Here is a 288,358-nt window from a genome sequence, read left to right as displayed (position 1 = left end):
TCTCAATGGAAGAAAAGCACGAACCACCCAACCATGTGGAACCAAAGGAACCACCCCCCATGCTAGGAGGTGACACAAGATCCCAAACACACTCTAGATATAAGTTGATAACTATCGACCAAAGAGGAAACAACTCTAACACAAACCAAGGGAAACATACCAAACAACCAAGAAACCTCCAGAGGTGACTCAACAACAAGACATAAGGAACTAGGACCAACATGTAGAGAAGGAGTGTCATCACATGCTATTAGAGGGACATCCTAGAACCCAGCCCGGAATCCATGATAAACATGTGGAACCATCTCAACCTTTGAGGAAATCAAGGGAGTTAGGTTTATCCGGTTACTAGATCTTCTACCTCACTTTGGTTACTGAGCCATGAGATAGACGTTACAAAACACATTTCTTATCTTGCTTATATGAGTTACTAATACCCAACCCACCTAGGATTAATTATTATGTTATTACTTATTAATTTACAAGAAAACCTCCAATGAGCTATCCAAACGGTCTAGACCCCGACTCTATTAATTGAGAATCCTAGCAGTTTATTCCTCGTGATCTCGGCAGACTAATGGAAGCCCACTCTCCCTAATCATTCACGTAGGCCAGAACAAACACATGAAATCAAACAAGGAAGGTCTCAAAACACTAACTGGCTAACCAAGATAGAATACCATAAATGCACATGAACCAATAACATATACCACATAGGTCACATAGACCATGTGCTATGCTCAAATTCATCATTGTTGAGTAGGAAATAAGGACAATCATGAATTCCTTAACTATCTAAGCAATTCAAACATAAAACCAATGAAATAATGCAATTAAGAAATAGGAATGTAAAATATATTAATCAAAACTCCCTATTCCATGATCGCATATGGATTTCGTTGCTCTTCTCTTCTCTGTTGTATGATGGCTCTCAGATATTGCGCTAGCAACCTGCAATTGAAACAAAGATTCAAAGTTTGTGATTCCGAGGAATTGTGAGGATTGAATGCTCAATTTATAGATTTTTGGATGAGATTGATTGAAAGGTGGGACAGAATGATCAAGAGGTGGAACTCAAGTGAGCTCACATGATGATTGATAGTTGAACTGCTGACTCAGAGGTGAAAAAGAATAGATTGAATAGATTAATTGAGTCAACTGATTGAGAAAAAGCTAACTGAAGAAAGAAAAAGAATTATTGGAGGAAATTAAGAAGATGACAAAGAGAACTAAAAGATGGAAATAGAGACTGGAGAGATAAATGATTTAATTAATTAATTGATTGAATTAATTAATTTAGCATGTGCTTGCACTTTAACTTAGATTTTCAATTTAATCTTTGCATGAAATTTATTCAAATAATTGAATTTATTTTAATTCACTTTAGCATTTGAATATATTTAGAACTTGAGTTTGATTTTCAATTTGGTTTTTGAAATCATGCACATGTATTTGAATTTGGAAGAATTTAGAAGATATATGAATTAACTAAAATTAGAAGAATTAATGAAATAAACAAAATTAGATAATTAATGAAATTAGAATTTGGGGATTTGGAAATGGAATTAGAAGAATTAATTATCTAATTAAATAATTTAAAGAAACTATTTAATTATTTTAGAAATGGAATTTAATTAAATTAATAAAGATTATTTAAATTAAAGGATTAAACCACAATTAATTAAATAATTAATATTTAGAAAAGGGTTAATGATTAGATGATTAGAGATAGAAATTGAAAATAGAAGTAATTTATTTAAATAATAAAGATTATTTAAATTATGGAATTAATCAGAATTAATTAAATAATTAATATTTAGAAAATGGTTAAAATGATTAAATGATGATAGAAATAGAAAATTGAGTAATTAGTAAGATGATGAGGAAATATGAATTAGAAGAATATGATTAATTAACTTAATTAACTTAATTAAATAATTAAAGAATTATTTAATCAGTTAGAGGAATAATTAGTACTTGATCAATGAGACATTTTTAGGTGTCTACATTTGCCCCTCTTTGAGACAATGTCGGAATGATATTGTTTCAAAGAAAATGAAAATTATGCCCCAGTCTGCCTTGGTACCACTGTATAGTGTAAATATGCCCCCTCGAAAAAGGTGGTCGAAAAATTCAAAAATTGAGACCATGTTTTTGATATCAGTATAATAAGCAATTGTGTGAAGTTTCGTGCGATTTCAAGATCATTTGAGTAGGCTACAAGTTGTTTGAAGCTGGCGAGGACCACGGGCGGCAAGGTGTCAAAAAACTCTAATTTTGAGCTATAAATAGAGATTTTAGGTTTTCATTTGCTCATTTGGTATTTAATAAGTTATTTGTTTTCTCTGCAAATCTTGTGCTTTCTTGCGAGTATTTGATCTCCATGGCTGGTTATAGAGCTCAATTGCACCTGTCTGACCGAGTACGTTCATATTAGAGACCTCCTGGGACTAGCGGCATGGTATTTTTCTAATTTTTTCCTTATTTTTTACTTGTTTTTTGCTATTTTTCAAAAAAATTCCAGTGTTCAATTTTTCCTTTGCATCACTCAATAGCCTGTCAATGTTTACGCATTCGTGCTTAATGTTACGCATTAGTTATAATCATACCGCATTCATTAATTTATTTATGCAATAGTGTTTAATGTTACGCATGCGCTCATTTCATTACGCATTTGCTATAAATGTCACGCATAAGCCATAATTGTATCGCATTAGTAGTAAATGTCACGCATTCATTGTATGTGAATTTTTTTTGGTCATGCGTCTGATAATTTTTTGTTTTTTATGTTCTTGTAATCCGATATCTGATATTTTGAACTTTTTCTCTTTGCAAGAGAACATTGGAGTGCTATACTGTTGACAGAGAAGACCCAGTGGACTTGATCTTCATCCTGATTTACTTGATGGGGAGATTGAGCATATCCGACAGCTTGGTTTGTACTATGTGTTACACTTGCCAGAGGTTACGACCAACATGGCCATGATTACGACATTGATAGAGCGGTGGCATTCTGAGACATGTTCTTTCCATCTTCCGACTAGGGAGGCATCCATTACCTTAAAGGATGTATGGCGTATACTGCGTATTCTGATTCATGGTGAGAGAGTTGTGTATGACCATGACGATGGCATTGCTGGATTGTGTGTACTTTTTGAGTGTGAGATATAGGACTTGCAGATCAGTGGTCAATATGACATCCCTTGGGCCCGTTTAGATTATGATGACATGACTATTGTACTTGTTCGTATTTTGGTTATGTTGATATGGTAAGCATAATACTGACAATGTTTACTATGTAGAAGGTTTAAAGCATAATGATTTAGAGAGAAGATGGGAAATCAACAGACTATCAAGAAACACATCAGATGAGAATGAAACTAAAAGAATCATGAACCTGTGTCACATATTTTATTGTGCAACATATATTCATCATTGAGCCTTAAAATTGAACAATGAAGCTTAGCACATTAGTATAAGGAACCAAGATGTAAAGATATCTCATTGTAGAAACAAAAATGTAGTAGACAAGGAGTAAACCCTCCATCCTGGGAAATACACTAGGGGTCGAGGTATGTGTGGCATTCAATAGCTGAATGATCCTATCACAGACACCCACTAGAGCAATTTCCCTAGAACTTCATCAGTTCACACCACAAACAGCAAACAAATAAAAATATAATTCCCATCATGGCTCCTCTAGTCACTTGTGGACATCCTTGAGTATCATAGGAAGATAATTTATCGCCAAATGATAAAAGATAAAGACTGACCCGAACAAAATTCAGCAGCTATACTAACTGTGTTTTTTCGTTCTCAGTTGCTTGATGTGATGGTTGATAACGTTTGATCTCAGAAAGTTGTGGACCCCATTTAAGACTGACCTGTCTGATTTTGAGTGTATCCTCTTTTATTTAAGACAAGATAATGATCACTTTGATATGGATATGATACAATTAATAAGACAGTTTGATCAGTTGATTGTAGATGTTTGATTGGATAGTCGTATCCTTTGTTAACTTCGTGCAAAGTGTTTGTTGGATATCTGCTAGGGTATTTGTTTCTCACAAGATATTTTATTGCAAGTTTTTTTTTTTTGATTGATTGATTTTTCAATTTTTAGTTCTTTTCCAAGAGCTTTTTTGATGTTTTTGGATTATGTGGATTGATATTTGAATGTTTTTGGCTGATTTTTTTAGGACTTTATATGATTTTTTAGGATTTTTTTAGGATCGTATATGATTTTTAGGATTTTTATAGAACTTTATCTAATTTTTAGGATTTTTTAAGGACTTTATCTGATTTTTAAGATTTTTGCAGTTACGCCCCCAGTGTGTAGACCTATATGACATGATGATCTACATAATGCATGTGGAGACAATGAATTTTTGACATGACCTATGTTAATGCAATATGCATGATGAAGATGCATTTCCTATTCAAACAAGGTTGACTATGTTTGTTTATCCCTTTTGTAATACACCAATTGAAATGGAGGTGCAAAACATTTCATAGATAAGCGGTCAATCGATCCCTAAGGTTCTTTGGAACATCCAAATTAACACACTTAGTGACTAGGATTTACAAATTGAGATGCGAAAAACTTCCCCATTGATTCTTGAACCTTTGATCTTCTTTTGCCCATGTGTTTGCAGATGAGTTAATTCCTACTCTTGTGTTCACTAAAGATCCTTAGCATCCTACATGACTAGCTACATGGATTATCCTAACTTCAAAAGCATCCCGAATAGAGCCTCGCTGCCAGCAAGCTTTTAGAGCTTCGACAAGGTTATAGACTATAATTTCTCAAATATTGCTCCATTGCCAGTAGGCGTTCATAGCCCTGATGGAGTTACTTGCATGTTCCCATAGTCAATCTTTTTGTCACACTTTCATGTGTGATATTTCAGTTATATACCATTGCTCTTTTGCCTTGAGATGAATATTTGGCATATCTCTTTTTATTTTTATTTTCTTTCCTTGACTAGGTTTTCCACATCAAAAATCTTGATGTTATGTGTGTTATTGATGTGGTGTTGATTTATGCTTTTAATATTTATTATCAGATCTGAATTTAAGTTTAAGTTGATTAGAGTTTGAGAGAAAACTTATTCACCCCCCCACCACTCTAATTTTTTTGCATTGTTGCCAACAATTGGTATCAAAGCTAGACCCTCTGGAAGAAGCTTGATCGCTTGAGGAGGTCTAGGATGGCAACCTTTGCTTTTAAGAAGGATAGTCTAAGATTTGATGGTACGAATTACACTCTTTGGGAGAACCAAATGGAATGTCATTTGAGATGCATTGGTGAAGACTATTGGAAGATTACTAAGAATGTATATAATGCCCCTCAAAATGTTCCTACCACTCCGGATGAGATAAAGGACGTTGAATTCAATACTAGAGCTAAGGAAGCATTGGTGAGTGCCTTGTCTGATTTTGAGATGACTAATGTGATGGATTTGTAGACTGCTCATGAGATTTGGAAGAATATGGAGACTTTGTATGAAGGTGACAGTCATGTGAAAGTTGATAAGTTGCAAAGCTTGAAAGGAAAGTATGAGATGTTGAAGATGGGGGAAGATGAGAACATTACCTCATTTATCATGTAGAAAGTCAATGAGCTTGTATTGAATATCAAAAGTGTCGGTGGAGTACAGGAAGAATTTGATATTGTAGATAAGGTGTTGAGATCCTTGCCTCCTACTTACAAGCACAAGGTTGTTGCTATTGAAGAGATTTGGACTATGATAGATGTGACTAGAGATATGTTGAGTGGTAATCTTGTTGCTTTTGAGTTGAGCGAATTTGGTGAAGCCCCTCCTAAGTCTGAATTTGCATTCAAAGCTACTATGTTTGGGAAGCAAAAAATATGATCTGGGAGAAATTTCTACAAGGGTATCCAGATATGAGAAGGAGATGAGAGAGCTTGAAGCCCTAATTGCTAGAAGATTGCCTAAAGGTGCTGGTAAGTATGAAGGAAAGTTACCTCTTAAATGTTTTTCATGCAATAAGATAGGACACTTTGTCTCAATGTGTCCCAAAAGAGTTTCTAAGAAGTCATTGAAGCCATATAAGCCTAAATATTAGAAGAAGTATTACTTTGCTTCTGATGAAGGTGTGATAGATCATGATTATGAGAAAGGAAATTCAGGAGATGGGTGGGTGTTCATTACTATCAAAGAAGATGATCTGGTGACTACTAATTCTATTAGCTGCATTATTGAAGAGAAATCCTTGGCTTCTAAGATTGAAGAGAAAGATGAATGGGTTATTGATAGCAGTTGCTCTCATCATATGACAAGTGATAAGAGTAAGTTTGTGATTATGGAGAAGTATGATGGTGGTGTATTAAGATTTGGTGATGACAAAGCTGGTATAACCCGTGGTAGAGGTTCTATATCTCTTGATGGTAAACATAACATTGATGATATCTTGTATGTTGAAGGTCTAAAGCATAACCTTTTGAGTCTTGGACAGATGGTTGATAAGGGATATGACTTGCAATTCAAGAATGGAAAATGTAAGATTTTGAGTAGCTCCAGGATAGAGATTGCATCAAGTACAAAGACTAAAGGTAATATCTTTCACTTGAATGCTGGTGGTAGAAGTTGTTTGATTGGTCAGATTAATGAAAGATAGTTGTGGCATAGAAGGATGTGTCATGTGAATTTTGAATGCATGGTTAAGATAAGTTCCACTCAAGTAGTAAGAGATTTGCCTAAGATTGTAAATCCTTCTAATTGAGTATGTAAAGAATGTCAGTTAGGGAAGCAAACAAGAGTTTCTTTCAAAAGAAAACAATATACTTCTAATGGAATATTGGATCTTGTGCATACTAATTTGTGTGGTCCTTCTGGAGTGAGAATCTTGCAGGGTGATGGGTATTTCATGTTGTTGATTGATGACTATTCAAGGATGATGTGCATTACTTTCTTAAGGGAGAAGTTTCAAGCCTTGCAAAAGTTCAAGATTTTCAAAGCTATGCTTGAGACAGAGACTACTTTGAAGATGAAGAGTCTAAGATCTGATAGAGATGGTGAATTTACTTCTAGTGAGTTCAATTCTTTTTGTGAAGAGCATGGGGTGAAGAGACAGTTATCTTGTTGCCATAGATTTCAGCGTGGCCAAAATCATGAGGCAGCCTTACGAAACTAGTTCATTTCGTACCTCACGTCCTCCGGGAGAGGCTAACCTACTTTGTTGGTTAGTCAGAATTTTTCTTTTGTCTTTTATTTTTATCATTTTTAAGTTAGTAGTTTTTTGCACTTTTACCTGCAAGGTGGACTTTAAAGTCCGACCTACGGGGTGTTTTTGGTGTTAAGTCAGTTGCATGAATGAAGATCTTCCTAAAGTTTTGTTTGTCAACACCACTGATGAGAGGTATTTTGATTTAGTGTACTTCCTTACATATGGTGAATTCCCTTCACATTTCTCACGTAATGAAAAATGTACCTTGAAGATGAAAGCAGTGAACTTTGTCCTTTGGGATAATGGTTTGTATAAAAAGGGTTTGGATGGGAATTTATTGTGTTGCGTTGACAAGCAACAACAAGTAAGGTCACTTCAATATTTTCATGATCTTGCTTGTGGAGGACAATTTTCCGCTTGTATCACTGCACACAAAATTTTGCATGCAAGATAGTATTGGCCTACCTTGTTTAAGGATGCATACAATTGGGTTCGCAAATGCAAACAATGTCAGCAATTTGTTGGTAAGCCTAAGTTGGTTGTACTTCCTCTCAAGCCAGTGGTAATTGAAGAGCCATTTCAATAGTGGAGATTGGATTTTGTAGGGCCTATCAATCCATCATCTAGTGCGGGTCACATGTACATTCTCACTGTGATAGATTACTTCACCAAGTGGGTGGAGGCAATTCTAGCAAGGCAAGCTACTTCTGCAATGGTTTGTCAATTTTTGAAAGAGAACATCATTTCAAGGTTTGGTGTTCCTCATAAGATAGTAATTGATCATGCCACTTGTTTTTCATCTTATGAGATCATTGACTTCTGTTTCGATTATGGTATTACCCTTTCACACTTGTTTGACTATTATCCACAAGGAAATGGTCAGGTTGAATCAAGCAACAAGAACCCAGTTACAATTATCAGGAAGCTTGTTGATGAGAGACAAGGGACTTGGCACAAGTCTCTTTATGATGTGCTATGGGTAGATTGTATAACTCCTAAGAGAGCAATTAGTATGTCACCATTTCAACTTATGTATGGAATAAATATCAAGATTCCCATTACTTTGGAACTTCCATCATTAAATCTTGCCAAGGCCATTGAAGATGAGTCCTACCCAAATTCTCTTGATAAGTGGATGATGTTTCTTTCACAGTTGGAGGAAACCAGGATAGAGGTGGTAGATAGAATTGTTGCACACCAAAGCCAAGTGAAGGTGTTGTTTGACAAGAAGGCAACTTCTCGTGAGTTCTCAATTGGTGATCAAGTCTTGTTATGGGACAAGAGGAGAGAACCAAAGGGAATGCACGAGAAATTTGATTCCCTATGGAGAGGCCCCTTCACTATTCATGAAGTATGTGGCAAGCATAGTTACTTGCTCACGTATGGTGATGGTGGCCCATTTTCATTGCCTCGTAGTGGAGAACATTTGAATCTCTTTACCCAATAAGAAGCAATGCAAAAATAATGTTGTACATATTGTTAATATTTGTTTGGTGTTTTATTTATGTCATTTTGTCGCCTCACTCTATTGCCTAATGGAAAGAAGCATTCAGAGTTCTAGATTCTACAATATTCAAGTGGTGAATCTTGTTCCCCAGTCAAAGCCAGTTGTTCTCATCCATTTTAGCATGGCCAAAATCATGAGGCAGCCCTACGAAACTAGTCTGTTTCGTACCTCACATCCTAAGGGAGAGGCTAACCTACTCTATTGGTTAGTTGAAATTTTGCTTTTGTCATTTTTAAGTTAGTAGTTTTTTGAAATTTTACCTACAAGTCATACTTTAAAGTCTGACTTGCAGGGTGTTTTCAGTGTTAAGTCACTTGCACATCGAACTTTAAATTCTGATGTGCATGTTTGCCTGTTTTAAGTAAACTTGCACGTTAGACTTTAAAGTTTGACCTGCAGGGGTTTCTATGTGCAAATCAGACTTTAAAGTTTGACCTGCATGGTGTGGATTGCATTTATTGCAGTCATTAACTTTATGATTAGGTTATTAATTGAGTTTTGGGTCATTTTAATTTATTTTGTTTTCTCTTTCGATTTGGTTCCTCCTATTTTCACTCTGCTCCTTTTTTCCTATGCAAGCTCACCGATTTGTGGATTGTGCTCATGTTTTTCGTTCTCGGTCGCTATTTGAGGTATGTTTTGCTTCTTTTTTTGTATTTTTCTGGTGTTTATGTATAGGTGTTGGTAGGTTAGGGTTTGGTGTCTTTGTTTTTTGTTTTTTTTTGTTTGTTTAAGTTTTGATTCTAGGGTATGTCGGATTTTAAAATCTGAATAACCTAGAATTTGGAGTTTTACTAGATCAACGCCTCCTATATGTCAAATTTTTTAATCCAACATGCGAAAGTTGTTTTGTCCACTTTTGCACATCGAACTTTAAAGTCCAATGTGAGGAAGTTAAGTTTTACCCAATCGACATGTCAAACTTTAAAGTCTAACTTGTCAATCCTTTGCTCTTCCCTTAATTGACAAGTCGGACTTTAAAGTCCGACATGTCAGGTAGACTTGCTTTTCCTAGGTTACACATTGGACATTAAATTTTGATGTGCAGTTCATGTGTTTTCGGTTATGTGCAGGTTGGACTTTGCACATAACCGAAAAAACCTGCAAATTTGAGTTCTTCCCTATTTGCAGATCAAACTTTAAAGTCTGACCTGCAGCTGCCTTGTCTAGATATTCCCTTGCAGATCGGACTTTAAAGTCTGATCTGCATATGATGTTTGTTTTACCTGTAGATTGGACTTTAAAGTCCGACCTGCAATTTTTTGTCCAAATTTTTCCTAAGTCATTTTTGACTAAGGAAACTTGTTCTGCTCGACAAAATTGCTCATCTAATGGTGATGATTTTCAAAACACTAATCCTTAGTGTTGAATGAAGAGCTTCATAAATCTCTAAGCCTTATCAAGGCAAGTCAAAGCCTTCTTCAAGTCATCTAGAGCCTTCACCAAGAAGTCGCATGTGAATAAAATGAAGTACAAGTATGATAAATACTTGAATATATTCCCAGAAAGCTCAACTGAATCAAATGTCAAGGAAATCAGGGACACTGAGATTAGCCACATAGACATGCAAGAATTTCTTGATTGAGTTAAAAAAGCTCCATCTCATATGATGCGCTTGATCAATTCAGAGTTGCATAAGTATGCTTCCTTCTTGGTAGCAACTCATGTTGTGGACTTTGTACCTACAGTGGTGGATCATTTTGATCCTAATACAAGACAGGTGAAAGACGCAAATAAAAATGTTGTTATGATACTAGATAGTGTTTTTTTTAACAGCATATTTAAGGGTTCTCTAGTAGAAGAGGTAGCATACATAACCAAAGATAGTGCTCAAGAGTATTATGAGAAGAATGAAGAAAAATGTAAGAAGATGATTAATACAAATTTTTTTATCTTGAGCCAGGGTTTCCACTACTTCAAGATGGCCTAAATACTTTCACAGAAGTGATTTTAATGAAGATTACAATGATATGGTCACTATTCTTTTGTGAGTAAAAGGTCTGAAAGATTCTCATTACTTACAAAATTAGATGTGTTATTATATGAGCATAATTAGAAAAGGGACTACCAAAATTGATTGGGGAGAGAAAGTTAGTGATGCACTATGTGCACAACTGAAAGAGGCCAAAACAACACTAAAATTCTATATGACCTCATACCTTGTGTATGCAGCCGCCTCCATGAGGCAATATCCAGGTTTGTCTACCAAGGGTGATAGGAGACTAGTGCCAGTATGGGATTACTATTATCAACTTACAATTAATAATCAGAGAAGTCACTTCAGAAGGGTTATCGATGCCTTATTTGTTGTTTAGAAATGTATGTTTAATAAAGGCTTAGAGAAGAAAAGACTTCCAGAAGTGGCATACAACAGAGTTTCTTTCTTTGGTTGTGTATTCCTTCAATTTCCTACTTTCACATATATCTGCATAGGATGTTTTACAAGTGACCCATTCATGTTGCAAAGGTATCCTTCAGATAAAATTGTCCTCATGGAATTATGTCAACAATTGATTCATGTGCATGAGAGGCAGTCACGGGCTCATAAAACTAGCCTCAAATTTCCAGAATCTATTGGCCGATATTCAGTGTTGACCAACCCAAAGGCCAAAAATATGGAAGATGAAATGTGATGGGTGACTATGAGGAGGTTCAAAGCCCGTGATAATTTTGACTTTCATGGGATGAAAAACAAAATCAAAAGGAGCTATACACATGTATATGGGCTTGAAGATGCCTGGGCAGATTGTGAAGATGAGGAAGATGTGAGGAGGATGGATTTCAATCGTCTCACTTTAGAACAGATTGAGAACTTGAATTTGGCCAAGATCCCAAAAACAATGGAAGATACTAATGACATATTGGATCCAGTCTACTTTGAACGAAAGGTTGTCGATTCTCTCTTGCCACTCATCCAATGGTCTAGGAAGGAAAGTAAGTCTATTACACAAAGAATTGCTCCTATTTTGGCTAATACTAATGCATAGTTGTTAAAAAAGGGGATTAGAATGAAGTAGCTTTCTTCCAGTTCTAGTGATGATGGTGATAGTGATGGTCTAGTTGGAAAAACATCTGAATTAAGGACCAAGAACAAAGAAAAAGTGCAAGTCCTATTGTTCACCTTTATTTTCCCCGATGTAAGTTCTTGGCGGGCCTGGTTGTGATTGTTGTTTTTTTTCTTTAGCCAGCAGGGATGAGCGTGTGTGACACTTGGTGGCCTGGCGTTGCTCCTTTGGTTCTTCTTTGGTGTCCCATTTTTGAAGCAGCGCGAGGGTGACAAATGGTAATGCTCATTTACTATTCTTCTGGGTAGGCCCACTCATTTGCGCAGTTTCCAAGCGGTTTCCTCGCAGCGGTCCCCTTTTCTGCAGTCATTTCTCTTCTGACAGGATCAATTCAGTTCTGGGTAACCTCCTGGCTGTTAAAGGAAAAGTTTGAGTTGCAGGGTTTGTTTTGCTAGGTGCGGCCTCTGTTGTGACACGCCATGTTTTTCTGTTCCAAGGAGGTTGTGCCAGTTTTGGATTTTTAGGAGAGCTATTTTTAGAAGAAGTGGCGTATTTAAGGGGGGATTTCTCTATCGCAAAAGAGAGGATTTTTTTAGAGAAGGAGAAGAATGGTCTAATTTGCTAAGTAGGAGTTTTCTTTCATTTTCAGCCTTTAAAAACTATTTGAGATTTTCTATAAGAAGATTATCCAGATTGTGCCTATGGCCTTTATGATGTCTTTCTTGGCTTACTGTTTATAGTGTTTTCTGTGCTATTGTTGTTGAAAATTCCGACAAACTTTGGGAATATTTTGTCTAAGACTTCACTGATTAAACTAAGTTTTTCCATACTTGTTATCTAGTGAATGCGTGATGAATGTGTCCCTTATGTTTTTAAGAAAATTTGGTTGTAGTTTTGATTACGTCTTTGGCTCAGATGCTTACAGAAGTTGCAAATATTCTTTGATTTTTGTTGGTTCATTTCCTATTAATGATATGGTGCATCGCCTAAGTATTTAGCATCTCATTTTCTTAAAAAGTATTTGTTTCCTCTCCATTTCTTCAAAACTCAAGGAAAAGTCAGCTTCTCAACTCCGGAGGTCATTCAGTGTTTCTTTGCGCGAGTCGGTCCCCCAACACTGAATTTCCCATAAGGTTGTTTGTCCCCAAAGCAAAATTTAGAGTCAACAGTTCTTTTTCTACAACGCCCGGTGGGACCATTACCTTTAAAAAAAAAAAAAAAACACATCCCAGCTAGTTTATGAGTCATAGGCCCGTCACCAGGAGTCAAACGGCCCTAAATCCCCATCTTCTTTTCCCTCCATTGGTGACCATCCATTCCTCCTTTGTTTCACTTCCACAGGGTTCCCCCACCATCATATACCCTACAATGGCCCAAATTCCCCCCTGAAATTTTGTGACCTGGGACAATGGTAGCCCTCTCATCCCTCCAGTTCCACCCATAGTTTGGGGAGCCATTCTAGCAGCTGCGCTGAAAGTTGTTCCCAAATTCATGGGAGAATGTCACAAAACCCCTGGAGAACATCTACAAGACGTAGCTACTATTTGTACCGTACACTGCATCACCGAGCAAAACGTGGCTTTGCAGTTGCTCATAGCTTCTTTCAAAGGAAAAGCTCTGGACTAGTTTAGATCTCTAGGCCCTAGTACCATAGGGGACTGGGATCAGTTGGGAGATCGCTTCTTTTAGAGATTCTCAGACAAAGCTGACAGATCATCCCTCATGCACCAACTCATTACGATCAAAAGAGCTCCCACGAAGGCCTTAACTGATTTCAACTTGAGATTCCAACGAACCTAGCAAAGGATACCATTGTCTGCCCACCCCCCGACAAATATGGCCTTTGTATTTTATCTAAAAGCTTTCAATTCTGATATATCAGTAATGATCCAATCCTCAGGGGGTAACACTCTTCTGCAAGCTTTTGAGTTAGCGGTTCAAGCTGAAAATAACCTTATCGACGTTGGAAAGCTCGCACCTCGCCCTACAATGCTAGTATTCCTCGAAATGTCTACCCATGTAATGGAGGAAGCCACCCAGAGCACTTATGATCCACAGTCTATGTATTTCTTCCCCACTCCTCAAAATACCATCCATTCCACCTCTCTGGCAGCTGAGGTCAATGATATGAAAAATCTCTTAAGATCTTTCTCTAATGAAATCGTCAACTTAAAAAGGGCTCAGGTCTCTCCTACCAAACCTCCTTTTCAGCAAAATTTCCAAGGAAACAGACCCCCCTATCAACATCCTAATTATCGGGCTGAGAAAAATACCCCGCCGAATGGCCAAATAGTCCTCGTCCCTAATCCATTACAGGCCATCCACCCGAACGGCGATAGAGAATTGACTGTGGGTCAGAATAATTTGGTGGACGATGCCAATTCTTGGTGTTTTCCATGCAACAATGCTCACACCCTGAAGAATTGCCCAAGGGGTAATCTGCAACAAAAGGTCGTGGAACAAAGGAACTCAGGTGTAATACCAGATGAATCCGTATATACATCCTTGGGCATGGATAATGTGGCTTTTGTTGCTCAGATGCAAAGAATGTCATTACAACAAGAAGCAGAAATTGCCCCTGATCATGCACTTTTTTCATGGATGGAGGATGACGATACAGTACTAACTATTGAGGAAATAACTTCAAAAAATGGGACCCCTATGGTGCATTCAGACTACAACCTTCACTTTAAAAGGCATTTGACTAGGGAGGATACTAGTAATATAAGGTCAATACCCCTAAACAAACCTCCAGAACCACCAGTTATCGTTTCCGCCTATCCCAGGAAGGAATTCATCCCTTACAAACCGAAAGAGCCTAGAGTTTCCACGCCCCCAGCGTTGGATGTAGTAGATCAGTTGAAAAAAGCTCTAGCCCATGTCTCTCTCTAGGACCTCCTGAGTATACCAAAGCAGAAAAGCTGGCTAAGGAAGGCATTGTCCCATGATCAAAAGGATACAGTCACGGTAGCTTCGCCACCCTCTCAGACGAATGGAATGGATTGCCACTCAGCAGTTAACAAGGCATGCTCCTCTGCTGCTTTGACAAATGAAGGCTCACCCTCCACTGCACAAGGAGAAGGTAAACCTATGCCAAATCCTTTTTACCTCACCCTGATAGTTGGAAACAAACTTTTGCATAACTCCATGATAGACTCCGGTGCTAGCACCACGGTCATGCCTAAGCAGATTGCTGAAGTCTTAAACATTAAGTATGACCCTTTAAGTAAAGGGGTAATGCAGCTCGACGGGAACAAAGTCCAGATGATAGGTCTCATCAAAAGCCTCCCTTTGACCTTATTTGCATGTCCAAGTATAACAGTATCCCAAGAAGTAGTGGTCATCGACATCCCTCCCGTCTTTGGACTCTGTTTGTCCTAAGACTTCACCATTAAAATAGGAGGGTATATGTCCCTGGATTGGTCCCACCTGATTCTTCGTACCCGACATGGTGCTAAGATGAAGATCCTTTCAAAACCTCTTCACGCCAAGCATATAGCTAACCAAGCCTTGATTAGTTTCGAGCCTACTCACACCTCTATAACCCATGATGAGCGAAAGGTGGTAGAACTGTTAGAAGATGAAGAAGTGATCGGGGAAATCCCACCCGAACAAGAAGTCTTCCTAAATGAGTTCATAAACTCTGATCCCTTCTCTAATTACCATGCCACTGGCCTAGGAACTTATCACATTTTTGAAGAGGATCAGCCAATCCCAAAACTCACCAAAGATCCTTTCTCCAAAGATCAGTTGTCTTTGACACTATGGACCCTACACTTTGACGGCGCCAAATGCAAAATGGGCTCCGGGGCCAGAGTTTGTCTCACCCCTCCAATGGGTGATCTGATCTGAAGGTCTTTCTGATTATAGTTCATATGTTCGAATAATGAGGAGAGTATGAAGGGCTAATTCAAGGCCTGAACATGGCAGAAAAAATGGGCATCAAAAAGCTTAAAGTTTTTGGTGATTCCGAATTAGTAGTACATCAAGTCCAAGGGATATCCAGCACCAAGCACGTCCGTATGAGATCCTACCACTCCAGAGTCTGGGATTTAATAGAAATTTTTGATGCTTTCAATATCACCAGCATTTCCCGGACACTAAATACCGAAGTTGATCACATGGCAACCATAGGGGCTCATTTTGATCCAGCTGTAGACCTCTTGGCCGGCAATTCAGCAGTCAATATGGTGGTCCGCCCGGCTATTCCTGTAAATAATGCATATTGGCAGGTATTTGAAAGCAATGAGAAGATTGATCTGTTTATTCAAAGCTCGGGAGAATTTGTCGATCACCTGCAACCTAGGATTAAAGAGGCTTACGAAGACCAAATTATCCAGCTAAAATCCAACAAGCTCCCCAATGGTCTAATCACCTTGGAGAATTTGTTTGATCATGAGGATGTTAACAAGGATAAGTGGAAGCTCATAGCGGAAAAAGGAGATTACACTGAAATTTCAGTGGGACGCGGAAGAATCCTCAAAGTGGGAAAAGGTGTTTCCGCTAAAGACAGGGTGAAATTGGCTCGATACTGTGATGAATATGAAGGCATCATGGCTTGGTCTTATGATGATCTAAAAGGTTACGATCCCAGCATCATTCAACACACCATTGAACTCACAAATGAAGCTAAGCCAGTTCGACAAAAATAGAGGCATGTTAATCCTAAGATCGAATCCCTCATGGCTCTGGAGTTGAAGAAACTGATCGAGTCAAGGATTATTTATCCTATAAAACATAGTACATGGGTATCCAATCTGGTCCCAGTGAGGAAAAAGAATGGGGACATTCGGCTCTGTGTGGACTTTCAAGACCTGAATCGCGCATCGCTCAAGGATCATTATCCCCTGCCGTCAATGGAGCAATTATTAAGCACTGTAGTTGGATCAGAAATGTTTTCTATGCTCGATGGTTTCTCAGGATACAATTAGGTAAGTGTCAAAATGGAGGATCAACACAAGAACACTTTTACCACCAAGTGGGGGATGTTTTCATATCAAAAGATGCCCTTTGGCTTGTCAAACGTTGGGGCCACTTTCCAAAGGGCCATGGATCTAGCTTTCAAAGAGCTAATAAATAAGATTATCTTAATATATTTAGATGACCTAACCGTGTTTTCTAAACACCAGGAGGTCATTTCGATCATCTCGAGTTCCTAAAAAAATGTCTGGAATTTGGGATCTCCTTGAACCCAAAAAAGTGTATTTTCGAGGTTCCCCAAGGGAAGTTGCTGGGACATATAGTTTCTAAAGAAGGCATCTCTATCGACCCTAACCAGGTCAAGGCTATCAAAGAGCTCCCCCTTTCGGTCAACAAAAAGGGAGTGTAGTCATTTTTGGGAAAAGTTAATTTTGTCAATCGTTTTATTTCCAACTTTGCTGGGATAATAAGACCTATCACCCTCATGCTTAAGAAGGATGTACATTTCAAAAGGACCGCTGAAGCCAAAAACGTCTTCGACCAAATAAAGCATGCCATCTGTTCAGCCCTAGTATTATCTAATCTGAACATGTCGAAAGATTTCATAATGTATGTCTATTCCGGTCAGCATAGTATTGCCATAGTCCTAACTCAAAAAGACACCCAAAAAGGAGGAGAGCACCCTATCACCTTGTAGCGTCCTAAAATTGTGACACTTGCAATTTTGACTACATTTGGGTCTTCACGATGGCGGCGCAACGTTGAACCTGAATGGAGACCCTGAAACCTATTTACGACATCAAAAACTGCATCTTTCTGCACCTTGGCCTGATCCTTCCTTGCACCCTGTTGTCCCGAGAGGTGGGACCATGGTGCCCAGCGCCCTGGTCCCTGGCCCTATTTTGGGCCCGGTCTCTTGTTGGGCATCGGGTCTTTAAGTTTGCAATTCGGAAAACAATGCTTCTAGGTCGGCCTAAGGTCAGAAAAATCAGCCTCCTAACCCTAATTGACAAGTATATAAACTACTTTTTCTCTCCTAGAAAAGAGAGGAGGAAGAAAATAAGCAAGAGCAAGACGCGAAAGCGATATTCAAACATTCAAACATTCAAGCATTCAAATATTCCTTTAAGCAATTGAGTATTCCAAGTCTCCATTCAAGGATAGGTGTTGCATTCAAGACAAGGATTCAACCATTGAAGAGGAGATCACCTACAACATACAACATACAACATCATTACACCTTCGCATGTAAGAATACAAACATTCTTACAACAAGGTATCAGTACTTGTTTACATTACAAACATTTACATTTGCAGCATTCTCATTTCTTGGTTAATTCCAAAACCGGGGTTTGACCTAAAGGCAAACCCCTAATCCCTAACCCCCCAATTGTCCTCTCTTTTTTGTGTGTAGGTTGCAGGTACACGGCTGTAATTGAAGATCTGGAATCCTTGTGCAGAGACGAATAGATCCCCCTTCGTTTCGCGGATTTTTCAGAGGACCGTGTGCACTCCGGGCGCCATCATCCCGTCAACTTTCACTCAAATTTGCAGAACAGCATTGTCTCAACATTTTACTACTAATTTCAGGTCCGCAGCTTCATCCCGTATCCCTATCTCTGTTTATAAGCAAATCTTTCCTACTTTACATGCATTCCTAGTTCAATCATTCTATCTACATTCTTTACAAAAGAGGGTATCCTTGATGTCTTAACCCTTGAAACTCATTTAGAATCTAGTCTTACATTGTGTGAGATTGGATCTTGTGGGTTTCAACCCCTCTTTTGAATGTAAAGTCTCTCCTAAGTGAAAACCGTCAACCCTAGTGACCCTCCTTTCTCTCTCCTTGGAGTAGAGGGGGGAAACACCTAGGGTTCGATCGATTTTCTGCTTTAAACACCTTCCATTTAAAAACTCTCAAAGATTATGAGCTCCGCTATAACTTTGTGGAAAAACAAGCCTTAGCTGCCGTAAAAGGACTGAAAAAATTCTGGCATTTCATTACCTGCAACAAGACCATAGTGTATGTAGCTCACCCCGCAATAAGAGAATACATTATGGAGGGTGACATCATAGAAAAAAGAGCAAATTGGATCACTAAGATCCTAGAATATGATGTTGACATCAGGCCCACAAAGCTAGTTCATGGGAGAGGTTTATTTGAGTATATAGTGAAGGATGTTTGCCCTCTCGGGTAAACGGTTAAATGCAGAAAGTAAATGCACAGAACATAATGGAAATATATTAAATAACCAGCCTCTACATTAATTCCACAGTCAATGTACAATAAGTGCTTATAACATTACATCTGACATGACTAACCTAATCCTACTTCGAAGAAAAGGTACACAATATATAATACCCGAAGGGGCGCGACACAACCGTCGCAACTCCAACTACCTACCCGTCGGCTAACTAACTGACCGCCATAACTCATTATTACTGATGACAACATAACATAATGATTATTCCCGACAACATCATCCCCCCCAAGAAAAGAAGTCGACTCCGACGACTTAATACAAAATAGAGATGAACGGCAGGAACTACTGACGCCAGTCGAGCCTGAATCTTATACACTTGCTGCGTCCTCGCCTGAAAACCCTTTTCTGCTACCATTCGATGCTCAAGTGCGGATTTCACCAATATTGCTTCCTTTGCCATCATAGTCCTCCTGTGCCTAACCCAAACTTGTCTGCAAAACACGTTTTTCAATCTCAGCTTCCACCAATTGCTACTCAAATGATACTATCTCCCTAGCCAATTTGTCCTCGATAGCCACCCGTGCTGCTCTCCCGGCATCCAACTCCTGGCTATGCTAAACTAAGTCTCACATGACTATTGTCTCCAACCTTGTGGTCAGCTCCTCCCCAACCCTCTGTGCATCCACCAAGGCAACCTCACATCCAGCCGAGACATACTCCGAGATCCTCAAAGCATACCTATCCTGCCTAGAGGTGGCCACAACCCTCTGGCACAAAGGCTAGGAGACACCTCAAATCCTCCATCACACTCCCCAAAGGCTAAAAACTGAACTGAATAACTCCCTGGTGTCATACAATTGCGTGGACCTGCAATGCCTTCCCTCAAACTCTGTTTGTTCCCAACCTCCAAATCCGTCTCCCTCTACGACTTATGGCTTCCCCGCCAATACTTAGCTATAGGCCTCTTTCTCATAGTACGGACAACCACAGGGCGGGGTCGAGGGGTAGCACCCCCACCGCCAACACCAATTTACAACCCTCAGAACCATACTAAAGTCCATGGCACACAGCATTTCTGTGATATTTTAAGATGCCAAAAACCCTTCTTTTCCACTCTGAATTTCCAGTGTCCTGGCTTGAAACTCCAGCGAATCATTTTAAATCTAGTCGTCGTCGTTTTTTGTTTTTTTTTCTTTTTTGGCACTGTAATGTCCCCGATAGCACCCCGGCCATACAACCTCCCTGTACGGTCACTAATAGCATTGGCACCTCCGATCATGCGGCCACCTTCCCGTGCGGCCTACACCCCTCCACCGTACGGCAGACCATGACGACGAAGTGGTCATGCGGCTTTGTGCAGCTTTGTGTGCGGCTGTGCGGGGATATATGTTGGGTGTGTGGTTGACCACCGCACGATGGCATCCACCTTTAGTGTCATCCACTCATCCACCATCAATGTCCACCATACGGTGTTACCATCGCACGGTGGTCGCCGTCGGTGTTGCCCACCTCACGGTGGTCACCGCCATACGGTGGTCCGTTCCTTTTTTATAATTTTTTTTTTTTTAAATAATTTTTTGACCGTACGATTGTTGTCATACGACCGTACGATTTTTTTCTTTTTTTATAATTTTTGACCATACGATCGCCTGTCATACGACCGTATGTTTTTTGTTTGTTTTTTTCATCTCCTAATTTAGTTGTCTTAGAGAGTCGTCTGCTCGGGTTCCCTGTCTCTGGGATTGGCCTTCATCCTTCTCGGTTTTCCTTGCCCGAGAGTCACCTGTTGTGGTCTTGTGCATCTTGAGTCACCTGCCTGGCCTCTCAAGTCCCCTTCCATCCTCTCGGGTGTCCATCCGGGCTCTCGGGTGTCCGTCCGGCCTCTCAGGTTCCCTGCGCCCTTCGCACGGTAGGGTTTCAATTTGGACCTATTGGTGGCAAGTTTATTTTCCATGGCCATCTGAAGACCTGGAACCACAAATTCTATAGGGACCACGGTCTCCTTCCCGTACATAAGAAGAAGAAAAATAATAAAGATTTTGAAGACTGCAGTCTTCCACACAGGGTTCCAATCGTTGCCGACACTCTTCGGATTATTTACGTCGCCAGGGTTTGGGGTGTCTCCCTTCCAATATTCTGTGTATTCCGGCAGGTACACCTCTGTTGGTTGCTCTGGTTCCTCTGCTTCGAGCCTGTAACTTTGGAACATTTCATAATCCTCCATTTGCCAGTGGAAGAGCTCATTAAGTGAGCATACCTCATCTTCAGAACATCTCTCCAATTCTAGCACCCCTTCACTGTTCGTCTCCATCGCGTTCTTGCCCTTGCTTTCATCGGGACCCCCTTCCCCTTTATTAGAGTCCTCTGAGTCTGAGTCTGAAGAGGCGAGCTCTTCGCTGACATCTTGGGTGTGTAGGTCAATGGTATATTTCCGCCCTCCCTTCTCCATGGAAAGTGTATTTTTCTTCCAGTTGTGGTTTACCCTCGCGTTGATCAACCACGCTCTCCCCAGGATGGCATCATAGCCTTTCTTCTTCGAGGGAATAACCACAAAATCTAACAAGAATGGTTGCGTACCAATTGTCACTTGCTGGGCCATCAACAGGCCGAGTGGCTTAATGTCGTGTTGGTCCACTCCCACCAGGTTGAATGTGGGTGGCCATAGGGTGGGCTTCCCCAGTCGCTTCCATGTTTCTTCTGGTAGTACATTCACCCCAGATCCCCCATCCACAATGGTGTCCTTCAGAATGGTCCCACGGATACCCATTTCTACCACAGCTAGGTGTCTACCACTGCTCAAGGCTAGTAACATTGGGTCAGTCAAAGGGATAACGGAAACCTCCACCTGTGGTGTACTCTTTGAAGTGGTGGCAGGGACCCCTACCTGTGGTGCACTCGACGATGTGGTGGTGGGAACCCCTACCTATGGTGCACTCGACAATGTGGTGCTTTGCACATTGGTGAGGATGGCAGTCCTCAATTGTGGCATAGAGTCTAGAAGGTCTTTTACCTTTATCGGCACCTCTATCTGCAAGATTTGCCCAATGATGTTATTTTCTGCTTCCGTACGGAATGATGTACTTGCCACCTCGTTGTCCTGTCGTTCAGTCGTCGTCTCACATTCAATATTAGCCTTTGCCTCCCATAATCTCTCCTTCTCCGTATGGGGGTCGGGATAAGTGGCTTTTTTCATCTGGGTGCGGGTGATCGCCAGTACTTCTTTCTCACCAGTCTTCTCAACCTTCTTAATGTTGAGGAGATTAACCCCTGGCTGTAGGCAATTTGTGTCCTCATGGTCACCTGGCCCACACCAACGGTAGAGGTGCTGAGGGGTGGCTTCCTTGTGCAATCACGGGCGAAGTGCCCCCACTGATTACAGGCCCTACATTGGATAATTGGTCGGCCCTTGGCGTCATACTGGATACGGCTTCCATTATTGGTATTGTTGTTATTCCTTCTGCCACCGCGTGTGTTGTCCCGGTATCCTCCAGATGATGTCATTGTGTTAGTATGTTGACCGGTACCCGCTGGTGCGGATGTTGTGGCCTGCTCCATGAACAGCACCTGGTTCATTTGCGTATTTCGGGTTTTCATGTTGTATGGGCACTCCTTGGTGGAGTGTCCCATCACTTGGCAAATCTCGCAGAATGCCTTCTTTTGGCAAGTACCCTTTGTGTGCCCTTCCTCTTTGCACTCAGTGCACCATATGTCCCCTTTGTTCCGACCAGTGCTTCTCATTATTTTGAATTTCTTTCTCATTCGCTCCATGTCTTTCTGGAGTGCTTGCACCCGTTTGCCAGCCTCATCATCGTTGTTGCTTTCCTGTGAAGAGTCATCGTCCTCGGATGAGGATTTATTACTTTTCTTCTTCTTTGATGTTTTTTCGCTCTCCAGGTCCATCACCCTATTATAAGCATCGTCATATGACGTCGGGGGTACAATTTTCATCTTCCTCCGTAGGGAGGATTTCAACCCTTCAACGAACCATCATTTCTTCAATCTATCTGCGGGTTGGCTTTCCATTTTACCCAAGAGTTCTTTCAGCCTCTGACTATATGCCCGTACTGTCTCCCTGGTACCTTGTTTGGTACTGTATATCTCCGTTACAATTTCATTGTCATCACGGAACAACCAAAACTCCCCCGTGAATTCCTTCTGTAGATTGGCCCACGTGGCCACTTTTTGCTTGTCCACATCGAAGTACCAATCTATGGCAACTCCTTGTAACGTGGCTGGGAACTATTGTACCCAGTCATCCTGGTCTGTTACTCCATTGGTGGACCAAATGGTTTCACATGTACGGCAGTGTCGTAAGGGGTCTTCCTTGCCCTCCCCTATGAACTTTGGCAAAAAAATTTACTCGCCATCCCACCGCTGGGTCTCGCTCCTCTAATTCCTTGTGTGCTTATACCTGGTGATCCTCCGCCTCCTACAACTGAACCTCCACTCGTGGGTCCTCTGGAAAAAGTTTCTGACACCGAACCAAACAAATTGCCTCCCGTACGATACCCTTGTGCTCCCTCGGCACCTTCGGTCGTACCGTCACCTTCCGTTGTCTCCCTTCAGTTGGTTGTCTCCCTCCAGTTGTCCTCTGAAATGGACAAATTCTTTAGCAAGTCTCTGGTAGTGTCGATCAGGTTTAGACTTCGCCTTGTTTGTTCCACCAACTCTTCGTGCTTTCTTACCCTACGGTGGTATTCTGGCGAACTGTAGAGTTCTTCTTCGGCACCCTCTATGACTCCTTCTGGCAGCCCTACAACAATGTAGACAGTGTAGTTCTCTCCGTCTATCTCTGCCTCCGCAACCTCCGTGACACCTCCTGGGTTCCCTTTGGGCAACCCCTCGGCCATTCATCCCTCGGCAAGCTACCTTAGCCTACGCCTTCCTTCTATCTGTTGTCTGAGATTCAATGCGGTTTGTGCCACTTCCCATTCATCACTCTGTATCTTTTTATTTTTGTCCTTATTTAGTCTATTGGGCATAAGTCACTTCCATACACAGTAACCACATGCCATGTACACAAAAAAACTTTTATTATTTTTATTTTTATTTTACCTTTCGGCCACAATTTATATCAGCAGTGTGTCGGGATTATTACAAGGTTCAATTTTCTCCTAGCCTGGCACCATCTCGTTTCATTTCCCGTCGGCTATTCTCTTCATAGCGTTGCAGAATGTGTTGTCGCCGCTCTTCCTGGGCAATCTCCTCCAGACAGGCCTGTTGTGTCAGCGATGCCTATGCAAGCAACCGGGGGAGGTGGTTCATCAACTGGTTTACTGTCGGGCTAACCTCCAGCGCTATCCACACATCACTTGGTGGGATTTCTGCCTCCGCCGCTTCTCGTCGAACGTATGTCTGAATGGCTACCTGGAGCAAAATTGAAAATTATCGCATTGTCGTGTCTTCTCCTATGTAAAGTTTTGTCCGCGTGTCGTCGGCCTCTGGGTTTACTTCACCAACGGGTAGGCCCATTGTGTCTGTGCGCTATCTGTGTCTTCCGTTCCTGAGTATGTCTAGGTAGTGGCGCCAAATGTTTACCCTCTCGGGTAAACAGTTAAATGCAGAAAGTAAATGCATAGAACATAATGGAAATATATTAAATAACCAACCTCTATATTAATTCCACAGTCCATGTACAATAAGTGCTTATAACATTACATCTGACATGACTAACCTGATCCTACTTCGAAGAAAAGGTACACAATATATAATACCCGAAGGGGCACGACACAACCGTCGCAACTCCAACAACCTACCCGTCAGCTAACTAACTGACTGTCGTAACTCATTATTACCAACGACAACATAAACATAATATAACAACATAACATAATGACAACAAAGGATGGTAATATAATGATTATTCCCGGCAACAAAGGATGGTGAATCCTATGAAACCATCCCAGAAGAGACGGTTATGTTTATGCCCAACACCCCCAATGGAAATTGGATTGACAAAAAGAAAAATTTCATGAAGACAGGGACCTTTCCCGAAAATCTCCCTTCAGCCAAGAGGAGATTCTACTGACTCCAAAACAACGGTTTTCGCCTCATAAATGAAATTCTTTTCAAAAGGAATTTCGATGGAGTCCTACTCCAATGTGTAGATCAAGGCCAAGCTGATAAAATTCTCCAAGAATTTCACTACGGCCCCTTGGGAGGTCATTTCTCTGCCCCAACAACTGCGATCAAAATTACTCAAGCTGGATACTTTTGGCCATCCATGTTCAAAGATGTACACACTCTAGTAAGAGGATGTAAAGAATGCCAATATTACATGGGGAGGGGTAAGAAAGCGGCCATGTCGTTCAGGCCTGTGTTAGTTGAAGAACCTTTTGCTCAATGGGGACTCAATTTTGTCGGAATGATCAATCCCCCAAGCTCAACTGGACATAAATGGATCCTGACCGCCACAGACTATTTCACCAGATGGTCTGAAGTTGTTCCCCTGCGGAATTCATCTAAAAATGAGGTGCTATCTTTCCTGGAAGAATTGACTTGTCGATACGGTCCCCCAAAAACTGTTATATCTGATAATGCTCGTGCATTCACTGGCTCATGGATCACACAGTTCACTCTTAGCAGAGGTATTTATCTCAAAACCTCCTCTAACTATTACCCCCAAGGGAACAGTCTGGTGGGATCTACTAACAAGAACCTGATCTGACTTATCAAGAGGATAGGCATGGAATATAAGAGGGAGTGGCACCATCACCTGAGGAGTGCATTATGGGTCGACCGCATAACACCCAAGCAGATTCTCAAGAGTTCCCCGTACAAGCTGGTATACAAGAAAGATGCGTTTTTTCCTCTGTCACTGGAAATCTCGGTGTTACAGTTGCTAAAATCTATGGATATCACCGAAAATGGCCCGATGGCTGTAAGGCTAGCAGAGATTATGGAGTTAAAGGAAGTGAGGGAAGCCACCTTCACAGCTCTCTAGGATAGGCAAAAGGTCATAAAAAGATGGTTTGATAGTAAAAAGAGCTCTGATGTTATATTCACCCTCAGAGACCTTGTTCTAAAGTACAATGAGAGAATGGCAAAGCCAGGTCAACACACCAAGTTTGACTGCCTATGGGAGGGTCCTTTTCGCATCATAAGATGTAAAAGTTTCAACGCCTTTGAGTTAGAGGACATGAATGGAGACTCCCTCTCCATCCCAATTAACGGTTTTCATCTTAAGCCTTATTATTAAGGGTCCTTTCCCTTCATGCAAATAGTGTATATTATGTGCATATGTGTGGTGTGTATTTATTTTAATTATTTTCAACTTAGCAACCAAAAAGAAAGAGAGACTAGATAAAGAAAAAGAAAATCATTATATTAAGTTTTTCTCATACTATTACAAAATGTGTGGGCCCTCGGCTTCTATCTTGTTTACATCTATCAGTTTCAGCACAAGTCACGCTTTGCTAAGGACTCAGAGGCTAGTCTCAGTATCCTCCTCCTTAGTATCGGAGTCCCCTTCTTCTCCTAGCCATTCCAAACCAGAAGAACTCTAGGCTCCCCATGCATGAATATAACCACCAGGTTAGGAGGCTGATCAGGAAATAGGACTCTTGGGAAGATATAGTCCCTGAAACTAGTATACCATTCCATGCCTTCTGGAATAGGGACCATCATATGCACTCGCAGAAGAAACTCAGCAAATAGCTCAGCACGGTACCTGTGGGAGGACAGTGACATGGTTTTCAAGTCATTAATAAGTGGACGCCACCTCACTTCTTCATTCTAAAAGATGAAGCGCTCTAAGTCAGATGCCACAGGGAGTCTGAGAAAAGGTACATGATACACAACTACATCTTCAAGGCCCCCCAGATAGTCTAAAGGAAAGAGGGCTTACGTCAACTGCATTGTCAGTAGCCCAGATTGGCCGCAATCCAGCAGAGAAGCCACAAAGCGCGAGCAGATATCTGTATTCACCCGGTATCAGTCTGGATTGCCAATGAAATCTTCCCCAAGTACCCATTTGATGGTAGCAATTATTAATGGATTTTTCCTTCTCGTCATCCCTTGCAATCTCCGGTCTGATATATTCCCTTGGAAAGAGACTTGCGCCCTTCTGCTGATGAGCCGAATTGGAGTATCCATTTCTTCAGAAACTCTGTCGTTATAGCTCGCATTGTGATGAAAAAATATCTGAAAAGACATATTTATAGCAAAAATCTTGGCAAATAAGCAATCGGCAACTTGAGCTCACCCTTGCCCCATTTTAATGTCTCTGTCACACCTCTATTAATCCGCGTCATGCAAATGGGATTATTTCCAACATATTGACGTCTAGTCAGTCACTTCAAAAAAGAATGGATGGAAACAAAGAGCCATATGTACTTTCAGGTACGCCCCCCCCTTAAATGAGCCAGCTTTGCCAGCCTATTTTGGCTCACGCGGCCATTATCCCTAGCTGATCTCCTCGATTAAAGAAAGATTTGGCCCAAGGTACTTTTTCTAAGGAATGCCATCACAATCAAGTAGTTTTTGGGAAAGTGGGAATGATGGCTCACCTCATTCATGGAAGCTGATCAAAACGGCATTTTAGTTGGCGCGCGTGTCCGCCGAGCCTTAGCTTTCATGAAAAACAAGGCATGTCATGCATTTAAAAGCTCAAAGTTTCTCCCAGTCATCAATCTGTTCATTTTGTTTCCATGGAGTTAGGCCAGAAGACGACGCGTAGGTTTCCATTCTCAATCTCCAATCTGATAGCAGTCCAGAAAAGGTCGATTGTCGCCTTGATGGATTCAGAGGCTTCATCCATGAAAGCCGCTCCTAGGGGTTTCTGGGTTGATATTTTCGAGGAACTATCTTACTCTTCTCATGCCATCCCACCAAAGAAGGATTATCCAAAGACAAAGGCCAAAAAGAAAGTAATGACCCGGAACCCATTGGTTGTTCTGGATTCCTTAGAAAACATCTACGAGCCTGAGATCCGAAAGCAGCCCAAAAACCTCAGAGAGGTCACCTGTTCAAGGATGTTGCATCACAGAAATGATCATCATTCCATCGTGGTGCATTTCTGGAAGAGTGGAGCTCCCCAATCTTTGGTCCCTACAGTTCCCTACTATCATAAACTTGTAGTTGCCTGTGCAGAGGCTTTTGATCCTACCTCATTTTCTGTCAGCGGCTCACACTTGAAACTGATCATATCTCTAGAGGCCATTAGGGAAATGCTCTGCTCCCCAATCTTGAAGAATAGTGAGGTTTTCTCAGAGAGATCCATGGAGGAATTCTGGAGCACTAGGAGAGACGCATTAACTTTCTGTCAAAATACCCTCAACCGGAGTTTATCAGCAGGGCCTCCAAAATTCCCTTTGTCATATAGCGATCTGAAACAAGAGGACCTTAGAGATATTTTATCTACCCTGGCTTGGTTGTGTGGTCATGATAGCAACAGGAATATCACAACTTCCATGATGGGCTTTCTTTTCAAATGCAGGAAGCAAAGGGAACCTTTTCACTTCGACTTCTCCGCGACTATTGCTAAGGCCATGGTCAAGCAGTTATCCGAATTCTAACAGCTGTGACGTTTCAAGTTCTCTTTAGTATTGGTGCACATGCTTCTACATCAGAATGAAGCCTTTTCCGCATAGTTCATGCGCTTGTCCACTTTCGATGAGACGAGAAGTGTATTGTCGGTATCTTGTTGGATGCCTCTGTTGTTGGCCTCTTATGACTCCTATCAGTTTTTTGACTTGTTCTTGGCTCCTGTACTCAAGGATTTTGGAGTGATTCTGAATGAGCCTCTCGCCCATTTCTCACAGGTCCAAATGAACTGGATGCAGAATGAACGCTCTCCTTGCGACTCGTTTGTGGGCCTAGATTTCTCTTTCATCCACGTGCATGGTTTCTCTAAAGAGCCTTTCCGCCTACCTACTCATGTGACTGACAGAACCCTAGTTCTGAAAATGGCAAAGCAGCTAGTAAGGGTCGAGCAAGTAATTGGAGCTGGGAAGCATGATACTTCCATCATAGAGGATAATAAGGTCATTGGCCCAATTACTTTAGTAAGAAGAAAGGTAGCTGAGGAAACCTTGACTTCAAAGCTGGTGTAGCTAGATTTCGTAGTAATTAATGACCTATGGAGTTACGACCCTGATGGCTGCTTGAGCAAAAGGAAAAACACTATGAAGCATGAGCCTCGAAACTCATGGGTGGAACGTACCAACCCTTGGGTTGATGACCCGAGAAAATATGTGGGTCTCGATGATTTTCCTATTTTGGATCACCCCTCATGGTTAAAATTTTATTCCCCAGTGCAAAGAGTCAACCCCACGAAGCCAATTCCTTGGGCATTGCTAGAAAGCATGAAAGCTTTATCCTAGCCCAAAAAGAAAAGGGAAAATTTTTGGGTCTATCGTCAGGAAGTGAATCAGCTTAAAACTAGCCTTGGAAATGCACACCTGGACAAGCGTTTCGAGCAGGAATGGAGTAAAGTAAATAAATCTGACAATGAGACAGGTGACAGTTCCTAGTGCGGGGACTCATCTCTCGAGATGACTGCTCAGCAGGAAGTTGGGATTATAAGTACCGAAGGGCAGGAGCCAGAGCCAGAAATCCCTCCTTCTCTAGACAGTGCAACTCACAGACCTCGTTCGTAGTCTAGTAAGAGGCAGTCTAAGAAGCAGTCCTCTGAGGGCCCCCCAAAGAAGAAGTCATATCTCATTGGGTCAGAAGAGATTACACCTAATACATCAATGGCAGCATCAATAGATCTTCAGTCGTTGTAGCCTTTGGTCAATCAGGTACGTCCCTTTTTCCCTACTTCCCATTCTTCGGATGTTCTTGCAGCTGCTCTCATGCCTATCATGCAAACCTCAGTCCCTACTGCCCTTACATTGGCCCCTGCGGGCATGACAATTAATCCCCAAGATGTGCTCGCACAAACTTCCGCTCCTCTCCTGATCAGAATCCCCATACCTACAACTTTTCAGTCGCCCACATTAGAAGCAGTCCTTGTGTCGCGCAAGCTAGGTTTCGAAGAGTTTTCCCCCCAGAGTATGGCTACGGTGTCCGTCGGTTCCTTCCCATTAGTGAGTTCCCCTTTTGTCCCATTATTTTCCCCACTGGCGGTGACTCATCCAGTCCAATCCTCCTTCGCTGCCCCTTTTTCGCATTTCCCTTTCGTTGTCCCTCTTGATGCAGTTTTCGCAGGTCAAGCCATCAATCACCCGGATAGTTTCCAGCAGCAGGTTGTTTATGATTGAACCATTGGTTTGAATAAGGCAAATAAGAGGAAGGAGAAGGAAGGTGCTCATCACACTCGTCCTCACCTGCAGACCCATTTCAGCGAGCAAAAAGATTGCCTTTAATTTGCAAATCTAGTTCCCAAGGTTGACAAGCCAGAATTCCAGATGAGGCCCAATGATTATGAGTTACAAGCAATGGGCGTTAGTCTCCAAAGCGCCACGGCATCTGACAAGGTTGGGATGATGGAAGAAACTTATAAAGTAGTGTCCATGGACTTTATTAAGAAAAGTCATCGTTTAGAAAAGCTCCAAGCGGAAAATGCTAGTCTTCGCGATTCTCTTTCCCAGCAAAGGAAGGAAGATAAAGCTCGGGTATCAGAGATCAATCATCTACAAAGCCTGCTAGCTCAAGCAAACACAGAAAAAGGAAAGTTGCAGTCAGCCCTCAACAGTGTTGGTTCCCAGCTAAAAGGTCAGGAAGTGACAAGAAATGTAGCCCTGAAGGAAGCACAAGATAAAGATTCTGAGATACAACGACTAAAGGCCGCTTCCAGGGATGTCACCTAGGTTCAGATGCAATTGCGTGAAGAAATCCTTCTCAAAGAAGGTTATGCCCATCAACTGAGTGAAGCCCAGGTGTCACAAACAGATGAGAGGATGACTTTCGAAGCCGAACTGAAAGCAAAAGAAGCAAGTCTCGAGCAATCCAGTAAACATGTTTCAAAATTGGAAACTCTTCTGCAGCAGGAGCAGAATCATACATTGCAGTTGCAACAGACCGTCAGGACCGGAGAAGCAAAAATCTTAGCTTTGGAAAATCAGGTGGCTATTAAGCAAAACAAAATCCAGCAGCTCCAACAGGAAACAGTTGGGAAAGATAATGAGATATCTCAATTGATGAGCATCCCACCCCCTTAGCCGATTGCCCCAGACTTTTCCACCATGCTGATGGAGTTGTATGTTTCTCATTGGGAAAAGGTAAAGCAGTTCTGCCCATCTTTGCAGCTGGTGTTAAGATTTCTCAGTGATGCACAATCCCTCTATGCTGAGGTTGGGCACCTTATAAATAATTCTATGCTTATCATCGGTATGAAATTCTCAATAGCCCAGACTCTTATTCAATTGCTTTATTCCGCTCTAGAGGAGGAGCTTAGGGAGAAAGGGATTGCAGATCGCCGACAATTGATCAAAAGGACTAATGTCTTCATTCGCCACAGGATAATTATGCAAGTGTCAGCTACTCTGGTGCCTTTGCAATTTTCAATACTAGACATTAAGCAGTGTGTCAAGAAATTTGTTTCTCTAGGCTTACCTTCTCCTTTCTCTGCAAATGGTTCTGTGCTACGGATTGAGCAAGTATTGCAGCAGATCAAGATTTTATAACAGGATAGAGTTTTTTTGCAATGGTTGGGAAGCCCTATTTCAGTGAATGAAGTGGAAGGTCTTTTGCATCCTCTAGCCTAGCTCTCCGCTCTCTTGAACGAGGTCCAAGATGAACCTGTACCTCTACCCCTGGATGAAGTAATTTGTCTGGAGCAATATTTCCAAGAGTTGGAAGCGCAAGTTACGCTCTCAGAGGATGAATGGCTGCCCTTGAAGAAGGTTTTTGATCTTTTTCACTCCGTTCTAGGTTGAAGTTTTGTCTTCGAACCAGTAATTTTGGGTTCTTCTATTCCGCAGGTAGAAACACCCCTGATAGTCGCCAGGAAATGTTCACCTTTATTTTCCCCGATGTAAGTTCTTGGCGGGCCCAGTTGTGATTGTTGTTTTTTTTCTTTAGCCAGCAAGGATGAGCGTGCATGACACTTGGTGGCCCAGCGTTGTTCCCTCGGTTCTTCTTTGGTGTCCTATTTTTGAAGCAGCGCAGGGGTGACAAATGGCAATGCTCATTTACTGTTATTTTGGGCGGGCCCACTCGTTTACGCAGTTTGCAAGTGGTTTCCTCACAGCGGTCCCCTTTTCCGCAGTCCTTTCTCTTCTGACAAAATCAATTCAGTTCTTGGTAACCTCCCGACCGTTAAAGGAAAAGTTTGAGTTGTAGGGTTTGTTTTGCTAGGTGCGGCCTCTATTGTGACACGCCATGTTTTTCTATTCCAAGGAGGTTGTGCCAGTTTTGGATTTTTAGGAGAGCTATTTTTAGAAGCAATGGCGTATTTAAGGGGGGATTTCTCTGTCACAAAAGAGAGGATTTTTTTAGAGAAGGAGAAGAATGGTGTAATTTTCTAAGTAGGAATTTTCTTTCATTTCCAGCCTTTAAAAACTATTTGGGATTTGCTATAAGAAGATTATTCAGATTATGCCTGTGGCATTTATGATGTCTTTCTTGGCTTACTGTTTATAGTGTTTTCTGTGCTATTGTTGTTGAAAATTCTGACAAACTTTGGGAATATTTGTCTAAGACTTCACTGATTAAACTATGTTTTTCCATACTTGTTATCTAGTGAATGCGTGATGAATGTGTCCCTTATGTTTTCAGGCAAATTTGGTTGTAGTTTTGATTACGTCTTTGGTTCAGATGCTTACAGAAGTTGCAAATATTCTCTTATTTTTGTTGGTTCATTTCCTATTAATGATATGGCACATCGCCTAAGTATTTAGCATCTCATTTTCTTAAAAAGTATTTGTTTCCTCTCCCTTTCCTCAAAACTCAAGGAAGAGCGGGCTTCTCAACTCTAGAGGTCATTCAGTGTTTCTTTGCATGAGTCGGTCCCCCAACACTGAATTTCCCATAAGGTTGTTCGTCCCCAAAGCAAAATTTAGAGTCAACACCTATCGCCAATCCCTTCACTAAAATCTAAGGGAAAAGGACCGAAGTTCAAATTCACGGTCAAAGGTTCAAAGAAAGGTGAATCATCATCAACTCCACAAGCAACATCTAAGGATTTTGAACAGCCAGTTGCAAATGAACCAGAAAAAGAACAAGAAGAAGGAGAGATTCCTCATGAAGAGGAAATGCAAGAAGTAGAAGAATCAACTCAACAAGGAGAAATTACTACCCCCACTACTTCATAGGTATCAACTCCTACACAAGTTGTCATTCATTCTATTGAATCAGATTGTCATTCATTCTATTGAATCAGATTCAGATCAAGAGATAGAAGAATATGATGATGAGGGGTTGAATATAGAATTACCACAAGGGGAGGGTGATTAGGAATATGTTACATTGTCTAGTCTCCCGAGTTTTGATGATGTTCCTGCATCCATTATTGAATCTTCAATTCTGGATTTCACTAAATCTTTGGAACAAATAGTTGTAGAGAAGCAGTCAGTGGCCCTACCTTGTATAACTATCATGGTTGAAGCTCCACCAATTGTAAGTACCATTGTCACTACCAAAACACCATCAATAGTTGTAACCATAGTTGTTTTAGGGGAGGCACCAATAATGATTGTTGTTGCTTCATCAATAGAACCACCATCTCTGACCACAACCATAGTGTAAGTAATTCTATCTTCTGTTGTTGTGTCATCAAGTCAGAATGTGTCTCAAATTCTGATGACTACTCAAACTGATACCACAACTCCAACAAAAAAAGTAGCTCTTCCTCTATGGTTGGACATTGTGGCGCCCAAAAGAAAGAAGCGGGTAATCTCACCAAATGATTTTGATTTTGGTCAACTAGAGCCCATCAAGCAAAAAGTCACCAAGAAGCCTAAGACTGTGTCTAGAATCTTGGTTGACCCAGTAAGTAAAAGTAAATATGTTGAGGTCATGGTTCCATCCTCAGATAAAGACAATGACAATATTCAAACTGCAAATTATACTATACAGATTGTAGAGCTTGGTGTAGAAACACATGAGAGTGTCAAGAAAGACTCTCAAACTGCTTTCAATTCTCTCATGCGTAGGTTTGATCAAGAAAGGGATGAAAAGATTAAGTGGAACAAAAGTGTGATCACCTAACCAGTGTGCTTCTCAAACTCACACAATCTTCCCAGGAAGTTGAGCCGATTGTTTCATCAATTGATATTGAAGATCTCAAAAAGGTGGAACAAGTGGGCGTCAAGGGTCGAGTAGTGGACGAATGGATTGAGTCTTTGAAATTAGAGGGATCTCTTCTTCTGGATTCAATGGTTAAGTTATTGATGGATTTTGAAATTGTTCAAAGTCAAATGCAAGGTATTAAAATTGCTTTGACAAAAGAAATGGAAGACATTGAAAAGAGTATGACTCTTTGGGGAAAAATGGAAGATTTCAGGATTAATGTTCTTGTAGAAAATAAGGTAATAACAACACAAGAGAAATACATCCAAATTTTGTCGTTATTATCTCATAACGGTAAAATAATAAGGTCAATAATCATAGAAATAGATCAAGGAAAAAAAGAATGTGATAATGAGAATGACCAGATCTCGACAAGGATAGCTAAGATTCCTTGTTGCTTGTATGATGAAGGTCAGAAACTAATATCCAGTGAGAACATCATACAAGAATTTATTTCCCTAATTACTCACTAGGCATAACAAGACTTCTCATTGAATGCATTTGATAAACTGCTTGAGATACGGGTTACTTTTGAAGTTCTTGCATCAATGTTGAAGGATGGAAGAAAGAAGTACGTGAAAGTTGGAGATGCAGTTTCCAGGGTTCACGCTATCACTAGCTCTACCATAATGTCAGAAAAATTCAAGATGGAATATGTTTTGGCTCAGTTCAAAGAATTCAATAAAATCAACAAGGAGGAGCAAGAAGAATAAAGTGTCCCCATTGACAGTCTTTTCATGTAGTTGCATTCCTAGTTACTGCAAATTTTCTTGCAGTTGCATTTTTATTTTATGCAGTATTTGTAGTCAAGTGGGACTATGTAGTTAAATCAGTCAATTGTGCCCGCGTTTTTTCTCAACTTATTTTCCTATATAAGGAGGACCTCTTTTTGTAATATCTATCTTTTATTATGCTAAGCAAGACTCTGCCAAAATTTTGCCTCAACAAAGACTTTGAGATTTTTGATGTACAGTTTGATTCAAGGAAATAAAGATAGCAATCCACTAGTTTCCAAACATTGCGTTGGACTAAAGATTGTGTTTATGAATAAATTGTTCTTATGTTCAATTCTCATAATCATTTATTAAATAATCGAATCTTATTGGTGATATTGTTTATGTGAATAAGAGAAATTTCCAATTGTGATAAGTAGACTTTGTGCTATTTGCATATTTCAGAAATCTTTTGATAGTTAAGTGATTATATAGTAAGCTTTGTATTGATATTAGTAACTTAGTTTCTCTTAGTTTTTTAGGAAAACTAATCACATCTTGGAGAATTTGAGCTATGAGTTGTGAGCATAGTTATAATTGTGGTGATTAAAGTTACACTCATGTAAGACTTTGAGCTTACATGATTGTTGAGATATTAAAAATCATTGTAAAGAAGCTCTATTAGTTGTTAGTTTTGTTAGTTGTAAGAAATATCATCAAGTGAAGGGAGATACATTAATTCTGAAAAAAGAGAATTACATGCCCTAAGCTTAACCTCGGATTTTATTTTAAAAGTTGTTGAAATACCCAAATTCCATTAGGGAATCTCCCCTTGATGAGAGGAAAAAATTTGTCTTAACATAGTTGTGTGTGAAATACATATTTTTTCATTGGTACGTTGGTGATAAAACATTCACCCAACATATATGCTCCACAAACCCCTCAACAGAATGGTGTTGTAAAGAGGAAGAACGAGACAATTCAGGAAGCTGCTAGAACCATGATAATTGAAGAAAATTTTCCACATCTATTGGAGAGAAGCTATGAGTACTTTAGTGTATACATTTAGCCAGGTGCATATCAAAGGTGATATCAGTAAGACTCCTTATGAGTTATGATTTAGTCATGCTCCTACAGTTAGATGTTTTAGAATTTTTGGTAGTAAATGCTATATCAGAAGAGATGAAGATCTAGGAATATTTGATGCTAGAAGTGATGAAAGAATCTTTCTTGATTATTCTACTAAGAGAAAGGCCTACCGGTGTTATAACAAAAGATTAAGGAAGATAGTTGAAAGTGATAATGTGAAGGTTGATGAAGGGAATGAGAAGAAAATCATATCTTATGGATATGATTTAGATGATCAGGATATCAATGTAGATAAAGGAAATCAAGTGCGGACTCAAAATCCAGTGCAGATTGCTCTGCAAAAGCCTGAGAATGAAGAAGGTGCAAGTGCTAGTCTAGAAGAAAGAGGTCAAGCATCTGAGAATCATGAAAACCCTAACACTCCCAGGTATGTAAGGTTAAATCATTCAGAGAATCAGATCATAAGTGATAAGAATAAAGGTGTGATGACTAGGAGAACAATTGTTGAAGAGTATTGCTTGATCTCTAAGATTTAACCTAAGGATGTTAGTAAAGCTTATAACGATGAAAATTGGGTTAAAGCAATAGAAGAATTGAATCATATTGAAAAGAATAATACATGGATTCTTGTTCCCAGACCTAAGGATAAGAATGTAATTGGAACTAAATGGGTACTTCAAAATAACTAAATGAACAAGGTGAAGTTGTTAATAATAAAGAAAGACTTGTTTGTAAGGGTTATTCTCAAATAGAAGGTATTGATTTTGAGGAGACTTTTGCTCCAATAGCTAGAATTGAAGTTGTTAGATTATTTTTTGCTTATGTTGATTACAAAGATTTCAAATTTTATCATATGGATGTCACATCAGCCTTTCTTAATGGTGAGCTGGAAGAAGAAGTTTGCATTGAGCAACTAGATGGATTTCAGTTGACATATCAAAAAGATATGGCTTGCAGATTGAAAAAGGCACTATATAGATTGAAGCAAGCTCTGTAATGCCCTACCAGGAAACCCCTAAGGGTTTAAGTTAAAAACACTCAAATAGAGTGTAAATATTTTTTTTTTAATAATATTTAAGAGTATTACTGATTAGTTACAACATTAAGATAATTTTGGAGTTATCTAAAACTAGATAGCACAGTGAAAGGCTAAACGAACCTAAGGAGTTTCCCAACGTGATTACGTAACCTTACTCCCAACTCAACTCGCGTCAATTGATCCAATAAGCCGGATATCTTAATATATGAAGATAATTTATATTCATAAACCATACACTCCTATACTTTAGTTTTCATTTCTAAAATTCCCGGATGATCATAATCATTCAAATCGAAAGACAATACTTATTCCTAAAAAGAAAACTTCTTATTAAAATATATTATCTAATGTTAACAAAAGTGTTTTATTTCAAAGATAATCAAATAAAAACATTATTTAACCTCATTTCCAAAAATTACTTTCCTTTTAGAACTGGGTTCCAAATTTAAATGTTCATTAATATAAGTTTACTAATCCAAGATCAATAACTTCTATTTAATCTACAAAATGAAAAGAAATATGCAATCTTCATTATATATATATATATATATATATATATATATATTTTTTTTTATTTATTTTTTTTTATTTTTTTTTTATTTATATTTTTAACAACTAAAATCTAAATTTATATAAAATAGATTTCCTACAACTTTATTACAACTTCTTTTATTCATATCCCATTGCATTTATTGTTTTCTTTCATTGTATAAATGTTAATATTATATTTTTTTTTCTCTAAAAATAATATATAAAAAAAAAATTAAAAACAAATTTATTTTTTTTTCTTTATGGGAACCCTGGCCTATGGCGCAGGTCCCTGCGGCCCACAGTGTGGACGCAGGCCCTGCGAAACCACATTGTGGTCGCAGGTTTCCTGCGGCCCACAGTGTGAATGTAGGCCCTGCAAGCCGGGTCTCCCTGCAGCCGACATTGTGGACGCGGGTCTCCCTGCAGCCCACATTGTGGACGTAGGTCCCTGCGGACCACAATGTGGTCGCAGAAGATCTGCGAGCCCGCGGGGAGAAGAAGATAGGGCGGGGGGGAGAAAAAAAAAAGGCGGCGCGAGTTGAGCCTCGGCTCCTCCGCCTGCCAAACCCTAACGCCCCTTTTGATAATATTTTTTTTTTAAAAAAAAAAGAGAACAACATGGTCAAAGTAGCCATGAAAACAATAGTTTTGATACACATTTTTTTTTGTATTTACAGTCAAACAAAAGGGGTTTTTAATAGCTTCTCCCTTCTTTTTTTGAATGTTTTAAGCAAAGAATGGGGAAGATTTTCTCCTTTCAAAATGTCCAAGAAGCCATGACAAATCTTGAATCCAAGAACAACCAAGCTTTCAAATTTGAAACTAAATCTTAAAGACATTCATGGGCATTATCATTACTTTTTCCAGCATTTCATGGAGAACATTTGAACACCAATTTTTTTGATCCAACAAATAAATAAAAGGGTAAGTTGGAACCCTACCTCACAACGCATTCCGGGCAAGACTTGAAGGAGAGCTCCACCTGCAACTCAAAGCAAAACTCCATTTTCTCCAAAATTACCCCATCTCCATTTTTTTTCCAAAACCTCCAATCTCCCTTCCAAAACCATTTTTTTTTTCCAAAAAAAAATGACCAAAGGAAAGAACCCCCAAAAATATTTCAAAAACTAGGTTAAATGAGGAACCCCCTTTTTTGACCTAATTTTCAATTTCGAATTTAGGCATTTATTTTTAAAATAAAAGAAAATAAGAATGGAAATCATTCCTTTCCACTATTCAATACATCTTATTCGATTTTCTAATTAATATTAAAATGCCTCTATTTCTTATTTAATTCTAATTTTAATTTCTCCATATTACTTTAGCCAACATTTTATATTTTGAACTATTAACAAGGGTTAGGTATTTAAATTAATTTAAATTTCCAAAAATCAATCCTTTGTACTATATCAACTTTACAAGTAAAAAGAATAATTTCCTTTAAATAATAAAATTTACCCTTTCTCTTCCAAAATGCGAAAATGATTAATTTATTTCTATTTCTCAAATGACTTTAAATCTTTCCTTTCTAAAACGCATAACTTATTAAATTCGTTATTATTAAAATTAACTATTAAATTGACTCGCTATAACCTAATAAAGCGACCTTTTTAATAAATGACTAATCTCATGAAAGAAACCTATTTATCCTAATTTTCTCAACTACAAATGCATAAATGAGCACATTAACCCAAGTTAAATACTTTAAGCTTGCTACAATTCTAATTAAAGCGATCTCTTTAAATTAATCGATTATTCATATAAAAGAAACTACCTATTTTAAATTTTTAAATTACTATTGCGTACATCTACTCATTAAATTGAATTAAATACTTAGGATAACAAACTCCACTTACCCCGCGCAAGGCATGCAAATCGAGGAAGTCCACCAAATCACACGACATGCAACCCAACAAAAAGAAAGCCCCACGAACCACACACGATGCTCACCTAACCATGGCTAAGGCAAGACGAGAGTTTTATGACCCCCAAATCCGAATTCTGAGGATGGAGGAGGTTTAGTCAAACCTGCGAATCCCGAAGGAGATGAACCTCGCCCTAGGCGGTGTTGTACCTGCAATCTCCTATACCCATGAATCATGCAAGCATACATATACATATACATATTCAATGAAGGCGTTAGCTCGAGATTTATCACAAGAGTTAGGAAACAATTACATTTACACAAGAATCGATGCAAAAGCACAATAATAGGTATGCACGATTATTTATATTATCTAAACTACACATTGCATCACGGTTAACCTACCATTCAAAAATGCCACATAGGAAGTCAACCAAGGTCAAATGGGTTTTACAAGTCCGACCAGGGTAGGGGCATTACAAGCTCCAAGAGCTTGGTAAGCTATATTAGATAAGTATTTGATGAAGCTTGAATTCAATAAAGGTATTGTTCATAGTAATATGTACTTCAAGATAGATAATGATAACATCTTGATTGTTGAATTTTTTTTTTATGACCATATTTTTTGTGGAAATGATGGTTTGTGCAAGAAGTTTGTTGATGATATGTAGAATGAGTTTGAGATGTCTATGATTGGTGAAATGAAATTATTTTTGGTATTGCAAATTACTCAGTTAGATAAAGGTATTTTTATATCTCAATCTAAGTATGTGGAGGAATTGTTGAAGAAGTTTGGTTTAGATGATGCAAAGCCTGTTGGTACACCTATGGTGACCAAATGTGAGTTGACAAAGGATGATGATTCTTCGAAAGCTAATCGTACTAGATACAAATCTATGATTGGTGGTTTGTTGTATTTGACTCAAAATGGATCAGATATTATGAATTTTGTTTGTCTTGTTGCTAGATTTCAACTTGGTCCTAATGAATCTCATGTTGTTGTTGTGGAAATAATTTTTAGATATTTGAAAGGGACTATTGATTTTGGTTTGTGGTATCCCAAAGATGATGATTTCACTTTGAGTGCTTTTACTGATGTCGATTGGGAAGGTGATGTTGATGACAGGAAGAGTACTAGTGGTGGTGCATTTTTCTTGGGTAAGAGATTCATTTCATGGATGAGTAAGAAGCAGAATGCTATATCTTTGTCTACTGCAGGAGTTGAATATATTGTTGTTGCTAGTATTTGTACTCATGTGATTTGGATGAAGTAGATGCTGAAGGATATTAGTTATTTTTTATGAGCCTACTACTATGTATTGTGATAATTCAAGTACTATAAATATTTCTAAGAATCTCATGTTGCATTCAAAGACTAAGCATATATCAATAAATTTCCATTTCTTGAGACAGAAGGTGAATGAGAAGGAAGTTAGATTGGAGTATGTATCTACAAAGGAACGGATTGCAGATATCTTCACAAAGCCCTTGCCTAAAGATACACTCGAGTATCTTAGAGAGAAGCTAGGGGTGTTTGCCCCTCCTAATGAGAACTAAGATGCATGGACTTGCATCAATCTGGTGGACTTCACAAAGATATCTTGTGATTCGGATTGATGAGTGAGGCTGCTACTCAAGGGGAGTAGTTAGTATGTGGTTCAAATGTTCAGATTTGTGTGTTTATCTAAGGGGGGGAGAATCAAGATTTGTGATGTCTATGCCTTTTGCATTGATGTCAAAGGGGGAGAGAAGCATGTGAAAAAATCTATGTGGGAGAGAGTCTGTATTGATCTATGTGCATAATCTCAGGGGGAGATTGTTGAGAGTTATGGGAGATTGTTGGTTGTTGATTTCTTTCTTTGCATTGATTGTTTTTCACATTCATATATTGCCATCACTGCCAAAGGGGAAGATTGTTGGATATTTCTAAGAAGTTTACTAGAATGATGTGTTTTCATTTATGTCAACATATTCTTTCATGTTCTAGTGTTGCAGTCAGATTGGATGAGTTGGTTTGGTTAGTGTGTTGAAGTTGAGCTATTGCAGTTTAATGGGTTTAGGATACTTATCAATAGTTGATTCAATAGAAGTTTCAGAGGTTTGCATGCTTATTTGATCAAGTTGTGAGATCTGGTATTGAGGTTGGTTATTCAGTTGTTTGTGTTATTTGATATTTTGTATTTTACTCTGGAATTGCAATATCTTGGTTTGCAGATTTGGCAGAGTGTTTAGGACATTCATATGTGTCCTCAAATTCATATGGTTCATGATTTGGAGGTCCGCAAGTGAATCTTTCAGTTTCTCAGTCAGTTAAGTGTATGTTCCTGAGGTTCGATATAATGATGATGTTGTGGTTGTTGTTGTGGTGATTCACATTGCTTGTGGATGTTTTAAGATCATTTTCTATCTATTTTGATGGTTCTCATTTATCATTGTGTGCATTGTTGTTCATTTTCTTGATCTAGTGGTGTTCTTCATGTTATGCGATATTCATGATGAATGTAGCATGTTATGGATGATCGAGGTATAATAATTGGAGTTGTTGTGTATTTGTGATATTGGATTAGGTCCAGACTATGTCTTAGCCGACATTGTTTTGGTCCACATGTATTGTTGTATCATGCGAGGTTATTGTTTTGTAATTTTTGTTGAGGGTTTAGATGACCTTAAAATATATAGGTTGATGATTCATATAAATATATGTAATAATTATGTTGTGGATGTATCTGCTCAGAATCTGCATATGCAAACATCGATTTGATCTTTTAGTAGCAGAGGAGAAGTGTGAAAGAGTAGAGTTTGAGTATATGTGTTTAACTGGAACTGTAACCAGGCATGAGAAGATTTTATTTTATCAGTTCATGATCCTCCGGATGTAATCCGATCCCTTTTGTAAGGTAGTGAGCCTTCCCTAGGGTTGTAGCCCTTCTTGTCTTGCCATTTGAGCAGTGATCTCTAGGCGGTTTACTTGAATGCATGTGCATTCCTATTGTAATATTTCACTTACTCCTAACAAGGTATTATCTCCTTGTGGGTAGGTTCCCATCGTGGTTTTTCCCTTAACCGGGTTTTCCACGTTAAAAAACTTGGTGTTATGTGTGCTATTGATGTGGTGTTGATTTATGCATTTACTGATTATTATCAAATCTGAATTTAAGTTTGAGTTGAGTAAAGTTTGAGAGAAAACTGATTCACCCCCCCCCTCTCAGTTTGTTGCATTGTTGCAAACAAAAAACACAATTGAATGATTTGCACCATGAATAAAGAGATACAAGAAAGTAGATAACAAGATCCATGCAATGCCCCACAAATGGTTAGGCCTTCCCACTCCCATCCTTAGTTTGTAAAAGAACTTTAGACCATGGGAGAGGAATATCAATTCTCTTTTTAATGTGTGTTTCCCCCTCGGGTCATTTATTTATTTATCACTTGATTAAGAAACTCACAATGGGTTATCCTAGCTAGCCACTTTAGGGCCCCAACCGCCATTAAGAGCCACTCTCCCTAAATAGCACTTAGAAAAATCTAACCTAGGGCTCAATTCCATTGAATGATAATCATAAATAGCATACATATCTCAAATGAATCAATCATGAATCCATAATCAAGAATCAGAATCATGAATCATACATAGGGCTTCTTTGGGCCTTATCCATCAAGATACATCAATGAATCCAATACCAAATATAATAACCGATGGATTTATTTACATCCAAGCATAGAGAAAGATATAAAAACATTAATCAACTCAAATAAGGTCTTACAACCCTCCAAACATAAAAGAAATTGAGTACAAATTCACCCCAAGGCTCTGGAACTCATCTGGGAACCCCACGGTCTAAAACCAGGCCAAACAAGGGCCAATCCCAAAATTAACACAATTGACACCTAAAGATGCACATTTGACACAATTTTCTACATATTTGACATAATTTATTGCACATTTGACACAATTTTATGTGCATTTGACACCTGAACTTGTGTAGTTGAAAAGGGGCTACTTGGAGCTCAAAATTGGGCATCAATTAGGCTCTTGAAGAAAAATTAGGTGAAGACCCATTTGAGAGGTGATTTTTTGCCTCCTAAGAAACCCTTACTTTTGATCCCAAGACTCAAAAATTGAAAGCAAGACTCAAAACTCTAAAAATAACCCCTTGAAAACTCAATTTGGAGAGGGCATGCCAACTCGAAACAACATAAGCATTACTAAAAATCAAAATCTCATTTAGAAATCATTAAAAAATATCAAATACATCATTTTCCATTTCCAAAATGAAAGAAGCAAATTCCATTCAAAAGAGAATCATAAACCCTATGGATATCCCATTTGAAAACATAGAGAAAGAGAGAGAATTCAATGCTAATGTTTAAACTTACATGACCAGATTTTAAAACACTTTTAGATGTCAATAAAGACACTTAATGCATCATTTTTACATTTTCAAATCATATAAAATCAAATTTTATTCAAAGAGGGATTCAAACCCTACCTTGTGTCCTACGAAGATAAAGAGAATGAAGAAGAAAGAAAGAAGAATGAAGCACAAATCCACTCCAGCGAACAGCCAAGAGTTTCCAAATAGAAAGAAAGCGAAAACCAGCAACAAATCCTCCAATCAATCATCAAATCAACAATGTAACTAATGCTCTACAAAAAGGATGGTTAGGATGACAAACACAAACAAACAAGCAAGAAATCAATTGTTAGTGTTAGAAATCACAAATCAAGCACTATCCTAAGCAAGCATATCAAGAGAGACACTACACACAAAACATAAAGCTTAATGAAACTAAGAAATGCAACAAGACATCTCCAAATTCCCTCCACCATGCTTGTAGCTTCTCCTCCCTTGTTCCTCTCCTCTCCAAGTTCCCAAATGAGTGTAGCTCTCAGTAGCTTTTTGCACTATTCTGGATGTCTTATGGAGGTTCAAGATTGTAAAATGGATGATTATGAGAATGCAAATGTGAACAAGCTAAAATGATATATTATCTAATTATCTAATATTAATTTTAGCCCAAAATGACAAATATAGATGAGTATGCTAAATTCTCTCTAAAATTCACTATAAGTTAGAAGCATTCAAGATTTCAGGATTATAGATGTGGATTATGAAGAAATGAGCTCTATTCATAGGTAAAATGGAGCAATGGAGGGCTAAGATTGAGTATTCTCATCAAGGGTCAGGATTGATGGGTTTATGATCTCTATGAGGGCTTTCAATCCAATCCCAAGATGACAAATATCAACAAGAGATGGGTTGAGAGGAGAGGGAATAAGCATTAAATGCTTGACATGACTTGAGGGTTAACTTGGGAGGTAAGGTTAATGTTGAGTTGAAAGAATAAAGCCATTATCCAATAAATAATGTCTTTATCTAATGGATAAACTCTTGTGCATGAGTTAGTGAGGATAACCATGGTCAAAGCAATAAATGCTTGAAGAGACCCATGGGTTAAATGAGGGTTGAGTTAGAGGGAAAGTCTCTAACCATGGGGGCAAGTGGATTTAACCATAAATGGCTATGTAAGAGTCATTAATGGTCATGTAAGAGCCATTAGTGATTTGGAAGACTTTAGAGGTTAGCTTGTTGAACACATAAAGCATTAAATGTTTTTCAAAGACTTTGAAGGCTTTGAGAAGTGACTCCAAGTTGCTTAGGAATGTGAAAATATTTAGGGGATGGATTAGGCTAATTAGGAATGGTTTGGAAGAGGTTAGAAGGGTCTAGAAGGGGATTTAGGATTGCAAGTGGATTTGGTGGGTGAGGGAAAATAGGATTTAAATTAAAATAAAATTAATTTATTTCAATTGTGGTTGGAACTTGCATTTGTAGGAGAATCCAAGTGGGGGGAGTTTAATGATTTAAATAAATGTTTTAATTATTTATTTAAAAGGGGAAAGGGGTTGAAATTAAATAAATATGATTTATTCATTTAATTGATTGTGAATTTGGTTTAATGAATTAATTGAAATAAATTAAATAATTTATTTAATGAATAGGAGAATGGTTGAAGAGGAATTAATTAAATGTTAATTTAATTAAATGTTCGCTAATGGGTTTATTAATCAAATAAATAGGAAATATTCATTTAATTAAATGGATAGATTTATGTGACTACAGTAACAAACTCCAATAAACTCCTCTCCAAAATTATCACAACAATTCAATGAAAATCCCTTCCAAACCCTCTCAAATCACAATGCAGTCAATCTCTCTAAAAACTCCAGCAATCACTAGCCCCTTCTCCCCTCAAAATCCAATAATAAAATAATAAATTTTCTCACACAAACATGAATGAGAATTCACAACCGACCCTCAAAACAAAACTAAACAAATCAATATAAAAAACCAATTAATTTAACTTACAAATATGCAACCAGTTCCCACCAATCAAAATTAATAAACATAATGACCAATACTTAAAATTCACCCCCACTCCAAAAATAATTACTCAAGTGCAAAATATGAATCAATTATTAATACACCATAACATATTCATTACACATATAATATACATATAAAACACAAAACAAACCAAATATTATAATATTGACATATACAATTTATGTCGCACCATTTAATATTTATAACATTAATAATCATTATTATAATTATGAGATAATTTTATACCACCAAAATATTATTAACACGTAATATTATAAATGCCACAAATCATAAATGCACAAACATAACCAAGATCAAGCAACATCCACCACACAACCACGCTAACTGACTTAAGCATGAGGATATTGCCTCCATGAAAATTTGAACAGGTGAACTTGAGACCAAAGGTATTGCCCTAATTCAGGACAAAGGTTAAGGCTAGGTCAATTTGGGCCTTAATGCTTTCTCCATTACCACCATCGAGTATTGTTAGGCACACTTAGACCTATGAAGCCAAGTGGAATTGATGTATGGCACCTACATCAAAACAAAACACAAAACACCTACACAACACATATATCCATATATACATCTGAAAAATAACATCAGTAATCATAATCAATCATCCAAAAAAATCACCTGAAACATATGTTAGTACTGCATACTCCATCTTAATAATAATATTTCATCTCTTATATCAACATCAATAAATCATGAGCACTAAACTCGAATATCATCATTATACTCTCATCATATCAAAATCACTAGGAAATCATAATTGTAACCATAAACCCTAATGTTGCCAACAGGTCCCTAAAAATATATTTCATCATAACATATTCATGTCCTAAAACATAGATCCATTATACATAAGTAACCTTCAATAAATTTAACTAAGTATGTCTACTTCTAACCGACAACAAGTCACTAAAGCCAGCATAAACCAAAAGAAACATAATCAAGATATGAGCACATTACCCTAGATCATAATTCAATTCCCAAATGTGACTATATAATAAACATGGTTAGAAAAATCTACTTGTTAATAACACTTTCCATCAATAACAGAGTAACATTAAATAACCACCTCCTAATTAGCATAATTAGGACATTTTTACATTATATCTAGGCATCCCTATAAGCATACATAAACAACCTAAATATTAAATTCATTGGAAACATAACCAAGTCATTTTTACTAGTTAACCATATTACATGAACATTATCATCATAATGACCACTAGAACTATCTACATCTCTATCTACACTAATTATTACTAAATTATCTGCATTAAAGTGTAGGTTCAGGATCATAATACATGTCCTTCCATGTGAGGTTTAGAGGGGTATTGTAGTTCTCTATCCAACCATTCACCATATCATCAATGGCAACAACAATCAAGGCATATATTTTTAGACATTAGGTTGACATCAATGACAACTCATATTTCCAATATAATATACTCCATAAGTTTCACTTAAGATGGGGTGTTTGTGTAAATAATATTTTGTACCTAGTAAAGTCTCATACCTAGCTAGTTCCTAGTAGGGAGCTTATTCACATGGCTTAAGTTTACTTAGATCCTATAATTCATTCTAGAAGTCTTAGTTGTCTAGATAAGATCTTATCACATCTTATTTGTATGTGTAGACACCCAATTCTATTCAATTGATTAAATAAATATTCAATATTTGTTTTATTATTTTACCATCATTCAACTATTAATTAAGCTATTATTTACTTAATTCATTCTACTAATGTTCCTCTATTAATTAAATTAATTATTCAATTTATCTAATTATTCATAAACCACGATCTAACTATTAATTAAATGAATAAACATCATTTATTTAATTAATTCGCATTATCCCTCTTCTTCCTCACAATTAAATAAATGTATGGTATTTATTTAATTAACATTTTATCTACTTCTTGCATATGTAATTAATTAAATAGTCTTTTTTATTTAATTAATTTCTCTCCATCTGTTATGTACCATTTTTATCAATATTTTAATTGCAAATACTAAATTAGGAAAATGATTTATATCTTATGATGATATGGATGAAATGGAAAAAGGAAATGAAATGAAATTGAAATGAAATTGGAATTGGAAATGGAAATTTAAATACAAATGAATGATTTAAATTGTTTTATTGTGAATGCAAGAATAGGTGAACATGGATGAAGGTGAGAACTTGGTTCAGGTAGAGTTGTTTTAGCTTTTTGAATTCGGTAATGGAGATGGAATCTCACACACCACAGTAGTTGCATCGAATGCATCTTGCATAAATGAATGATTATTTGATACGAAGGATGTAATTTTAAATGAAGAGTTAAATTTGATGTCATTGTTTTAAAAATAGATTGATTTAATGCTTTTAAATGATTAAGCAGTATTTTGATGTTTGTTTCTATATACATTATTTATGCAGATGGAGTAATTGTCTTCAAAATGAAATAGATGAAGCACAATGTTTATATTCACCATTTGAAATACATGTGTGTGTGTGTGTGTGTGTGTGTGTGTGTGTCTGTGTCTGTGTGTGTGTGTGTGTGTGTGTGTGTGTGTGTGTGTGTGTGTCTGTGTGTGTGTGTGTCTCTCTCTCTCTCTCTCTCTCTCTCTCTCTCTCTCTCTCTCTCTCTCTCTCTCTCTCTCTCTGTGTGTGTGTGTGTGTGTGTGTGTGTGTGTGTGTGTGTGTGTGTGTGTGTGTGTGTGTGTGTGTGTGTGTGTGTGTGTGTGTGTGTTTATACTGTACATATCTAGGTATATATAACAGAAAATCAAATCTTGGTTATGAATTCTATTCAATTTTATTTTAACGTAATATATATATATGGACTTTCCTAATGCATGAATCATATTCCATGCTTTGAAAACATCGAATTTTGTTATTGCTTAATGAGTCGATATGGAAATTGACATTGCATGATTTTGTGCATTGAATACACCGAAATTGTGGAAGCAAAACAAAATCAGAAGGGATTGTTAAAAATGAACTGGCAGTTGGATTTAAACATGGCAAATTAGATAGTTAAGACTCATGGTTTTTTATTTAATTTGGGAGACTTTATTGTTGGCATTATTGTCATTGATATCAACAAGTTGCAGAAAAACCAAAGTTGCAGGTTGCAGAGTGATCAGGGTTGTACAGTGATCAAGGTTGTGAAGATATCAAAAGTTAGATAAAATGCATCTCTAACATATGGGTCATGACCAAAAATTGAAAATCCATTCATTGTTATTTACCATCTATTTGGGTCTTTGTTCTTTGTCATTTCCCTCATATATAGGGCTTAGGGTTTATGCGTTTTAAAAAAGAGTATGTCAAAAACACTTGTCTCTTAAACCTTTTATGTTTCTGTGTTACCTTTTTTCCACTTAACTCCAAGGTTAATCACTCTTCGTGCAGGGCCATGTTCCCCTTGTCTTTTTTCTCCTAGGTGTTAATATTTTTGTCGGGTCTATGTTATTTTCCTAAAGTCCAACGCTTCAATTTATTTCCCACCACAGACTATAGTTTGGTTGTTAATTTTTATTAAGTCTCAAGTCCTAAGGCAATGAAAATTGGTTATAGTTCGAACTACTAAAGGTACACAATTCTGCACATGGGTTAATCGGTCAACTATGTCTTAATCGCATCCAAAAGCCACTCAGTGGTTATGTTGTTAAGGTTGATGGTCATTGCAGCAGAGAAGATAAAGTTCGAGAAGGTTTGACAGCTCTCGTTATCCCGTGATGGAACATGCATGGAAATTAACCTTCACGGCATCACGGGATGTTGTCACGTGTCCCTGTCAGACAGTCAAGCGGTCAAGATTAGAAGGTGGGACCGTCGTGTTGAGATGTAAAGGCATGATCGACGTGGAATCTTCCTATTGGTTGAGAGTTGAGTCACTTGCCACCATGGAGGTCAATGTCAAATTGACCATTGCAGATTGTCCAATTTTCCAGCATGGAGGAAAGTCTACAGCTGAGTTTTAAAGTTCTTTTAAAATTGTTTCGCACCATTTCTTTGCAGCAACTCAGAAACAGAAATGGTTGATAGGCACAATAGTTACAGAGACCTATGTGGAAGATGACTGATGTTTGACTAGGTGATTTGGATGCAGAATATGATGACATGTGGTAACCAAGTGGACAACTAGGAGATCCGATGTGCAGGTCAGTTCTTAGAAAGATGAAGGACGATTTAATAAGGTAGTTGTCGATCCTTGGAGGGTAGGTCAAGAGAGAATGAAGAACACATTAATGGAGGATATTTTGCAGGTGTTTGATGGGTTCGAGAAGATCTATGATGATTGGATCAGATTCACTGGGCAGATCAATTTTACTAAAGACAACAACCTAATGCAGAAGGTAAATTTTACAAAGACCAAAAAGAAGAAAACACAAAAAGTCATTTAATGCATGTGCTCGATCCAAGAAGGAAAATAAAATTTGATTCATGCTAGGACAAGAATGAATTACTCCAAGTGGAATAAAAAACATTCCTTGATGCAGAGTTGTTAATACAGGATAGTTAATGTGATTCGACTGAGGTAATTGAACTTGTTGAGATAGAGTGGGAAACAAAAAAGGGGGGGAACAACTACACTGGTTGGTTGTTGTTGTTGTGTGAAGTGAGCGAGGTGTTGTAGTCGAGTGTTGAAGGAAGAAAAAGATCTAAACAGAGACATAGATAGAGGAGCAGCAAAGTTCAATTATTAGAGTGCAGAAAGCCAAGACAACAAGAAGAAGCAAGGTGTTGAGTCTAGGTAGAAAGGTAGAGGAGGGAACTGATCAAAGTAGAAGACAGATAGAGAACCTAGATCATAAAGAGATAGAGAGGAAAGAGTAGAGAGATTTACTAGCAGAAATAGAAAGCACAGTTGAAGAAAAGCATAGCAGAATGAAGTGCAGAGAGCAGAGAGAGAAAGGAAAGATAGAAGAAAACCAGTAAGGTGCTACAAAACTTCATTTGTAGTGAGGTATCAAATTTGTATTTAAATCTATTCTACATTGTAAATCTTTGAGTGGGTGCTTAGAGCAAGGGTAGGTGTTCCTTTGAGTTGTCGCTCATAAAAATAGGGGTTGGTGCTCCTTGAGTTGGTGCTCAGAATACTAGGGGTTGGTGCTCCTTGAGTTGGTGCTCAGAATATTAGGGGTTGGTGCTCCTTGGGTTGGTACCCTAAAACTCATTGTAACTATTATTCATTATGAGGCTAGATTAGAGCAGTAGACTCCAATAGCTATTCTCATCGAGGTTTTTCCCACATTGGGTTGTCCTTATACATCTGGTGTTATGTGATGTGCTCTTGTGTGTATGTTTCTCAATTAGCTTAAAGTCACAGTATCAACACATTTTAAAGTTTTTAAAACACACTGATTCACCCCCCCTCTCAGTGTCCATTTGTGTTCAACATTTATAACAGAAAAATGCACACACTTGGCAAAATCAAAACACCACCACTACTGTTGGAAACAATAAAACTTCAGTTTGCAGTTAATGAACATAGAGTTTTAAGCCATGATTGTAGGGAAGAATGCAACGCCCTTAGCATATAGGTAAATACATATTCATTTTTCAAAAGACAATAGATGAAAAAAAGGAATAAGCACAGAGAATACTCTCAAACATTTAGCCAATTTGGGAAAAGAGAAGAAAAAAGAGAAGAGAGGGAAATCGATAACATCTTTCAGGTTTTTGATCATTCCAATACAGGAGAATCGATTTTCTCAGGTAGGCCATTGTTTCAGTTAGTTTAAAATATGAATGGTAGAAAAAAAAATTCTTTTGAATGAAATCACTATCTTAATCATATTTTTGAAGTATATATGTCTTTCTCTATCAATTTAGAACTCCAATTTGGTAGAATTGCAAATCTGTTTGTTGTAGAATTCATCTTTGTTTGGTTGAAGATCAAATCAACACAATATAGCTTTTATATTTATATATATGTACAAATATATACCCATATATTTTCACATGTGTATATAAATATACACATACATGTGAACAAATTTAAGAAACCAATACTTCCTCTAGCTTAACGAATTTTCACTTTCAGAATTTACAAAATAGAAGAAGATAATCTCTTTAAAATAATCTTATTTTGTTATCTCCATTACATAAAAGATCTTTGTTATATATATATATATATATATATATATATATATATATATATATATATATATATATATATATATATATATATATATATATATATATATATATATATATATATATATATATATATATATATATATAAAAAAGATGGGTTTTCATTATATGTTGGTAAATGTATTCCCAGATTTCAACTTGAGAAGAGAAAACATGTTGATTTGTACCAAACTAGTCTATAAATATGTCAGTAACCAAGATTAGTCAGATAACATGAAAGTGAAGATACATTCATGTAAACTTGAATTCTGGAATGTAAACTTGAATTCTGGAATTTTAGTGAAGATACATTCATGTAAACTTGAATTCTGTAAATTATGTGAAGATACATTGATTGAATTCTAGAATCGATTTTCTCAGGTAGGCCATTGTTTCAGTTAGTTTAAAATATGAATGGTAGAAAAAAAAATTCTTTTGAATGAAATCACTATCTTAATCATATTTCTGAAGTATATATGTCTTTCTCTGTCAATTTAGAACTCCAATTTGGTAGAATTGCAAATCTGTTTGTTGTAGAATTCATCTTTGTTTGGTTGAAGATCAAATCAACACAATATAGCTTTAAGAAACATATATAGTTGGAAATTTGAAACATAGATGTTAACTAATAGAAACAATGAGATTGTACATACAAAAAATAAACTCAGAACCATATAGGAACATCGAATTTAAGAATGTGTGCTCATATCTTCATTTGTGTATTCTTTTATATGCAAATATGTGCATACATGTGTTACACCTTCTTTTCTTCATTTTATTGTTTACTTTATGCTGAAAACAAAAATATTGTTTTGGAGAAAGGAATTATGTTTTATTATTTGCATAAGAATGATAGAGCATGTCATATAATTTGAAGATATTGTATGAAAGGAATAGTGGTGCAGGAGCACCTAGTTGGCCATATGCTTCTTTTTGGCCATCATGAGTTATTTTCAAGTTTTATGCTATTTCAAGTTGTATTAAGGTCGTATGGACCATTTTATGTCATCTCATATCATTTGTAATCATCTCATATTAAATTGTAAGGCCTTGGTGCCATGGGAGTCATATAGTTATATTGGGTCATGATAGGGTCAAAGTTGGTCAACCTCAATCAAATGTATCCACATGAGTAGAAATGGTGTAATCAATGTTCTAGGGTCTATTTTGATGTGTCTTCAAGGTATTTGTGAAGTTTAGAATCCATATGTTGAGTGGATTTTTAAAATAAAAAAAAATTGTCAAAAGATAAAAAGTTGCTTAGCAACTTTTACATCTTTTTAAAGAAAAGTTGTTTCCAACAGTTACCCCTTTCAAAAATTAGTTGGGGGAAGTTGGTTTGGGTCCAGAAAAGTATAAATAACCCCATTTTGGTTGAGTTTGGGTTTTTGGCATTGTATATGGTAATTGAAGGAAGAAATCAATAAAATTTGAAGGTTTTCTCTGCAATTTTCCAAAAAATTTGTTGCTATTTTGGTCATAACTTCTTTGTATAGATCCGAATGTAAGGATGGACTTTTTGTAAACGTATGTAAACTAACTTTCATTAAATACTTATTTTGTGAGATTTGGTTGAGTTTTGTGCATTTGCTGAATGTTTTTCTAAAATTTATTCTGAAACCCTACTTCCAAGGGTTTGATCAAAGAAATGTAAAAATCTCTCCATTCCACTGAGGGATATTAATGAACTTGGTGGAATGGTAAGGATAGGTCTTGTACAAATGGGTTTTTCTTCATTTTTTTAGGGACCAAGGTTGGATGCATCTTTGGAGCAATGAGTTCCTAACATCTTCATGTGTTAGGTCAAGTAAGCATGGAAGTGAGGGTTGAAGTAGGTATGAGACAAATTTGAATGTTTGGGAAATTAAAGTTGGTGGAATTTATGGTTTGGAGACATAATACAAGTGTTGGATCCATTGGTTTTTTGTTTTCATAAGTTTTTGAGGTACCTCCTTTGTAAAAGTGACCTAATTAGGCTTATTTGGGAATAGGACCAGTCTATTTTTGAGACATACCTTTGAAAGAAACCCTATCCCCTTTTGATATATGTTTTATAAAGTATAAATGGGTATCTAAATAAACTTTAATTTTTGGGAGATCGATTCTTATTTGAAATTTATGGCCAAAATACATGTGTTGTAGCTCTAATTATGCCTCTGGACAAAATTACCAGTCAATAATTGAGACCTATGTTCCAAAACAACCTATAGGGGTTTTGACATATTTTGTGTAGCTCTGAAAATGGTATATGAAAAGGTTTATGTTTTTTGTATGTGATCAATGGAATGTAGGTTATTTCCAAAATACCCTTAGTGTAGGGCTAGTAGAGTATAGGAGCCATTACAAGGCAACCCTCATAAGGAAGTGTTTTGGGACTGAACCCTTGCACATGGAGAGTGTATTTGATGTAAAACAAAGTTTTATAAGTCTTCCCCAAGGTTCCTTGGTTTTTTTTTAAAGTTATGCTAAGTTTTGTGCAAATAAAGTTGAGGGAGTATTGCCTAGTGAATGGATGAATGGGTGTATTTTGCCTTGAGCCTTTGAAACTTGCCTTGATATTTGGTTTATGATTTGTTGATCCACCTGGGTCCTTTGCATTAAATTGGTATCAGAGCAAGGAATTAGATCCTTGAAGGAGATAATTGGGATTCGAGAGAAGAGTGAGTAAGAGATTGAAAACAAGATGCCTCCTAAGAATGTTGGTATTCCCAGAGAATTGCAGGAGTTGAGAGAGAAGAATACCAAGTTACAAGAGTCCTACAATGCTGTATTGGCAAGGCTTGAAGCCTTGAAGTCAAATCAAAGAAGAAATGTTGATTTTGGAGATGTGAGTGAAGCGGAAGTAGAAGAGGAAGAGCAGATAGATCCTAAAGAGCAGAGGACAATCAAATTGTTGAAGGCGGTGAACGGTTATTAGTATAAGGTAAGAGTTGATTTACCTATGTATGGTGGGAACCTGAATGAGGAAGAACTACTAGATTGCATTTCAGCCATGGACACTTATTTTGAAAGTGAAGATGTACCTGATGATCAGAAGGTCAAGGTGGAAAAGACCAAATTGAAAGGACATGCACTTCTATGGTGGGACTATGAGCAAGAAGAAAGGATAAAGAAAGGCAAAGCCAAGATAATATCTTGGGACATGATGATTGGAAAAATGAAAGGTAAATTTCTCACTAGAGATTATGAAGTTCAATTATTTAAAAGGTTGCAAAGGGACTTAGATATGAAGACATACATTGATGAGTTTTATAAGTTGAGCATAAGGGTAGGTAGAGATGAAGATGAAGTTGAGAAAGTGGCTAGATATCTAGGTGGCCTGAGATTTAATATACAAGATGAATTGGTTGTTGCTAACCCAAGAACTGTGGAAGAATGTTTTCAATTTTCTATTAGGGTGGACGAGAAGATAAAGAGAAGGAAAGATAAGTCTGCTAAAGGAAGGGGAAGCAATAAAAGAGGAAGATGATTATTTTCTACAAGCAAGCAGTCTTATGAGGACCAAGAAGAAGCAACCAAGGGTAAGGAACCAAGTGTTGATGCAAGAGGCAGCTTTAGGGGATCAAGAGGAAGATTTGGAGGAGGAAGAAACTCAAATGTCTTTACAGGTATATGTTATAATTGCCAAGAGGTTGGACACCCACCATTCAATTATCTAGAAAGGCAAGGATCCACATCAAGTGGTGGTGAAAGAAGGAGTGAAAAGAGAATCCATTATGTGCAAGAAGAGGAGGGTGGGAGTGTCAACTCTCCAATTAGATATGTTGATCCTGAAGTAGGGGAACCATTGATGGTGAGAATAACTTTGTTGAAGACACCTAAGGAAGAAGACATCAATCAAAGGAGGAGTTTATTCAGGACTACATGCAAGTGTAGAGGTAAGGTATGCAAAGTTGTCATTAATTCAGGTTCACAAGATAATATGGTATCTAGGGAGATGGTAGAAAAGTTGAATCTAGATAGAATAACTCATGAAGCACCTTATCAAGTCCCTTGCATAAATAATAATCAGTCATTATTGGTGAGTGAGAAATAATCTGTTGAATTTCAGATTGGTGAGTACAAGGATAAGGTTTTATGTGATGTCTTGCCCATGGATTGTTGTCATTTGTTATTGGTAAGACCCTGGTAATTTGATACAGAATCAATGTATGATGGTAGAGAGAACACCTACCTAATCAAGAAGGATGGAAAATAATTTAGACTAACTTCTTTGCAAGAAGATGATAATATGAAAGTTAAAACCAAGATTGTGATTTTTGGCAAGAAGGAACTTGTAAGGTGTGATGAAGTTGAAGCCATTTCAAGGCTTGATAACACTAAGACAATCGGGTCGCTTGACGAAGTATTGATTGGGACAGTCATGTGTCCATTTGTGAAGGAAAAAATCAGTCAAAAAACATAGATTCCAGGTACAACAAGTCTGGTTCAGAGGGGAAGGACTGAAGATGCAATGGAAGGAGTGCAATTGCAAGCACCAAATGACACCTCTAGGTGTCAACCAAGGATGAAAATGGTTTTTAATCCCATAATATATTATATGTATCTTTATTATGGTTTATATCCTTTTTTTTTCAGGTGTCCAAGAATTTCAACAGTAGCATGGAGTTGGATGGCACTCATGGGACATGAGTTTTCCCTTAGGGGGTGTATGGTGCAGGAGCACCTAGTTGGCCATATGCTTCTTTTTGGCCATTATGAGTTATTTTCAAGTTTTATGTTATTTCAAGTTGTAATAAGATCCTATGGACCATTTTATGTCATCTCATATCATTTTTAATCATCTCATATTAAATTGTAAGGCCTTGGTGCCATGGGAGTCATATAGTTGTATTGGGTCCTGATAGGGTCAAAGTTGGTCAAACTCAATCAAATGTATCCTTATGAGTGGAAATCATGCAATTGGGGTTCTAGGGTTTATTTAGATGTGTCTTGAAGGTATTTGTGAAGCTTAGAGTCCATATGTTGAGTATATAAAAAAAAAAAGGTCAAAAGATGAAAAGTTGCTTAGCAACTTTTACATCTTTTTAATGAAAAGTTGTTTCCAATGGTTACCCCTTTCAAAAATTAGTTGGTGGAAATTTTTTTGGGTCTAAAAAAGTATAAATAATCCCATTTTTTTTTAGTTTGGGTTGTTGTCATTGTATGCGGTGATTGAAGGTTTTCTCTACAATTTTCCAGAAAATTCGTTACTATTTTGGTCATAACTTCTCTATTCGTGTAGATCAGAATGTAAGGTTGGAATTTTTGGAAATATATGTGAACTAACTTTCATTCAAGACTGATTTTATGATATTTGGTTGATTTTTGTGCATTTGGTGAACGTTTTTTTCTAAAATTTGTCCTGAAACCCTACTTCCAAGGGTTTGATCAAAGAAATGTAAAAATCTCTCCATTCCAATGAGGTATACTAATAAATCTTGGTTTAACGGTAGGGATAGGTCTTTTATAGATGGGTTTTCTTCATTTTTTCAGGGACCAAGTTTGGATGCATCTTTGGAGCAATGAGTGCCTAACATCTTCATGTGTTAGGCCAAGTAAGCATGGAAGTGAGGGTTGAAGTAGGTATGAGAAAAATTTGAATGTTTGGGAAATTAAAGTTTGTGTAATTTATGGTTTTGAGACATAATACAAGTTTTTGATCCATTGGTTTATTATTTTCATAAGTTTTTGAGGTACCTCCTTTGTAAAAGTGACCTAATTAGGCCTATTTGGGACTAGGACCAGTCCATTTTTGAGACATACCTTCCAAAGAAACCTTATACCTTTTTAATATATGTTTTATAAATTCCAAATAGGTATCTAAATAAATTTTCATTTTTTGTATATCGCTTTTTATTTGAAATTTATGGCCAAAATACATGTGTTGCTGCTCTAATTAGGCCTTAGGATAGAATTACCAATCAATAATTGATCCCTATGTTCCAAAAAAACCTATAGATTTTTTGACATATGTTGTGTAAATATAAAAAGGGTATCTGAAAATTTTAAGTTTTTGTGTTTGTGATCAAGGGATTCTAAGTTATTACCAAAATATCCTTAGTGTAGGGTTAGTAGAGTAGGGATGGCTTAAACAGCACACACTAAGCATTGACTGCGTTTAGGTGGCTGGTGGACCCTCTTCAACCATCCCATTTGCCATTCACAAGCTCCGTTTTCGTTGCCTTTCAAGCCCGCGTAAATTTTATATTTTTTTGAATGGTTTTATCTTGCCGCCCATATTATGTTCATACGCGACAAACAACTTTCCAAACCGAACTGTTTTATGTGTACTCCCGGCCTGTGCCAAAAATGGCAGCTTTGGAATAGGGTATGGGCAATCCTCAGGATACGCTCTGGTAGACATGTATGCAAAATGTGGAAGAAAAGACAACGCATCTGAACTGTTTGTGGGATATGCACGGAACCCTGGTCTCTTTGAATGCTACGATTGTAGGGTATACACAGAATGCATTTGTTGAAAAAGCTTTAGAAACCTTCAAGAGGATCTAATCGGCTGCAATCTTTGCCAGCATCCTTCCTGCCTATGTCAAAATGGGAGCTTTGAAACAGGGTTTGGTCATCCACCACAAGTGAAAGGTAAGGAATTTTATGGGATATTGTAGTTGCAATGGTTTTATTATACATGTATGCAAAATGCCTAAAACAATGCGGTCTCATGAAATGTCATGCTTGCAGGATATACGTAAAGGGGATTTTTTCAAAAGGCTTCAGAAACTTTCAACCAAATGCTATCATCTGATTTAGAGCCAGACTGTGCAACCTTAATGGACAAAGGGTTTTTTTCATATGTATAAAGCTTAATGGAAGGCGGATTGTTGTCAGATATTATCATTCCAGAAATGCTCTAATAGACAGATATGGAAAATGTGGAGGCATAAACGAGGCACGTAAACTATTTCACAAAATGCAAAAAAAAATGTGGTCTCAAAGAATGCAATGTTTGTCGGATATGCACAAAATGAATTTTTCAAGGATGCTCTCTAAATGTATTTGAAAGAACATATTCTGAAACTAAACTTCGTGTTAAGTGTGCATGCAGCCAGGCAGGTTTAGAGAATGTGGGTTTTACATATTTGAATCATATGGGTAACCTTTACTACGTTACATTTTCAATTGATCATTATGTATGTTCTTGAACTACTTTCTTGTATTGTCTACCTTGAGGACAGCTTTAACTTTATCAAAAATATGTCAATTAAGCCTGAGGTGGATGTGTGGATCTGTTAAGCTTGAGGTGGATGTGTGGATCTGTTTTCTCTTGCCGTCTGCAAATCACATATGAATATAGGCTTAGGAGTATTTCAGCAATGATTTTAAGAAATATTTGACAAATGTTCTTTATACTTTGAAACATAACCTCTAATTTTAGATAAAATCAAGGAACCCTTTGTTGATGTTGGTCCTTTTGAGCCTTTACTTTGCATAACATTATTATTGAAAGGACTCCAATGTGCTTCTCATTTTATTTAGTTTGATTTCATTTCCTATGAAGCCTCTTATTGACATTTGATAAAAAAAATTATGTTTTTGTCGTTATATTTATGTGATATTTGACTTACCCCTTTCTAGGTGATGTTGGGTTCTATATTAGGAAATGCAAATTTATCAAAGGCAAGCGCTTCCTTTCTTAATAGAACCATGTTTTTGCTACTATCTACAACCAATCTAAGAAATCCTTCAATAGACCTCCTTATCAAAAAATGTTCTTGTTGTAGCATTTTGCCTTTCATAATACTTGTCACATGTCTAAATATCTTAACCTATAGAAATTTATAAGTGTTAGAGGTGATTGTGTCAATTGCAGCATTTATTGGGCTCAAAGGTTTCCTCTTGCCAATATTCTCCCTCCATTCCTTGAAACCAAACATTTACATTTTGTTTAAGACCTTTGATTATTTTAGTCATTCAGACTCCTCATTACCTATGTACTTTATCATCAATTTTCCTATTATTTTGCTCACTACTTTACCTTTGGCACTAGGATTTATGTCTCCATGTATTTATGTACCTATTAAGTTAAAAGACTAATCCATGAGCCTCAATTATTCTCCATTTACAATTTCCATTATTTCTCTCCTTTATCATTGAGTATTCACCATCCTTAATTCCTAATTTAAGGATTCGCTTATCTTTTAAGTCTAAAAAACTTGGGTTTGTTTATTTCCCTACTCATTTTTCTCAACCCACTTCCCATCTCACTTCCTTTTCGTGGAACCCATACTTGTAGGATTACTCATACCACCATACCTAAAAGGTATAAAGTATGTGGTAAAACCAATCTTTAAACCTTGAAAGTCTTCCACCTTATTTCCCTTTCTATTTTTTCTTCTAGTAGTAGATACACCACATTAATAATCCCTAACCTATTTCCATTCACCTAATGTATGAACAAATAAATAAATAAAATATGGAAGATGACAAACTAAGGAGGAATCAATAGAATATCATGAACAATGATTCAAAAGTATGGTTAGAAAGATACGCGATACCTTGACATAAAAGAAATGAATTGATTGTTTTATTTCAAGGTTAATCTCTCACATTATAGTAGAAATAGATGAGAAGGTTTTCTCTCAATACAAGGATGTAGTAAAATTGCTTACCATAATAAAATCATAGTCAAATATAAGGGAGAATGATTTAGTATGAAAGGATTAAATTGATCATTTTAATAAGGGTTCAAAAATGTAATATTGAAGTGATAAATTATAATGAAAGGTGAGAAAGTTGAGACTTCTCCCCCACCTAGAGGAAGTCCAAGTTTTGGTTTAAAAATTACATTAGGGAAGAATATCTAAGGAATGAATGTTTGATAATCAAAGGCATGAAGAGGGCTACCACACTATGAGAACTTGAGAAATTATCTAGAAAGATAGCAATTATATATTGTAAAGTATAAAGTGGGACAAAGATGTCACAAATAGGTGTCCAATGTTACTTCATTAAGAAGAAGAATATGAACCAATTGTTCATGGATTGACTAGGGAAGAATTTTTTGTATGTGCATGGAGAGAACATAGGGTTTAACTATAAGAGCATCCAATGTTTGTTTTCCCTATGGCTATGGGAACCTTAATTAAGAGAAATTATAAGACCACTTAACAATATATAGTATATGGTACTACAAATCAAGATATATGACCCTCCATGAGTTACCACAATAACTATTGAGGAGACGGTAGGGGAGGCTACCACAATAATAATAGAGGTACCACACAAAGGACCAGAAGGCCAAGATATTATAACTATGGTAAACTAGGACATTATGCTAATAAGTGCAAACTTAAAAAAAGGAGGAAAATATGTATATATAATTTTGTGGTGATAAATCATATGATATTTATAATTCTTACAAATTTAATAGCTCTATAATAACGTGTTGGCACCACTAATTAGAAAGTGAATAATTGTCTAGTCCAAATGTAACATATGATGCTAAAGAAGATATGAATAACTAAAATAAAGGAGAAACCAAATCAAATATAGAAAGTGAAAGTATAATAGGAGAGTCCTCGTTGAAAAAAAGGAAATAAAAAGTAATACAAAGGAGGAAAAAAAGAAAAACTTGAGAAAAATGTGTCATGTAGAAACTTAAGAAAAAAGAGAAAAAGAACTTCAATAGTTACTAGGGTTGGATTAATAGAAACATATCCTAGGAGAATATTATAAAAGTGAAGATGAAAAGATAATATTTAGTTAAAGGGCGACATGATTCGGTGATAAGGAATTCCAAAGAGATAATTAAGAAAAATAGGTCTATATACTAAAAAGAATTGGTGAAACTGGTAGAATGAGAAGAGGTTGGTGTTCAATGGTTGAATAGGATGAAGCTGGATAAGGTAATTCAAATAAACTCATGAAAGATGGAACTGGGGTTTTTTATGACAAAGAGGAGTAATGAAAATTCAATTAGTTTAGTCAATTCTAGGATTGGATTAAGGATAAAACTATAAGCTATTAATGTTCTTTGTATAATTATGGGTTTCTTAAGAAGAGGACATTGTCAAAAAATAGAGGTATCAAGGTCAAAGAGATGACCTTAAAGTGGTCTATCACCTATAATACAAGGTGCTATAAAAGTTGGATATTTATGCAAGATATTTTGATTGCAAAAAATTGGAAAATATTCTTAATAAATACCCTCTTGATACTACAATTAAAAAGAAGATAGGAGATCTATGAAAAGGGACATTAATAATAGAAGATAAAATCCATAACATCCTCATTTATGCCTTTATTATAGTGTATTATTGATGAAATTGACCTACAATCCTATATTGACTTGAATGTGTTCCATGAAAAAGATAAGTGAGATAAAGAAAGAAACCCATAGAATAGGTAGCTAAAGAGTAGAAACATTTTAAGGTGTTTTCATTAATGAAGTGAGAAAACAATTAGCTATAAATTGAACATTAAAGTAATGCTTAATGCACATTGATCTATAAAGGATTGAATGTGTATGTTAGGATCACTTATGTAATTAAATACATACATATATGTCAATGTTTCAAATGATGAAATACAACACTTGTGGATGATTTATTATAGACAAATATATTATTTTGTGGAGGAGGTTTAAGGTTCCAACCCCCAAGGTATATGATAGTGAGGTAATAGATAATTAGCATTTCTTAAAGATGATAAATGATAGATACAAGGGCTAGGTTGGGAATATAAGGGTAAGAGGTGTTAATTTTTTTGTTATATGACAAAAGTATGCCAAGCGTTGTGAGGTTTAGGGTAGGATAGGATAGAGGGTGACGATAGTGGTAAGAGAGGATGAAGCAAGAAAAGTGAAGGGTAAGTATTGAGAGGATGACACATAGGGGTAGGAGATAAAGTAGTTTCCTAAAAGAACATGATCATAGTTAAATATATGGAGAGAGAGAGAGAGTGGGCTAGATGACCAGATTGTAACCATGCCTTTCTTACATGCATTGTTCGTTAAGGAGTGTAAAAGTAGACTAGTTTTGATATAAGGACGTTGGTACAACTGTAAATTGCAACCATGCCTTTATTACATACATTATTTTATAAAAAGGTCGAATTGATTACAATAATCAAAGAATGCTAAATTTAAAAAAAAAAAAAAAAAGAATAGAATAAGAATGAATAATTCTTTGTAAATGAGTAAGAAATGTGGTCTCAAAATAATTCACACCCCTTGTCTATGCTTCCAAATTTTGTATACATGTGTCTATTAGAGTAATTCTAACCACAACATCTAATAAATTGATCTATCCTTTATGATTTGAAGGATGTCCATACCATTTCCCAAAGCTCCAATTTTTGTACAAGCTATGAAGATGTGAGAAAAGATTGCAAAGTTTGGCTTTACACCTACCAATTACATGATTTTCTTGAAAGTTCCTAAAGACTATGTTAAATATTTGATTTTGTGAATAATCTGCAATGGGTGCATTCCATGAGTGCACTTTTCTTCAAGACATTCTATCAAATATTTCACATAATTATGCATGTCATGTGATCATGGCATTCCATGAGACCACATTTCTTTGAGGTATTTTATCAAATAGTTTATGTTCCTTGCTTATGCTTCCCAATTCTTCATATATGTCTCTTAGAGAATTTCAAACGATAATATTTGACAAATATCCTACTTTATTTAAGCTTTTATGGATGTCCATACATATGATAATATCTCTCCAACTTTTCTCTTTTGATTGATTGCATGCCTTGTTCCAAGGCTCCATTTTGGCATGGTAAGGAGGATTTTGGAAAAGGTTGCGGATTGTGCTTTTACACCTACAAATCGCATTTTATTGAAAAAAATTTAAGCCTATTCAACAAATCCCTTTTGTGTATATCATACAACCATGTCATTCCATGAGATCAAATTTCTTTGAGGCATCCTATAGAATATTTTGTGTGCCTATATATGTATCCACATTTTACATAAATGTCTACCAAGGAATTTCCAAATGTTATTTAAATAATCATATCATGCTTTGATGGATGCCCATACCTTATTACAAATCTCCTATTTACGCATAGACTAGGATTGCACTAGAAAATACAAATTGATCAAGGGTTGAGATGAAACATTAGAATGGAGAGAAAACGAAGTTAATAATGTCAAAAATAATTAGAATGTATAAAAAAAGAAATTAAATGGTTTTAAAATATGAAGAATAAGAAATTGACCCAAAAAGTATTGAAGTATTGAGAAAGAGGAGTTCAATAATATTGTATAAACAATTCTTAACATATATATATATATATATATATATATATATATATATATTCACCTTGTTAAAAAAAAACATAAATTTATTATTTTCCAATATAATAAGAAAACTCTTATTTTACCCTTATACATATCTATATATTGATAAACATGAGTAGCATCTACCATCTCTAAGATTCGAGGAGATTTAAAGAATGACAAAATTATATGAAACCTAAATAAGAAGAAAAACCATCAATACAAATCAATTTGAAGGAGTTTGAGAAGACGAAGTGTCAAAGAATATGCCAATGATGGTTAGCTATGATAGAAAGAACGCTAGAAGGTGAGATAGAGATTGAAGTGTCAAAGAATAGAAGTCATCAACCCTCAAGAAATAATCATTCCCTTATTAATACATCGTTTATGGGCACCAACCCAAAGGAAACTACAATTCCCTAATTTGAGCTCCAACTCAACACAAAAGAGGCACCAACCTTTTACAAATCAAGAGGCACCTACCTTAGAGCTAATTACAATAGATAATAGAAATCCCCTATCTGAGATAGGATTAGAATGATATCAAATAGGACCTTTGTGATTCTACTTTGTCATTTTGACACTCTCTAGTCCACTTGCTACTTTGCACTACACATACCACCTCTGTACTGAAAGATAGATCAAGACTCGCATGGATAGAACCACAGAGAAATTTAATTTGTCATGGATAACCTTAGTTAGTCCTACATATTCACTCATACAAAAACAAAGAAAATTGATCTTCTTTAAATACATTTCTTTTCAATTCTAGATATGATCCTTATATTGGCTTAGATGCAATAAAATTATCACAAACAACATTTGTCTTCTATGCACTACAATAATCGTATTCGATCAGAGGCTAGACCATTTTTTATTTGATCAAACACTTTATTACAGTAGCTCAAGAACATTGATGAGTTTGAATTTGAGCATGAGTATCCTTATGCGCAGGAACTGCTTGATAACCAGTCACTCTAATGGAAATTGTTTAGGAGAAGTGACTCTATATTCTAGGTTGTAGATGCAAAGGGGAAGTCCATACCATTAAGTATTTGTGATTGCAATTTTTTTTTAATTCTTTTGGTCTTGATATTTATTCTTACCAAACCCTAGGAACATATTAGTCTCCAAGTCAAGTAATAGGTGAGTGAACAATGACTTATGAAAAATAAAACTTTGGCCAAAGTGTTATATTTGTCACTCTTTAAAGTATGGTTGTGGGATCTTTAATAACCATGGACCCATGAGCTAGTATTTCTTTCAGTCATTGCTTTGTTACATTAGCATTATATTTCATCTCATCAATTTTTAAGGCATGCTCATGAGAGATAATAGTGGGTATAGAAATTTCAACATTTGAGACTATTGAAGAGGTATGACTCTAGGTGTTTAATATAAGAGGTCAATTGAAGTACTTGTTCTTTTAGCTTATGATAGGTCTAGTTGCTTATTCATTTTAGAAATGATGGAAGTAATGATAGAGAGATTATTCTCAATTTATAATTGTCTTATCTATACTCCAAAATTAACCTTCAAAACTTGATAATCAGATGGTTGGAGGTATCTTTGTCTTTATCCATAACTAGAGTGTACCAATATTTTTATCATTGACTATGGTGTATTAGTATAACTTAACAATAACTATATTTTTCTTTTCTTGAGGTGGTTTGTATAACATTGTTGAAATTGTTTACAAATCTATTACTAAAGGTTTGGAAACCCTCTTCATTTTCTTGGTACTGATATTGTGCCATGTTAAAAATTCAACAAGAGATGAATCAACTTATTTTGACTCTTTCCCCTACTCCTGGCATCTTGAACATTTTGCACATAAGTTTGTAGGGGAGGAGAAGAAATAGGTAGGAATTATATGCAAACATTAGAAATTAGATGAACCAATTTCCTAATTTTGAAATTGTAGTTGTATCCTCTAGAAGTGGGCATTTCTTTATATTTTCTCTATCAAATTGATCAAATAGAACATAATAGTTTTATCCTTTTTGAAAATGTTTTTGTCTTGCCTAATTAAGGATAGGATTCTTAAACCTTTTTTTTTTCGGGGCAATAATTCCAACTTTAACTAATTCAAGGTAAGGAGCTTTCCTTGCTATAAACTAAATTGAATATGAAGTCATAAAGAAAATTTGGCATCTTGAACTTGTAAAAATTTCTTATGTAAGGTGTCACTGATCAGGTTTTCCTAATCATTTATTTTTTTATTTTCAAGGATGATAGTCGCAAATTTGAACATCCAAGATTAAAAATTTCTAACATTTTGATTTTCTACTAGTATATTTAAAATGGATTGAAAATTATTAATTTATGTTTGGAAAGCACTCTTAATTGGCATCTTAGGCACCCTTAAATCATTCTAGGTGCCTTCGACAATAGTTAGTGCATTATACTTTTGCATGATGAGAAATTTGATGTCTCAATCCACTCTTGCATGATATCTAGGAACACTTACAGACCATCTTTAAGGTTTTCAAATATTTGGTGTGTTTTTGCAGTCCATCTTTGGATATTTTGGCAACCATGAAGACACCCCAAATTTCATATTGTTAATAGCCTGCAATCAAGGGCGTTCAGATGAGAACACATTTCTTTGAGGCATTCTGTCAATCACTTCGCGTGCCTTGTCTAAGCTTACACATTTTGCATACGTCTACCATGGTAGTGCAGCTACATCATCTCTATGATGGATGTCCATACCCTGTTCCAAAGCTCTCATTTTCCCACAGGCTGGCAAAGGTCGCATAGTCTGGCTTTATACCACCCAATCAATTTGGTTGCAAGTTTTAAATCCTTTTCATCAAATACGTTTTGTGCATATCCTGCAACCATGGCATTCCATGAGACCACGTTTCTTTGAGGCATCCATACTTCCACATTTTGCAAACATATCAAACAGAGCATTTCCAATTGTAGCATCTGATAATAATTGCCCTTGCGTCCTTCTTTAATGGATGTCCTTACGTTCTGCTTTAATGGATGCCCATACCCTGTTTCAAAGCTCCCATTTTGGCACAGGCAGAGAGTAGTTGGCAAATAATACAGATCAGAATGGAAGCTTGTTTGCTGCATTGACTGTGTTGTGAGGATCCCCATGTTTTATGTCCGCTGCATAAAGCAAAAATGGTCGTGAAAATATCTCAGGGATGAGGTATTCAATGACAGTTGCGAGGTAGACGAGAGTGCCCTCTCCCATTCAGTTTATTCTATGCAAAGAAACATGCGAGAAGAGTGTTCAAATTCAAAATATTAATGGTGATTGTTTTCTTAATGGAAACGGATGGGAAGGAATGGGCCACAGCCACCTAAGCAGTCAAAGCTTAGTGTGTGTTGTTTAAGGGTGGCCAGTAGAGTATAGGAGCCATTACAAGGAAACCCTCATAAGAAGTGTTTTGGGAATGAACCCTTGCACATGGGGAGTTTATTTGGTGTCTAAAAATGTTTTATAATCCTTCCCCATGGTTCCTTGGTTGTTTTATTAAGTTATGCTAAGTTTGGTGCAAATCGAGTTGAGGAAGTATTGCCTAGTGAATGGATGAATGGGTGTATTTTGCCTTGAGCTTTTGAAACTTGCCTTGATATTTGGTTTGTGATTTTTTTATCCACCTGGGTCCTCTGCATCAAATAGGAATGCTAGATGAATTAATTTTCTAGACATGTGTTTTATGGGAAATTATACCTTCTGAGATGGGTGCTGAATATGGGGTTTAGAGAGTATAGTTTGCTTTTTCCAAACTATCTTATTGCTATGCATGGCATTATACTCGTCCGAGTAACTTATTGACCATTGAAATAGATGGATTTATTTATGACTCTATACCATATCCTTGTATTGATCTTGCTTGTTTCTTAAATGAATTAGAATAAATGAAAATGCATGTATCATACGAGGCACGCACCAAGATTCCATCTTGCATATAAAATTATTCCTGCTAAGCAATTCATGCAGGGTTGGGTATTCTAGATTGATTTAGAATTTTGGGGAAGCATATGATTCAAGGTTTGGTGGGAAAAGCACCTGAATCTTGTTCTCGTCTTCATTCGAAGGATTGCATTGAAGATAGCTAAAGGATTTGAGATCAAAGGACGCATCTCATCCCTTATTGTGTTATTTGTCATTTATATATATATTGAAGCTTGAGGAAATTGAATTTCTAAGTTATGTAATGAAATTATGAATGATGTATAGTACGATTGAAATATTTTGAAAAGAGTACCCTATGTTGTAAGAATACTATATTATATCTCTTTAATGAATATAGACTTGTGAATTTCTATTTTTGAACTTGCATATGGAATGACATTATGTGATTATGAAATGATTAGATAGATAAACAAATGAATTTGATAAATGAATTATATAATTTTTTGAAGAATAAAGAGTATTCATTCTTTTATTGAAGTTATAAAGTCTATGTATTTATACACCATCCACTTGTCTTCTCTAGCTTTTCCCACTTGCCCCCTAACCTTTATTTTAATCATTCCTAATCCACCTCTAATCAGATGCACATTCCTAATCCAAGGGATTAATGAAGGGTCACTTCCTTTGCCATTAATGACTTCCTACTTGTCTTACAAAGCCTTAAAAGCCTTCTCCTTTTCGCAAGAAATTTCACATGGGCTTTCTTACAAAGGGTCACTTCAAGGAATTATTTAATTCTTTTATTCTTGTCTTCCATCCTCTTTGGAGTGTGAGGACAAAGAAATCCTTTATGGCTTGATCTTCCTTACACTCAATCTTCCTGTCAAGCTTTCCCATGTTAACACTTGTCAACACCTCATGGGTTGAGAAGCCTTTGATCCACCCAAGCCTATGGGAGTCAATCCTAGTCCTTCTTAAGACATTCAATCTTGACCATCCATTAGCCCATTCTTCCTATAAAAGGAAGCTCCCATTTCCATTGTGAGGGAGGTTTTGGTTAGCATGTATAGAGTTAGAGCAAGTATATTGTGAAGAATTTTAATATGTTAAGGAATTTGTATTCAATTGTCATAGCAGTACCACTATCTTTGGTGTTACCATGGACATTCAACAAACCATTGCATAATAAACCACTTCAAATCACTCATTTGTCATCTTGTGCTTGTGCCAATACTGAGAGCACACTTCAAATAACAACAAGATCTTGAGGAGGAGAAGAACAAGGGAGATCAAAGGCATTGGAGCACACGAGGAAGTTCATTTGGTTGTTTGTTTTCCTCGCTTCTTTGTTAATATTTCTTGATTGATATTTAGAAATGTATGATGAATTCTTGTCTCATTCACTAGTAGAAAAACAAAAATAAATGACTAAAAAAACTACTAAAAACTGCCTATAAATGACCAAGCTTGGTCACATTACCAGTGGTAGTTTATTGCCAGTCATTTATAACGCGACCAAATTTATGACTAAACAATTTTGGTCATTTATTGGTTGTTTTGATAAATCAATTTGGTTGTTTATTTTGTCACTGATTTAATCATTAATTGGGTCATTGATTTAGCCATTAATTTGGTCATTGATTTAGTCGTTAATTTAGTCGTTGATTGTTGTTAACTGGTCATTTATTTAGTCATGGTAGTCATTTATTTAGTCACTCTAATAATTAATTGTCGTCAATTGGTAGTATATTTAGTCATTTTTATTCACTGATTTATGTCCATTGGTAGTATATTTAGTCATTTTTATCAAAATAGCTAGAAGATAGTGACTTTTATTTGTTGGAACATAATCATAAATGGAGTTTGATAACAATAATGAAATGGAGATTCAAATTCTACATTAAGTTGATTGCATATGGATGTTTATACTATCAAACTCATATATATATATATATATATATATATATATATATATATATATAGTTGTTATTGTTTTAAAAAAAAATTAAAAAAGAATGGTCTTGCGGCTCGAGAGTTGCGACACTCAGGGTGGGGGCTACGACCCTCATGGGTGCCACAACAGCCACATTGTGGGGGCTACAACTCCCATGGGAGCTGCAACACCCACACTATGGGGAATGTGACCCCATGGGCATTGCAACACCCACACTATGGGGGTTGTAACCTCCCATCTAGTGAGCAACCACCATGATAGGGCCAAGGGGAGGGGGTTCCTCCTCTCCACAATCATATATATATTATATGCATATGTATATATGTGTATATATATGTATATATATACATATGTGTATATATATACATATGTATATATATATTATATACATATTTATATATGTGTATATATATGTATATATATATTATATACATATTTATATATGTGTATATATATGTATATATATACATATGTGTATATATATGTATATGTATATATATACACATATATTTGATCTGACATTTAAATGCTTTACTTCTAGAAGAATAACCAAGAAATGTTTCTTCTTCACTTTTTTGATCAAACTTGCCATTTCTATCATCCTTGTGTACATAGCATCTACTTCCAAAGATTTTGAAGTAACTTACATTAGGTTTCTTGTCATACCAAATCTCATATGGTGTCTTCAAAATTCCTTTTTTTCAGTTGTACTCAGTTCAGGGTGTAAAATGTTGTGCTTATTGCTTCTCTCCAAAATGTTTGTCACACTTTCTTTTCAATCATTAGGGTTCTGGCACAATCCACAATAGATCTGTTTCTCCTCTCAGCTATCCCATTTTGTTGTGGAGTTCTCGGTGCAGAGACTTGTCTTTTAATACCATGATCATTGCAGAATAAGTTTAACTCATCAGATGTGAACTCTCCTCCTATATCTGATCTAAGACATTTCAGTTGTCTTCCTGTTTCATTTTCAACTCTTGCCTTGTACCATTTAAACATTTGAAAAGCTTCTGATTTTTCTTTTAAAAACATAACTGACATCATCCTTGAGTAATCATCCGCAAATAATATGAAATATTTATCACCATAATAACTATGAACTTTCATAGCACCACAAAAATCAGTGTGCACGACATCTAAAATTACCTTAGAAGTGTAGGACTTACTTGTAAAGCTTGATCTTGTCATTTTACCCATCTCGCATCCTCAGCACATAGCATTCTCAGGTTTTTCCAAACTCGGTAGACCTCTTACTCGGTGCTTCTTGCTTATTTTGATCAGATTATCAAAATTTACATGACAAAACCTTTTATGCCATAACCAGGTATCATCTATCTTTGCATATAGACACTTATTCCAAGTTGATTCAAGGTGAAATGTGTTACCTTTTGTTTGTGTCCTGGTAGCAGCTAACTTTCCATGCTTGTCATGAACTTTGACAATTCCTTTCTGAAATTCTATTCGGTAACCTGTGTTGTTTAGCTGTGCTACACTCAACAAATTGTATTTCAAACCTTCAACCCAATAAACATCATTACATTTAGCATTGTCAAGAAGTGTTATAGATCCTTTACCTTTTACCGGACATGGTGCATCATTACCAAATCTTACATAGTCTCCATCATAATCTTTTAACATAACAAACTTGTGTTTATCACCTGTCATGTGATGTGAGCATTCACTATCTATGATCCAAGAATCATTAGTATTTATGTGAGATATTAGGGCTTTTTCTTCATACCTTTCTTCATCGGATCCATCTTTGATAGCCACATAAACTACTTCCTCTGTATCAGTTTCATCTGATTTATCATTATTGGATTCCTCATTGGCTATTAAGCATGACTTTCTATCTCTTCTTCTGAATTCTCGATGTCCTCTGTAATGATTATCTTTCTATCTGTCATCTCGGTAATCTCTCTTTTCAGTAGAATCTTTGTCAGGACAGTTAGAAGCCATATGTCCTATCTTATCACAATTGAAACATTTCAAAGGTAGTTTTCCTTTATACTTACCTTTGCCTCTCGATAACCTTCTGGCTAATAGTTCTTCAAACTCTTCTTGCTTCCTGATTTCCTCATACAGTTTGTGTACTTCTTCCATGTTCTTGCGAAATCTTTCACTTCCTCCACTGTGATCTCCTTCAGAGTACTTACTCATTCTATCATTGTAATCATCAGATTCACCAATATAAAAAGAACTAAATGCAGATTCAACTTTATTTACCGATGACCCACTGTTATCAAAGTTACTTAACTCAAATGCATGTAGCTTACCAATAGTAGCATCTAAAGAAATTGGCATATTGGGTACAAACCTCAATTCATTGATTGTAGAGACTCGGATTGCATAAGCTAGTAGAAGGGTTCTTAACAACTTACTTGTTATATCCTTTTCTTCAATAGTTCCACCTGCTCCTTTGATTTGACTGACAACCTCCTTTAGTCTTGTACTGTACTGGGTTATGTTCTCACCTTCATTCATCCTCACAGATTCAAGTTGTCCTCTTAGACTGTCCACTTTTTCTCTTTGAACATGTTCATCGCCGCCATACACAGATATGAGCGTGTCCCACATTGCCTTTGCATCATTGCAGCCTTCTAGATCATTAAACTTTGAGTCGGTCAATGCAAATGTTATTCTTCTATAAACAAAGCATTTAAATGTCTGATCAAATCATCTAACAAAATAGTAGAAAGTGCAAATGTGAAAATTGATGAATTTGCAGAAAGAAATGATGAAGGAAATTCCAAAGAACTAGAAGACTATGATGAATTTGTCTATGTGCAAGTGAGAAGTTCTACCGAGATAACTGTTGAAGAAAATGAAGAAAATATCCAGTTACCGAGTGATGAAGAAGATCATACAGAGCCTACCGAGCCTGTATTAGCCAAGTATGTCAGAAGACACCATGCACCAAGTTAGATTATAGGAGATAAGGATGATCCAGTGATGACAAGGAACAAACTGAGACAAAACACATGTTTGATATCTGAATTTGAACCGAGAATAGTAAAAGAGGCATTTAACAATGAAGATTGGATAAATGCTATGACAAAAGAGATTGATCAAATCAAGAAGAATGACACATGGACACTGGTCCCAAGACCGAAGGACAAAAATGTAATCGGTACAAAGTGGATCTTCAAAAACAAGCTAAATGAAAAAGGTGAGGTCATTCAAAACAAAGCAAGACTAGTTTGCAAAGGTTATGCCCAAGAAGAAGGAATTGATTATGGTGAGACTTTTGCACCTGTTGCTAGACTTGAAGGAGTAAGAACATTGTTGGCATATGTTTCTTTCAAGAACTTCAAGGTATATCAAATGGATGTCAAATCTGCATTTCTGAATGGAATATTAGAAGAAGTTTTCATTGAACAACCTGGAGGATTTGTTGAAGACAATAATAAAGATCAGGTATGCAAATTGAACAAAGCTTTATATGGTCTGAAACAAGCACCAAGAGCATGCTATGAAAGATTGCACTCTTATTTGATTAAGATGGTTTTATAAGGACAAGTGAGAACAGCAACATGTACATGAAGAATGATGAAAATGGAATACTAATCTCAGCCATATTTGTTGATGATATTATATTTTGTGGAAATGACTCTTTATGCAAGAAATTTGGAAATGAAATGAGCAAAGAATTTGAGATGTCATTAATCGGTGAGATAAAGTATTTTATAGGTTTACAGATACTGCAAATGAAAAATGAGATTTTCATTACCCAATCCAAGTACATAAAGGAAATCTTGAAGAAATTTGGAATGGAGGATTCAAAACCAGTAAGTACTCCTATGACTACCAACTATAAACTATCAAAGAATGATGAATCTGCATCTGTTGATGAGACACTCTACCAATCCATGATTGGAAAGTTGCAATATGTTGTTCACAGCAGGCCAGATATAGCACATGCAGTAGGTATTGTTGCAAGATTCTCTGCAGATCCTAAGGAAATACACATGATAGCAATCAAAAGAATTTTCAGATACTTAAAAGGCACTAAAGAGTATGGCTTAGTATATCAGAAAGGAAATGATTTTGATTTAAAAGTTTATACTGATGCTGATTGGGCAGGCAACATTGATGACAGGAAAAGTACAAGTGGAGGAGCTTTCTTCTTAGGAGAAAGACTAGTGAGTTGGCTTAGCAAGAAACAAGGATGTGTTTCTCAGTCAACAGCAGAAGTTGAATACGTTGTTGCAGCACTGAATTGTACCAACATTGCATGGATCAAACAACTGTTGGAAGGTATAAATGAGAAAGTTACCGAGCCAGTAACTATATTCTGTGATAATACTAGTGCCATTAATATTTCAAAGAATCCTGTTATGCACTCTAAGACAAAGCATATATCTATCAAATATCATTATCTTAGAGAAGAAGCTCAAGAGAAGAAAGTGGTGTTGGAATATGTTAACACAAAGGAGAAAATAGTAGATATCTTCACCAAGCCACTACCAAAGGACACTTTTGAATATCTCAGAAGTAAGTTAGGGGTCCTACCCCTATCTTCTACTCATTGACCAAGTTCGGTGAAAGCATCAATTCGATGACTCTCTTGAATATCTTTTGGAGAGTTGATGCTGGAGTGATACACTTTAGAATGTTTTTCTAAAAATGTACTGGAATTAATACTGGAATAATACAGAGAATGATACAGGGAACAGGAATTGAAGACAAATACTCTGATCGAGACTCAATTGATACACAACAGCAGGAAATAACTTCTTACAGAAAGAAATTATGTTTTAGTTCTATTCTTTTTGGCACTGTTGTCAAAGGGGGAGAAGACTATTATGGTGGAGAAGATCTACCAAAGGGGTAGAAGACTTGAGAAGACTGAGAGAAGACTACAGATTGAAATAAAGACTGAAAACAGAGGAGAAGTCTAATGTATGGGGGAGAGCATTTCAGCATTTCAAAATCACAGCAATCCAAATCTTTTAAAGGTCAAATCAATTGGTTTTGCCATCAATGTCAAAGGGGGAGATTGTTGGCAATATTGCATTATAACAGACAATGAAAGATTGTTGACATTTCAATAAGGATATTGAGAAGGTTGTTGATGATTATGGACATAACTGATTAAAGATGTTTTACTATCTTGATATTATTATTTTTTCATTGATGTCAAGAAATTGATTTTCTAATTCAGTATGATGTTGCCATATCTTGAGAAGTATGATATGAAGATTATAAAGAAGTCGGTAAAGACACAGGAAAGAATATGATGAATAAGGGGATAAGTTATTCAATGGGCAACTCTACCGAGTCAGACAATGATGAGATCTTGATGTTTTAGATTGTTTTAACATCATACATATGTTGTAAAATGTAAAGGTTAATACTATACTATGTTATCAAGTAAGGAACCTAGTCGGTAAACCCTAAGGAACCTAGTTGGTAAACCCTAAGGTTATCGCTATCGGTTAATGAAGGCAGAATGTCTACTGAGTGAAGTTTAGTATTCACCGAGTTGTAACCGAGCTATAACAGAATGCATTAAATATTTACATGTGATATTTAATGAATGATGATGATGAGCTGGAGCGGATCAATGATTGGTAAGCCATGGAAGTAAGTTTGTTAATGAATCTAAGGCAATGGAAAGTCGGCAAGAAGATCTATAGCTCAGATTAAACCGCATTACCCTAACACAAGTTCCAAGGTGATTATGCAAGTTCCAAGGCAGGGTAAAACATTTTTAGATCGAAAGATACATTGAACCTGGACAAGATTGAAGATCTAATGGCTATGATTGATCATGGGAAATGTGATCAATGAGATTAAGCGGTTAGAAGATTGTTTATAAATAGGAAACTGTTGATAAACAATGGATGCGGGCAAGTGTATGCACAGGGATGCTACATAGTGATTACCGAGCACAAAAGCTTGAAGACCTGTTAGAATAACAGAGTATTGATGCCCAGCAGATAGACAAGATTAGTTCTATGTCTAGATTGTATTGAACAAATAGGAATCTGCTTTAGCATTTTAGATGTGAAGTTGCAGATAGAATTTTATTACTGTTATTTTGTGAAAGTGACAGAAAATCTCTTAACCGAGTGGACTTAACAGTCTTATATGTAAATCCTCTAGCAAGGTGACATTCTGATTGAGTGTTTGAAATCCTTTGACAAGGTCACTTCTAACAAAGTGAAGATCCTAACAGATTTGAGGAAAATCCCTTAACCGAGTCACATCTAGCAATGTGTTTGTAATCTTTAACAGGATTTGCTTTTAACTGAGCATACTCTAGAAGAGTATATTTCTTAGTGGGTCTGAAATCCCACAGTGGTTTTTCACTATTTGGGTTTCCACGTTAAATATGGTGTTATGAGGTTTATATTGTTCATATGCTTTTGAGTTTGCATGTTTGATAGTTTTTGGTTATATGACTGATATATGTGTTACCAAGGTTGAATCTGATGTTTTTATGGATGATTAAGTTTGTATGATTCACCCCCCCCCCCCCCTCTCATCTTGTTGGCTATTAGATCTGTATTTATATTAAGTATCAGAACTATCAATATGTTCTTGCTTTGCCTTTATCTCTTCCATTGTCAATGGATAGGTGCTCGGTGTAATGAAATCATTCTCCAGATAATATACAACATATTCTCCAACTCCTAATAGGTGCAACTTCATCCTTTTCTACCATGAAGAGAAACTTGACTTGTTCAGCTTCGGTGCATCCCTCTTATACATCTTTGGATCTTTTCCTCTTCCATAAAAACAACAGATTCAACCTCGGTAACATATACTTCAGTAATTTAACCAAAACTGCTAAACATACAAACTCAAAAGCATATAAACATCATAACACTCATAACACCAGATTTAACGTGGAAACCCAAATAGGGAAAAACCACTGTGGGATTTCAGACCCACTAAGAAATATACTCTTCTAGAATATGCTTGGTTAAAAGCAAATCCTGTTAAAGATTACAAACACATTGCTAGATGTGACCCTGTTAAGGGATTTCCCTCAGATCTGTTAGGATCTTCACCTTGTTAGAAGTGACCTTGTTAAAGGATTTCAAACACTCAATCTGAATGTCACCTTGCTAGAGGGTTTTACAAATAAGACTGTTAAGTCCACTCGGTTAAAAAATTTTCTATCACTTCACAAAATAACAGTAATAAAAATCTATCTGCAACTTCACATCTAAAATGCTAAAGCAGATTCTTATTTGCTCAATACAATAGGACTTATCTTGTCCATCTGCTGGGCTCTATACTCTGTTATTCAAACAGGTCTTCAAGCTTCTGTGCTCGGTAATCACTATGTAGCATCCCTGTGCATACACTTGCCCGCATACATTGTTTATCAACAGTTCCTTATTTATAAACAATTTGCCAACCACGTAATCTCCTTGATCACATATCCCATGATCAATCACAGCCATCAGATCTTCAAACTTGACCAGGTTCAATGTATCCTTCGATCTGAAAATGTTTTACCCCGCCTTGGATCTTGCATACATTTATTAGAATTTGTGCTAGGGTATTGCGGTTCAATCTGCGTTGTAGATCTTCCTGCTGATTTTCCTTTGCGATAGATTCTTTAACAAACTTCATGCACAGCATACCAATCATTTAATCAATTCCAGCTCATCAGCTTCCTTCATTAAATAATGCTTTTATTCATTCAATGCATTCTATTACTACTTGGTTGCAACTCGGTAAATACTAAACTTCACTCGGTAGACATTCTGCCTTCATTAACCGATAGCGATAACCTTAGGGTTTACCGACTAGGTTCCTTGCTCGGTAACATAGTATAGTATTAACCTTACAATAAATAACATATGTAGGATATCAAAAATATCTAAACATCATGATCTCATCATTGTCTAACTCTATAATAGTTGCCCATTGAATAACTTATTCCTCCCCTTATTCATCATATTCTTTCTGTGTCTTTTACCGACATCTTTATACTCAACAAATCATACTTCTTAAGATATGGCAACATCATACTGAATTAGAAAATCAATTTCTTGACATCAATGACAAAATAATAATATTAAGATAGTAAACATCTTTAATCGGTTATATCCTTAATCATCAACAACTTTCTCAATATCCTTATAGAAATGCCAACAATCTCCCTTTATCTGTTATAATGCCAACAATCTCCCCCTTTGGCATTGATTGCAAAACCAATTGATTTGACCTAATTGATTCGGATTACTGTGAGATTCTGAAATGCTGAAATGCTCTCCCCCTGTTATCAGTCTTCTCCCCCATATATTAGTCTTCTCCCCTTTTCTTCAGTCTTCTCCCCCTTTGACAACAATGCCAAAAAGTAAAGAACTAAAACATAATTTCTTCCTGTATGAAGTGATTTTCTGCTGTTGCATGTCAACTTAGTCTTGGTCAGAGCATTTTGTCTTCAATTCTTGTTCCCTGTATTTGTTTCCTGCACACCTTTAGAAAACATCCTAAAGTGTGTAAATAAGCATCAATCCACACATAATATTCTGTAGATTCATCAAATTGATGCTTTCACTGAACTCGGTCAGTGAATAGAAGATAGGGGTAGGACCCCTAACTTACTTCTGAGATACTCAAAAGTGTCCCTTGGTAGTGGATTGGTGAAGATATCTGCTATTTGTTCCTTTGTGCTAACATACTCCAACACCACTTTCTTCTCTTGAGCTTCTTCTCTAAGATAATGATATTTGATAGAGATGTGCTTTGTCTTAGAGTGCATAACAGGATTCTTTGAAATGTTAATGGCACTAGTATTATCACATAATATAGTTACTGGTTCGGTAACTTTCTCATTTATACCTTCCAATAGTTGTTTGATCCATGTTATGTTGGTACAAATCAATGCTGCAACAACGTATTCAGCTTCTGTTGTTGACTGTGAAACACATCCTTGTTTCTTGCTAAGCCAACTCACTAGTCTTTCTCCTAAAAAGAAATATCCTCCACTTGTGCTTTTTCTGTCATCAATGTTGCCTGCCCAATCAGCATCAGTATAAACTTTTAAATCAAAGTCATTTCCTTTCTGATATACTAAGCCATAATCTTCAGTGCCTTTCAAGTATCTGAAAATTCTCTTGATTGTTGTCATGTGTGTTTCCTTGGGATCTACAGAGAATCTCGCAACTATACCTACTGCATGTGCTATATTTGGCCTGATGTGAACAACATATTGTAGCTTTCCAATCATGGATCGGTAAAGTGTCATCAATAGATGTAGATTCATCATTCTTTGTTAATTTGTAGTTGGTAGTCATAGGAGTACTTACTGGTTTTGAATCCTCCATTCCAAATTTCTTCAAGATTTCCTTTATGTACTTGGATTGAGTAATGAAAATCTTATTTTTCATTTGCAGTATTTGTAAACCTATAAAATACTTTATCTCACTGATTAATGACATCTCAAATTCTTTGCTCATTTCATTTCCAAAGTTCTTGCATAGAGAGTCATTTCCACAAAATCATCAACAAATATCGCTAAGATCAGTATTCCATTTTCATCATTCTTCATGTACATGTTACTGTTTTCACTTGTTCTTATAAAACCAATCTTGATTAAATAAGAGTGCAGTCTTTCATACCATGCTCTAGGTGCTTGTTTCAGACCATATAAAGCTTTGTTCAATTTACATACCTGATCTTTATTGTTGTCTTCAACAAATCCTTCAGGTTGTTCAATAAAAACTTCTTCTTCTAATATACCATTCAAAAATGCAGATTTGACATCCATTTGATATACCTTGAAATTCTTGTAAGCAGGATATGCCAACAATGTTCTTACTCCTTCAAGTCTTGCCACAGGTGCAAAAGTCTCACCATAATCAATTCCTTCTTCTTGGGCATAACCTTTGCAAACTAATCTTGCTTTATTTCGAATGACCTCACCTTTTTCATTCAGCTTGTTTCTGAAAATCCACTTTGTACCGATTACATTTTTGTCCTTCGGTCTTGGGACCAGTGTCCATGTGTCATTCTTCTTGATTTGATCAATTTCTTTTGTCATAGCATTTATCCAATCTTCATTGTTAAATGCCTCTTTCACTATCATCGGTTCAAATTCAGATATCAGACATGTGTTCTATCTCAGTTTGTTCCTTGTCATCACTGGATCATCCTTATCTCCTATAATCTGACTTGATGCATGATGTCTTCTGACATACTTGGCTAATACAGGCTCGGTAGGCTCTGTATGATCTTCATCACTCGGTAACTAAATATTCTCTTCATTTTCTTCTACAATTTTCTCGGTAGGACTTGTCGATTGAACATAGACAAATTCATCATAATCTTCTGGTTCTTTGGAGTTTCCTTCATCATTTCTTTCTGCAAATTCATCAATTTTCACATTTGCACTTTCTACTATTTTGTTAGATGATTTGATCAGACATTTAAATGCTTTACTTCTAAAAGAATAACCAAGAAATGTTCCTTCTTCACTTTTAAGATCAAACTTGTCATTTCTATCATCCTTGTGTACATAGCATCTACTTCCACAGATTTTGAAGTAACTTACATTAGGTTTCTTGTCATACCAAATCTCATATGGTGTCTTCAAATTTTCTTTTTTCAGTTGTACTCGGTTCAGGGTGTAAACTATTGTGCTTATTGTTTCTCTCCAAAATGTTTGTGACACTTTCTTTTCTATCATCAGGGTTCTAGCACAATCCACAATACATCTATTTCTCCTCTCAGCTATCCCATTTTGTTGTGGAGTTCTCGGTGCAGAGACTTGTCTTTTAATACCATGATCATTGTAGAATAAGTTGAACTCATAAGATGTGAACTCTCCTCCTCTATCTGATCTAAGACATTTTAGTTGTCTTCCTGGTTCATTTTCAACTCTTGCCTTGTACCATTTAAACATTTGAAAAGCTTCTGATTTTTCTTTTAAAAACATAACTGACATCATCCTTGAGTAATCATCCGCAAATAATATGAAATATTTATCACCATAATAACTATGAACTTTCATAGCACCACAAAAATTAGTGTGCATGAGATCTAAAATTCCCTTAGAAGTGTAGGACTTACTTGTAAAGCTTGATCTTGTCATTTTACCCATCTTGCATCCTCAGCACATAGCATTCTCAGGTTTTTCCAAACTCGGTAGACCTCTTACTCGGTGCTTCTTGCTTATTTTGATCAGATTATCAAAATTTACATGACAAAACCTTTTATGCCATAACCAGGTATCATCTATATTTGCATATAGACACTTATTCCAAGTTGAGTCAAGGTGAAATGTGTTACCTTTTGTTTGTGTCCCGGTAGCAGCTAACTTTCCATGCTTGTCATGAACTTTGACAATTCCTTTCTGAAATTCTATTAAGTAACATGTGTTGTTTAGTTGTGCTACACTCAACAAATTGTATTTCAAACCTTCAACCCAATAAACATCATTACATTTAGCATTGTCAAGAAGTGTTATAGATCCTTTACCTTTTACCGGACATGGTGCATCATTACCAAATCTTACATAGCCTCCATCATAATCTTTTAACATAACAAACTTGTGTTTATCACCTGTAATGTGATGTGAGCATCCACTATCTATGATCCAAGAATCATTAATATTTATGTGAGATATTAGGGCTTTTTCTTCATACTTTTCTTCATCTGATCCATCTTTGATAGCCACATAAACTACTTCCTCTGTATCAGTTTCATCTGATTTATCATCATTGGATTCCTCATCGGCTATTAAGCATGACTTTCTATCTCTTCTTCTGAAGTCTCGGTGTCCTCTGTAATGATTATCTTTTTCTCTATCATCTCGGTAATCTCTCTTTTCAGTAGAATCTTTGTTAGGACAGTTAGAAGCCATATGTCCTATCTTATCACAATTGAAACATTTCAAAGGTAGTTTTCCTTTATACTTACCTTTGCCTCTCGGTAACCTTTTGGCTAATAGTGATTCAAACTCTTCTTCCTTCCTGATTTCCTCATATAGTTTGTGTACTTCTTCCATGTTCTTGCGAAATCTTTCACTTGCTCCACTGTGATCTCCTTTAGAGTACTTACTCATTCTATCATTGTAATCATCAGATTCACCAATATGAAAAAAACTAAATGCAGATTCAACTTTATTTACCAATGACCCACTGTTATCAAACTTACTTAACTCAAATGCATGTAGCTTACCAATAGTAACATCTAAAGAAACTGGCATATTGGGTACAGACCTCAATTCATTGATTGCAGAGACTCGGATTGCATAAGCTTGTAGAAGGGTTCTTAACAACTTACTTGTTATATCTTTTTCTTCAATAGTTCCACCTGCTCCTTTGATTTGATTGACAATCTCCTTTAGTCTTGTATTGTACTGGGTTATGTTCTCACCTTCATTCATCCTCATAGATTCAAGTTGTCCTCTTAGACTGTCCACTTTTGCTCTTTGAACATGCTCAACACTACCATACACAGATATGAGCTTGTCCCACATTGCCTTTGCATCATTGCAGCCTTCTAGATCATTAAACTCTGAGTCAGTCAATGCAGATGTTATTTCAATCATTGCTTGGATATGTTCTTGCTTTGCCTTTATCTCTTCCATTGTCAATGGATAGGTGCTCGGTGTAATGAAATCATTCTCCAGATAATATACATCATATTCTCCAACTCCTGATAGGTGTAGCTTCATCCTTTTCTGCCATGTAGAGAAACTTGACTTGTTTAGCTTCGGTGCATCCCTCTTATACATCTTTGGATCTTTTCCTCTTCCATAAAAACAACAGATTCAACCTCGGTAACATATACTTCAGTAATTTAACCAAAACTGCTAAACATGCAAATTCAAAAGCATATAAACATTATAACACTCATAACACCAGATTTAACGTGGAAACCCAAATAGGGAAAAACCACTGTGGGATTTCAAACCCACTAAGAAATATACTCTTCTAGAGTATGCTTGGTTAAAAGCAAATCCTGTTATAGATTACAAACACATTGCTAGATGTGACCCGGTTAAGGGATTTCCCTCAAATTTGTTAGGATCTTCACCTTGTTAGAAGTGACCTTGTTAAAGGATTTCAAACACTCAATCAGAATGTCACCTTGCTAGAGGGTTTTACAAATAAGACTGTTAAGTCCACTCGATTAAGAGATTTTCTGTCACTTCACAAAATAACAGTAATAAAAATCTATCTGCAACCTCACATCTAAAATGCTAAAGTAGATTCTTATTTGCTCAATACAATAGGACTTATCTTGTCCATCTGTTGGGCTCTATACTCTGTTATTCAAACAGGTCTTCAAGCTTCTGTGCTCGGTAATCACTATGTAGCATCCTTGTGCATACACTTGCCCGCATACATTGTTTATCAACAGTTCCTTATTTATAAACAATTTGCCAATCGCTTAATCTCCTTGATCACATATCCCATGATCAATCACAGCCATCAGATCTTCAAACTTGACCAGGTTCAATGTATCCTTCGATCTGAAAATGTTTTACCCCACCTTGGATCTTGCATACATTTCTTGGAACTTGTGCTAGGGTATTGCGGTTCAATCTATGTTGTAGATCTTCCTGCCGATTTTGCTTTGCCATAGATTCTTTAACAAACTTCATGCACGGCATACCAATCATTTAATCAATTCTAGCTCATCAGCTTCCTTCATTAAATAATGATTTTATTCATTGAATGCATTCTGTTACTACTCGGTTGCAATTCGGTAAATACTAAACTTCACTCAGTAGACATTTTGCCTTCATTAACCGATAGCGATAACCTTAGGGTTTACCGACTAGGTTCCTTGCTCGGTAACATAGTATAGTATTAACCTTACAATAAATAACATATGTAGGATATCAAAACAATCTAAACATCATGATCTCATCATTGTCTAACTCAGTAATAGTTGCCCATTGAATAACTTATTCCTCCCCTTATTCATCATATTCTTTCTGTGTCTTTTACCAACATCTTTATACTCAACAAATCATACATCTTAAGATATGGCAACATCATACTGAATTAGAAAATCAATTTCTTGACATCAATGACAAAATAATAATATTAAGACAGTAAACATCCTTAATTAGTTATATCCATAATCATCAAAAACTTTCTCAATATCCTTATAGAAATGCCAACAATCTCCCTTTGTCTGTTATAATGCCAACAATATATACATATACATATATATGTACACACACACACACACACACACACACACACACACATATATATATATACACATATATACATATGTATGTGTGTGTGTGTGTGTGTGTGTATTTTGTGATTGCGGATATATAAGACTGGTGTGGGAGATATTTTTGAGGTGTATCATTGTATGTGAGCGAGTGGTGATTGAGACTCTGTTTTGGCGTAGTTCCATGTGTGCATTCTTGATCTAGTAGCTGACTAAGACAGAAAATAGAGTAGAACAATAGAGGTGTTACAATCACTATATTTGGCACTTAACTGGAACTCATCCAAGCATTGTAGATTCTATTTTGGAGTTCATTTATTGTAATATATCACTGTAATTGATTTGTAAGGCAGTGAGTCTTCTGGGGTTGTAGCCCAAATTGTACTTGAGTAGTGAGCTCTAGGCAGTGTGCCTGAATGCATGTGCATTCCCCATATTGTAATATTGTTTTTGGTCATAGTGGAATAATATTGTGGGTTCAAATACCACCATGGTTTTTCCCATTTGGGTTTCCACGTAAAAATTATGGGGTTATGATTTTGTGGTTGGTTGTTTTATGTTCCTACATTTCAGTTTCATGTTTATGCTTCCAGTGGTTTGAAGTCAAATCAGAAAATATGCTAACTGGATACACCCCCCCTCTTAGTGATCCCTGATTCCAACAAAAATGACTTTTAAATTAAATAAATATTTAATATTTATTTAATTCAATAACAATTTTTCTATTAATTAAATTAATATTTAATTAATTCACACCTTCCTCAATTAATTAAATAAATTATTCAATTTACTTAAATTAATTCATCTAGCCGTATTCTGACTTTAAATTAAATAAATCATATTTATTTGATGAAATACCCCTTCATATTTAATTAAATACTCTCAACACATTTAAATAAATCAATATTCATTTAAATCTATCAAATCTAAGTTGCAACCAATAATTGAAATAAATAAATTTTATTTTAATTAAATCAAAAAAATCCTCCCACTTGCATTTTCCTACAAATCCACTTGCATGCTTAAACCCCTTCTAGATTCTTCTAATCCTTTCCAATTTAACCTAAACCCCCTCATAAACATTTGCACCTTCCTTAAGAAAAAGGTCACTTCTCAAAAACCTCCAAAGTCTTCAATTACCATTAAAGGCTTTATGTCTTCAAATGGTTAAACCTCTAAAGTCTTCCAAACCATTAAAAGCTCTTACATGACCATTAATGGTTAACTCAAACTCAACCCTGGGTTATAGACTTTCTCTCTAACTTAGCCATCCTTTTAACCCAAGGGTCTCTTCAAGTATTCATTGTTTTGACCATGGTTATCATTTAACCCTTGCACATTCTTTTATCCTTTGGATAAAAGGATTATCCGTTAACTCAACCCCAACCATACCCTCAAGGGTAACCACCATGTCTTCTCAAGTATTTAATGCCTCTTCTCTCTCCTCTCAAACCATCTCATGTTTACAATTGTCACCATTTCATTGGTGAAAATTGTAAACATGGATTAGGGATCATTCAATCCTAGCCCTTGTTAAGATTATTCAATCTTAACCATCTAGTTGCCCATTTCTTCTATAAATAGGCCTCATTTCTCTCATTATCCATCATCCAAGTTTCATGCATCCATATTTAGTCTATTTCATAAGTCTTAAGCTTTGTCTCTCTTTATTTAATCATAATCTTTAAACATTTAGAAGCATTTCATATCATTAGCATCGCATATTCATGTTAGTATAGCTTAAATATCCATTTCATAGCATAGTTAGTTTCATTATCATATCAAAATCCCCATCATAAGTAGCTTTCATTATCATATCATAGATCTTACTTGCATATTGCATATAGATTATTTTTATCCATTATCACTCGTTCTTGGAGTTGTCAATCCAAAGGTCAGTTGCTCAATGATCTAAGAGCAACCATTGACTTGAGGAATCCTATGAGATAAAAAACAATGAGACGTCTTTTGAAGGATTTGCTTGTTTAACTAGTTTACCAAGTTAGTCTTTATGTCTAAAGTTTCATTGGTATTTTAGTTTCTTGTCTTTCTGATTAATCGACTGACACCACTATTCTGACACACACACACACACACACACACACACAAATTTCCTATTGAACCTACGTGCGCAATACAACCGGCCACACACCAATTCCAAATATATTTTTTAATTACCCACTTTACTTGCGGTCATGTTAATATCATATTACATAGGGGAGTAATCATTTATTATCATTTTTTTGTTTGTGTGACTAATTATTTAGTTGTGATTTTACCCCACGATTAAATTGGTCATTTATTTAGTCATTTATAGCTGTGTTGCAAAAAATGACTAGAATTTGGTCATTTTTACTTGTTGTGACTACAAGTTTTAGCCACTTGGTCATTTATTTTGTTGGCTTGATGATGACTGTAATATATTGATCATATGTTGTCATTGATGAAACACATGCACACACATATGTTTATATTGTCTACCAGTGTAACTTCAAGTTGTTTATACTGCACCCAGTATGCTAGAGGTTATACTAAGAGGTTTATCTCTAACTGGTACTTTGTGACAACCGGTATATACATAAAGACAACCAGTGGATACACATTAGTCGGCATCAACATGAAGATCAAGCAGAGATTATATCAGAAGATTCAAGGATAACAGTTCATATATTTAACTCTAACCGGTATTGATTGTTCCAACCGGTATTTGTTGATTTTGTGATGAGTTATCCCACCGACAAATTTTGGCGGTATTTTTGTGATGAGTTATGATCACTTGACTAGATACACTGCACCTAGGAAATTGTGTTATGATTTCTTTGGGCCGACATGAAATCTTAATGTCTATATATTGACATTACAATGAATTATTTCATATGAGTGAAAGTGATATGTTGTGTGCGAAAGTCAAAAGAGTTAAGTTGCAGAGTATATAGAAGAGCAGTGTCGAATATGTTTAGAAGGATCTGATCAAGCAAGTATTGTGCTACTCAAATAAATCAAACCAATCCTGTTGTTTTCTAACAATCACAAAAGAATTCAAATCCCCTAATCGGGTAAGTTCTAACAAGCTTCTTTGTACAAATCCTCTAACAGGGCGATCCATTAGTTTGGATTCAGAAATCCTCCACTAAGGTTACTCCTAACAGGGTACTACCTTTCACATGGTATAAGCTTCTAATCAAGCTTTGGGATCTCTAACAAGATTCTCTCGTAGCAGAGCACTTTGTAGACCCTAACCGGTCAGTTATCTATTACGACAGATAGTTAACTTGTGAGTTCCATCTCACCATGGTTTTTACCTATTTGGATTTTCCACGTACAAACACTTGTGTTATGGTGGATGTTTTACTTATTGTGGATGTTGTTATATGATTTTGGATTACATGCATTGTGTTTAAAAGTTTTGTTAATTTCATCTACCGGTTAGTGTTTGAAGTAGTTTTATTTTTGGTGTCACTGATTCACCCCCCCCCCACCCCTCTCAGTGCATTTCAAGTCCATCAATTGGTATCAGAGCCTAACTTCTTTGAAGCCTAATCTCTTAGAAGGGAACCTTGAAACCACCATGGGGGACATGAGCTACCTTGAGATGGCTAGAGAGCTAGAAGCTAGCAGAAATGAGCTTGAAACCCTTAGGGTCAAACTGAAATCTTCACAAGTCAAAAGGAGAGAGCTAATTGAACAACTATTAGAGATATCTGATAACAGTTTTTCAGATGAGGCCAATATTGATTCTTTAGCTGAGGAAGTTGAAAATTTAAACGGTGAAAAGCTAAACCTGAGGAGAGAGCTGGAAGGTCTTACTATCTGCATGAGTCAGGAACTGGAGGCCAGAAGAGCTATTGAAGATCTTATCAAGGAAAGAGATCAAGAGATTGTCAAGATCAAGCGAGAAAATGCTACCTTGCATGAGCATTTTAATGCTGAAAGAGAAGAGAAGGAGAACTTACAGCTAGATCTTGAATTAGCATCATCTCTGAGAGAGAACTTGTCAAAGCATAATGAAGATCTCACCAAACAGCTTACCGAAGCTAATGGGAAACTGGAAAAGTTCAACAAGAGCTCTACTTTGCTTGAATAACAAATTCAATCACAAAGGATGAAAGGTGATACCTCTAGACTTGGTTTTCATACAACTGAAAAAGGTGAATCCTCTGGTACTAAGAGCAACACTCTTAAGAACAAATTTGCTCCTAAGATCAAGAAGTCTACCAGTAAGAAGGTCTTTAAACATGTTTGTTTTGTCTGCCATAAACTTGGTCACACTGCAAATGTTTGTAAAGACAAACTTAACAGAAATGCAAGCTACAATACTAATGCTAGGTATGTGTCCAAGAAATTTGAAGGTCATTGCTTCACATGCAAAATGTATGGACATAGATCTATTGAGTGCAAATATGGAGCAAACAATCCTGTACCGCATATGCATCCAAGACCAAATGGCAACTGGATGAGGAATTTTGACAACCGGGTCAACATGAACTGGCAAAGACCCTACGGCAACCAGTTTAGTCCATTTGAGATGGAAAAGATAACAAATGTCATTTGCACCATCTGTAATAACTTTGGTCATGTGGCCATGAACTGCAGAAGAAGAACTGGGAGAAGAAATGTAGGACCTTGGAAATCATCTGCTATGGCCTGCTATCACTATAACAAACTGAGGCACTTAGCAAAATTTTGTAGATCCAGAAATAGCAAACCATTCAATTCTTCTAAGGATCAGAAAGGAAAGCATAAATTTAATGTTGAAGAAATCAGAGAGGAAATGAATTGGATATGGAAAAAGAAAAGTCATGACTCACCTGGAGAAGAAACTATTCCTTCGCCCAGTGAAGAGAACACTGCACCAGTGAATTAACCTTTTAAATATGGCTAAGGGGAGTGTAACGGTAAATCCACCTCCAAACCCCTTGAGATGAATGAGCGATAAGAGAATTTTCGAAGCATGAAATTTTGATAACTTTTTGTCAATATGTTATTAACCGGTTTTCTCCTTGAGCAGTGAAATTAGGGTTTGTAACCCTAACTAGCGAGAATTTAATGTTGTAGGTAAAAAGGATAAAAGCAAGTTTTTACTTTGTTATTTTTACCCTAACACATTCGAGAAAGAAATTTGGAGTGCTTGTTGAGCTAAAAGAGTTTTTTGGCTGATAATTGTCAAAGTTACATTGTGATTGGCAATCAAGTTGATTTGAAGGTTGTAGAAGATCGAACTGGTGTGCACTTGGGCATTCAACTGGTAAATGAGGCAGCGTGCGTGAAATAAGGTATTTCTTTGAAAATCCTGCTTCAAATCTTGTTCATCTGCAATGGCATCATCTTCAAAGATTGTAGAAAGGTTAATGATTACATCTGAGTCAATGGAAGTTGTAGAGGCAAAACAAATTGTGTCGTATAATATTATCACAAGTTTCGAGTGGAGTTTTAGTAAAAGGAGATTTGTCAAGTTATATTGATTGTAAGATAGAGGATCTAGGATCACTATACATTTACACTCAGCTAAAATCCTTCTGTGATGAGAATGGAAAGATTCAAACACAGTATGTTAGGGTTTTTGAGAGGTTTTCACAATGCCTCTTATTTTCCAGAAGATTTTGAGGAAGAGCATATCAGAATTATTTTGAGTCGGGTTCATGGTGAGAACATGTACTTAGATAGAGCTCACACAATTACCAAGGAAGCCATTCGGGCTGTAACTGGTTATTTCTCAACCAGTGAAGTACCTGAGCTGAGATGAATTTCAAAAGATACGGTATTCTCACTAACTGGTTCAACATCTGATAAGCATGCTTTTTCTATTAACAATATCAGAGACCCAGTTGTGAAACTGGCAGCAATGGTTATATGCTACCGGGTATTTTACTCCAGTAGACTAAATAGTGTTCCATCTGCAGCAATTCATATAGCTTACAAGATGATAGTTGAAAATGTAGATTATGATTTCTGTGAGGCTATTAGGAGACAATTGTTTCTAAATCTGCAATCTATCAAGAAGGACAACAGTCTAAAGTTCAAGTATGGATAGCTATTGGTCGGGTTATTCTTTTATTTTCAAAATTTTCTACCAGGAATAAGTGATATTGAATGGTCAAAGGACCTACCAGTATCTGCACAAATCAAGAACAGCGTCAAGGCTGTAAAGAATACTTTTCCTGTTGCTATGAATAAGTATTTCAATGAGTTTCAGAAGAAGATGAGCATGAGAATGAGATTGCCTAAAGATGTGGTAAGTCATTTTGCAAAAGACATTGTTTTCACAGTTACCACTGATTTTTGTTTGATGCAAGCAATTGAGCCAAGAAAAGAAGAAATGGAAGATATGAGTTATGAGGTAAACCATGACTTACTGGTTGGTTATGCTAATAACCTATTAACATCTCCTAAAGATAAGTAGAAGGCAAAACTGGATATTGTGGTATTCCAAGATGCACAAGCCAAAACCAGTATTGCTCCTGCCACAAGTGGGAAAGGAAAGAAAAAGAAAATTGATGAAGCACCTCCAACAATGAAGAATACAAGGGTGACTCGGAGTATCCAAACCAAAAAGGAACCGGCACCTAAAGTCTATACAAAGAAGGAGAATGTACCAAAGAAGAGAAAACAGAAACTTATTCTCCAAGCAAAATCTGAGGGTACTAACACTGAAGAAGAACCTAAGAAGATGAAAGCTACCGGTACAGTAGAAAAGTTAGTAAAGGAAGTGCCAAAGGCAACTGTGCCTATTGATATATCAACTTTCAAGCCTGGTACCCATTTTGAAAGAACAGTGAAGACATTAGGGAGGAACGGATTTGACAATGTCAAAGAACATTTTGATTCCTTCACTGAAGATGAGAAGAAGAAAGTCATTGAATAGGTAATCACTCATTTGTGTCATTACAGTAGATATCCACATGATCTTAAAAAGGATATCTCAAATTATTTGTACCCTATTTTGTTAGATAAATGGGAGGAAGCTATAGAATTGGAAAAAGAAATTATTGATAAGATATTTGTACAATATTTTCCCAATTTGTCTACGGAAGAAATAAGTGCTTTAGTTGATCAGTACAATGCACAATTTGCTTTCAAAGCAAGAAGATTGAAGCTACTTAGTGGAAAAAGGGCAATTATTCAAATTGAGACGCATCAGATAGCCTATGAAATCAAAAAGATGGAAGAGCTCATCCATTCCTCTAAGAATGAGGAAGATGTTGTTAATCGACCAGAAATGGATGAAGAAGAGATTGTACAAGTTGATGAGGTCTATCTTGTCAAGAAGAAGGATGACACCATCATTCATGTTGTTGATGATGTTCAAGATATAGTTGATCTATCTGGAGACAACACTGCACCATATATGGAACCTCCTAAAATCACTGATATACAGATTACTTTAGTTGAGCAACCGGAAACTCAGCCGAAAGTGGGCAATCCACCAGAAACTGAACAACCGAAAAAACCCCAATCCCCACCGGTCTTACAAGATACTCAGAAGGAGTCTCTGGAAAATGTTGTCACATAGACTTCTAAACAAGAAGCAAAGAAAAATATAGAGAAAGCAATCATTAAGGTTACATCCTCTGAACCAGCAAAGCCATTAGTCACTCCGCAGACTGATGAGGATGATGATGATTCATTAGGCATTTCAGGGCCTATCAATGTTGACAACATGAGCGCATCTGAAATGATGAAGATTGCAAGTGTTATGCAATCTTGAGCGCATAAGAAGAGACTTAAAGAGCAAAGGGTTGAAGCTGAAACAATTCAAAATGTAGTAGATATTCTATCCAGTCTACTGTCGGAAACTTCTACAGCACATCTGACATCCCCTATTAGAAAACTTGGTCAGTTGGTTACTGATGCATCTGATCAAATCAAGTCACTTGAAGAAGCAACACTAACCTATGCTGAGAAAAGTCACAAGAAGAAGTATGGGGAGAAACCTGTAAAGGACATTGATACTGGCAAAAAGGCTCTGTCACATAATAAAGATTTGTTGAGAAAAGTTGTTGAAATAGGAGGAAAGTATTTTGCTTCTACCTCTAATGTTTCATTATGTTATTCTAATATCACAAAAAGACAAACAGAAATAGAGAAAGAGCTAGAAAGGATATGCAATGCATATATCCCACTTCAAGACTTTATATTTTCTTTTAGCAAATTTGTAGATAATTTGCACAACAGGGTGGAGACTTATGATCATGAAAAGGCAAAGAGACTCTGATCTCTCAAGGAACTCAAGAGTCTACTCACATCACAAGCGGACATACTACAGAGAGCCTACTCAAATGCGGAAGCTATCTTAGCAACTCCAGAAACCTGTACACTGGATTCGATGGAAGAATTCCATACATAGCTTATGTCTACAAAAGAGTACACTGAGAACATGCTAGCGACATGGACAAATGCCATATCACAGTTGAAGCAGAACTTAAATGTTATTTTTCTGAGACTAGCTAATGCATGAACTTTTTTTTAGTTGTTGTTGTATATGCTGAACACTTTGATACAAATTTTCTATATATATATATATATTACTTTTTCAATTTGTCATTGTTGTCAAAGGGGGAGTAGAAATATGTATGTGTATTTTTGAAAATTTTGTATAATGTATGCATTAAGGGGGAGCATGTGTATATGTGTAAATTTTGTTGTGTATGCACACTTAGCGGAATTGCTGTAAAATTTTCTAAGTGTTTCCATCAATGCGAAAGGGGGAGATTGTTGGCTTGATGATGATTGTAATATATTCATCATATGTTGTCATTGATGAAACACATACACACGCATAAGTTTATATTGTCTATCGGTGTAACTTCAAGTTGTTTATACTACAACCGGTATGCTAGAGGTTATACTAAGAGGTTTATCTCTAACCGGTACTTTGTGACAACCAGTATATACATAGAAGACAACCAGTGGATACACATTAGTCGACGTCAACATGAAGATCAAGTGGAGATTATATCATAAGATTCAAGGATAACAATTCATATATTTAACTCTAACCGGTATTGATTGTTCCAACTGGTATTTGTTGATTTTGTGATGATTTACCACAAATCGTGATGAGTTATCCCACCGATAAATTTTGGCGGTATTTTTGTGATGAGTTATGATCACTTGACCAAATACACTGCACATGAAATCATAATGTCTATATATTGACATTACAATGAATTATTTCATATGAGTGAAAGTGATATGTTGTCTGTGAAAGTCAAAAGAGTTAGGTTGTAGAGTATGCAGAAGAGCAGTGTTGAATATGTTTAGAAGGGTCTGATCAAGCAAGTATTGTGCTACTCAGACAGATCAAACCAATCCTGTTGTTTTCTAACAATCAAAGTAGAATTCAAATCCCCTAACCAGGTAAGCTCTAACAAGCTTCTTTGTACAAATCCTCTAACAGGATGATCCATTAGTTTGGATTCAGAAATCCTCCACCGAGGTTACTCCTAACAGGGTACTACCTTTCACAGGGTATAAGCTTCTAATCAAGCTTTGGGATCTATAACAAGATTTGCTCCTAGCAGAGCACTTTGTAGACCCTAACCAGTCAGTTATCTATTACTACAAATAGTTAACTTGTGAGTTCCATCTCACCGTGGTTTTTACCTGTTTGGGTCTTCCACGTACAAACACTTGTGTTATGGTGGATGTTTTACTTATTGTGGATGTTGTTATATCATTTTGGATTACATGCATTGTGTTTAAAGTTTTATTAAGTTCATCTTATGGGTTAGTGTTTGAAGTAGTTTTATTTTTGGTGTCACTGATTCACCCCCCGCCCCCCTCTTAGTGCATGTCAAGTCCATCATATTTGCCATATTTCTACTAGTGATTGCTTATGGTTGGGCTCTAATATGAGAGAATTCTATTTACTATTAACATGTCCACTTTTGGTATCATCAGTTTGATTTTTATTAAATTTTAGTTACCTACATCAGTTAATGATTTGTTTGAGAAAGTTGTATCATAATGTAGGATTAAGACACATGTCATAATCTTGTCTAATCTTATCCCTCAACCTTGTCTTTTTAACCAATGCATCTCATTGTAATTTTCATTATCAACCAATATTGAATCAATCAACCAATCTTGCATTGTTGAAGCAAACTATTCTTATCATTTTCTCTATTGTTGAATATATTTCGGTATAGCAACTGATCCTAGGGGTGTTAAGGAGTCACTATTAACTCCTACATTTTCCACAACATGCAAACACCTGCATTGCTATCAATTCAAATCCAAATAAAAATAAACTAATTAATGAATTATCTCACACTCGAATATAGTGTGATAGAGATTTACAAACACATTCACCCAAATTGGCATCTCCTACATTACCACCTTTGGGGAAATGACATAGGCCTTCCAATGCAAGTCGAAAAATAACTAAGCTTGTGTTTGTGATGATTACCCTTATGGTTGCACATAAAAATTCCTTTGTAGAGTTATTTTAATGTAAATAGTAGTGATTTAAATACTTGTTTTGAATGCTTGAAATGTTCATTTTGTACCATAATTATGGCACATTTTCCTAAAATTTAGGAAATTGATTTCTTTTATTGCAAAAGTGTGTTGTTGTGCATATTTGAAACCAAAGGGTACACTTATTTTTTGAAATTTTGAATTTTAAAATTTTGAGCATTCACTGATGAAGGTTTTAGAAAACATGTGGATATTTACATTCAAAATATTTTATTAAAAAAATTCAAATCCCTATTTTAATTTAATTGTTCAATCTAAGAAATGGTCTCCAAAATGATTTTGCATTCCACATCTTTTGAATTCATTGCATGTTGAAAATAAAATGGTACAAGTTTTATCAATTTCTTTAATGGTGGATTAAAGGTTTTCTTGGTTTTCTTTGGAAAAATATATTTAATTTATTTAGAATGGGAATGATTTTGATTGATTTGAATTTGGAGAAAACGAATCTCATCGTTATTTTTTGATGGATGTCAGATGTGTATTTCCCCATCTTGTGACAAGTATTGGTTCTTGAGTCCGCAAAGTTATACTTTTGTGTTATTATTAAAAATGCTCCTTGCCTACCTTTAGGACCCTCATCCTTGTTGTCGTTGGATATGGTATCAAATGAGGGATTCGTCTCTAGACTTGTGTATGTGGTCGGATGACAATTTTATTACACATATTTTTACTTGTGCCATATATTAAGTGTTTGCATGTAGATAATATGGTGATGTGGAATAACTCTTATGCTTATTATGATGGTGCTCTCCCCCTCAAGCATGTTTTCTCCTTGAATGGTTGATTATTCTTATTGCCATGTATGCAATACTATATTATCATTCTTGTTGTTTAATGGATGTTGTGACAAATGTGTGATTAGCTGGTGTGTGCGTTTTTATGTAAGTCCTATTCTCTTATTTCACATACATTTTTATTTTAAGTTATATAATGTATAATTTAGGGCATTTTAATCATATATATATATATGAACCTTTTTATTGGATTGATTATGAATTAATCACATAAGGGTTATAAATGCAATTATTGTTTTTATCGTGCTTTAATGTTAGTGTCAAATATGCATGCCATTTTAAATTGTTTTAATCATTATTTCTATATGGGTTAAAATAAACCTAGAACATATTCGGGTTTCAATTTAAAATGAACATAACATGATACAAAAATAATTAATTATAATATATTTGAATGGGTGTTTTGAGAACTACCTTAGTGAGGTGTCTTCTTGTCTTGCATTTATTGTGAGAACTACCTTGGTGAGGTTTCATTTTAAGGTTCTACTTGTGGCTAAAGGGTAAGTGGGTTGTGTTGGGAATAGTCCTCTTTATCCCTAATATCCTTGGACTTGTTTTGGAGTCCCTTATTGATCTTCTAATCCTTGGGAATCATCTCCCTTGTGTTTGGGGGTTGTTTGGATTGTTTTTGGGTGGACTGGAGGTAGTTCTCATCCTCCTCCTACTCGTTGTTTGAGAAATCAATGGTCACTCTAACTAGTTGATGTATGGCACTTCTTAATTATCCCACTACTTGTGTAGGTCTCCAATAGTGTTGTGGATGTCATCTAATGTGTGAAGGTGTGCATTTGAGGTGGATGGTTCTTTCATCCGACAATGTCTATGTAGCCATCAAACTACACATTTAATTATATTAATTAATAAAAAATAACAATTTTTTTATTTTTAGTTAATTAATAAATATGGTCAAATGTGTAGACTGATGGCTACATAGACAAGAATCCTTCACCCTACCCTAGTGTTTTGTTTATACAAGAGAACATGATCATAGGTTTAGTAATCAATCATCATTATAGTATTGTTCCACTCTCTCATAGTCTTGTCATGGTGGCTTTGTCACACAATGTTTAGTCTTCCATTGGTGTCGCCTCACTTGGAGCAATGATGATGGTTTATTGTGTGTGTTATTGTGTTGAAACAAAAATTGATGTGCACATTGGTGCATAGTGTGACATGTTGTATCATGAACAACAAATGTGTTCATGTGTGTTTAAAAAGATTAGTTCGTTCACATAGTTAATGCCCTAGGTGTGTGGCTTAGGAATTACACTAAAGTAATATTTTTCTGCAAAAAATGATAGTCTCACATGTTCTACATGCATATATAAGCAATCATCAATACAACTATAAAAGATACATACCCACAAATTATTAAAAGTAAACAAGCATATATAATTTAGGCTAATGTAGATTAACAAGTTTGATTTAACTAATCATCAATATTTAAATCAAACTTGTTGATCCACCTAAGCCTAAAACATAAGCAATCATCTATACAACTACAAAAAGTACATACCCAAATTCCTACAAATATCCTATAAAATTATTGTTATGAATGTATAAAGAATGCATACACTAGAGCTTAAAATCCCTTTACCCCTAAATTTGTTAAATTCTTGTAAACTATGTTTTTATTATCGTAAAAGAATTCATTATTTTTTATATATTTTTATCTTTTGACATGACACATAATTTGCATAGAAAACATACATGTTAGAATGAATGTTTTGAAAGTATATTTTGTGATAAAGTATATTTTGTGTGTAATGCATGAAACACCAATATGGTATATGAGAGCGATGTAACTTTCTTTATTGAAGTGTCTCCCACAACCTATAGTATATTCTTAGGAGTATAAATATTTTTTAGAAGTTCATTTTGTTATGGCCATTTTGAGGCTATAGTTGGGGGCTTGTTGGTGCTTTTACTTTGTTTGTGATAGACATTTTCAGAGAGTTTTTGGAGATAAGAGATAGAAACAATGTTATAGATAAAAACTTTGTTGGCTACTCTAATATTTTCTAACATGTTCATACATTTGGGAATCTTTTTATTCTAAAAAATAGAAATGGATTTAAGTATATTGTAATCTTCTTTTGTTGTTACAATTTCTTTTTTATATGTTGTCATAATTTTGTATCTTGTGTTGAATATTTTGGAGATTGATAAAAGAAGGTTTTGAGAGGGCTTGGATCCTTGTACAATGAAGCAACTAACAAGAAAATGAAATGAGTATCATGAAACATGGGACAAACCAAGCAATCCATCAAAACAAATCAAAGGCAAGACTATATCCCTATTACCAAGCACAACAACAACTAAAAAGAAAGAGACAAGGAGCCTAAGGGTCCAAAGTAGATAATACTAGACCCAAATTTGTTCAATCTCACACCCTTGAATTTTGGAAGACCTTTCTTTCATTTATGTACAACTATATAAGAAATATCATGAAGTCCTCTAAAATAGGAGAAGTAGGGGGGGAGAGGGGATTCCTCCATTCAAGGTCCATCTATATGTGTAGTAGGAGTAGAAGAATGTTGAGCTACAATAACTAAATGTCAAATAAGCACCTCAAGAGTAGTCTGAAGCAAATTTCAAGATGATGACATAGCAAGTTGAGTAATTGTATCAATGAATGGTTGGGACTCACCAATATAAGCCAATGGAGTAGCAAGAGTGGACTCGCAAGAGTTGCACCATTCACTTGAAATCCAACATCTTGAGAGGGACCATCAATCAAAGAGTCAAGAGAGTCAAAAGCATAATAGTCAAGTGATCTGCATAGGCATTCTTCCACCATGTTAGCATGCCCTTGCATTGAGAGAGTGGACAAGTAGCTACCAAGTGGTCAATGGTAAAGCATCATTTACATCTTGTGTTGAATATTGAATTATAGGAATAAGGCATAATTTAGAAAAGAAACTTGCAAGTCTAGAGAAAAAAATCTGCATTAACTTTTGGTATGACAACATCCAAAGATGCTACAAGTACAAAGTTCATGGTAAAAATTTAACTATTATTAAGACAAAATTCTAAATAACTCAAAGGAGAGTTGTGGTTATGGTCACGGATGCAAAAGTACCAATCAATCATAGAGGTATGTTATTTGTTGATTTCTATTTTAACCAAGTGTATTTAGCCTATGTAAACATTGGTTGCTTCAGCTTGCATCTATCTAGTTAGTGATGGGCCAAAGGAGAGTCTACATGAACTAGGGAAGAAGTGATGGAAGATTGTTAGCCCTCAAAGAAATGTTGGTTAATGGCTTAGGAGTTCATTAGAAACCACTTAGACCAAACTACATACAGATGAGTCTAAAGAAGAACAAGAGAACTTGAGAAATGTTATGCTAATAGATCTATGGAGATGCTCATTGAAGTCATAACTAGACAAGGCTCTGATGTAAAGTTGATATTTCAAACTTTAAAAGTGAACTCAACCTAGATTTATTCCTAAAGAAGGTTTAAGAGTTAGAGAAATATTTCGAGATGGAAGATATTGACAAGGATGATCTTGAAAGAGTGAAAATTGTAGCAAACAAATTGAAAATCTTTTGTTGCTCTATAGTCAAAGAACCTATAGAGTTCTAGAAGAAAACAAAAAGATGAAATCATACTATACCTAAAATATTGAAACATCTACGAGCTTGATTATTGTCTTCTAACTACTAATAAAAATTATTTAAAGAATTTCAAATCTTAAAACAAAGATATCAGTCAGTGCAAACTTATATTGAGCAATTTATAAGGCTTTAAATTTGAACAAATATACAAGAGAATGAAGGGCGAGTAATTGTCAAGCATGCTAATGGCCTTCAATTGCAACTTCAAGATGATTTTGCCTAGTGAAAGTTGCTACTATGAACAAAACATATGAATATACCTTAAAGGAAGAGAAGAAACTAAAATGGAAAAGAAAAATAGTGAGTAAAGATAGCAACTTGAATAGAGGAAAAGAGGCTTCCTTGGGACTTTCCATGAGTGAAGAGCTAGAAGAAGGAAAGAATGAGAAAGCTAACTTCTGAGGAATGGGAGGCTTTGGAAGTAGCAGGCATGGATGACAATCTTCTAGAATTGGAAGCCTTTGAGGTGTTTCATATGTAGTAGAGCCCATGCGGCCATAGAATAATTATAAAATCCCAAAAGAGCAATGGTAGCACAAAAAGAAGAACTTCTTATAGAGGAATTTAAAACAAAGATGAGAGAATTTGATACTGTGAAGAACCTTAACACATAGGAACAAAGAGACGCCATAAGTTGATTAGAAGAGAAATAACATCTCTTGAACAAAATGCAAGTATAAGAACAATGTATGAAAGTGGCCATAGATAATGGATGTACTGACAATTTGGTGAGTATAGAAATAGTTAACAAATTGTAGCTTGCTTGCATTCCAAAATATAACCTTGAAAGATTTATTTGTTGAAGAAGGATCACGGTGTACTTGGGGATAAATTGTCTTGGTGCTTTCAAAATTGGCCCTTACATGAATGAAGTGCTATATGATTGTAGTGCTAATAGATGTGTGTAGATGTGTGTCATTTTCTATTAGGAAGACCCTAGCAATATGGTTTTAAAGTAATCCATCATGGTTGGGAGAACGCTTAAAAAATACAACATGAAGGAAGAAGACATCTCCTAAAATTGTGGAAAGAGGAAGAAGCACTCAAAATAGCAGCTTTCTCTTTTATGTAGAAGCCAAATTTGAGCCTAAAGAGAAAAACAAATTTCTAGATAACACAAGTGAGCTAGAGTCATGTTTGGGAGCCAAAAGTGCAACTAATTTGAAGAATGTGGTATTACCAAAAAATAATGAAAAAGAAGAGCTGCAACAAGACTCAACTAACAAGGTTAAATTTTCCATTTGACTATCTTCATTCAAATGAAATGTTGGAAGATCCTATAAGTAGTTCTCACTAGATTGAGAGGAATAGTGAATTGTGGGATTATAAGCACAACCATAGAAAATCTTCCAAGAATGTTATCAAAGGTTTGGTCAAAGGTGATAACCTAACCAAGTCTAAAAGTAGTAATATGAAGCATGATTAGGATAAGGAAAAGACTTTTAGGTCAGTTGATGGTAACAGCAACATTTTTTTTTTCTTTTATGGAGGTCCAGACCTATGAGCACAGCCCAGCAAGGGCACGAAGTCCGCAAGCCACCAGCTCAACGAAGGCCTTCACGAAGTACTTTTTGCCACCCAATACGGGGGCACGAGCCTATAGGCTGAAATCTCTTTGGCTAAGAGCCAAGGATCGAGGGGTATCCATTCTACCAAATTCGCCTGGGGCACGATCCCGACCTCATCCCTTATCATTCGAAATCTTTGCACTCAGTAAGACTTGATCCCTGGTGGGCTCATTTGGAACCATTCAACTTCACTGGTAGACCAAGAACCCATTGACACAACAATTATTTTGTATATTCTAAATTAACACATTTGTTTATTTTGTGTACCCAATCGGATGGTGGAAACAACACTGGTTTCCTGACCCTAGAACAGCACGGATTGAGAGAACAAATGATGGTTTAGATCAGGCCAAAGGGTACCGAGAGAATGGTTTGAACACAAAACTACTTTAAGGCCCACACCCCAGCTAGTAGTGATGAAATTCAAGATGAGCCTTACCAGATCAAGTTATTCTAAACCAGGAGGTTCAGAATTGATTAGAAGATAGGGAGATGATGTAACTTCCTTTATTGATGTATCTCCACTACCTATCTATTCTGGAAGCTTAGCTTTTTAGTTAAAAAAGTTGTTTTGTAACAGCCATTTTGAGGCTGCAGTTTTGGGTTTTTGGGTGCTTTTCTTCTTTGTTTGTGGTATACTTTTTAAAGTAGAGTTTTAGGGGGAGTTTTTAGGATAGGAGATAGAAATGACGCTATAGCAATTTTTTGTTGGCTGCTGTAATAAATTTTGAGATGCTTTATTCATTTTCAAAGTTATTGATCCAGTTAACTATGTCGTCTGTCTTCTTTTCCTGCTACGATTTCCTCCCTATCTGTTGCCATATTGTTGTATATAGTGCTGAGTGTTATTGTAGAGAGGATTGTTTTTCCATTTGTCTTATATATTGTTAAGAAGTTGCACGCCCTTAACCCCTCCCAAGTTGAACCTTTGCTTTAAAAGATTTAACACACCTTTACCATCAAGCCCACTCAGGTTGTACGATTCAACATAAAAGGCACGATAATAAAGTAATTTTTCCCCAAAAACAAATTTTAAAAAAAGACAAAATTAAAAATTAAAAATTAAAAATTAAGATTACTGTTCATTCAGTTTTATGCTAACGCTCGGTTCCACTACTGGGGGTCTCTGGGCCAAGAGCGAATATTCGGTCTCTTAATTTGCATGGAAACATTGTCAAGGATTTAATTTTATAGGTGGTAAACCTGCTAGACATCTATAGGTGGTAAACCTGATACTCGTACAGCTTCGTTATAACCAGCAATGATATCTATAGTGTTGTTAAATACTATCAATGTATCTACATTTCATGACTTAAGAATACAGTATATTTTCAGATCGTCATGAATACACCCGAGGCTCAAATCATTGTCCAGTTTGTAACACATTTGTGTTAAAAATCCAATTTGATGAGATTACATACTTTCAGCACATCAATATTCGTCTCTGAGGCCAAATATAGACCAGTTTTCTAATATTGCATTTTGTGTTGAATATGCTAGTCCCTCTATACTGGTGCAGCAAAGAGTCACAGTGCACAAAAGAATTGTTTGGTCTGCAATTGTGGTAAGTTTTCTCCAATTATTCGTCAATAATCTCCCAATGAACATTGCTTATCTTTGAATACTGGAAACTGTTGGCATTACTCTCAATAATTATTCTACGGCAACCTTGCAATGAATTTGATGGCAGAATGGCAATCACTACGCACCCAAGGTTCCTGACAACTCGAACAGGTGTTTCAGCAAATGTGTTGACAAGGGCAAATATGATTCCCAACTTCTCACTGCAATGACTGAGAATGAATTCCTTTTGTTCTGAGTTAATATCATGCAAGGCTAATCTCATGTCAGGCAAAGTACCCTGTCTCCTTGATCTGTTCAAGCAAACCTCCCAACTTTGCATTAGATATAGACAGTAAATTCAATTGTAAGTGTTTCATCCAACAATGGGATATAGTGTCTTGCTGTGAATTTACATCTGCAAGTAAATTGATCCGTGTTCATTTGCAGGTATGCTCTACAAAAGAAAACACCTTGTTATTAACCTCAATCCAGCTGCATCCTGGTTTTTTTTCTAGCATCCTTTCTTTCATCATTGTTCGTACCCTTTCAGTGCCATCCCACCGGCCAGATAATGAATAGATGTTCGATAATGTTACATAATGTGCAGGATTCTCAGGGTCCAACTCAAAAAGGTATTTTGCCACATATTCACCTAACTCCAAATTGGCATGGATTCTACAGGCACCAAGCAAAGATCCCCAAACAGCAGCATCGGGTTTGACTGGCATTCTCTTTATAAAATCAACTGCTTCATTCAGGCATGCTGCTCGACCAAGAAGATCAACCATGCAGCAATAATGATCCAGTGTTGGCTTGATGTGATAGTAGTGAACCATACAATTGAAATATAGCCATCCATCATCCACTAGGCCTGCATGGCTGCAAGCTGACAGAACACCAGTGAAGGTGACATGATCTGGCCTCATACCAGACTGTTGCATTACTTCAAAGAGAAGCAGAGCCTCCTTAGCACAACCATTCATTGCATAACCTATAATCATCACAGTCCATGATACTACATCTCTTTTAGGAATTTTATCAAACACTTTGTGAGCATCCGGTATACAACCACATTTAGAGTACATGTCAATAAGAGCACTTTCTACAAAGCTGTCAAACTGTAGCCCACTTCGAATTACATGTTCATGGACCATCTTGCCATGCTGCAGAGCCGCTAGGATAGAACATGCCGGTAAAACAGAAGAAAAGGTTTCCAAGTCTGGTTTCAAACCTGTCACTTGCATTTCCTCAAACAGTTCCAGGGCTTTATCGGAACGCCCATTTTGTACACACCCTGCAATCATTGAATTCCATGAAACTATATTCCGTTCGGGCATCTTCTGAAAGAGTTCAAGAGCTTCATCAATGAATCCATTACGTTCAAATCCCGAAATGATCACATTCCACGAGATTACATCTCGTTCTGGCATTTCATGGAAAAGCTTCAGTGCTTCCTCGACTTGTCCATTCTTTGCAAATCCTGCAATTATAGCATTCCATGTGACCACATTTCGTTGAGGCATCTTGTTAAACACATGGTGTGCATCTTCTATACTCCCACATTTTGAATACATATCTATTAGTGCACTCCCCACAAAAACGTCAGAGTGAAATCCACGTCTTATTATATCCCTATGGACCTGCTTCCCCTGACACAGAGCTCTCAACTCTGCGTATGCCGGAAGAATGCTAGCGAAAGTAAACTCGTCTGGCTGGATGTGTGTTTTCTTCATTTGGCAGAATAATCCCAAGGCGTGTTCTGCATAACCCCGTCGTATATAAGCTGCAATCATGGTAGTCCACGAGGCTACATTTCGTTCAGGTATTTCGTCAAACACTTTACGCACTTCTACCAGACTGCCAAGTTGGACATACATCGTAACGATTTTATTCCACACAAAGTTGCATGGTATTTGAAATCCAGTCTGAATAATGTGGGCTTGCACCAGTTTTCCTTGTGGTAGAATTCTCTTCTTGATACAGATCTGCAAGAGATGAACATAAAGTGCCGATGAATATGAACACATATTATGTTGGTCCATGAAATGCAAAATGTGGAGGGCTTCTTTCAGTCGGCCCTGTTTACACAATCTGATAACATCCACACATTTCTCGTTGCCCATGGATCGGTTGCCTTGAATTGCCATAGTTTTAATAGCACTTTTAGTAACAGTAGTGGTGAATGACATGAGATATGAATGATGGAACAGAGGCCAAACAATCAAGAGTAGCTTCTCCTTCTTCTTCTCATTTTTGTAAGTTGCTAAAAGGCCCCGCCATGACATGGCTTGAAAGACTCAGAACCACCCCATATTAGTAATGGGGACAATCCCACAAGCAGAGCCTTATCACAGGATGAGAAAAAAAATAAAAAATCTGAGTCATTTGGAATCCCTCAAAAGAAAACAACATCATTGCATCATTTTGATAGCATAAATTTGGAATTTTGGGTTGTTGAGCTTCGAAATAAGTGCTTCGTACATTGTCCTCCTTGTACTCAGTCTTAGTGCAATATCCTTGGATAAAACTAGAAATTTTTAAGAATAGGTAAAAGAATATAAATAAAATTTGTAACATAAATCTAGGTTAATTAAAAATATGTATATAGTTAAATATAATCAATTAAGATTTAATTGAGCAGTTTGAAATTGGTAAATTGAAAAATATTTGTAAAATTAAATGAGGAAGAAATGTATTATTAGCCTTCAAATGTGGATATGAAGGTATGCATAATTGATTAACCACACTACATAAAATTGATCCCTTAGTTATTCTTATTGTCTTGAATTTTATACAAACTTAAAATTCTTTGTGAATCAATCCAATCTCAAGTGGCTTGTGTATACACCTAAAAATGGTCTAAAGATAAATTATTTAATTAATCCCTCTTCCCAATTTAATTGAATTCACTAAGTAATTTGATTAAATTCCCCTTTCATCTACTTATTAATAAATGTAAGGATTTATTTAATAGGTTCATTTCATAATCCCCTTTAATTAATTAATTCAAATTAATTAATTCCCCCCATCAAATTCATTTCTTCTAAAACCCCTAATTAATTAAAACAAATCAATTTATGAGTTGTTGAGATTAATTAGCCTTTTCCTATTATTTGAATTTTTAAATTCAAATTCTCCTAACTTATAACCACCTAACCTAACCCCTTCTAAACCTAACTCATTCCATCTAACCCTGGGTTTGCCTAAACCCATCCTAGCTTGCACATCTTAACCACCATGTCCCCTTTCCTTGGACACTTTGCCCTCTCATGAGCAAAGCTTTGTGACACTTGTCACTAAGTGTTCCCTTTCATCCAACCTCCTCTAGAAGCCTCTTGACACTTGTCACCATAGAGAAGACAGATGTTCCCTTTAATCCAACCCATTTTTCTACCAACCTCCAATTTAACCATTGATATCTTCAGACTTAATCTTGACCGTTGATTCCTGCCACCTCACCCCTAGCCTTGGAAATCATATAAATAGACCCCATTTTGGAGTTCAAAGGATCCCATCCTGAATCCCATCTCATTTGCATTCAAGTATTGTTACTATAGTCATATAGCTCTTAGGTTATCATTTTAGCATTGTTATCATGATCAATTTTAGCTTAAATCTAGCTTATTTTTAGCTTAATTGCATCTTCATTCTAGCTTATTTTCTAGAATAATCATGAAATCATGTAGCTTAATCATGCTACCATTGCTAGATCATGCATCTTCATCATTTAAATCCTCCATTTAAGTGTAGTAAAGTCACTGGAATTCGCATAACCAGACTTAAGAGCAAAATTCATACTCGCATTTACTAGGAGGCAATAGATCGATTAGCTATGGTTTTATCTTTCGTTGATTAATTTTATAACCATTGCTTGTAATGATTTATTGAGTGTTTTGTGTTGTAGTTGCAGGTATAGAAAGTACACACTTCACAGGGACGACATTTTGGCGCCCACCGTAGGACCGAAATTATCACTTTTGGCCTCTCAAGCTTCAACAAGACTTCATCTCTGTCAGGTCTGATTCAGAGTGTCGTACGAGTTCATTATTTGTCTCGTATGAACTACCTTTTAGGCTGGGATGAAACCTAATCCTATTTTGTACGAGTATCTTTATTATGTCGCACAAGATCTAAATGCATGTCGTACGAATTTCTGGTTGGTAAATTCCTGACTCATATTAGCTCAATCCTGTGTCGTACGAGTCTATTTTGGCTTCTGTCTGAAATCTAAATCTTTGTCGTTTCAGAGGTTAAATCATGTCGTACGAGTCTCTGTATCTATGACTTTTAACAGACTGCATTTTCAAGGTTTAAGGTTTTAATCCAAGCTTTATTAATGCTAATCCTGACCTGTTTATGAGATTTTTGGCAGCCTAACAAGTTTTGCAGGATGTTGTCAAAGATACGCTTGTCAAAAACTAAATTCAAAAAAAAAAATCAATCAATGACTACAAACGGATTTATTTTGCAGATTGCCTATGAATTCGACTAAACTTTGTGTATTCATTTAAGTTTTCTAGGCACACTTCATTTTGCTAAAGGAAATGAACCATCATGTCTTATGTGATTGTGATGATAGGCGAGTATGCTCTCACCTTTCTTAGGTGATCAGAAAGCTAGACGCATCTTCTATTTTTATTAGTGCATATCTTTAGCAGGCATGCCCTCCTGAGGAGCTAAAAACTCTTAAAGCCATTACGGTCGGTGTGAGGGGAACGACCCAAGTGGGAACGGCTAACGCCAAGTAATCCAACCCACTATAAAATAAACATGATTTGATGTAAATCAAGTCAACAACAATGCTCGGGAATAGCTCTCCTCGTACCTTCGGGTATATCAAACCTTGGTTTTCAAGGCTGGGAGACCTCTTATTTGAGTTTATACCCCGACACGTCGAATGGATCCCTTACTAGTTCTGGTTAAAATAGAAGCTACCCAATTCACCTCCGAAAGGGTGATAATCTTTGTGCAAGAGAGATAGTAACTCTCCCAAGACACTTGCCATATCGTGCCCCCATTAGCGTTTGGAGTCAGATAATACGGCGTTGAGAATCCATTGCGTGATGCTCAGCGACCGTATTCTGATTAGCTATTGGGTGTGTACCTAAGTCAACAAGCAAAGGTTTTCATTCTCAGCCAATTTCCTTAGGGTTTAGCATGCTTGGAGTCACTTATCATATCGTGTGTTTGCTGTGTATTCATCCCTAAATTAAAAAATCAGACATCTAAAACTAGAAAACATAAGGATAACACCAAAATTCACTAATCAAATTCAGCAAAAACAAACATATTTTTCATTGTCTTGTTCTATGTCGTACGAGTCGGGTGATCTGTCGTACGAGATATCTGTTTTGTCATATGGTTCATAAAGTTTTGTCGTACGAGTCTCTGCTCTTTCAAAGGAAATTTTTGATTTGTCATCTAGTCTTGTATCTTTTGTCATATGGTTCATGAAATATTATCGTACGAGTCTCTGTTTTTATTAGTCTAAGTTGTTACTTTGCATGAATTTTTTAGGTTTGTCATTTTGCTTGATCAATTTGCAGTATTCATAAACATCTGTTATCTGTCATTCGGTGCTTAAATTGTCTTCTTGATTTGCTAGGTCAAGTTATCATCTGTCAAAATCAGACTCTAGAGGATAAATACCTTAAGATTTTCAAAGTACTCACCCTTAACAAGTTCAAGATCTAAACATCTCAAAGTGCATTATCGCCCTCTTTGGTAAACTGATCACTCAAACATAGTTTCTCATCAGGATCAATCATCCTTTATCACGAAACTGAAACATTTGGTCAGGACAATCTTGTCCCACATCGTAGGATATATCGTTCCTATTGGGCTTGGTTTTTATCAAATCGCCATCATTGCACTCCTAAATCGAAGATCGAAAAACTTGCAAATTCTTAAACACTTGAATCGTCTTTTGTGTCATATCATTCTAGCGTATCTACCTTGACAATTGATCACTTACCCAAAACAACTTTTGGACAATCGAATTTAAGCACAATATCTAACACACATGTATTCTCGTTCTAACTAGAGCTCAGAGACGAAGAATCACAGAGACTGAAATCGAAACATTGGAAACAAATATAATCATGGAACATGAAGATGAAATACAAGTTGAAGGAGAAATAACAGAACAAAATATCAGAGACATCAAAAAGGATCCTCTATTTGATAAATTTATGCAAAAATTGTTGGAGGAAGAAAAAGAAACATATTTCCTAATGTTAGCCAAATCTGGTGCTACACTTCCCCAAGATTTTGAAGTAAACAAATTGACACAAAAGAAAAGTGATCCTCCTCCTAATAACAAACAATATGAGGATATCTTTGGTCTCAAAATGAATGACATGTCAATCCCTAGTAACACTAGAACCAATGAAGAAACTTACATACCCAAAAGAGATGAAGTAGAAATTTTGAATAACATTCAATCTAAAGAGGATACAATAAGGGGTAGAGATGAAACAAGAAGAGATCCAGATCCTCCTAGAATACAAAATCATGGTTATGCAAGAACAAATCATGTTGATAATCCTATCACAACTCTCACACAGCAACTACAAGCAATGCAAACACAAATTCAAGATATGCAAAGAGGAAATGTTAGACGATACTCAATACAAGAATCTGTCCTTATCCATTCGACAAAAATTTTAACATGATACCATTTCCTACAGGTTTTGAAACTCCTAGATACGAAAAGTATGATAGAAGCACTAACCCTCAAGATCATATATGAGAATTTTGCACAATGAGTATGGAGTTTGCACATGAGGATACCTACTTAATGAGACTATTTCTGAAAGCTTAACTGGACTAGCTATGGAATGGTTCTCCAAACTTCCATCCGAAATCAGATCATTTTTAGAATCGGTTGATAAGTTTGTTTCACAATACTCTTACAACATGAAGTAACAATGCTAGACCTATGTAATGCCAAACAAAAGAGTGGAGAACCTTTCATGACATTTTTACAATGATGGAGATGGTTAGCTTCACGGTTTCCTCGTATAGTGCTAGAATATGAAAAAATGGACATATTCATTGATAACTTAAATGGTCAAATGAGTTATTACTTAAAAATGCAAGGAAATCAAAATTTTGGAAAAATGGTCGATGATGGAATCAAAATGGAGGAAGCCATGATAAAGAAAGGTGAGTTGAAAATATACAAAAAAGGAGTCCATCCACCTAACAACAACAATCACAATGATAAACCAAAGTTTTGGAATAGAAATCGAAATATCGTCAACGATGGAATAGTGGATAACAACAATGTGAAACCAAAACAAACGATTTTTAATTTATCCACTCACTCAGCAACGGCTCAGCAAAACAACAATCACCAAAGGGCAACTATCAAAACTTTCTTTCAAAGACAATTTACAAACATTGGTGACCCCCTTGGGTCAGCACTAAAAACACTTCTCGCAAACAAATTGATCACTTTACCAGAAGAAAGGAACTACGAACCTCAAATTAAACCACCTTGGTCGAATGATAACCATTATTGCGATTTCCATCGAAACAAGGGACATCACACAGATAGTTGTCAGAAGTTGAAACATATCATACAAGATATGATTGATAATGGACTAATAACAGTGGATGGACATACAACAAACGAATCTCACACAGCTTTTAAAACTCTGCTTCCAAACTATGAGAAAGGTGAATCATCAACAACAAATATTGGCAAGGGTAAAGTGAAGGTAAACTACGCTCATACATATGATAATGTGGTAAACATGATTGTAGTTAAAGAAAAAAAAAATCAAGAACATGCTCATGCTCATGCTATCACACGAAGTAAAGCCAAAGTTGTTTTGTCGGGTCCTACAACAAACACATCATCCACTACCAAACAATACAACCTAGTGGAGCAATTGCAGAAAACACCCGCACAAATATCCATCTTAGAATTGTTAAAGCTTTCACCTGCACACAAAGAAATTCTAGAAAAATCATTAATCGATACAACAGTATCCAAAGATCTTAATATCAATCAATTCCAAACCATGGTGGGACACCTCACAACCCCTCACTGCTTATCATTCACTGAAGAAGATGACATGTCCTTACAACATCCCCACAACGCTCCTTTGTATATTGAAGTCCTCATTCACAAAACGTGTGTTAAACATGTTCTAATAGACGGTGGAGCTGGCCTAAACATTTGTTCATTGAGTCTTGTTCGTGCCTTAGGATATTTAGAAGATGCAGATGTATGGAAAAGGGTCACCATAAAATCCTATGATGAAGAATAACGTTCCTCCAAGGGAATTGTGATACTACCCATCAAAGTGGGACCTTTGCAAAAGGACACAGCATGCCAAGTTCTCGACTTGGACTTATCATATAATGTACTCTTGGGAAGACCCTGGATACATGACTTTCAAGTTATCCCATCAACATATCACTAGTGTGTAAAATTTCCCTACAATGGGCAAGAAATCATAATATCTGCAGATTCAAATCCATTTTAATACTACAACAATCTAAAAATGACCCAAGAAGTCATTGTTCCACATAACAGGGAGGTATCATCTTCGAACACACAATCCAAAGAACAATCATTTGCTTCAATTCTATCAAGTATGGAAAAACAAATGCAGCTAAGAGATAGAGGGAACAGAGAATATTCAATATCACAATTACTACTTTCTCCTAAATCCTTTGGAAAACCATCAAACTCTAAACAACAACCAATTGTGAAACATCTTCCGATATTTAATGGAACATTTGTCAGTGCTAGAACCTTATCAGAGGAAATAGAAGACAAAGATGTGCTGCGGTGGCTATACAAGGATGAAGAATGTCAACAAAAGATTAAAAATGCCAGAATACTTACAGAAAAGTATGGAAAAGGATTTAACATTCTTAGAAGAATGGGACATACCGGAATAGGTCCTATAGGAAAAAGAAAAGAAGGTATCCCAGAACATATTCAACCTTACACTTAGCAGACCACTGACAAAATAGGCTTAGGGTATGGACAAGTCACTCTACCAGAAGGTACATCTCTTAGTCAACAACAAGAAGAATATGAAAACAGAAAGAACAACTGGCAATTGAAAGATAAGAAACATCAGCTAAGCAACAAACACAAGCAAACATGAAATGGGAAAAGAAGTAAGCTTCCAATCAACAAGAGAAACAAACTAAAAGCATCTCTCAAGCAGCATTAAAACTCAATCAAAACAAGAAAGAAGCTAATATAAATCCAAGAGAACTCGTAGCAAAATTGACAGAACTCAATCTCAGTCCCAAGGAAGCTGAATATGAAAGAAGAAAAGATATAGCCAGAAAAGTAGAAGAAATGCTATATGATCAAATCTATAGACTGCAGGCTACAAGTGATACAGATTCTAATGAATGGGAATGGGATTCATATCACTCTAAAGAGTCAGCTGAAGAAAAATACTTTGAAGGAGATGTAGGAGTCGATGTAGTTCACACGTATGCAGGACAAACGTCAGGAACTAGTTCACTTGAATTAGAATCACATTTGGTTGACTTGGACTTAACCGAGGATGATCAGGAATTTCTTATGCAAGGTCATTCTGATGAGAGTACCGTTCTAGACATCGACATACATATTGAAAACTTTTATACATCTATCATGACCCTTGAAACCCTCGAAACATCCCAACCTGAAGATCCCCTACCTCTAATCCACCCTGAGCTTATTGATTAGGAAAATGAAGGAAATACCGCCATTGATACCTTTCCAAATGACCATGCCATATATGTATATCTTAATGCAACTGAACTTATAACAACTCTCACCAGGAATGTCAACAATGCATCTTCCAATCAAGTGGGTGCCAAATCTCCTAGTCGCAAAAGCGAAAATAAAGAAAAGAATATCAAGTCTAATGTTGAAAAACATTTATTGGCAACATTAGATCCATAAAAAGTAAAAAGAAAGGATGCATCTAACGGTGAAAACCTCCTCGAGGCGCCGAAAGATGGGAGATTTGACACTTTACCTGAGCACTATCAAGAAAGGTCATCCATTTTGATCGAACCAATAGAGGCAGTTAACATTGGCACAACAGAGCAACCAAAGATTCTTCATCCAACGACTTCTCTGTCCAAAGAAGAAATGCAATAATAGTAAAATTATTCAAACGATGACAAATCAATTTTATCTGGTCATATGTAGACATGCCAGGGTTAGATCCAGAGCTTATTATGCATCACTTAAATGTTAGTCTAGGAGCCAAACCAATTAAATAGAAGTTAAGAAAAATGCATCCTCATATCGCTCTTCTAGTCAAAGCAGAACTAAAAAAATTACTGGATGTAGGATTCATCAGACCTATAGCATATCCTCAATGGGTATCCAACATCGTTCCTGTTTCAAAACCAAATAAAAGCATCAGAATGTGCACAGACTTCAGAGATCTTAATAACGCATGTCCAAAGGATGATTTTCCTTTGCCTAACATAGATATCATTATAGATTTAATTGTTGGACACTCCATGTTCTCTTTAATGGATGGTTTCTCCGGATACAATCAGATCAAAATAACACCCGAAGATCAAGAAAAGACACCTTTCACATGCCCATGGGGTACTTTCTGCTGTAACGTCATGCCTTTTGGACTAAAGAACGCCGGTGCTACATATCAAAGAGCTATGACAACTATATTTCATGACATGATGCATACATTCATGGAAGACTATGTGGATGGCATATTGGCTAAATTATACAACAGAGAAGAACATATAGAAATACTGGAAAAGATCTTTGACAAGTTATAACAATACAAGCTAAGGCTAAACCCTAAGAAATGTGCCTTCGGTGTAGCTTCAGGAAAGCTATTGGGATACATTGTTTCAGCTAGAGGTATCGAAGTGGATCCAGCTAAGGTTAAAGCAATCATGGAAATGGCATCTCCCAAGAATATCAGTCAAATAAGATCACTCCAAGGAAGACTCCAGTCAATCAAAAAATTTGTTGCTCAACTAGCAGATAAATGTCAACCATTTACTCATCTATTGCAGAAAAATGTTCATTTCAAGTGGGACCATCAATGTGAAGACGCATTCAACAAGATCAAGGCTTATCTCATACAACCACTTGTCCTAATGTCACCAATTCCAAGAAAGTTGGTGTTACTCTATGTATCAACCACCAAAGCATCATTAGGAGTTTTGCTTGCACAATAGGATAATGAAGGAAAAAAATGAGCTATCTACGACATCAGCAAAACACTAATAGGATATGAGATCAACTATTCACCAATAGAAAAAGCATGCTTGGCAGTAGTTTTTGCTTCTCAAAAATTACGACACTATCTACTATCTCACTCCATCAAGTTAATAGCTAAAATTGATCTTCTGAAATATTTACTCAGCAAAGCAACGTTAACAGGATGACTAGCAAAATGGATCATGATTCTAAGCGAATTTGATATTGAGTACGTTGACAGAAAAGCTATCAAAGGACAAGTCATTGCAGACCAACTACCAGAGACACCACTTCAAGATGATCATCCTTTACAGATTGAGTTTCTTGATGCTGATATCCTAACAGTCACCACAAAAACATGGCAATTATACTTTGATGGTTCATACACACAGCACAGATTAGGAGCAGGCATTATATTTATCACACCACAAGGTCATACAATCCCAAAAGCATACAAATTAAGCCTTCCATGCACCAATAACACAGTAGAGTATGAAGCTTTGGTTACATGTATCAAAATGGCTATATAATGGAACATTACACAACTTCAAGTCTTTGGAGACTCTCAGCTCGTCATTAATCAAATCAGTGATGATTATCAAACAAAGGATGAAAAATTAATGCCTTATAAAAAGATGGTTGATGATATCGATAAATACTTTGTAGAAATAACTTTTGAACATATTCCAAGAAATGACAACAAAACAGCAGATGCCATGGCTACACTTACTTCTCTCCTTCAGACGTAGGAAAATCAACAGCTTTATGAATTCCTGGTGGAAGAGTTGTTTTACCCTGCCTATAATTGTCCTGATTCCCAAACCATTTGGCAACTTATTGGACATGATTCCTCCCACTATGGCCAAACTTACACACACCTGAAAGATAGCACCTTACCTCCCAATTTATCGAAGAACCAAAAGAGAAACTTTATTCGCCAATCCTCCCATTTTTCTCTCATCACAGATACCCTGTTTAAATGAGGTCTAGACGGTACTCTTTTAAGGTGTCTTGAACAAGAAGAATCTGAGAAGGCCTTACATGAAGTCCATAATGACATTTGTGGCACTCATTCAAGTGGTCTTACCTTTTCGAAAAACTCATACGCTTGGGCTATTATTGGCCGACCATGGAACGAGATTCTTTTCAGATATCTAGAACATGCAAACAATGTTAGATCCATGGGAATTTCATTCATGCACCAGCACAAGAACTTCATGCTTTGGCAACATCTTGGCCTTTTGTCAATGGGGTCTTGATCTCGTCGGAAAGATAAATCCTTCTCCATCTAATGGTCACAAATTCATCCTTGTAGCTACATAATATTTCACAAAATGGATTGAGGTTGTACCTCTCATAAATATCACAGGAAAACAAATTGTTGCATTTATCTTGAACTACATCATCTGTGGCTACGGAATACCAATGACCATTATCACTGATAATGGGTGACCATTCAAGAATCAAGATGTACAAGAGCTATGTGAGAAGTTCAAGATCTAGCACATATTCTCCACACCCTACTATCCACAGGGAAATGGGCAAGCAGAAGCATCAAACAAAACTATTCTGAAAATCCTCAAAAAGACAGTGAATGATGCTGGAAAAGATTGGCATATTCAACTAAACCCTACTCTATGGGCCTACGTACCAATATTCACACACCAACAGGTGCCACACCTTTCTCTCTTATCTATGGATCAAAAGTCACACTACCAATAGAAGTAGAGATACCTTCTCTATGAGTATCATTAAAAGGTCTCATCCTAGATGAAGAACAACGAGTATCTGGATTACAAGAGTTAGAATTGATCCATGAATGAAGACAAAATGTCTTTGATCATTTAAAGGTATATCAGCAAAGAATGTGTCAGAGCTATAATCACAAGGTCAAACCGCGAATCTTTCAAGTAGGGGAACTATTACTAAAAGAAAATCCACGCAATCAGGCAGATTGAGAAAAGAAAGGAAAATTTGAACCAAATTGGTTAGGTCCATTTGTGATCACAACAGTATTTGGATCAGGAGCATATTAGCTATCAACACAGGATGGAGATCAACTTGAAGAACCCATCAATAACATGCACTTGAAGAAATTCTATATTTGAAAAAGTAGAAAAATCAAAAAACAGTGAAAAAAAAGAAAAAGAAAAAGAAAATCAAATATGAGAAAAAGTGCAATAAAAATAGATGGTGAAAACCTGGCAAATAGGCGCTATCTATCATCTAGCTCTTCCATCTATTAGTTCATGTATCTTCCTGCTTGCATTCATCTTCCATCAGCGTTATCCATATCCATCATAAGCATCTGTACATACGCAGGTATCACAGCTGCTCTCTCACCATGGTTTGGATCATTGGGTATATCATAACGAATTTGTTTCTAGGCTTGGGGCAAAATTTTGCACCTAGCTGGGGGCAAACCTCTTGATCAATTTTGAGCTTAATCAAATAGGTAGAACAAACAGTTAGACAACTCTTATCAAACGAAAATTGTGACATATCCAACATTGAAGATGAGATCAACATATCAACCATCAAACTATCACAAAGACAGTCTAAACGCATGGAAGATATCTTTTGGATTATGATTTTAACATGATTGTTCAACTTTTCTATAATTTATTTTTGCTATCATGATTTATGAGTGAATCCAGGATGTCTTTTACTAGAGGAACAAGGAAGAAAACATGATATTTTTCTTGTCTGCTGTCTGAAAATTAATCATTAATATGTGCAAATTTGTCTCAGGACATGATAACTGGAGTATCATTGAAGACATTTCTGATTTGCGTATTGAAATGGTTAATACTGCCTGTTTTACGCAAGCAACACTCAGGTCATCTCGATTCAATTATACCTCGATGCTTGTGCTAACTTTCCATATCAAAATCCAGGAAAACAATGCTCAGGTCATCATGGTTTAATTATACCATCAATGTTTGCACTCAGTTTCCACATTTAAAAAGCTCAATGATGACAAAAACACAATAATCCAGTGACTGGTTTGTTTGTAGCTTTGCATTTAGCTTGCATTTCATTCTTGCATGGGATCCTGCATGCTCCTTTTCTCCAAGGTTAAATCTATCACAGGAATCATCAAGGTATCATCAAAAGTGTATACACAATCAGACTAATGACTCATATCTCTTCAGATATTGTCGACCCAGTGAAAATCTTATGTTATCTCTCTCAACAGAATCAACATCAGTATATCTGAATCTTTCTACAACTTGATATCAACAAACTACCAGTTCTTTATCTAATCAACCTTATCAAATCAAATCAATCAACCAAACCTAATCGATTTTGAATCATGTCTTATACAAAATGTATCCTTCCTGAAACCAAATGTTCTGATCATGTCTTATACAGGATGTATCCTTCCTGAAACCAGATGCTTTGATCATCTTTGTCTTATACAGGAAGTGTCATTCCTGAAACCAGACTGAATCTCGATCTTATCAATCTAATCAATCAAAATTTATCAATCTTATCAATCTAAGCAATCAAGCTAATTGAAGAACTCACATTTTCATCAATCAACATTGCAGAAATCAAATCAATTCTAATTGGGACATTAATCTCGCAAATCTCAATTCATCTCCTAAGGGGGCATCATCATATCGCAATTTATCAATCAAGAGCTAGGGCATCCTATCGAACCAATATCATCATCAAAATGAGATTATTATTTGAATCAACGCATCATCACACCTCGCTTCAAAGAGGGGCAAAATGTATGCACCTAAAAATGGTCTGAAGATAAATTAATTAAATAAGCAATTATTTAATTAATCCCCCTTCCCAATTTAATTGAATTCACTAAGCAATTTGATTAAATTCCCCTTTCATCTACTTATTAATAAATATAAGGATTTATTTAATAGGTTCATTTCATAATCCCCTTTAATTAATTAATTCCCCCCATCAAATTCATCATCAAATTCATTTCTTCTAAATCCCCTAATTAATTAAAACAAATCAATTTTTGAGTTGTTGAGATTAATTAGCCTTTTCTTATTATTTGAATTTTTAAATTCAAATTCTCCTAACTTCTAACCACCTAACCTAACCCCTTCTAAACCTAACTCATTCCATCTAACCCTGGGTTTGCCTAAACCCGTCCTAGCTTGCACATCCTAACCACCATGTCCCCTTTCCTTGGACACTTTGCCCTCTCATGAGAAAAGCTTTGTGACACTTGTCACTAAGTGTTCCCTTTCATCCAACCTCTTCTAGAAGCCTCTTGACACTTGTCACCATAGAGATGACATATGTTCCCTTTAATCCAACCCATTTTTCTACCAACCTCCAATTTAACCATTGATATCTTCAGACTTAATCTTGACTGTTGATTCCTGCCACCTCACCCCTAGCCTTGGAAATCCTATAAATAGACCCCATTTTGGAGTTAAAAGGATCCCATCTCATTTGCATTCAAGCATTGTTACTATAGTCATATAGCTCTTAGGTTATCATTTTAGCATTGTTATCATGATCAATTTTAGCTTAAATCTAGCTTATTTTTAGCTTAATTGCATCTTCATTCTAGCTTATTTTCTAGAATAATCATGAAATCATGTAGCTAAATCATGCTATCATTGATAGATCATGCATCTTAATCATTTAAATCCTCCATTTAAGTGTAGTCAAGTCACTGGAATTTGCATAACCAGACCTGAGAGCAAAATTCATACTCGCATTTACTAGGAGGCAATAGATCGATTAGCTATGGTTTTATCTTTCGTTGATTAATTTTATAACCATTGCTTGTAATGATTTATTGAGTGTTTTGTGTTGCAGCTGCAAGTATAACAGGTACACACTTCACAGGCACGACAGCTTGGTCTCAATCCCAAGTAATGTAAAAACAATCTATTATGTTTGGATATGATTTGGCAAGTAGTAAACTTTTACAGCTTTGTTCGCTATAATCTCTAATATTTAATGGTGTGTACGAAATGATACTCTCTAAATATATCTAAGGAAATTGTTGGATCACAAGGACCTTGTTCTCCCAAGTCAACTCTCTTGTTGAGTCAGCTAGGGATAACTTTAAGAAACCACCCCCCAGATAGAAGTGTAAAATCCTAGTGAATCAAACATTATTTTCAAGGGGGAATTTTCATATTGATGGCAAAATGTTTTTCAAATTTGGAAAAAAACTTAATTTGTGTTGGTGATTCTTTTTTTAGGATATGAAAATTCCATAAAATCCTTTCGAATAAGTCATTATTGTGTGGGGAAAATATATAATGTCGGAGGCGAATGTTTTTCGTTTAAAGGAAAAAATATATAAGTGTATGGGCGAAAAGTTATACTCGAAAGAAAAAAAAATTTAAGAGTATTGGTGATTTTTATCTACCATTTGAAAATTATTTAATTTTATTGGCTAATATTTCATTATTTATGGAAAAATAAATATTTGATTAGCCATTTCATAAATTCATTGTCATTTTCCTTATCTATTAATAGTCATTTTGTCATCTAATTAATGCAACATCGCGTCGAGTCTAGACTTTGCACGATGTATTGATAAGAGCGACCTCATCAACACGTCACACATACCTAAAATCCATCAATGATTTAAAATCATTTGTTGATCGTAGATCAATGGCTGAAGTTTTATTTCGGCCCAAATTTCTGAAGAGAACGTAGTTCTCCAGAAAGTCCCCAGAATGGAATTGGAGACGGTAGACACGTATCAAATCTAATCTAGTATTGTCATTTATTAATGTCTTGTCACTGACATTCTCTAACTGCGATCCACTCAGCACGCACGACTTCCAATCTGGTAATTGGTAGTGGTTTATGGTTCTTTCCAATTTCGCACACTCATGTATTTATGAGAAAGATTTACTGAGAGATACAAAATATTTATAAAAAATTAAAGGACAAAGGAATTAATACGGTTGGTAAAGGAATTGTTAGTATCAAGAGCTATTTATAGACGATCTCCGCTTCTTTCTTCTTCAATTAGCCTCTGGTAGATAAATTGTCGAAGCTGACGGTAGTTGAAATTTTGCCTCTAGTTTAGGTCTTTAGGCTGTATAATTTGGTACTCAGATTTTTGAAGATGGACACTTCTATCCAGTTGAGAAGCACATCTGAGGGGGACCAGAGGGCCTTTTTGGGCTACGTCAAAAACTCAACCCTCCAATCAATTTGTAAGGAGGTCAGGATGTTCACTAACGAGGTTGTGAGGATGGTGTTAAGCCGAGAGTTTTTGAAAAATGATAATAGATACCGTGTTAACACGGACATTACGTCCCGGTTCTTGGCGTCTCTTCTGGGCCTCGGAGGAGAAAAGGTGGATATGTTGATGCTATTAAGGAGAGTGTTCAAAGAAGAATTCCTTAGGGATGATGTTATTGTTGTCATCTTTGCAAAAGTAGGGGTGGGGATCCCTTGGGTGAGTGGTTTACCCAAGCTTATCCTCCCTGGCCAAAATGTGGCCAAGCAACTTTTTCTTTTGAACCTGAATGCTGAGCAGTTGACACGACATAGGAAATGGATGCGGATTGGTAGGGATTTACTCCAAAAATGATTTCTCCTGGATGAATTTCAAGACTACAGATGGCTCGAAGAATTCTGAGAGCTTCTCATCTTTGAAGAATTCTACTTACACGAAGGGCATGATCCTTAGGGTTACCCATGAAGGGTTTTAGTTTTTTGTCTTTTTTTTAGATACCACTGGTCCACCGTCCAATGCTAGTGCCCTAGCTCCTAGTGTATATTGTGAAAATGGATAACAATAATAACGATATTGAAAGGCTAAATGAATTCAACCACAAAACCCTAGCCTAACAACAACAAATATCCACCATAACATATGAAGATTACCTAAGACAATGCAAATCAAACGAAATCACAAAGATTATACCATCACATGTCCAATAGGGTTTGGATCTCCATTCTTCCTATCTCCATTGATCTTGTTTGATGTATTTGCTCTCAAATTTTATGTGCATAAGAGCTCAACAAAGAACAAAATGTGGTTGCAAGTAGGATCGCATATGCCAAGTAGTCAATTGATCAAGTAGTTAGGGTTTGATAATGAAGGAAGCATCTCCTTATATAGAAGACACTATATGAAATGGAGGGATGAGATTGAGAGGTGTAAAAGGAGGTCGACTATGATTAGAGGGTAAGTAAAAGAAATAATAAAATAATGAAAGGGGTAGGTAGTGTATGAATTAAGAGATGAATGACATGTGTCATGGGTAGAAAAGGTTAATGAATTAATTAAATAAATAAAGATTTATTTAATTAATAGAAGAAGTGGGATCAATTAAATAAATAAGATATTTATTTAATTTAGGAAAAAGATAATTTAAATAAATAAATGTATTTATTTAAATGAGAAATAAGGCTGGAAGAGGATAAATGAATTAATTAAATAAATAAAGATTTATTTAATTAATAGAAGAATTAAGCTTAGATAATTAAATAAATAAAATATTTATTTAATTAGACTGGACAATTTTGGGTGTCTACATTTTGCCCCTCTTTGAGACAATGCAGCTTGTCGTGTTGTTTCAAAGAAGATAAGATGAACTGATACAGAGTTGCCCCAAGATGGGAATGATATGCCCCCTCGAGAGATTGGATGAAAATGTCTGAAAAGATTGCAGACAATCTCTTGATAAGAAAGAGAGGCTAGAATGGACTGACCGGATAAAGTGACAGAGTCACGGGATAATGAAGACTGACTTGGGAAACGAGGGCTAGGGCAGTCTATAAGATAGACCATGAGGGAAATACATCCTCATTGTCATCTACACCTCCAAGAGATTAGCGTGCAAAGAGAGAAAAGAGCAGCAGTAGTCAGCAGCGATGGCTTTGGTGCATAGATTTGATCGCATTCCTCGATATCAGAGGCCAATAGATGCAGGAGAGCCAGTAAGTACCACAAAACCTCCTTATACTTTGATGCATTTATTTTTGTCATTAATGCATACTAGGTAATGTAATAAATGCGCGTTTATGTCAGGAAAGTGTGTTTGTGTCCAAAAATGTGAATTTGTGTCTTCTAGGTCAAATCGGCAGTTCTGTGATGAACATACGCTGTCGATTGGATAAGCTACTGAGAGGATATACTCAAGCAGGTCCTCTAGGGAAAACTAGGATAGCAAATAGGGCTAGGATTGACAATTTTGTGATAGAACATACGTTGCCAATTAGGAAACTACTCAAGAGGATTCACTCAATCATAGGCCCTAGGATAAGATAGATCAAAGCACTTTGTGATGAACAGTGAGTACCAAGATATAGTACTTTGTGATGAACAGGGACCACTAAAATATGAGCAGCACTTTGTGATGAACAATGAGTACAAATGTGAGCAGCACTTTGTGATGAACAGGGAGTGTCAAACACGTAGTACTTAGTGATGAACAGAGAGTACCACTAGGATAGATAGCAACACTTTGTGATGAACAATGAGTGTCACTAGGATAGAATACCATATGCACTTAGATAAAAAGTAGTATTTTGTGATGAACAGTGAATGCCACTATGACTGACATGATTGATTTGTGTGACTGCAGGAGTATTTGCCTATGCTGGAGTCACGGGAGAGATTCCCATTGACTTAGAGGTTGAGACCTAAGTTGACAGTCGAGGACCAAGCTGCGATTGAGGCTATGGGATTGAGACATATTCTGTATGTGCCTGAGTTTCGGGCGAACATGGGATTGCTGACTACACTGGCGGAGAGGTGGCACTCTGAGACTTGCACTTTTCATTTGCCGATGGGGGAGATGACAGTCACCCTGGAGGATGTATACAGGACTTGAGGATACCGATCGATGGGGAGTTAGTACCCTACGATCGAGACGGAGACAGGGATGCACTGAGATGAGTGTTCTAGGATCTGGTACTGGAGATGAGGTTGGGACATGTGGCATGGGATACCATGACATGGATAGGATTAACACTACCAACAGTGTTGGTAGGAGTTATCAGTGGGTTCCTCTGTCCGGATAGGGCAACACGAGGGGTGGCTGCAGAGGACACAGGGGCCAGGAGAGATGATCTTGGGGTGGGTCCTTCTAGGGCTCAGACTCCGTCGAGGCCAGCCGACTCTGAGGGAGGGAATTCATCATAGTCGTAGAGGGCTCCCTATGTATCAGTATTGTACCATTTTTGTATGATGATGTAGACACCTACGGGTGATTGTAGTCATATGATTTCGACATCATTGTATCATGACACTTTATATATATATGAGATGATTCATCTTTGCGGCAGCTATATGCATGTGTACCTATGTGATGAGATGTTCTTATGTGATGCTTATGATATGGATGCAAATATGTACATAATGAAATGCAATATTTTTGTTCTTTTATATTTTTATATGTTATGCCAATGCAAATGTGAATGTATGAAATGCAGATGAATATGATAATGCAAATGTAAAATGTTCTAATATGTGTTGTGTGCATGGTGTGATGCAATTGTGATATCTATATGTATGTATGAAATGAGATATGTGGTAATGCAGGTGCAACTACATGAAATGTAAATATTTTTGGTGTGTCATTATACTCAGTCATGTGATAGCATGCTATGCGGACTCGAGAAGGACGATGGAGGTCAATCAAGAAAGGGGGATGAAAGATAAAAGATATGAAAGTGAAAGAGCTTATTGTGCGTTATCATCATTGAGCTTTATTATGGCAAGTAGGTTATGACAATCGAGACATATGTTTGACCCAAAAAGTCATTGTACCTGTTTGCATGGAGATAAGACAGTCTCAAACAAGGAATGCCCCAGTTCACACTAGACTCACAATGTCCTCATATCCTTGGACAATTAATAGCATTACTAAGAGACAATCCACAGACAACAAAGAAAAAAAATAGGTGACGATACCCCATCCTCGCCTTTCTAGTCAAAGACATCCTGGAGATAGAATCTCTAGTCAAAGACATCCTGGAAAAGCTAAAAGACATGTCACCAAAAGATAAAATCAAAAGAAAACCAAGACTCGACACCAACATCCACTGTAGTCCTCAAGTTTAGTGTCTCTTGTCACTTGTATAAGTCTTATTTGATCATGGTCACAATGTTTACTTTCACAAAAAGGATAGATAGCACTGAACCATAATGTTGTCTGAGTCTGTTGAAAGCTTTGATTTGTTGAAGTTCATTGTTGCTGCTGTGTCTCATCTAAAACTGACTGAATCCATGAAACCGATACTTTAATGCAGAGAAGATGAAACTTTATTGTCGATCTGTGATGCAAATGTTGCTTTATTGTGGATTGTGCGCGGATAGACTGAAGGAAGTTGGAAGAAACTGTACTCCTCGAAACATGTGATGTTCTCAATTCCACACCCATCACCAGACATAGGATTTGCCTTAGCCACGGATAGGATCTGATTTATTATGGATGGAAAGGGAGGTTTATTATGAACGGCGAACCAATCTTGGGTAGATCAATAACAAGCCATGATCGGAATGTGTAAGTTTATTATGAACGAATAGGTTGTGAGTGTGTGCAAAGTGAAAGGATGAAAGTGAATCTTGAAGGAGGGAGGAGCAATGTCTCTACACATGGCGCTGGTGACCCAGTTTTCACCATGGTACTTGCCCAGGGCACCACCAAAGTGGTTTTCACCGTTGGATGAAATTATTTCTCTTTACTTTTTTTGATTTTTCAATTTTTATTTGCCTCTTTGTCAGGTTTTCACCAAGTAACTTTTTTTTGTTTTATAATTTTTTTTGTATTTTTGAAATTTTTGAATTTTTTTGTATTTTTTTGAATTTTTTATTTTTGAAATTTTTGAAATTTTTTATTTTTTTGTATTTTTGAATTAGGATATTCCAAAGAGCTATGTGTAGAACCTGTGAAGATGCATGTTGTTGATAGGATCCTCCAAAGGTTCACCTTTTATAGTTGAGAGCTGATATGCACCAGATCCATATGCTACTATGATGATGTAAGGACCAAGCCAGTTTGGTTCGAACTTTCCCTTCTTCTCTCTGTCTTGCTGATTTTTGGGATTTTCTTTGAGAACTAAGCCACCTACCTCAAATGTGTCAGGCTTGAATTTATGATTGTATCTGCATTGTTCCTTGACTAAATGATGTGTATCTCGAGTGATTGTCTTCCTTGATGAAGGAACTGAGATAGAATTACTAGCGTGTGGACTACACAGGCCCGTATGCATGCCACCTAAAGAAGTTTGGGCATCCCTGACAACAAAGTCCTTTGAGGAAGTTCCATTAAAGGTCCATGATGTATCACCAGAAGGGAAAGGATGTGAGGAACAAGTGGATGAGTGATGAAGGCTTATGATTGTGAAAAGAAGTGAAAGTAGGATAGCATGATAGAGACTTAGGATCAACAAGTATGCTTTTTTACTTGAAATTTTATAACTTTTGCCCCCAGTTATTTTGATATTAGGGGAGATCAACTCTTTCTCTTTTTGCTTCATAGGAATTTTATCCTTACTTTGATTTTTGCAGAGTCCAGTAGCTTTTGATTTTGATTTGGACTAAAGGACTTCTCTTTATTTTCAACTTTTAGATTTGTATTTTCAAAGCTTGATTTTTGATCCCTGATGAGTAAGGGCTTTTTTTATTCTTGTTGATCCAAGTTTAGGAGCGGACTGGAAATGGAATGAGTGGATGAAATGGTAAGGCTATGTGAGCTCTCAAGAGGGTTGGCGATATGCTCAATAGATTCTTTGTTGGAACCACTCTTAGGACTATTGATATCTAGAGTTGCTTGCACCACTAGAGGAGATTTACATTCAGACTCAGTAGCCACAACACTAGGTGGTTCACACCCAATTCCTTGCAAATTGTTTATAGATTGTTCATGTTGATTGAATACCTTAGGAGATAGTGGAAGTTGATCAACATGAAAGATATACTCACCACATCCCATGTCTTTGAACTTTTCTTTGATCTCTGCTTGTTTTGATGTAGAAGCTTTCAAGGATTCTGGATCCACATATGTTGAAGATGGAATAGCTTCTCGATTACTTGGTATTGTTATTTCTGATCTAGGTCACAGATTGTTACAATATATGAATGGATTTGGGTCAGCTCTGACAGTCACTTCAACTCCATTATGTGGAAACTTGATACATCGATGATATGTAGATGGTACTGCGCTCATCTCATGAATCCATGGATGTCCTAGCAATATATTGTATGTGAGATCTAGGTCTAGGACTTGACAAACCACATCCTTTGTAACTGGCCCAACTCTGAGAGGTAAGGTGACCATGCCTTTGGATGAACTCTCTTCATCATCATATGCTTTGAAAGTAATTTTGTTTGTAGAATTCACAGCTTTGTTGGAATATCCCAATTGTTTAATAGTGCTCAATGTACAAATGTTTATACCCGCTCCTCCATCTATCAGGACTCGTTTGATTCTATGTTTGTGTATGAAGGCTTCAATGTGTAAAGGTGCATTATGTGGCTGACTTGCGGAGGCATCATCGGCTTCTGTGAATGTAAGGGAGTGTGGAATGGAAAGGTATCCCACCATGGCTTGAAACTGGTCCACGTTCAGATCAGTAGGGACAGAAGTGTCTCTCAAGATTTTGTCAAGAATGGCTTTATGTGCGGGGGATATGCGTAAGAGCTCAAGGATGGAGATGAGCGCAGGTGTCTTCCCTAACTGTTCTACAAGGTCATACTCAGGTTTGGTTGATGAGGAAGCGGTGTTTTTAGTTGGAGCACCTTGTAAAGTGAATTTACCTCAGCGGGTTGTAACATGACATTCAGAGGTAGGTTCAGAAGAAGATCCAACGCCTTTTAGAACGATCTTGGGTCTCTGAGTAGAATTCTCAGGGGTTTTGTCCTTGATGATAATGGTAGAGACATAATTGTCCATCGAGATGTGATTGATGGTTGAATCATAGTTATAAGATTCTCTGGTATAGTTGGTTTGGTCATCTGTGGCTTTAGCTTTTCCCTTGTCATGCTTTGGGAATGGTTCCTTAAACATCTCATGTTCTTGATTGGAGGAATGTCCTTCAATCTCAATGTCACCTCTATCAATAAGATCTTGTATGATGTTCTTCAGTCGATGGCAATTTCCTATCTTATGACCCTTGCTCTTACGAAATTCACAATATTCATCATCATTCCACCAATTTGGTTTAACCTTTGGTTCATATGGAGGAAAATCTGGAATAGTGATTACCTTGTTTGCCACTAGCTTTTTGAAAATTGACTCAAGTGGTTCTCCCAATGGAGTGTACTTCCTTCGTGATCTGGAAGTTGTTTGAGTATTCACTTGATTTGATCTGGAAAAGATGATTTGGGTCGTACTGTGTTGGCATCAACAACACCATCATTTACTGTGTTCTTGTTTTTATTCCAAAATCTTGGCTTGTCTTTTCCTTTAAAATCATCTTTGTTTTCCTTGAATATCTTAATGACTCCTTGTTCAATTAGGACTTTTTCTGTCGCTAAGCCTTTTTCAATGACGTCCTTGAAGGTGGACAAACAAGCTTTCCTTAGATCATAGCCAATGTCTTTGTTAACATTTTGGGTGAACATCTCTACCATTTGTTTTTGTGGAATTTCACAAGAGCATCTGCTAGCTAGATTCCTCCATCTTTGTAAAAATGATGGAAAAGACTCTCCATCTTTTTGCTTGGTGTTGCACAAAGTAGTGACTGATATGTCTGTCTCTATGTTGTAGGAGAAATGTTGGATAAATGCCTCTGCTAAGTCACCCCAAGACTTAATTCCAGGTGGAAGTTGGGAGAACCATTCCATAGCTTGATCACCTAGGCTTTGTGGGAATAATCTCATCAAATATGTCTCTTCTGCTGCTACCTCAATGCAAGCTGTGAAAAACTGTCTTATGTGTGCCTTAGGATCCCCTTTTCCTCTATACTTATCAAACTTAGGCGTCATAAAGTGTGTAGGAAATGGAGGCATTGGAATTCTTTTGTCAAATGGATAGGGACATATGTCTCTCATTGTGTATGTTGGCTTTGGTGTATTTATGTCCTCCATTTTCTTTTGTAAGTCCTTGATTTGTTCCTCCAAATTGTTCTTAGGTGGAGATCGACTTCTTGGACCATACCCCTTGCTTGAGGCACCAATCAGAGGAGGAGCATGTTGCATATATGGATGATATTGATCATACACATGTTCATATGGAGGAGGTCTATAGTGATGCTGTGTATATGGACCACTTGGTATAGATTCATGTTGAGGAATGAAATATCTATTTTGTCCATGTATACCATACTCTACAGGCATGTCATGTTCTAATGTGTTGCCCCCAAATTTGACACGGGGTTTCCTTGTGTCCAAATTTTGAGCATGCCTTTGAATATCCAATTGCTTTGGTGGTTGATCCTTAGCATTGATATGTGATTGAGCATATTTCTCTGCATAAGACTTCCATAGTGGTCTGCAAAGGTGAGTATCATATGCTTGACCATGTGTATGTGGGACCTCTGGTTTTTGAAACAAAGATGATGGTGATTTAGGCACAAGATGTGGTCTTCTATGGCCTCCACTATTAGGCCTCCTTTGATCCATGTTGGAGTGAGGTTGTTGCAAAGGTCGATTTTCCATTATTTGAGACATGTCAAAATCATGAGGTATCTTGGCTCCACTTTGTGCCATCATTTGTAAGAAGTATTGTCTATCCCTCCTCATTATTTCCTCAACCAATCGATTGAAATAGGGATCCATAATGGATTCTTCCACATCTGCTGAATGTACTGAAAAGTTGTCCATATCATCATTGTGTGTATCATTGTTGTTTGTAGTGTCCATGTTCTCAACATTTGGAATGTTTCTATAGGCATCCATGTCAGGTAATGTAGTATGATCAGAATTGAAAAAGATATCATTGTCATACTCATAAGAACTCATGTTTGCGGACTCTTGAGCCTCTTTAGTTTCTCTCCTAGATTTTTGAAGACAGGTTTCAACCATGAACTAGGTATTGACCGAGATGTGTGAGACTAGATGAAAATGGAAAAAGTATGGAAGACCAAGAGTTGGATGGAATGTAAATGAATCTGAGGTGTACTTGCAATGTCGAAAGTGTAAGACCAAGTATGTATGTAGTAGAGTAGGTGTGACTTCCAAAGAGAGGATAGTTTCTCTTGATGAGGTAAGTTGACCTTGACTCTAAGTAAGACCAAATGAGACCCAAAGGTGGTAGACCTTGATGAGGGACCACTTAGCAAAATGTTGTTGTATGTAGTGTGTTGACAAAGTATAGTGAGGACAAGCAAGTGACCTTTTGACTCAAGTTTAGACAAATGTGAATGTAATGTAAGGTGTAAAGCAATGATGGACTTTGTGAGACCCAAAGACAGGTTGAATGCTAGATGAAAACTTGAAGAGATAGCCTAGGAAGCTCAAGAATGCTGAAACTAATTGCTCTTGTTTGTTGGACTGTAAATTTTTTTCCAATTTGTGAAGTTGTTGGTTGTGACCAAATTTGAATGTTTGACTGTTTTTCGTGACAAGAGGACACAATGTTGATGAGGACTCAATGTTTGCAAGTGTTTAGACTCAAAATGACTCCAAGAAAAGTGTATTGTTTGATGTAAAAATGTTTTGCATACACTTGAAGATACAAAAGACACAAAGTTTTGTTGTTTGGTCTTGAATGTTTTGAATGTTTAAAATAAGTCAAGCACAATTCTTATGGCTGGCCAAGACAATAGTTGTTGATCCCACATGAGGTTTTACCCCTGAGGCTACGCTATTCAGAGCGGATACTTAGATGCTTGACCTCACTGGCTCCACCCTCAGCACTCACTTCTCGGGTCAGCCAAGCATCAGTCTCCACGAAAACTCCTCGTGGCGAACTTTGTATCTCTACTAAGAACCATATGTGTGTGGGCGGCTACCAGAGGTCCGACCTCTTGCCCCAACAACTAGAAGGATTTAGGTTTCTAAAACAAAAAGGTGCTAGTAAGGACATCCGCTCGTGTGGCCATACATGCGGCACTTTCAGCTTTGTAAATACAGAAGGCTCCTAGTCGGTAGGGGTTACGCCCTACAACTGATCAAATAAATTTTATCAAACGGGTTTATGGGGAGACATAGTGTCGGTATGAACTAATCAACATGCGTTATCCATAGTTTTCACCATGAATACAGTTGTTTATAGTGGTTTAGAAGAGGTGGGTTTTCCTCACTACCACTTGGGTCATTCTCTTCTCACTAGTAGTCCTAATGACCACATAGGAAGATAGGCCCTCTAAAGATTAAACAAAAAGAGCCTATTGCTCAAGACACAAAAGACAATGATTCAATTTTAGTGCACCAATTGAAGTGTTTGCTAGTCTATGAAAACAAGGCACACAATAAAAATCCAAAAACCCTTGTCAAGGACTTGCAACAAAGATTTATTAGTATTTTGGATTGTTTGAAATAATCACCCCTTCCTACAAGCACACAAGTTAGGTAAATTTTAGATCCAAAAGACTTTGTGAAATAGGGGCCTTCAACAATGCATTTTGTTGACCAATTCAAATATTTGATTCATCATAAAAAAAGACCAACTGTAAAATTTTAAGAGATTTCCAGAAATGTAAGAAAATCCAAAAAATTTGCTAATTTGCTCCAAAAATTAAATTTTTATGAAAAATCATAAAAAATTCATATAAAATGCAAAATCGATCCAAAAAATCTGAAATTTTTACTAGAGAGTCCTAATGGTCTTCCAAACCTGCATAAAAAAATTTCTGTAACAAATTCAAACAGTTTGTGAGATATGAGTAAAATAATGCAAAACTCTAATTTTCAAAGATCTAATTTTTTAGGAATTATTTTGCATCAAATTTAAAATCACAAAGAACAGATCCTATGTATAATTATGAGAGATTTCTAAAAATGTAAGAAAATCCAAAAAAATTGCTAATTTGGTCTCAAAATTAATTCTTTATGAAAAATAATAAAAAATTCATATAAATTGACAAAATGACCTAAAAAATTTGAAATTTTTACTAAATCCTTCTAATACTTTTCCTAACCTACACAAAAAATTTGATGTCAAAATTCAAAGCCGTTTGTGAGATCTGATCAAAATAAGGAAAAACCCTCATTTTTAAAGATCCGATTTTTAGGGAAATATTTTGCATCAAAATTAAAATCACAAATAATAGATCCTATGTATAATTATGAGAGATTTCCAAAAATGTAAGAAAATCCAAAAAATTCTCTCATTTGCTCTCAAAATTAATTTTTTATGAAAAATCAGAAAAAATTCATAGAAAAATGGAAATGTGCTCCAAAAATTCTAAGTTTTGGATTGAGAGCTCCTGATATTTTCTTCAACCTGCAAAACAAATTTGGTGCAAAATTTCCAAGCCGTTTGTGAATATGATCGAATCTCTCCAAGATCTTGATTTTGTGTCCAAAACCCTATTTGCACAAGATTATTCTCCAAGTTGTTTTACAAAACAACAATATAGGGTTAGAAAAATCTGCAAAAAAAAACATAGATCTAACAAAAATCCATGTCCCACGGGGCGTGCCAAAATGTATATGATGAAAATGGATAACAATAATAATGATATTGAAAGACTAAATGAATTCAACCACAAAACCCTAGCCTAACAACAACAAAGATCCACCATAACATATGAAGATTACCTAAGACAATGCAAATCAAACGAAATCACAAAGATTATACCATCATATGTCCAATAGGGTTTGGATCTCCATTCTTCCTATCTCCATTGATCTTGTTTGATGTATTTGCTCTCAGATTTTATGTGCACAAGAGCTCAACAAAGAACGGAATGTGGTTGCAAGTAGGATCGCATATGCCAAGTAGTCAATTGATCAAGTAGTTAGGGTTTGATAATGAAGAAAGCATCTCCTTATATAGAAGACACTATATGAAATGGAGGGATAAGATTGAGAGGTGTAAAAGGAGGTCGACTATGATTAGAGGGTAGGTAAAAGAAATAATAAAATAATGAAAGGGGTAGGTAGTGTATGAATTAAGAGATGAATGACATGTGTCATGGGTAGAAAAGGTTAATGAATTAATTAAATAAATAAAGATTTATTTAATTAATAGAAGAAGTGGGATCAATTAAATAAATAAGATATTTATTTAATTTAGGAAAAAGATAATTTAAATAAATAAATGTATTTATTTAAATGAGAAATAAGGCTAGAAGAGGATAAATGAATTAATTAAATAAATAAAGATTAATATAATTAATAGAAGAATTAAGCTTAGATAATTAAATCGATAATATTTATTTATTTAGACTGGACAATTTTGGGTGTCTACACCTAGTACTTTTGTTTTTTTGGCTATTTCCTCGTAACCTCCTTCATTTTGGCTTTAAAGTTTTGGAGGTTGAAAATTGTAAATTTGCACAACATATTACTAAAATTTTTGCAAATTCCAGTTCGTTTCAGTTTGCCTTTTATGGATTTAAAAATGTTTTCTATTTTGTTGTATTATTAGTTCCTGCCATGGCAAGATACTTAGCATAATCATTATGTTTAGAAATAGCTTAAATAGTTATTAATTTGTGTGGATATAAAATTTAATTTTCACCATTGAAAATATATTAAATTTTAAACAAATGTCAAATCTCATTAAATTAAATCTCAAGCAGAGAGAAAGGGAAATTCCATTTTGAACACAAGAATTAGAAGATTCCAGATATGGGATAGTAATTAAAGGAGGGAAGATAGTGTCGAACATAGCAGGTCTATTCTAATTTCTTATCTATAGTTAAAGAACAAACTCAGTGTCACTTTTGAGACAGACTTTTTTTAAAGATATTTGAAGTGCTTGACAATGAAGTATTTGAAAAAGCATAATGTCTATGAGCTATGTTAATTCAACATTGTTGAGAATGAGGCAGAGGATGAAGATTAAATTTAAGTTTTGTCAGTATTTAGGTGTAAGAAATACTGATTTTTTAAACTATAAAGAGTCGGTTGTTGCAATTCTGTCATATCCATTATGCTAGATTTGTGTTTATTGTAGAATTAAAAAAAAAAAAAAAAAAGGTTAAAGATAATACAAATTTAATTTACATATTTTAATACAAGTTTTTTAAATTTTAATATAAATGTTATAAATTAATAAATATCTAGAATTAAATGATACACTTCTTAAATAAAATAAAATATTTTTTTAAATAAAAGTTAAAATTTTATTAAATGTAAGATTTTAAAGATGGAAATATATTTAATATCTTATACATAAATGTGTTTAAAATATTTATATCATATGATGCTTGTAATTTATAATTAAAATTATAATTAATTTAATTAATGATAAATAAATAAATATATTAATTTATTTTATATTTATTTTGAAGTATATTGCTTTATTCTAAATCTTTTTAATCTGTTTTTGTTTAAATAGATTAATTTCTAGTCACTACATTAAATATGACTATTATAAATTTATAATATTGGGAATACTTTTAACTATTTATTACCATTATAATTTTCAACATATTAAAAAATATAATATAATCAATATAATTTAAAAACAATTTATTAACATTTTCAATACTATTATTCATCATATATAATTTCGAGCACGGATACTGTCATCCTTTGGATGAGCATAGATCAACGACGTAAGGTGTATTTCGGGCCGAATGTGGGAATGATAATTGTTTTTGCAAAATTCTACCAGAAACACGTGTCATTGAACACTGAGACGAAGTAAGGCTATGGCCCATGGGCATTGGGATGATGAATTGTCAGGTGGCGTGGTGTTTGGGTGGCAAAAATCCTATGTATAATGGGAACCATAAGAACTAACAATGGATACACAGTGATATTGCCTTATGGTACGCACATCACTGAAAGTGAATGGTTAACATTTAGCCTTTAGGCGGCTTTAATGTCGGCTTGTGCGGCTGAACTAGTACATGCGGAGGAATGATGACAGAGTTTGTGATTAATGCCGACAACTGCCATCATTGGATGTCAGAAATTAGAATTGAGTGTGAGGTGTTTAAAGCTTGGGTGGATTGGAAGCCGAAGGGTCGCGGAGTGTAGTTGGATTGCCATTTTCTTGGTATCATATTGTCTGCACTTGTAGCATTCTCTTGGGTTTCTTAAACAACATGGAAGCCAATTTCTCCTTCCATACTAATAAGAAATTAGTCCCATTTCTCAGACGATTTAAGGACGAGAGGCTGAAAGGTTTGTTCTTGTTTAAGGATGAGTGGTTGTACGAGAGTGTGAAAATATTGCTGGGAGAGGAAATTGTCTATGTAGGTCATCGCTACAGGACAAACATGGAAGCATATTCATTGATTATCGCTTGGGGTTTCCAATTTGAGGACGAGGTGGACAAGGTAAAAAATGCCCTGAGAGTTGTAATTGATTCAAACTGCCTATTAAATCTGGACAGTGTGTGTGCTCATGTGGTCTCGAAGGTGGGCATTGTTCCTAAGGCAGGGGTGGCTAGTCTGGTGGCACTGTTACCACTCATTCGATGGGTTGATGATGATTTGAAGGCAAGATGCAAAGCTCTTGCTTGGCACAGGTGGCAAGCCTTCAAAATGTTCACAAGGTTGATGCAGTCTGATGAGGTTTTAAGGGTCCTTTATGAAGTGGCACGAGCAGAGGTGGGTCGAGAGTTGCGGCCGAGACCCAAGACTACCCAAGCAATGAAGTGACTCTTAGAATTCTATGATGACCTGGAGTACAAGCCATTTATGGGTTAATCCTGTTAGGGTTGGTGGTGTTTGGTGTTGTCTGTTTGTATCTTTTTCTTCCATGTCCATTTTCTCCCCAACTTTGTATGTACGAGGGGATGTCTGCTAACAATTTTGGTACACTGAATTGGAATTATGGGGTTTCTGCATGTAGTAGAGTATTGTTTTTTGTTGGGAATGGTGGTTTTGGGGGTGTTTTTTGCGGTGGCAAAACTCTGGTGGTTTTACTATACCACCTATACTTGCATATTTGTAATCTTTTATTTCCAAGTAATACAATACATAAATTATTGATAAAAAAATGAAATATCATGCAAATTTTAAAATTACATATTTAATTCATATTTAAATCCTATTGATAATGGGATAGACGACAACTGACAACAGATACCTTCGTTTGTTGGATGAGCATGGATCAACGGCTTAAGGTGTATTTCGGGCTGAATGTGGGATCTCTAATTTTTTTTTGCAAACTTCCACTAGAAACACGTGTCATTGAACACCGACATGAAAGAAAGGTTATGGCCCATGGGACGATGAAGTGTTAAGTGAAGTGGTGTTTGGGTGGCAGAAATCCTATGTATAATGGGACCCACAACAACTGACAAAGAATATCGTCCTCCATTGGATGAGCACAGATCAACGACATAAGGTGTATTTCAGACCGAATGTGGGAACAATAAACATTTTTTGCAAACTTCTATCAGAAGACTTCCATAAACGATAAACATTTCATTAAGTAAAGTTAAATTCTAAATTTGTAATTGTATACTTAATTAAGTGTAATAGGCTCTATTTTGGGCAGGAGTTGTAAAGGATTAAAAAGTCTTCAAAAACATTCTTGAAAAGTGACTTGTGTGACGTGTCAGACTTCAGTCCTCTGAATTTAGAAAGAAACAATGAATTTTTTGCCCTACAATAGCGAATAGTTATTAATAATAATTTATAAAATTACAACACGATTCTATAAATTTTGCCCTTTAGGTTTTACTTTTGAACTTTTGAGGGTTTTCAAACTAAGGGACTCATATTGGTATTTCGATTCTTGGACAAACCAATAAATCTAGGGAGATTCATAAATAGCTACTAGATTGAGGAATGCAACAGATTCTATCTGCACCAATCTACTCAAATAGAAATTTTAATTAAAATCTAGAACACCTACATCCTGTGTTTTTAATTTTTGAATCTCGTGGTTTATTGTTTAGACTGTAGAACTAGAATTAGGGGTTCAACTTGAGGGTTATCATTATTTTGAACCATTAACAATACCAACGATGGGGAAAACGAATAGTACAACTAAAAACCAAGTGAATAAAAAAATAGACTTAACCGAACGAGTTAAAACAATAGGTTTCACTGATGAATACCATGATATTTATGACCCTGTTATCCATGGTAAAAAGCGAATCTTAGAAATTAGATATGCATTGTCTAATAAGGAGAGAGATCCACACAAGGAAAAATATACTGTCTTTAACAAAACTTTAAATGCAAGGACAAATAAAATTGCATCGTGGTATGCTGGACTTCCCAACATGGTGTTACCTGAAGTATTCCCTTGCCCAGAAATTGTCATGGTTTGTGCCCAAATTATGATGAAGATAGAAAAGAAATTGTCAATAAAAATACTCAAGATGAAATTTTGTCCATAACCGAGGGAGAATTTGGTCCATAACGTCTACATTGACCTAGGAAAGCTGGCAGAGTAATATGAAAGAATCAATGTAGATTATAAATATTCATTTATCAAAGGTCTAACAGTGCCTGGTACTCGATTGGATCGGAATCATAAGCCTCCTTATGATTATAATATTTGTGTGCCATGGGTTGAGGATACCATTTCCTTGCTAACATTTTGCCTGGGATTGGAAAATGATAGGGATGTGGGTGTTGGCCTTCTTGAAATGATTTTTAATATCCATTGCATAACAGAACCAGTAAGATTTAGGTTCCTGTAAGACATTTAGGTTCACATCCTACTTGTGCTATCTTCTTCTATCAAAGTATTGTGCAACATTTGAGACCAACAAGCTTCACATTGAGGTCTATAAGATTGATGAGAAGACTCTGAACATAACAGAGTGTCCAATATATGAATGGACACCTAAGATAAGGATGAATGATAACAAAAAGAACTACAACCATTTTGTAGACTTCTTTTTGGCACAAATGTATAATGAAATTACAAGCACTCCAATGCCTAGATTGTTTGTGTCTTGTAGAGATTGCATTCAAATCGGAAGTCAAATACAATTGGCTGACTGGTTCTTCATGGAAGAGTACATTGTGTTAAGGTTTTACGGATCAACATTAGAACTCCACAAACTTCCAATACATGTGATAGAGAGGGTTTTTGCATTGGAATATGTACGACAGTTGGAGAGCATGGATGTACTCTTTCATGGTCAGTAAAAGAAGAGCCTATTTCCTTCCTTGCCTTTCTCATGTGGAGGGTTTACATTTGATAAAAAAGCATTCAAAGTGGCACATGATTTTTTGACAATTTTTAGCTTTGGTGTTGAGGGTCACTGGCAGTATGATCCACTCAGCATCATTCAAACAAGGCTTAAGAAAAATGGGAACTCTAAAAGGTTATGTCAACATGAAAGTAAACCATTGCTAGAAAAGCTTAGAAACATGGACTCCTGGGATGAGGTAAAAAAAGAGATGGAGAAAATTATCGCTAACAATAAAATTTCAATAGAAGAAGTGTCATCATAAAACAAGGCATTGCACACATAGAAAACAATAAAGTAGGGCATCCAAAATAAAAATGAAAATAGGAGGTCCTACAATTTCTACCAAAAAGATGCTAATCTATCTAACAAAGCTATTCCCAAAAAAATACTGCAAGAATGTAAAGACAAACATTGGACTCAAACCAAAATAAATAATTTTTGGACTATTAGGAAGAATCTCAGTGAACCAAAGACCAGTACAAACTTTGATGAAAACAATGAGGATATTGAGTTTAGAAAATTGTGGAATATGGAGCATCTCATAGAAGCATATGACATAAGTGATGATGAAAATGAGTATGAGGTTGAGGTCACACCAACAAATACTATAGTCTCTGCAAAATTGAGTGGAGTTGATGCTTCCATGAAAGAAAAATATAGCAAAGGGGCAAACATTGTGGAAAAAATGGGTTTTGAAGGTGGTGGTCTAGGTCCCAGCGGAGAAGGCCCTTGGTTCCACTTGAGGTGCCCTTGGTTCCACTTGAGGTACCACTTCCATCAAATTCAAAATCAAACCGTCCTAAGAAACCATTCATCACAAAAAGGTACTACTCATTACCTTGCATCTCCATTTCAATTTGTTAGAGCTTCAAATTCACCTTGTGCAAACACTTAGATTCAATCACAACCACTACCACAACATGGTATTCCTATTGGTGGTGAATCAAATGTCACTGCCACTGGTGGGGAATATTGGGATAGTATTCCTATTAGTGTTCAATCAAGTGCCACTGCCACTAGTGGGGATGGCATGGGTACTAATACTAGTTGTCCTCATCGAGTGCAACAACAAGATATCTCTCACGAGAGGACAATAGTAGTAGATACTATACAAAATCCTAGTGATCAAGGCAATGTGAAGAAGCAAAAGGTTATGACAACAATGGCGAGTACAAAAACACCTTCAGATCAAACCCCTCAAAAGAGTATAAAAACTACACTTGCAAGTGAAGGTGGGACATGATTAGGAATGTGATGCAAGAGCATCCCCGGTTCATAGCAATCTTGCATCAACTAAAAACATTTTCCTTTTTGTTTTGCTTTCTGTTTGCAATTTCAATTTTCTTTTCTGTGTGTCCCGGTTTTGGCTCACTGGATCCTGTGGAGTTGGATTCTACTTAAATACTTGATTGTCTTTCTTTCTTCCATACCGCATCGCATTTGGATCATTTTCCAGCAAGATATCGCTTTCAGTTTCCTTGACAATTTCCTGTTACCGGTTGCTTGGACCTATTTTGGTGATCTACCGGAACCCATTCTGAAGCTTGTGGAGCCTTGGGCATTTATTCTGATGTTCCTTGATGTGTGGCCGACCTTTTCCCATGATCTTTGTTTCATCCTTTGGATTTTCCGGAGGAATCTCTTAGCGGAGGCCGATCTTGTTATTTTACACGTTAGGTCTTGTTCTTCGGGTTTTGATCCCTTTTGGGTCGATTGGATTTTTGGATTGATATATATATATATATATATATATATATATATATATATATATATATATATATATATATATATATATATATATATATATATATATATATATATATATATATATATATATATATATATATATATATATATATATATAATTATAATTGTGCATTAGAATGTAATCAAGGAGATAATCAAGTAGCTAGATTGTGTGTAGAAGACAGATCTCACGATTCAAGGTCCCGATTGTGACCTATTTTGTATGTTCTACTGGGCCTATGAGCCGGTATGTTGTAACCCGGTTGGATATAGTCAATTTTCATGAAATAAAACAATCCGTTATGCATTGCCTCCATCATATCTTTGTGTTTTCATTGTGTTTACTAATGCTGACCAGTCTGAATTGATCTCTTTGAGGTCCCTCCTCACCGGTGACTGCTTCAAGTGGTATCGGATTGAAGTTTCATTCCAGAGATTGCATGTCCTAATATTTTGTTGTAGGGTTGCATGTCCTGATATTTCATTGTGTTGCTCTTGCTGCATAAGCCAGTTGATTCTCTTTGAAGGTTTTACCAGTTATGGCTGCATCAACTAGCACGGACGGGTCCCCGCTGAATAAGAATAAACTCAACAATGCAAACAGATAGAGATGAATTCAGAATAATATTATAACACTTCAAAAATATGATCACTCACCTAATAGTTTATTAGTAGTCGCCAATGCAATCAACAATAATGGTTGTTCCTGGTCTGAAACTTCGCTATTGATCTGAATTGAGAGCCTAGAACCAACCAAATTGTGTAGAGATAGATCTGATCTTTGAATGTATTTATACCAATCCTTATTTGGCGAATTCGACAAGAATTTTATATGGTATACAAATATTTGGCGAATTCTGCTTAACTATAATACGTCTTATGTAATTTTCGAGGCGATTATGGGCTAACCAATTAGTTGGCAAATATAATAGAGATGGCGAAAATTGAGGTGAATTGAGACACGCTTTTGCAAAATGCTAGGCGAATTGGGTCCTCCCGACAAATAAATCTTTATATGGCTATTGGCAAATTATGGTCGTTTATTAAGGCAACCTTAGAGAGTGTAGATGATAAAATTGAAGTTACTGTGTAGAAAATGTGGATTTTATTGGTGAAATATTCACATAGATACAATTAATTACATAAAACAATGGGTGATTGGGTTGTGCATTTGACGAATATTTATAAATTCCTGGCAACATGGCCACCTTGATGGTATGATATATTCGCCATTTTCCAGGTCGTTGATGTGAAATATTCACCATTGGCAAATATTCGCCACTAAAGTAAACCCTCGAGTCAACTATATGACCTTGGACAAATACTAGAAGACAACAAACAAGTGTGCAAGTGGCCTACATGTAATTTTAATTAATTTGATTCATTTTATGCTCCAAATCAAGTTGGTCCTAGAATAATTAATTTAAAAAAATAAATGTTCCTTATTATTCCTCAATGTATTCCTTGGAAACGTTTATTTAAACACCAAGACATAACAAATAGTCATACAAATGTGTAGCAAGTCAACTCCCAACATTAATGGGAAAGGGAATGAGCATAATTTTTTAATTTGAAAAAATAAGTTTTTGGGGTCAATCCTAGATCAAATGTTGTGAGATTGACCTAGGACAAGAAAATATACAATTCCAAATTTGGAACAAGTATTTTGAAGTTTAGTAATAGTGAATACATAAAAAATAGAAAAGAAGTTGGGATAATACCCAATGTATATATATATATATATATATATATATATATGGGCATAAATAAGGTTGAAAGGGGATCAAAGAATAAGCCAAGTGTTGGCAGGAAATAGGGTTGTGAGGTACCACATATAACATTTGGGTCATTTCTAAACTCGTATATTCATTATATACTCCTTAAATAGCCTTAAAACACATGTAATATGCCTAAATACTCTATAAAATAGTAAAATATTGTATGGAAATGAATTTTGGATCCTTTGTTGGTATCTAGTATAAATTGGCCAAATAAAGTGAGACGAAATGGGCACTCATCAGGTATTTACAAAGTAGCAGCTACGTACTCTACTAAAACAAGCTGAAGCAAATCGCCTAGTGAAAAAAGATTACATATATGTTTAAAATTTTGTACAAGCATAAATATTCATATGTAAAAAATGATAGAAATCAAGAAATATTCAAATGTTTTAGATGATTAGATTTTTTGGGGAAATGGATGGCGTCAAGTGGGAGGTGGTTGCTCGCTTGGGCTAGGACATTCATGCCCTATCCATTCTCTTTCTTGGCTGCTACAGGCGTTCTGGGTGGGGGAGATCAGGTGTTCACAGGGGAGAGCGTGGAGACAGGAGGGGCTTGTCTTCTTCATTCCTTGGTTCGTGATTTCCTCGCTCTTTGTTTGGGGGTTTCGGTGTTTGGAGAGGTATGTGGTTTTTTGTGACGCCCTGCTGGGGTTTGTTCCTCGGTGCTGTCATTTTGGGAAGTGAGCAGTTTTATGTGTGGGTTATAGGTGGTTTTGTCCATGGCGACGCAGGTGGTATCCGTCAGTCTGGTGGTAGCTGATGTTGAGGTTCCCCATAATGGTTCTTCTTTGGGTCTACATGGCTCTTATTTGGGTTTGCATGCACAAAAACCAGTCTTTTTATGAGGGCATGGGCTCAAAAATGAAGAAAATTAATGGTTGCCTCCCTAGATGTCAAGATCGTCTGGTCCTGGTTATTTCTCTGGATTCAGTTATGGACGATGTCTCGTATTGGAGTCGTCACGCTCTCATTTGCAAATTTTTTGGCATTCATATTCCTCTGTCAGCATTGCAAGCCTGGATAAGATGATCATGGCAGGTTGAGGGTGAGATGGATATTATGCTCACTGCGAATAGCTACTTTATGGTCTCTTTTTCCAACCTTGCTGATCGAAATCGGGTATTTGAGGGAGGACCCTATTTCTATAATCATGTGGGGCTATTTATCAAACCTTGGCATATGGGTTTTAATTCTACTAAGGAATTACCTTCTAGGGTTCTTGTTTGGGTTCGCCTGTTGTGGCTTCCACTGGAGTTTTGGAGGGATGATATTTTACAACGGATTGCGGCTCTGCTTGGGAAGCCTAATGCGGTTGCTCAACAAACCCTTGATTGTAAGGTAATTTCTTATGCTCGTATTTGTGTGGAAATCTGTCTTGGATCCTCTTCTTGGGTTCAGCCGCTTGATTATGAGTCCTTGCCTTTCTGTTGTCGCATCTGTCATGAATATGGACATCTTCAATGGCAATGTCCTAAGGTTAATAAAAATTCTGGTTCTAATAGGTCCTCTCCTTCTTCACCGCCTAAAGAGGCTGAAGTAGACATAGGGAAAGCTCTAATGAGTGATACCGATTTGGGTAAGGATAAGGAAGGATTTGTTCCTGTTAAATATTGAGCAAGGAATCATGGGCATAAAAGATCTTTTAGAGATAGGCAAATTGATGAGGGCCTCAATCAATTTGAGGTATTGAGTTCATTGGCCTTAGAGGAGGGAATTCTGGTGGATGTTGTTCTCAATAAGGATTCAGGTTCTAACTCCCACATTTCATAGGATATTGTTGTGGTGAATGATCCACAAGTTGTTCAGGATCAAAATGTGACCATGGATGAGCCTTTGCAAGATGACATGGTTCTTGCAAATTTGGCTAAGGCAGTTTGTGATAGGAGTAAGGGTTCTTTTCACAGTCTCGGCGTGCAACAACACCCTCTCAAGAAAGGTTCTTTTGCTCCTTCTTCTACTATTGGGAGAAAGAAGGATCATGAAAAGATTAAACTTACTGGAGTCTGGGCATGTTAAGATCATTGATGCTCACTTTTCCCCATCTCCTCCATGATTTTTCTCTCTTGGAATGTAAGGGGGTTTAATAGCACCTCTCGTCAAAAGGCTATTCATGATTTGATTGTTGTTCATTCTCTGGACATCTTCTGTGTTCAGGAGACTAAGGTTTCTGTTGATGTCATGCTTCAGTATGCTTCTCGTATTTGGTATTTCGGTCAGTGTCAATGCATTGGCTCTCACGGTAATTATGGGGGTCTGGCTCTTTTTTGGGATCCTCATAAGATTGCTCCCCTTTGGTGGATTTCTAGTCTGTCTTCTATCTCCATGGTGTCTTCCGCATTGGACTCTAGGGAGACTATTCTTATTACAAATTTTTATGCTCCAACTGATATCCGAGGTAAAATCTAGCTTTGGGCACATCTTAGGTTTGTCCGCTCTTATGCTCCTTATCTTCCTTGGATCTTGGGAGGTGATTTTAATTCTGTATTGAGTCTGGAGGAGAAGAGAGGAGAGTTGCCTAGATTGGGTCCTTCTTCTGATCTTTTTTGAGCTTAGGTGGATGTGCTTGCTTTAGTGGATGTTAAGCCTTCTAATGGGATTTTTACTTGGAATAATAGATGAAGTGGAGAGGAAACGATTTCTGAATGGTTGGATAGGTTTCTTGTCTCATGTCTTTGGGTTGGTAGCGGTTTGGTTACTATTTCCGAGATTCTAGAATGGAAAGGTTCTGATCACTGGCCTATTAAATTTTTTGCTTCTTCTTTTGCTGATCCAAAGAATCCTCCTTTTAAATTTTAGCTTATGTGGCTTTGAGACTCTTCACTGTATGACTTAGTGGCTAAGTGATGGAGAGAGGGAGGCCCTGCATTTGGCACAATTATGTATTTATTTGTCAAGAAACTTCAATATGTCAAATATCACCTTAAGAGATGGAATATGTCATGCTTTGGTCATCTTAAGTCCAGGAAGAGGAGTGCTTTGGAACGTCTTGTTGTGATTACTTGACAGATACAGGATAATGGTTTCTCAGATGCTCTTGGAAAAGCAGAATCCCAAGCTATGCGCAATGTGGAGGAGTGGGAGCTTCATGGGGATATTTTTTAGAAACAAAAGGCTCAGGTAGATCGGCTTTAGGAAGAGGATAGGAATTCTACTTTTTTTCATCACTCTATTCAGGCTCGTCGTAATAAGGGGTATATTTCCTCTCTGGTTACCTCAGAAGGGCTTCAAATTTTGTCTCTGTCAGCTATGTCTCGTGAGGCTCATCATTACTACTCTGATCTTTTTACTGAAGGTTCCCCTCCTATTGTGGATGAGGAGATTTTGATTCTCTCTTGTATTCCCTCTCTGGTGACCAATGCTATGAATGCCTCTCTCTCACTCATCTGATTTCATTGCCTGAGTTAGAGGATGTTGTGTTCGAAATGAACAAAGGTAAAGCTCCATGCCCAGATGGTTTCTTGTTGAATTTTTTAGGAGTTTTGGGATATTATTAATCTGGATTTATAGGAGGTGGTTTGGGAATCTCTTCGTTGTAAGAAAATGCTCCGAGCTTTGAATTCTACTTTCTTGATTCTCATCCCCAAAAAGGATGGTGCTGATAAACTTGAGTTTTTTCGCCCGATTGCTCTCTATAATGTTGTATATAGGATTATCACTAAGCTGATTGCAGAGAGGCTCAAAACTTGTCTTCCTCTTGTGATCTCTGAGGAGCAAGGGGGTTTTGTGGCTGGTAAACAAATTCAAGATGGGGTGGTGGTGGCTTCTGAGGTTATTCACTCTATGGCGACCTCAAAGGAGCGATCTATGTTCATCAAATTGGATATGGCCAAAGCATATGACGGAGTTAAGTGGAGTTTTCTTTAGAAAATTCTTTTAGCCTTTGGTTTTAGCATAGAGTAGGAGAATTGGGCTATGAGTTGTGTTACTTCTTCGTCTTTCTTGGTTATTGTGAATGGCAAACCTTCAGAGCCTTTTGGGGTTTCCCGTGGTCTTCACCAAGGGGATCCTCTTTTGTCTTACCTGTTCATTATTATGGTTGAGGGTTTGGGTCATTTTCTTAAGTTTCGTGCTTCTCAAGGCCTTATTCATGGTTGGCAATGGGGCAATGGTTTGCCACAAATCTCACATCTCCAATTTGTAGATGATACTACTCTTATGGGTTTGGCTCGTATCAGGGAAGCTGAATCTTTTCGGTACACCTTGGATATTTACATTGCTGCTTCTGGTCAGAAAGTCAATGAGCATAAATTTTCTATCTTCTTCTTTAATACTCCTCAGACCATTCAAAGGCGGATTGCTGATATTCTGCAGTTTCAGGTTGGTCTCTTCGCTTTATTTATTTGGGTATTCCTCTTACTATTGGAAGACACCCCAGGTCTTCTTGGCAGATTATACTTGACAAGTTGCATCAGAAGGTTAATCATTGGACTCATTGGTGGCTATCTACTGCTGCCAAATTGACTCTTTTAAAATCTGTTATTCAAGCTTTGCCTATTTACAGATGTTTTGTTCAAGTTGCTCCCATGTATTTCCTTAAGGAATTTGATACCCTCTCTCGACAATTTCTTTGGAGTGGTACTTTGTCAACTGCTAAATGGAGCCTTGTTAAGTGGGACACCATGTGCAGGCCTAAGAATGAGGGTGGACTTGGTTTATGTTCTGCTATTTTAAATGGGCAAGCTCTTGCTGCTAAGTTATATTGTCATTGGTGCACTAGTAAGAATCAACTTTGGGTTCGTATTCTTACCCATAAGTATCTTCCAAATGTTAATGTGTTTGATGTTTCTTGCTTTCCTGTGGAGGGTCGTGGTTCTATGATTTGCAATACTTTGAAGTTGGGGGCTCAGTTAGTTAAGAATGGGCTCTTTTGGATCTGTCATACAGGGTCTCAAGATCCTTTTTGGTTGGATTCCTGGGATGGTCATCCTCCTATCCTTTCTACCCATCCTCATCTTCAGTCCCTTTCTGATATGTTTATTTCTGTTGGTTGGGATACTATTGATCATTATAAGATTGCTCATAATGGAGGGCTGGTGGCTTGTTTTCGTTGGAAGAATCCTTCTGAATTGCCACTTGGAGGCTTTGTGGAAGATAGAAAAGAGCTGGCTCAAATTCTTGAGTCTCGTGAATGCACCACCTTGGTAAGGAATGATGCTTTGGTTTGCGCAAGTAATAATTTGTCTGGAAAGTTTTATGTTTCTACTGGCTGTGTTGAGTTGGTGTGGCAGACTTTTGGGGACATTCAAGTCCCTTGGTGGAAGCAAGTTTGGTATAAGTTCTCTTGGCCAAAGTATAATTTTTTCATGTGGCTAGTGGTCCACAACCGATGCCTCAACTAGGATAATTTATGTAAGCATGGTTTTCAGAGCCCCTCGATGTATGTGTTGTGTTGTAATAGTGAAGAGAGTATCTCTCATCTCTTCTTTCAATGTTCCTATTCTAGACATATTTTGCACTGTTGGTGGGAGTTGTGCAACCAATCCTGTTGGCATGTCTCTTCTTTGGCTGAGTTTTTTGCACATTGGAGCACGACCCCAGCCAAAACCTCTTTTCTTCAAGTTGCTTGGTCTCTTGGCCCTTCTTTTATTATTTGGCATATATGGTTGGAGAGGAATCATCAATTTTTTCAAGATGTGCTACTGGGAACCCACCCCTTGTGGTGGAAAATTCTCCACTCTTTGGGAGAAACTATTTTTGCAAAATGTGATTTGTCTACGACTATGGATCCAGGTGATGTTAGTTACTACAACCGGCTCCATCTTCCTCCTCCACAATGCCAACTCATGAGAAATAGATGTCGACACCCACTTCGGAAGATAAATCAGGTGGGGAGGTGGTGTCCTCCTCAACAAGGCATTCTAAAAATTAACATAGACGAGTCTTCTCAGGGAAACCCTAGTCCTGTTGGTATTGGCGACATTGGTAGAGATAACTTGGGGACTGTTCAGTTTCTCTTTTCTATTTATAAAGGTTGTCACACTAATAATTTGATGGAGGATCTTGCCATTTTATTTGCTGTGGAGCAGGCTTGTGATCTTGGCTGGAGGAGGCTCATTTGTGAATCTGATTCTCAGGTGGTGGTGAATTTGCTGACTTGACAACATTCTACGGATGTTAGCTGGCAGTTGAGTTTGGTTGTTAATGAGATTCTTCATTTGTGTGATTCTTTGGTTTCTGTTTCTTTCACACATATCCCTAGGGAGTGGAATGGTGTTGCTGATTGTCTCGCCAAATGGGCTTCTGAGCACATGCATAATTGGTATATCATGGATAAGGGTCAATTACCCCTAGATTTGTCTCATTAGTTAGACCACTTAGTGGATCTTGATAGGGTTATTTGATGCCCTTTCTTTGTACTTGTTCTGCTTTGAATAAATTTTAACCCCTCCTTTATTTTCATAAATGTTTTAGAAGAGATAGAACACCAAGGTGGGTGTTGCTAAGTGTGCCAAGGGGGTGCTTCTGATCATTCCCATATGTTGTTTCAAGTTGCCACTAAAGATGGCCTAGGCTTCAACAATCCATAAATTACAAGGTCTTACACTTGATAGTCTCAATAGACATAAGAGATATTTATCATTAGGGTGTACTATTCATAGGTTCATTGCTTGGTAGACTTGCATGTATTTGTGACATTCAACTATATGCAGTATACGAGGATGCAAGATAATCCACATGTAACCTTGAGGAGAAGGGACTAGGATCGCTTGAGATCATTGTCTTTGTCCTCTTTGCAGGGATCCTTACTGGCTATATGCTCTCTCTCCTTGCACTTCATATTTTGTGTTCTCAATTTTTATCAATAAAATGAAAGATCTATTTCTAGTTCCAATCCCTTAGGGAATTGAGTCATTTGAAAATGACTATACAACCAACTAAAACACACCCCATACATTGATGAATACTTAAATCTCCTTTGAATGTGATCCATTTTGGTTGGCTGCATAGCCAATGCTAGGGCCATATAGTGTGGAGAACCTACCTTTGCACCTCCCAAAGTCTTATGTGGGTATTCCAAATCACTCTTAGTTTTGTACAACTTGTCAAGTTCTCGACTTATAAAATTTGGTTTCAGATCCACATGTTCAAATATGATGCCACATTAACATGCTTTTTGATAAGGTGTCCAAAATAGTCCCCCCCAAAAAAGAGACCAATAGTTTGCATTAAATAATATTTAATTGATATGTGATGTGGCATCACATAATTGAATCTAATTCTAGATACTTATATATTAATGCATATACCTATTAATATTCCACCTTGCAGTAACCATAAGCACTGATAAATATTGAACATAATCATTAAATCCCACACAATAAAACAACTAATAATGACTGTCTAACAAGCTCGAAAGTACATAATTAATAGATAGAACTAAGCTAGTCTCCTTCCTCAAATTGATTCTACCTCATCCTTTGAACATCCCTAAACACAGGCCTGAAATTTGACGATCACCCCTACCTGTCATATGAATTTTTTATGATAGTTTGGTCATTTCAATGTCTTTCATTTGATTGTAAAAAACAGTTTGATTAGTAATATATACAAAAATCTTAAATTTACTAAATTTTTAAATTCATACCCGAAAATCTTGTTTATAATTATATTTTATTTTGAAAAGATTTTAAATTAAAGTATATTTATAATAAATATTATATAATCATATATATTACATATTAATATCAAATGATAATAAGTTAATAATTATTAATAATAAATATCAAAATCTTAAATTTGATCTATTATGGCAACTTTCTAAATTCACCACAATCTTATTAAAAAATTAAATTGACTAAGTTTCTAAATTTGTATAAAAAAATAGAAACTATTCTAAAAACTTATGTTAAAATATTTTAAAAATTAGAAAAATTTATACCTATCATTTCAAAATATTCAAAATAAACAATTTGCTAAATTTACATTTAAGACAATCTTATTTGAATATTTTAAAAATCAAATTGATTAAATTTCTAAATTCATAACAAAAAATAGAAACTATTTTAGAACTTCATATTAAAATATTTTAAAAATTAAAAACAATATATCTTATCATTTCAAATTATTCTAAATAAATTTAAATTTTTATAATAAATATTCTAAAATAATATATTTTAATATTATAAATTAGAATACTAAATTATTTATAACAAGAGACACATTTGCATTAGGTTCCTACTATAATTTTCTTGTATTAAAGTTGTCCTTGATCTTGTGAATTATAGTAATAATATTAAAATATTGACATTGTTAAATAAAAATTTGAAATAATTTAAATAATAATTGTAGCAATAATATAGGGAGTTGACCCTACAGTGCAATGATTGTTGCAAGGGCAACGTTAATATTGCCTCCTCGGTTCAAATATCACCCAGACCATTGCTTGGTGTATGCAAGATGGAAGATTGACAGTATAATGGAACATATGAACAAACAGCTTGGTGGTGATTGAAAAAGTAGTATGTGATAGGGAGATGGATGAAGAGAGAGGACAACACATAGAAGTATGTGCCCCACAATAGTCAAGGTGTGTAGATGGTGCATGACTCGAAGAAAAAGGAAATACAAAGGAGATAGTGGTAGGTATGGACTTCCCGTTGTGTATGTGGTAAAGGTGGTTTCGTGTATAGAAACATCAGTTGAAGGTACGATCCCACCCTGCATGCTTATCAATTATAGTGATGCCCTACCCTTAGAATAGGAGGGGTCCACCCACCTATGTTACGTATAAAATTAGCCCCTGCCGAATTGGGCAGAGGCACTATAACCCCCGACCCATCCCCACACACGAATAGTAGGGGTGGGAGGGCTCCTACTATTTGAAACCCCCCTTATCAATTATATGGGGCTGCAGTCAATTTGAGACAAAGAACAAGAGGAAGGAGGGTGACGAAGGAAAAAAAGGAGGAAGGAAAGGTGATGAAGGGGAGGAGGAAGGATATCGAAGGAAGAGGAAGGAAAGGAGATGGAGGAAAGGAGGAAGGAGGATGACAAAGGTAGGAAAGAAAGAAGGAGATGAATAGAGAGAGGGAATAATGGTTGAAGGGAGTAACACATCAACTGCTTAGAAGAAAAAAAATGAGCAAGAGATACTAAGGCCTCACATTTCAAGGTGGACATGGCCAGTGAAAGGGGTCAATAAATGGAGGAAGTGATAAAGGAGAGATAGAAAGGTTGAAAAATGAGGAGAATGGGGAGAGGGAGAAAGGGAAGACCAGAGGAGATCAAGGAGAATAGGGAGAAAGAAAAGTCAGAGGAGATTGAGGAGAAGAGGAAGAAAGGGAGATCGAAGTAGAGGAGAAACAAGGAGAGGAGGAAGACCAAAGGAATCCAAGGAGAAGAGGGAGATCAAAGAGGAGAAGAACAAGAAAAAAAGAGGTGTTGATGCCTTGACTTGACCTTGGGGATGGGGCCCTTGTTGTGGCCCCATTGGTTTAAAGCTCCAATCAAAAGCAATTATCAACCAAAAAATAAAAAACTAGATATCTATAGTAATTTTTTTGCAAAAAACAGAGTATGTCAAATTACAATTAAAGTTCCATATACAATAATTTTTAATCATTAAATTAAAATTAATTTTTTTATATTATAATAAAAATTATATAACTATAATAGCTATATAAATATTATTGTTAATTGATAAATAATAATAATAATAATAATAATAATAATAATAATAATAATAATAATCTTATTATAATATTAATTATAATAACATCTATTAGTTATTCTATTATTTATTATTAATAACTATATAATAAGTATTATTGTATAATTATATTTAATTTTTATATAATTAATATATTAATATATATAAATTATATTACATTAATATTTATTATTGTCTAATACTTTTATTTATTATATAATATTATATAAGAAATATATTATAATTATTTTATTAATATATAAAAATTATATTACATTAATATTTATTACTGTCTAATACTTTTATTTATTATATAATATTATATAAGATAATTTATGAGTCAAATAAAACTATATATCTAATCTTTTTTATATGTTTGATATTTATAATTTTATGTATATCTTGAATTATTACTTTAAAAAATCAAGTGGCTTTATCACACATTGCATTGTCAAAAGAAATAAGACAAAACTAGTTACTATAATCTAGTAGTGAAATGACTCTATTCATGAAAATGCAAACAAAAATACAAACATTAAGAAATTTGATCAATTTATTTTAATTCTTGCTTCTTATTGATTGATGCTTTAAACGTTGACATCATCCTAATAAAACTATAGAGTACTATTATCTAATAAATAGAATAATAAAACTATAGATAAGACAATTTGTATATTTTGAAATAAATTTGTAAAAAATAGAAACATTAGGAAATTTGATCAACGGCCACAAAAAATTAATAAATTTTTATAATTTATTAATATATTAGAGTTTCATATAAGGGAGAGGATCCAATAGTTGTGCACCCTAACTTCATGCTTCTCAAAATCCTACGTGGAAATTCCAAATCACTCCGAATTTTTTACAACAGTTTATTTGGCAAGTCCCCTGCTTATAACTAAGGTTTTAGGGCCACATCATCAAATATGATGCCACATCAACATGCCTTTTGCCATGGTGTCCAAAACAACCCCCCAAAAAGTGAGACCGATGGATGTGCAAAAAACAAATATGGGGTATTAAATCAACAACTTCTATCCCAAGAATTAGAACATGCTCAACTACTTGATCCTTTCCCCTATACAATATTATAAAAATATAAGATATCAATCCATACAATAATTTTTGAAACTGTCATACAAGAAATCTGAAAGTGAAAAAAAAGATCATATTGACCATCAAATTCCATGCCTGCCTGAACAATTCCATCTCACACATCATTTTTTCATAAAAAATGAAGGGCGTTCAAATTTTCTTGCCGTTGTTTTTTGATAAGCGGATAATTCCAGGCAGGCTGCACGCTCGCAAAGGAGGTAATTTTGATTGAACTAAAAATATAACATGTTGTAAAACCTATATAGAAGTCATGCTCAGACTGTCTAATTTTATATTTCATTGTATACTGCCTAGTCAAGCGTGCTGCGTCACGGGATGGAAGACTGGGTTAAAATAACATATAAAAATAATTAAGGGCAATTGTGAGCAAGGTAGCATGCATATATTCATATTCTTGAACAGAGTTTCACAAGGAAGAAAGGAAAAATGGAGAGAATGAAGATTTCAACAAATGCAGAGGTGTTGAGAGAAGCTGTGAACAACATCGCTGTGGTAGATGCCCATGCCCATAATCTTGTGCCTCTTGATTCCAAATTTCCTTTTATACAATGCTTTACAGAAGCTCAAGGCGAGGCTACAGAGGATGTGCCACATACCCTTTCCTTCAAGGTATCATTTTATTCATAATTATATTATTTTTACCATTACTTGCTAGCCCTTCATCACAGAAAGCACGAATTCAATGAATTAGCAGGGTGCCCCAAAGATGAAAACTAAGTTTCAAGCTGATGGAGGACAATTTGGCCACACGATTGCCCTCGTCATCAACCCCAACCCTTTGTAACATTTTAATTTTTTCGGGAAGGAAACCAAAAGGATTACCATTTCTAGAATACATATGCTATTGATTCAGCGCTCAAGAGTGAAGATCCTGTTTCCTTCGGGAGATACAGGTTCAAATCTTGAGGGGTTTAGGGAATGTGCGCCACATAGTTTAAGCACAGTCAGCGAGTCTCGCATGCACATCTGCATCCTGTATCTTATATATGCTTTTCTTGCCTTTATGGTTCTTTTAGTGAGGGTCTAGGAGGATTGAGAAGGCTAGGATTGCTTCCAATGTTTGGTTTCGGATGAAAACAATGGAGACTGAAATTTCAAACAATAGATACTACTTAAAGGGGAAAATTCCCGACTCATATACAAACGTGGCACGCGACCTAAAACATCACTATGACCTATTAAAGGATGACCGTAGATGTGTTAAAAAATTTAGGGGAGACAGCGAGGCTAATAGCTATGTATATTCCTCGAATCACTTTAGAGATATGAATATAATAGAAAAGGGAAAATGGATTTGCATGCTAAATCCAGAGTTAATTGTCATGGGAAGTTTTTGCCTCATCATCTCCTCGGATAAGGTCTAAGATTTTAATTTTTCTTTTTAACTAACTTCAACAGAGACTTTGTACATCACTTTGATGCAACTTTAATGCTTTTGGTGTTCTAAAAAGATTGCATTTCTTTAAAAAAATGATCACCACAGACTAAAATGGAGTCACTCGTTTTTGAGCAAGAGAGGCAATGGTTACACACTTCGAGGAACACAACATCAATGGCACTCCGTCTCTTTCCAAAACCCCCTTCCATTTTTTCTTTTATATTACCCAAGATACCTTAGAAGAACCAAATATCATTACAAAATTTATGGTAAGAGGGATTATGTTTTGTCCCAAATCACTAATTGATCTTTACATGACAGGCACTTCAACTTCTATATGCGAAATTTTCCTAAAACTAATCAGCAAAGGCATGCTTATTCTGCCACCATAAGTGTTGCAATCATTATTCCGGGCACGCTTAGTTTTGAAAAGCTCTTTTTATTGGTAAATTTTTACGAATTTACTTGCCCAAAGAAACAAATTGTGTCTACCTTTGAGATTGAGGATTTTATAAATAAAGCTATCTATTTATATGACCGACAATGAACCAAAGAAACGGGAGTCGAACTCGGCAAGGCCGACTCGGACTTGGATTCGGGACTCAGAGTCAAACTCGGCTAGACTCGGGAAAGTGAAAAACTCAAGAAATTTAGAGATTTTTAAAGATTTAAAACTTGTTTCATGCCCCCTTTATTAAATACACCTTAAAGACACAATAACATCATCAAACTCGGCTCATTTGATTACATACACAAGTATACATCAATCACATAAGCATAAACGCAAATTGTAGCTGAAGGAAATAACAAACATAGATATATAAATATTGTCAAATGTAAACAATATTACAAAACTCATGGAATAAAAAATCCATGTCATCATATGATCATCATCAAACGTTCCACACAAATACCAAAGGTAAATACAACTACAAGCCTATGGCTCAGAGGAGCGTGCACCCTCTGGCCTCGACCCCCTGCAAAGGCATCTAAGGTAGGTCTTGGATGATTCGGCAGCCATAGCTGCTCCCTGTGACACCATGCCATGCTCACCAACATTAAGAACATCTGTGTCACTATCAGTATCTGCCTCTGAATCTCCTGTCTCTGCTCGTGCTCTCCGCTCCTCCTCTGCCATGGCTATAGCCTCAGCCTCTATATCTACCTGGTCAATCCAATCAGTGTCATCATCACTAAAGACAGCCGCAGGATCTGTCTCAGTGGCCCACTCTGCATCAGGATCAACCTCATCAAGAATGATAGGAGAGATGTCAACTAATGCATTCTTTCTCATTCTCAGGTGGAGGTTGTAGTGAACAAAGACGAGATCATTCATCTTCTCCACAGATAATCTATTGCGCCTCTTGGAGTGTATGTGCTCAAACATACTCCAATTGCGCTCACAACCAGATGCGCTGCATGGTTGGCTCAAGATGTGAATGGCCAACTTTTGAATATTTGGTGTCATTGGGCCAAAAAAGCTCCACCGATAATATGAGTTTGAAGTGAGAAAAATAAATAAAATCAGTCTCACTCATAAACTCATTTAACAATATACAATAAAACTAAAATTAAGCCTTACAATTTATTTTTACCTGACATCATAGTTGTCCTACCGTCTTTGGCGATAGGACGAGAGAAGGTCTCCCCTTGTGCGTTTGAGAACAACTGTAGCTCTCGAATAAGCTCTGTTTGAGTAGTAACAGCAGGTGCCATCTTCTCCATGATCGAGTATAGCCCATTAAGGACCTCCACATCAACCTTGAAAGAAGGGATAAAATGGAACGCCGGATTCAGATAATAGGCTGCTGCATGGATGGGCCTATGAAGCTGATGATGCCATCTCCTATCAATGATCTCCCAAATGGGACCATACTTGCTCTCATCTCCTTCATAGACGGATTTGATGCCCTCCTTCGCCCTATCCATGACCTCATATATGTAGCCCATTGCGGGCTTTTCTCCATCCGCAACTCGCAACAAAACCACCAAGGGCTTAACAAACTGCAAAATTGAAAATATTGTGTAATTTAGAAAAATGAGCAAATAAGAGAATATGGTGAATAAGTTATAAAAAAAAAGTTAAATTGTAGAATTTATAAAAAATTTACCTTCACTATCTCATCACAAGGGACCCAAAAGTCTCGCTCATAAAAAAATGTAGTCTGCCATATCTTTCTCTGTAGGGATGGCAACATAGGATGAGGAAGACCACTCCTCACCAACAATCATACGTCTCAAGGCCGACTTACAGCGAAGCATGGACTGCAATGTGATGAAGTTTGTGGCAAATCTTGTGATTCCTGGACGAGCTAACTCCTTCTGCTCTGTGTATTGTCTCATATGAGCCAACACCCATGAATGATTATATACAAATTTGCACACATTTCTCGCCCTTTCTACACATCTCTTGACCCATGGGAGTTTTCCAATATCCTCCAACATGAGGTCAATGCAATGGGCAGCACATGGAGTCCAAACTATAGATGGGTGCCTCTCCATCAATAGTCTACTTGCAGCAACATAATTTGTTGCATTGTAATTAATGAAGTTACAAAATAGTAATTAATTTGCAAACAAAATTAGTTTGTAATCAAAAGTTTACCTGTAGCAACATTATTTGCTGCATTGTCGGTTACCACCTGTACCACGTTCTCCTCACCCACCTCATCAATCACCTCCTCTATCTGCTCACATAGGTAGGTGGCATTCTTGCACTGGGTGGAGGCATCAATGGACTTGATGAAAACGATGCCCCTTGAAATAAAAAAATAAAGCAAGATCAATGATCATTCAATAAACCATTAAATAAAAAATAAAAAATTAAAGACTAAATGAAACTAAAATTAATCAATCACTTGCGGAAGAAACAAGAAAATTAAGGAGAGTTCTATTTCTCCTATCCGTCCAACCATCAGTCATGATGGTGCAACCTTTAGTGCTCCATATTTGGCGTTGTTCACCTAATTCCTTCTTCACATCATTCACCAATTGAGTCAAAATGGGTCCCTTTAAATCAGACTCAGAAGGGGCTTTGAACCCCGCCTTGCATATGGTAAGGGCATCAACCATTTTTTGCCAATAAGGAGACCTGTCACAAATAAATTCAATGAGATAAGTTAAGTATGTACGAGAAAAAATAAAACGAAGAATCAAAGTATAAAAATTAAAACAATCAAACATAAAACATTCACTTGGCTGTAAAGAATGGAACACTGCCGTAGACCTAAAACCTGCCAACTGTCATTTTAGCGGCATCATGGACCTCCTTGTTCCAACCCATGCTCTTAAGCGACTGTTGGGACCCAGGAGTAGTGCGAAGCACAAAGAAGGTATCCAACCTAGATTTACGAATCCTAGGTCCAATGCTAACACTCCAACTACAACTACTAGTGCTAGGAACATGAGAAGTGGCAGTGGCACTACCACTTACAAGAGTAGAAGCGGAAGCACCAACACCAGCAGTAGCAAACTGAGTGGGATGATATGGAGGTAAGGAAGAAGGGCCTCCAACGCAACCTAACTGTGTCCCTCTTCCTAAAGTTGCCCCTCTCCCAATGGCCGCTCGATCCTCCTTTTGCTTCTTTTTCCTTTCAATTTCCTCAACCATTACATAACAATCACGTACGGCCTTAGGGAGTGCTTTTAGGCATGGTTCGACATCATGTCCACGCACACCAGAAATATGGTATTTCAGTCTATATATACCTCCATGGAATATTGTTTTGCAAAATGTACATTTTGTTTGCCCCTTTCCTTGCCCTGGAAAATCCTCATGATATTTCCAAGCTTCTTTCTAATGGGGGGTCTAGAAGCTGAAGTAGACATTGTAGGATAGTTTTGTGAAACTTGAAGTTGAGGCAAATAATAAAGTGAAGTTTGCTACAATAAAACATTACAAATACAAAATGAAATTAATACATACATTCAAAAAAACTAAGGTAGGGTTTGTAAATTTAAAAAAAATAAAATTTGTAGGGTTTGTCAAACCCTACTTTTTAACAATTTTTTTTTACAAACCCTACATACAACCCTACATAGTACAACTACATACTACATACTACATAGTAACATACAAACATACAAAAGATTTTGGAAGAAAATGTAAAACTTTCAAAATAAATGAATAGAAAATGGAATTTTTGCATACAAGAAACAAAAAAAATCCTTCAAAAAAACAATCTTACTGTCATGTCCCCTCCTTGATCATTATATATATCCTAAATGAAGTAATTATTATTATTAATTAATATAATAATAACAACGAATTACTATTTGAATTTTATTTATTTATTGAATGTATTATTTAATTAATATCTATTAATATTTATTACTAATAATATTCTTGAAATATTCAAATAAAAATAAATTAATAATATAGTCATAGAAACTAAATATAAATATATAAATATATACTTAAAGCAAGATGTGTTATCACAATATCACGTTGAATACGGAATGAGGAAAAAGGTGCTATTAAAGATTATGGAGGCAATCCGATCATTAGTAATTAGTTAAGGCTAAGATTGCTTGGTTAATTATTTGCAAAAGATGTGATGATAAAGGCATAACTCTTTGTATCACACCCCCATCGATGGGTATGCAAGGGAATGGGGATTAATATATTTGATACATAATGGGGTGCTAAGAGAGGAAAAGGAGGGTGGTGTAAGGACTCTGTATATTTGATAGAGGAAGACATATAAATTGGTAACCATCGATAAGACCAGCATTAACTAGTGCCACACATCAATAACATAGACAAAAGCAGCGATCCATTATTCCAGCGATTCAAAAAGAAATGAGACTAACGGGGGAACACTGGTCAACATTCTCTAAGGAACCACGATTCTCTTAATCAGCAATAAGTGAAGGATCCAGATAAAGGAGCAGTGACTTGTACAAAGATTAATATTTACTCAAAATACATTGATTCAATGAAATTATGGTGTAGCGACTTCAAAGGTTCGTTAATAATCAAATAATCATAAGCCGCGATCTGTTATGGGAGACTCAGGTGTGACGTGACTAAAATAAAGATAGCGTATGACAATTCATGTATACACAACAATCCAAGTGAAGTGGCTCGTGGGTTATGAATTCTTTGACTAACTCTTGTGGCTGCGATTACATTAATCAAGTTAGTAAGTAATCAAGTGTGCAAACAAATAAACAATCGTTCATGGAAAGGTATGAGTCAATGAAGAATTGTGAATTTAGAATCTGATTAGTTTGTCAAATCAGAAATGGAACAATGCAGCTCTACATACCCATGACTCCTCATCGCATATAAAGGAGACTTCAATCTCACTTCATTCAGGGGGGGAAAGACCGCCTGCGTCAGAGATTGTCCCCCAACATTAGACAATGATAATACTCCCAAATTAATTAATACGGGGAAGAAAGGAAAACGAGAGAAGTTGCGCCAACGGACTGCAAGAAAGGTAAGCAGTTAAGTTTTACGCCACAATAATATATATGTGTGTGGATGTGTGTGCCACACACACACATATATGTTTATAATGGATCTGTCTCTTTGACAGAGTTGTAGTTTTATAATAATATTATTTCATGTATATGTAGCAATATGTATATGTATGTATTCAGGATATTTGTATGTATATAGGATCAATAATAGTAATTAAGAAATATGTAGAGGCAGGCATAAATTATTGATTAAAAATGATAATGAAATATAAAATGTTATATGAATAACAATAATGTGGCTATATGGTGGAGGCTATTGGGAGGGAATTCCCTTAGCCTAATTCAGGGATTATGATAATCCTTGGTAGGCAGTATATATTGAGTATTCATATGCATATATGTTAAGGCTTGGGTGTCAAAAGCTCACCCAAGAAGAGACGGATCTGGCCGGTCCTCTTTGGTAGACTTGGATGATGAGATGTATCATCCAAGGCAAGGAATTGATCATATATGATGATCTTCCTTGGTAGGCTTGGATGTAAGATGTTACATCCAAGACAGGAATCGAATTATCCATCGATTTCCCGGTAAGGCTTAGAACCATGATGGGTTCCAAGAAGGCGGGCATTACAACCGTCTAAGGACATATCCCAATAATTCATTCGTATCCTTTTTATTACCTAAGAATTGAGATTAGTTTTAATTAAGTAATTGAAGTTTAATTGCAAATTAGATTAGTAATATATATTTTGTTGCATTCTAACAGTCTGTTTTGCAAGAAAGTGATCTCTAACTAGTAGGGACATTACGGAATTTATCTCTAACTAGTAGGGAGATTACACTTACCTCTTACAACAAGCTTGAAATGAGCTGCAAACTCTTCCTATCCAACTCTTGATGCACCAAATCCAAACACAATGCAACCCCAATGTGATAAATGGAAGAAATCTTGAGATTCCTCCTTGCTGGTTTTTCTTCAATGCACCCTTGTTTTTTTTCACAACTCACTTTTCTCCTCCTATTTTTCCAAATGAAGTTCACTTTTAGGGTTGGAGGATAAATAACATAAAAAAAAGAAGTTAAAAAAACTTAAGAAAATGTTTTTTTTTTGGCTTTTTTAAAGCCCAGCCAGCTGACCGAGTCCCAGGCACAGGACTCGCCAAGTTTGGCGAGTTTATGCCAAACTCGCCAAACTCGGCGAGTCTAGCGAGTTTGCTCACCAAACTCGGCCGAGCCCGAGTCCGAGCTCCAGAGACTCGATGAGCATGTCTCGGGCTCGGACTCGCCGAGTTTGGCGATTTTGGGGTGTTTTTCTAATCTATGCAATGAACAAAGGTTTGGATAAATTTCTTGTTAATAGCGTCCTAAACTATCTAAGCTACTAGCACATTTTATCATTTCTAATCTTGGCTAAAAGCTCATGATTTTGTACTTCAATTCTTGCATACAACCTTGGCTTTAGAGACTGTTCTAGGTTCGATTCTCTGCAATTCCAATGTAAGCCTGTACTAGGTTTGATCTATTCACCAGGCATGACACAATTGAAAAAATAATAATTTTATACTTGGCACGAATCTATTGAATCTTCAAACATTATGCGCACTAGTGAATCCTATATGAATCCACTCAATCAACTACGTGGGTTTTCATCCACAAAACTGATTGCTAGAATGGATTTTGTCCTTTGCCCGAAGGTTGGACAAATTGCTCAATCTCCCTCATTGAGGTTTCTGAAATGCAAAAAGCCAAGAATGCCTTCTCTTCCCAAAACTTAACAATGATGTTTTTCATCTTTTTGAAAAATGCTTATGTGGGGTAATTCTCCTTCACTTTTGGGGTTGTCCAAATAATAAATGGGTGGTAGTCTACACCGTCTCATCCCTCTTAGATACAATATTAGTTATTGTAGTTTCTAGAATTGACCCAAGCATGACATGAGTGAGTCAGACTTAGGACAACACATGTGTTGTGCCCTTGCTAATGGCATTAATTGAACCACTCTTGCTCTTTTGGGAAAAGCTAGCTAAGTAGTGGAGAACTGGTTGATCACTCTCTTTTTGTGAAAGACGAATGTTGTGGATGGAAACAAAATGATTGTGTTAAGCAAGAGTCACATTGGGAGGTTTGCCCATGTTTTGAAGGAAAAGCTCCTAGTGGCAGATTATGATGTTCACGCATTGGGGTGGAGTTTGAACTATTGGTGTGTTTAGGTGTTCCTTTTCCAATTGTTTTAGTGTCATTGTGTTTATTTGGCATCAATTAGTGGGATGAACTCCTCTAAGCGATCGATCTCTTTTATTTAAGACTTTTCTTCTATGCGCATTTGTTTTCTTCTCGAATTTGTTTAAGAATAGGTTGGTTTTCTTCAATCTCACTCAACACCAACTTATCCAATCTTCTTTTATTTCAAGACACACAAGTGTAAAATGCTGAGTGAGGAAAAAGGGATATCAAAATAAGTGTTTTGGCGCGTTGTTTGATATTTTCCTTTGCTTGATTTGTTGATTGCTTGACTTGTTTTTGTGCTACTTGATTGTTTTTGTGTTGAGCTTTGTTGGATGTTTTGTGATGTTACTGAGGGCTTTGATTTCTTTTTTTTTTTTGTATTTTCATAGTTTAATGATGATGTTTTGAAATGCACTAACATAAATGGATGTAGAAATAAATCTACTATGTGTTTTTGTATTTTTTGGAAATCAAATGTTTTCCAATTAATTTACTTGTAAATAAAGAAATCTTTCCTTATTGAATGCAACTAAAGGGCTTTTCCTAACTGTAACTTCTATATTTTTGTTTTTTTGTTTTTCGTAGCTCGCCACAAGTATATTGATTTGTTAGATTACCTTGTGTTGGGGTTGAGGGTTTTATTTTCTTAAACTGCCTTGTGTGGGACAAGGCTTTCAAAGACTGGGCATTAAATCTAACTCAATCTACTCTAACTTGGAAGATAATCTTTTTTTTCTAATGGAAGATAATCTTTTTTTTCTAATATAAGAAAGCAATAAAATATTCTGTTCTAACCAAGGATGAATAATGGGGTATTACCATCCTTAGGCAATTCATATTTCAATTAGTACTCTAACCTATTGCAAAAAAGGAGATGAAATCTTTTGTGAAATGTGGAATGTGTACAAAACTTTGAAGCTTCTTTGAGGAAACTTTTGTTGGCATAGGTCCTTAGCAAGTCTAGCCTTTGTATTTAATTTTATAGCAAAAGGGTACTCCTTGATGATTGTGGTACAAGGAAAGCTATTACAATCTTAAATTAAATGATGACTAGGGAATGTAGAGAGAAGCTTTGAAGCTTTTAAGGATAATGGAAAATGGGCATGAGAGTCTTGTAGAGAGCATGAGAATGCTATGGATGGGGGTTGTTCAAGGGTAGCCTAATCGTCTAAGATGATATGCAATCCTCGTTGAGAGAGAGGGAAAGTAATAAGAGCTTCTAGCAAAGATATGGATAAAAACATAGAAATTAACAACCTCCATCTAGAAAGTTGAGAAAAGGTATGCTTACATCTTGTATTAAACATAGATATATGGTGGTGTAATATCCCCTGCTGTTATGCGACTGAAAGTGAAGGGAATATTGTCAAACAATTGACTGACAACCTGAGCGTTATGCGGTTTGGACAGCTGTATAACTCTGCGTGTTATGCAGTTTTGCTAGCAGGAATATAGGAATGCAATATAATGAATCTAGAGATGATTTCTCAACTAATAAAACATTCAAACATCATATTCATCTGGTTGACATTTTGTCAAACATTTGTCACGCATCCTCAGAAATGAAACAAATTTAATGACAGCAAATGTATGCTCAGTTGCTCACAACTGACTTATTCATTCAATACAGGCCTGATTAGAAATACTGGAGAAATGGCCAAGACTCTTGGCTCTCACAAATTGTCATCAGAATTTTCTGAGTACTATGACTGCCACTAGTCCATACACATATGACCAAAAACTCAATGAATACAATGTCAAGAGAAAACCTGGATAAATTGCCTTAGTGTATTGATGAAGAAGCAATCAATATCGGTTCTCCTTAGCTCTCTCTCATGCCAAATTGACCCCTTCTTTCAAATCGCCCCTGTTTCTAATTTGCAGGTTGATAATTAATAAATACTGGCACCAAAGTCTCCTCTAAAGCACTTAACATTAATGTGGCCTTCCCTAAAAGTGGGCGCTCCCATCTAATGATGAATTCGACGTGCCAAGATGAAGTTGTAAGAAAAAACGTGGAATATGGAAGGCTGATTGATCTTGCTGCAGACTTGATTTATAACCTGGAACCACCACAATTCTTTCCCCAAAATGCTCCTAGGGAAATCGCCTTTCTTCTCCCAATATGCTGATGCAAGTGTAGGTCAAAAGGAGCCAAATCGTGGCATCACTCTGACTGGTATGCAGTTTTGAAAACTACTGAGAAAAGATCTCAGGAAGAAGTGATCCAAATCAGCATTCGATATAGAATTTCTGTTGTAGACACCAATGACAACTGCTTCCAATGTTGTCCAATCGATCTCAAGCACAAATTTGGCCTTTGGCCACCAATGAAGCTCAAATGAAAGACTGAAATGTCTTCCTCTCAGCTGCAACCCTTCGGAGGAATCTTTCACCCCCTTAGTTATGCTATCAATGGGAGTTTTGGTTCCCAAAGACAAAAGATCTGCAGAAACCCCTTGGCTCTACAAAACCAAATCAATACAAATATCAATTCCTGGTTGTCTATCAATGAGGTTGTCTGCTCTATTTATTTCTTTCCTTTTAGAGGTCGGCATCCTTCTAGAAGAAATAAAATAATATTTAATTGATCTTTCTAAAAGATTCCCCTTAAATAATAATAATAATATTTAAGTGACTTTATTATTTAATTTGCACTTTAGATAATTAAAATATCATTATGAATTTAAAGTGCAACACACGTGACATCATACATGAGAGCACATTATCTCACTTAAAATCATATTAAAATGGAATGTGAAGCCACAAGCAACTGCCCAGTCGACCCTCTTATCAACCTTTTGGTCTACGAGGATCAAGTAATAGGCCAAACTCCTTTGCGGACTGATCCTCATGAAAATGGGGACATTACAATCCACCCTTCTTGAAATTGCTTGTCCCCAAGCAATCTCAGCTGCAAGAAAAACTCTACTCCATCTACATCCCAAATGAAGATATGTGTAATGTCCCTTCTATCACCAAACAGCTCCTGTAACACCAGCACTAACACCACCAACTGAATCTGCTATATCAACTATATAGCTGATGTGAACCATGCCAAAGAAAGATGTGCAATGGGAACCCAAGTAGGGCAGCCATCGAGTAATGACGAATCTAAGAAAATTAAATCACCAACCAACAAGTAGATAGCTGCCATATCATATGAAATAGGTAACAAATTCAAAGATGGATACAACTCTTGAGTGGCTGATACACTATGAGTGTCATCAAAAAAATCATCATCACCCTCAAAAGAATATTCAACCTCAACAAAATTTTCAGAATTAGACAACTTTTGCCTATCATTTTCTATGGAGTGTTGAATGTCATGAATGTGTTGAAGAGGGAGCTTGGTTTGTTGAGCCAAGGCTTGCTTTGCCCTTTCTAGCCATCCATCAATCAACCTTTGAGACTGCTCCATATCAGCTGCTCCAAAATGCCTGAAACTTGACTTGAAATGAGATGTGTTGATGTGTTTTTATGCACATGCGAACATAGAATAAAATACCAAAAAAGTATCTTATCCTCTCTTGAACAAAGTTTTTCATATGCTGAAGATTTGCCTAAGGATCAATCGAAATAACTCCAAGGTTCTTATATGTAGGGTCTCTACGTGTGGATATGCATAGTTGGTTTGATGTGATTATGCTGGAATCCCAAGGGGACTTACATTTGAATGTCCGAACGCTTAATAAGTCAATCAAACTCCAGAACTTGCTATGCATGTACCTATTGCCATTTTATGACACCCTTGGTCCATCAATGAGAACCAATCAGAGATATGTTCCATGGACCAGCGCTGCCCCAGTTGATCAAGGAGAAAAGCAATGGAATTATGAAATGTGAAGTGTTGTCTTGTCAGAAGGTTCCCAAGTTCCCTTTTCCTCAACCCCGGAACTCCGGAACCCCCAGGTTCCCAAGTTCCTAGTCCTTCAACCTCGGAACTCCGAAACCCCCAAGTTCCCAAGTTCCTAGTTCTTCTACCCCGAAACTCCGAAACCCCCAGATTCCCAAGTTCCTTTTTCCTCAACCCCGGAACTCCGGAACCACCAGGTTCCCAAGTTCCTAGTTCTTCTACCCCGGAACCCCCAGGTTCCCAAGGTCCTAAGTCTTCAACCCCGGAACTCCGGAACCACCAGGTTCCCAAATTCCTAGTTCTTCTACCCTGGAACCCCCAGGCTCCCAAGGTCCTAAGTCTTCAACCCCAGAACTCTGGAACCCCTAGGTTCCCAAGTTCCTTTTTCCTCAACCCCGGAACTCCGGAACTCCCAGGTTCCCAAGTTCCCAGTTCTTCAACCCTCGATCTTCGGAACCCCCAGGTTCCCAAGTTCCTAGTTCTTCTACCTCGGAACTTCGGAACCTCCAGGTTCCCAAGTTCCTTTTTCCTCAACCCCGGAACTCTGGAACCCCTAGGTTCCCAAGTTCCTAAGTTTTCAACCGCGGAACTCCGAAAACCCCAAGTTCCCAAGTTCCTTTTTTCTCAACCCCGGAACTCCAGAACCCCCAAGTTCCCAAGTCTTCCCAACTTCGGTGACCCAGGTCTCCGAAGTTTCCCCAACTTCGGTGACCCAGGTCTTCGAAGTCTTCCAAACTCCTTCTGGCTTGCAACACTTCCGGATGGCGTGATTGACACACAAAGATTTAAATGCTCCGATGACTTTTTTGACTTGCGCACCTTCTTTTGTGGAGCCACAGGGGTGCATTTAATGTTTTTGGCAGGATTTCCATCAAGGGAGGTACGGGGCCATGCTTGTTGTAGTGACTTATGTCATGTCTGCATATTCTGACTTTGGAAGGTCAGTCAATCCACCCTTCTCAGAATTGCCTTTTGTGGGTATGGCTAGGTTGCTTGCATGTACAAGTCAAGTGCATGCACTTCCCTGCACTCCCAGACTAACATGCAGGGGTCATGATCACCCTTGTAACCTCTTTTCTATATAAAGGTTGTTAAGCCTCATTGTAAAGGGTTCTCTCCCTGCTGGCTTGAGCTATTCTATTCTCTCCCACTTCTCTTGTATTTATCTTGCATTTGTGCAACTGTAAGTTTGGTCATTGGCCTTGTAATTAATTGAAATCACCATTCTTGCCTACTTTCAGCTTATGTATGCTGTGTATGTTTCCTTACCTTCATCATAGGTGTATGTTTTGTGGTTCTTCTCTTATATATGCTGTGTTAAATTTATTTTTGAGTGTGACTTGTGGGAAACCTTCTCCCCTCTTGGCATTCAGTGAATTCTAACCTTCATACATGCATTTGGGTCACTCATACAACTAAAGTTTGTGCATCTCCTGGGTGTTTCAGTTGATTTTTTGTGTCATTTCGGTAGGGAGAGGAACAATCTCTTCTTGGTGCATCACCTCCTTTTATTTCAAGCATTACGTCTTCCCTTTACCTCTACAATTTGTTAGGATAGGTTTAGGAGTTAGTTTTGAAGTGTTGAGTTGGTTCAACACCTGCACATGGATTGAGAAGGAAGCCGACCTTCTCCGGAGATTCAACCCACTTGCGCAAGGTCCCACACTTCGGGGTTGTCTCCATGTTTCACAAGGTTGCTGAGTTGATAGCTCAACAAGGGTGCGAGCTTTTGTGATAATAGTTTTTGGCATGCCCGGTGGGACTTCATTTGATTTACATGCTAAGGATTCAGTGCTGTTCTTGGCATCTTGCACTAGAGCGAAGGTCAACTTCCCATCTCCAGCCTTAACCCCTTCAATGCATCCTTTTAGGTTGTTGATGCCGGCCTATGCTTGACTTCTCCTAAGTCACATTCATGCCAACTCCCCACACCTCAAACAAATGTAATGGGTGGTTATCCTCAGCACCTAGTTTTAGCCACATTCTTCCCTCTGGTATCGATCCTCATCTTGGAATGGCTCGTAGGAGATATCTCCGGAAAAAGTCATCTGTTGCTTTCTCGTCATGAGGCAAATACTTGTATCCATTTTCTTCTCCGCTTTTTACATAGCGGTGGTTCCCATTTGCTCATTGCTAAATAGGTTGAGCGTCATCATTGGAATGTTTTCTGTTGTAATCCCCTTAAATGCATTTATTATTTCATAATGTTTGTTGTAAGTGTGAACTTGTGATCTAACAAGAAGTCTGGAAAGTGACCTCAATATCTTCCAGCATAATGTCCACTGCCATCTTAGCAATGTCGTCGGCGAGTTCATTTCCCTCCTGATAGATATGTGTTATGGCGAATTCTTTATACAATTTAATGACCTTAATTTGCCTAAGCCAATTCCCCAATTTCCAATTTGGCGTTTGTCTTGTTGAATTGCATTGACTATGAGTTGTGAATTTTCCTTCTAGGTGGATTTTATTGCATTTTAATTTTCTTCTTTCCATCAATCCCAATAGAGCCGCTTGGAATTTGTCTTCGTTGTTGGTTATCCTTCCCACCTTCTTCCCCACCATCATCAGCATCTACCCTTCTTGGTTTCTAATTATGCATCTTGCTCTCGCCATCCCTAGATTGCTATGTACTGCCCTATTAAAATTGATGTTTATCCATACTTCTTTTGGAGGCTTCCATTTGATATCCTTCTTGACACCCGCAGACAAATTAACCTGTCAAACCCCATAAATGATGGAATTCATATGGTTTTATTTTATCACAAACACTAAACTATCTTTTCTTTGGCATAATATATTTGATTGGACACTTGAGAGACTTAATTCATCTGTATCTGTTAAAAATATTTTCATCTCTATCTATTAAAATGATTTAACTTGTCTATATATTGATAAAAGCAACAATGAAAATTTGGAAATTAGCCATGATGGTAAGCTTTTTCAAAGTAAGTCTTGACTTGCATATGGTACTTTCACAATCTAAAATAAAAAAGTAGAATTGAATGGCGTGTTTATTGATGTTCCTCACAAGGACTACACTGGATGTTACAAGGCAAACATGATTGAAGGAAGGTGGCTGAAAAAAATGTTGATAGAGTTTGGAAATCAGACTTTGTTACAAACACTGATGTTGCATTTTGCATGTTGATAGTAAAATAATTTATCATTTTGTTCCTTGAGGCAGACACAAATATCAAGTTTGCGTATATGAGATTTCCTCATTTGGTGTTGCAGATTCTCTCCATTTAATTTCAATCATGAAGCTTTTTTGGGTAAAGCCTGAGAACCAAGCCTTGATAAGCAGTTCATAAAGATTAAAACTGAGGATTAACATACTACTTTCCCTGTAGGGCTTAGCATGGTTATACACATAATCATAGACACGACTGTATGTGGCAATTGTTGTTTGAATGAATATACCCAAAGACAAACCTAGGAGATACATCAGCATAGGACTTGTTGTGACCTTTTCACACATCACCCCATTGCTAATGGGGACCCTCTCTTTTCTCGCTTTCTAGGGTTTTGTTAGTGTCCCGTGGCCTTCCGCCTCAGTTTTGCCAAGCCTTGCTCAGTTTTGAACAGTTCGAGTCCTAGAGATTGAAAGTTAGTTTTGCAAACCAAGTGATTACAGAGTCTAGATATCGTCAAAGTGCCTAGAAAGGCCAAAGGACGAAGATCGCAATTGATTTGGACGAATTTGGACAACTTTCTATTTTTAGAAAGTTTGCTTTTTTGCTTTTTCCTATTTTTTAGGAAGTTTCGTTTTTGGTGTTTTTAGCCCGATCCCCGATATGGCTATTTTTAGAAAGTTTTCCCTATTTTTTAGGGATGTCTTCTTTTTGCTTTTTCGGAATGGGGACCTAGGGTTTGCACTGTTGGCATTGGCTTGCTCCGATCGTGATCGAAAATTTGCAAGTTTTGACCCAAAAAGCTAAGTTCCTATATTTTAGGGGGTCATGGCACATTCAAAGGATAATCAGCTCGAAAAATCATCTAAGTCTGGAATGTCATCCTGATCCTCAAATGTCCTGAAATTTGGCTAAGTCTGGAATGTCAACCTGATCCTCAAATGTCCTGAAATTTGGCTGTCTGGAATGTCATCCTGATCCTAAAATTTGACTAAGTCTAGAAAATTGGAGAATCCTCCAAAAACTAGATTTTGCATTATAAGTGCTAGAGAACTGAAACCACTCTCAAACATCCTGACAATATATATGAAATATAACTTAAAATATAAGAAAGTTTCAATATGTCTTTTCTCTTTCTTATACCTAAATGTTATATTTCATATATATTCCGCCCTCTTGAGAGCCTTCAAAAATGTCCGCCTTGAAGAGAGAGCTCTAAACTCCGCCCTATGTTGAGAGATGCCTAAAGTCCGCTTTGAGGAGCTAGTCTAAAACTCTGCCTTGGTAGTCATGTCTCCAAAACTCCGACCTCCTTGATGACCTTCCTAAACTCCGCCCAAGGAAATAGATGCATGAGGAAGTAGTCAAAAGTCCGCCTTGGTGATGTTTTAAACTCCGCCCTATGCCTTGAGTGGGGTCACTTCAAAAGTCCGCCCCCTTGGTGATAGACTAAAAGTCCGCCTTGGCTAGGAGGGGCATCTAAGTCCGCTATACATGATGAAGGAGGTGCCTTCAAAACTCCGCCCTCCAAGCAAGTGGTATCCTTCCTAAACTCCGCCCTATGTTGATGACCAACACTTAAATTTCACCATGCAAAGGAAGGGCATCAAAGTCCGCCCAAGATGCTAGCAATGGAGAGGTTTGCCTTGTTAAGGTCACCCAAAGTCCGCCATGTGTTGAGGTCACTCCAAAGTCCGCCATAGGGAGAACATAAAACTCCGCCCTATGATAGAGAGTCATCAAGAGAGCCTCCCAAACTCCGCCATGCCATGTGGAAGGGCCATCAAAACTCCGCCCAAGCATGTCAAGTGGTTGTCATGCCTTGTCAAAACTCCGCCATGCCTTGGTTAAGTCACCTCAAAAGTCCGCCATGCCATGAAGAGCAAGCTCCAAAGTCTGCCCTAAGAGAATGATCAAAACTCTGCCATGCAAAGTAAGAGCATCAGAGAAGACCTTCAAAACTCCGCTCTAGGCCATGTGGAGGCCTTCTCAAACTCCGCCATGCCTTGGAGAGGTAATGAAAAGTCTGCCCAAGTTTGATAAAGATGGTGGAGTCACAAAAGTCCGCCATGCATGGTGAAACGAAGAAAGGTCACCCATGAAGAGAGGCCATAGAAGTCCGCCCTAGGCCTTGCTTGAGGTAACATTATACTCTGCCCTCAAGGAGACCCTCCTAAAGTCCGCCTTGAAGAGGGAGTTGGAAAGTTCTCCTTGGTGGAGGTAGCATCCAAGTCCGCCCTATGCCTTAGTAGAAAGGTTGCACATGAAGAGAGTCATAGAAGTCCGCCCAAGCATGAGATTGAAGACAAGTAAAAATGTTGGAGACCCTCCAAAAGTCCGCCCAAACATAAAGATGAACACTAAAAACTCCGCCTTACTCTTGGAAGTCAAACAAAGTCAATAAAATTTTGAGTGATGTCATCAAATCTTCAAAAAAATCGAACTCCTAATCAAATTAGAAAGTTGGAAAAAGAGATTTTCAAAGATCATTGAGCTGGGAAATTAAAATGGAAACTCAAAATTGAAATGGGAAAGAAGATATTTTGCAAATCAAGAGGATTTTCAGACGGAGTCCCAAATTAGAAACTTTCGGAAGATATTCTTTTATGAGCCTAGTTCGAATTAATCAACTAAAAACAACTTAGAAACTTGCACAAGTAAAAGATTTTCGAACTAAAGAAGATAACAACACTTTCCCAAGATTTGAGTTAGATTTAGAAACATGAGTTGGATGATTTTGCGTGTTTCTAATTAGGGATTCAACTTCATTACAAATGCATCATTTGTAACTTCATTCTTACACCAAGAAGTTCGAAATTCTTCAGCTAAGGAGAACATATGGAAGTGTTTGCAGATTGGAGTTCATTTGGAGAAAATTGTGATATTACTTGCAGTTGAGCAAGCTTCTTGACAAAAGATTCATAGATTTTGGAGTGAAGCCAGCTGGTATAAGGGAGAATTGTTAATTCTTTCTGACTTTTCTGAGAAACTTCTATGTATTCGAAGGTGAAGTTGAATTTACGATGCAGATTTGTGCGTTTTCTGAGTTTTTCAGAGTCATTGAAAATGATTTTAGTGGATTTATTCGAATTCTTAGTGAAGGAAAATCATTTTATTGACTAAGTAAGAGGGTTACAACACTTGGTGTTGGATTATGATCACAGTTATCCTTAGGATTGAAGAATTTACATATGAAAATCCATTTTTTGTGACCAAGTATGAAAATGAAAGGAAATCTCCAAACACTTAGCCGTTCACAGCCTCGATTTTCTTTAATCCAAGATAGATTTCTAACTTATTTTCCTTTGGTTTTACAGGTCGCAGGAGGAAATAGAAGTGGGATCATCATAGAGATCGCAGTTGGAGTTTCAAGCCAAACGAAGGATTGAGGACAAGTTCACGAGCAAGGTTCATCCGGGCGTGAAGATAGCCAAAATTTGGCTGTGTGGGAAATGTTTCACAAAGAAAATTCCAATTTCCTCAATTATGATGAAGGCAAGGAGAAATCCTTCTCCAAATTTCAGGGTATCGAGAAGGAGGACATGATCACAACGAGTGTCTGAACAACTTGATCCCATCATTTCATATTTGCAAGGGGTTATCTAGAGCTTTTACCCTCCTCCCGCGCAACATAAATTGGCAGCTAAAGGCATGATCGTCACATAAAATGCAAATGGAGTTTCAAGCCAAATTCAGAATTGAAGACAAGACCACGAGCAAGGTTCGCCCGAGCATAGAGAGGGCCAAAATTTGGCTAAGTATGAGAAATACTTCACGAAGGGATTTCTTTACCAAATTCGAGGCACTTGAAAGAATCTCAAGGCATCAAAAAAGAAAAAGTTCTCAGACTTGGTGAAAATATGGAAAAGTTAAATAAATTTCCAACTTCTTGAAGGATTTCATCTCCTGAAGAAATTAAAAAAGACAAGCTCCCAAGCAGAATCAAATGGTGACAAGAAGGAATCAAATTTCCATACTTAGACAATTTCTTGACATAAATTTCCAACTTCTTGAAGGATTTCATCTCCTGAAGAAATTAAAAAAGACAAGCTCCCAAGCAGAATCAAATGGTGACAAGAAGGAATCAAATTTCCATACTTAGACAATTTCTTGACACAAATTGGAGAATTCAAGGAAGACATCCAGCACGTTGAGGTGGCGCCTCGTCATTTTCCAACCAATCAGATTGTTCCAAGTCAGCATGTCCAGGTTCGATCAACCTGACTTATCCAGAAGCTTCTAGAAGGGCACACTTCACAATGCAAGAAGGACAAGTGTCCCAAGATGGTTCATATTTAGCAAGAAGGACAAGTGTCCCAAATGTAATTTTCTCATTGGTCGAGGGTAGTTAGTTTTGGGAAACCCTAATTAGGGTTTGAAGCTTTCAATCTTGGCCCTTGATCACTGTTTGATCTCGGCCGTTCATTTATTTTTGAGAAACTACATAAGGTTGCCTCCTCTCATTTGGAGAGTGTGAGGTTTTTGATTTATTGTTGCGTAAGGTCATTTCTAGATAATATATTGCATGTGCGCTTGCTTTGTAGTCCCTATTGTTTGAATGATTTGCATGGTTTCAAATTCCTCAACACTTAGTTAAAGTTAATTTAGATTTGCTTTCCTTGTTGTTAATTTGAATGAAGGATTTGATAAGTGTCAATTGATGGTATATCTCCGCTCATACTTTTGGTAAATGGATGATTTCCATTTTACCATTAGTCTGAGCCCATCCTTGGTGCATCCCAACATCTTAATCATAAGCACAATCCATCGAAGATTGCATTGGCTTTGTGTGGTTGTCCCTAGTGTGGCGAAGCAAGGTTTGGTTTCTCGAGGGCACCCAATTGATACCGTCTCTAGAGTTCAGAGGATTAGATTAGCCTTCTTGAACCCTATCTCTTTTCTCCTTTCTTTTGAAAGTCTAAATGTTGAGGTTATTAATTCCTCCTTTAGTCACTCGATCCTTCTAGTATAATCAATTTGCTTATATATAAATTGCTGGGTGAAGATGCATAGCAAATGATCTTTATAAATTACACAGCAATTGTAATATCCTGACTTCCCACGTATATTTTCTGCAGACCACAAACAAATATATATGTGTTAGAAGAGAACAACATAACCCTCTATATCGTATAAACTAAATTTACATCAACCTCTCCTATGACGTATATGTCTGATCAGTATTGGTCTCTCACAACCACACGCCTAGCAATTGCCTCCGATAGAAGATAAATACTTGTTCAATTTCAGTGAGGGGTTGTGACCTCAATCGGGGTGGCATACCAAATGAGGGGGTGCGATGTGTAATCATCGATAGGCAAACGAGACATGATACGTGCTAACTAAACATAAATAATTAATGAAAGCAATGTGCATATTGGTGATTAGAATGATATATATTTTATTAAATGTTGAAGGCCTTAAGGCCAATTTAACATTTAATTTTATCCGACTGAAGCTATAAATCATCAACACTCCCTCTTAGCTAGGGAGGATAAAAGATATTGGGAGCAATATTCATAAATCGTATGATGCTTATCTTGGGACCATAGTTTCAAGTTGTGAATTGCCTCTGTCGGCGATTCTATTCACAAACTCTTGAGTGGATTGCCTCAGTCGGCGATTCTATCCATAAGCTCTTGTGTGGATTGCCTCTGTCGGCGATTCTATCCACAAGCTCTTGTGTGGATTGCCTTAGTCGGCGATATTATCCATGAGCTCTCACGTGGATTGCCTCAGTCGGTGATTCTATCCACAAGCTCTTATGTGGATTGCCTCAGTCGGCGATTCTATCCATGAGCTCTCACGTGGATTGCCTCAGTCGGCGATTCTATCCATGAGCTCTTGTGTGTGGATTGCCTCAGTTGGCGATTCTATCCACAATCTTGAGTTATTGTAAGATCGTCACCTTCCAATAACTTCAAAAAATACAAGTGGAAATCATTTGGAAGTCGTCACTTCCTTATGATTTACACAGGGCCCATAAAATAATTATTAGTATTAATAATAATAATCAATATTTACAATTTTACCTCAGAAGTGCTCAATCTTTATTAGTAAGCTCCCTTTCAATCACAAGGTATCTTGAGTTTCTTCTAGAGAACATATTTTTCTGAACATACGTCTGAATTTCTGACTTCAGCAAGGGAAGCTTGTAGTTTAAGTTTGAGAGGACAAGTTCTTGCAATGTGGCCATATGCGTCACATATGAAACATTGTACTTTAGAGAAGTTTCTAGGCTTCTTGAATGATTGATTACCATATGTCTTTTTGTCCTTTTTCCTTTTCAAACTAGAGACTAGAACTTGAACATCTTCATCAACGGGTTTCATGATTCCTCTTGATATTAGGTTACACTCTTCTTGAATGCAGTCAACTTTTAGTCTATCAAATTTGGGAACTTTGGATCGAGCACTAACTCCTTGTCTAAAGTTTTCCCATGAGATAGGGAGCCCATTTAGAGTTATCATAGTTAGCTCCTTATTATCATAAATGTGACCAATTGATGAGAGCTGGTTCCTTAATTCTGTTATCCTCATAAAATATGAAGTGATAGTCTCTTCCTTACTCATTTTAATATTAGAAAGTTGATTTTTAAGTGAGAGGATTTTGCTCGTGTTGTTAATCTCAAACATGTCTTTGAAGGCTTTGAACATGTCATATGTAGAATCTAACCTTGTAATGATAGGTAGTAGATGACTCTTTACTCCATCTACTAATAACTCCATTGCTTTAATATTGTTCTTTTCGCACTGACTCTATTCGTCTTTTCCATCAGGTTTAGAAGGATTCTCTATTATTGTTTTTAACTCATTCTTCCTTAGTACCAACATCATTCGTAGTTTCCATGAATCATAGTTTGAGGCACCTTCAAGTCTGTCTTCGAATCTGATTCCGTTCGTCATTTTAAAATACAAACTTTCAAGGAGATATCAATCTGATCTTAATCGGATCTTCCTTCAGGCGGTTAGGCTTTATAGAAGGAAACCTGGCTCTGATACCATGTTGAGGTTATTAATTCCTCCTTTAGTCACTCGATCCTTCTAGTATAATCAATTTGCTTATATATAAATTGCTGGGTGAAGATGCACAGCAAATGATCTTTATAAATTACACAACAATTGTAATATCCTGACTTCCCACGTATATTTTCTGCAGACCACAAACAGATATATATTTGTTAGAAGAGAACATCATAACCCTCTATATCATATACACTAAATCTACATCAGCCTCTCCTATGACGTATATGTCCGATCGGTATTGGTCTCTCACAACCACACGCCTAGCAATTGCCCCCGATAGAAGATAAATACTCGTTCAATTTCGGTGAGGGGTTGTGACCTCAATCGGGGTGGCATACCAAATGAGGGGGTGCGATGTGTAATCACCGATAGGTAAACAAGACATAATACGTGCTAACTAAACATAAATAATTAATGAAAGCAATGTGCATATTGGTGATTAGAATGATATATATATTATTAAATGTTGAAGGCCTTGAGGCCAATTTAACATTTAATTTTATCCGACTGAAGCTATAAATCATCAACACTAAATCCCAGAAAATCCCCCCCAAAAAAAGAGAGCTTAAAATTGCTAAATCCATCTAAGTCCAGCAGTTCAAGATACTTGTTAAACGTAAGTCTCCCTTGAGATTTTCAGCATACACTACCCAAGAAGCTATTCCACTAAAGTTGCTTGTTTGCACATATAGACCTTGGAATCAGTAGTGATTTTTCAGGAGAGGATAGAATGCCTTCGGGTATCCTATCCTAATGTTTGGTAGATGATAAAACAGACACCAACAGGACCCTTAGAATTATAAACTCAAATGTATTTTCTTTGTGTTGACAAGCTTGCATTGAGCATCAATGGAAATCCCAGGCAGTTCTCAAATCTTCTTCTCCTCTACCAACTTGGAAACCTCATTTAAAGAATGCATTAAGTATCAAATTTGACTAGAACATGTTTGTGGTAAAAAGAAAGGGAATGCTTATGCTGATGAAATGAGATTGACTTAGGTGGTTTCAGTGATTGATATTGTTGTCAAATACATGAGTGAGGATTACAAGGGTGTATTAACTACAATCTTAAAGCTGTCCCATCTAAATGCATTGAAAAATATTTAATTTATGTAAAAACAAGATAGTACATAAAAAACTGGCCATGTTGAGGAAAAGATGAATAGATTCTGGTTGGCAAGATCATTATGGTTGCAGCCTGCAGCTTCTATAAGTATAGCATGAAGTTGTGCATTTGGAAATCTATGGCAGATAAATGAATGTGATAGTTCTTTCTATTCACAAAAATAAACTTCACTGTCACGGATTTTTTACCATGAAAACAAAACAAGCACTTGTTGTCACTTTCATCTATGATATTAAAATGCTTAAGAACAACTTTTTTTTTTATTGAGGTCTATTTGAAAGGAAATATAATTTTCATGGCAAAGGCAAAGCATCCTTTGAAAAAATGAACAGTAATGTTGCGATATTCTATCCTTTTTTGTAATGGAAATGTTATAAGCCTTTGTGAAGAAGATTGCATCCCTTGTTGGAGGATGGAATTTGGAAAAAGAATTGCAAAAGATAAATATGGGGATCATGTAATTATTGATTGCTACCCAAGAGTGATATGAAGGATATAGTCTTTTGTGAATTGAATGATGAAAAAGAAATTAAAAACTAGTAATTAATTTCAATTAAGAAAGAATGTTCTTATTCGTATAGGAAATGCATTAAGGGTGGATAAATAATTATTTTCTATGGCAGATAAATTTAGACTCTGAAATATTTTGCTATATGTAAGGCAAAAACGCATTTAAGAGTCATTATTAAAGGTCAGATCTTTACAATTATGAGTTTATGAAAGAAAGCCATAGTTTCCTTGAAAAATTAATGCTTAGGGGAAGGAAGGAATACATAGAGTGGCAGTTGGGATGGGATTTGCAATCATTGTGGGTTAAGAAAAGGTGGGAGCATAGAAATGGGGGCATGGGTTGGATTCTCTGTCAAGTTCTTAAATTAGATTTGTGCATTTATTGTCAAAAGTTGCATATAAAATCTAAATTTCATCAATCCTTTTACTTATTTGAAATTTCTTTTATAGAACAAAGCTTGCTTCTTAACTGGAACTGTGTGTTCACTGGTCAAGAGTAACATGTTTTCTGTCATCATTTGTACTTGTCCTTGTTTTGTGCTTTTTATGATGAGGAAATTCTGTGGTTTGCAGAGAAGCATACGGGATATTGCAAAACTGTACAATTGTGCCACAACGTTGGAGGCAGTTGAGAAGTGCCGCAGTTTTTTGGGCCTGGAGACCATGTGCTCAAAATGCTTTAGTGCCGCAAACATTTCTGCAGTTTTGATGGATGATGGAATACACATTGATAAGATGTATAATATTCATTGGCATAAGAATCATCTACCAGTTGTTGGAAGGATCTTAAGGATAGAGACTGTTGCTGAAGAGATTCTTAGTGGGGTAAGCAATACATATATTTCATTTCATTGCAAGAGGCGATGCTTTTTAACAAGCTTTTAATCTTTGTTTTGTGAAGTTTTCTTTTAGATGTTTTGAATGTTACTTTGCCAAGATGGGACCACATACATGGCATATTTCCTGGACGTCTTATTGTCCAAAGTAAAATATTTCTTTATATCTGTGGTAAAGATAACTTTATTACATTGAAAGAATTATCTATTCCAAATAAAATGGGTTGATGTGGGTGGTGCAAATTGTAATGTCTACCTATCTTGGCTGATGCTTTGTCATGCCAGGTCCACAACTTTATTGAGCCATGATATAATGTCATATACTTTGTGCAAGCATGGCTGATACAGTAGAATCGTAGATCAATTTGACAGGCTACGACCAAATAACTGGATGGAAATTTAACCTATAGAGTGCATTGAAGATAAGAAGCCAGTACTTTTAGCCTGACAAAGTATAACAGGGTTTGATTTTGTTTAGTTTTGAAATATTATTCATCACTGGTTGTATTTCATTCAGTTACTATGATTGAGAGTTTTCAATCTTGTCTACATTGTTTGACGTGGATGACCAATAATTTACTGTTCCAGCTCATTTCTTGAAACAATTTTGGCAGAAAAGAGCTTTAAAGCTATCAGATTTCGACAATCCATGAGACCGTATGTGTTGCTTCTGGATTTGATTGTGTGAATGTTTTTTCATCAACGTTTCGGATCACACTCCGTGATCCATCAGGATGGATGCGATAGAGATCATAAGGAGAAAAATAGTATATGTTGCAGACCAAAACATACTTAAAAGAGCAAGAAAGGTGGGAGGAGAACAAGGAAAGTACAAGAGTTAGGTGGCAGGAGATAAATTAAACAGAAATAAAAATAAATAAACACCAAAACAACGGGAGATAAATCAAGAGGAAAGAAAATAATAGAAGCCAACAAGAAGGCAAATAATTGAGAACAAGAAAAATAAGAGCAAAGGGATAAAAACAAAAATAAAAATAAAGAAGAAAAAATACAAATAAAATAAAATAAATAAATAAAAATAACTAAAAAAGCACTAAAAATAAAAATAACTAAAAAAGCAATAAAAATAAAAAAAAAGAAAAATCTTACAAAATAAACATATATATCTCATACCTATGCATATATATGTTTATTTTGTTGGATTTTTCTTTATTTTTATTTTTATTGCTTTTTTAGTTATGTTTATTTATTTAATTTTTTTTTGTATTTTTCCTTCTTTATTTTTTATTTTTGTTTTTATCCCTTTGCTCTTATTTTTCTTGTTTTCAATTATTTGCCTTCTTGTTGGCTTCGATTATTTTCTTTCCTCTTGATTTCTCTCCCTTTGTTTTGGTGTTTATTTATTTTTATTTCTGTTTAATTTATCTCCTGCCACCCAACTCTTGTACTTTCCTTGTTCTCCTCCAACATTTCTTGTTCTTTTAAGTATGTTTTTGGTCTGCAACATATACTATTTTTCTCCTTATGACCTCTATCTCATCTTGATGATGGATCACGGAGTGTGATCTGAAACGTAGATGAAAAAACATTCACACAATCAAATCCAGAAGCAACACATACAGAAAAGAGCATACCAACATATAAATGGCGGCCTTTGAAACTGTGGCAACAAAACCATTATAAAATTTCTTAAAAATGTGCTGTCCAACATTTTCTGGCAAGAAAAACTACATTTTCTTTGTGTCATACGTTTATGTTTTTGTGTGCTAAAAAATGTTGTGGCAGGATCCACCTGATGGCACGACATGGATGCTAGGGGACTTTACTAATCTCTTCCTATCAAAACTGAAGTCATATCCTTTAATATTTCATTCCATTTTGTTGTAAATTCACTTCTTTTCTCTTTGGATTTTATTTATGAAGTTCCTCAATCTTGGCAGTTGTTTACTACTACTTTTTCTTTACCCTCTCTAAAGATGTCGTTGGTTTTAAAAGTATAGCTGCATATCGCAGTGGTCTCAATATTAATCCATTGGTAACAAGTGAGGAGGCAGATGATGGTCTTCACAAGGATTTACATGGTAAGTTCAATGGTACACTTGTTCCTTTCAACTGGTGTCTTGTCTTAGCCTTTATATGAAAATGAATGTTTTGACACAACACCTGTTAATTAATGTTTAAATCAATGATTTTTTATTTTGTGATTTGTGCCTCAGCCAGTGTGCCAATACGAATCAGCAACAAAAACTTTGTTGATTACATTTTCACACGTAGTTTGGAAGTGGCTGCCTCCTCTGATCTTCCCATGCAAATACACACAGGGTAATTTTGGATTGTCACTGCCTATCATTTTAGACATTTCGTGGCAGTTCTATTACTTTATTTTTCAACCAAGGCTTTTCTTGTTTATGCGTACCTCTTGCATATTTATTTATTTATTGGCTGTCTGTATTTGTGAACAAGTTAGCATACTATGTTTAGGCGGGTTTAACAAAAATATTGTCATTACTAGTGGAAGATCTTTACAATTACAACCACCTCATGCAAGCAATAGTTTTAATGACATGCATTTAATACATCAAATCAGTAACTATAAAGTATGTGTTTAGTATATGAATGTATATATAAAATGTAGCACAATACTTTTAATGACCATTGCAAACCATCATACCTACTATGCTTTTCTCTGTATTTACTAGTTGGGTTGATACATTTGAGGAGATATTATGTCTAAGAACATTTCCTTTTTAAGTTCTATAGTTTTTATATTTTTTCTTATAAATAATGTTGAATCTGTATCATTATAAAAATGAGACTGACATTGATTTTTGCAGATGTATCGACTCTTCATATATATTTTTTTTTCTATACATCTGAACCACTAGTGAAAAAAATCAGTGATATGTTTATTACAGTTCACATCTAATTCAATATTTTGCATGCTTATTTGTCTTATTTATTGCTTGTATTAACTTGGAATTATGATGAGTATCTTCTGGAGGTTTCTAGAATTTATTCTTTTTTCCTCAACCCTAACCTTGGGGTTATCTCTCTATGTACTTATATGGATGAGAATCATGAGATAGTGATGCTTATGTGGCATTGACCATAGACCAAGTGGCTGACCATATAAGCAGTGGCTGACCATATAATTTTCATTATAGTTGCAAGGGCTGTCTTCTGGACAGGCAATTCCAAATTTATCTATTAAACTCCCCTAGCTAATTGAATAGGCATGCATGTACACTAGTCATATAACTATTTATTTTTGCTTATGCTTATGCTCTGGATGCTGAGAGAAGATCCCATACTATGGTATCAGAGGTAGGATGTGTCTAGCACTTAGTATTGCTATCTGTAGTAGCATTACCTTAATTTAGCTTTTAAAGTTGGGATTTATCATATTGTTGCAACAGGAAAATTACATAATGTCTTGAAATCATTTTTTATGTTTCTTTTATGTTGTTCTGTCTGTCTGCATATAAGGATTATTTTTCAGAAGCACACTTGGTTTGGTGTTTTGATTTTTGTATTCTACATGTTACATATTTTCTACATCATATCATTGATAGCCATTACCTTATTTTCCATGGGATACTAAAGTGAAAGTAGATTTTCAGTTTTGGAGACACGGACTTGGACTTAAGACTTGCAAATCCTCTCCATCTTCGGCCATTCTTGGAAGATGATCGTTTTAAAAATTGTCGTATTGTTCTTCTTCATGCATCTTATCCATATTCAAAGGAAGCATCCTATTTAGCTTCCGTTTATCCACAGGTAAATTGCTTTTTCCTTAATATATGGCACAAAAAGTGATTATGGAACTGTGTTTCTCACAAGGTTGTTGAACAGGTCTTTTTGGACTTTGGCCTAGCAATACCAAAACTCAGTGTTCATGGGATGTGCTCTGCAGTTAAGGAACTTTTAGAACTGGCTCCATTGAACAAAGTAATCATGTCTTCCAGATCAAAGCTATTATTATTTTTAAATTGCAAGCAGCCAAGCACAGTACCTCAGCATCATATTTTGTTAGGTGGTAGCAATAAAAAAACAGACGCTGCAAGTCAGTTAGATTATCCTTAGAAAATAATAGTCTGTTGTGTCATTTACAGGTGATGTTCAGCACAGATGGATATGCATTTCCTGAAACTTTTTACCTTGGTAAGGCTTAGTGTTCCAGAAAAAAGAAGATTGATGAGAATATTTAAGTGACTTCTTTAGCATAGGAAATAATGTTTGCAAATTATGTTTGTTTTGAAATAAAGGCGGATTGCAACTAGTGAAGAAGTTTGAAGTTAACCCTAAACTTAACTGATTTTAAGAACAGTACTGAGTAGCTGTCACATAATGTAACCTGAATTCATTAGTTTGTCAGCACCTGGGCTCATTACCCATTTCCTTCAAACAATATTCCATCATCACTTTCATTGCATGGGTCAAAGATTTGGCCTTTTACTATTTTTACTTTTCTTATTATTTATTACTAAGGACAATCATATTTTCTTGCTCAAATAAATAACAATTGTGACAGAACATTATGCATTCGGTCTAGAAAAGGATTATGTTACCTACTTCGAGGGTTACTTGTTTGGTTAAGGACATTATGCATTCAATATGAATTTTTAAAAATCTTTTCCACAAATTGAGTCAAAATGCTATACAAAATGATTTCTTTCTTTCTTTATACACTCCTTTTGTATGAAGGGAAAGGAGGTTATCAAGCAATTTTTTAGATAACTGGGGCATTAAGATTGAAATGCTATTTTTTATGCGTTGTACTGCTGAATGTCTGTTGCTTGTCTAATGTGATTATGCAGGCACCAAATGGGCACGTGAAGTAATTACATCTGTTCTTCTCGATGCTTGTGATGGTGGGGATCTTTCCATTCAGGAAGCTATTGAAGCTGCACATAAAATCTTAAGAGGCAATGCAATCAATTTCTATAAGTTGGATGAAGATACGACCCAAATTATGAAGTCTAAGGCGGTTAATGTAGCAGCTGATTCTCACACTCAATATCTGGAAATGAAGGAAGGGAAACCTAAATTAATCCGACTCCTTTGGGTTGATAGTTCAGGTCAACAAAGATGCCGAGTAAGTGTTAGATGAAACATTTAATGGTTATCTCAGATGAAATATTTAATGTTTATCTTTAGGATATTAAAACTTGATGTCATCTGGTATCTGTCACAGGTTGTTCCAGAAAATCGTTTTTACCAAGTAGTGAGGGATCATGGAGTAGGTATAACATGTTCATGTATGGCTATGACTTCATTTACAGATAGCCCTGCTGAAGGTTCCCATCTGACTGCTGTGGGTGAGATCCGACTAATGCCTGATATATCAACACTATGTTGTATCCCCTGGTACAGTGCATTTAAGTCTTTGATAGAATTGTAACTCACCCAATGAATTTTAGTTTTAGAATAAGTTATCAATATTAATAGAGTAATTACAGTCATAATATATCTGGATATTTTTGCTTTATTTTTATTTTTTAATTTAGTCCTAGCATCTGTTAAGTAGCTTTCTTTCAAAATTTTGGAGCAAGTTTAGGCAGTAGTTTTTGGCCATGTAGTCCTGCACCGTAGATAGAAAGTGAATTTCAAAGAAATTTTTCCGAATTGCGAATGGCAATTAATGAGCAAGGATTAATCAGAAAAGATAGCAAAAAATGAAGAAACACAGAAAGCAGTGATGATGTTTTTAAAAACAATGCTAAAATACTTTTTAATAAGAAAGTGGGAATATTATCCAAATTGCAATTAATTGGAAAAAAGGTATCAGTTAAAATTTCTGGCATTATTGTTTCTAAATTCTGGTAAACTCTAATAAAGGTAGTTGTAAACCTTAATGCAACCTTAAACGACACATCTTGTTTTTGAAGTTTATCTGTAAGTGTGCTTTTTGGTGTAATCTGTAATGCTCTTTTGCTCGCATTCTTAAGAACTCTATCCCTGAACTTTACCTAGTTTCTCTTGAGCTTGTGGACTTATTTGTGAAAATTCACTGACATTTTAGTTTAAATGTGATTGTTTCATCATAAATTGCATATAGATTCTGAATTCAGAAGTTAGCATATCTGAGTGTAAGATGAACAATAGCAGCAAAAAACTTTTGGGGAAAAAATTGGCAAGGTTTTTTCAAAAAAATAGGAAAAGTTTGGATTATCAAAAAAAGTAGTAAAAGTAAAAACATAAAAAAAAGAGAGAAAAAACTGCCATTTTTTAATTTAAAGGCATTTTAATAGTATGTAGATAGAAAGAAATAAAATTCAGAGTAGGGATCAAGGGTGAAAATTCAGAGTAGGGATCAAGGGTGGCAACCCCTAGCATGGTCTCAGGGTATTGCCCTTGACATGCTCCTTGTCACGACACAGGTGGGGTCGATGGGTGGAGCCCCGACCACTGTAGGAAGCTTCTCAACATAATCATGACCTTAAGTTTGACATTTATATTGAATTAGTATATTGTATTTTAAATTTATATAATTATGGTAGTTTTGTTTAGCATATGCATGGTATGTGGTATTTTGCATTTAATTTTTGTTTTTTATGCTACAACTATGTATATTATGATTTTTATATGTTTCTTGTATGGACATACCCAGAATGTACCGTGCCCCCCTAAAATTTCTGCTGTATTGGCATACCATAGCCATGTACCCATACTCAATTTGTATTCCAATTCAGATTCAACAATTTAGATTAAAAGGTTAGATATGCTTGATGAAGTTAAAAAGGTTTAAATAGAGTTCATGTAAAGAATTTTATTTTTTTGTGATGCTCTTGTTATGTCTCTGATTCTTGTGTAAAGGTTGTGTTTGTTTTATCAAAAGGTTATATATGGTTGAGGAAATTGGAAAGGTCTAACTAGAGTCAATGTAAAGATTTTTATTTTTTTGAAGAATATTTAGTGTGGGTTTGGTAAGTGGGCCCACATTCCATACAACGAATGTTTATGGAAACTTACAATTATTAGATTGTAGGGATACCACTCTATGGGGATATCGCTCCACAGGCAGACACTGCCCCATCTTCTCCTCCCTTGGGGCTACTGCTTCATTCCATCTGCAGGGATATTGTTCTACTTCAACTTTTCCACCTGCAGGGATAATGTTCTACTTCTCTAACTGCTCAACCCACTCCTACAGCGACACCACTCTGCTCAGTCCTCCTATGGGACCACTACTCTACTGCACTGCTCCACCACCTCCTCTTCTGGAATGACCACTCTCCTTCACTGCTCCACTACCTCCTCTTCTGGAATGACTACTCTCCTTCACTGCTCCACCAACAAAGATACCACTCCATCCGCTCCTCTAGCAGAACTACTGCTCCTTCTGTGGGTATACCAACATCAACATGCCTTTCAGCACGAAGATGTATCTTTGGAGATTTGAACCCAGGTCTACAACATGAGAATCTTATGGACTTAACTATTTGAGTTCAAACACTTTAACAAATAAAAAAAATGTCAGCTAATTTTGGGTATTTGTTTTTGGAAAACTTTTATGTGCTTTACAAAAGGTGCTTATATCCAGTCCATCTGGAGAGATAGGGGAACCCTCTGCACTCCTGGAGTTGTAAAATATCACATGCAGTTATTCTAAATTTCTAAGTTGCCGTCCATGATGAATTTCTTGAAGGTCCCATCTCAATAGAGTGAAGACACCATTCCTGATGAGCATCTTTATGTTTGAACTTTGCTATCCTCACAGCTAACATATAAAGGCTAGTCAAATTTTTCTGTCACCCATCCATGGGTGGAACTTTTGGTTTTTGAGCTCTTGCAATAGACTCCTTTCTGTTGGGAAATGTGGCAGCCAGACAGGAGGGGAAAGGCCTATTTCTAAAGAACCTAGCCCCTCTTGTATAAGATATAATTGTTGTTATTGAATACTTAGTAGTCCTTTTTCTTCTGTTAACGTTTTTTCTCAAAACTCTTATAAATTTGTGTTAGAATTCATTCCCTGGTTCATGCCATTTCTAATCTGCTATTTTATGTTAGTTTATTTTCTTTTTACACAAACTTTTTAGATTATTTTTTCTAATTTTTAATTATTAATAAAAAAATGTGTGTATACATGTTGCCCAATTTACAAATGTTTCAAGTGATGCTTTCAAAAACTCATTCCTTGTTTGGACACCACTTCCATTTTCCCATGTCAGGTTACAGATAAAACTGTTAGTGCTTTATTTCCGATTTTGACATTTAATGTCAAAGGTTTCTAATATCTTATATTCAAACATAACAATTTGATATAAATCCCTGATCTGTGTAGGCAAATCAATAATTTTGAGTGCTGTTTTCTTGTAGATCTATACTCATCTAGTATTGCATGATGAGCAGGTCCGACCAAGAGAAAATGGTATTGGTTGACATGCATTCAACACCCGGCCAACCTTGGGATTATTGTCCAAGGACAACCTTGAGAAGAATTGCAACTAAATTGGAAGAAGAATTTGGTTTGGTATTGAAATATGGTTGAGTTACTGTTAAATTTAAATTATCACTTTATTGTCTCCTATTGTCTAAAAAATTTTGACAACTTTGCATGTTTGAAAATTGTAGTGAATTTTGATCTTAAATATTTAAACTGTACAGGTTGTAAATGCTGGTTTTGAGAGCGAGTTTTATCTTCTCAGAAGGTTTGTCTTCATTTAGCGTGTAATAAACATGCAGTCTTTTACCTAACCATCAATTCTTGTTGAATCAAGGATTTAATGGATAGGAAATCATACAGTGGCAAACTAGTAGTCTAAGCTCTCATCTCGAAGTGATAATTGTTTTGATGTTTTAATTGTTCAGGGAAGATAACAACAATTGGACTGCAATTGATTCCACATCGTACTGCTCAGCTGCAGCCTTTGATGGTGCATCACCTGTTCTGTTAGAAGTTCTTAAAGCTCTTCAAAGCATGCATATTTCTGTAGAGCAGGTATTTATGTTATGAAAAAATTCAAAATTTTATATTATCATTTGTCCATTTGGGTCTATGTGTGCATGTTTGCACACCATGCTTGTTTATTTTTATCTTTGTTTGATGATATTTAGTTCATTTGTGATTCTATAATGGTTAAACATAGAAGCAAATATCTTTCTCAGGAATTTCTTGGCATGCCAAAAGATAAAGATAGTTTCAAATTCTTGGGATATTATAAAAAAGAAATACTGGGAACATATTGTGAACCCAAAAAGTGCAGTAAAATTTTATAAAAGGGAGAAATAATTGATGGTTTTCACCTTTAAAACAAAATCCTAATTGCATAGAGTGTGAGGGAATGAAAGTAAACAAGAGCGTACACCATAATTTTGAAATATGGATTTCTCTCATTAATTTTGAGATTGCTGATTACAAATAACTGTTATATAAATCTCTTTTACAATGTTAATAAATATTTTTATTTCTACTAGAATGATAATGGACACTTAATGCAATAAAACACAACTAAGGGAAACATGACCTGTTATCCCTATCATTCTCCTTAACTATCAAGTCCAAGAGACTAATCTAGACACAATGGTAACTACAGTTGACAAAAATAATCTCCCTAATCTCTTCAAATTCCTCTTAAGTTTACAGCACTGGCAATGATCATGCCTGGCATTTCAGGACAGCAACGCCCTGTTTCATTTTTTTATTGATTCGTGAAGTAGAATTATTTAGGTCATTCCTACTGGTGGTCCATTAATAAGTAGATATGGCAGCAAGTCAACAAGAACACTCGCATTTGTGATGCAATAATAGTGACAAGTCAAAGGGTATCATAATCAGTTGACAGTTTTGTCTAGTAATGACTATGTTCATTAATCATAAATAATGACAGCTCTGTTTGCTGTTATTAAAGGAAACTGTGAGAATCACTAATCACAATACTAACAGTCATTTCCCCTATCTAAAGGCTATTAAATGCTATTATACCAATCTGTAGATAAGTAGGTTCATTTTTGAAATAATGACAGCAGCAAGTTGTCCCTTGGCAACAGATCTAATTGCCATTCAATAATGGGAGTTAGAAATCTTAACAGCTAAATATGTCATTCAAGTGTACAACCCATTTATAAGAGATCCAAAGAAGATTGAGTAAAAAATCACAGATCTGACACTCATAAGAATAAAAACTCATTTCTTGTGATGTTGGTAATATATTGAAAATAATGTCATGATATATTTGTGAAAATTTCAGTCAAAGTCATGGTAAAAGATATATTGAAAAACTTATGTTTTCAAGAAAATGTTAAAAACCTTGCTAAGAAAAGATATTTTGGAATTTTTTGTGATATTTTATAGATATTTTCTTCTATGCAGTCAAAGTTTAATATGGTAAAAAGAGATTTGCTAGAGAAGCCATCTTTCTCACATGTTCTACACTTGAAAAGCTGATAAGCTCAGAAAAGGATTATAACTTCTGTGCTATTCTGTTCATATGCAATACCATTAGCATGAAACCTAAAAGATCCAAGACATGTTAGCATGAAATTCAGGCTAATATAGGAAATTAGTTAAATAAAATTATAGCTAATTTTATTGAGAACCACTTGTGCTTTGTTGGATGTTACTAATGTAGTTAGCATAAAATGATGCAGTGTTTGGTTAGTTTGTGGAGTTGACTATTTTGTTTGTTATTTTGTTGGCTTTCAATTAGTCGGGTACAACCAAATCGGCATTGCCAAAGAAATCAAACTTAAGACTACCTTTGTGGTAGAAGAAGGGGTGTATGTGTACAATAGGATGTCGTTCGGCTTGTGCAATGCCCTAGCTACCTTTCAGCAGATAATATTACACATCTTTGACAAAATGTCGGTGGGGAATTTCAAGGAATTCCTAGATGAATGGTTGATATACAGTGGGCAATTTACTCATCTTATCGCACTTTGTTAATGCATGGAAGGGAAATTGCAAGTTTATGGTGCCACAAGGGAAATTGCTCAGCCACATAGTGTGCAAGGAAGGACTGAAGACAGACCTTGACAAGGTAGGGGTCATCATCCAGATGGAGGCCCCTAAAAACATAACAGGAGTGAAATCGTTCCTTGAGTATGTTGGCTATTATTGGGGGTTCATAAAGTACTTCGGCCAAATCTCATACTCGTTGGACATGTTGACATGGAAGGGGGAACCCTTCACCTGGGGAGATGAACAAGAGAAGGCATTTAATGAACTAAAGAGACGATTGGTGAGTGCACCGATCCTAGCGTACTTGGATTGGGACAAGGAATTTCATGTGCACGTGGATGCCTCCGATTACACAATTGGGGCTATACTGGAACAAGTAGGCATATAGGGGTTGGAGCACCCGATTTTCTTTGCCAATCGCCTACTCTCCAAGGTCGAAAGGAATTATAGCATGGCAAAGTGGGAGGCACTTGGTATGGTGTACTCCGTATGGAAGTTTTGCCACTACTTGCTGGTGACACCCTTCACATTCTACGTGGACCACCAAGAATTAATGTATTTGGTGAACAAGCCCATCGTTCAAGGGTGAGTGAGTATGTGGTTACTCCTACTATAGGAGTTCATGTTCATCATTATCATTCGGCTAGGGAAAAGCCATGTTATTGCCGAGTAGTTGTTGTGGATAAAGTCAAGGGAGCCACTTGACAAGGTGAACGAGTACTTCCCAGATGCACACCTCTTCCAAATTGCAACTTTCCACCATGGTATGAAAGCATTGGGGAGTACTTGTCAACATCCACTTTTCCAAGGGAAATGTCACCAAGTGAAAGGAGAAAATTAGCCTTCAAGAGCAAGAATTTCCAACTCACTAATTGGTTGTTGTATAAGATGGGTCCCAACCAAGTGCTACGACGATATGTCATGCAAGAAGAAATCCTTGGAGTGTTGCAAGAACCACACAAAGGGTTGGCAGAGGCCACATGAGACCTGATGCCACTACACACAAAGTTTTGCTAGTAGGTCTGTGGTGGCCAACACTGCACTTGGATGCTCGCAAGTGGGTAGTAGGGTGCGATACACACCAAAGAGCGGGGAAACTACTGAAACAAGACTTCATGCCTCTTTGCCTTCATATCCCCAAGAGCTATTTGAGAGATGGGGTCTTGACTTCGTTGGACCATTGAAGATAAGCTAGGCACACAGATGCAAATACATTGTGGTAGCCATGGACTATCTCACAAAGTGGGCAGAGGCAAGAGCACTCCTAGACAACATTCTTGTGAGTACAGTGAAGTTCATCTACAAGCATATAGTGACAAGGTTCAGGATATCAATTTAGATTACAAGTGACCGTAGAGTACATTTTGTGAACCATGTGATTTGATTAATGACAACAAAATTTAAAATCTTCCATAATCTCTCAAGTTTGTACTACCCAAGAGCCAATGGTTAGGCAGAGTTGATGAACAAGGTATTGGTCTTGGTAATCTATAAGTCTTGTGGCGTTGAAGGGGAAGACTGGGAAGAAAAACTCGTGATAGTACAATGGGTTTACTGCACCATGTATAAAGTAACAATGGGGCATATCGCATTCAAACTCATGTACGAATAGTAGGTAGTGGTTCTGGCAGAGTACATAGTGTCGAGCTTGCGAATTGCCATCGAGAACCACCTTCGAGACAGAGTTTGAAGGAATGTCTCCTTGACCTCACTAATTTGGATGAGCGTCGAGTGCTGGCACAGTGGGCAACGAAGGTGGTACAATGCTTGTGGAAGTTATGGCACGACAAGCATAGACGACTATTTTGTGGTGAAAATTAGGGTTTCATAAGTTATGCTTTGTAAACTAGGAAATAACCTAATTTCAGATCAAAAACATTAAAAGGAGGACAAATACAATAGATCCAACCTCAATTTATTAGGAAGAGGGTTGAATGTTGATTGTAGTCCTTATTCCCCTTTTGTTTGAGTTGAAAATGTAATTGGAATTTTATAGTTTGAATTTAGGGCAAACCAATAGATAGAGAGGAAACAGTAAAAATAGACTGCTACAGATATCCAATAGAGACACAAACAGAGATCTAGGCAAAAGAAGATGTTTAGAATATGTATGCGGAAGTTTGTCTTGATTTTTTGGGACCAAGTAGTACAAATTTGCCCTAGTCCTCAAAATTTCGCTCCATTGAAAGCTAAACCTATTTGTCTTCGTCAACTCTGTCGAAATCTCTGAGTATAGCTCTTGAGTGGATTCCCTGCACAAAAAAAGAGCAAAAAGTGTTTTGGATAGGGGTTTGCCTTGGGTCAAACCCTGGTTTAGGAATTAACGTTGAAATTGAAATGGAAATTGCAGCAAGAGGCTTTCCTTTTGAGGGAAAGGCCAGATCTGAAATGAAATGCTTTTCATTGAAATATATACCTTGATGAAGCTTGCTTTAATCCTCACACAAGGATTTTAGTGTTTCATGTAGGATGTCTTCATGGAAGGTTGATCATGGATGCCATCTTGAATTCTTGAACTTGACTTCACTTCTTCTCTAATGCTTGATGAATGTCTAATTGCTTGCTCACTTGAATTGAATTAGGATCTTGATTTCACTTAGGAGATTGCTTAGATTTCAAATGAGAGGGGTAGACCTCCTTTCATACTTGACCACCCGAAAATTAATTGAATTTCCAAAGTAGGCCGATACAGGATCAAATTTACCCCTCACTTTATGTGACCATTGTGAGGACCAAATTTGGGTTTTGATTAAGAGGACCATGGTGTTGGGCACCTTGGTCCTGTCAATCAGGATAGACTTGGAGGGAAGGTAGGAAAGATGACGGAAATGTAGAATTGTAGGTGGTGTGAGCAGAATCAAAACAGTCATCAGGCATCAAAAGATGAAACACCAAGGTGAGGTCTAGGCGAGGATGAAATTGTATGCGGATACAATTTATGATGCTACATTTAGCACCCACTTTAGCAGGAGTATGAGACTAAGCATACTCATGGTAAAGTACAAAATCACATTCAAAAATTTCACCAAGATATCAAAGAGACAAGACACACCAAGCCCCCAGGGACTTCAGGATCTTACTGCTCTAATATCAAGATAAAAGGGACAACACATGAAAGGGAAATAGAGGGCATGACTGCACTCACCTAGTATTATTTGCTTTCTATGAGTCATGAAAAAGACAAAAAAACCAAATTACAAACCAAAAGGCTCAATTTGCAAAGTAACTTGAGTATAAAAAACACACCATGGTGTGTGCATAAAGTGTAACATTGAGCAGAGTGTATGCCCCCACGTTAAAGCGATTGCATACATCTTATCGGGAGCAATTTCTTTAAGGTAGCATGCATCCAAAAGACACGCATGTATCAAATGATACTAATCACAAAACACATAAGGGATCCACTAACTCTGGGGTCAGTATGCTCTTATGGTAAATAATGTATATCAAGAATATTTGTATTGAATTGACCTCATCCCCCAAAGTTAGTGGAACTACGAACACAATGGAAGAAGAGCACAAGAGATAACAACCAAGTGTCCTTTTGAGTCAACATGGAAGAAACCAAAAAGAGATCTCAAGGTTGTGCATCGTCCTCAAGTAGACAACACAAGAGCACATATACGAACAATAGCACATGTACGACATAACATAGATACGACATATAGAAGAATTGAGATACAAATAGAGGAATGTCACAACCGATTTTACCTCTTTATTACCTTGCACCAATGGAGTAACAAGGGTCATCCAAAGAGAACCTAACATAACACAAAAACATGTCAAGTAGCACAACACAGGGGAAGCACAATACGAACAAGCAAACACACAAAAGAGAATCCATGGCACAAATGAAGCTAGTCAAGCAAATCATCCACCTCTCAATCTTGCTTAAAATCTAGGGATGGGGGACAAGATGCAAGAGGAGCCACTTCGAGCACAACAGATGGAGCTACTGCAAGTTCCAAACAAGGATCATGCTCTAAGGATGAATCACTTTGTTTGTCACTAGGAGCTAGCGTTAATGCTTTTGAAAAATGTGAAGATAACTTATGATTAATTTCAACAAGCTCATACATATCAGAATCATTAGAATCAACATTGTTAGCATGAACAACATTGTTATCATCCATATCATCATCTAGATTAATAAAAATAGGATCTTTAATATGAAAAGAAGTTGAACCATCATTTTTCTTAAGCATTTTTAGTTTAGGTGGTTTGAGTTGAGCTTCCTCCCTAGGGTTAGGCGAATGTTGGACAAATGGGACCAAGTCAACATTTGGTGCCTTCAGGGAGGAAATGGTTTGGGAAGCAAGCTTGCGAACCTTAGGACGACATGTTCGCTGACGTTCTCTCGCAAAATGATTAGTCGAGAATTGTGAAGGTTTAGGATCAATGGACATAGGCTTCTTTTCTTCCCTTTTAGGGGGAGGAATGAAAGAAACCCCAATAGGTTGAGAGATACTTGATGCCAAGCGCTTTCCTTTGTAAGACATAGGAGGTGGGATTGAGGCATACATAGGAGGAATAGGAGTAGGAAGGATACTAGGTCCATTATGAGGAGGAGGAATATCCATGGGTGTAGGATCTTTTTACTCAAGGCCATGATCATCTCATTTGTCCACTTTTGATAAGATAAGAAAAGGATGTCATGTGGAGGCTTAAGAGGCTCAAGTTGTTTAGGCCAAAAGTAATCAAAATTGAAATTTCCATGCTTTGTAGTGGGTTGGTAAAGGCTATGACTAATTGTTAATAGTTCTATCATGAGGGAATTTCAAACAATTATGAATTGTAGAAGGGATAGCTTTCATGGAAGAGAGCCAAGGATGTCCCAACTTCACACGAAATTGATTCAATGTAGAAATAATAGCAAAGGTGATATCTAAGCACATAGTACCAACCTCAATGGGAAGGGTGATAGAACCAATAGTTGGTCAAGAGAAACCATCATACACCTTAACCATAACATCAGATTTATCATATGTTACTTGATGCAATTGTTGTGTATATAGATGTTCTTTAGTAATCACATTCACTATACATACCGGATCAATGAGCACCCCTTATAAGAGTTTGTCTTTGATCTTCGCAATGATATATAATGGGCCATCAAGTGCAACAATAGTCTCACTAGGATCAAAAGTAATACACAAGTCTTTTGGAGGTGTAGGTTTGTCAACAAGGTTCACAACATTATTAGATTCTTTACCAAGGTCATTAGGAGAAAAGCAAGAGACTCGGATTCAACAACATTGGTAGAATGAGAAGGTAACATATTGGTAAAGATTTTGAGGTTTTGATTAGGTGGAGCTACGGATTTATTTCCTTTGTCATTGACACCAGCTACGGATATGGTATTGTTATCAATGAAGTATTGGATCTTATTTCTCAACTTGTAACACTTCTTAGTATCATGGCCAGGTTGACAGTGTTGACAAAAAGCTTTAGGATCATGGTAAGCTGGCAGTGGTTTAGAATTGTCAGTTTGTTTGATGGGATGAAGTTGAAACACATTAGCATTCATCAACCTCAACATTATTATTACAATAATATTAGCATATCTTATTATTTAATTGTCAATAATATATTTTATAGGTAGATTAGATTTCTTTCTAATTTTGTTTCTAGCTATCGAATGTTTCTTGAGGAAACTTTGTTTGTGTAATTGCCTATATGTACATTCAATTCTTTTAATAAAATTATGCAATTACTTGAACATGGTATTGGAGCAGGAGACAATTTTTTTCGAAATTTTTTTGTAATCCTAAAATTTTGTCTCAAGAACATTATACTATGCAAATACTTAGAAAGAGGAGTTAATTCTTTTCTAAAGTATTTGGATAAAGGGGCCACACTCGATGTCGTGGCTGCCACTTGGGTGTTGATGTTGTCATTTATCTTGATGAAACCTTTGTTAGGTTTGAACTTCATAATCGATTGTTGAGCACTCTCATTCTTATCAACCGGAGCCATTGAAGAGGATGAATCAAATTGACTCACACTCACTTGAAGCTGATAATTATGAAGCACTGCACACAATTGCGTAAAAGAAGTAAACTCAAAAAATAGAAGTTTATCTTTAATATTTTTTTGTAAATTAACAAAATAAATTCTTTGAACATCATGATCAGGCACAAGATAAGGAATTTGAGAATGAAAATGTTTATATCTACCAATTAAATCAATCACTTTTTCTTTAACTCCTCAAATCAGTCAAAGTAATCTTAGGACCAATGTTTTTTTGAAATTGTTGATTGAAAGCATTAGCCAATTGTTGAAATGAACTTGAAGTAATAGAATAAGGAGACAAAGAACAATACCATTGCAAGGCTTTATCTCCAAAGGTTCTAGTAAACAGCTTAGCCATAAGTCTTTGGTCATGAGCAAAATCACTACACAAAGTTTTAAATGTTTTTACATGAGTCAAGAGGTCACTTTTTCCATTGTACAACTCCAATTGAGGAACTTTTGTAGCAGTAAATTTTTGAAGAAAAGAATCAACTTATAATTAGAAATCATCTTTGAATGGACTTTGGAAAGATCTAAATTGTTTTTCATTGTTCACGTCACTGTAGCTGTACAATATTCATGTCACTGTAGCTATGAATCACTGTTCATGTCACTTAGCACCCAATAGTGTCCAACGTGTAGCTCAACAAGTATGGCATCCAAACTCCTTCACAATGTTTGGCAATAATAATCCGAATTCCTGCACACTGTCAAATCCTGTAGAGAGGTTTCAAGTTGAAACCTCCAACAATTTGATGATAAAGCGCATAGGTGAATCCTAGATGAATCCACACCACAGATGGAATTGGGTTTCCATCCAAAACCACTGAGAAACTCCAAGGGTTTTGTCCTCAAATTTCTTGCAAATGAAGCTAGAGCTCCCAACTTCTTAGAGAGAGAACAAATTAATCAAGTATTTCTCAAATGAGCTCCCAAGTGCCTTTTATAATGCTTTCATCCCAACACCCTAATTAGAGTTTGCATATTTTAAATTAAAAGTGACTTAATATTTTATAATATCCATGTCTCCCAAAGCACCATCGAAAGTCACTTTATAAAATAACTTTTATAAAGTCACTTTATTACATTACTTCATAAAATAACTTTATCAAGTCACTTTATCATACTAAATAACATAAAGTTAAATATTTAATTTAACTTTATTATTCAAACATTATTTAATATAATATCCATAAAACTCGAGTGGCCATGATGATATCAACTTCTGTAATAATTGACTATCCAAAAATAGTCATGATATCCACTTATTTTCATGTGATTTACTATAAATAGTAAGTATGACCCAAACATCCAAGTGACTTATTAGAAATAGTAAATGTGTATCGAAGAGCCGTGACTGATCTCAGAAAGGCATACCTCAAATAAACTAGGACATTGAGTTGAAGAATACTGAAGTAAGCACGAAAAGGTCAGCTGAAGAGCCATAGAACACCCTCAGAAGGGTCCCCTAATCACCATGTTAGCCTACAGGGACCAAAGTCATAGGCTAACCTCTAGAAATAGATGATGCCTAAAAAAGGGACATGACAAGCTATTAGCTCTTGTAATCAAATCCTCTTAAACTTCGAACCAGACCCCACCAATGGCCATCTCACCTTGGGTCCAAGAATTAACAAACTTGGAAGTCAGCTTATTATTGAAACCTTTTATACAAAGGAAAATAGTGTGCATCCCTCCATCTCAAAGTTTATATTGCTATGATACAATTGATCTATAGTGAAAAAACCTTTAAGATAATTAAATAACCAAAATGAACTAACTATGAGAACTTGAGGTGTATAATGAGTTACAAATCAAGAATATAAATTGTTGGAAAGTTGAACTAGTTTATCTTGCAATAGTTATTGTTGCTACAATTTTTTCCATGCAGGCGAACATGTGGAACAGTTCCATAAAGATCAGAAATTGGCACAAAATTGGTGCGAAGAAGTGATGACAAGAATGTTAGAATTTGTGTTTTATGGTTGGTAATTGGCAGAAAAGCTATTTTATGAAGTAAATAAACTAAAATACAAGACAAGGAGAATGGATAGGCATGCATTATGCAGTTCAAATGATTACATGTGCTACTAGGTAGCTGGCTGATTGGTTTTTATGTTTCCCATCAAGCAATGTAATACATGATAAGTGAGATTGTTGTTTAATTCTCTTGGCTTCCATTGTGTACATATTTTTGACATTTTGCTTTTGGAATCATTATGTGACGATTTATACTTTATAAGCCCCAACCTAGAACTAAACTGAGGGAGCAATATAAGCTCATAAGTAAATCCAAATGGGTTAACCATTAAATTTTATGATTTGAATACTTTCCTCTTCATTATAAGGAATTCATTTCAATTTATGTACTTGTTGATTTTTGCATTTTTTGCAGCTGCACGCAGAGGCAGGAGATGGTCAATTTGAAGTAGCATTGGGGTATTCTTCTTGTGTATGTGCTGCTGACAATTTAGTCTTCCTACGAGAAGCTGTAAGGGCAGTAGCAAACAAAAATTCTCTACGTGCAACTTTTCTTCCCAAGTATGATCTTAATCTCTTTTCATCTCTTGAATTTTGCATTGGAACATGTTATCTTATTTAGAGATCACTTGTTTGTTTTTACCATGACTTAAAATATGCTCTATCTAGAATATACCATCTTTACTATCTTAGTTTCCAAACAAACTAAAATACTTTTTCCCCCGCGAGTCCCACATTCAAGGAAAATTTTAAATTTATGTTACATGGTTTGAAGGCATGCAGAATGGTACAAATGTTCTCATTTCATTATGTTAATATTGTGTAAAGAGCTACCCTTTTCTAGCATCAATTTTTTCACTTTCCGAAATTGAGTAATCTTGTCTAACAGTTTGCATGCATAATAGAGTTTGGTGTCTCTATGTTGTTTTCAAGTTTGCAATAATATTTTCTGCTGCTGTTTTTAATAATGAAGCATGTATAGATTGCAAACTAAAACATTCAAGATTTCTTAACAACAAGAACTTATATTGGTAACTATCAAACTTCAATAAATCTGTTACTTTAAATTTAATCATTCACACACAAAGGCCTCAAATTGCAAATGAACATATAAGATTCAAACCCAAATGAAATACCTTATTCTCCATGAGGCATTGGTGAATAAATAAGGACTAAATTTATTTTCAAATACACTGTCACAGTTTGGTAGAAATTTCTGAGATAACTCAGGTCTGAAATTGAGCAATAAACATTTTGAAAATGACCTTTAATGATGCTCCAACTCCCTTAAAGCTTGGCTTATTACTGTCTAGCTCCAATGCATACTCTTCCAACAAGATGCAGCACTAATTACAGTGATAATGAGGTGAATATAGGTCTGTCACACTTCCCAGCAATGCCCAGATCAGTTTTTATTTGCATATTCCCAGCTGTTGATGAGAATACAGTGCCCAGAAAAGTTCAACAGCATTTATACTCTATATAAATCACCACTCAGAATCTTGATGCAACAGGAAGAGAGGGTTGCGGCCAGCACAAGACAATCACAAACCCCACGCTAAAGTATTCATTAACCTGTGTCATGCCATATGAAATAACCTTTGATCCCTTGTCTTTTGTCTTTTGTCTGATGTAATTAAAGCTTCCCAAGCAGCTCCTGATACCTATGTGATTTCCTTGACCATTTTCTAGTGCTGCACTACCCTCCGAAAATCCCTCTACATGCCACATCAGCTATCTCCGAGACCGCTGATTCCCTTTTTTCCTTTTGTCTTATGTGATCAAATAAAGCTGCAATTCTCTTTTAATCTTTGTCTTTCTTTTTACTTTTTCCTTGCTTTGTCGTTTTCTGTAACTTATCTTTTCTCCACAGCTAACAAACATTTCTCAAATCGATTTCCTTCTTAAGATAAATTAGAGGGACCAACAAGTTGATTTATCAAGGAGGAGAGCTTGCTCAACATAATATTTGCCAAATAAAAATGGAACTGTTGGGTAGAAGTATTCAACATCAATTAATATTTTAATCTTAGATTTCAAGCACACACACAATGACCTTAAACTCCTCAAAATTATATATTTCAAACCCAACAAACTGAGCAAACAACTTCATGAATTTTGAAAACTGCAAATACGGTAATCTTTGATTGCACAGTGAAATACTTTACTGATATCTCCAACCAAATAGCCAGAGTAGATCTTTCACTGCTGGAGCTATCCTTCTTCGTGAGGGATTTCGTCCTCGGGAAGGCTGAGGTGGACAAGTCCAATCTCCAAACCACACAAGGTTTTCAGAGAGAAAATATCAAAACAATAATCTTCAGCATAACCAAATGAGAGCCGAAATTCTATTATATAGTCTCAATGAGAAATTAGGGCAACACCAGAGTAGGGCAAGTCATAGTATTATAAAATAATAACCTTTTCCCTTACTCATAAAACACCATTTTAATATTTTATTTCTTTTTCTCCAACGTCCACTTTATTTCACTTAAATGATACAGTCACTATATAAAAAAAAAAAGTAAAATAACAGCATAATATTTTCCAGCCTTAGGAAATTTGCCAAGTCTTGAAATTGAAGATATTGCAAGTTGAAGTTGAGAGGAGATCGAAGCTATGACCAATCACCAAAAATAGAGGCTACTATAAATAGTAATTCCTAAAAATAGTAAGTCATCCAAAACTCCCAATTGACCAATTTGTGTCCAAATTGACACATACTAAATATAATAACTTACCAAAATAGTAAGTCCCAAACAAGTTCGAAATAACACCAATTTTTTTTGTTCATCTCCATTAATCCGTTTGAACGCACTGGCGACATCTAAATACTCCTTTGATCTTGCTGACACCAACCCAAAAAGACAACACCGGCTGCACTACAAGACAACCTGAATATGGGGACATTACTGTAAGATTCCGAACTGAAATCTTATCCAATCTGCTGATTTTGTTTCCAATTTTTGTCTTTCGCTAGCAAAGGGATTTTGTTGATTTTGTTTTGTTTTTGATATTTTTCTGATTGTTTTGTGTTTTTTGGCTTGGAATGAATAATGAATGCAAAATACAAGGAAATAAATTGACTGAAAATTATTTCCAGAATTCTGAAATTTACAACAGCAAACTATAATCTCAATAAATGTGCTTATTTCACCACAAGAGAAAAATTTCATACCAGGAGTCCAAACACCTAGCCTGGAAGTGCACTTTTTATTGAAGGATCTCACTAGGAATGACAATATGGAGCTCTCAAGATGAGAAAATACCTCCAATGAGGTTTATTTGCTTCCACTAGAATTATCAAAAACAATTATTGAACAATCATGCAGTTTTGCTACCAATTCCTCCAGTCTCCCAGACAAGATCACTGAATTTGCCTTGTAATCCTCAAAGAAATGCTCACACTGCTCATATAAGCCTGAGAAAGTCCGATAGAACAATTTATTTGCTTGTTACTATCACTAACAATGAATTTCCTTCAATTTTCAAACCCTTATTGCTGCTATTTTATTTATTCAACCTTGCTGATGCCTTCAAGATGGTACGGCCAGCATAGGAGAACCACGTGGGGCTGAAATATGATGAATGCTGCCTTCTACTACCTCAAATAACTGATCTCCTTGCTGTAGCAGGCCTGCAAATGCTGATTAAGACTGAATTTTGAAGCCCAATTAGGAATTCTGTTTCGTCCAAGCTTGCCTGGAATTGAAGAGTTTTTGTTCTCCAACACCTGTATGTTGCTGATCTAATCTCAGAGCTGCAATTTCCCAAAAGAGAGATGAAAAATGAACAATAGAATGATGAAGAATGACCTCCAAATGCCTATTTAAAAGCCTCCAAACCCTAGTTCGTCACTTTTAGGGTTTCCATAATTTCAACTTATTATTTTTAATAAAATCTATGCCTTTCTTTAAAAATTGACTCCTTAGGCATTATATTTTACTATTATAATGTTTTCCCTTTTTTATTACAACATTTTATGCCTCAAATGCCTAGATAAAAGGGGGCCAACTTATTATAAGTTATTTTATTATAAAGTGATTATAATATGGCTTTAAATAATTTATTTAAATCCATAACTTAGGAAATATTAAAATATTTCCTTATATATTCATAAAATGCAATCCGGGACTCAAATTTGAATTCCGTTTGAAGCACTGTGGTCATCGATGCTACTTGAGTCCTGCAGGCTAACTGACAGTTCCTCCTAAAAAATAGGAACTCGCCCTAAAAAAATAGGAACCTCACTCCAAACTCTAGAAACTGCTCAAAAGCTCTTGCTCTACTCCATGGTCCCTCGGGTGGTCATCCAATTAACAACCAGTTCTCCCTAAAAAATAGGAGACTTCTCTAGAAAGTAGGAACTGCCATGTAAATGCTCAAAATGGCTCTTAAAGGCCCTGCAAAGCTCTATGCCCCTCAGAATGAGTCCCCTAACAATTTGGTTGACCTACAAGAACTTGAGTAATAGGGAAACCCTCTGCTCATCTCCTGTCGCCTAGAAAGGGGACATTACATTTACAATACACCCTTCCCAAATATTGCTTGTCCTCAAGCAATGTCAAAGCAACTCCACAATCATCAAATTTATCTAGACTATAACCAAGAATAATTCCAGGGCCCCAAGTCATCCTAGGAGATCTGTATTACCATCTTCTAAAAATACTGTCCTGCAAGGTACCCAAACAAGTGAGTGTTACCCATTTTTATTTTCCAGCTCAATCAAGTGGAGCTGGTTAAGTTTTATAGTTTTAAGGGGACATGTCTGTTATTTGAGTTTTTTGCCAAGAGATGCTATAGAATGCCATAAAAGAACTTTAGATAAATGCAAGTGTTCACAATCAAGAACCATACCAAATTGCATATTTTAAAAGGCATTTTCTTTATTCATGAATGTCAAATGAAATGCTCCCACACAAGCTGTGGGAATGACTACCTATAATGCATTATGGAAGGAAATGATGCATATAGAAACAAAAGTATAAAAAAAGACAAGGGATCCTATTTAGTCCTTAATGTCAGGTTGGTAAACTCACGGATAAAACAAGGATATCCCACGTAGCAACTATTCATTTAATAGAACATTCATATATCAAAGCATGAATAACAATAACACAACAGCTATACTAGAAGAATGATAGCTTTATTGAATTCTCAAGAATATGTCAGTACAATACCCCCCTTGCCGAGGTTCTATCCGAATCATATATAGACTCGACCGTTGGCCAAGTTGCCAGCCGTCACTAACTACCAACTACCCCACGGGAACCTCTCGACGACTCATACATAACCAAACACAAACACCCAAACCCAACTACGAACTAACATGTGTTATTGACCCCTAACGTCAGCCCCCCCCCCAAAAGTAGTTGCCTTCCAGACGACTCAGACAATAGGAGTTGGAATATAAAACAAAAGACTAGGATTGAGAAGGGGAGGAGGCATCCCTGTAGTGGTCGAAGAAGAAGGCTGTTGCCTTGTGTGGAGTCTGAGGTTCTTCTCTGCCATCAGTTGCCGTTCCCGGGCCTTCTTCACCATGTGTGCAGCCTCCAATAGTTTTTTGTCTTTTTGCTCCATCTGTAAGGTAAGCTTAGCCACTTGTGCTGCCAGTACTTGCACCTCCTTTTGCATGTTGCAACGGGCCTCATAAGTAGTCACCTTCGTTTCTAGCTCAGCCCTCAGGTTCTTCTCTACTGTGGCTAGCTGCGCACGCTTCTCCCCTTCTCCAGTTTTGCTACATACAGCCGCTGGGTCTGCTGCTCTATCTGACTTTGTCGCATCTACAGGTACACATCCCAGAAGGATCCTTCCATACAGCACAAAGTGGCGGCCAAGGTGCCCACTTCTTCCACTAGTCGCATGCGCGTCCACTCTTTTACCATCTCTGGCGTACTATTGTTTGGCCACCCCTGCTGCTCAAGGTGGTGTGCAAACTCGTCCGCACATCCGGAAGTCATGAATTGGCACAACTTCTCAGCGTCAGCGGAGTTGCTGACATCCATCTGTCCAGTCAACTGTGCCATTCCACGTGCTATATCTGAAATCCCCTGTAGCTCCCCAAAGAACCGCTGGAGCGATCCTGGTCGATCGCTAGGATCTGGTGGAGTGAGGTGAAGTCCTGCCAGTAGTCCTCGAGACCCGCTTTCCCCAACATTGAGGATCTTCGGGCTTTTTCCACCACTTCCTGTTGCTCTATTCTTCTCCTCAGCAGACATCCTCTCATCCTGATCTTTGATAGGGGTGGTCCTGTTCTGTGTCTGGTTCGGTCCAACAGCCATGGTGTGTGGTGAAGGCGAGGGGGGAGTGTGAGGTGTGAGTGCAAACCACCCCAGCCACCCATCCAACGATGCATCTATATCCTCATATGTCAGTGTCTCTAGTACTGCCAACTCCTCCAGACCATCTCCCATCATCGGTACATCCCCCGACTCATTTTTCTCTGCTGGTACCGTACTAGTACATGTTGTGCCAGTACCCGAACCTGTCGTACTAGTACCGATTCCCTGTACGACTACCTCTTCTTCCCCTAGTACGACCATCTCCTGAGCTATTTTATTCGAACTATGCTGTATGACCTCCTCTGCCATCGTACGGTCTGCCATATTGGTATGTTCTGCGGCTGGTGCAACTTGTAACTCGAATACAGCTAAACTAATCTGCGGCAGTGACACCCGCCGTTGTGCCGGTGGTTCTCCTTCATTAATTTTCCGGAACAACACCCCTACTGGTCGTACGTCCCCAACTGGATTGGCTACTATAAGTGCTTCCTGTGGTACCAAGTGTGTTGAAGAGGATAATTTTGGGGGTGTAAATTTCACCCACGTGCTCTTCCACTGTGCTCATAGCCCTCCATGCTGCTCTTCCTCTTCCTCCTATTGCTGCGATTTCGCTTCCCCTTCATCCTCTCCTGCTGTGTGTGGTGCCATACAGAACCCCTCATCGCCACTCTCTTGCTCCTCAGTTTCTTCGGCCTCCTCAAAATCCTCGGTACTGCTATCATCTTCAACCTCTACGGACACGTCTAGCTTCCTCCTCTTTGCCGGCTGCGCGGTGTCACCAAGTGTGTCTAGATTGGCAAAATAGTACATGGTCAGCTTATTAGGTTCCACCCTTCCGCGCGATTCGAAAGTCCCCCACATTTCTGGCGGTACTTGCAGACGTACGACATCCAGGAATAGGCTGATGGCATGGTGGCGCATGTAAAATGTCTTGTGTTCCAGCTTGAGAAAATCATGAATCCTTTCCACCAAAAGTTGCCCCCAGTTGTACACTTTTCCACACTTAATCCCATTCATTAACCTTATCATCCAGATGGCTATGTCGGATGCACGGCTGGCTCCTGTGAGCCTACTTTTTACCAAGTCCATCAACATTCTCCATTCTCCTGGTGTGATAAAAGCACGCTTCAATCCCCTATTGTTAGACCAGGCGCTCTTCCATTGCTCTTCTGTGAGGTCATCTCTGCATACCAAGTCCAGCAGCCACTTCTTCTTCTCCTTGGTGAGCTTCTTGGCCGGTTTCACTGCATATGCCCCCTTCTCGGATATACCAAATACCCTCCTGAAATCTTCCGCCTTGAAGGAAACTCGTACCGTGCAGCCCTGGAACTGAATGATGGAAGCCCTTTCCTGGCGGTTGTATCCAGATACTATAGTTCGTAGCACCGACTCAAAATCCTTGATGTTGAATGTCGGCATCTGAATGGCATGGTCTACCTGTGCTTTCCTGAGGGAGTCCTTTATCACATGGTTGGGAGAGGTTTCCTCCCACCAAGTACGACATTCATTGCTAGTCACGCTCTCAAAGGCTACATTCTCTGCAGTGATTCCCTTCGGATCCTTCTGCACTTTTGGCCTGATTTTGGCCTTCGTTTTGCCGCTGATTGGGTTTGTAGCGGTCATGATTGTGCTGCAATTGCTTTGCCCTGTTTTCCTGTCTTTGTCCCATCCTTGACCGTTATTATAACGGTTTGCAAGTGTGACCTACCAATTTGTATGGACCATTGGACTAATTGCTGTACTGCACGGATTAGTCCGTACGCTTCCCTTCCTTGATCGTACGACCTCTTCAACCTGTGCCAACTCCGCACTCAGCTCCGCACGAATGGCACAAATTTTAGTATAGATGCTTCCGAACTTTTTATGCAATTCCTCCCGGTGTCAGCAAATCGTACGGACTTCCAACCTCCGCGTACGGATTACAGTGTACGCCGTACGGATTGCCTTGTGTTTGCCGTACGTTGTGATGTGTACCAATCTCCTCGTACGGATTGCAATGCAGTGTTTGTCGTACGATGTGATGTGAATACCTTACTCCGTACGGTGGAGGTCAACATAGGACGTACGACCTTGCCGTGTTTGTCGTACGTCGTACGGTGTTGTGCTCTGAGATAGTCGTATGACGTTTTGCTTGGTACCTCGCCCTGTTGTCGTGGTCGTCGTACGATGTTTTATTTAGTGCTTCCTCTTCCGTATGCTGTCGTGCAATATGTTTGCGTTGTGTTTTTCCTTCTGTAGCCGCTGTATGGTGTGTTTGCCCTGTGCTTTCGTACGGATCAATTGGTGTGCATTGCGTCCTCTATCCGTTCGTACCTGCAATCAGTACGACGTACGTACTCCACTTGCTTGCTATGCGTGTTGGTCGTATGGCCGTTCCTGCACTCTCCTTTTCTCCTCTACCGATTCTGCTTCCAGTGTCTTGACTTTGCCTGTGTGCTGTGTACAAATGGGCTCTGTAGGGCTTTAAATAATCATTTAATCTTTTCAGGGTCAGGGTTAGGGTTAGGCTTAAATATTTCATTAATTTTTTATAAAACAATTGCCTCTTTATTAATTGTATTTTTTCCTTACTTATTTCCATTACTTTTGCCTTGCACTTTAATTTTTTAATACTCGCTAACCCTCGTCTTTTTATCTCTTCCATATACTTTCTGTTTCCCACTTTTAATATCCCGTCTCTTATCAACTGTTTTAATACTTTTATTTGACAACACTTTTTAAATGTAACTCTTCGTACCTTCAGTTTACCAAGGTATCTCGGGGTTAGGTTGCGTCGTTTAGATGGCCCTTTGTGATCCATAGGGTAGCTTATTGCCTTTGCGAATGCTGCTGAATGATCTTTCCGCCCCCCTAGTTTCCTCCTTGTTGTTCGGGTACTTGATTTCTTCCTTGCTCTTCCCCTGTCACTCGTCCTGTCTTCCTTCCACTTTTTGTTTGATCCTTGGTCGGCGTCCTCATCTCCTATGTTCCTCTTCATTCCTAAGGGGTCATTCTGAGTCTTCAGCTTTATCTCTGAATCGTGCAACCACATATAGACGTGCGACATCCTCCTATAGCATTCTTGTGCACAACACGACCCGACGTACTCCAGGTCCCATATCTTGTCAACTAACGGAGCGGGTCCCACCCTCTTATATCACCCGTCAATGTAGCGGCCTTCGTACTGTTGGTACCATTTTACTTTTTCTTCGTCAACCTCTGGTGGTCCTGCGGGGTTAGGGATCACCCGGTATAATGAATTTGGTCCGACTTTCGATTCACTTGGCTGGGAGGCGATGATGAATAAGTCTTCCGTTTTCAGCACCATTTTTAAACAAGGACCTAGGGTTGCCCCGTACTCCTCTAAGTCAAGTTCCGCCTCCAGGTCTACAGGTTCCTCCTCTTTATTTGCACTCTCGGCTTTCCTTCGGGCTTCAGCCTGTTCATCGATATCGTATGCTACATACCCTTCTTGAAGACCTTCATATGGGGCCCGCTTCTTCCAATGTCTTGAAACCCGTATCCATACAACTGGCTCCCCAAAATACGCGTTTGTGAGGTGCTTGTGGTTCTTGGGAACTGCAACACCTTCCACTTGCTTTGGCACAAGCCATTCTTCCATGGTTGCAAAAGGCTTTGCCCACTCTTCATCTCTCCGGTAGGGCTCTTCTTTTACCATCGGGTCTTTGTCGACTTCCTTGCTCTGGCCAATGGTCTAGTTCCCTTTTGTAGCGTATCCCAGCATGTTAATCCCGATCACAGGTTTGTTCCATTCTTTGTAGACTTTCAGTTTTGAACCATTCACTGGGTCTCTGATTGGATTGTTATCTAGAGTGGATAGCTTCACCGCCCTGTTCTTGTCGACCTCTTTGATCTTATAGGGTCTGAGCCAACGAACTTTAAACTTCCCCGGTCGGAGTTCGTTCCAGCCGTTATACTTCAAAACCAACTGCCCCGGCCGGAAGTTGACCCACCGTAGGTGCTTGTCATGCCAACACTTCTGCCGTCGCTGCGCTACCTCCGTTGCCCATTGTGCCATTACCCTTTGTTCTTCCAGTTTCATCAGGCTGTTAAGCCTTGCACTCAAGCTTTCTTCATCACCGAGTCTATTATCCACCGCCACTCGGAGGCTAGGTACGGTGTACTCGGCCGGTACCACTGCCTCCTGCCCGTACATGAGCTGGAACGGGGTATGCTCCGTGATGACCTTGTAGGTTGTGCGGTAGGCCCACAGTTCGGCTGGTAGCCTTTCCTCCCAGTCTTCCTGCTCCACCCCACACGACTTGTAAATTATTGACACCAACACTTTGTTGGTTGCTTCTGCCTATTCGTTAGCTCAGGGGTAGTACAGACTAGAGAGATTGTGAAAGATTTTGAACTCTACGGTCATGGTACGGATTACTTGGTTGACAAAGTGCACTCCTCTGTCACTGGTGATTTGAAGGGGTATCCCATACCTCGTGACGATATGTTCATACAAGAACCGTGCTGTACTAAGAGCCGTGTTATCTGGCAAGGCTCTCGCTTCTGCCCACTTGGTGAGGTATTTCGTAGCCACTACAATATATTTGCACATGTGCATGCTACTCGGCTTCAAGGGTCCTACAAAATCTTGACCCCACCGTTTGAATAGCTCCTGTGGCTACGAGGGAAAGAGGGGCATGAAGTTCCGCTCGAGTGGTTTTCCTGCACGTTGGCAAGTGTCACACTCGACCACCCACTCTCGGGCATCGGTGTGTAGAGTTGGCCACCACAAACTGGCCAGAAGTACTTTCCTGGCAGTTGCATCTGGTCCCATGTGTCTGCCTGCTAACCCATCATGTACTTCCTTCAAAACACTGGGGATTTCCTCCTCCATAACACATCTCCTCAGGATTTGGTTGGGGCCCATTTTATATAACAGGCCATTGATTAGTTGGAAAGTCTTACTCTTCAGTGCCAGCTTCCGCCGTTCCCCCGGAGGCATCTGCTTTGGGAATGTGGAAGTAGAGAGGTACTGACCGATCTCCTCGTACCACGATGGTAGTATTGCAATCTGGAACAAGTGTGCATTTGGGAAGTCCTCGTTCACCCCTTCGGCCGGTTCTCCTGATCTGATCCTTGATAGCTGGTTGGCTATCACATGGGACTTGCCTAGCCGTACAATAATGGTGAAGGTGAATTCTTGCAGGAGTAGTAGCCATCTACTTACCCGACCCTGGATAATTAGTTTATTTACCAAGTACATTAGTGCCTAATGGTCCACGTAGAACGTGAACGGAGTAGCCAACAGGTAGTGGCAAAAATTTTGTACCGCGTACACCATCCCGAGTGCCTCCCTCTTCGTTGTGCTGTAGTTTTGTTCAGCCCTTGACATAAGTTGGCTGGCGAAAAAAATGGAATGATCGAGTCCTTGCGTCCTGTTGACGTGTTTTTACTTTTTTTATGACAACGTCTAACACAGAATAAAGTTGCCTAATGGTCACTTCACTCTCTCTTGATCAGAGTACGATTGTGTGCTAAGATTGCAGGAAGATCAAACAATCGACTCCAAGGTTCCTTTATGCTATGGACGTGACTCAGTTGGCTGATGTGATTGCTGGTAATCCAAGGGGCCTTTCGTTTGCATCATTCTTTAACCTCTTTGTGGTGGCTGGAACTCCATCATCGGATATAACAATTCTGCGATGCTGCTGCTTTGAACGGACTAAAATAAACTAAAAGTAAAAGGGAAAGGGTTTAGAAGGATCTAAATCTATTCCTAAGGGCAATGATAACAATGAATAGTGCTTTGGTGGACAAATTCCAAATAAACCAAGCTCTTCTTCGCCAAGATCAACTATAACTCCACAAGAACTGGTGTAATCTTCTAGGGATGCTAGAGGATTTTCAAATCGAGAAAGTACATTTGAATACCCATAAACGGCGCAATCCAAACGACTATCCACAATCGAACTCAGCACAAATTTAGGGGGCTCAGACTAACTTTACATTGCAACTTACAATCAGCAAGATGCAAAGAGTATGAACCATGGAAATTCATCAGACACCATTACATTCTCCATTGAAATCAAAGCACTTTACTATTTCTAATCTAAGCGAGGAAGGTGAAAGCATGCAAGCTTTGAAAAAATAATTTAAGTGGACAGCATCAGAGAACAATGTTTCATTGTTATTATCTCAAAACTTATCGCAACAATTTCAGACAAAGCTCCCTCCCTTACAAATGAGGGGGGTCACCCCTTTATATAGGCTTCAAGCCCTGGCTACATGCAAAACCCTAATTAGGGTTTGCCCAAAAGATTCTCCACTCAAGATGCAACAAGGTGGGAATCAGCAATAAATACACCATAAAGCCCATATACAATTAATTACAATCTTGCCGAAAATTGCACCCATAAAGCATTAATTAACCATTACATTTAAAAAGTGCCCATTATGCAGTGAATGTACCCTCATGCAAAAATCGCCCATGATGCCATAAATGCACCATCATCTCCTGAACGTGACGGTTGCATGCAAAATGAATCTGTCATAATGCCATAAATGTGATGGTTGCATGCAAAGAGATGCTTCATTAATTCAGCGTGCGTTGACTCAGTTGCCACTTGGTGGAAAAAACCCTAGAGAGAAAAACTTCAAGAGGGAGAATCTTTGACGCTGGAAGTATTTTCTTGAAGTTTTTGAACTTGCCTTGTTCTGGAAAAGATTTTCAATGATTTTTCAACATCTCCTATTTTTTAAGAATTTTGCACAAATTAGGGTTTCAAGTCCAGGAGGAAGAGAATTCTCCTACGAATCCAAATCTATAAAACTTTTGAAATTTGGATGTGATTTGATGCCCGCGAATGGATTTTTCAAATTTTTCCCCGGGGGGGGGGGGGGGAATTTCTTGTTTAGTTCATCCCTGATTCCTTCCTTGCCTTAGAAATTTTATCTTCAATTCATCCTTGGATGTGATTTCTTGTTGTGGAGGAATTCTCCTTTGGAAAGAAATTTGTTCCTTACCCTGAGGAAGGAAATTCTTCATACCTTAGCCAATTTTCATGATTTCCAAGAACTATGTCCTGAAGGAAGAAATTTCAAACAGTCAATTTTTCACCTTTCCTGGAATTTCTTCTTCTTGGGTGCAATTCTTCCCCGATGAAGGAATTCATCTCTTTGTGCACTGTCCATGAGAAGATCATTTTAGCACACTCTTGTGTTCCTAGGCGGCATTTTACACTTGGTGGGGAATTCTTTCAATTCCATGGATTCCTTGCATCCCTCTATCTGGCGCTTCTTCTCTCACTTGGGCGCTAAAATGCTTTGATAAAGGACTCTTGCAATTTGCCTGTTTCTCTATGCAGTCTTCATTCTGGCGCCCTCCACAAGGCTGGGGCGGAAATTCCTCTCGAGGAAGGAATTCATTGTTTTGTGAATTGTCCATGTCTTCTTTTCAACATCCCTATTTTTTAGGGATCCTCCTAAAATTTAGGAGCCAGGTTCATTGGATGGAGAATTCTGCCACGATTCCGAATCTATAACAATTTCCTCATTCCAACGAGATTCGATGTCTACAAATAGCAAATTCAAAAATTTGCCCGAGGGGAATTTTATTTTCTATTCCTCCTTGACCCCTTGGATTCCATGCCTTAGGCAAAATTTCAACTTTTTAGCTTGGGTGTTGATTTCACCGTGCCTTGGAATTTTCACTTTTTTACACCTTCCATGGAATGCCCATTTTGGTGCCCAATCACTCCCTTGGGCGGAATTTTCACTGGAGGAAGGATTCATGGAATTGTCCTTCTCTCCTTGGGCATGCCACTTTGGCGCCTTCCCTCATGTCTAGGCGCAGATTATACTTGGCCAAGAATTTTTTTCATTTGTCCATCCATCCTTGCCTTCTCCATTTTGGCACCCAAGTCCACATCTGGGCGGATTTTCTCATGGGCCAAGGATTCATGAAATTTTTCCGCTTATCCTTGCCTCCTCCATTTTGGCGCCCAAGTCCTCATCTGGGCAGATTTTCTCATGGGCCAAGGATTCATAAAATTTGTTCGCTTATCCTTGCCTCCTCCATTTTGGCGCTCAAGTCCACATCTGGGCGGATTTTCTCATGGGCCAAGGATTCATGAAATTTGTCCGCTTATCCTTGCCTCCTCCATTTTGGCGCCCAAGTCCACAGCTGGGCAGATTTTCACCTGGGCTGAGGATTCATGAAATTTGTAGTTCGATTTTCCAGACCTAGGACAATTTGACCCCTTTGCAATTTTGGAATGACTTCCTGAACCTTGGTGAATTTCTGAGCTTTCCATTTTAGGCATAGGCTTCCAGCACTTGATCTATTTTTGGCTTTCTCTGTCTGTTGTCTGACTTTCCGGAATTAGAAATGTTTGCGAACGTCTGATCCTTGTCGCCTTATCTGACTGACCCTGCCAGTACTGACTTTCCAAAAATAGAAACCTTCAAAATGTTAGCATTAGACCTCTAGACAGGGTGCAGGAATGACTTACTATAAATAAAAACTTACTAAAAATAGAAATTACTAAAAATAGTAAGTTTGATTTTTGGCAAAATGACGACATTCTGGGAACCGGAAAAATCCCTAAAAAATAGGGACTTTCTAAAAATAGAAAGTTGCTTTGTTTGGGCTCAAATTTTATTGGGAGGTTCCTTGAAGGGTCCTCATTCCAGTTGTATGTTTAGTTTTCCCAAAACCCTAACAAAAACTCCTAAAATCTAGGACAAAAGGCAAAAACCCTAAAATTCACAAAACGAGTCCTAAACTTAGACGAATTTGCTCAAACGAAAGGCAGACTTGACCAATATGACCCCCAAACACTTGCAAAGTGGAGAAACTAACGAGACTGCTGCGAAAAGACCCCAAAAACAAAGCCAAAAGACCGGAAGGTCCTAAAAAGTAGGGGGTCTCCATTTGCAATGGGGCGATGTGTGAAAACGTCACAACACGTCCCTACTTGTGCAAGCGTAGCACCAATCGTGAAGTTGGAGGCATCGATGTGTATGTGGAACTACTTACCAGCTAATCTTTCAATTCCTTGAAGGCTTCTTCCTGCTTCGTACCCCATATGAACGGCTCTCCCTTCCTTGTCAGCTTGTCTAGGGGTCAGGAGACTTGTGCAAAGCCTTTGATAAATCTTCGGTAGTAGCCAACGTGGCCCAAAAATGACTTCACCCCTGTCACATTCGTCGGATTCTCCATGTTGACGATCACTCCTATCTTATCTGGGTCTGTCTTCAGACCTTCTTTACAAACAATGTGGCCGAGAAGCTTTCCTTGCGGTACCATAAACCTGCACTTCCTCGGGTTAAGAGCTAGCCTAGCTTTCCGGCACCTCTCCATACATTCTCCGAGTGCCTTTATATGGGTGTCCTGATCATTGAAAATCGACCTGTCATCCAAGAATGCCCTGAAATTTCCTACGGACATTTTGTCAAAAATGTGTAAAATTATTCTCTAGAAGGTTGTCGGTGCATTACATAGCTCGAAGGGCATGCGATTGTAGGCGTACACCCCCCCCTCCACCACGAATGTGGTCTTTAGCTTATCTTCTTCCACAATACTTATCTGATTGTATCTCGAGAACCCATCCGAAATGTGTATATCTCATGCCCAGCTACTTCTTCCAGAATGTTGTCAGTGAATGGGATTGGGAATGGATCTTTGATTGTTACTGTGTTTAGGTACCTAAAGTCCATGCATATTCTTATCTGATTAGCTTCCTTCTTGAGAGAAATGACTATTGGGGAAACCCTGTCACTTGTTTCCACTTTGAATATGATCCCAGCTTCCAACATTTTGTTGATTTCATCATTCACCTTGGTCGCGTAGTTCTTGTTCATCCTATATGGTCTCCTATGTACGGGTTGGGTTCCTAGTACGAGGGATATGCGTTGTACGCACAATTCCGGTGGCACCCCCTTCAAGTCCTTGTAGGTCCAGGCAAAGACGTCCTTGTATTCCAGAAATATCTTGAAAGCCGCTGCCTTCAGTACGGGGTTCCAGTCATCCCCTACGAGTATCACCCGCGGGTCCTTGTCCTTGCCTAGATTGACTTTTTTCACATCCCTTTCCTCGTACTTGATGGGTTTGTCTCGTTCAAACTGGTGGGCTGGTGTGTCATCCACCCGTGCCATTCCCTCCTGGTACCTACCGTACTCCGGGGGAAATGACTGTTCTTCCATACCGCCACTTGATTCCCCAATCTCGCATATTTGTAGCATGTGGCACTCCGGGTGAAGACCTCGTAGTCCTCCATCTGCCAATGGAAGAGTCCGACCAGCGAACTAGTTCCATCTTCAGAGCATCCGTCCAGTTCCAACACTCCTTCGTTGTGTTCCCTCCCTCCTCTGTCTCCTTCGGAACCCCACTCCCATCTATTTGAGTCCTCCGAGTCGGACTCAAACAACACGAGCTCTTCACTGACGGACTGATTCCTCAGGTCAATCACATACTTATGACCTTCACTCTCGATTGAGAGTGTATTCTTCTTCCAGTTATGACTGGCTCTAGCCATGATCAACCATCCCCTTCCTAGGAGGGTGTCGTACGCTTTTCTCTCCAGTGGAATGACTACGAAGTCCAGAAGGAATTGTTGTGTCCCGTTCACCACCTTTTGTGCCATGAGAGTCCCGAGGGGTTTGATGCCATGCTGATCCGCACTGACGAGATGAAATGTTGGTGGCCAGAGAGTAGGCTTGCCAAGACCTCTCCAAGTTTCTTCCGGTAGCACATTGACTCCAGACCCGCCATCCACAATGGTGTTTGTGAGCTTCTGTCCCATTATGTCCATCTCCACCATGGCAGGTTTCCGTCCAATGCTTACCGTGAGCAGCATAGGGTCCATGGCATCCATACCAGGTTCCTTCACCGGAGCCGCACTAGGTGGTTCTGTCACTGTTGGGTGTTCCTGGTCGACGGTGATGTCACTGACTGCATTTGTCAGGGCCATCCTCAACTGTGGCATGTTTGTAGAAGGTCAGATACCCGTACGCGTATAGTGGTCTGTAACATCTGCTTAATGATAGTTTTTTTTGGTCCTGACTGGAGTGGGGTACTGGCAGTCGGGTGCGAAGCCCTTTGTTCTTCTGCCATTGCCCCGCTCAATATCTGCCCTCGCTTCTTGGTGTCTTTCCTTCTCCGTGCGAGGGTCAGGGTACATGGCTTTCTTGTTTTGCAATCTCGTGATTGCCAGTACGCCTTCCTTTGGTTCTTCTACCTCCAGTATATTCACCCCTTTTTGCTTTGGACACTCTGTGACCTCATGATTCCCCGGACCGCACCATTTGCACAACAAACTTCCTGCGTCATCTCCATTTTGACATTCCCGCACAAAGTGACCCCATTCGTTGCATTTCCGGCATTGGATCATGTGTCGTCCCTTTGCGTCGTATTGAATTCTACTCCTCGATGTCTTATTATTGGGCCTGTTGTTACCCCGCCGGTTGTTTCAGTACCCTCCAGAAGAGGCGTCAGAGTTTGCTGCCGGCTTCAGAGGTGTTGCTGGCGTGTGACTTGGTCGGGTTGGGCGTAGAGCACTTGTGTGCCCCGTGCTTTCAATTTGTACGTGCATTCCTTAATGGAATGTCCCATTACTTGGCAGATGTCACAAAAGGCTTTTCGAGGTCTACTCCCCTTAGTGTGCCCTTCTGTCTTGCAGTCGCTGCACCATAGTTCCTTTCCTTCCTTGCCACTTTCTTTGTCAGCCTTTAGTTCTTTCATCATTCTCATCATATCCCTTTGGAGTGCTTGCACGGTTTTGGACTCCCCATCGCTGTCTTCATCCGTACTATCACCATCGCTCACCCGACGCTTCCCTCGGGATGTCTTATTCTCACTCTCAATATCCATCACGTGGTTGCATGCTTCGTCATACGAGGGTGGAGGGACCACCTTCATCTTCCGTCTGAGAGACGGTACCAATCCTTCAACAAACCATCTCTTCTTGAGGCTATCAGCCGGCTGGTTCTCCATTTTGTTGAGCAGTTCTCTCAGCCTTTTGTTATATGCCCGCACACTTTCACTTTTTCCCTGCTTGGTATTATAAATCTCCGCCACGATTTCATTGTCATCCCGTAGGAGTTTGAACTCCTCTTGGAAAGCCTTCTTCAGATTGTTCAATGACGCTTTATACTGGGCATCCAGGTTTGTATACCAATCAATTGCTATTCCTCGTAGAGTCGCTGTAAATGCCTTCAACTAGTAATCCTAGTTGTCCTGGCCATTTGCCTCCCAAATGGTCACGCATGTCTTACAATGTCGTACGGGATTCTCCGACCCGTCGCCCATGAATTTTGGAAGCTTTTGTTTCTCCGGGGTGTGTGCCATTGTTTTTGTCTGGAGGGTTTTATGTAGCGCTTGGAAGTTACTATGTGCCCGGAAGGTATTATGTGTCTAGAAGGTACTATACGCTCTTGACCTGGTTGGACCCCTGTCCGCAGGGCTCTGGTCACCCTCGCTCCTATAGTCCCTCCTTCCCGGGGTTTTTGGATCTGACCCTCCTATTTTGGTTCCCTCTGATAAGGACAAATTCCTGATGCCGGATAATGTTGCTTCAAAAATATTGGCGATCTCTTCGTGCAGGTCCCGTATCGCCTCCTCTCCTTGTTCAAAATACTCTGACGGGTTGCTCTGCGACTCGGCTCCGGAGTCTTCTTCAGTCAACGTCGAGTGTGGGGCTTGGTCGACGAGATCTTCCTCCGCCACGTCTGGAAGTGGCAGGTTCCTGGTGACCTCCGTCAACTACTTCCACGTACAGGGCTTTGTTTCTCCCGACTACGACTTCGACTCACACTTCGACTTCTACTATGTTTCTCAGGGCTCTTTGATTCAGCAACCTCCCTTAGCCATCGTCTCCGCTCGGCCTGTTCTTTCATACGGAGAGATCTCCGTACAGTTCCCTCATCTACTCCTTCGGTGGTAGTGGTATGTTTGTCTTTGTTTGGCCATAGGGGCATTAAGTGCCAGGGGTACGGCGTCGGCTTGTCTCCCTCTCCTCTTCCTCCCTACGGTTCCACTCTTCGTACCTTTGGAGTACTTGTTGCCGATGGAGTTCCCGTTCAGTTTCCTCCCATCAGTCTTGAAGTGCAATTAGATTTTTGGCGAGTAACCTTGGAATACTTTCGAGCAGGTCAAAGACAGGAGTGCTGACGGTAAGTTCAACACGTACCGTGCCTTCAGAGACGCCTCTCTCCTGAGCCTCCCTTTGCACGTACTGCGTGACCGACATGTCCCACAACTCTACCAAGTCTGTCGTCAACTGATCCTCTCGGGCCTCTTCCACGGTACTTTCTTCGTGTGTGTCGCTGTCCACGACAATTAATTGCTAGTTGAATGGCCGACCCATTAATTCCTTTCGCCTGCCGCCATAGTTATATCCAGGTTTGTTCAGGCAACGACGGCAAAATGTTTAGTCCTTAATGTGAGGTTGGTAAACTCACGGATAAAACAAGGACATCCCACACATACCAACTATTCATGTAATGGAACATTCATATATCAAAGCATGAATAACAATAACACAACAGCTATACCAGAAGAATGATATCTTTATTGAATTCTCAAGAATATGTCAGTACAATACCCCCCTTGCTGAGGTTCCATCCGAATCATATATAGACTCGACGGTTGGCCAAGTTGCCAACTGTCACTAACTACCAACTACTCCACGGGAACCTCTCGGCGACTCAAACATAACCAAACATAAACACCCAAACCCAACTACAAACTAACATGTGTTATTGACCCCTAACAGATCCGTCATTGCCTCGTAGTGACGAACCCCTGCAGTTGAGCAGCTTCATCTCCAGCTCCTTTGCAAAGGTCACCCGGCTACTCCAAGTGTCTGCAAAAAGATAGGAGAAAATTGTGTTAGAGCTCGGGATACCGTATCCTTGCATATACATCATCATTACATGCACAATTTACTCCTATAATGCATTATACCAGTCAAATCATTATATGTACCAGAGGAAAATAAAGAACAAATCTGAAAACTCATAGTTTTGTCTAACAGTTCGTTCAATGTGTAGATATAGGTGAAGTTTCATTACTGATTACTTCTTTCAATGTAATTATTACAGCATGTGGGGTCTCAGTATGTTGTGATATTGAGGACTGATTATTATGACAAAAATGCAACAGTCTTTATCCATCTTCTATGGTAGTCACAATAAAGGAGTACCTACTTGCAGGTCCTAGATGTCAGTACCAACATACTGTCATAAACGAGGGACACTCATTCACGGAGACCATCATACAAGAGAGATAAAGAACATTTGCATGGTTGTCATAATAGTTGCAGCTAAAAGATCAATTTCAGTCATAAAGAACAAAAGAACAACAACATTCTTCAATGATCAAGACACAGTATGGATGAATTGTAAAAGACAAAGCAAGGTTGTGCATCCAATGCATAGGGAGTATTCCATGACCCTCAAGATAGATATGCAAATTCAATGATATGCACACAGCCAATACACAAAGTCCTCTGACCAAAAGCTACAATCAGCCCTTCAATGGATCAACAGGCAGCCCTTGGAGATGCTTAAGACAATCATATTTGAAAGAGTTGCATTGCAAAATGGGGAAATTGCATTTCATAAAATCACAGAGAAGTATGTTTCTGATAAAGGATGTCCACATGGAAGCTGTAGCTGAGCGACTATGGGGTATAAGTTGTCAATGGTTTACCACAAAACTTCAAAGATAACCTCAGTAATTCAATTGTTATAGGAATACTGGTATATCAAAAGTAAGAATACAATGAAATCATGCTACAAAATCAAAGTGTAGTCATAGATCTTTAGAACAGTGACAAGGATTGAAGCCAAATATCTCCTTCAACCTTCAAAATAAAGTGGTATTAGAAGTAATGACAGTCATATGCAGCTACAGCAGACTATGTGAAAGGTGCTGATCTCTCAAAAGAATTCCTAGGATAGTGAGCAAGTAATGCAAATAACAGTAAAGAACATCCTTTGACGTTTAATAGTCATATAGCAGCATAAGACAAAGAGAAGAGTCCCAAGGTGCAGTCATAGAGTTCCTGAACAGAAAATAAGGACATAGCAGTGTAAGTTGAATTGTGGTCACAGGACAGCCTTCACATCTACAATGCACACGCTGACAAGATCTTCAATAAAGAGCAGTTGATAGAATAGAGCGGTACTTTAATTATCAAAATGACTGTCCATTTTAATCCCAATAAAGAGAATAGTTACAGCAATCAAAACAGTCATATGAGGATAATTTTCAGTATTGCAGACTTTCAACAATATCCTTGCCAATTAACAAGAGAGTCAGCTTTAAAGGGATTTTAGCAGTCCAAACACAGTGATAAAGGATCAGGCAAATGCAACAATGAATGTTTTGATCATTCAACACAGCTAGTATAAATCTAGGAGCTAAAACCAAAATAATGGAACAGCAGTGAGAGCTTCTTATGGTGTCGCCAGTATAGAGGAGCCACAAATGACATGTTCCAAAGAAAACAGCATATAAGATTATGGTGTATTTTGCAGTCTAATGCATCTATAATGAGAAATTTTTATTGACCTGTCACTAAATTGATATTTTTGATACAAAGACAGTCACAGCCTTTTGTTGACCTAGTGAAATCAGTCAAAAACCTCATAATTCTGAGAAGCAGAAAACACATAGCAGCTACAGCCCAGCTAGTATAAATCAAGGAAATGAAATCAACAAGTGGTCAAAAGCAGCCCAGTAGGTGTTGACAGAATATACAGTGAGAATACAGTCAAAATAGTGACAAAGGGTTTGAATGTGCCAAAAGAATATAGCAAAGTATGGAACTGAAACGAATACAACATCTGGATATCAAAGCAAATTCAATATCAAGGTCTCATCCCTTCGAGTGTTTACTCTCAGGGAAAAAAAAGGAGGGCAGAAAGATTTGAAGTTTTTTTTCATAGTCATTTTTCATCAAGTAATGCTTAAAAAATCGAATTGGTATGTAAGAAGAAATGCACACTTGAAGCGGCCAATAATGGAGCAAAGATCGCCAAAAAATCTTCCTGAATGTCATGTCCCCCTAATAAACATTAAAAGGAAAGTATAAAAATGTATTAATTATTTTATATAAATTTCCCCTTCGTTTATATAAATAATTAATACTTACAATAATGTCTTTAATTTTATTTAACACCGTAACTAGTCCTAACTAGTAGGGGATTCCTAACCAAATTGTTGATAATAAAAGGATGGAAGCATCCGAGAGAAAGACAGGCGATTTTATAAGACAATACCTGGAGACGAGAATTTCATTTTTCTGTTTGGCGGACTGCAAACAGACTTCAACCTCCTTTCGTTAGTGAAGACTGACCTATTGGTAGAATCGTGATAGCACAAACAGTGGGTGGCAATGTGGTGGAAGTCGCGCTGGTATATTTCCGTGGAATGCCGTGAGATCAGAATGTAATCTTCATAGTCCTTAAGATCGTATCGGGTGTGATTTCCAGACACGGAGATCAAAGCGTTTTCTTCATATTCTTTATGAATGTATCGGGAGTGATCCATAGTCACAGAGAGTGTATTCTCCATATTTCCTATGATCGTATAAGAAGTGAACAGAGACCGGTTGATTTCTTAATGCTCGTATCGGGGTGTCCACTCTGGACGTAGAGACGGACAATGTGATCAACTCGTATTAATTAGCAAGGAGGCCGATATCAGGAAAGCATGATCGCGTGAAGAGTACAAACAATACACAGCGACATTGCGTGAGGGTGGCAAAACAATGATTGTCGCGTGAGGATTAATAATCTCTCGCAGTGACTGTGGGCCAACCTTTGGCAAATTATTCCATAAGGTTAAGTAGAGTCAAAGTCGGGTGGAAGCAGTGGAACGTGGACGTGGCAGAGGTCTCACACGCTGCCAGCCAGGGAGCAAACGTTGACGTCACCAGAGGATCATGGTGGCAAGTTTGGCACTGTCAACATTGCAAATTAGAAGGTGCACCCTGAAATGCTTAATCAAATGATATTGAATTTGTACTAAGATTGTTCAATCTTACTATGTTGAATAACAAGTACGAAAGTTAAATTGAGACTGTAAAGAGTATACTAAAGAATTTCATAGGCATGTCAAGGATCAACTGGCTAAATTACATAATATTTCTCTGCATAAACTGAACATACACATTATTTGAAGTCATTCTCTGCATAACCTGAACATATGCATTATTTGTAGTCAATTCCTAGTAAGGAATTTTACATCGAAACCCTTTAAAAACAAAACCCTGCAAACTTCACCATGGCGGCTTTTGTATGGGCTTCGAACTTTTCCAAAAATCTGCAAAACGTTTTCTAGAAATTCTCAATTTGAACCCTAGAAAGGAGAAAATCAGCCATGGTAGCGCCCAACACAGTAAATCAACAAGATTTGCCCTTCAATTTCTGCTTTTTTTTTTTTTCCAGAGGGGCCTCCAAACCCTAGCTCGTGGCAGCAGAGAAGAACAATAGAGCAAGTGAAAAATATCGAATGAGAGGAGAAAATAAAATTTTTAGGGTTTCTTTTCCCTATATCCATTGAATAGTCTAAGGCTTTTTTGCCTTTTTTTTAATTTTTCTCTCTCTTCCCCGTGAAAGCTCTAGGGGGAGGTCGATTTTTTATTCGCATCCCTCATATGTCTTGTGTTATATTTTATTAAGTGATTTGTATAATATCACTAAATCATTATGTCATGTAAAATATTTATTAAGTGATATTATACACATCACTTAATTAGTATAGGCAAATAGCATAGGACTTTTTATAAATTAAATAATAGAAATATTTATTAAAGTGAGTTTTAATTATAAATCACTTTATTTATTTCTCTTATTTTTATTTATTAAATCTTGTTTTTAAATATGTAAATAAAATAATAAAATAATTTATTAAAGTGATTTATAATTTACCACTTTAATAAATAACTTTCTTATTTTTATTTATTAAAATCATGGACTTAAATGTAAATGAATAAAGAAAAGTATTTATTAAAGTGATAAATTATAAATCACTTTATAAGATATTTTGCTTATTCATATGTATTAGTAAGTCAAGGGATATATTTTGTATTTATGAGGACTTGCAGGCTGTTTAGAGATATTTTTGGGGTCATTTATTGGGCAATTAAGAGCTTTTATGGTAGGGGATAGGGTGGCGTGAGTTCCCTTTCAGACTTGTTTTAGGCCTTGAAAAGTGGGTTTTTTGTGTTTGCTCGCCCAAGAGGAGGTGGAATTCTATATTCATTGACTGTTTTTGTAAAAAGATATATATCTCCGAGTTTCATTATTGGAGGGAGTTCTTACTTGTTCATTTTTGGCAACCTGTAATTTTCAGAGTTCTTTCTGTAGAAAGTGAAAGCTTTGTAACTTAGTTTTTTTTTTCAGATCTTGACAGATTGTAACACCTTTTTGCAGTAATAATCAGTTCATACCTTCTCATATTCTTCTGTTATTGTGAGTCCTTAGTGTTAGTACAGGTTTTTGTGATATTCTTTGTCCTTGGAGCTGTATTTCACGTTGGTACCTTTATGCAGAAATATAATTATTTGCAGATTATAAGCTGTGTTCAGTAATTATTAGTCTTAGGTTGTGAAAATTATTTTTTCCTCTTAGGACTATGATTATCCAGTCTTCTTATGAATTATTGATGCAAAGGTTATCCTTTTTTTTGGGTTGTATAAGAGAGCTTTATTATTACTGTTATACTGTGTATCATTTGTTTGTTTGAGTTTCAATATATCATCTGGTGCATCACCTTAGGATTAGATTTTCATTTTACATGTTCTCCTTCTTACTCTTTCCTCTGCAAGAAATGTTAGTTTAGGTGAAATACTTAGAAAGAACAGCTTACTTTGGAGGTCCACTTCATTTTTAGGTAACCCACAACCCCGAAGTGTTCCCATGTATCTATAGGCTGCTGAAGTTCATAGCTTTGGTTAGGGTGCAAGCTTCATTGCTAATAGTGATTTCTTGAAAACCTCTTGAAAGAAGAGCAATCAAATACTGCATTGATAGGAGTCTTCGTTTATATTCTCTATAATGTTATTTGTTTTCAAGTATATTCAAGCCTCAATCACATATAAAATTCAATAGACTTGTGGATGCAGTTCTCTAAATATGGCAATTATGGAAGTGGCAATTATAGATATGACGATGTACCATGGTAGTACATCAGTATGTAACATTGACAATCAATCACCATAAGGCATGAATTATATTACATGGATTTGTCTCTTGCTTTCTTCACGATTATGTATATTGGTGACAACACAACATGGATGATTACTAATCTCACTCTATTTCCATCCTTCACTCTAGTTATGCTTAGTTGGCATCCATGCTGACAATAGGCAATGTAAGTATGGAGTGCAAATGAGGGAGTTGGGTATAATGCCAGGAACAAAGTGGAGGTCCTGAAGTCAAAAGTGAAGTAACTGCTGAAATGCTACCCTACAGTTGATGATCATTTGTTTCCAATTTCTTATATGCCCTCCTAACCTTGTAAGCAGCTTGTGTCATCTGTCTAGTAAGTTCCTTATCTACATTGACTTAATTCGGATCTTTTCAGCCGTGATCTCTACTTTTGATTTTATTTTTTTCATGCTGTAAATTGGTTGGGTAGATTGTTGCCATTCTTTCTCCTCGGAGAGTTCCTTTCTATAGATCTCTTTCTGCCTTTCTTGATCCTTGTATACTCCTGCAACTGCACTTGGATTTTATTTTGAATTTAAACTTAGAGTAGTGGTACTGTCACACTGCGAGACATCATATTCCAGTCCCAATCTATAGGGTTTGTAAATCTTCCTTGAACACCAAACCTATTAACGGGAGAAGACGTGCCTCCAATTTCAGTGGTTTGTCTTTTTCTTTGCTCCATTTTTTCTGCTATGCCATCCAACAAAATTGCATTTATTCCCCTCTGAGCCTATGAGAGTACATGCTTACAAAGCCTTTCTCACGCCTCAGAATTCTCGCAAGATAACATTTTAGCCTTTTAATGCTTGCATGAGTATGCCTGCCATGGTTAATGCACTATAACTCTCCTTTTTAATTTTTTATGATTCCATGTCAGGTCATTATTATCATGCATCATTTTTGCTAATGAAATCTATGAAGTGATCCTATGTAAATAGATTTCTGCTTTTGGGGGAGACACATCTAGGGATTGCAAGATAATGAATTCGAAAGAAACAACCAGTAAGTGTAGGAAACACAGAATACTTGATAAAATCTTTGGTCAAATATTTTATCAAAGAGGGGCCTCAAACTTGTAGAAACAAAACACACTAAATCGTGGTATCCAGACAAATCTTTTAATGTTAACCTGGAGAAATGTCAAATCTTCAAATACTAGAGAATTTCAAAACCAAAAGGATTTCTTTTTGGATTTGATAAGCATTGCCTACCATAAAGATCCTCATGCTGAAAATCAGTGAAAAGTACAAATTTTGACCTCAGTTTCGTTCCTTCCCACATGATAATCTGAAATGAAACGTCCAAATCAAGTCTATCTTTCAAACCCAAATTTGAGATTCCTATCTATTGGTAAAATTTGAACATGACATTACTACTGAGGGTTAAGAATCATTTTTTTGTCTCCTAAGATCCCTGGTTGCATTGTATTGCCCAACTGGGAGAGAGCAAAACAAAAAATGATCATTTCTTTTCCAACAGGAGTTGATAGTCGGAGTCAATCTCTTGGAATTATTGAGTCTTAGTGAGACCTGTTGAGTTTTCACATTTCATCCAATTTGTCCTTTGAATCCATCTTGGACCCAGGTAGGCATGGAATTCTAGGCTTGGTGTCTTGACAAGTCGAGGACAAGTTCTGTAAATCTAACTAATACAAGAAGCTTCTTGTTTCTTTTGTTTTGCATTGTTGTCAGTACTACTACTGGAATAAATGTAAATTACATCTTTGTTTCTTAGAAATTTTGAATTTCTTTTCAATCTTGTTTCCAAGGAAGGTGCAAAGTTATAAATGCATTAAGAAAGACTTACATAATTCTTGCATAAAAAAAGACATAATTTTTCTGTTCTCTTATTGGTTGGCACAAACTTAAATTTCTTCTAATCCTCATTTGCTTAGGAACTATTTTTATATTTGTATTTTGGAGAAATGTACCAGCTAAAAACAAAAAGTATCAATGAGTTGTCCTGGCATCTTTTGGCATTCTCTTGTTATGTTTTATGAAGTGTACTGTTAATATTGGTTTAACATCCAGTCAAAAAATAAAATACATTATTTATCATTAAATATGTCTTTAACTAAACGTATTTCACTTTTTCAGGAAGGTCTTTAATGTATACATATTTTAAATATCAGTCAATCCTTCATTTTCAGTTCAAGTCATCAAGTTGTTTTTTTGTTGTTTGTGGATTTGTTTTTCAAAGAATGCTTCTTTTAAACATTTTCTATGTCCTTAATAACATTATCAATGGACATGGCTTGATAATTTTTATTAGGTACTTCCCGATGGATGTTGGCTCTGGTTGCCATGTACATTTAAGTTTATGGAAGGATGGCAAGAACAAGTTTATGGCTGAAGATGAGTCAGTGATGCGGTATGGTATGTCTAAAATTGGGGAAGAGTTTATGGCTGGTGTCTTCCATCATCTTCCATCTATAATGGCCTTTACAACTCCATTGCCAAATAGGTAAAATAGAAGAAGACATTGGCATTGTTTATAAATTGTTTTCATTGCATTATGAAATTTCTTTTGGCAAATCTTATGCAGTAGGTATTTAAGAAAGTAAAAATAAACAATCTGGTTAGCAATTCAATATAAAGACAAGTAAAATCTCTTGGGTGTGGTGTGATGTTTAAGATATGGGGCTCTCACAAAGGAGACCTGTTGACGTGGATGAAATCGCATCGCTGCAAACTCCATACGGCCAACGCAGAATAGAATAAACTCATTGAGTATCCTACCCTCTCTTGAAATAAGGGAATCCTTAATGCTATTTTCTACGTTTTGATCAATGGGGATAACCTCAAGGTTTCTTTTGTCAGGTCTTGACTGCGGGATCTCTCAGTGGCTTGATGTGTTTATGCTGGAAACACAAGGGGACTTACGTTTGATTGGCAATTCCGTGTATAGATTCCCGGGGGCCTTTTACGGTTTTCTTTCAGGTGATGTTGGTTAATTTGAAGCTGATTTAGCAGGACTGCAGATTTCTAAAAAAGGGGATAAAATTGGGAGGGAAGAAAGGAAGGATAGAGAGAAAGAGAACTGTAAATTCTAACTAGGACAGCAGATTCAATCAAGCAGACGGACACCTCCAGAAAACTAAATTAAGCCTCATCAGTCATTCAGACACAATGTTTGCATAAACTTAGTGCAATCTTCAAAGGAGAAACCAGATTTTCATATTACCAAATACGATATTAGAACTTCTACATTCATGATATGTATATATTTGATAATCGAACTGAATCATAAAATAGCCCAGATTAACCATGCGGAAAGAAAAAAAAAAGCAATCAGCTATCCTCTAATGGTATGGACTGTGGGGGTTCTATCAGATGCTTGGTAAAAACTGCTGTGCAAAATGAATAGACATAATTAAAAGCTTTCTAAATTAAATGAAGAAGGAGACCATGCACTCACAAGGAAACTTGAAGGTAATTTTAATCCATTGTATTAATTCCTGCAAAATTCCTTCAGAGCTTTCGCAACAATCCAAGAACTTCCTTTTAAATGAGGGAAAACCAGTCCCCTTAAATAGGTTTCCAAAAATGGATGAATGGCCAAGATCTAATCTAAACAAGTGGCCCAGATTCATCCTTACAAAAAGAGGGACCCACACCCATAAATGGGGGGTAAATATCAACAACCACCCCAAAGGGAGCAATAACTACCAAAAAGGATAATTACAACAATTGGAATAATCCAAAAAAGGAGGTGTACAAAAAACTTTACAATATGTTGACCAGAAGTCAACTGTCACCTTTTTGGGACAAAAGTGCACCTTTTAAGACTTGGAGGGAAAAAGGCATTTTTGAGAAACTACTTTCTCTATTTTGGTTTCACATTCTTTCTGTAGAAACTGGTCTTCGCCATGCAGGTATTCTCGCCATAAATCACGACCTGCTGCTCGTTCTTTGCGGACATATTCCTGAAACTTGATACATAATTGAAAGAGGGGACTAAAAGGTGGCATGGGAGGGTGGCAAATTTTGTACTGCATGCCTTCGAGATACTGGTCCACGTGCCTTAAACCGTCCTTCCGGCTGGAGCGATTACGCTCGAAGCACAATATGTCTGAATGGAACTGACCAGCAAAACTCAAGTCTTCAATGGAATAAGAAACCTTATCTGCTCCCAACCTTTCCTCCCAATCCGGCCGGATTATACTGTCGGATAGGTCATTTATCCACCCCGAAACCATTGATCGGAGGATGGTCTTGCCTAGTTCTTGCATGTTCCCCAGAATTGCCTCACATGCGTCATTTTCTTTGTCAATAATTTCCTCGGCGTCATTCTTCATGGTGACGGTCCAGTACCATTCCTTGAGAACACTGATGCCATGGGGATTTAGGATGTCAGGCAGTGTGGGAATCTGTGTATGTGTCCAGAAAAGAGCCCTTAGGAGGGGAAGGGTAGAGGCCGCTACTTCATGCATGTGAAGGGATTCCCTCTTTACTTCCAACAACCTGACCAGAGTGAGCTCTCGATGGAGAGCCATTTCCTTTACTTCTCTGAGGATCTGTTCTCCCTTTTTCTTGATGTCCTGCACCCATTCCTTGACGGCCTTTGCGGTATCCCGAATTCCTTCAAATTCAGTTGTGGTCCTTTGCGCCAATGCTATTGGGGGAATATGGGATTCAGAGGGGTTGTGTAATGGCCGTAGGAGCTTATCGATGTATCCCTCGGCCTGTTCAGCACGGGCCCGATACATATCCTTTTCGGCAGTGATTTCCTCGAGCTGTCTAAGTATGTTCTGCACTAAGTCCTTAAATTCCTCCTTTTCTTGCTCTTTTGTAGCTCGTCCGATGGGGACAGTCGTGATGCTATAATCTGCCAGTGTTATTTGATCTGCTGGCTTGTTCGCGGGCGGGGTGGCAATATGAAGAGTGCGGTTCCTTTGCTCATCCCTGGTTATCTTAGAGTATGTTCTTGGTTTCTTCTTCCCTTTCGCTTTTGCTTGATCCATTCGTGAGAAGATGTCCTCTAGATCGATGGGTGCCTTAGTGGCGGCCCTGTGCTGAGCTCTGGCGATCAGCCACTCTTGAGGCACCGTCTGGGTTGAGGATAGGGTTAAGTTGGCACCTTGTTCTCCCATGCTCTCAACCGGCTGATCACAAATTAGCAGCTGTCCCGCCATCGGAGGGGTGAAAGAAGGAGGAAGCTCCTTGTTTGCATCTGAGTTCTCCCCTATTTCACTGAACAATTGTCTGACATCCTCCTGTGACGGTGGCTCCTTGGTTCCCTCGGGCTCATGAATCTCGTCTGTTCTTTGTTCCCCTTCGACAGTCGAGTCGTCCTTGGCTGCATGGAGGAGTAGCAATTCGTGATGGCTCTGCTGGGTAAGTTCATGCACTTCGATCTCCTGGGTGGATGGGATTTCTCCTTCCTTTATTTGGTCACCCGGCTTGGTCGAATTGGGGCCCTTTTGCTCGGTGTCCGGCATATCTGGAGCAGAAGGATCATTGGCTTGGAATGCCTCTATGTCGCTCTGGGAAGGCGGGGGAGGTATGCAATCCAAATCTATGGCGTCGTCGGACGAACTGGGGTCCTTTGAAGATGAAGTGGTCTCTGGCCTCCTTATGGGAATCTTCTCCCTTCTTGTTCTTTTGGACGTCCGAGTCCCTCTGCAAGCCTTAGCTTTCTTCCTTTTCTTTGGTTTTTCAGCTGATGACCTTTCGTCTTCGGAAGACTGAGAGTCGAAACTGCCCATCAGATGGTAAGTAAACTGGACCCCCTCATGGACTAGCCTCTCGATCTGGTGATGTAACCATTGATCTGTGTATCTTGCCGGGGCTGCCATGACTGCTTCGAAATCCATGATTGGGTCTTGAGACCAATCAACGCCTGGCAAGAGGTGCCTTACTGCTTCGAATTCTCGGACTTGGAGGCAGTTCCCCGAGTCTGTGAGCTGATCCGGGACCTGACGGTACTCAAAGAGTCGCATTTGCTGCACACTCAATCTAGAATATTCCCGTCGCCTGACTTCGTAGTCATCGGAGCAATTTTTCCAATAATCTTCAATTGACTCCTTTGCTCTGTAGCGCCTACCATAAGCTCTCTTTGCCAAATTGTCATGATCAAAACATTTCCTTGGGAAATGTTCCTGTAGGCCATAAGAGGCTAGCTCTGCAAGGGACTCTTCTGCTAGGGTGGGGGTTCTCAATTGGACATCATGGCTGCCTATGATCATTGGAAATGCGAATCCAGCCTGCTTGCTCTCTCGTAGTAATATGCCGACAGGGCGTGATTGTCTTGCCACCTCCATGAGGACTACTTTATCGGTTGGATACCGCGGAAGTCGAAGGGGGGCACCTTCGAAGCCAGCTATTCGGATGTAGGAGAACCTTGGGAACTGAATGAACCAGGCCCCATACCTCTGCACTAAAATGGTAGCTTGCTCCGAGAGCCTTATGTGTAACCCTCCTTGCATTAGCCTGACTAGGCGCATTGTGAAGGCGTCGTTGACGCGTTCGTACTGTCCAACCGCGTAAGCCGGGCTGCTCTTTTCCCTTTGAGCTATATCTTGGTAATGCAGCTGCGGGTAGCAATCATAAACCTTTACCTGACCAGGCCCATTCCCGATCTCACCTTTCATTATTAATCCTGGCAGTGGCTGGTTCTTTGCGAACATATAGACCAAATAGGAGGTCATGGTGAAATACTTCTTTGTCTCGAGCTCAATCAGCTGAGCGTGGATGTTATCACTTATGATCTGGGCCCAGTCAAACTTAGACTTTCCGGCAAAGACCTGCTCTGTAAAATAGAACATCCACTCTTCAAAGTAGCTGGACTTAGGAAGTCCCATGACTCGGCTAAGTAAGGTGACCATGTCCCCATGTTCATTATGAAAGTCACTCCTGGGGGTCTTTTTCACAATCCTGGTGCTTGAAGGCCTTTTCTCCTTGAACCATTCTTCGTTAATCAATGCCCTGCATCGGGCCGGGTTCATATCATATGCCCCTCGTGCCTCGTCCATTGTTGTAGCTATGGGATTATTTGGAAAGGGGATATCAAATGCATCACCGATAGCCTCAGGGGAGAAGTCGGCGATAGTCATATCTTCCAGAAGCACCAATCTGGACTTTGGTTCGTAATGCCGAGCAGCCTCCACTACTAATTCATAGTTCTGGATTGCTAGAGGAAAACCTGCTGCTTGGGCGATGCCACTTTCCACCATTTGCCTAGGCCTGCCATATGCGTTGGGTGAGAAGACCCGATCCCTGAAATCCTGAATATCAATGTGGCCAAGGTCGGTGTCACCAATGTTATCCCAGACGCTCTGGACCTTCGACTCTCGTAATCCTCCCCTCTGATATTGATACTTCATTCTTTCAACTTTCCGCGGGATGTCTGATTTGGATGCTCGCGAGGTTTCGGCTGCAGCGGGTGTTTTTGATGATTCTGCCGCCGATTTAGGCATTTATCCTGCACAGCTAGACACTGATTACAAGGTGATACAAGAACGATAATGCGGGTTAGATAATAATAGAAGTGCTTCAACAGACCGGGATTAGTTTAAATATCATTTTGGCTAACAATTTGATTAACTTTAACAGCATCATATTCCTGAAGATTTATGACTATGCATTCTTACTTTCGAATTTTTGGATTAATTTTCAACAGAGGCAAAATATGAGAAGTTTGAATTTGAAAAGAGATGCAGTTTCTGGCTAAACCTCGGGAATGAATCCTAAATTTCGGATGTTCGAATAACGGAGATGCAGACTCCAAGCATTTTAAATTCCGCGCATTTGCCTATTTGATTTACACATTTTAAATGACCATACGCGTTAAAGCGTACTTACCTGATGGGAGTGAATGACGAGAGATTGCCCAACCTCGTTGCGCGAAGCGAACGGACGATCCTACAAAATTTGAATCCCAACGGTTATCCTTCCTATTTAAATTTTCGCGGTTTGGAGGATGAAAGAGGATTTATCAATTTCACATGGTTCTATGCCTAGCAATCTGAATTTTAAATGGTTGATGGGAGGATAATGCGGCGTCTTACCTCCTTGTTTTTCGGATTTGAGAGCTCTTTCAAATTTTGAATTGCATTATTTCTAACTTTGAATTTTGACAAATTTGGAGGCTTCGGATTTAACTTGGCTTTACTCGGGATACGACCTTCGGCTCCGTGGTTTAAAACTGCGTTTTGTGCTGAAGGCTGGGTTTTGCGTTAAAACTGTGCCTTCGTTGGAGCTTTGGCTCTTGCGTTAAAACCTTCCGGCTTCTGATTTAACCTCGGCTCTCGAGTTGGAAATAAGCTCTGCGATATAACTGTTATCTTTGTTTTTAAAACTTCGGACCTCAAGTTGGAAATAATGATCGCCTTGCGGACTTCGGACCTTCGCCTCCGCGTTCTTCCTTTGCTCTCTGCGTTTTAAAACTTCGCTTTCTGCATTTTTGTTCGCCCTTGCCAAAGTTTGGGTTTTAACTTGCCAAAGTTCGGATCTTAAAGTCCGAAAATGAGATGCGTTAGGTTTTTAAAATTCGACTTTCGCCGAAGTTCGGAGCTTAAGCCCAAAAAGTGGATGCATTATGCTTTTGACTTTGCCTTCGCAAAGTTCGGACCTGGGGTCCAAAAAGGATGATTGCGTTATGTTTTAACTTTGCCTTCGCAAAGTTCGGACCTGGGGTCCGAAAAGGATGATTGCGTTATGTTTTAACTTTCATCTTCGTGTTGGTTCGGACCTAAAGTCCGAAAGGGATCGCGTTATATTTTGTTTTAACTTGACTTTCGCCAAGTTCGGACCTAGAGTCCGAAAAGTGTCGCACAATGCTATGTTTTAACTTGACTTCATGTTTTAAACTTTTACTTTCGTAAAAGTTCGGACCTGGGGTCCGAAAAGGGTCAGCATTATGTTTTGTTTTAACTTGACTTTCGCCAAGTTCGGACCTAGAGTCCGAAAAGTGTATGCATAATGTTTTAAACTTTCACTTTCGTGAAGGTTCGGACCTGGGGTCCGAAAAGTGTTTACATCATGTTCAGACTTTCACTTTCGTGATTTGAACTTTTGGTATATCTTTTATCTCCGCTTTTTTAAAAGCTCGGAGCTTAACGCGTTAAAAAGACACCGCAACCCCGGACCTAAGCGCCCTTTCGGGCTCTCGGACCGTATGCATCCTTTTCAGACCGCCTTCGTTTTTAAAAATTTCGGACCTGAGGTCCGAAAATCGTTCTCCTATATTGGTGATCTCGGGGGGGGGGGAAATCTGCTCCTTAGAGAATTTTGGAAACTTACACAAAATGTCGGACCTCCCACCAATTTCGCCAGACTCCACAAATTTGGACTTGGGAGGCATCAAAATACCAAGGCACTCGGCCAAGCAATTTGATCCTTTAGGAGGCGAGAATCACCTTTTGCCCGTTCTTCGCAAGGGTCGGGTAGCAAACTTTATGCAATTGGCCTTATAGCTCTGGGTTGGCGGGGTCCGTTGGTTCTTACCATCTTACGCCTATCCAAGGCAATCTTTCAAAATTTTGGAACAAAGCTTTCGGCATTCACGCCCGAAAGCCAGATCAGTCAGGAGGACTCATTGGTTCATTACTCCAACGTCGATCAGCTTATGGACTGATCACGAACTCGCTCGAAGAGATACGAGAAACTCTGCTTGGATCCTCGTGATAACGATCAAAAAACTCAAAACAGGAAAGGGGGGGACCCTGTCGGCGACAGGGAGCGTGTGCAACGCACAACAAGACCCAAGTTCAAATTCTCACACATGTTTAGGCAACCATGACACTGCTAAAGGAGAATCCCTGTTAATGGGACACCACAATAATGCATTTCATGTCATTGGTGTAAAGAGTGTCATTCTCTTGTTGGGGCCTTGTGATGTCCCTAGGTACCTTAAACCGAAATTGAAAAAAAAAGTAGCAAACAAAAGTAACTAACCTAAACTTTGACTAGCTTGCACTGTTTCTTTGTATGCACCAATAAACTTAGGTCTGAACAGACACTAAAGCAAAACAGAAAATCTAAAAAGCATATAAAAAATTCTCTGATATTTGTCATATGACATTGTTACGTGGCAAGTTCTTGTACAAGCAACCCTCAACCTATTTATGAATAAGTATGTGTAGTGAAATCTTCACTAGATTGAAATTAATACTTAATTACTTGTGTTACATGTTACTTCCACCACCAGCTTTTCTTGAGCGGGAAATTATTTAATTCTGCATAAAAGATTGCTGAAGTTGAAGGCTTAATATATTGCCTTGTGTCATTGTAATTGATTATACGCTTTTCATATATTAGCGAAAGCTCAAGTATAAAAAGGAAGGCATGGCCTCATTAGATAAAGAGGGAATCTAGCCAAAACATGAGGATATTTGTGTGCACAAATTTAAAAGACAAAAAGATATTCCTTATTAAGAAGGAATTAGAATATTCCTTTTTTTGATAAAAAGATAATAAAATGATTAAAAAAGTATACACTTAAGCTTTGACATTACTATTTTGGGGCTTAGGTTCCTTTCATTCTAGAAAATGTTATTTTAAACGATCAATTATGGTATGTTGATGGGAAGGACAATCATGTGATATTTTGAAGGCCCTTTTGACTAATTAGAATTAAAAAAAGTTGCTTCCATTGTGAATTTTCCTCGCCTAGATAGCTGTTTTGTTATTATTCATAAGGTTTCAACCTTTGGAGAGCCATGCTACTTCATATATTTAAAAGCATATCATAAGAGATTATATTTTATTCTCGGTCTTCCCTCAATCTTGACTATGCGGATGGGTTAGCCTCCTCAAACTTTTACCCCTAGGATTAGCAATTTGTTGGTGTGATCATGTACACATCATGTTGCTTAATACCCTAAGTTAGAGATATTAGTTATTTTCTTAATTTGAATAATTAAGAAATTAGAAAAAGGTTAGATACTGCGCAAGCTAGCCAATCAAAAATAACATTTATTCTAACCAATTAAAATCAAGTTCAATTTAAGATGGCAAATAGGATTATTTCCAAGCTTAGTTGAGAATTTTATAGTTAAGGGTTTCCTCCCTTTAGAATTGAAGAAAAGAGAGAGAATATGAGAGTGAGAACACGCATGTGAGTGTTGTTGGCATGGTTCATGCCCTTGTTTAAAATTGTGCAGATTTTCTGAATTTCAAGCAATTTTTTGTGTCTCTATTTCTAGTTTGCTTGATCTTGTCTTGTTTCTCAGAGTTTCTGCTCAGCCAGCTGGTTATCCTAATGCTTTATTTTTGCCCTAGAGTTTGATCTTTCTCCTAGATTATGACTTTGTTCCTATTAATTGAAACAGTTATGGTTCCTTCCTTTGTTTTTGATTAAGGAAAAAACAGGTTTTGAAGGGGCCCCAAAACCCTTTACAAGCAGAACTTAAACAATAAAGCTATGAGAAACAGAAAAGAACAGAAACCACAAAAAACCAGCGGAAAACGGAAGAAAACCCAAAAAAGCCCCAAAAAGCCAGCAGGCCTTCCAGCATTCAGATTTTTTCCAGGGCTTTAGCCAGGGTGTTGCTGATATCATACAACTCTTTGATGTTGTCTTTGAAGTTAGGGGGATCCTTTGCTGAAGCAGCCACAACTTTCTTGATACTGGCCCTGGTTCTCTTCGCAGTACCGCCCACCGGATTAGCATCACCGCTTCCAGTTTGGATGGTCTCTCCCTCCAGGTCAAGATCCACGACCGGTTTAGGAGTGCAGGTATGATCAACGACCTTGGTGATGTCCTCTAGGTTTTTAATGACAGCAGAGAGGGTACTTGGGATAACTCCCATCAGATTTTTCATCGCTTCTTTTCCCTCTTCCAACGATTTTACCTTATTCTCCATTTCCTGCTTCCAATTAATCTGCTCTCTATTTTCATCCTCCCTCTTTTCATCCGTTTTAATCCCTTTCTTATCCAGGTTTTTCAGGGTCTCGTAGGTCCATCTATCAAAATCCATTCTGGCCTCAGAGAGCTTCTTGAGGTTATCCAGGATAAGCCCTTTACTAGCACTTTCCTTGTCCTCGCTATCCCTATCCTCAGTCAGGTCCTTCTCAGAGTCTTTGTTCATTTCCTTCTCAAAATTCACTCCGGTTTCCTCGTTATCCTTAGGATCCGCTTCTTCCATCAGATGGCTGTTGTCTTTACCAGGGTATTCGCTGAGGGTAGGGCTTTCTTGACCAGGCTCATTGTTGCCACTTTCTTCCTCGTTACCCAGCTCCTCGTCTTTCCAGCTATCTTCACCGTTGGAGTGGTCCGTCTCCATTCTGTTGCTTTCCTTAATAATGTCCTCTATTTCCAACCCAGGGACGCTTTTCCTTTTTTTGTTGGAGGACGCCTTCTCCTTGCTAGTTTCTCCCTCTTTCATCTTTCTCTTGCCCGGAGAGGCGGAAATCCTCTTATTCTCCAGCAGGGCGAGGGTTTTGCAATGCTCATAGATGAGCAGCAGAAGCCCGCAGTGGAGAATCGGGCTGGAAGGGTTAGTCTTGTGTTTGTTGAGGGACCTGGAGAGGGACCGAAAGAGGTAGTAGGGCAGGGACACCTTTTTGTCATGTCTGAAATGGTTTAAGAGCACGAAGTGGTAGGTGTGGGCCCTGTAAAAATAACCTTCAATCGTGATGTACTCCATAATCGCATTCAGAACCCAGCCCCACAACTTCTTGATGTTTGTAGCTTCGTAGTAGCCCCCAGTAGCCTTGCCAATTGTAGCTCTCTCTTTCTCTTTTCGCGGCAATAGGTTAACCGCGTTGTTGGAGACCTTAAGGTCTCGAAAGAAATTAAGCCCAGAATGGGGCATTCCGGTCACAGTGGAAATGAGCCCAGCGTCCAGCTTAAACTTAACTCCATAAAGTTTAAAAGAGCCATTAGACCAGTTTTCAGAAATCTTGGAAACGGCTAAGTTAACCCTACCTTTGTCATAATCCTCAAGTTTCTCCATGAAGTTGGTAAGAGAGCCCTTCTCCAATTTCACCCAGACTTTTGACATCGCTTTCTAGGTCGACGTATTGTCTGGTTCTTCCCGCCTTAGGTCTCCTCCCATCTTCGGATACGGGCTGTCTGCTCTATTTCTCTGCAAGATATCACCTTCTTTTCCGATGTTGCTCAAGTTTTCGAACTGGGTAACCCACAAAGCGTGCGACACTTTATTAGAGATAATAGAAGATCTGTCGCGGTGCCAAGTAATGATGGCCTTTCTAGCGAGGCATAAATGATGCTTTTTGCTTGTCATGATTAAATTGTCCTTCTCTCCCCGTATAACGGTCCTTTCTAATGAACTCTTTGATATTTAAATTGAGATCCTCCTCGTGCCAAATCATTTGGGAGTTAGAGTTAACTCCAGTATTCGCTAAGCAATCCGCCACGCTGTTTTGCTCTCTGAAGGCATGTTGAATAATGATTTCTTTGAAACTGGCAATGATTTCCCTAGCTTTCATGATGATATTTTCAATAGACCAGGAAGGCTCCGATTCCCCCTTTAGGCACTTTATGATATTGAGTGAATCTCCCTCAAGCCATATTTTATCATAATTTAGATTTTTGGCTATAATTAAAGTATTCAAAGCTGCAGAGGCTTCAGCAAAATGGCTAGTTTGATTCCTCAGAGGACCAGCCACCGCTTTAAGACAACTTCCAGCAAAATTCCTGACAATGCCCCCATATCCAGCTTTACCCGGATTCCCTTTAGAGGCCCCATCAAAGTTAGCCTTAATCCATCCCTGCGGGGGAAAACACCAGACTAGACCTTCTCTTGCAGTCTCCTTGCTAGTAGTAGTGGTAGAAAGGTTCCACCTGTCTTTAAAATCATCTTTAGCAGTAGGTCCTTGATTAGTGCAGTAGAGGCTTTCAAAGATACTCCTAAAGATTTTATCTGCAACCACTTCAGGAGAAGCCCTTTTATCCCTAAAAATCCTGTTGTTGCGCTCTTTCCAGATATTCCAGATAACAATCGGTAGAGTAAGTTTCCAGGTCTCCACAATTTTAGGATTAGAATTAGGGCAATGCCATTGAAGCCAGGTGTCACCAAGAGAGTTCGGGAAGACCCAACTCAGGTTCCACCTAGAAAGGATGATTTTCCAGATATCCTGGCTAAAGGTGCATTGATTGAGAATATGACAAGCTGTCTCTTCTTCCCTGCAGCAAAGAGAACACCTGTTAGGAAAAATAATACCTCTTTTGTGAAGATTGTCGAGGGTTAATACCTTATTTTGCTTTTGTACTCCAGTTTTAATTTTTTTGTCTTTGGTTTGTAGGTTCATCTTCCTTGGCTGAATTTATCTATTGCTTGGAGAGAAATATTTTCATTTACATTTCTTTCCAACATTGGGCTTCATTGGACTTTACCAAGTTTGAAATTAGCTCTTTAGACTTCTCGAGTACCGATTGGTTTCAGTGTTTATATTGGTTCCAATCAGCCTTAGGGCAGTCTCCTTCCTTGATGTTTGAAATATTTTGGAATCAAAAAGTCTTTTCTCCTTTGTTTAACTATCCTGGCATCTAATTTCCTTGATTAATTGCTGCCTTCGTTTCTTGCAGGCATTTAAGTTTTTAGTGTTTCCTAGAGTTGGTATGAGGTTGCCAAGTCTTTGTTTTTCATCATGTTTGTTTTGTTCTCTGAGTATGTTGAATGTTCACTAGGTGTTTGCATCATAGTTCTTGGCTTCGATGGTGATAGTTAGCTTGTATCAAGTGGCACTTTTTTTTGGCTTGCATGTTTCTTCTTAGTTCTCATTTTGGATTAGATGTGAAGTCTCCTTTAAGTTGGATTTTGATGTTTTTGCATTTTTGGGAAAATATTATGTGGAGTTTGGTTTTGTAACCTTGGTGGATAGGCAAAGATGTTAACCAAATTTTAATGTTTGTAAGTTCTTGTTGGAATATGTAATATCCCCTGCGGTAGTATGACTGAAAATACAAGGGGTATTTACAAATACTTGTCTAATCAATCTGCTGTTAACAAGTTTAGGTCTTGCTGATAGATAGTTTCAGAATTTCAGTTTGATAGGAAATCCTTCCAACACATATTTTGACTGACTTTGACTTCTAACAAGGGCTAGGATTGATTGAATTGTTACCAAGAATGCATAAACAACTCTCTAGAGATGCATCACATAAAAAATAACCCTTAATCATGAGCAATCAGCTAACTACCATTTTGTCAAACAGTTGTCCAACATCCTCAGAAAAGGTTATGCAAAAGATGCAGTCAACACTCCTTCAGTCTTTATTCATATGATGACCAAATAAGACATTACAGTGATAGAGTTAATCAGACATAAATGACTGATACTAATTGGCCATTTTCAGACTTCTGAGGATAAAATACAGCATCCAATCTTATGCACACTAACTGAAAATTACAATGAAATTATTTGCAAATGAACCTGGATTAAATTCCCTATCCTGTGGTATGAAGAAACAAGCAATACCCTGCCATTTGATGCCTGCAATCTGCTAAATTAACATGATCCAAGAATCGCCCCTATTGCTGCAAATAAGGTCTGAGACAATGTTGGATGATAGCTGCAAGTCCTCTTTAAATTCCAAAATATGATAGCCCATTCCTCTAAAGCAAAACGCTGTTCTCAACAGTGAACTAGAATGTCATAATGAAGGGATATGAACAAAATCATTGGTCCACAATGCACAGGTTCGGTTCTGATTCCAAACTGACATGAGGCCGATTCTACCACAAAATCTTCTCAAATTGCCATAAAGGAAATTGCCTTTACCTCTCAATGAAATCGCTGTCCTTATTGATGAAGTTAGATGCCAAATGAAGGAGAGCAAGTCGAAAGATGGGGCTGACTGGTACGGTTTGCTTCAGACCGAGACACCACTGATTCCTCCACCAAAACACTCCAAATTACCTCAACAAGAATCGCTAGTGTCCTCCAATAATATCGCTGTCCTTTATTTTGGTGTATGAAGCTTCAATGGAGAGATGAGCAAAATCGTGGTTAGGGGTTAGGCAGTTCGATTTTCCTTCAGACCTGTAAATGACCAGCAAGCACACCTTTCACCCTCAAATGCTCTTCCAATGAAATCAGCTATCCTTCCTAGCGAAAATTGGTAAGTAATGAACATCTAAGCTGCCAATCTGAAGATCCATCAATAATCCACCATGGCCAACATCAAACATTTGATAAGCACATTTAGGAAGACTGAGATGTCTCCCTCTCACGATAGCAACCCCTCGGAAGGTCTTTCACTCCCTCAGTTATGACCCAAGTTTGCAGACACCTCACGGTTCTACAAAATCCAACCAATAATCAAATTCAATTCCCAAATCTGCCTTGAAGCTTCATCTTGATCTCCCTTTATACTTTTTCACTCCAACATCTAGAAGCTTCTAGAAGTGACTTTATGAAATAATATTTAATTAGTCACTTTATTAAATTAATTAAATAAAAAGTCATCTTTTAATTTTAATTAATTTGATAACTTTATAAATAATTAACTTAATGTTATAAAAAAAATAATTAATCAAGCTATCCATAAAATTTATCAATAATCTGGACAACTTAATTAATTAATTCTTCTTCAAAATGGGGACATTATAGAATATTCCATCATTCACACTGTGTAGATAGTTTGTTTACTTCAAATTATTGTTTGTTTATGGTTTGTTAATATCAATTAGCAAACTTAGGATTTTGTTTGTTATATGTTAAAATTGTGAATGCATGGTTAGCCATTTCTTTTTTTGTCTAAATTCGCCATATAATTCAAATCAAAGATGGTCTTTGGGTTTCAATTTGTTGATATGGCATTAGAGCATGGGTGAGGATATAGAAAGTAAATCATTGAAACCGTGGAAGAGTTGAGTTCCAAAACACCAAGATTGGAGTTGTTTTGTAAGGAGTCTCAATTTTTTGCTACCATGTTAATATTCTTTGACTTGTTTGTATGAGCACAACTAAAAGAATAGGGAGATCAAATAAAATTGTGTCAACGAGATATATTTTGTGATTGAAGCTTTGTGTTTCCTTTTTGAAGGATTTCTTGGGTGTTGTACTTTTCACCACATTCGACTAGGATTTGCTCCATGCACGGTTGCTCAACAACGACATAACCAAACTTGCAATGATTAGGTTGCATGTTGAGGTTGGTCAATGATGCTCTAGGCGGTAGATGATTAAGATTATTTGAGAAGCATGTACAAGGGATTTGTAAGGAGGATAAAAGCTGTAGAGGAGAGCCTATTCAGAGGAAAAGGATGAACAAAATCTATGGCCCAGCCTTGTGAATGAATCTCACTATCTTGCTCGAAACAAGGAATCTTTCTTGGCATCTCCAAAATTTTCAATAATTTCAATATATTTTTGCTGCATCGTTTCTCAAGCAATGATGCCAAAGGTCAAATTTACAAGTGAACTCTTCTTTCTGAAAGGAGAGATCGAAGTGTGTTAGGTGTGAATTGGAAAAGAAGTCACTACCAAGGTAAGCACAAATCCCAGTTCTCAAAATTACCAAATTGCCATCACTTTTATTGTTCCATTCTTGTCTTTGCAACCACACCATTAGAGTTGATGTCAAATGTGCCTTTCTTCTTTATTTTTTGTTCCTAGGTTTGTGTTTTTCTTTTCTTAGCCTTCTTTCTCATGGTCACATAGATGATTAAAATTGCCAATGAGTTGCTCTTTATTTTTCATGTCTAAATGACTTATTGTAATATTGTTCTTTGAAATGACTTGTTTATCTCTCAACTCTTTTTATTCCTAAATTATCCTCTCTACGAAAAATTGCTGATGTGAGTGATGAGAAATAGGATAAAATAACATTTATAACTAGCTAACACAATCGTAGATAGTTCTTTGAAATTTTTTCTTCCAGATTCCTAATTGCTACATGGGAATGATTATTCTGCGTGGAATACCAAAATCGAAACTCAACTTGAGTTTGAGAAAGTTGGGCATGTAGTAAGCAGTACCACTACACAACATAAGCCTAATTCTATCGAGCAAAAGAAATTTGATCAAGTTGACAGGAAGGCCAAATTGATCATCATGTTCAATGTGTCTGATGAAGTTCAACCGTTTATTTGAGATTCATCCACAACAAAAGATGCAAGGGACAAGATTAGGATTGTATATGAGGAAAAGAATCAGAATTAGATCTTGAACTTGCAAATTTAGCAACATAGCCTAAAAATGAAGATGGAGAACTATGGGAATCCCTTCTCAAAAGGATTGCTGAGTTGAGAGTTTCACTACAAGCATTGGGTGAAACAGTTGAGGATGTCGTCTTGGTGCCCATTGTTTTGTGTGCTCTACCTTCTAGATACAAAGTGTTCGTGACAACTTTGAATGTCACAAAACAGACACCTAGTTTTGAGAAGCTAGTGAATTTACTTTAGAAAGATGAGTCTTTAAGCCAAGAACATAGTGAAGAGGATCATGCAATGACCACACACCACAAAGGCAAGGAGAATAAGAATTAGAAAAGGATTGTTGAGTTGAGAGCTTCACTACAAGCATTGGGTGAAACAGTTGAGGATGTTGTCTTGGCGCCCATTATTTTGTGCACTACCTTGTAGATAGAAAGTGTTTGTGACAACTTTGAATGTCAGAGAACATGCACACATTTTTGAGAAGCTAGTGAATTTACTTTGAAAGGAAGAGTCCCTAAGCCAAGAACATGGTGAAGAGGATCATGCAGTGACCACACACTGTAAAATGCAAGAAGCCTAGGAAACAGTTTCGTGAACCTCCCAAATTTGGTAATTCATCCAGATTTTAGAAGTGTCCAATATACGAAAATATTGGACTTGATGTAAAAAATTGTTGGTGCAACTCCTTGGCCATAGGATCATCTAGCAAATTGCATCAAAGGAAGCCATTTCGAAGTGGCAATACACAATGGCAATAGAAGAATAAGAAAAAATATTGTTGAAGAAGAAGACTCTCTAGAAAAGGAATATGTGTTTTCAGCCCACACTTCAAAAGATAGTTCACAATCAAATTCTATTTGGAATATGAACTTAGGTGCTACCTGTTGATGGTGTTTTTACGTACTATGCAACACAAAATAAAATACTAAGTATTCTATCCTCTCTTGAACAAAGACTCCCAAATGCTAAGCTGTGTGATCAAGTGGGATGACTCCAAGGTTCTCGAATGTTAGGTCTTGACATGCTCTTGGATAGACTCAGTTGTATATGATGTGATATTGCTAGGATCACAAGGTGAACTTACATTGAATGCTTGAATGCTTTGAATATTGCTGGAACATGGGATTTAATTTGATTTGAAAAAAGGGGAAAAGAGGATAAGGTTTAGGAAGCTTTCTAATTCTAGGAATGCAAGAGCGATGGACAATCTTTGGTGGAACTCCAACTAAGTCTTGCTTTGACATACATCGAACATTTGCACAAGGCTAGTGCGATCTTCTAAGGATAGCTTTATGATTTTCAAATCACTACTACAAACATAGACACCATCAAGTTGATGCATATCAATGAAGAAGCGGTAATTGAAGTTAACACTGGCTAAGATGGATCTAGTTAACTACACAAGGTACTTTACCATCGGCAAGGTGTTAGTAGTAGTTCCCCCATTCATCTAAATAGCATGAAAATCAAATGAGAAGTAGAGACCATGCAAATTGTTGAATCAACATGTAAAATTTACCATATCTTCAATGAAGTTCACATGCCTTTTACAACAATGTCTTGGCAACAATCTTTGCCTTCCCTTCCTACTCTACTCTAGCTATCTGCTACTAAGCTACTAACTATTTCTATCTATTCACCATTACAAATGAAGAAGTGGAGCCTTATATAGTGCTCTCATTACAATTGAATGACTCATATTGATTCACAATCAATGGCCAAGATTGAAAGATAGAAACCCATTGCAAAGCATTTAATGCTTGACCAATGATAAAAGTACATTTGATGGGACACATGTCCTCCTTTGAAAATTCAACCAATAGATGATGAGGGTAGGTACTTTGTATTTTGTGCCCATGTGGTAGTTATCTCCTTTGATGAATGAGCTAGGTACATTGAATCTGGACCCCTTAGCTTGAAATGATATGATTGGATAAGTGATGACTAGGCGCCACCTCAACATTGCTCGATCTTTATAACTCATCCCAAGTTGTAGATGAATGAGGCATATCTCTTGATACTCGAAGTTTCCAAGTGCTTGATGTGATGATGACTTTGCTCAAATTGATCTTCTAACTTTGATTAACTCTTCTAAAACTATCTTGTCTTGGTAACTTGCATACTGGAGCTTCCATCTGGCTATACTGGCAATGATTCTTGGATTTCTGAAGGAAATTCAAGATTGTGAATATTTCCATCCTTGAATGCTTGATGTCGATTGCTACTCTTTTCCTTGATGTCTCTTTTCCATTATTCCTCATGCTGATTGCTTGCATCAAACCCTGTCATTGCCTTGGACAGACCTTGTCATTGCCTTGGACGGACCCTGTCCTTGCCTTGGACGGATAGCTTTGGTCAAAGGAAGAGATGGTTCTAGTCTAGGATGGGTAGCTTTGGTCAATGGATGAGATGGTTTGCTCAAGTGAAGGCATCCAGATTCAAAGGACAAAACGTCCTTGGTCAAAGGATGAAGCGTTCCTAGCCTAGGAAGGCTTGATCATGCAACTGTGTGGGCACTCTAAGTCAAAGGACGAAACGTCCTTGGTCAAAGGACGGGATGCCCCTTGATTTCCATGCCTTGATGCTACTTGCAGCCTTGGACATGTTGAACTCCCCATGTTGCTGGCATTGAAGCATTCCCTGTGTTGATCATGAAGTCCTCTTCCTTAGTCACCTGTAAAACAAACAAAGACTATTAAACACACTTGATATATGCTGATTTTACAACTCCATTTCATCTGATACTTCACTCTAAGTGATCTGATTTTCTTAAAAAATGATTAAATTATCCTGTCTCAGATCTGCAAATTACTTCCAAAACAGATTGGTAACATCAATTAGATCACTCCTTTGATGAAATTGTCCCTTTATACCAATGCACTCTTGATGTCAATTGCTGGTGCTTCTCAAATTTACTGATGTGAATTTGATAATTTTTTCTTCCAGAATTCGCTAATTCAAAAGTTCGCCAGCTGTAGGTAATGATTAGGCTTGATGTCTTGAATAACTTTGCCTCAGTTCCAGTCAAAATCACCCCTCAATCCAATTGAATTCTCTGTGGTTGGCAGTGATGATCCCAGAAACACTTGATCAGAATTAAGCTCAAACTTCTTGCAGACAAATTCGCTGATCAATTTCGTTTCCTCAATGAGTTGATTCTTCCCTTCTAACGTGGAAATTGCTGTCAATGATGAATGAATTCATCTTTAAACAATAACCAAAAGCTGAAATCATTCAGCTTAAAATCGCAGTCTTCAAAGACTAAGTAGCTATGAAAGATGATCAATTCAGATTGCTCCTTGATTAAAACTACCTTGCTTGAAGGTGACTTCGCTGTAGCATAGAAGGCATCACTGTGATCTGCAATAAGACTTGTGCAAAATCGATTTTGGTTTGATCAAATGCAATGATCAAACATATCTTTATAGGCAATTGAATAGACATGGTAACTCATCACAAAGCCGACTTATTTAATGTTTGCAATAAGACTCTTAGGCTGCCTCAAATCCTTAATTCAAATTTTAAATGATTGTTTCGGTCATTAAATGGTGGAAGCCTATTGCAAATCGTATTAAATCAAATCACATGGCAATAGCTGTGTCCTATCCTTGTCAAGGGAGCTCTCAAACTTCTTAAGTTGTATTTGCTCATTGCCCAAGGACAGGTGTATTTTCTTAAAGCACTGATTTAGCTTTGAACAAGGATGAGTTGTCCTCCTAAATGCGTTCATTTATCTTGCCAATGGACAGGTTTTAATCTCTCTTAAGGCGTTGATTTTACTAAGGGAGGGACATGTATTTCCTCGTATCGCACATTGAACTAAGCAAGGGACAGCTCAAAAAACTTATGTTCACCAGCTGGAAATGCTTGTCTTAGATCACTGTTTGGAACGATCAAAAGAGATAGTGATGCGTGCCTTAGAATGGCCAATCACATTATCCTTAATTCACTGGCATGCGTGCCTTAGAATGGCCAACCGCATTATCCCTAATTCACTGGCAAAGGAAATTGTTCGTATTTTAGAATGGTCAAAGAGTGCTGATCTGGCTGGTGATGAAGTGCCTTAGAAAATTTTATTTGCTTTCCTTTGTAAGGTTTTGGTGGGGCCAGCATGGTTGATGGTAGTGGAGAAGTCAAAAGAAAATCGCACTACCTTAAAAACAAACTTTTAAATCTCCAATTTTTAAGATCATGGGCCCCAAACATGCTATGGTGGTAAAAGGGGAGTCAAAGGTGATGAGGTGGAAGTTATAAGGGGTGTGGATGTGGGTTAAGAGTGCTACGTTAAAGTATAGGAAGTTGGGAGGTATGAAGGTAGGAAGTGGAAGGTATAGGTGATGGTGAAGGGTAGAAAGGTAGGGGAAGTGGTAAGGAGAAGGTGTCGGGTGATTGGGAGGCGTAAGGAATAAAGGGGTAAAAAGGGGGTATAGGTTGGGATACGACCGGGGTATGAAGGATAGCAAGAAAGGTGGGTTAGGATAGGATAAGGGTAGGATAATGTAGAACCCCCTTCTCACTAGTTCGTAGACATTTGAGGAGTTTGGCCTATTACTTGATCCTCGTAGGACAAGGATTTGATGAGAGGGCTGCTTGGGCAGTTGCTTGTGGCTTCACATTTTATTTTTATATGATTTTGGTGAGATAATGTTTTCTCATGTATGATGTCACGTATGAAGTCAATTGCACTTTATATTTTTACTGATATTTTAATATCATCTAAAGTGCAATTAAATATTATATAATTAAAATGGAACCTTCTAGAAGGTGGCCGATCCATGGGAGAAAAAGAATAAATAGAGTAAGCTCATTGTTTTGGCATCAAATGTTTGACTTATTTCTTGATAGCTTGTGGAGCCAAGGGTTTCTGCAGTTCACTTTCAGTCATTGAGAACAATAACTCTCTTTGATTGGCATAACTGAGGTGGTGAAAGATCCTCCGAAGGGTTACAATTGCGAGTGAGGGATACTTCAGTCCATGTTTAAGCTTATTGTGTTTTGCATCAGTATTCATGGAGATTGAATTGGGAGAATGCTTCAGCTATATGGTTAATTGATACCCATGATATATCTGCATTTCGAGGGAAGATAGGCGATCTCTTGGAGGTGATTTGGTGGTGGTTTTTGAGGAGTTTGGAGGTGAGTTACAGTCATAATCGTGGTCTGCCATGGAGGTTGATCAGACCTACCGAGACACACCTTTTTGCTCATTACTTGTGATTGAGGAGGCAGAATTTTGTGGGCAATTGTTCATTCAACTCGTCTTGCCTTGGCAATCATTTTCATCATTCCTTGGAAGGGGGAAAGTGCTGCATTTATTTTTCATTGCATCTGCAACTCTAGGGTATATGGTGGCCAGCTCCTAGTGGGGCGATTTCACCTTTGGAGCCTCCAAAAATCTTGTGAAAATTCCTACATGATCGCTGGGATTCATCCTTCCTTTTGGCATCATCAAACCAGGTTCTTGATCATTATTTGTTAATAAAATAACTATTTTCTGAGTACTAGTGTTCAGAAATTGGAAGTCAGCCATTAGAGATTTCAATTACATCTTGTACTTGCATCAATTATTGTTATTGTTTATCTAGTGAAGTCTGAATTAGGATCAGAAAATTAGTTGCAGCAATAGTATAATTCAGACTCATTATTTCTGAAACATGTATGGCAACCATTTGACAAAATGTCAACTTCAAAATTGATGCATATTTGGGTTGTTCCCATTAATGGTTAGCTTGTTATATGATTCTTAAAAGATTGCAATCAGTTTATGATAAGTTTCAGATTGTATGTGAATTGTCAAGATGGTCAATTTATCTTCAGAATGGTAAGAACGACATGCAAGAGTAGTATTTTAGTACTCATTAATGCAGTTGGGCATAATAAATACAGGTGCATTTAGACATTTAGTAAACAATACCTTAGTGCAAAAAGATTTGATAGACAAGGGAACTTATAGCGCTTCTTAATGCAGATAGTCATATGTATAAAATTACATAGCTTCATTGCTTCCTGTTGACATGTTTTTTATGATGACGTCTCACACAGAATAAAGTTACCAATGGTCACTTCACTCTCTTGTGATCAAAGTTTAACCGTATGCTAAGATTGCGGAAAGTTCAAACGGCTAACTCCAAGATTCCTTGATGCTACGGACGTGATTCAATTGGCTAATGTGATTGCTGGTAATCCAAGGGGCCTTACATTTGGATTGTTCTTTCACTTCTTCACCGTGGCTAGAACTTCATCATCGAATATGGCAATTTTGTGATGCTGTTGCTTCGAACGGACTAAAATGAATTGAAAATAAAGGGGAAAGGGTTTAGAAGGATCTAATTCTCTTCCTAAGGGTAGTGATATCAACAGTTAATGCTTTGGTGGACAAATTCCAAATAAGCCAAGCTCTGCTTTACCAAGTTTAACTACAACTCTGCAAGAACCGGTGCAATCTTCTGAGGATGCTAAAGGATTTTCATATTGAGAAAGTGCATTTGAATGCCCAACACGACGCAATCCAAACGACTATTCACAATCGAACATAGCACAAATTTGGGGGTTCATACTAACTATTTTGAGTAATTTCTATTTTTAGTAAGTTTCTATTTATAGTAAGTCATCTTGTGTCTTGTTTTGGGCTCTAACTCTAACATTTTGAAAAGTTTCTATTTTTGGAAAGTTCATTTGTGATAGGTCCCCGCAGGCAGACGATGAAGACTGAGCTTTCCTGAAGAATTTGTCTAAATTTGGAAGTTCGGAAAGCAAACAAGATCGATCAAAGATGGCTAAGTGTTGGCATCCATTCCTGAAGTGGAAAGTTTGAAAATATTCTAAGTTTGGAGAAATCCACTTCAAAACCCAAAATGGCACTTCAATCCAGAATGACTAAGTTTGGAAGGTTGAAAAGTTAATTTCTATACCAAGACGAAATCCACACCCAAAACTAGAGATGGGCGCTAAAGTTGATGTGCCTTGGAAAATGCTCAAAACCCATGAATTCCTTGCCAAGTGGAAATTTGCACCCTAGACCAAGGAAGGGCGCCAAAGTGGAATGCTCAAGGAGAATGGAGAAAGTTCAAAATTCCATGCCTAGCAGAGAATAGCGCCCAAGTCATGATGAAGGTGCCAAAGAGGAGTTGTCTTGGAAAACCTTCGACGTGATGAAATTCCTTCCTCCTAGCAAAATTCCGCCCTAAGATAAGGAAGGGTGCCAAAATCAACAGGTCATGGAAAAACATAAAATTAAAAAGTTCCATGACACATGCACAAATGCACCCAAGCTAGGGAGAAGGCGCCAAAATGCTCACATCATGGAAAATTGTGAATTCCTCCTCCAAGTCCAAACAACACCCAAGTGCCATTCAAGGCGCCAAAGCAAGGTCACCAAGGAAAATGGAGAAAATGTGAGATTCCATGCCCAATGGAGATTTGCGCCCAAGCCAGAGGTCTGGTGCCAAATAGGGGGTAGCAAGGAAAACTTTAAAAAATGTGGAATTCCTCAACACTTGCAAAATTCTGCCCAGACAAGATATGGGGCGCTAAAATCCATTGCTCATGGAAAATGCTCAACGAAGTCAAACTTCCCTCACCAATGCAAAATTCCGCCCAAGGTAGTCAAAGGGTGCCAAAACCACCGTGCGATGGAATTCATGAAAAGTTGAAATTCCTTCCTAAGGTCAAAATTGCGCCCAAGTTTGGGCAAAGGCGCCAAATCCATGGGGTGGTGGAAGATTACAAAAACATGGAATTCCAGGAGGAAGTGAATGTAGCGCCCAAACTCAAGGTGAAGCACCAAAGTCAACAAGTCATGGAGAAATCAAAATTTGATGAATTCCTCCTTTGAGTCAAAATTCCATCCATGCTAGAGGAAGGATTCCAGCTCGAAAATGACTAAGGGATGGAAAAACGGCTAAGAATGAAATGATGAAATTCCACCACTCAGTGGATTCCACGCCCAAGGATGGAATTTTCCAAGGCAAAGGGTAAAATGGGAGTCAGGAATGGAATGAAAAAGCAGAAAATCCCCTCAGGAATTTAAAAAAAAAAATCCAATTTCAAGCATCAAATCTCATCAGAATTTCAAAATTTCTGTAGATTTGGATTCATGAGGGCCTGTACACGAGTCTTAAATTTTAGGAAAGTTCCTAAAAAATAGGAGATGGTGGAAAAACGTTGAAAATATCTCCTAGAGCAAGGAAAGTTCGAAAAACTTCAAGAAAATGTTTCCAGAGTCAAAGATTCTCTCTCCTTAAGTTCTCTCCCCAAGGGTTTCTTGCCAAGTGGTAGCTAGGTCAGCACATATTGAATTAATGGCAAATTCCTTTTGCATGCGGTTGTCATGTCTAGGAGGTGATGGTGCATTTATGGTTTCATGGTGGCACATTCATTGCTGGAATGTTTGACCTTAGTGGCAGCCCGGTCAATGCATGAAGATTCGTTTTGCATGTAGCCGCCATATTAATGATTTTATGACAGATTCCTACCGCATGTAGCCGTCGCATGGAGAATGATGGGCATTTATGTCTGCATGGTATTTTGGGCAAATTTGATGTAATGGGTGCATTCAATGCACGAATGGATGCTATTTTGGGTATTTTTTAATTAATTGGACATGGGCTTAGTGGGTATTAATTACTGATTCCCACCTTGTTGCATCTTGAGTGGGGAACCTTCTAGGGTGAAACCCTAATTAGGGTTTGCATGTCCTCTTGTTCTGAGTTTCAACATGTTGCATGGTACATGGAGTTGATTAGTTGGAAGATCTTATTGTTGATTAATGGTGAAGCCTCTATGTTCATACCATTTGGAATTTGTTGATTGCAAATTGCAGTGCATTGTTAGTCTTAACTCATCTTGAAAGCTTAACTTCAATTTCTCTATTCTCATTGTTCATGTGTTGATATGCATAAGTGATTTAAAAATCTTTTGCACACCTTTTGGAGATTGCGCCATCTTTGTGTAGTTGTTTCCTCATGGCGAAGCAAAGCTTGGTTTGGTTTCACTATGTCAACAATTGTTTCTTGCATTGCTAGGTTTTAGATTAGATTTCTTAACCTTTATCTCCTTTTTGTCTTTTATTTTCCAAGTGTGTTTAGTATTCAAATTTTAGTTCCAAACAAAGCGTAAGTCCCTTTGTGATATCAGCAAATCACATATTTTCATTGAGTCTATCCGCCATAAAGTCGCATTGTTCGCATTGTAAACATTGGGGTCGCCTTACTTGATCACATAGTTTAGCATTTGAAGTTTCCTTGTTCAAGAGAGGATAGAAGACTTGGTATTTTGTTTTGTGTTGTGCAGGGTCACGAAACACACATCAAGTACTTTCTTCTATGTAGTCATGTTGTTTTGAGTTTAAGAACGCTTGAGCAACCTACTAATGTGTGATGACTCTTATCTTCAATGACTTTATTCACAAGATTCTAGAAGATTGTCAATGATAGCCTGGTGAAATTTGTAACTCGTTAAGATCACGTCAAGAATCTTCGTCTTATCTTCGAAAGGTTGACTCTATAAGATGAGACTAAATCCTCTGAAGTGTGTTTTTGGCATAGATGCTGACAAACCTATAGAATATATTGTTTCTCATTGTGGAATTAAAGTCAATACAAATAAGTTCGATGCAATTGTTAACATGCCCTCACCTAAGAACATCTCACAACTTTTTAGTTTGTAAGGGAAGATTCAAGTGATTCGTAGATTTGTATATCAATTAGCCGATCATACCCTTCCATTCATATGTTTTTTGAAGAAAGATGTGCATACCCTTCCATTCATACATTTTTTGAAGAAAGATGTGCATTTTAAATGGGATGATGAGTGTCAAAAGGTTTTCGATTCTATCAAGAGCTATTTGGCCAGTCCTCCTATCTTATTGCCGACTATGCAAGATAGACGCTTTCTGCTTTATATCTCAGCATCGTCTAATGCTTTGTCAGCCTTATTGGCTAAGAATGACGATGATGGTATCAAGAGAGTGGTCTATTACTTTAGCTGTATTCTAGTTGATTATGAAACTCGGTATTGTGCGATGGGAAAGCAATGTTTTGCTCTCATATTCACAGTGACTCTGAACTCATTGTAAATCAGATCATGGGAGCATATCGTGCTAAACAGTCTAAGCTATCTTAGTATCGGTATTTGGCTTTGACTCTCCTTAATTGTTTTTTTTCTTGTACTATTGATAGTATTTCCAAGAGAGAAAATCATCATATGGATGCAATGGCAAGCGTGGCTTCCCTTGCATGCCTTGACTATAGTGTAGACAAATATCATTTTGTGGTACATGTTCTCCGCTCTCCTGTTGTTCTCGACAAACCTAAACTTAGTAGTCTTATGTGTTTCACATAGAATCAGGGGAACACTTTTCTCATAGCTACAACATTCTAAAGTTTGGAAGTTTTCCCGATGATGCTAGTAAAAATATTTGTATTTGGATCCAAAAACTCTCAGCGCGCTATATTATCCCAACTTAGTTTATCACAAATCTTATAATGGTCTTGTTCTTTGATGTCTCACTAAAGTTGAGATACCCCTTTCCCTTCAAGAGGTTCACTTAGGCTCTGGGGGTAGGAATTTTGGTGGTAAGTCTCTTATTCACAAACTGATTCATATGGGATACTATTGGTACACAATGGAACGAGATTCTTTTGCCTTTGTCAAGAAATGTCCTCAATGTCAACAACATAGCAATCTTATTTAGGCTCCTACACAAGAACTTCGGACTCAAGCCGTTCCTTGGCCCTTTCAAACTTGGGGCCTCGATATCATTGGGAAGATATCTCCCCCTTCTTCAAAAGAACATACCTTAATCATAACAGCTACCGATTACTTTACGAAGTGGGTCGAAGCTATTCTATTGAGATTCACTACTGCTGAAGCAATTTGTAGATTTCTCCTAAACATTATAATTTCTCGTTTTGGATTGCCTTCAACCCTTTTTTTCAATATTGGTATCTCATTTAAGAACAAGGAGGTGGATCGATTCCTTGAGAAATTTCATATTCAACATCAATTCCCTACACCTTATTATCCTTAGTCCAATGGTCAAGACGAAGCTTCAAATAAGACCATTGAGTAGATTCTATTTAAGAAATAAGCATAGTAACGACTAGCATACTTAACTGTCCTATGCATTATGGGCCCATCACACGAGTGTTCATATGGCTAGTTGTACTATGCCTAGTAACCTTGTGTATGGTGTTGATGCCATCATGCCTCTAGAGCTGGAAATTCCTTCGTTGTGATTTTCCCTTAGGGGAATTAATTGATGATGACACTTACCGTACTAATTGTCTTAATCAGCTTAAGTTGCTCGATGAGCTCCACTTAAAGGCCCTTGAGCATCTTTAAGCTTATCAAAAATCTTTATCAAAGGAATATAATCAAGATGTTCTCTCTCACACTTTCAAATTAGGTGATCTCGTTCTCTATGAGAACCAAAGAAATCTAAATGCATCACTTGACCAAAAGGGGAAGTTTAGCCCTAGTTGGTTAGGTCCTTACATAGTCACCTTCGTCTATGGTTCTGGTGCCTATGGTCTATTTGAGGTGGACGGTACATTGCTAAAAGAATCTATAAATGCCACACACTTGCGTCGATATTATTCATAGGACTATCTTATGTGTCAATATGCATGATGCTTAACACTTTCAAGTAGAATGTTAAGTTCGATATGTTATGAAATTCCTTCATCAACACGTTTGTTCTTTTCATTGTGTTATATGTGTACATGTGTATGGTCAATTTCTTTAGTTAGAATTTAGACATATATATGTTTCATTCTCTATGGATAATTTCTTTACATTAAACATTAGTTTCATTATATTCATTATATCATTTTTCATTTAACATGTTTCTTTATTTCTTTAGATTAAAGCATATATCATTTTGCATTTATCTATATCATCAAATCATATTAGATCATAATGTCATTTAATTAAACATGTGTATAATATATGTGAAATTAAATCATGATAGGGTCTAGTCTAACCATTCATCATAAAAGCATCCATAACATAAATGAAATCAAATGCATATATCCAAAGAACACAAGTATTGGCCGAATCATAATCTCATTTCTATATATATCAATGTATGTGTCTCTATGTACATGTGTCACATCACTACAAAAACACGTGATGTCGATATACATGTATGACTATATACATAAAAAAGAATGCTATACATCATCAGATATACAATCCTACACCTCTATCAAAAATATCTTTACAAAATGTTTGCACATGGGATCATTACCCGCTTGGAGCATGGGTCTCCAACCTTGCAGGCGTTGGAGGATCTTTGTCTGGACACGAAAGTTGTTTGACTGACGTAGACTAAAAGCGAGTAGTTGAGGTACTCTAGGTTGTTTACCCTCTCGGGTGAATACTTAAAGCATAAAGTACGTAATGCAGAACAATGCCATAAATATCAGACAAGTATTAGATATGTTATTCCATTCATAATTCGTGTCCTTACAAGTTACAATAAGGAGTATATAAAGATACCGAGGGGGTGCGAGCGCCAACCGTCGCACCGCAACTGCCACCCCTCGGTTGCCAACTAACAAACCCAATTACGACTTAATTAACTATTCGTATTCCCGTATACAATAATGCGGCTAACATCATCCCCCCCAAAAAGAAAAGTCGTCTCCAGGCGACTTACAACAAAATGGAGAATACATGGAGCACGCAAAAATCCAGAAGAAGAAAAAAAAACTAAGTGCAGAAGGCGTCCTTGATGAAGAAGGCGCCGGTGGTGGTGTAGCAGTGGATGCCAAGCGCCCTCGGAGCTCATACACCTACTCCGTCCTCCTCTTGAGATCCCGTTCCGCGACCATCTGCCGCTCCATAGCAGTCTTTACCATGTAGGCTGCCTCGAGCACCTCCTTATCCTTCTTGTCCACATTTTGTGAGGGCACTGACCAACCGAGTCTCCAACAGCTCCCTCGAGGCCCTCTCCTCTTCCAACTGTATCAGCAAGGCAGACTTCTCTGCTACTAAAATGTCCACCGCTGCCTGGTTCTGTGCCATGGTAGCCTCTAGCTCGCGAAACCTGGTGGCCAGCTCCTCCCGAGCTGTTACTACTGCCACCCTCAAAGCCTCAACTGTAGTTGCCGTCTGTTGTGACCTCCTAAGCTCTAGATAACCTTCACGGAAGGCCTGCTCTACCTCTCTCACCAATGACTGCATCTGGGTCTCGCCAACCCCCTCAGTGAGGCGCCAAGCCTCCAGCATCGCCAGGCTCTCCGTGTCCGGCCACCCGACACACTCAAAACACCTCTCAAACTCAACTCGGCATCCCGTGCGGGCAAAGGTCAACAACCCTTCCATCCGCTCAACCATGGTCGCATCGGCTTGGAGCGTGGCAGATGACACAAGCCGCTGTGCTCCCAAAGTCATCTCAGTAATAAACTGCTCCAACTCTCCACCCTGCTGACTTCCCACGGGCACCTCCTCTGCTCTGTATGGACTGGTTCCTACCACCGCAGGGGGTGAAGCAACCCTCTGAACTGCCCTGCTGCTTGGGGAACTCCCTTCCTCGAGATCAATGACATCCAAGGAATATGTGGTCCGCCCTGGGGATAGAGTGGCCTCTCCCAGTGCCATGGGTGCCATCTGGTAGCGGCTCAACCATCTAGTGAGGTCATCATGAAGAGTGCCTGCTGCCGTCACTCCGTATCAAACATGGCGGCATTCTTTCGTTTTGTGCCCAAACGTGCCTCCGTGCCATGTGCCAAGACGTCTAAGTGTGACCAATAGAATATGGGCAGCTGGTCTGGTGCAACCTGGCCCTGTGGCTCCAATGGCTGTGAGCCCGGGGTGATCTGTGTGCGGACTGCGTCCAGGAATAATCCAATGGCGTGATGCGGCATGTAGAACTTCTTGTATTGCAGCGTCTTGAACTCGTCCATCCTATCCGCCAATAGTGACACCCAATCGTATACCACTCCATTGTGCAGCCCATTGATCAACACTATCTGTGCAATGGCTATGTTCGACGCGCGGGTGGCACCTGTGAGGCGACTCTTCACCATGGACAACAGGCATCGCCATACCCCCTTCGCAAAAAATTGTTTCTTCACTCCCCGACTCCTGCCCGCACTCTTGAGGCTATCTTTCTCGCCTTGGGTAAGGTTATCGCGCAACATCAACTGGAGCAGTGTGGCACGATTCTCTGGGGATATTTTCTGGGAGGTGTCTATTTTCTTTCCTTTTATCCCTGGTATGCTAAATACCCTAGTGAACTCGCCTGCCGTGAATGACATTGTTATCCTCTGATGTTGATAATCAAATACCGACTGGTGGCGATGTCTGTCATAGCTGCAACATGTTACACCCATACAGCAACTCGTAGTCCTCCATTTGCCAGTGGAAAAGCCCATTAAGGGAATCGGTCTCGTCCTCAGAACATCCTTGGATTCCGAGAACGCCTTCATCGTTCAGTTCCCTTCCGTACTTTCCTCCATCAACTTTGCCTTCATCGTCTGATTCCGACTCTGACGCGAGTTCTTCACTCACAAGTTGTGTTTTTAGGTCGATAATAAATTTTCTCCCGACTTTCTCCATTGACAACGTGTTACGCTTCCAATTGTGATTCACTCTGGCTGGCACCAACCACCCTTTGCCCAGAATGGCGTCATATCCTTTCTTGGCTAGTGGAATCACCACGAAGTCGAGGACAATTGGTTGTGTCCCAATGGTCACTTGTTGCGCCATGAGCGTTCCAAGGGGTTTGATACCATGTTGATCCGCTCCCAGTAAGTTGAAGGTTGACGGCCATAGTGTTGGTTTGCCAAGCTGCTTCCAGGTTTCTTTTGGAAGCACATGCACTCCGGACCCGCCGTCAATGATAGTGTCAGTCAGAATGGTGCCTAGTATTCCCATTTCTACCATTGCCAGGTGTCGGCCACTGTATAGTGTCAGGACCAATGGTTCTGTAGGTGTTTTGCCGGAACCATTTGTATTCCGGGTTGCCTGACTGTGCGGGGTTACTTGGCCGTATGTAGGAGTGTTGTACGTAATTGTGGCATTGTTTCCAGGAGGTCCTTCATTTTCACCGGCACTTCAATCTGCAACATTTGCTTCAGGATATTTTCCTCCGCCTCAAATCGGGAAGTACTTACCGCTTCCTGGGTGCTCCTTTGTGCCAACATTTCCTTCGCCACTTCCGCCTTGGCCTCCAGCACCCGCTGCTTCTCCGTGCGAGGGTCCGAGTATGTGGCCTTCTTTGCCTGCGACCGTGTGATTGCCAATACCTGTTCCTCCGTCCTGTCGATGTTGAGCAGGTTCACTCCAGACTTTGGGCACGTTCCATCATCGTGGTCTCCAGGCCCACACCATTTGCATAATTTTTGTGGAGTTTCTTCTGAGGTGCATTCTCTAGCAAAGTGGCCCCATTGATTGCAAGCTCGGCACTGGATCATTGGCCGTCCCTTTGCATCATATTGGATTTGGCTTGTATTATTATTATTGGTCCTCCCCCCTCGTTGGTTGTTCTGGTATCCGCCTGTTGATGCATTATTGTTGGCGGTTTGTGAAGTTTCGGCGGCCGGCTGCTCTTGCGTGAAGAGAACTTGTTGGTTCCTGGTTTTCATATTGTAGGGACATTCCTTTGTCAAATGTCCCGCAATCTGGCAAATGTCGCAGAAAGCCTTCTTGGGACAGGACCCCTTGGTGTGTCCGTCACTCCTACAGTCGGTACACCACACGTCATTTTCTTCCGTCTTACTTGTACTCCCTTTCATGGCTTTGAATTCTTTCAGCATTCGTTCCATGTCCTTTTGGAGAGCGTGCACCTTTTTACTCGATTCGCCACCGCTACTGCTTTCCCCGTCAGAATCTTCATCATCGTCAGATGAATATTTATTACTTTTCTTCTTCCTTGATGTTTTGTATTCGCTCTCCAGGTCCATCGCCCTATTATAGGCGTTGTCATATGACGTCGGGGGTACAATTTTCATTTTTTTCCGTAGGGAGGATTTCAATCCTTCCATGAACCATCGTTTTTTCAAGCCCTCAGCCGGTTGGCTTTCCATTTTACCCAACAATTCCTTCAGTCTCCTGCTGTATGCCCGTACTGTCTCCTTGGTACCTTGTTTGGTACTGTATATCTCTGTTACAATTTCGTTGTCATCACGGAGCAACCGAAACTCTTCCGTGAATTCCTTCTGTAGGTTGGCGCACGTGGCCACTTTTTGCTTATCTACATCGGAGTACCAATCTATGGCAACTCCACATAATGTGGCTGGGAACTGCTGTACCCAGTCATTCTGGTCTGTCACTCCGTTGGCAGACCAAATGGTTTCACATGTACGGCAGTGCCGTAAGGGGTCTTCCTTGCCGTCCCCTGTGAACTTTGGTAATTTTTGTTTACTCGCCATCCCGAGTCGTCTTCCTAGGGGTGGTTGTGTTTGTGTCTGTGGCCCTGTGCTGCTTCCTCGGGTGGCGTTGGTGGTGTCTTGCGTGGGTGACTGGAGGTACGGTGTTTTGCCTGTCGTGTGTGGTACCTACACCCGTACGGTTGCCCTCCCCTTCGCTCTCACACGCGCCCACTCCTGGTTCCCGTTGGTGATTTTCACTCCGTGGCGTAAGGGATAAGTTTCTAAATTGATCCCGGGTCTCCTCGACTAGATTTCGCCGTAACCTTGTTTCTTCCAGAAACTCTTCGTGGCTCTGCGTCCTGCGATGATCTGGCGACGCGTAGAAATTTCCATCGGCCTCTGCACCCTCTGTGACACCTCCTTGGTTCCCCTCGGGCCCCCCTTCGGCAGGTCATCCTTCGGCAAGTTGCCTCAGCCTCTGTCTGCGTTCTACATGCTGTTCCAGAATCAAGGCCCTCTGTGCGGCCTCCCACTCGTTCGTTTTTGCTTTTTTATTTCTATCTTTATTCAATAGGTTTGGCATTAATTGTCGCACATTTTCATAACTCACAATTCATAAATCAAAACATGTCTTTATTAATTCATCTGCTCAAATACATCTCGTGTCAATGACACTTTTATTTGAAAAATAAAAAGTTCAATGTTCAATTCCCTCTTGGCCTGGCGCCATCCTATTCCGTTTCCCGTTGACTGTTTTCTTCGTAGTTGCAAAGGATTTGTTGGCGTCGCTCTTCCTGGGCAATCTCCTCCAGGTGAGCCTGTTGTGCCAGCGATGCTTGTGCAAGCAACCGGGGGAGGTGGTTCATCAACCGGTTTACTGCCGGGCTAACCTCCAGAGCTGTCCACACGACACTTGGTGGGATTTCCGCCTCCGCCGCCTCTTGTTGGACGTAGGTCTGGATGGCTACCTGGAGTAGAATTGAAAATTCTCTTGTTGCGGTGTCTTCTCCTGTGTAAAGTACCGTTTGTGCGTCGTCCGCCTCCGGGTTTATTTCACCAACTGGTAGGCCCATTGTGTCTGTGCACCATCCGTGTCTTCCGTTCCCGAGTACGTCTAGGCAACGGCGCCAAATGTTTACCCTCTCGGGTGAATACTTAAAGCATAAAGTACATAATGCAGAACAATGCCATAAATATCAGACAAGTATCAGATATGTTATTCCATTCATAATTCGTGTCCTTACAAGTTACAATAAGGAGTATATAAAGATACCAAGGGGGTGCGAGCGCCAACCGTCGCACCGCAACTGCCACCCCTCGGTTGCCAACTAACAAACCCAATTACGACTTAATTAACTATTCGTATTCCCGTATACAATAATGCGGCTAACATAGGTATGTAGTCCCCTCAACTCCCCTCTCATCTATGTGATCTTCTCCCTTTGAGCAGCTATATGTGATCTCTGCACCTCTAGCTCACCTAGAAGGCTGTCCTCTCGCTGCTTAACCACTATTAGGTCCTCCAACAACTAGCACACTCTGGGATGATCAATGTCACTAGTTGAACCGCTTTGTGGAGCATCAATCTGCCTTTGGAGATCATTAACCTGGCTCTATAGGGCGTCACATGCCTAATCAACAGTCTCTGCCTGCGTCACTGTATGGTCTCTCTCTAGGATAGTCCAAAGCTCTGCAACCACTTGCCTCCCTTTGCACCAAGTCCACTTGAGCCTCATCATAAGCTGTTTAGAGCAGTGCTACAAGCTCGAATAGCTGAACATGTCTCGAAGTTGATTGATGAGGCTTGTAGGCGTCGAGGACTAGACGTCAAGATGGATATCAAGAATGATCTCTGCTAGTGCTTGGTAATATGAAACCAAGCCACTCTGCTATGTGCACTACATAATCAAAGAAAGAGATCGATATCAACATCTACATCATCATAATCATATGTCTACTACTGCATCAGATGAAATGTGTATATCATAAACAAAATCACAAACATACTGGATCGCCTATCTACCAATTAAGATTTGGTGGGGCTAGTCTATTGCTAGACGCTCCTGGTGTCTTTGTAGGCATACTCGATGGAATCCCAGTTTGTGGTGGTCATTATGGAGAGCCCATTGGTGGAATAGATGTCTGAAGACCTAGAGGTGGTCTGATTGAGATGATCGGGATTGTTGTTGGGGAGTCAACTTGTAGTTGTTGCCTTGATCTCTTGCCCTCTCCCTCTACTTGTTGCTACTTATTGTGGGCCTTGTTGTTGGGTGTCCTTTGCATCTGGACCTAAAGGCCTTGGATCTCCCCGGGGAGCGTTTGCTAGGAATATGGGGGTTGGCCCTATAGTGACCCACCAATGTGCAAACCCGTTTGTGACACTGACATTGCCAATGTCCAGCGAGGGTGGTAGGTCGTCATCATCACTCTCCTCCCAAATCTCGAGTGCATCTAATATCATCGACCGTGGACAATCTTGTGGACCTCATCAGACCTAATTGACCATCAAGATCAGCCCCTAGCTAAGCTCATTTCCAATTATAATTGGAAGCAAAATTTGTCTTAGTTTGTGCAAATTTTTTTGGCTTCACCACCTGGGACAAAATTTGAAATCAGACCTGATTTTTGGTGCCTAGTCTCAATCAGGAGTAGACAAAGATTAGATTCAAAGTCAAAAGTGGACCAAAGGGAGAAGCAATTTAACAAATCAGAGCAAAGAGAAGACAATTTTGAAGGGAATATCAACAAATTTCAGTGAAAATTAAGCATTTTCCTTCATAGTTCCATGTATTTCCAGATTTGAAGTAGGGAGTTATAAGCTCTGAAAATGTCATTTCTAGAATTAGGAAGGGGAGTTCATGAAGCAGTTTTCAGAATGTTACCTTCATTAAAGAATGATGCAAAGTCCTAGGTTTACACTTTACATTTCATTAGCATATGGATTTCATTTACTATTATGATTTATTGTGTTTACTCATTTCATGTGATGTATACAAGGAATATGGTGGAGGGTGCATCTATAGCATGATGGGTTCAACCATAACAAATGCTTTCAAGATATGAAGGATATCTTCACTCAGTGAGAAGATCAGAGTTAAAAACAATAAGAATTGCTCTACAAGAGGATCATCAAAATTTCAAAGATTCAATGGCATGTGCAAGGAGGAGGACTAGTTTATGTTCAAGGAAGGCATTCACATTTCAAAAGGACAAAATGGCAAGGGATGGAGAAAGATCACCTCCTTGGAGAACTTACAACATCAAGATCTATACCTTCAAGACGGTTCAATGAAAGACTCAATAAGGTGTTAATAATCTCCTCAACAAGAAAGAAAGGATACAACTTGGATAGGACTTCACAAGGATTTAAGGAGAGCGATCCAAGGAATGGAATTCATCAAGAACATGAGAAAGAATACCTTGACAAGGAAGTGCAATGATCAACATAAGGAAGGATACAACTACAACATCTTGAATTTCCTTCGGAAATCCAAGATCCTAAGTCAAGGTCGAAGACATCCAAGGATGTCATTGAGATGATACTACATCAAGGAAATCAAGGATTTTTCATGATCAAGGTGAGGATGCAGATATCAAAGACACATTCCATAATTCAGGAACTACATTCCACCTTTTAGAATGATGTCAAAGATTCACATACTCAAGGCAAGCTGATATTCAAGAAGAGGAATCCCAAGGATGAAAGGACATTGCAACATGAAGTCAAGAACTCCACTAGAGAATTCAAAGTCCAAGGCAAGGAGCTCCAAACATCATGAAGAAGGGCTAAGGAAGGAAGTAATTCAATATTTTGGAGTTGAAGGTAATCAAACATCGTCAAGGAGAGAACAGGGACGAAATTCCCAAACAAGAAGATGGAAAGTGAAATGTGATCAAGGATGAATGATAGCTTTAGAAGAGCTAATCAAAGATAGTGACTTGATACAAGATGATGCAATTTGGGAATATCTCCCATCATCATCACACTAGGCTTGGATTTGTTGAGTATCAAGAGATATTGCTCCACCATAATCACTTCTTTGTGATGATCTATATGTTTTGCACGATGAGGTAGCATCCTATTAATCATCAACCACTCAAGTTGTGACAAGGCTGCACGTCTAGGTTCAATGTATCATGCTCATCTAGCGAGAGAGCAAGTGACACATGGCACTTCATTAGAAATTGTTTCATGTACCTAACCTCATCTCCTATTGGTTCGCATTAAAATTGATGGACATGTGTCTAATACTATGTAATTTTATCATGGTTGAATGGAGTTAGTTGTAAGTAACCCTAATGAGGATTTTGTTGTCTTAATCTCGGCCATTGATTCACAATCAATCTGATCCATTCATCATAAAGAGACCTTTATAAAATACCTAGCCCTCTCATTTGTAAAGGTTAATAGTTGATCAATAGTTCATAGTTAGCAGTTAGTAGTAGAGTAGGAGGAAAGAAGAATACGTTGCCGAGACTTGTTGAAATTAATTCATGATTTTCATTGAAGCATGGTGGATCTTTATGTGTTATCTCAACAATTTGCATGGTTTCTTACTACTCAAATTTAGATGAAGTTCATTGATTATAATGGAGAAATGTGATGATACTTGATAGAATTCCTGTTCATACGATTTGCAATTTTCTCATTGTAAGTTGCAGTGCATGGTTAGTCTGAATTTCATTAAGCACAAGTTCGATTGTGAATGTTCAATTAAATTGCGCCAGTCTTGGGTATTGGAATGAATGTTAACGATATGAAAATCCTTCGTTATCCTTAGGAGATTGCATCATTTTTGTTTAGTTGTTTCTGCATGGCGAAGCAAAGCTTGATTATGGAATCCATCTATCAAAGCATCATCCTTTATCATCATTGTCCTTAGGTGTTAGATAAGATTTTTTAACCCTTTATCCCTTTTGTCTTTATTTTCCAAGTGCGTTAAGTTAGATTCCATGTTCCAGCTGTGTTCATAAATATAAATATAAGTCCCATTGTGATTACCAGCATTATCACATCATACATCACTGAGTCTTTCCCAAGCATAAAGTCGATTGTTTGCATTGTACACCTTGGAGTTGTCTCATTTGATCATATTATTTAGCATATGAGGTTTCTTTGTTCAAGAGAGGATAGAATACTTAGTATTTTATTCTATGTTCGAAGTGTCCTGAAAAACACATCAACACACCTTTGCATACCTGTTTTTGTACCACTTTCTAGTCCTCACTCTCAGGTGGTGATTTGGTGTTTATATTGCAGATACAACAGTACTAGTGTGCTTGTTTAACTATCATGTCAGTAAAGGTAGCCGTCCTAGATGGCAATATAAAAAAAATTGTTGGTTGTGTTTTTGTCCAAAGGTAAAAATTTTAGGCATTACAGAAAGCCTGGCTAGAGCAAAAACAAAATGGTGCCTTCATCCTGTTGCAGGTTGCATCATCAATTGGGAGATGATGCACATGAAATTCTTATCGTGTTATGTTTGCCCAACTCTCAAATGCAAAAATTGATGATAATGGGCCCATGAGAGAGTTTGTTACATGATTCAATTGACATGATGAGAGAATTGACAGAAGTGAGGCATTCTCCACAAATTCTTCTCGGTTTCTTGATCAATGCCATTCCATCAAAGATTGCATTCCTAATGATTACTTGTGAAATTGATAAGCTTGAAGAAGCCTTGGCACAAATACTCAAGTGGGAAGATGACATGATCACCACTAATGACATCAAGAAAGATGAAATTAAGCTAGTGGTCCCAAGTTCTGCAGCTCTCCTCCTACAGCAGGGTGTGACCAATGTGACCAACATGAAGAATCACTTTTAGCAGAATAGTCCACCATAGCGGTATCAAGGAAATGTTAAAAGGAACAACAGAAATGATTCAGATACTGCACTATTTCATGAAGTGGTGCTTATTCAAGTTATTATATATATGACTTGAGCATGTGGATTTGCGCAAATAATCTTGTTTCATGCCTTGATGCTATCTACTGTGCTATTTGCTGAAAGAGTGTTGGATTAACAAGAACTTTGAGGAATAACTATGTCACATACGTGGAAATACAAGGAGTTGAACTATTGTAGAAATTAATATGAAGGAATTACTTCTAATCTCTTCCTTGCATGCCAGGAGAGAGTAGTAATGTAACCATGGAAAACTACTTTACAGTGAGAGTTGTCATTCTCAACCATGAAGACTTGATGTGTAATGTACCGTACCGTACGGTAACTCAACTTCCACCGTACTGTCAACACAACCTCCCGTATGGCCAACACCCCCTTCCATTGTACAACCAACTCAACCTCCCGTACGACCAACACTCCCTCCACCGTATGGCCAACACAACCTCACGTACGGCCACACTCCCTTCCCTGTATGGCCCTTTACTCCGTACGTTCCTTGCCTTCGGTACGGTCAATTGGCTCTCTATGTACGGACTAATAATCACAGCCTCGGAAAGATGGTTCCGTTATATGCAATATGTCGGACAATATAATTAGTTTAACACGATTTGGCACAAGAATGAACACACCAGGCAAGTAGAAATTCAGATTCAATAATGATAACACTTCAGATTACAAAATCTCGGACAGAGGGCAGAGTAGAGTAGGGTGAGGAGTTACTCCCACCGAAACTGCGGATGCCAAGTAGGGAGAATCTTCTACCTCCGAAATGGCAGACGACTGAACTCCAACAAGAAGTCACACATACAGAGCAAAAATACCAAATTCACACATACCTACAACTAAGCCAAACTCGGCCATATAAATGGGCTCCAGGAAGTTTCCCAAAGGTTTACAAATGGGCCGACACCAAAAAGTTTATAACTAACTAATTAATAAAAAGGGCCCAAAATATATTATTAAGTACGGGGCCGTACAATAAATTATTTAAATTGACTATTTAATTATATCGGGGACATTACATGATGCTAGACACACATTAAAAAGAAAAACATCAAATAAATCTAACTGGATCTCAAATGGATGCAGGAAACAAAAAACAAAAATCATAATTATTATTATTGTAGAGGAGGGTTGAAAGAATATGGAAAGCTAAATGTTACAGCTGTAACTGACCTGTTCAGTAAAGAAAACACCTTTCCTTTAAAATTTATTTGTGCTTGGCTTTCAAGAGCTAATTTTCATCTCCTCATGCTCAGCTGTAGGTGCTCAGACTGCAAACAATTTATGTCTGATACAATGATGCCCATAAAGAGGTCAATCATATCTCTTTAATTGCAGATCAGTTCCTGAAATGCTTGAAAGTGATGTCCAGAAGTTGGTTCTCTTGCATTCAAATTACTTACCAGATTGCCAGTCATCCTTGAAGCTGGCTGGGATCATCTTGATATCACTATGATCCTAGTATCCCAATATATGACTAAAGTAAAGATAAAACAGTTTCCCCATACCCTTCTTTGGTTTCCATATCTAGCCATTTTCAAGTTAATGCAAACTTTATTCCATAGGTATGAAATTGACTGCAAGGGTGAGTGTCTACTTTGTGTGCCTGTAAAAAATGAAAATTTCAACAACTAATAGAATGTTCCTTAGGTTTCAGATGTATGGGTTTCTTAGCTTGTATTTTGTATAGAAGATCTTTAATAGAGTGATGTAGCATCTCTAATTTTTAGTTGAATTGTTATTCGTAAGAAGTTCATAATTCTTCAAGCACTTGACGAGTGAGCATATGTTCCAATAGTGGAATCTGACATTAACTGAAGTTTTTGTTATTTTTTTTCTATATTGTCCTAATTATTGACTTGGTTGTGCGCTTCTTTGTAATGATCCATTATTTTTAGTTACACTTATGTAGATAAATATTGCAGTTATGACCGTTTGCAGCCAAACACATGGAGTGGAGCATATCATTGTTGGGGAAGGGAAAATCGAGAAGCTCCAATCCGAACAGCATGTCCTCCCGGCATTTCAAGTGGAGTTGTGAGCAACTTTGAGATCAAAGCATTTGATGGTTGTGCTAATCCATATTTGGGCCTGGCAGCAATTATAGCTGCTGGAATGGATGGCTTGCAAAAGCACCTTATTTTACCAGAACCTATTGGTATGGCTAATAGAACTATGATATCAACACTCAATTAATTAATGCTCCGTGTCGCCAAATTCATTTTAAAACTCAATATTTTTTTCTTTTCTTAAAATATCTTGTTTCTAATTGGCAACTTTTGTTCCACTTTCTTTGTGAAGTCAATAGTACTTGTGGCAATGATGCACTTTTGTGCTAAGCTTAAAAAAGACTGCTATTCTGAGCTTTGAATAAATTTGTTGAAGTTAAATGTGAAAGTTGTCTAATTTTTATTTCCAAGAAATTGAAATATTTCTTACCATTTACCACTATTCATGTTTGCAATTTATCTGCCTCCTTGAATCTATTTTTATGTTGACACTGTTTTTTGAGTGAATTCCCATCATTTTCTTTGAATGGAAATAGCTGTTCCCTCACCATCGGTGATTGCCCTCGCATTTATGTAAACTGGTCAGATCATTACACTCATTTCTAAATTGTTTTCTGCTTGCTTGAACCAGTTGGATTGTTTCTAGACTGCTGTTTGTCTCAGGTTGCAATGCTTTCCATGGTCTTTTCTGTGTACCATATGGACACTGTTTCTCTGTTGCATTCATAAAATTCTGAGCATTATGATATTTATGAGATTGTTAATATATTTTTCCTCTTATGACCAAGTTTCTCTTTCTTTACTCATATCATGCTGATTTCTGAGCTTCAGAAGTTGTTATTTGGAAACAGCATCAAACCCAGCCGATTTGAAGGAAGGCACTGTGCACAGGTTACCCAAATCATTGGATGAGGCTGTCATAGCTCTTAAAAAGAATGAAGTTCTGAAGAGGCTTCTTGGTGATAAACTTGTAGGTGTCGTGATTGCAGTTCGTGAGGTTAGTCAATTTCTCTTCATAACTGTAAATTATAACACATCCATTTTCCACCAAATGCCTAATTAGCTAAGAATCATAGTTCCTTTTAGTACTTTTTCCAAATGCATAATTAGCTAAGAATAATTAGTGAAGATAAAAAATTGGCTTGTTAGTGTGGTATGTGGCATACAACAAAAATCTACAGAGTCTTGAGGATTGTATTAGGAATAAACAGGGATCCTCCCTGGAGCTTTCCTGTGTCTTCCCATACCTTGGGCAATTCAACGATATGAAGTTGACCAGGAAATGTCCCTTGGGTTCTCCATGAATTTTTCTGGCAGTCAGAAACATCCCTGAAAAAGGGTATGAGCAGATGGAAAACACCAGACGTCCCTCAACAGTCCCAGGGATGACCAAATATCCTTGATGTCTGTTTTATTAATAATGAAACTCGAAAAAAAAAATTCCAGAAAAAAAGGAAAAATGAGCTTTGGGGCATCACTAGGTTTCTCACACTTCTTTTGAAACCCAAAATTCTAGCATTTAAAACACTATCCGTTTTCATTTGCAACACCATTTCACTTGCCACTGTGCCAGTTGTGAAGGAGAGGAAAGTATTAAATTTTTAATATTCACGCATAGCTGTACTTGAATCAATAAATCTTCATGTATTATGGTTTAATCCTGATTAATCCTAATTTTAATGTACTGCTAAACTCAAATCAATGAAATTTTAAATTTTCATGTGCTGCTATACTTAAAATGAATGTTTTGTACTTAGATTTGAGATTTATTATTTGGATTTTTCCCTATTTTAATTTATATTTTGAGTTTTATTACTTTCCCTAAATTCTTAGGTTGCTGTCTCTTGCTGTCCCACAAAAACGGCCTTGTCACTGCTGGCCCTGAAACATTTCCCTGTATTTCTTGTGGTCTCCATCTCAGTATTTGTGATAGAACATATGATTGTGCAATTCTTAAGTTGGTATTGTGAATACTGAGCCATGCCAAATTATCAGGAAGAATTATGACCATACCAAACATCCCACATGATTCCTCACTCATATGGTTAGTGCTAACTACATTCACTACCGAATCATAACTAATAGTACTTCATATTTTGATCTATTTACTCTTTTCGTTCTACAGGAACATGAATTTTCTCATTGGTGACATTCAGTTCCTTTAACAATTGAAACTGTGGATAACGGAGTTCATTTATTAGGCACAAAAGTGGGATTCATACCAGAACAGGCTTGGGATTTTCCTCCATTCTTAACTGCGTTATCCTATTACTGATTTGCATCTATGCCTTCCCTAAGCATACACAATAAGAACCATTTAACAAACACTTCATAATGTGTATATACTTGGCCCAATATAAGAACAATTAGAACTTTTTTGTCAAGTCCACAAGTCATGTGGCCATATGTGTCTTTGAGACATTAAATCCCCTACAATGCAGCAGCTAACTTAACCTAAAGCCATTTTAAGAATGTATCTCTTAAGTGTCACTCTATATTGGGTTCTTGATTGTTATTGAAAATGCAATGAAATGAAAAACTCAGATTTAATAAAATCCACAAAATAGATGGATCTGCAACATTTGGAAAGTATCAATGTTGGCAAATTTTGTGATTAAGTAATATATTTGTATAAACTGTTACAAAGGTGAGGAGAGACATATTATCTTCTTCTAGGGTTTGTATAAAATTTAAGCAGTGGACACAAGCTATGGATCTCTTTCCAAGAGAAACCCAAAGGATTTTTCATTGTTAAAAGCTACCTGAGTTAGCTCATGGAGTAGAAGCATGTGGAGTTGAGAAATGGTCAGCTGATGGAGCAATGGTGATTCATGCAATATATGGTCAACTCAGGTAACAGTTCATGGGACTTCAGGATGGTGGAGAATTTTGAACGCCTTGGAGAGGACAACTCTAGATAAGGTATAAATCTCTCATAGTTTTAGCTGCCAGACAAGGTCACTGTTGATAGCCATTATTTTCACCTGTGTTCTTTATTATTTTCTTTCTTTGAGAGGTTCCTATTAAATCATATATTTGTAAATAGGAAAGAACAACCTGGAAAATTAGGTTTTCTACAACAGAATCTGTTAAGGGCTTAGGTTGAGGCTGTGTTAATTGTTTTTAAAGAATATAATGCATATAAATATTGCCTTCAGAAGGGGATAATGATTGTTTGCAGATCTAGAAATCATTTCTTTCTCAGAGAGGTTGCCACTAAATCAGATGTCTACAAACGGAAATGATAATCTAGGAAAGTAGGAGTTGGGGAATTGAATATATCAGTGTATTATATTGAGGCTATGTATTACTTGTTCCCAAAGAAGATGATGCATTTAAGGACACCCTTAGTAGGGGATATAGTTCATTTGCTAATTTGGTACTTTGATTATCATCTTGGGACACAAAAGCTGGTTATGACATCAATGCACAATTTACTATATGGTATATCTTTTAGATGATATGTGATACAAGTGGTCACTCAACTTTATGTATGTTGTTTAAAACAAATTAATAATTTTACCCATCTAGGGGTCTGTGGAAGCCATGCTTGAAACCATGGATTCCAAACTTGTTAGAAACTCACCAAAATCATGAGAACTTGTGAGTTTTTGTGTGTGGAAAGTAACTCACCCACTTGTGGGTGAGTTTTGGCAAGTTAGGGCATACAACTCATAGTAATTGTGAGTACTTTCCAAGTCCATGCCTACTACTTGGCTTGTGGTTTGTTCATATAAACATAAAAAAAATTCTTTCTTTTTTTTTCTTTTCAAGCCCTTTACATCATCCCTCATCACTCATAGGATGATCATTTCCTTTTAGCTCTTCTTATGAGATTTTAGATGATTTTGGAAGTGAGATGTTAGAAAAAATTGATATTATTTCAAGTAAGTTTTTTTTTTTTTAAATAGTTTTTAAAGTTTGTTTTAAATTTATAAATTATTCTAACCATTTAGAAATTTTGTATTTTACATGTACATGCATGTTTGCTTGCATTCAATTTATTCTATGCTACCAAGGGTTTTGCAACAATTAATTTGCTTTTTCTTCATTGCTAGGATATGGGTTTTGTATCTAGTGGCATTAGCAAGTGGAAGCAAAAGTGTTGACAATAGTGATGTTTCTTGAAAGTCTGGTGTATTGGGATTGATTTTGAACTTGGTGGTTTGCAACTATTGTGGATTGAAGATGAGAGGAGAAAACGATTGTTTCAAATACCAACTTTCATAGATTTTTGTTTGCGACATCAACTCACGTCCAAATGTTGATTTGTAGTTTGTAAATGAGATGAATGTGGCCCTTCCTTTAATATCGCAAATGGATGTAGAAGATGAAGACAATTGCAACCATTGCAATAATAATATATCCTAACATGGCATTGGAATCAAAGGAAAACATAGAGATAGATATTGTTGACTCCACTCATGGTCCATGAATTCATGGTATGGCCACTTCAGTTAGCTCTAGCTAAATACAATCATAGAATTTTTATTTTGTTCCATGAAACTATATGCTAAGGTATGTAGTGGAAGCTTAATCGTTGGCAATAGTGATGTTGATTGGAAGTAGGATATACTAGGATGGACATTGGAATCAATCACTTGCAACTATCATGATTGAAGATGAATAAAGACATCAATTGACTTAAATACCATCTTGTATGGATTGATGGGAACAATGTCAAGTTGTGTCCAAACTTTCAGCTAATTGTTTTATAAGAGATGGATTCAACCCTCCTCTTTAACAAAAGAAAAAAAGTTGAAGTTGAGGTTAGTCACAATCATTACAATGGTAACTATTCTCAACATGGAATAGGAATCAAAGGTAGAAATGGAGAAATTTGTGGGTTCCTCTTGTGGTCCATAAATGCACAACACATTGAATTCATCAATCTCTAGTAAATTGTAACTAAGTATTTTCATACCTCAAAATTTCATGTACACGAAATGGCATTGTTGACAGAAGAACAAGATACATAAATTGGTTCAAAGATATAAGGTTGTAAACTGATAAAAAGGTTTCATGATGTATAGCTTAGAAAATAGAATGTTGATTAGGGATACTATCTAAGGGAACACACCTATTAGGAGATATAAGTATAGGAGATGGATCTATTCACCATAATAGATGATATAGAGATAAGATAGAAGAGATATGAGATATAAAGGAGATATAAGGAATGTACTTGATATAATTTGATATATGAATATAAATACATTAGAGTTCGGGTCTATTTTGGTATGTAATGACTCTTTTTGATTAATTACTTAAGTAGGATCCAAAATACTGTATTTTCTACCTCAACAGGACTAAGTTTGGGGTATTAAGACGACAACTGTAGAAATCATTTGGGAACATAACTCTGATTTATTTATGTGATGCATAAAAATGGAACCATGTAACTAATACCTAATCCCACTCTCATGTACACATTGGAATACGAAAGAGCCTATGGAGATATTTCACTTTGACTACTTCTTGTGAGAGAAAGAGAGAGTCAAGGAATATCTCTTAGGGTTTCTATTCCTTTGCTGTAATGAAGAGGAAATGTGCAAAATGCAATGCAATGATCAACTATGCTAGGAGATGAACAAAGATGCAAATATAAACTTAAAATGCGGGAACTTGCAGATCTGAAATTGAGATATTGAATACAGGGTAGGAAGGGAAATCCAAATGTGCACCTGTGACTAAAATTTGGAGCTAATTGGGTAGGACTAGGGCATTGGGCGCCTTGGTCCCTGATACTACAACTTGTTGTGGTTCTGGGGACCAGGTCTTAAAAGTCTTATCTCTTGAACTGCCAACAAAAACTAAAAAATGCAGAGGACCAGGGCGCCACGACTTGGTCTCAGAAAACTGAGACCTAGCACTGTCCTTAAGTCTGCACTTGTGTGATTTGTCGGTTCCAAAAATCGCACGTTCGTTGGATTCCTGTATCTGCACCTGCAACTTGAAAAATGGTGTCTAGATGGCTATATAGGGCTTTGCCTTAGTCAAACCCCTTGTTTTGGTGATTTCCACCTCCACAAATAGATGATAATGTATTGAAAATGTGTGTGCAAGAATCTTGTATGTATGCAAGATCCTAAATGAACAAGAAAGTAAATCTAGAGTTTTACCCTACGCTTTGGAGAGCAAACCCTAAATGCTTGTAAATGTAAATGCAAATGCTTCAAATCACAAATGAACTAGAGATCTAAAGCATGAATGTAAATCTGAAAATGAAGCTCATACAAAGACATGAAAATAACTAGAAACCATACCAAACCCTAAGGGAGAGGTACAAGCCAATCATCAGTCGGTGATCTCCTATTATTCTTCAATGTCTTCAAAGCTCCTAATGGATGTTGAAATTTCTTGATGTAGACTTGGTGAATGCTTGACTTGTTGTTGTAGACTTTATATAACCCACACTTTCACTTCACAAGAGGCTCCTTCAATCGCTAGATCTTAGATCCTTCAAATGAGGAAAGGAAGGCTTTATGTAGGAGACCCTAACTTTGTTTTGAGTCATAGGCCGACTTAGAAATAATTTTTTTCCCCAATCTCTTGGATTTGAATATTAAAATAGTGCCAAAACATGCTCCCGAAATTCGAGGAGAAAAAGTTGGGACCGTGTTGGTACCAACATGGTTTGAACACACGGTCCAACTAACTTTTCGCCAAATATTTGGGGAAGCAAGATATTGTGATTTTGAAGAAAATTCCAAGAGTATGTGGGAATTTGTGATGTTTAGATATGGAAAATCGGGCCTTGAAGGTCAAAATAAGACATAATTAGGGTATTTGATGAAATTTAATTGGGAGAATAAAATTAAAAGGGGCACACTTAGGGTAAAGGGCCCAATTTTATGATGTGTAGAGGGATAAAATAAGACTTTAAATTAAATTAAATTAATTAATTAAATGCTTAAAGAGGATTTTAAATTCAAAACACAAATACACTAAGGTGGGTGCTAACCTAAGTGTGGAATTGTACCCGCCTTAGTGTATTTGCAAATTTGATTACAATGGCCTAATAAATAGAGGCCCAACCTTGCAAATACCAAAAAATGACTAGAATGTAGAAATCTTGGAGGATTTTTAGGAGAAAGTTCAAAGACTTGTTATATAGTAGGAAATAAGGGTCATTGAGCCGAAACAACTTGAAAGAATATGGTACACAAATTTCAACAAGGAAGCACATATCAGGAATGATTGTCTGAACGATAGAGAAAAAAAGACATTGGCAAGAACAAGGGTAAAACCAAACTCTATGTCTATCACCTATTGTCAAGAATGTGACCTACACTTAAATAAGAATTGTCCCAAGAATAGACCTCCAATTTGGAATTGAGAAAACTCATGTTGTTCCAGTCATAATTGTACTAAAGAGGAGAGAGATGAAGCAGGGTATTGGATCCTTCCTTTGTAGGATAATCAAAATGATTATGCTATGCAAAACAATCAAGTGTACCAAGATGATAATTATAAACTCAAATTATAGAGGAGGTCAAGGAAGAGGCTAAGGCAAGAGGAGAAGGAATGATATCACATGCCTTAATTGTGGTAAGACTGGCCACTATCGATTAGAATGCTTGGTAGGAAAGAGACATAATGCACCTTTTGTGGAAGAGAAAATTACACAATGTTTACTTGTGGAAAGGACAAGAATTTCTATAATAATCAAGACAATGATCAATCATTCTAGAGTGATGAGTTGCAAAGAGGAGCTAGGATTATTAGGAGAATGTCATAGGAAGGAGTGAGAGTATGACATAGGATGAATGTATGGACCTTTAACACATCATAGGAAAACAACTATGGAGAAGAGTTGATAACACAAAAGAAGAAGAAAAACGCATGCAAGGAGAAGACTAACATGGTGACCAGACAAGGCACCCATACTAGGAGGCATGAGAAGAAGTCTCTAGAAGAAAGATTTGAAGAATATTATAGTTTGAAAGATGGGAAATAAGAAGAATCGATATTATTTGAACAAGATAAAAAGTAGCATGACAAAATCATGGAGCAAGCAAAGCAATCAATCATGCATAAGCTACAAGAGGAAGTAGGATGTTTTACAGAGCAAGAAATGCGAACATTAAAGGATTTAACTACCATGGCTAGAGAGAAAGACTTGTTAGTAAAGTTAAAACAATGAGGAAAATACTGGAACAAATAGAAATGAGTAAATCAACTACCCGAAGACTAGAACTAGAAGAATGGTCCCTTGTTAATTAATTTGCAATTGAATGATCATAAGGTCAAGTATGTTATGGTAGACTTGGGAGCATACCTTAATATTATACCTTCTACAACATGGGAAAAGTTAGTTAGGCCAAAATTAGTTAAGACACCCATGAATATATGCCTGGTTGATGGTTTTGGAATGGATACCTTAGGCACGTGGAAGAGTGTAGTAGTATACATTAAAGGAATTAAACAATGTGTTGATTTCAAAGTGGCACAAATGAAGGAGCCCTTCAATACATTTTGGGCTCTACTTGGTCTAAGATGGTTTGTGAAATCAAATGGCATTGTAGACTCCTAAAAAGAGGAGATATCCTTTGTCGATGATACCAAAGTAGTTAGAATTCCCTTAGGTGGTCCGAATGATTCAAGCTACATTGAATAAATTGCCCAAGAGCATGTAGGGGAAGATCCTAAGAATCTCTATACTATCTCTTGACTTTTGGATGGATGAGGAGAAGAAAACCTAAACAACGAAGGAGAATTGGAGTTTGAAAGAAATTGATTATATAGAAAGTGACGAAGCACTAGAAGCCTGGATGCAAACCGAGTCATAGATAACATCTCGAAGGGTATATGGATTCCATAGATCATTCTCAATTCATACCACATCAACCTTTATATATAGGAGAAACCGGAAGGGCATCACATTTAAGCTACAAAAAAGAACAACTTGCACATTACTTAAACAACGACACACCATACCTTGGCAATTTTTGGTGGCCTACACAACATTTGCCCAAATACACAATCCATGATAAAAGAAGGTCCAAACTAAGCAAAAGGAAATTGGTAACCTAATATACAAAACCCTAGCAATGACATGAAATCGTAAACAAATTTGACACGACATTGGCGAAATAGATCAAAAGTGAATGCTGATATAAAGTACACCTTTTTGTAACCTAATGTAACATAGTGTAATATATTGTACATTAATGCCTAATAAAAGCAGATGTTAATAGTTGAAAAATACTAGTAGTTGCAGTTAAACGGTAAGATATAACGAGAAAGTCTATGCAAGGGCTATTGGAGCTAAGGCTATTCCTCAAAGCTACCCCTTCAACCCAACAAGCCCCCCTCCCTAATGAAGACCAATTATAGGTCAGACCCTGTTCATTCCACAAACTTTCGCCAAAACCTTGGAAAAATATAACCATATGCCCCTCCTCAATAAGAACATCATACAAAGAGCCCTAATCTGCTACATGCAAGCCTAGAAGTACACAGTGGAGGATTTCATTCAACACCTCCTAGGTCCCTTAGCAACTGTCGTAAGGGACCGAAAAACAAAATCGCAACAAGAAGAAGAGAATGTAAAGAAGATCACGATTGAGACTATTGTTTCGTATCTCACACCTTCATAAATGTGGAAACTTAGGAGAAATAAAGCACAAAGCTTCGAACAAAGCAACAACTAGATAAGCTAACGTTGGACACATCGGAAGTCATCCCAAAAGTCTAAATGGAAATCGTCGAGGCTACCAACAAGGCTTATAAGGACCTTTATAAGGAAAAGACACAAAAATTGAAGGAAACCATCATTTATCCAACTCTTAATTAAGAGTGACAAAGGGGCCTCTGCCTCCACGAAATTACTAGTCGGTACATCCACCATGACACATCCAAAATTTTCTCACATAGACACATCAGGAACTAGAGGCCTCCATCCAAATACTCAAGATCCCAATATTGGACAACTAGGTGGATATTGGGAGCATCACTCCTATCTAGACGTTCCAACTAGGAGATCTTACAACAATTAGCCCAGGAGGAGGTTTTAAAGGAACACGTGCAAACTATTGAGAAGGTGGAGGAAGTCATTAAGGAGATTCAAGAGAATTATTCACAAGCCAAGCAGGACCCTTCTTCACTGACGCCAACACACCTAAGGTTACTCATTGATGAACTCTTTCGAGCTTTGGAGTTGCGAAGAGAAATTTTGAAACAAGAAGTGTAGAAGGAGTTTGAGAAAGCAAAAGGGAATGAGGCTAGACATTGGTGTGCAACCACAAAGACCACCATATAAGCTCAACTAGTCACCACGAAGAAGGCGAGGTGAAAATCAGTGAGTTGTACCAATATTGCCTACAATGACCCAATTTGTTAAAACTTATAAGGGTACAAATGGAGCAATTGGAGACGAATATTTCCCACAATATCAAGCAGTATGATGCCATGAAAGACCTAGATGGAGCGGAATAGGTGAAAATTGAAGATTGTCATGATCAACGACAACAGGTCCAAGACCAATATGACAAGGCAAAGAGGAAATTGTGGTAGCTAAGGGAGTTTGTTAGTCTTCAGCTAGCCCACATCACTAATTTGATCCAAGAGACACAAAATTCCCTTTGAAACATAGAGATAGCTAATTCCCTTCCAAAAGCAGAGACACAACTACTACAACTAAATGTCCATATCCACCAATTGCAAAAACAAAAGAAGCGGTGAGGCGATTAGTTTTAGTCCCTGCAAAATGTTTACAAAGATATTCTGCATCAAGATAGTTGACTTGAGGACAAGTCAAGGTTTTACTGAGGGGGGGATGATGATCAAAAAACGAGAATAGGCATTGGTTCAAAGATATAAGGTTCTAAACTAGTAACAAAGTGTTGGGATGCATATCTTAGAAGATAGAATGTTAAATGGGGATACTATCTAAGGGGTGCATCCCTATTAAGAGATATAAGTATAGGAGATAGATCTATCCACCAGAATAGATGATATAGAAATAAGATAGAAGAGCTATAAGATATAAAGGAGATATAAAGACTGCACTTCATATATGTGTTGGAATGCACTGATACTAGCAGTAAACTGAGAGGGGGGGGGGGGATGAGGTGAATCAATTTACTAACAATAACAACAATCAATTCAATTATAAACCTTAAACCGGAGCACAACCCAATGAAGAATATAACATGAAAGCACAACACACATAACACGAATATTTTGATGTGAAAAAACCGGAAAGGGAAAAACCACAGTGGGAAACCCTACCCATAATCAGATGAATACTCTGCAGTAGTATTGTGAATAATTACAATGGGGTTTGCACATGCAGAAAGGCCAATAGCCTAGAGTGCACTGCTCATCACAAAGGGGAAGTCTCACTAACTTACAAAATCATCGGACTACAATCCAGAAAACAATGAATTGTGAAAGTAGCATCTACTAATGCCTCATACAGTTCCGATTAAGCACTGATGTCTGCTCTGCAATACAAAACCTTTCCAACCTTCACCTGAATGATATGACTTTATTCGCACTTAATTCTTCCTCCAATAATGCAGACTTAACCAACCATAACCATCACATGTCCATTAACATGAATAGGTCACCTATAAATACAGATCATCAAACTTATTGACAAGGTCGGCTAAACCCTAAACCCATAATTACAAAATTACATCACATGATACCACCAGATCAATATTGTGATTTATATAACATAGCATGGACCTAAATCAAGTAACCAAATAATTATATCCGTTGGGGATTCTGCTAAGACCAAAATCCAACATGCTTCACTTGTCAGTAGAAATTCTCAGTGAAAGTTTAACCGGATCCAAATAGGACCACCATAAAAGCACACCATCCAAAGCAAAGTCACCAAATGCTCGGGATATGATCAAGAAGCACCAACAACATGAAAGAAATCGATTCCATAAGCCGGACCCAAAAACCACTGACCAAGTCACCAAAACAACATATCGGGAACGCCAGAAGCCGGTGAAGCCAAAAGCTAGCCGGTAAAGGCATAAACCAACTGGTAAACGAAAATACCAAAAGCGATAACCAAACCAAGAAACCACCAAAATATAGCAATTATATAACCATCAGAATGAGCATCCAAAACCAATTCTAGAGGTCTGATCATACCGGATCAGAATCACAGCCAAAACCAAAATGATCACCAAGACTAACCGGGATAGATCCAATCAGGATACAATGTTGACATCAATGGCAACACTTAACCAAATCCATCATATTGCCAACAATCTCCTCCTTTGGCATTGATGGCAACAATGAATGTGAAAAACATCCAAGTGCCAAGGAATGCCAACAAACTCCAAAACACCAATAGATCTAGCAGTTTTCACATGAATACCTTCTCCCCCTTTGACATCAATGACAAAGGACAGATACTAAACCAAGAGTACTGAACCAAACAACTGACTACTCCCCCTGAGTAGTAGCACCATCTTCATGAACCCGGATCAGAAAAGTATGTCTGATAAGCTCACCAGATTGATGCATCTTTGCATCTCTAAGTCTCTTCCAGAGGGTTGGTAACCCCCAACCGATCTCCGAGATATTCAAAAGTGTCTTTAGGAAATGGTTTTGTTAGAATATTTGCAATCTGTTCCTTAGTAGGCACATAAACCAATCTGTCTTCCTTTGCTTCAACCTTTTCTTTCAAGAAATTATACCTAATAGAGATGTGTTTTGATTTGGAATGAAATACCATATTCTTTGACATGTCAATAGCAATGGTATTATCATAGTGAATAACAATAGGCTCATCATAACTTACCCTTATATCCTTTAACATCTGTTTCATCCATAAAATCTGAGTATAGTTGGTAGGAGCTGCAACATATTCTGCTTCAGCTTTAGACCATGAAGTGCATGATTGCTTCTTACTAAGCCATGAAACCAACTTCTTCCCAAGAAATAATGCACTGCCAGTAGTGCTCTTCCAGTCATCCACATCTCCTGCCCAATCAGAATCTGTATATGCACATAATGTGAAATCATCATTCTTTGGATACCATAACCCAAAGTCTGTTGTACCCGCCAAATATTTGAATATCCTCTTGACAACAATATCATGAGTTTCTCTAGGATCTGACTGAAATCTAGAAGCAATACAAACATCATTCATTATATCAGGTCTTGTCTGAGTTAGGTACAACAAACCACCAATCACTGATTTGAATCTGCTCGGGTTCACCTTAGGTGATTCATCATCCTTTGACAATTTGCAACTGATTATCATAGGAGTACCGACATGTTTAGAATGCTCAAGTCCAAATTTCTTAAGTAACTCCTTCACATACTTAGTTTGACAAATGAAAATACCTTTATCAGTCTGAGTAATTTGCAAACCTAAGAAAAATTTCATCTCACCAATCATAGACATTTCAAATTGATTCTTCATATCATTAGCAAATTTCATGCATAGACCTTCTTCTCCTCCAAAAATGATATCATCCACAAAGACTTCAATAATCAACATGTCATCATGCTCAATTTTGTAATATAAGTTACTATCAACATTACCTTTTCTAAAACCAAGCTTTGAAAGATACTTATCCATTCTAGCATACCATGCTCTAGGGGCCTGTTTTAGTGACCAAATTTGGTTGATTTTGTGAATTTGTAACTTAATTGCCCCTACAAAGAAGAGATTGCACTTCATCTGATTGTGCTCGCTTATTGACCACTAGAAGAGAACTATCAACCTCTTGCAACAAACAACTCATCACCACTGAAGGTATTTGCTGAAACTGAGGCCTCATCTTGAATGCTCATAGAATCTTTTAAACTTGAAGTTGTAACCTTGTCTCCAATTTTGTCTTCTGTAGGTTCTTTAAACAATCCTTCAAATGTAGAGAATAATTCATTCATTGCTTCTGTTGAACACACAAGAGTTCTAAGGGGTAGGGGGGGAGGTGTAAATTAGTACTTACGCAATTTCTCTTTAATCAAATCAGCAACCATTTATAAAAAACAACTATCTAATTGCAAGAAGGAAAACATAAAAGCACACAACCATAACACCAAATTAACATGGAAAACCCAACAAGGGAAAAACCACGGCGAGAAAGCTGCTTGGATCTACTATCCAAATCCAACCTCACAATTTAACAATATTACAACTTTGTTTTAGGGTTACAACCCAAGGAAGCTACAACTATCTGAAGTACAATGTTGGCATAAAAAGGAATGAATGTAATTGATGGCTTTACTCCATTGATCAGTCAACAATATTTTTGTTCTGCACCATTAACTACTTACGACTCACTGCCTAAACATCATCTACACATTATCAACATGCACTTCTTCATTCAACAATTTTGATCATCTATATATGCATAGCCATCGCAATCTTCAAAACATTAATTGGGTCGACTCCAAGATGACATGTAGATGAGATATGAAATGGTTTCATCAATTGGCCACATGAAATACTCTCCGCAAGTGTTCAAAACATCAAATAGGTCAGCAATAGATGAAATGTGTAGAGCATTACACAAGTTGGGCACAAAACTCATAAGCCATGAAAGACAATGTGTTTTAGTTTAAGACAACATTCAACCAGGCCCAAATATATGTTAATGCAAACTCTCAAAGTAGCGTAGACACATAGAAACATGGCGCAAACATGACAACAATGTCCAGTCAACCCATCACCTATTAGTCACCCAAAGAGACAATATTGAATTGTTTGCAATACCAAGAGGAGACGAATATCACTATGCAAATCAAGATGCATACACTTTTACCCTTTCCAAACAACTCTACATACATCCTTTTCAATATTTGATTGACACATGTTGGCGCAAGTACATAATCGCTTGTACAGGTGAAGATAAAGCATACCAAGCACACTGTGTTACTTTTATACTTTGAAAGTTGAACATGTGATGCACCAAATCATCTGGAACTTGGATAGATCATACCTTAGGCATTCATGAACATGTCCTCAAAACTGTATAGCCATGTCAATCAGTATGGTGGAATGCAGAGCATTCAACTTGACTTCTGGGACCCTTTGCTCTAGCTTGGTGCAATCCAGTACACAGTTATCTCTAATTTTCTTTGTGGAAGAAGTTGTGGCCTTAAAAATTTGAACTAACCTCTCTATAGCTTAACAAACTTAACTTTTGAACTGCAAGATGATATCTTGCTCTACGGAGGAGTGCAGACTAGATTACTGTGTCTTTGCCTTAGTAGATAGCCTGTTAATGCTTTTGACCATTTTCTTGTGCCTTACCACTATGTGTGGTATGTCAAACTAACAAGATATCACTGGAAATTACTTCATAATGTGTACTTATTGTCGCATCTTACTTAGACATCAAGATTGATTATCTTTGATGTAGATCTCATCAAAACATTGACATGTAGTATGGATATGAACTTCAGAAGATAAGGTACAACCGTGTATAGTAACTACTTACTCTTTGTCTTCCACATCACTACAATGTTGAACCTTTGTCTTTCACATCTCCTCAAGCTTTATCTATATGATAAAGATAACATGCGGATACCATATTTGCACTAAACTCCCCCTTAGTCCTGTCATAGGATATCTGCACCAATCTCCCTTTGTCATACAAGTGTATCTTTGGTTAGCATATAGATGTAACATGGGTTGAAATCAATGACAATATACTGCTCTATATCTGCAACAACTTCTTTATCCATGGCACAATGATTGTCCTTTTACATAAAAATAAATGAATCATCACTTCGCTCTATAGACAATTGTGAGACTTTGACTATTTCAAAACAAATTATGCACTTCCTTCTTGATTGAACATAGCAGATTGATCTTCTCCGAAGACATTAATCAATGCTTGTGTTGTAGGTGGGAAATATAATACATCGTCTTGATTTGTTTGTGAAGGGATAAAGACAAGTGCTTGAAAACAATACACCATTAGTAGCTTCTTTCGTAGATGTTCTTTATGTGCTCACCTCCTTTAAACCCTTTCCCTTTTGTAGATATTTTACTCCATGAATATGCAAAATCATTGAATGTTATTTATTTCCAACACAAAATAACTCATCTTGAATATATCCTATCACAGAGTGATGCAAAGCATCCAACAAACTCAACCAACTAGGGAGATCTTTCTCCCAACTCACCTATTCAATTAGGTGCAACCCTTCACTGACTCACAAGACCCCTCACAAGGCCACATGTTACTCAAAAGGCTTCAATACCCCAAAACACACCCATACTCACTGGAAACCCTCATCCAACCATTATCACACATCATTCTAGGCATGTTCAACCTGCCCAAGGCCAATTTAAGACCTTCCAACTTCTAGATCTCACCAAACTCTCAAATCTTGCTCCCACAAACCCCCAATACCAAATAAGTTCACACAAACCCAAGGTATCACATGACAACTTTAATGAGACTCTCTTTCATAGCCAAAACACCTAACTTGACCCTCCCATCCACCCTAAACACAAAGTACCCTGCTGTTATAACTCTGTCTCACTGTGACAGTCTCAACTTCCTCAAGGACAGTCATACTTCCATGGCCCATTCCTTGTTCATAACCCTTCAAATGCAAGCAATGATGATGGGGGACCACTCTACTACACCTCTGACATCAAACTCAACACCAAGTCCACTGCTAACCTTGCAAAGTGCAGTGATTTCAATGCACTATCAAACTGTGATAGTCTAGTATGAAGTTTTAGGACAATTGATGCAGGAGCACCAATGTAGTTCTTACCGGTTGAGCAGTTTTCAGTGGAATTGCTTGAGATCGTGACATTTCTTCTTGTTTGAGAGTTTAGCGTTGTGGTTTTGGGTTTATTCCCTTGTGTTCGTTGTCTTTGTCGTGTTTGAGTTTTATGACATTTGGATTTAATCCCGGTGAGTTATTGATTCCGGTTGATATGTTCTTACCAGTTAGTCTGGCAGTGTGTTGAGCGAAGTTGGATCGGGTTGCGGTTGATTCCCATGACTTGCGGATTATGGAGTTATGTTTCTTGTATCTTGTCAGATGTTCCCGGAAGACCATGCATTGTTTTATGCATTTTGGATGTTCTTACCGGTTGGTCTTTGGGCCAACATGATTAAGTTGTTATTCTTTGCGGACAATATAAATGGAAGTTTGTGAATCATTTGAGAAGACAGAAAGATGGAGATAGAAGACAGAGTTTAGAGATCGAGCGAAGATGTAGATCCAGCGAGATTCTGGTCCAATGGACTGAAGTCGGAAGGGCTGAGGTCCGGATTAGGGTAGAACCGACAGATTGTTTCCGGAGGCTGATTTGATATGTGGATGATCTGTGGATCTTATATTTGTGTTGTAAGCATTGTTTGTATTCTCGACTGCGATCCAGTATTTGGCATATGTAATTCTTCAGACTGTAATAAGAATTGTTCATATTGTTTACCGGTTATGTATTCTGTGATGTTACCGGTTGTTCTTTCTGCTTATTTTGGCATTGTGTTACCAGTTATTGGTATATTTTGCATGGTGTTTGTGTTAGGCTGCAAGGCTGGGTTGTCCTTCATTGGATCTCCCTATACCTTGACTGCATCAACAGTCAAGGCTATTTAGTTACTTTGGCTTGTTCATGGGTGATCAATGTTGGGAACATATTCTTGGACTCCCCACACATCCTACTAAGCATTCACCAACCTTTAGTGATCCTTCCCTTGCACTCTCTCCACTCAAATCCTTCACTTTCACTGTCATAGCAGACTGAGACTCAGAAATCAGTCTTCTTCTGCACTTTCACACGTGCCAAATGCTTCATGGGATCTTGCAAACACAAAAATATGGAAGAGCGTGATATTGTACAAGTTTCCACCCATTTTGGTGGGTTTCCAATTACTAGAAATGGAGATTTACATTATTACGTGCTCATTGTTAACCCTAGGAAGGTTTTTGACAGTCTACACTAAAATTGATATAACTTTTTCAAATTGGAATTAAATTCAATGATACAAAATGGAAAATGCAGAAGGTTCACTCCTCTATCATGCCCAATTGATTTGCAACTCTAATGAATTGATTAAAGCAATGAAAAATTCAAAATATACGTCTGAGAACACAAAGCAATTGCATAATACTCAAAGCTTTATTGATTTTCTTTTTCAATACACACTAACCAACCATCATTCAACCTTTACAAGGTCATTTTATACCTTTACTCAATGGTTACAACCACTTCAACCAACTTTCAAACTACATGATCGTTGGTCGTTGGTTTTCACATTTGACAAAAAAATTGTATAATGACAATTTTACAAATTTGACAACTTAAGCAAGTTTGCTCAATTATTACAAAAACTTTATAAATTTACTCTTCGGGACTCCTATTCATCCAAATATGTCTAGATGAGATTAAATAGCTATTAGAACAATATTACATACCATGATCTCATTATTTGACATTCTTGACAACATTATGACAATATTCACCTAATAGACTTCTTGAACAACCTAGCACTAAAAATGGACTCAAACCTAAACAAATGGTTCATAGAACCTTATTTAGGCATATTCAACATGAAATGAGACTAAAATCTCAGATTGGCCCCATAGAGGTGTAGGACCAATTAGGTGGTCTTGCACCACAAAGTCACCTCAAAACTCATCTCAAAGACATTGGAGGTCACTTGAAAACCATTGATAATGTGAATTGGCAGTGACCATAAGCCGCGTCATGCAATGCATCTCTTAGCAATGTCAAGGATCATGTTATCCCATCTCATGGATAACAAAAAATGTATTGGTTATCATTAGTAGGTTCCTCCAAGGTGAGCCTTTTCAATGGAGGTGGTTGTCTAAGTCTATTATTGTTACTTTTTAAACATGTCTTTGATACTATTGAACTAGACCAAATTGTTGAAATTGCCTTTTAATATTAGGTGCCAAATTGTTGAAACTACCTTTTCATGTTAGGCACATCAATGACCATTGGCTATAATAAAAAGGTTAGTGGAAATTGAGATAATGGGCTTGATAAAGTCATTTCTAAGTTTGTTGGTGGTGATCATGTCATCTTTGAGCTTAATTTATTTCTAGTGAGGTTCTTAAAGCTCATCAGTTATCATAGGATTTGATCATGAAGGTGATTTTGAAGGGAGGGAATTTATAATGTGATTCAATAGGATTTTTGGATATGGATTTAGAATAGTATTGGTTCTTTTGATGAGGCAATTGAGTCATGCAACAAATTATTTCATTGTTTTTTTGCTTTCCTTCATTGCATTTGACAATTGAGCAAAATGAACATGACTATTCTTAACTAGTTTGGCAAATGACAAAAACTTTTTGATCACGATCTCCCAATTAGTGGCTAAAGTGTAAAGGAGAATGTGGAACCAACCTATTGCATGTCCCTTTAGCGACTCAACAAAATTCATTTATTTATTTATTATGTTTTCTTAATTTTGTTGAACTCTTTCCTTTTCCAAGTTTATAGATTACAAATAGTGGGGATTATTATTTAAAATTTACTTGTTAGGAGGCGAAGCAAAGCAAAATTTGATTAAGCTTTTTTTATTATTATATGCTAATGAATATCAGTTAATTTAATTGAAAATATTTTTCAACTCATATTACAGGCTGAAATTCAAAATCAGGCGAATAATCCAGCATTGGTGAATGATTTAATCAATAGGTATTGAAATTCGAGAAAACTCTATTTAGAAAAATGTGGTGCATATAAACAATATATAATTAAATAATAGTGTGAAATGAACACTAAATTACATTTTAAATGTCAAATTTACACTTGGTTTTACCATTCAAATGGTTGCAACTACGAAATTAGTTTTATTATATAATCGTAGATTTAGTACATAGTTGATTGCTATTAAGAAAGATTCAATGAAAATTTTATTATTAAAGTAACATTTGCATGATTGGAATTATGCCATCAATTAATTTTTAATATTTAACTTTTATTTATGTTTAAATATAATTTAAATGATTGAGATTATATTTGGATAGTTTAAATTTTTTTTATATTTTGAATTTTTAATAAATTTATAATTTAATATTTTTATCATTTAATTTACATATATATATATTTTTAATTTAAATTTGAATTTATAAATAGTATTTCATGTTTGTAAATTACGAGAGATATAATTTACTAATTTTAATTTAAAAAATTATAAGTTAAATATAGATGGTCAATATAAAATTACAAGATGTAATTTCATCATTGTAAATATGTTTTGATTATCATATTTTTTTAGGTCATATAAATTGTGGTATATATTTGTACTCCTAAGACATATCTCATTGTTGTAAATATAATGCTTTCCTTTTTTATTTTTATGTATATGTATATATCTATGTGTCTGTGTATGTGTATTAATTGTCTTCAATGGTTTGTAGATTTTTAATCATTGTAATACTCTTGAACAATTTTCTAAAGATTAATAAGTTGTTGGAATGTAATTTGTTAATATCATTTTCATTGTATTTATTTAATTGCTCTTATTCAAATGACACTATTAATGCCCATAATACACCAACATGAACCAAATTCCATTGGCTATATTTTGTCTCTTGAATTTGGTGGTCACACAAATGATTAGTAATGCTCATGTGAATTGTTAGCATAACGTACTATATTAAGGAGTTTTTAATAATGTCTTAGTGCACTACGTTTTATCTTAGACTTATCACTTGCCCTTAAAATATACATATGACTTGTCAAGTTGGCTTTCCCCTAATATTTATGCTTCTCAATTATGAAATCAAATGTACATTAGTATGTACACAATATTTAAAATTAAATATAATGAAATTAGAAGTACATTTAAATTATTTTCTTTGGAAGATGCCATTTGTTTATGGTCCTTTTAAAAAACTAAAAGGGGGGTAAAAATTTATTCAATCAAAGAAAGAGATGCAAAGCAAAGAGGGCCACATGCTCAACAAAGAAAAAATTACACAACTCTGTCAATATCCACTAAGTTATCCAATAAATGAGAAATTTTTGAAGATAATTGCCACCTATCCACTATATTCCAGCCCTACATATGATTAGAAGCCCATTTGGCCAAACAATTTGCAACTCCATTCCACTCCCTAGGAATGTGACAAAAAGTAACAGATTCCAAGGAGTTGCATAACCAAAGAATCTACCCAATCACCACAACTAAATGCGAGCTAACATCGTCTAACCGACGCTCAATCAACAAAGTCACCACCACCTGAGAATTTGATTCACAAATAGTCTGATTCTAGCCAAGAACACAACTACGCTTCACCGCATGCAAAATGGCAAGAGCCTCCATGAGATTATTGGTATGGAAACCCTTGTAAATTGAGAAAATAAACTAAATATCTTCAAAGCTATCACGACCAACCCCACCAATACCAACATGGTTAGGGTTCCCCCGAGATGAATCATCAATGTTATGTTTCAAGGCTCCCTGAGGAGGAGGGGACCAACAACCATCCCTATCAATTCTCCGCTAAGGATGGTGGCATCTTTTTCTCATGATCTGCCAAACATATTGCCCCCCTAAAAGAAGGAACACCTCCCCGAAGAGAAAAATTGAATCGATAACATATGTCAACATCCCCAAGATCGACAACAAAGTTGCACTTTGCCAATACAGTCTTCCGAAGAGAATGAAGATCCACCACAAATGTTGAACAACCATCCTAACATCATGAAAAATCATGCGATCCCTTTCTAGCCAAATATACCAAATAATAAAAGAGGGTCCAATAGCCCAAGCAACTTGGAGAAAAAAGTCTTAATAGGAGGCTTACCCAAGCGGGCCCAAAATTCAGCCAAATAAGAAACATGCCAGCAGGCCTGGTTCCAAAGTCCCCACCAAAAGTGTCAAATAGCCCTGGAGAAGGAGCATTGAAAGAAGAGGTGAGAAACACATTCTTCACTATTGCGATAAAGTGCACACATAGAGCGACCCCGGAAACGACGTTTTCACATACAATTCAAGTAGAGTTAAAATCATTGTACTCAAAATTCTATTGATACCATAAATTAGTCAACTTCAAGATCCTATGTGCTAGATTATAATAATGTTAGAGCAATTTAGTGGTCTAAATGATTTGTTTTGTCAAGGGACATGTATTGACAAAAGCTCAAGCTTGATAAATCATCTATATGGTATATGCTAAGTTTTGTTTAAAAATAATAAACCTTTCAAGATCTCAAATAAAATTGTTTCTAATCTAATAGTAGTCCAACAAATTGTAAAAAAGGGATAAAATGAATGTTAGGGTTTAGGTGAATAAACATAAAAATAAACAAACAATGGTGCATTAGCTTTCAGCCTTAACTATGAACAATCTAATGAAAGTCAAATAACCTTTAATGCATTCCTCAACATTTCATCCTATCACAAACATTACATATGTAAGATTCTAAGGAGTTCTATGAAAAATATAAATGAATGCACTAAGACCACTATATGTATGCATAGGTTTAATAACCCTTTTTTATTTTAAGAATTTTATAAAACTTCATCGAGCACAATTCACAAAAGTTTTCACTACCAAGGATCATAATGTCACAAAAGAAGATATAATCTTATGTATTTACAATTAACAAATTGATTTCAACTTTTAGAAAGATTTCTTAGACTTAAAATCTATATCCTTAGCTTCTCCCAAAATAGTTCCCAACCCTTCGCAATGTCTTTGACAATTACGTAACTACTCAATAGGGTGGCCAAAACTACATCTAGAAAAGAAAGTTGGTCTACATACTAAATTAATGCTTGGGTGTAAAATTTATAGGTGATGCCTTCTTTTCAATGTCTTTTTTTTTTTTTTTTTTTTGGGGGTGGGGGGTTAGAGAAGAATTACAATGAAATATGCTCAAGGCCAAGGAGTGGTTTATTACATCATTCAATAGAATAAAAAATGGAGAGGAAGGAGAATTTGAGAACCTAACTCATTACTATATTGTCTCTACTTCATTGTTTCTTTATCAACTTTGATTTAGCAATTGTGATATGAAATTTTGTAACGCTTCTAGTATTGAGTTAAAGTTGGGAGTACCAATACATTGGACTGTTACCTTCTTAGAAATGAGGGTCTTTTTCATTTTCTAAAAGATCTATTTAAGTTTAATAGCCTTGCTTGGAAAACATTGGGATCATCCTTGACTCTTAATAGTTCATTGATCACTTATTCTATTAAGTTGTTATTTAGTAGATTGACAAACCCCTTACCCTTGTCGAGTGCCTTGAGGATGGTTAGAACTAGAGCATTAGAATCCACAAGATCCATGAGGTAATAAATATAAACAAATAGTTCACCAACTTGGGCTTTAAGCTCTTACTTTCCACATTTGTGTTAGTGGCCTAGAATTGTGAATATTGTAGTTTTGAGAGATTGATTCTCTTCCTCTCATGTCTAATGGATTGGATAGGTCTACAACTAGTAGTCTCTAGGCTACATGTGTTAGCTTCTTCTTTGTTTGCCACTAGAGTTCCTACCCATGCAATTATTATAACTCCATGAGCAATTATTGAAATATTGGGTCCAATGTTTATTCTCTCTTAGTCTTAGGTTGATTCCTGAAAATTTCCACCACCTTAGAGGATTTCTCTATAACATGCTTATATGTTTTCTCCTCTTCATGATAGTGGACCTTAACCACACAAGAAACCATGAACTGCTTGTATTCTAGGACGATGGTGGAGCTTAACCACACTAGCAAAACATAAATATGAAATTAAACAACTAAACGTGCTTAATAGTCCCTCTCAAACCTCTAAAAATCCATTTGCAAAAGGAAGAGACCATTACAATGCATATAATAATGAATTAAAGTGTTACAACACCTATCGAATTCATATTACAACCATACCGAAAAATTGTGACAAGAGGGAACTATAAGCTAACAAATTTGTCAGAACTCATCTCATAGAAATTTTCCTCGAGATCTACAAATTTTAAGGAAGATATTTAATTACAAATGTGTTAACTCTTTAAAGTTCAGAAATTATGTTTTCCCTCTACACTAAAAGAGTTGCAAGAGTTCAAACCCTAGACAAACCTCACCTCAGACAAACTTGTGAAAAATTAGAAATGGTTTACCCTTCTATGAAAAAATAGCTAATATTTATTGCACTTTGTTTGGTCATCTAGTAGTTTGCAAGAATTTGATCGAGAACTAGACATCACAAATGTGGCATGTGAAACAAATTGAAATCCTACGAACCTTTCTAAATTGATAGTTTAGAACTAGCACGAATATTAACCAACACTTCAATCGTAGCATGTTTTCCTTCATCATCCATTACTGGTTTTGCAAGAAAAATTCTAACTTTTGGGAATGGACATGGATTCTTAGGTAGGAAAATTCTTAGCTTTAGCTTTGAACATTGGGGAATGGTGCATTAATGGCTTTGTTTTGTTTGCGCTTAATCCATTTAAACAATCTTGTAAGCGAGACCATCAATTATTTTTGAGAGTGGATCAATGATAGTATTGCATTTCAGCAAGTGCATACTTAACTCTTCTTTGCACACACCAATATAACAAGTGTATGTAAAAACTACCACATTTGACGAATCAATGCGATCAACTGAGCCTCATGGGTAGTGACAACTATGGAACAAGGTGACCCCCCCACACGTCATAACTAAACATGTTAGAGAATAGGGATTAAAACGAGGCATGCTGTCATGGATAAGCAGGAAGTGTGCGATGCAATAGCATGCTAAATATGCATCTACACAGTACACACACCTTAAAAGAGAAACATGCGTGATATATTAGGTTTAAATGACTAAAAGGACTAAGAGGCAAGATGAGAGAAAGCGCATTACTTGAGCATTGGTAGAAGATTGGCTACAAATACCAGGAAATATGCATAGTATCTTGATAGTTTGCTGCTTACACCAATATCCTTCTTCACTAGTTTTTCATCATGGATGTTGTACTTGATTTTGCTCCTCTCTCTCTCTATAAGATAGTATTACATTTTAAAGATTGTCATGGTTATATGATAGCATATGATTAAATTCATGTTCCAGTGCTAGTGTGTTCAGTTCTTAAGCTGACTTGGGATCTTTGCATTTGTTTACTTCCTAGCTAAAATTAGAGAACATCAATCTTGTTCTGCACTTCTCTACATCTTGTTCTTATGTCGATCATCTCTCTTTCAGTTGTTAAACAATAAAACTTTTTAGATCATCTCTGACGACTTTCGTGGTGATGTGTAAGACCATAACAAAACCTATGAGGTGAAGAAATTTAGTGAGTTTTCAGATCAAGGAGTGATATGTGGGCAAGTGTAGAATATAAAATACTTTACAATCTATTCCATCTAATATTTACCTCAACAACACTCTTGGAACCACATAGAAATCTAAATTGCAATTTCAATTTCTATTATTCCTTGGGAATCATTACAATACTGAATGTGTGCACAAATTAGCCACATAATAGTCCAATCTCATGGCAAAAAAAATTCGAATTGAACCATCTCAACCTAATAAGAGAAACCAATAAGGGTATGAAAGGCCTATTAGAAAAGTGTTTTCATATATTTCATATTCAATTATTAGGATTGATCAAACTCACAAGTTGGATAAAAAAATTATGAAAGAAC

At 37.4% G+C, this 288,358-nt stretch overlaps 3 protein-coding genes across 9 annotated transcripts; 2 read left to right on the top strand and 1 right to left on the bottom strand.

Moving 5' to 3' along the window:
• Positions 1–101,838: 101,838 nt before the first annotated feature.
• On the bottom strand, positions 101,839–104,529 carry LOC131042004 (pentatricopeptide repeat-containing protein At5g59600). The gene has a single exon (XM_057975295.2). The coding sequence runs from the start codon at positions 104,311–104,313 to the stop codon at positions 102,466–102,468; it is 1,848 nt and encodes a 615-aa protein (XP_057831278.1). The 5' UTR covers positions 104,314–104,529; the 3' UTR covers positions 101,839–102,465.
• Positions 104,530–143,819: 39,290 nt separating this feature from the next.
• Positions 143,820–145,246, top strand: LOC131041899 (uncharacterized). Its single transcript, XM_057975128.2, has 2 exons — positions 143,820–144,322; positions 144,409–145,246. The coding sequence occupies exons 1-2, from the start codon at positions 143,820–143,822 to the stop codon at positions 145,244–145,246; spliced, it is 1,341 nt and encodes a 446-aa protein (XP_057831111.2).
• Positions 145,247–150,710: 5,464 nt separating this feature from the next.
• On the top strand, positions 150,711–282,553 carry LOC131041908 (uncharacterized). Of its 7 annotated transcripts, XM_057975150.2 has the most exons (19): positions 150,711–150,869; positions 150,967–151,281; positions 175,925–176,176; positions 177,934–178,001; positions 178,114–178,229; positions 178,365–178,470; positions 179,769–179,925; positions 180,001–180,096; positions 180,261–180,309; positions 180,966–181,243; positions 181,343–181,515; positions 184,501–184,621; positions 184,756–184,799; positions 184,960–185,089; positions 195,456–195,601; positions 222,757–222,948; positions 262,711–262,943; positions 263,646–263,791; positions 279,693–280,129. In XM_057975150.2, exons 2-19 carry the CDS (start codon positions 151,099–151,101, stop codon positions 279,861–279,863), a joined length of 2,661 nt encoding a protein of 886 aa, XP_057831133.2. In that variant the 5' UTR covers positions 150,711–150,869; positions 150,967–151,098; the 3' UTR covers positions 279,864–280,129. The 7 variants fall into 7 exon arrangements, 6 of the variants coding, with proteins under 6 accessions (XP_057831133.2, XP_057831137.2, XP_057831136.2 ...); XM_057975154.2 differs by lacking the exon at positions 150,967–151,281 and having other exon boundaries at positions 150,712–150,869; XM_057975149.2 differs by lacking the exon at positions 150,711–150,869 and having other exon boundaries at positions 150,920–151,281.
• Positions 282,554–288,358: the final 5,805 nt, after the last annotated feature.

Source organism: Cryptomeria japonica, chromosome 1 (assembly GCF_030272615.1).
Source record: "Cryptomeria japonica chromosome 1, Sugi_1.0, whole genome shotgun sequence".
Taxonomy (NCBI): Eukaryota; Viridiplantae; Streptophyta; class Pinopsida; order Cupressales; family Cupressaceae; genus Cryptomeria; species Cryptomeria japonica.
This window is presented reverse-complemented; position numbering and strand designations above follow the sequence as displayed.

Coding starts and splice junctions, on each gene's coding strand:
- LOC131041908 (XM_057975150.2), top strand. CDS start 151,099: ATGGAGAGAATGAAGATTTCAACAAATGCAGAGGTGTTGAGAGAAGCT. Junction 178,471..179,768: donor CCCATGCAAATACACACAGG/GTAATTTTGGAT, acceptor GTAGATTTTCAG/TTTTGGAGACACGGACTTGG. Junction 184,622..184,755: donor TGGAAGAAGAATTTGGTTTG/GTATTGAAATAT, acceptor TAAACTGTACAG/GTTGTAAATGCTGGTTTTGA.
- LOC131041899 (XM_057975128.2), top strand. CDS start 143,820: ATGAGTTGTGTTACTTCTTCGTCTTTCTTGGTTATTGTGAATGGCAAA. Junction 144,323..144,408: donor TTGACAAGTTGCATCAGAAG/GTTAATCATTGG, acceptor GCCTATTTACAG/ATGTTTTGTTCAAGTTGCTC.
- LOC131042004 (XM_057975295.2), bottom strand. CDS start 104,313: ATGTCATGGCGGGGCCTTTTAGCAACTTACAAAAATGAGAAGAAGAAG.